The sequence below is a fragment of the Stegostoma tigrinum genome, chromosome 5 (assembly GCF_030684315.1).
Source record: "Stegostoma tigrinum isolate sSteTig4 chromosome 5, sSteTig4.hap1, whole genome shotgun sequence".
Taxonomy (NCBI): domain Eukaryota; kingdom Metazoa; phylum Chordata; class Chondrichthyes; order Orectolobiformes; family Stegostomatidae; genus Stegostoma; species Stegostoma tigrinum.
This window is the reverse complement of record NC_081358.1, coordinates 473,847-762,204: the sequence shown is the minus strand read 5'-3', so window position 1 is coordinate 762,204 and position 288,358 is coordinate 473,847. Positions and strand designations below refer to the sequence as shown.

General features: G+C 44.0%; 1 protein-coding gene across 2 annotated transcripts; it reads right to left on the bottom strand.

The window, feature by feature from the left end:
• Positions 1–117,891: 117,891 nt before the first annotated feature.
• Positions 117,892–276,796, bottom strand: rspo2 (R-spondin 2). 2 transcript variants are annotated; one of them, XM_059646313.1, is made up of 6 exons: positions 276,417–276,796; positions 275,731–276,164; positions 204,611–204,799; positions 191,266–191,409; positions 189,709–189,897; positions 117,892–118,663 (listed from the first exon to the last, which is right to left on the bottom strand). In XM_059646313.1, the coding sequence occupies exons 2-6, from the start codon at positions 275,822–275,824 to the stop codon at positions 118,545–118,547; spliced, it is 735 nt and encodes a 244-aa protein (XP_059502296.1). In that variant the 5' UTR covers positions 275,825–276,164; positions 276,417–276,796; the 3' UTR covers positions 117,892–118,544. The 2 variants fall into 2 exon arrangements, with proteins under 2 accessions (XP_059502296.1, XP_059502297.1); XM_059646314.1 differs by having other exon boundaries at positions 276,613–276,796.
• Positions 276,797–288,358: the final 11,562 nt, after the last annotated feature.

The window sequence follows — 288,358 nt, the reverse complement described above, 5'->3', positions numbered from 1 at the left end:
CCTTGCCCCCTGGTGGGATCACGGCATGAGGCGTGATTCACAATCTTGGATGGACTGCGGTAGAGGTGGAAGAAGAGAAGTGTTCTCCCCTGTCATTTATTGCAGTTGCCAAGCTATCTAGATATCCTGCATCATCCCCACCTCTGGGATCATAGGCAGAAAATTCATTGTGTCCCTTAAATTTGGCACCAGCTGCAAGGAACTCATTCCGCAGAAATGCAGAAGTAAAGTACTGTGCATTCTGGAAACCTGAAACAAAAACAATCCTGGAAATACTCCGTGGTCAGGGCTGTGGAGGAAGACTTAAATTCTGTTTGAATCTCTTCTGATGCTTCTAGGTAAGTCAAATATTTCCAGAACTTAGATAATAAAATGGGAGGCTGGATGAACACAGCAGGCCCAGCAGCATCTCAGGAGCACAAAAGCTGATGTTTAGAGCCTAGACCCTTCATCAGAGAGGGGGATGGGGTGAGGATTCTGGAATAAATAGGGAGAGAGGGGGAGGCGGACCGAAGATGGAGAGAAAAGAAGATAGGTGGAGAGGAGAGTATAGGTGGGGAGGTAGGGAGGGGATAGGTCAGTCCAGGGAAGACGGACAGGTCAAGGAGGTGGGATGCGGTTAGTCGGTAGGAGATGGAGGTGCGGCTTGGGGTTGGAGGAATGGATGGGTGAGAGGAAGAACAGGTTAGGGAGGCAGAGACAGGTTGGACTGGTTTTGGGATGCAGTGGATGGAGGGAAAGAGCTGGGCTGGTTGTGTGGTGCAGTGGGGGGAGCGGACGAACTGGGCTGGTTTTGGGATGCGGTGGGGGAAGGGGAGATTTTGAAGCTGGTGAAGTCCACATTGATACCATTGGGCTGCAGGGTTCCCAAGCAGAATATGAGTTGCTGTTCCTGCAACCTTCGGATGGCATCATTGTGGCACTGCAGGAGGCCCATGATGGACATGTCATCTAAAGAATGGGAGGGGGAGTGGAAATGGTTTGCGACTGGGAGGTGTAGTTGTTTATTGCGAACTGAGCGGAGGTGTTCTGCAAAGCGGTCCCCAAGCCTCCGCTTGGTTTCCCCAATGTAGAGGAAGCCACACCGGGTACAATGGATACAGTATACCACATTGGCAGATGTGCAGGTGAACCTCTGCTTAATATGCAAAGTCATCTGGGGGCCTGGGATAGGGGTGAGGGAGGAGGTGTGGGGGCAAGTGTAGCATTTCCTGCGGTTGCAGGGGAAGGTGCCGGGTGTGGTGGGGTTGGAGGGCAGTGTGGAGCGAACAAGGGAGTCACAGAGAGAGTGGTCTCTCCGGAAAGCAGACATGGGTGGGGATGGAAAAATGTCTTGGGTGGTGGAGTCGGGTTGTAGATGATGGAAGTGTCGGAGGATGATGCGTTGTATCCAGTGATTGGTAGGGTGGTGTGTGAGAACGAGGGGGATCCTCTTAGGGCGGTAGTGGCGGGGGCGAGGTGTGAGGGATGTGTTGTGGGAAATGCGGGAGACGTGGTCAAGGGCGTTCTCGACCACTGTGGGGGGGAAAGTTGCGGTCTTTGAAGTACTTGGACATCTGGGATGTGCGGGAGTGGAATGCCTCATCATGGGAGCAGATGCGGCGGAGGCAGAGGAATTGGGAATAGGGGATGGAATTTTTGCAGGAGGGTGGGTGGGAGGAGTTGTATTCTAGGTAGCTGTGGGAGTCGGTGGGCTTGAAATGGACATCAGTTACAAGCTGGTTGCCTGAGATGGAGACTGAGAGGTCCAGGAAGGTGAGGGATGTGCTGGAGATGGCCCAGGTGAACTTGAGGTTGGGGTGGAAGGTGTTGGTGAAGTGGATGAACTGTTCGAGCTCCTCTGGGGAGCAAGAGGCGGCGCCGATACAGTCATCATTGTAACGGAGGAAGAGGTGGGGTTTGGGGCCTGTGTAGGTGCAGAAGAGGGGCTGTTCCACGTAACCTACAAAGAGGCTGGCATAGCTGGGGCCCAAGCGGGTACCCATGGCCACCCCCTTTGTCCCCACTATTTCCAGAACTTAATTTGTTTTCTTTATTTTCCGTTCAACACAAAACTGCTTCTTCCACTCCTTGCCCATTAATATAGAGGTCAATGAGACAACAGAGGGAGATGAGTTGAACATATTCCTCCTTTCCGTTCCTCTGACGGTGTCTAAAGCTGTGTTTTCCCTCATAAACAACTAGTCTCAAATTGCATCAGAGATAATGGGAACTGCAGATGCTGGAGATTCCAAGATAATAAAATGTGAGGCTGGATGAACACAGCAGGCCAAGCAGCATCTCAGGAGCACAAAAGCTATTTGTGCTCCTGAGATGCTGCTTGGCCTGCTGTGTTCATCCAGCCTCACATTTTATAGTCTCAAATTGCATTCACTCATGACCTTCCCAAGGCAGTTGAGAGAACAAAAGATGCAGAGGGTAATCAGCAGGTCTGTGCTGGCCTGCTTGAAATGGCACATCACATACACTGAAGTCTGCTCCTTTCATTTCTGATAGGCACTCTATTTCTCTTTCTCGCTCTGAAGAAATACAAGTCTGTACACGTTTGCTATCGAGTGCCTTGGAGCCCTGGGAACTCCTGCATTGTGAAAGCAGTGCACTTATTGTATTTGCTTCTCACTTGTACAGAAACAGATGTGTCTTCTTATTGTCGTCAATCTGCAGCAGATAGATTTCCAGCCAATGAATGAACCATTAACAGGAACTTCAAATACACTATCAAATAAGAATCAAACTGCACATGGAAGAATTGAAAATTAAGTGCAATCTTCTAATTAAAGATTTTTAAAGTTTAATGTGTGATGTAATTAAACGTTATTTTGTAGTTAACATCCTTAATGTTAGACTTCCATTTTAATTTCAATGCCCAGATCTAAAATGAAGACTTCAAAATAGCACAGTATAATCATGTTCTCCTGTCCATGACCTCCCAGAAATAATATAGTGCTCTGATAACCCTCTTACCCTACAAACATGAACACCTCCACACCCAGTCCCACTACCGTGTGCCAAAATGTGGGTGTGTAAATCAACATCTATCTCTAGTGAAGTGGGTGGCTGCACTTTGTCCTTATTTTGTTTTGAGATTATTAATGGAAAAATTATTATTCTATATCTCTCTCTACTTAGATTGAATGACATAGAATTTGCTCCACATGAACAGGTCATTCAGCCGAACTGACCCATGCTGTTATTTATTCTCCACATGAGAATCCGACAATTACCTCTTCATCTCTTACTATCAATATATGCATTGCTTGTTCTCCACCATGTGTTTATCCAGCATCCTCTCAAATCTATCTATCCCATTCCACTCAAGCACTCCCTTGTGTATTAGCTTCTATACTCTCCCCACACTCTGGGTAAAGACATGTGATTGATTCATTGATTTATTGTCACGTGAACTGAAATATAATGAAAAGCTTTGTTTACGAGCAGGGCAGGCAGATCACAGCAAGCAAAAGATGTACAGATCAAAAACACATAGAGGCATACAGGTTACATTGCAGTTACATTATTTGAGGCTACAATCCATTCAACAGCCTGATAACAACCAGAAAGAAGCTGTTCCTGAAACTGCTTGTGCATGTGTGCTCCTGAGATGCTGCTTGGCCTGCTGTGTTCATCCAGCTTCACACTTTGTATTCTTGTGCATGTGTTCATGTCTTTCTGCTGCAGTGAGCTGTGAAAATGGAGCCCATGGATGGGAGGTTGGCTCCTGTGATGGTCTGGGCTGTGCACACCACCTTCTGTAGTTTCTTACGGTCCTGGGCAGAGCAGTTGTTGTACCAGGCTGTTTTGTACCGGATAGAATGTTTTCAATGGTGCATCTGTAGAAGTTGGTGAGGGACCTTATGGACGTGGCAAATTTCCTGAGTTTCGTGGGGAAGAAGAGGCGTTGCTGTGCCTTCTTGACTGTTGTATCTATGTGGGAGATCCAGGAAAGGTTGTTGGTTATTGTCTCTCCGAGGGATTTAATGTTTTCCACCCTCTAAGCCTCAGTTCCATTTGATGTAGATGTTTGATGTATCCTCCTCCTTTCTTTCTGAAGTCAATGATCACTTCTTTAGTTTTGATGATATTGAGAGAGAGGTTGTTTTCATTGCACCATGTCATCAAGCCCTCTATCTCCCTTCTGTATTTGGACTCATCGTTATTAGGTATCCGGCCCATTATGGTGGTGTCATCAGCGAGCTTGTAAATGGCATTCATTTGGAATTTGGCAACACAGTTGTAGGTATAAAGGGAGTACAGTAGGGGGCTGGGACACACCCGTGGGGGGATCCAATGTTGAGTGTTATTGTGGAGGAGGTGCAGTTCCTATTCTCACTGATTGCAGCCTGTGGGTCAGAAAGCTGAGGATCCAGTTGCAGAGGGCAGAACTGAGACCAAGGTCACGCAGTTTTGAGGTCAGTCTGTCTCTTGATTTATCTGATTTGGCTGGAATATTCAGAATAGAAATGTGCAGAACCTAGCGGTTCCTTTAGATGTCGCACAATGAAAACAAGGTGAGCTTTTTCAAAGGGCTGAAAAAATCTTCCTGTGATCACAGGCTTACTAACTGCCAGAAGTGATCGGCAGTGTTACTACTGAGGCTAGAAGACTATATTGTCACTGTAGTCCCACTACTTGCCAGGTAACGTCATAAATACAACATCAGGCTAGAATTAAAAAGATCTAAATAACAGGTTTCTCAATAACCGTATTTATAGTTTTAGTATCCAAAGGACCTCATTTAATGAAGATGTAATAATTGTTTAACTGCACAGTTGGTATTATAGAGGTATAAATATCACACATACAGACACACACAGAGACACACACACATACTCACATACTCATGCACTCTTTCACTCACACACACATACACACACTCACACACACACACAGACACATGCACAGTCAAACACGTACACACACAGACACACACACCCGTACACACACACGCTCACACTCAGACACACACACGCGCGCACACACACACACACACACACACACACACACACCCACACCCACACACAGACACACGTACACACACATGCACTCACACACACGCACTTCAGGAAAAGAAAGGACTTCTCTGTAATGATTGGCTTTCTGAGGCTTCGCTGGCTGGCCAGCATTTCCTGCCCATCCCTAGTTGCCCTTGAGAAGGTTGTGGTGAGCTGCCTTCTTAAGCCGCTGCAGTCCTCCTGCTGTGGGTTGGCCCATAATGCCCTTAGGGAGGGAATTCCAGGATTTTGACCCAGTGACAGTGAAAGAACGGCAATATGTTTCCAAATCAGGATGTCAGTGACTTGGAGGGGAACTTTGAGCGGGTGGTGTTCTGCTGCCCTTGTCCTTCTAGATGGAAATAGTTGTGGGTTTGGAAGGTGCTGTCTGAGGACCTTTGGTGAATTTCTGCAGTGCATCTTGTAGATAGTACACACTGCTGCTACTGAGCGTCAGTGGTGGAGGGAGTGGATGCTTGTAGATGTGGTGCCAATCAATGGGCTGCTTTGTCCTGGATGGTGTCAAACTTCTAGAGCGTTGTTGGGGCTGCACTCATCCAGGCAAGTGGGGAGTATTCCATCACACTCCTGACTTGTGCCTTGTAGCTGGTGGACAGGCTTTGGGAGTCAGGAAGTGAGTTACTCGCTACAGAATTCCCATCTTCGGGCCTGCTCTTGTAATCACTCTGTTAGTGTGGTGAGTCCAGTTGAGTTTCTGGTCCATGGTAACCCCCAGGGTTGAATGCCAAAGTGCAGTATGTTCAAAAATCTGTCACTGTGAAGTCCTTGTGCATGATCAAGTCACTGATCATGACTAATAATATGAGCTTTCACCAACACTGCTTACTCATGAAATACAATGTTGAGAGTTACTCCATTTGCTCTTTCTGAAGACCACTTTTTAGAAATGGGAGAGATTAGCTGATTTCCTGATTCACAGCATCCACAGTTCTTTGTGATTTTAGTTATCACGAGCCATCTGATTTCTAGGAAGCCTTGTTTAACAAAATGTCCAATTTGCTTTCGATAACTTCTTTTAAAGAAACCAGTCTAGGAATCCCTACAAAACTTGAAATAAATCTCTTTTACCAAATCCTTCAAAAATGTCAGTCTTCCAAGAAATGTGAAATGTCTTCTTAACAGAATGATCAGAATAACTTTTTGAACAAGCTTGCCCCACACAGTTTATGATGGTTGGAACATTAGAACAGATCATTTCTACCTCATAACCACCATCCTCCGACCCCTATCCCATGGCCATGGAATTTCTAGCGTCAAAAAAATGCCTTTCAAAGAAAGAAAGGTCCAGAATATTCTCCCACAATCTCTTCAAGTGGTTGAGATCCAGCAAACGGATTATCATTAATCCACTCACCTTCAAATAGTACAATGTCTGCCCCCTACAGTCAGGAATTGGTCCAGCTCCCTCTCAAAAGGACACAAAGAGTCAGCAGCCAGTGCACCATTTAGCAACATATTCCAAAACTCTCTGGGGAAAGAAGGACTGCCCAACATCCTGTCAATTCCTGCTTCTAAACAATTCAAACTCCTAGACACTGCTTTTCTACAGTCAAACTGGAATAGCCTCTAATAGACACGGGCCTTTCATTAATTCATAATGGATTCAGCAAATGCCCAGTGGTACCCATCAGAGAGGCAGCTCAACTGAAAGATCTGAGTGAGACAGGAGGGAATCATCAAAGGGGTTTGAAGCTGGAACTGCTAGATGACCAATTTAGAAGTTGCAGAGTAGGCATTAAATGAATTTTGATTTTAGAATTTATCAAGATCACCTGATCTTGTATTACTCATAAATATAGTATTATCAACCATGAACATTGGATTAAAGATCAAATATTCTGCACCCAAAGAAAATTAGATCATAATTAATTACAGAGGGGCATTTCAAAATGAATAGCGGATAGACATGATCGCTGTTTTGAGTCAATAAAACACATCAAATAACATAATATAGCTTAACAGATAGTCACTTCATCTTCATTTGTAATAAAACTCCAACTAAAAGGCAGTGATGATTATGACTAAATTAGGTGTGATAGCCAGATCATGAGATAATTACAGTGCACCATTTTTAATATGTACAAATAGCATATGGTATCTCTCCAAAGGAATGACAAGATTATATTGGTTTTAATTTGCTTTTCACATTGAAATCTCACACAGTTGTCATGTCAAGACTGTGCTCAGCCTCAATTCATCTGTTATTAATTTGTTTGCAATTTTTTTAGTGTGGAAGGACCACTGGAGTTGATGAGGAGATCACAGGGGAATGTTCATGCAAGCCTGCGGTAGTTTGTGTGTTTCTTTGCCCCTTTCCAACTTTCGCCCCTTCAGAAAGCACTCACTTATATCATTCTGTCAGGGCCAGCCTTCCTGGAGAGATTGCTCCTCCAGTCATGACCAGGCAATTAAAATAATTACATCTAATATTTCTAATCAACCTGTTCCTTGTCACAGAATCCCAACAGTGTGGAAAGAGGCCAATTTAACTCATTGACTCTGCATCAGCCCTCAGAAGATCCCATCCAGCCTCAGCCCAACCCAGCACACACCCTATCACTGTAATCCCACATATTACCATGTCCAATCCATCTAATCTGCACATCTTTAGCCTGTGGGACTAAACCAGAGAACCCGGAGGAAACCCACAGAGACACAGGGAGAACGTACAAACTGCTGACAGACAGTTGCCTAAGGTTGGAATTTTACCCTGTCCCTGATGCCTTAAAACAGCACTGCTAACAACTGATCCGCTGTGCACCCCCAACATTCAAAGATGTTATCATGCACTTCTGGAGCAGGTGAAACTTGAACATAGGCTTCACTTTCCAGAGGTAGGGACACTACAACTATGCCGCAAGAGCTGTGGAACCTGTAGTGGCAGCACTGCTGAACTCATCTGTCAGATGAAATGTTAAAACCAAGATTCCATCCACTCTGATGAAGGGTCTAGGCCCGAAACGTCAGCTTTTGTGCTCCTGAGATGCTGCTTGTCCTGCTGTATTCATCCAGCCTCACATTTTATTATCTTCCATCCACTCTGTCAGTTAAAAAAATCCCATAGAACTATTCAAAAAGGGGAGCAGGAGAGTTATCCCTGATGTCCAAGACAATATTTGTCCCTCAACAATCGTAACACTGATTATCGCATTGTTGTTTGTAGGACCTTGCTATGTGCACATTGGGCTGCAGCGTTTTCTACATTACAGTAGTGCAGGGGGCCTGTTAAGTAAGAGCTCAGTGCAAGATTTTAATTCAATCCCTGTTCTGACTACCAGAGGCAGCTCTTGGAGCCCACCTTCTCACCTTGCCCCCTGGTGGGATCACGGCATGAGGCGTGATTCACAATCTTGGATGGACTGCGGTAGAGGTGGAAGAAGAGAAGTGTTCTCCCCTGTCATTTATTGCAGTTGCCAAGCTATCTAGATATCCTGCATCATCCCCACCTCTGGGATCATGGCAAAGCAGCTGAGAGATTGAGGGCAGTTTAGGAGAGTGGTCCCGGAAATGGCTGATGAAATTCAATGTGAGGAAATGTGAGGTTTTGCACTTTGGAAAAAAGAATACAGGCATGGACTATTTTCTAAATGGTGAGAAAATTCGTAAAGCAGAAGTACAAAGGGATCTGAGAGTGTTGGTCCAGGATTCTCTAAAGGTTAACTTGCAGATAGAGCCCGTGATTAAGAAAGCGAATGTAATGCTGTCGTTTATCTCAAGAGGATTGGAATATAAAAGCAGCAATGTGCTTCTGAGGCTTTATAAAACTCTAGTTAGGCCCCATTTAGAATACTGTGTCCAATTTTGGGCCCCACACCTCAGGAAGGACATACTAGCCCTGGAGCATGTCCAGCGGAGATTCACACGGATGATCCCTGGAATGGTAGGTTTAACGTATGATGAACAGCTAAGGATCCTGGGATTGTACTCATTAGAGTTTAGAAGGTTGAGGGGAGATCTAATAGAAACTTACAAGATAATGTATGGCTTAGAAGGGGTGGATGCTGGGAAGTTGTTTCCGTTAGGCAGGGAGACTAGAACCCATGGGCACAACCTTAAAATTAGAGAGGGTAAATTTAAAACGGAAATGAGATGACATTTCTTCAGCCAGAGAGTGGTGGGCTTGTGGAATTCATTGCCACGGAGTGCAGTGGAGGCCGAGACGTTGGATGCCTTCAAGGCAGAGATCGATAAATTCTTGATCTTAAAAGGAATCAAGGGCTATGGGGAGAGTGCAGGGAAGTGGAGTTGAAATGCCCATCAGCCATGATTTAAATGGCGGAATGGACTTCATGGGCTGAATGGCCTTACTTCCACTCCTATGTCTTATGGTCTTATGGACAGCCAGCACATACTCTTACTCCACGAGACTCAACTCCTTCTGTATGGGGTTAGCTGACAAAGTGTGATCTTTGAAATCTTTTATAGCATGGATTTATTCAAATGTCCAGGGGTCTACCACTGCAACAATAGTGTACCGAGTAATTACATTGGCTGTCAAATGCTTTGGGGGATCCTGAGGTCCTAAAATGTGCTAAAGAAATGAAAAGTCTCTTTTTTTAGGGTTAGGGTTTGAGTCGAGCAAAATTGCTTCTCATCGCCTCACTAGCGAACCTGAACTGTTGGCATTGGTCACACCTCCACAGATAGTTCACTGCCATGCAGAGATCAATTTCCTACTGGCTGCCTCTTGTGGGGCATTACCCCCAGGTATGTCTGAGGAAAGGGGACTGGAGAGGGCTATGGAGCAGGATGGGGGATGGTGAATTCTGACCACAACTTCTGTGGAATGGGACCGAAACATTTAGAATCATAGAGCCACATTGCACAGAAGCAGGCCCTCTGCCCCATTGTGTCCATTCTGACAGGTTTCCCAAACTACTCTTCCCATATTTCTGTGTTTGGCCTGTCTACCCTGTCCATGTACTGCCCTTTTTTTTAAAATGTTGTAATTGCACCTGCCTCCACCACTTCCTCTGGCAGCTCGTTCCATACCACCCTCTGGATGAAAAATGTTGGGTCCCTTATAAATCTTCCCCCTCTCACCTTAAAACTATATCCTCTAGTTTTGGACTCCCCTACCCTGGAAACACGTAATAAGTGTCTGGCCTCTTCTGCAGATGGTAGGTTATTTTCAGCATGGTCTTCTACCCTTCTTTGAGGGGGTTAGCTGCCTATTAAAAGAGCCAAGGATTCCGCAGTCAAACTAAAGCCTTCTGCAGATCAATACAGAGATAACGGGAACTGCAGATGCTGGTGAATCCGAGATAACAAAGTGTGGAGCTGGATGAACACAGCAGGCCAAGCAGCATCGTAAGAGCACAGAAAGGGTCTAGGCCCGAAACGTCAGCTTTTGTGCTCCTAAGATGCTGCTTGGCCTGCTGTATTCATCCAGCTCTACGCTTTGTTATTGCTGATCAATTAACTCTGTTTTGGATCTTTACACCTGTCTTATACAAGACATTTATAATAGTGCAATTTTAATCTCAGTAAATCTCACCATTACCTGGCAATAATAAGTGTTAAGCTTGCATCGTTTATTAAAAAAACATGAAGCATGAGAGAAAATTGGTAATTCAAATGGCATCTGTAGAGAGAAGGATACTAGCCTATCCACAGCTGGAATACTGTGAAGAATTTTGGGCCCTTTATCCAGGGAATGATGAAACTGGAATTGAAAGCTGACTCGACAAGATTCATGAAGCTGGTATGAGGCATAGTGGGCCTGCCTTATGGAGGAGAAGTTGGGTAGATTGGGACTGTACTCATTGGATTATTAGAGAATGAAAGGTGACATTATCGAAACATATAAAGTACTTAGTGTACTAGACAGGATCAATGCAGGAAGGTTGTTTCCCCTTGAGGGACGCTCTCAGGCCGGAGGGCATAACTCCAGAATAAGGGGTCACCATTTAAAATGGGGGTGGGGTGGAATTTTGTCTCTCAGAATCTTTGGAATTCTTTACTGCAGAGAGCTGTTGTGGTTAGGTCATTGAGTATATTCAAGACAGATTTTTAATCAGTAAGGGAATCGAGCGCTGTGGGGAAAAGGAACAAAGTTGGGGTTTTTCATTGGGGTAAACTCAATGGACAGAATGATCTATTTCTGCTCCAAAATCTAATGGGTTTTATGGTCTAAGAAGCAGAGTTAATGCTTCAGGTTGATGATGATCTAAAGGTCAGCTTGCATTGATAGGACCTACAGGTCAGGAAGCAGGATTTGCCTTCTGGATCACCTAGTCTGGCACTTCTCTGCAGTGCTGAGGGAATGCTGCACTAAAAGACAGATAGGCTCCAGAGTGGGGAATTCCTGTTGGTGTCCTGGGGCCAATCTCTCACTCCATGACCACCACAGGAGACTGACTCACTTGCCACTTCACTGAATTTCTAGCAAATGGTTCCCCCGTCCCCCCGTGGAGTCCTGCTGTGTGATCCCTTGCAACGTTCTTCATTTATCATGACGTAAGTGAGGTAGATAGCCAACAGTCCTTGTCCATGAAATGAGAGTCTAAATCTAGAGGGCACAGGTTAAATGTGAGAGGGGCGGAATACATAAGGGTCCAGAGGGGCATTTTTTCCACACCGAAGGTGGTGAGTGTATGAAACGGGCTGCCAGAGGAAGTGATAGCAGCGAGTACAATTTCAGCACTTATGGGACATTCAGACAGGTACATGGATGGGATGGGTATGGAGCAACATGGACCAAACGAAGGCAAATGGGACTAGATTAATTGCGAAAACTGGTCGGCAAAGACATGTCGGGGTGAAGGGCCTCCTCTATGGCCCTATCATTATTTATCGTGTTTAGATTTGAACTGCAATTTGTTTTTTTTGTAATCAAGTAATAGGCACTCTATAGCAAGCATGTTTCAGGAGGATGTGATCTAACAGCTTCCCATTAGTGGAAATGTTCAGTAATGCAGATCATAAAAGGCAGCATATCACTGTAGCTAGGGGGCACACAATGTCTAGAGTTAATCTTTCTTCCCCCAGTTACACATTTACAGATAACTCACCAATCTCCATTTATTGCATTTTTTAAAAATGACATGGCTATTGATAAAATACTAAAAGGTAAACCCTTGTCACCTTAAGAGACCAAAACTAATGTCCTTTCCTGACAGGATGCGAGGGATTAAAGATGACATGCCAACCTCGGATATCAAGGGAGCCCTGAGCCAATCAGGACTCAGCTGCTGAAAATGAAGGCTTCTTACAGTCCGACACTCTGCCTGACAGATGGCCAGATTTCATCTTAAAGCGTTCCCATCGGCTAATATATTCCGAGAAAGGTCAAAGCATGCAGCACATTGCAATGCTATCACCAGGGAACGATAATGGATCATTGCTGAACGCCAAAGGGGGAAAGAAAACATGCCTTACAATCGTTGTTCAATCTGCTGGCTGCCTCATTCCTTGGAATAAGTTGGATCATGCTCTGGAATTGGTTTCTGATATCCTTTTGGAGATGCTGAAGGAGGGAGAACTTCCTCTGCAAATTAGAGCTTTGGGATAATAGTGAAAACAAGGAACTCTTATAGAATGCAAGGCTCCTCACATTGGTCTGAGATCCAAGCCTATTAGGAGACCACCCAGAACCCCCTGGCTTTGTCCTGTGCCATCAGCCCGCATGCTGAGGCATTTTGCAAGTGTATGATCGCTCGGAGGGGGTGCCCTAATTTTAACTTCATCCATCCATGAGGAAATGAGTTGAATTTTATCCTCTTCTACACTTCATTAAAGTTAAGTCTGATGTAAAACAGATTTATGTGCCAAAACCGGCTAAAACTGGGTCTTGCATCTGTTCCCAGGGTTAGAAAGCGGCAGAGGTGTCCCAGATATTAAACAAAATGACAAATATTCAGTTGTGCCATGCTTGGTCATGCTAAATAACGTAGAAGCAGGCCATTCAGCCCCTGGAACTGCTCTGCCACTCAACATGGTCACGGCTAATCATCTATGTCTATACCCTGTACCTGCCCTTTCTCTCTGATCCCTTTCGCCCTAATCTGGTCAGAACAGTAAAACAAAAGATAACTGATGCAAGAATGATCACACAAAATAACAGTATCTTTCATTTACACAACATCATCAATGTAACAAAACACTCCGCATTACCCCAGAGGATCCTACAGTCATAGAGTCATGGAGTCATACAGTACTTCAACAATAAAAGTTGGCATAAGAAGATGTTTGGCCTTATGACCAGCAACTTTGGTCAAAGGGTTAGATGTTAGGGAGAGACTGAGAGGAGGATGGAGAGTCAAGAGGTTTAGAGAAGAAATTCTGAAGCTTTGGACCCGGGCGGCTGAAGGTACGGACGTCAATGGTAGAGGAACAAACCATGAAGATTCAGGAGAATCTAGAATTAGAAAAATATAGATATTACGGAGAGTTGTGGGTCTGAAGGAGGTTACAGAGATAAGGACAGATCAAAGGCCACGAGGAATTTAAAAACAGAGATGATGATTTCAAATCAAGGCATTACCAGGTCAGAATACAGTGGAATCCAATTAAAGTAAGGGAAAATGAGTGAACTGAATGAATCTGAATTAGGAAATAATGCTTTGGATAACCTGAAGTTTATAGAGGGTGTAATAGGAGTGGTGGTCAGGTGAGCGATGAAATAGCTGATACAAAAGGTAACAAAAGCAACAGATGGACTGACAACTGTATAGAGAGGGGAACTGACATATGGTTGTCATGATATTCCCAAAAGTAAATAGGAAGTCATAATAAGCAGAGATACCCGAGATTTAGGCATGTGTGCAGTTAATTAGCTTGTAGGAGTAAGGGTGTTGCAAATTATTACACATACATCAATTAGGTAACAATATCTTAAGTGACAGCCAGTTGAAAATTAAATATGAAGACTGAGCTTTCTTGAGTCAGGTCTATTCCAATGCACATGAGAAGGCTACAGATTTCTTAAAAATTGTAATTTTTGACAGGATTCAGAGTTTCACTTTTTGCACGAGAAAATATGACTATGTTTATGATTGATCTTTGAGATAAAGGTCCATTTGACCCATCAGCTGATGACTCGCTAGAAGTGTTTAAGTTGAATCCCATTTTCATCTTCTTTCCCCATGTGTTCGTACATTCCTTCATTTAAATGTTCCTCTGCTTATCCCTGGACAGATGGAATGGGCGCTGCCTCAGTTATTCCTGTATCCAGTCATTCTCCAATGTTCCTTGTATGATGAGGTTAACCTCTTTTCATGGTACCCATTAGTCACAGACTCCCCAGTCAAACATTCCTATTGTGCCAAACTCTTTGTACTTTTAAAAAGATCCGTTGTCTATCTTTTTACTCTTACGTAAATTAGTGCTCAGAAGTAGTGCCAGCATCTCAACTTACTCTACATAACTATGTTTTCCTATCCTTGGTACCTTGACGGTGTACCAACAGTTTGCTATGGGAATTTTTATGCACTTTTGATGACAGTGTGGCCAGGCTGCACACAGCTTCCATGCTTTTATTCTAGATACTGATATACTATACTATCATCAAATGGCAGAATGGGTTTCAGGGGCCAAATGTCCTACTCCTACGCTCCAAGCCTTTGTCCATCCAATGTCTTATCCTCTTCCACAATGAGGTATTCAGAAACTTATTGGTGCTCGTCCAGCCAAGGTCATTGGCTCGACCACATATGTCTGGAGTGGGAAGATTCTGCCTCTAGTAACTTGTTCCTAACTCTGTCCCATCTGTGAACTGGGCTGACGGCCCAATTAATAAATAGAACTCCTGCCTGCTGGTGCACAGTTACTAAACCTGCTACACAAATTAGCATGGATCTCTATTTACCTGAGAGAACCTCATTCCCCTGCTCTTTCTCCATGAATTCCATAATTCTCTTCTCCTTCTAATATTTATCCAATTCTCTTTTGAAGTTTATCATTGAATCTGCATTCGCCATTCTATCAGGCAGTGCAATCTAAATCCTAACTGTCATTGATCCAAAGATTCATCCTCATATCATTCCTTTTTGCCAATTACTTTAAAATCGGTGTCCCTGGTTATTGACCCTCTTGCTTGTGGAAACAATTTCACTTTATTTGTTCCACCAAAATCGTTCATAATCTTGAACACGTCAATCAGAGCTCTTCTTAACCTTCAATATTCAAACAAGAACAATTGCAACCACTCCCGTTGTTCCCATGTAATTGTAATCCCTCATCCTTGTCACCATCCTCATTCAATTTAACATTTGCTGAGATTCTTGAATACACAATGCAGAGCCTGAAAATCGTCTATGTAAAGGTGAGGAATAATATTCACCATAAGTATTTTAATGTAAAGCAATACTCTTCGTAATTAAGTTTCACAGACTATCACTGCATTGTGAAGTTGTCACTTGTACAAAAGGAAAGGCTGCCTGCATTTTATACAGCGCACCATAAATATAACACCAGTGGCGGAGAGAGCTTGACTACATCTATCCTACACTTGCAGCTCTGCAAGGGGAGTTATTTGATCATAAATTTTGAACATCAGGCCATTGTTTTGCCATGTGGCATAAAGACAAACTGCTGCTGAGAAAAAAGTCAAACGTTAAGTATTAACTCAACCCATTATTGGAAAGATAGAATGTTTTGAAAAGTTCAGTCACAGTACAGTGATCAGAACTCTAAAAGGCAGACTTAATTTCTGTCGCACCTTTCATGACCTTATGTCATTCCAGTGAATGAACAACTTTTGTAGTGTTAGAGACATGAAATGTGGCAAGCTGCAATAACAGCAGTATGTTTATAATCAGATAATTTGCTTTTTAGTAATGTTGGCTGAACAATAAATAATGGCCCAGTACACTAGGGATATTACCCCGGCTTTTCTTCAAAATTGAGAGTACTATCCATGGAGCCACTGTTAAAAACAGTCCTGGCCAAGATTATACACATTTATTTTAAGAAGACCTGCCCAAGCACAATACCTCAGGGTGCACAGATTTGTAATCAACAATTCTACACTGTCTCTGACTCTCCCACCATTTGTCCATAATTTCAAATCAGCACAACTGTTCATAAATCTTAACTTACTGTGGTGTATGGGATTATGTGGGAACAACACAAAAGAGAATGGAATGAGAAAAAGGCTGTTCATTTTTCTGGCTGGTTTTGGCCACAGATGCAATAATTCTCTCAGGGCATTGACACCGCGGGCCTGATCTTTCAGAAGGCAATTAATAATGACCAAATTGTTTTGAATCCATTGGGACAAATAGGCCAGAATGACTAAGGATGATAGATTACCCTCTCCAAAGCACAATAGTGAACGAGATGGGGTTTACTGCAACTCAATAGACCCCTTGACTCCGAAGTCTATTCCTCCATCGCCGCTAACACTCTTTCACACCACCCCCATGAAATTACAGAAGGTTTAACACTTGCCCTGTTACCTCAGCCAACATGATTGTTAAGGCCCTAAACACACTTTCCATGTGATACAACAGGTTGCTTGTACTCCTTTCAGTATCCTCTAAAACATGTGCTGCTCACAATGCTTTCTGCTTTACATCAGTGAGGCTAAATTCAGACTGGAAGAACATCGCCACCCTGTTCGTAACAATGATCCTGAATTTCCAGTTACTTATCATTCAATAAACTATTTGCTCTCAGACTATCATTTCCATGCTAGGCCAATGCAGTGCTTCAGCGCTGGAGAAAACCTACAGAAATCTGCAACACAAAGAGAGTTGGGAGTAATTTTGCATGAAACACAGCACACAGGTGCAGCCATTAATCAGGAAGGCTAATGAAATGTTAGCCCTTATTTCAAGGAGTTAGAGTGTAAGGGTAGGGAAGTCTTAATGCTGCTGTACAAGGTGCTGCTGAGACCACGTTTGGATTACTGTGAGCAGGTTTAGATGACTTTTTTAAGGAAAGATGCCATTCCTTTCAAGGTAGTTCAGAAAAGACTCATGAGGATGATCCCTGGGATGGAGGGATTGTCTTGTGAGCAAAGAGTCAACAGGTCAGGTCTGTACTCACTGGAGTTTAGGAGAATGAGAGGTGACCCCATTGATTTGTGTACGATTTTTAAGGGTCTTGACAGAGTAAATATTGAGAGGGTATTGAACTTCATGGCAGAGTCGAGGACCAGAGGGCATCATCTTAGAGCAAAGGGGCATCAATTTAAGGTTGAAATGAGGAGAATTTCTTCGCTTAGAGGGTTGAGTGTCTTTGAAACTCCTTGCTGCAGGGTTATATTAAAAGTGGAGAGAGATAGATTTTTGATTACTGGAATCAAGGTTACAAGTAAAATGCAGGAAAGTGACTGTGAGGAGCATCTGTGATCAGTTTTTAGCACTCAACTTTGAGTTTGACAATTTCAGAACATGAACATTATCTTCCATTTTGATTCCTCACCCAACCACATTTTTTTTTCTGTGTTACTTGCTTTACTCTCAGACAAAAGGACTCATTTTCTTCTTTTCAAACTGCCCATGCACACATTTGTCTTACATCTCAGTTTCTCCCTTACCATCATCAGTGCTGTCTGCCACAGTTTCTCTGGACACCCACACCATTTGTTTCAGTTACTCCTCCTCCCCCTTTGTCCACAGCATAACGCATTTTTCAGCCATCTTCAGTTCCAAAGAGGAGTATTTACATTTAAAGCTTTAACTCTGTTTCCATCTCCACAGATGCTGCCCCACTTAGTGAGCTTCTCCCACACATTCCGTTTTTATTTGAGTAATTTGATGTACATTCATGGTCACCATGAGTGATGCAAGCTTTTTATTTGCAAATATTTAAGCCTGTCATAACAGAATACAAGTTTAGGTTCCTGCAAGGAAAGAGAGGGTTGCTGTCTTTCTAACACCAGGAGGGTTTTCTCTCACTGTATCGCTCACTCACAGATTGTCCACCTGCTCAGGAACCAGCTCAAAAGTAAATGTCATGCTGAAACCTCCTGATTTGCACAACCGCCTTCATGGAAAATCCAGTTAACAGCCTAGGAAAATTGTTTGAACAAGACAACTGGGTCAATACAACTCACAATGAGTTCCAGTAACTTATTTTTAAAACTACAACAGCTTCTTCCATGGTTTAAAACAGCATCCTTCTCCCATTTGGTCCACAAGCCAAAATAAGGAAAAATAGAATGAGCTGGTGTAGAAGGCAGGGCTTCAGATTTAGAACATAGAACATAGAAAAGTACAGCACAGTACAGTCCCTTCGGCCCACGGGTTTGTGCCGTGGAATAATCCTAATCCAAAAATAAAATAACCTAACCTACATTCCCCTCAATTCACTGCTGTCTGTGTGCATGTCCAGCAGTCGCTTAAATGTCACTAATGACTCCACTTCCACGACTACCACTGGCAAACTATTCCATGCGCTGATAATAAAATGTGAGGCTGGATGAACACAGCAGGCCAAGCAGCATCTCAGGAGCACAAAAGCTGACGTTTCGGGCCTGGACCCTTCATCAGAGAGGGAGATGAGGAGAGGGAACTGGAATAAATAGGGAGAGAGGGGGAGGCGGACCGAAGATGGAGAGTAAAGAAGATAGGTGGAGAGAGTATAGGTGGGGAGGTAGGGAGGGCATAGGTCAGTCCAGGGAAGACGGACAGGTCAAGGAGGTGGGATGAGGTTAGTAGGTAGATGGGGGTGCGGCTTGGGGTGGGAGGAAGGGATGGGTGAGAGGAAGAACCGGTTAGGGAGGCAGAGGCAGGTTGGACTGGTTTTGGGATGCAGTGGGTGGGGGGGAAGAGCTGGGCTGGTTGTGTGGTGCAGTGGGGGGAGGGGACGAACTGGGCTGGTTTAGGGATGCAGTAGGGGAAGGGGAGATTTTGAAACTGGTGAAGCCCACATTGATACCATTAGGCTGCAGGGTTCCCAGGCGGAATATGAGTTGCTGTTCCTGCAACCTTCGGGTGGCATCATTGTGGCAGTGCAGGAGGCCCATGATGGACATGTCATCTAGAGAATGGGAGGGGGAGTGGAAATGGTTTGCGACTGGGAGGTGTAGTTGTTTGTTGCGAACTGAGCGGAGTGGTTCTGCAAAGCCGTCTCCAAGACTCCGCTTGGTTTCCCCAATGTAGAGGAAGCCGCACTGGGTACAGTGGATGCAGTATACCACATTGGCAGATGTGCAGGTGAACCTCTGCTTAATGTGGAATGTCATCTTGGGGCCTGGGATAGGGGTGAGGGAGGAGGTGTGGGGGCAAGTGTAGCATTTCCTGAGGTTGCAGGGGAAGGTGCCGGGTGTGGTGGGGTTGGAGGGCAGTGTGGAGTGAACAAGGGAGTCACGGAGAGAGTGGTCTCTCCGGAAAGCAGACAGGGGTGGGGATGGAAAAATGTCTTGGGTGGTGGGGTCGGATTGTAAATGGCGGAAGTGTCGGAGGATGATGCGTTGTATCCGGAGGTTGGTAGGGTGGTGTGTGAGAATGAGGGGGATCCTCTTAGGGCGGTTGTGGCGGGGGCGAGGTGTGAGGGATGTGTTGCGGGAAATACGGGAGACGCGGTCAAGGGCGTTCTCGATCACTGTGGGGGGAAAGTTGCGGTCCTTAAAGAACTTGGACATCTGGGATGTGCGGGAGTGGAATGTCTTATCGTGGGAGCAGATGCGGCGGAGGCCGAGGAATTGGGAATAGGGGATGGAATTTTGGCAGGAGGGTGGGTGGGAGGAGGTGTATTCTAGGTAGCTGTGGGAGTCGGTGGGCTTGAAATGGACATCAGTTACAAGCTGGTTGCCTGAGATGGAGACTGAGAGGTCCAGGAACGTGAGGGATGTGCTGGAGATGGCCCAGGTGAACTGAAGGTTGGGGTGGAAGGTGTTGGTGAAGTGGATGAACTGTTCGAGCTCCTCTGGGGAGCAAGAGGCGGCGCCGATACAGTCATCATTGTACCGGAGGAAGAGGTGGTGTTTGGGGCCTGTGTAGGTGCGGAAGAGTGACTGTTCCACGTAACCTAAAAAGAGGCAGGCATAGCTGGGGCCCATGCGGGTGATGTCCATTTCAAGCCCACCGACTCCCACAGCTACCTAGAATACACCTCCTCCCACCCACCCTCCTGCAAAAATTCCATCCCCTATTCCCAATTCCTCCGCCTCCGCCGCATCTGCTCCCACGATAAGACATTCCACTCCCGCACATCCCAGATGTCCAAGTTCTTTAAGGACCGCAACTGTCCCCCCACAGTGATCGAGAACGCCCTTGACCGCGTCTCCCGTATTTCCCGCAACACATCCCTCACACCCCGCCCCCGCCACAACCGCCCTAAGAGGATCCCCCTCATTCTCACACACCACCCTACCAACCTCCGGATACAACGCATCATCCTCCGACACTTACGCCATTTACAATCCAACCCCACCACCCAAAACATTTTTCCATCCCCAGCCCTGTCTGCTTTCCGGAGAGACCACTCTCTCCGTGACTCCCTTGTTCGCTCCACACTGCCCTCAACCCCACCACACCCGGCGCCTTCCCCTGCAACCGCAGGAAATGCTACATTTGCCCCCACACCTCCTCCCTCACCCCTATCGCAGGCCCCAAGATGACATTCCACATTAAGCAGAGGTTCACCTGCACATCTGCCAATGTGGTATACTGCATCCACTGTACCCGGTGCGGCTTCCTCTACATTGGGGAAACCAAGCGGAGGCTTGGAGACGGCTTTGCAGAACACCTCCGCTCAGTTCGCAACAAACAACTGCACCTCCCTGTCGCAAACCATTTCCACTCCCCCTCCCATTCTCTAGATGACATGTCCATCATGGGCCTCCTGCACTGCCACAATGATGCCACCCGAAGGTTGCAGGAACAGCAACTCATATTCCGCCTGGGAACCCTGCAGCCTAATGGTATCAATGTGGACTTCACCAGTTTCAAAATCTCCCCTTCCCCTACTGCATCCCTCAACCAGCCCAGTTCGTCCCCTCCCCCCACTGCACCACACAACCAGCCCAACTCTTCCCCCCCACCCACTGCATCCCAAAACCAGTCCAACCTGTCTCTGCCTTCCTAACCGGTTCTTCCTCTCACCCATCCCTTCCTCCCACCCCAAGCCGCACCCCCATCTACCTACTAACCTCATCCCACCTCCTTGATCTGTCCATCTTCCCTGGACTGACCTATGCCCTCCCTACCTCCCCACCTATACTCTCTCCACCTAGCTTCTTTACTCTCCATCTTCGGTCCGCCTCCCCCTCTCTCCCTATTTATTCCAGTTCCCTCTCCCCATCTCCCTCTCTGATGAAGGGTCCAGGCCCGAAACGTCAGCCTTTGTGCTCCTGAGATCCTGCTTGGCCTGCTGTGTTCATCCAGCCTCACATTTTATTATCTTGGAATTCTCCAGCATCTGCAGTTTGCATTATCTCTATTCCATGCACTCACAACTCTCTGGGTGAAGAACCTCCCTCTGACGTCTCCTCTATACCTTCCTCCTAACACCTTAAAACTATGACCCCTCGTGGCAGCCAATCCTGCCCTGGGGAAAAGCCTCTGGCTATCAACTCTATCCATGCCTCTCATTACCTTGTACACCTCGATCAGGTCACCTCTCTTCCTCCTTCTCTCCAGACAGAAAAGTCCAGGCTCAATCAACCTCTCCTCGTAAGACAAGCCCTCCAGTCCAGGCAGCATCCTGGTAAACATCCTTTGCACCCTTTCCAAAGCCTCCACATCTTTCCTATAATAGGGCGACCAGAACTGGACAAAATATTGCAAGTGCGGTCTCACCAGGGTTTTGTAGAGCTGCAGCGTAACCTCGCGGCTCTTAAACTCGACCCCCTGTTAATGAAAGCCAAAACACCATATGCTTTCTTAACAACCTTATCCACCTGGGTGGCAACTTTGAGGGAGCTATGCACTTGAACACCAAGATCCCGCTGTTCCCCCACACTGTTGAGAATCCTGCCTTTAATCCTATATTCAGCATTTAAGTTCAACCTTCCAAAATGCATCACTTTGCATTTATCCAGGTTGAATTCCATCAGCCATTTCTCAGCCCAGCTCTGCATACTGTCAATGTCACACTGAAGCCTGCAATAGCCCTCGATACTATCAACGGCACCTCCAACCTTTGTGTCATCAGCAAACATACTAACCCACTCCTCAACCTCCTCATCCAAGTCATTTATAAAAACTACAAAGAGCAGAAGCCCAAGAACAGAGCTCTGCAGGACACCACTCAGCACTGACCTCCAGGCAGAATACTTACCATCTACAACCACTCTCTGCCTCCTGTCAGCCAACCAATTCTGAATCCAGACAGCCAAATCACCCTGTATCCCATATCTCCTGACTTTATGAATGAGCCTGCCATGGGGAACCTTATCAAATGCCTTGCTGAAGTCCATGTACACCACATCCACTGCTCGACCCTCGTCAACCTGTCTTGTGACTTCCTCAGAGAACTCAATAAGATTTGTAAGGCATGACCTGCCCCTCAAAAAGCCATGCTAACTCCCTTAAATACGTGATGCTTTTCCAAATAGTCATAAATCCTATCCCTCAGAATTCTTTCCAAAACCTTGCTGACCACAGACGTAAGACTGACTGGTCTGTAATTTCCAGGGATTTCCCTATTCCCTTTCTTGAAAAGAGGAACAACATTTGCCTCCCTCCAATCTTCCAGTACGACTCCCGTGGAGAGTGAGGAAGCAAAGATCTTCGCCAGCGGCTTAGCAACCTCCTTTATCGCTTCCTGGAGCAACCTAGGATAAATCTGGTCTGGTCCTGGGGACTTATCAATCTTAATGTTTGCTAAAATTTCAAGCACATCAACTTCCTCAATCTTGATCTGTTCAAGCCTGTTTCCCTGCTCCTCAATGTTCTCATTCACAACAAGGTCCCTTTCCTTAGTGAAAACAGAAGCAAAAAACTCATTTAGGGCTTCCCCTATGTGCTCACCTTGGTAAGGTTGATGTAGTTAGGGAAAGGGTTAAAGTTTTGCAGAGTGGATGTGAGAGAGTAGCTAGAAGTTTAAAAAACAGAACACCAGTGCCAAGTTTTAATGAGGGAAGGAATAAAAGGATATAGGAGATAAATCAATGGCTGAAGAAATGGTGCAATGTGCAGGGAGTCAGTTTCTTGGGCTGTTGGAAAAGACCTGCTCATTAATTTTGGGTTTCACCTGAACTTGAAAGGTTCCAATATCCTGACGGAGAAATTTTCAAGTTCTATTTCAGAAGCCTGTAAACTTTTAGAGAACGGGCATGGGGACTGCCCAGGTAACTAATGTGCTCCTCAACATGGACAAACCCCTTCCTGCATTATCTCGTTCCCTTCCATGTTTTCCTATTATCTCACCCTTAAAAATGCACTTGTCCTCCTTCACAGTTGTCATCGCCACTCCTTCCAACAATAAATAAGCTTCCTCAACTTATTCCTAGAACATCAGCTCCCTTAACCCCTCTATCCCACTTCTCAGTATTCCATTGTCTTTTTCTTTTGGCTTTGTCTGCTTCCTACCTACTAACCTCATCCCGCCCCCTTGACCTGTCCATCCTCCCTTGACCTATCACCTCCCTACCTCCCCACCTACACTCACGTTTACTGGCTCCATCCCTGCCTCTTTGACCTGTCTGTCTCCTTTCCACCTACCTTTTCCTCTATCCATCTTCTATCCTCCACCCCCTCTCTCCCTGTTTATTTCAGAACCCCTCGTCCCCTTCCCCATTTCTGAGGAAGGGTAGAGACCTGAAATGTCAGCCTTCCTGCTCCCATGATGCTGCTTGGCCTGCTGTGTTCATCCAGCTCCACACCTTGTTGTCTCTCTTCTGTGGGATGCTGCCTGTTGCAGATTATAGAGCGGTTTGATAGTTTTGCAGCAATAGAAGTAAATATGGACAAAAGGCAATAGAACATCATGAGGACAATAAGTTTGTGAACAAAAAGTTCTTGCCCTAAGCAAGACCTGATTCAATAGACAAAAACCTGCCCTAACCCTCCTAAATGATGTTCAACTTGGTAATTAATCACACTCTTGCAGCAATGTTTTGTAATTTGGTTAACAATTGAATGGCAATTTATCTTTTTCTTCTTTCACATTAACAAGGCACCATTCATTGTGAAATGGTTCAGTGTGAAACGTGCAATGTGAGATAGGGAAAAATACTAAATTGGATGAGCAAAAGTGATACTTTTGTAAAGGTTTAATGAGAACGGTGTCCATAGCTGCAAGAAGTCTTGGCTGTTGAATTGTCTATTATGACTGTGAAATTAGAAATCTGAAAGAGCCCTCAGGTCCCTTCAGCTCAGTGCCCACTGACACTTGCTCAGGCTAATTACCATGAGGATCTCTAATGCAGCCCCCCTCCAGAACCATGAAACAGTAACTGACTGTCTATTCCAAGAGTTCCCTGACCTTTAGTGACTCCATGCTCTCCACCAATCTCTCCTTCTTAACACTGTTTGTGAGCCTACAATGTATTAAATTACTTGGAGGATCTCTGGCTCTATGATTACCCTGACAGTTAATTATCTTGCAGTATTTTCTTTCATTCGGAACTCCATTTCTTCCTGGGCTTTTCTATCTCCATCCTTGGCAGTGGGCTTTCCAAACACCATTTCAAGCTCACTGACTCTCGGGAGCACTACAACAATAATTTGCATTTATATTACTTATTTTAGCTTTAACATACTAAAATGTTCCAAGGTGTTTCACAGCAGTGTTAGCAAATCAAATTTGACATTGAGTCACATGGTGAGCAATTAAGACAAAAGACCAAAAGCTTGTTCACAGAAGTAGGATATGAGGAACATCCTAAAGAACGAGAGAGTGGTAGAGGTGCAGAGGGGCTTAAGAAGTGAATGTCAGAACATTAGACAGAGGGTACAATCATCAATGGAGGAGATTAAAATGAGGAATTGTAACTAAGCTCCTGTCTGCCTAGTCTGCTGTAAAGATCTCTTTTCTTTCCTCACAGTTTCATGATTCCTGCTCATTTGCACTGACTATTCTAATTTTAACACCAGATCTTCTGAAATATTCTCCTTTGCCTCAGCTCGGATTTCCCATCAGAAATAGTCAACAGAAGCCCCGAACATATGTGACATCCTTACTGGGGATTACAGTAGTAATAATGGGCTCTTGGTCCTCTCCTTCCAGTCTACCTCTTTCCATATTCATCAAATCATCATCCTCTTTGTATATGCATTGTGAGCCACAGACATGGCTGTCCAATCTCACCGCATCAGAATCATGTAGCAACACTGCACTTCATCGCTACACTCCACCTCAACTCCACACTCCAGCTCACATGTACACTGTACCTCACCTGTATGCTTCTCATCCACATACCTTCGATCACCTGCACACACCAGCTTGCCTAAACACATCTCTGTACAGTCAATCTCACCCATACACTCTAGGTCATATGTACACATCTTACCTGCACAACCCACACTCACCTTACCCATGCAGACTTCACCTGAATATTTCTGAAGAAGGGTCCCGACCCAAAATGTCAGCTTTCCTCCTCCTCTGATGCTGCTTGGCCCGCTGTGTTCATCCAGCTTCACACCGTGTTATCTCAGGTTCTCCAGCATCTGCAGTTCTTACTATCTCATTAACAGTAGACAATGGAATTTGATTTCAATATGTATCTGGAATTAAGCGTCTAATGATGACTGTGAATTTATTGTCAATTGTCGGAGAAACCCATTTGGTTCACTAAAGTCCTTTAGGGAAGGAAACTGCCATCCTTACCTGGTCTGGCCTGCATGTGACTCCAGGCCCACAGCAACGTGGTTGGCTCTTACCTGCCCTCTGGGCAATTAGGGATGGGCAATAAATGCTGCCTGGCCAGAAACATCCTCATCCCAATAATGAATAAAGAAAAAAGAACTCCTCACCTGTATAGCCCATCATACTTGGTACACCCCAACATGCCTCACTGTACATCCCACCTCACCTCTACACTCCACCTCACTTTACAATACCACCTAAAGCCCTGCTAGCTAGGGAAAGCAGAATCCCAGAATGGCTATTTTAAAAAGCAGTAATTTTACTTCTGCAGCTTAAAAGCCTTAAATCTCACTTGTTTTGAGCTGGGCACATACAATGCACTAAAAAGTGAATGTAGCTGATCTGATATTTCAGATGCTCAGAAGGAAAGTGTGTGACTGTGCAGCTGGTCCCACTGGAGCTGTGGGCTGGATTAGCGTAACTTGACAATGCTGGTAGTATGAACATAAAACATAGAACAGTACAGCACAGTACAGGCCATTTGGCCCACGATGTTTTGCTGACCTTTTATCCCACTAAGATCAAACTACCCTGCACACCCTACATTTTACCGTCTTCTATGTGCCTATCCAAGAGTCGTCTTAATGTCCCTCATGTATCTGACCCCACTACCACTGCCAGCAGTGCATTCCACACGCTCACCACTCTCTGTGTGAAGAACCTACCTCTGACATCTCCCCTATACCTTTCTCCAATCACCTTAAAATTATGCCCCCTCGTCATAGCCATTTCCACCCTGAGAAAAAGTCTCTGACTATCCACTCTATCTGTGCCTCTTATCATCTTGTAAACTTCTATCAAGTCACCTCTCATTCTTCTTTGCTCCAATGAGAAAAGCCCCAACTCCCTCAACCTTTCCTCGTAAGACCTGCCCTCCAGTCCAGGCAGCATCCTGGTAAATCTCCTCTGCACCCTCTCCAAAGCTTCCGCATCCTTCCTATAATGAGGTGACCAGAACTGAACACAATATTCCAAGTGTGGTCTAACCAGAGCTTTATAGAGTTGCAGCATAACCCCATGGGTCTTAACTCAATTGCCTTGCCAATGAAAACCAATACACCATATGCCTTCTTTACAATGAGGTCAGGAGCTGAGTGGCGTTGGCGGAACCCAAACTGGGCGTCACTGAGCAGGTTATTGCTGAGCAGGTGCTGCTTGATAGCACTGTTACTGACACCTCCCATCACTTTACTGATGATCGCAAGTAGACTGAGGGGGCCATAATTGGGCGGGTTGGATTTGTCCTTTTTTTTGTGTACAGGGCATACATGGGCAATTTTCCACATTGTCGGGTAGATACCAGTATTGTAACTAGACTGGAACAGCTTGGCTCGGGGAGCGGCAAGCTCTGGAGCACAAGTCTTCAGTACTATTGCCAGAATATTGTCAGGCCCCACAGTCTTTGCAGTATCCAGTGTCTCCATTTCTTGGTATCACCAGGGTTTTAAAGAGCTGCAGCATAACCTCGTGGCTCTTAAACTTGGGCAGCAACTTTGAGGAATCTATGGACATGGACCCCCAAGATCCCTCTGTTCCTCCAGACTCCCAAGAATTCTGCCATTAACCCTGTATTCAGCACTCAAATTAGACTTTCCAAAATGAATCACTTCACACTTTTCTGGGTGTTGCATTTATCCCTGAACTGTTGAGAAATATATTGTCTGACTGCCATCCATCCACTCTTGCAGAATGAGGCTGAAGGACATGACCTTGTCCCTGTGCATGTCCCCCCTGCATTCCAGCATGGACAAACGGCACCTGTGAACCTGGACACAGCAAAGTGCCAACTTAATGGAGAAAAAGACATTCAGGAAACTGAGTATGTATCAGGAATACAAGCAGGCGAAAGCTTTTCAGCTCCATGAGGCTGCTTGCTAACTAAATTAGATCTGTGTTGCTCTGCATGCCACCCCAACTGACCAACCTTTGCTGTGTAACTCTGAGTGCCATTTATCCAACAGAAACTAGTGATTGCAGTCTTAAAATGTTTGGGAGTGAGTTTCACATGGCACTTCAGTTAAAAAGCACTTCCTTGATCTGAATTATTGAAGAATGTAATCAGCCCTGTTCGAATGTAAATTCAAGTTGCGAGTTATTGCTTTCCTTAAATTAGGAGCTGAATAGGTGCTTCAATATTCTGCAAGATTCATTGGAATAGAACCTATTGAGCTGGTTTTTAAATTGTTCCCTAAATATATTTTGTTATCATTTGTTCCTTTTGCCACTGAGTTAGTCTCTTGATTGATTTAACGATTCCTCCTCAATCTTCTGAGTCATCCCAGAGTTACTTTTAACAACTTACTTTGTGCACAGTTCAGGCCAGGCTGAAGAATCCTGAATCTGCTGCTCCCTTGTGTTTGTTAACTGAAAGTGCAGGTTGGCCAGACCTCTGTGTGAGAATTACAGTGAGCAGCTTGGACAGAACACGTACAGGAGACTTGATTTGATTAATTGATTGTCACGTGTACATAAGTACAGTGAAAAGCTTTGTTTGTGAGCGGTACAGGCAGATTATACTAAGCAAAGACATGCAGATGATAGGGTGAGAAAAGAAACTTGGACAGAGGAAGGCATACAGACTACATAGAACATAGAACATTACAGCACGGTACAGGCCCTTTGGCCCTCGATGTTGTGCCGACCTGTCATACCGATCTGAAGCCCATCTAACCTACGCTATTCCATGTACGTCCATATGCTTGTCCATACGCCAAGCACTAGGCAAGATCAACATCAACAAGATCAGCATTATTTGAGGCTAGAGAATCCATTCATCAATCTAATAATGGCCAGGAAGAAGCTGTTCCTGAACCTGCTGTCATGTGCATTCAGGCTTCTGTATCTTCTGCCTGACAGAAGAGGTTGAAGGAGATCATTACCAGGGTGAGATGGGTTTTTAGTGATGTTGGCTGCCTTTCTGTGGCAGTGAGCATGTAAATAGAGCCCATGGATGCTAAACCAGCCCAGTTCGTCCCCTCCCCCCACTGCACCACACAACCAGCCCAGCTCTTCCCCCCCACCCACTGCATCCCAAAACCAATCCAACCTGTCTCTGCCTCCCTAACCTGTTCTTCCTCTCACCCATCCCTTCCTCCCACCCCAAGCCACACCCCCAGCTACCTACTAACCTCATCCCACCTCCTTGACCTGTCCGTCTTCCCTGGACTGACCTATCTCCTCCCTACCTCCCCACCTATACTCTCCTCTCCACCTATCTTCTTTACTCTCCATCTTCGGTCCGCCTCCCCCTCTCTCCCTATTTATTCCAGAACCCTCACCCCATCCCCCTCTCTGATGAAGGGTCTAGGCCCGAAACGGCAGCTTTTGTGCTCCTGAGATGCCGCTGGGCCTGCTGTGTTCCTCCAGCCTCACACTTTGTTGCCCCGGATGGGAGGTTGGCTCCTGTGATGGTCTGGGCTGTGCTCACCCCTTTTTGTAGTTTCTTGTGGCCCCGGGCAGAGCGGTTGCTGTATCAGGCCGTTATGCACCCCGACAGTCTGCTTTCAATGGTGCATCTGTAGAAGTTGGTGAGGGTCTTTATGGACATGGCAAATTTCCTGAGCTGCCTGAGGAAGAAGAGGCGTTGTTGTACCTTCTAGACCATCTCATCTACGTGGGAGGCCCAGGACAGATTCTCCTAGGAGCATGACACTCTAACTCTCTCAACCGCTGCTCCATTGAACTAGATGTGGGGATCTTCCTCTCCTTTCTGTTTGAAGTCAATGATTAGCTCTTTAGTTCTGCTGACATTGAGAGGAAATTTTTATTATTGCGCCACATCACCAAGCCCTCTAACTCCTTTCTGTATTTTGACTCGTCATTATTAGGCATCTGGCCCACTGCGGTGGTGTCATCAGCAAACTCATAGATGGTGCTCATTTGGAATTTGGCAACACAGCTGTAGCTATACAGGGTGTACAGTAGGGGGCTGATGAAACATCCTTGGGGGGGTGGCTCCAGTGTTGAGTGTTATCGTGGAGGAGGACCAGTTACTGATCTTGACTGATTGCAGGTTTTGGCTCAGAAAGCTGAGGATCCAGTTGCAGATGGAGGAGCCAAGACCAAGGTCAGGCAGTTTTAAGGTCAGTCTGTCTCTTGATTTATCTGATTTGGGTAGAATACTCAGAATAGAAATGTGCAGAACATAGCAGTTTCTTTAGATGTCGCATGAAGAAAATGAGGTGAGCTTTTTCAAAGGGATGCCGATTCCTATGTCCTGGAGATTTCAGGTCAGTCTGGAGGGGATAATGGTGTTGAAGGCAGGGCTACAGTTGATGAGTTGGACAAAATACAAAGAACAAAGAAACCTACAACACAGGAACAGGCCCTTCAGCCCTCCAAGCCTGCACCGATCAAGATCCTCTGCCTAACCTGTCATCTATTTTCTAACAGTCTGTGTCCATTTGCTTCCTGCCCATCCATGTACCTGTCCAAATATATCTTAAAAGACGCTAACGTGTCTGCGTCTACCACCTCCGCTGGCAACTCGTTCCAGGCACCCACCACCCTCTGTGTAAAGAACTTTCCACGCATATCTCCCTTAAACTTTCCTCCTCTCACTTTGAACTCATGACCCCTAGTAATTGAGTCCCCCACTCTGGGAAAAAGCTTTTTGCTATCCACCCTGTCTATAACCCTCATGATTTTGTAGACCTCAATCAGGTCCCCCCTCAATCTCTGTCTTTCTAATGAAAATAATCCTAATCTACTCAACCTCTCTTCATAGCTGGCACCCTCCATACCAGGCAACATCCTGGTGAACCACCTCTGCACCCTCTCCAAAGCATCCACATCTTTTTGGTAATGTTGTAACCAGAACTGTACACAGTACTCCAAATGTGGCTGAACCAAAGTCCTATACAACTGCAGCATAACCTGCCAACTCTTGTACGCAATACCCCGTCCAATGAAGGAAAGCATGCCATATGCCTTTTTGACCACCCTATTGACCTGCGTTGTCACCTTCAGGGAACATTGGATCTGAACACCTAGATCTCTCTGTTCATCAATTTTCCCTAGGACTTTTCCATTTACTGTATAGTTCGCCCTTGAATTTGTTCTTCCAAAATGCATCACCTCGCATTTGCCCGGATTGAACTCCATCGCCATTTATCTGCCCAACTCTCCAGTCTATCTATATTCTGCTGTAATTTCTGACAGTCCCCTTCACTATCAGCTAGTCCACCAATCCTAGTGTCATCAGCAAACTTGCTGATCAGACCACCTACACCTTCCTCCAAATCATTTACACATATCACAAACAACAGTGGTCCCAGCACAGATCCCTGTGGAACACCACAGGTCAAGGGCTCCAATTTGAGAAACTTGGAGTCTGACATTGTTCAGATATTCCAGGATGAGTGCAGGTCCACAGAAAAGGCATCCGCTGTGGACCAGTTATGTCAGTCAGCAAACTGTAAGGGATCAAGCGTAATCCGGTTGATGTGGTGTACATGGATTTTAGCAAGGCGTTCGATAGGGTTCCCCACAATAAGCTATTGTACAAAATGCGGAGGAATGGAATTGTGGGAGATATAGCAGTTTGGATCAGAAATTGGCTTGCTGAAAGAAGACGGAGGGTGGTAGTTGATGGGAAATGTTCATCCTGGAGACCAGTTACTAGTGGTGTACCGCAAGAGTCGGTGTTGGGTCCACTGCTGTTTGTCATTTTTATAAATGACCTGGATAAGGGCGTAGAAGGATGGGTTAGTAAATTTGCAGACAACACTAAGGTTGGTGGAGTAGTGGATAGTGATGAAGGATGCTGTAGGTTGCAGAGAGACATAGATAAGCTGCAGAGCTGGGCTGAGAGGTGGCAAATGGAGTTTAATGCAGACAAATGTGAGGTGATGCACTTTGGTAGGAGTAACCGGAAGGCAAAGTACTGGGCTAATAGTAAGATTCTTGGCAGTGTAGATGTGCAGAGAGATCTCGGTGTCCATGTACACAGGTCCTTGAAAGTTGCCACCCAGGTTGACAGGACTGTTAAGAAAGCATACTGTGTTTTAGCTTTTATTAATAGAGGGATCGAGTTCTGGAACCAAGAACTTATGGTGAAGCTGTACAAAACTCTGGTGCGGCCGCACTTGGAGTATTGTGTACAGTTCTGGTCACCGCATTATAAGAAGGATGTGGAAGCTTTGGAATGGGTGCAGAGGAGATTTACTAGGATGTTGCCTGGTATGGAGGGAAGGTCTTAGGAGGAAAGGCTGAGGGACTTGAAGCTGTTTTCATTAGAGAGAAGAAGGTTGAGAGGTGACTTAATTGAAACATATAAAATAATCAGAGGGTTAGATAGGGTGGAAAGGGAGAGCTTTTTTCCTAGGATGGTGACGGCAAGCACAAGGGGCATAGCTTTAAATTGAGGGGTGAAAGATATAGGACAGATGTCAGAGGTAGTTTCTTTACTCAGAGAGTAGTAAGGGAATGGAACGCTTTGCCTGCAATGGTAGTAGATTCGCCAACTTTAGGTACATTTAAGTCGTCATTGGATAAGCATATGGACGTACATGGAATAGTGTAGGTTAGATGGGCTTGAGATTGGTATGACAGGTCGGCACAACATCGAGGGCCGAAGGGCCTGTACTGTGCTGTAATGTTCTATGTTCTATAAGGCAGGCTGGGAGACTAGAGTTGATGTGGGCCATGACCAGTTTCTCGAAGCACTTCATGATGATGGAAGTCACAGTCACTGGACGGTAGACATTAAGGCACATTGCAAGTGCTTTCTTAGGTACATAACAATGCTGCCACATTTGTCTGCCCCGCATTGAAATGCCCAGCAAGTCACCCCATCAAATCTGAACAGTGTGGAGCAATAGTGTCCAAGAAGATCCACACCAATCAAGGATGATGCAGGGTATTTGATTGACAGTTCTGTCATCCCTTTTAAATATTCATTCCCTCCACAACTAGCCCACAGCGGCTGCTCCTTCTGCTATCCCATAACTTCACAAAAGGAGTCCATTCAACTCATCGCACTAGTGCTGGCCCTGTGAAAAAGCTATCCCGTTAATGTCTGCTCATTACCCAAAGCCTTCCAAACTCCTTCCCCTTTAAGCATTGTGATAGAATCTGTTTCCATCGCCATCTCCTTGGGCAGTACAATCCTGATCAAAACCATGGGTCTAAAGATCATAGCTCATGTGCTGCAAATGTTTGTCCTCCAGCTAAGAGGCTACAGGTGAAAGTGCACGAACACTCACTGATTCCTAACTCTCCACATCCATTGAAGGCGGATTGCAACATCATGGGGATTTGTTGACTGTTCCTCTGTAAGATGGCTCACAGACACCAGGATTTTATTTCTCAATGCAATGACATTTATCTCAAATCCCAGGAGGTCACAGCTTGCTGTGTCACATTGTGAGGTGTTGTGAAAGTAGGCAAATACCTTCTTTCCAGTCTTTGTCCTCTTTCTGATCTTCTCTTACCCAAGGATGAAGAAAGTGTTAATCAGTGCTGTAGCCCTGTCTCTGCCAGCAAGCTGATGAAGGACTGAATATAAGGGAGGAGCTTTTATAATGGAATTGCCAAATGCTAATCATCTTCTTGTCAGAAAAAAAAGCAATGATTTCTCACTGGAATGTCTCATCAGTGCATCCTGTTTATGGAACTTTGCAGTATAACCCAGAAAGGATGTGTGTCATCCTAGTAGCATGCTGTGCCCTTCACAATTGGGCATTGACAAAGGTATTTATTGCAAAAGAAGTAGGACATCAAGAGAAATCCTCTGAGGATGATGGTGAGGATCAAAACATTGAAAAGGAAGAATGTCCAAGAGAACATGGCAGGAGAGGTCAGAGAGAACTCATTAACACCTGCTTCCAGATGAATGAGCTGGGCTTGAACTTCCTTTCATTGTGTAATCATCTATTAGTATGTGGCAAGCAGCCCTGGTCAGTCAAATGGACATGTGAGCCTGTTTATTACTGCACTACTTGAAATTGTCTGCTGATTACATTTTTTTGATCCATATTCATGTATACTTGGTATTTTTAGGCAATCCCACTTTCACATGTCAACACTTTACAATGCCTGTTCAACCTTCATGAGAAAGAAGCAGTCACTGACACTGAGCAGAGACCTGCCATGGCATTGAGGTTAGGTTTCAATCAGCTTGTAATATCCAAATGTTGTGCAAAATAGTCTCTCATGCAGGCAACAGGTTAAGAGTAACCCTAAAGCACCTCCTTTTCACTTTTCCAGCATCAGTTAGCCCTCACCATTGCAGAGCTCATGTAGATTGCTTTGTTACTCTGAAATGCTGGAGTATCCTGCCAAACATAGCATAATGTGGCAGAGTCAGTACTTTGTGTAGACTCTCTTGGTAAGCCACAAAACGATGACGGTGGCTGGAGGTGTGAACTCCCTATAGTAGACCATCCAGCCTACAAAGACATTACACTCCCTTGAAATCTCATAGAAAGAATGAAACTTTGCCTCCAGAGATGTGGAAACGTCACTGATTCTATACCATCACTCATAAGGTGGGTATATATGTAGATGACGTTTGCAGGACATATCCCACTACAATTGTTTGTAGTCTCGGCGATGCCCACATCAATATGCTATGTCTTGGCTATTGACCTCAATGTCATGGTTCAAAGATCTCCAACAGCTAAGGCTATCTGCTCTCAAGGATTTCGTTGTTTGTGAGAAATACAAGATGATCAGAGGATTAGATAGTGTGGACAGTGAGAGTCTTTTTCCGAGGCTGATGACTTCGGCTTGTACAAGGGGGCATAGCTACAAATTGAGGGGTGATAGATTTAAGACAGATGTCAGAGGCAGGTTCTTTACTCAGAGAGTGGTAAGGGCGTGGAATGCCCTGCCTGCCAATGTAGTTAACTGAGCCACATTAGGGGCATTTAAACAGTCCTTGGATAAGCATATGGATAATGATGGGATAGTGTAGGGGGAGGGGCTTAGATTAGTTCACAGGTCGGCGCAACATCCAGGGCCAAAGGTCCTGTTCTGCGCTGTATTGTTCTATGTTCTATGTTCTGTGTTCTGTGTTCTAGATGAGCAATGCTTGGCAATTGCAATTTCTTCCAACCTCAGGATTTCTGAAGAGGCTTCTCTTTTTCAAATGGTTACCATTTCACCAGGTCCAAAAATGATAAGGCCACTACAGCAGGCAGTTTAAGAGTGAAAGTGAATTAATATTTGCAGAAAGATTACAATAATGTGTCACCCATGTCACCTACGTGTTCTCAATCAGGTTTTTTCTTCTCTCTCCCCCACTCTGTCTTGTGTAGGCCTGATTTCTGCATTTGGGGTGAAGGGAGGCTGCTCTGTATTTGGCTCTGTTGGCCTTGAACAGTTATTCCCAGGTACATTTGAGCCTTTAGGACCCAGGCCTGCTGAGGATGTCCTACCCAGGGGAGGGTCACCCTCATTTTCTTTTACTGTGCGGCGTTGGTATCACAGGCAGCGGGAGAGGTGCAGGGACTGAGCTTCTCTGGAGTATTTTGCAAGAACATTTCTTGGGGCCCTGCATGTGCCTCCTCCCCCCTCAAGCGTCCCTGCTGGAATTACCCTATTTCCATGAGTGGTGGCCCTGTGAGTGTGAGGTAGCAGGGAGTGGGGATGGTGGTACCTGACTTTATGAAGTTCAGGTGATCACAGTGTGAGGGGCAGTTCCTAGCTTGCAGCATCTGATGTACTGTGGAACTGGGCTTTACATACTCTGCCTGGGACATCAACGTCACAGAGTCTCAGCAGTGTGGGGCACAACAAGAATCATTCCACAAGATAGCTATCAAACTGACTAAATTGAGAGGTTAACAGTGGAAGGTTATGTGAGGAAAGTCAACACAGGCCACGGTGAACCAGTATCATAAGTGTCACTGAAAGAAAAACTTTGCTAAATGAGGAGAGAGCTCAGGCCTAAAAAGCCCAACACAAACAACAGATCCTGGCTCACACACACCAACACATTGAGTGAAAACATACACTAACGCTTGTGCATGGAGTAGCTTGAGTAAATGCCAAGCAAGTTTGCCCGAGTTGTAAATGTGGCATGTTGAAATCTTTATGGCTGCATAATTGCCTCGTCTGTGCAGCATGAAACTTGGTTCAGTCAGGTGATGTAAGTTCCACCAGGAGGGCAGAAGAAGCCTCACTAGAATGCCTTATTTCCAAGGAGTTCGAGAATGGACGATTTCTGTGAGAATCATCACATGCCTTTCCCTCTCTAGGGAAAGCAGGCTGTTGGGGTGTGAAGCGATAGAAGAATGGAAGACATGGGAGGATGCCAAATCCCCAGGCTCCCAGGGGCAACTACTGCGCTGTGCCAAGGATTTGTGCACACAACCACTTTCAGAGAATTGAAATTGACTTAAGAGACTCACATAAAGTGAGTGGCATTTACAGGAGGAGTGGGGCAGATGCTTAAAAGACCTCACAATACTATTCGAAGAAGAGGCAGGTCACCTCCCCAATGCCTTAGGGCCAATAATCATCCCCTGGCCAAAGTCACAAAAATGCACCATCCAGTCACTTATCATATCAATGTCCATTAAATCCTACCACAATCCAAAGTACAAGATGCATTACAGCATCTTACTCAGGTTCCTTCAGCACCACATTTCAACCCTAAATCAATCACCCACCTGGAGAATAAATGCAAGGGAACACCACCACCAGCAAGTTCCTTGCTGAGATGCACACCATGTTGATTTGGATCCATATCATCATTCCATTATTGCTGCTGGGTCAAAATCCTGGAATTCCTGAGCAAACAGCACTGTAGATGCACCTACATCCCAAGGACCATAGCAGTTCAAGAAGACACAGCTCACCTCCACCTTCTAGATGACAATTAGGGATTGGCAATAAATTAAAGTGTACACACACTTTCAACACAGCTCCAACTTTGCTTGAATCTTTAAATATAACTCAATTTACACACAACATTATCTTGAAACTGACTGTCCACTGAAAGTAGGCACTTGTTTTTATTGACTGCTGTCACTTTGCAATATCAAATATAACTGATCTCAGCTTGCAAAGGCTCAAGTTCTTCGAATTACTTGAAAGTAACAGCAATTGCATGCTTGATTTGTGTTCACAACTCTATTGAAAACACTAGGAAATGTGATAAATCACCACCAAGTCTAGCATCTCAACTACCTTACAATAACTGATCGGCACTGGAACATAACACCATTTCTATTTAAAACATCAGAAGGTGTGTAAATTTCTTTACAAGTTGCACTGGCAGCTGACTACTATCAGGCATAACTATTAAAACATAGCACGAACATTCGCACAAAGTATTAAAACTTGACACAGAACATCTCCACAAACTGTTAAAGTATAGAACAGAATATTCACACAAACTATTAAAGTATGGCAGAGAACAGTCACACAAACTGTTAAAAATAGAACACAATATATGCACAAACTGTTCAAACATAACAGAATATCCACATAATTTGTTCAATCAAATTGGTCAACAACTTCACAAACTGTTAAAATATTTGCACAAATGAGCGTCGTCTATTTTTTTGAAGAGAAGAGTTAGTGTTGGACCACTGCTGTGGCCACTTGTCAAAAGTTCAATAGCTTCAATAGATCAACGTTTACCTCAAGAAGGGAATGGACTTTTTGCAGGAGACCTGATGATGTTGGTCACCTGTAATGATCAGTTTTTACCAGCAAGAGGCAGCAGCATCTCACCAATGGAACCTTGCAAATAATGTATATCCTATTCAAGACTTTTTCTCCAAATATTTTAATAAATTTTAATAAATTGGGGCAGCACGGTGGCTCAGTGGTTAGCACTGCAGCCTCACAGCGCCAGGGACCCGGGTTCGATTCCAGCCTCGGGCGACTGTCTGCGTGGGTTTGCTCCGGGTGCTGTGGTTTCCTCCCACAGTCCAAAGACGTGGAGGCTAGGTGGATGGGCCATGCTAAATTGTCCATAGTGTTCAGGGGTGTGTGGGTTATAGGGGGATGGTCTGGGTGGGATGCTTCACGGGGCGGTGTGGACTTGTTGGGCCAAGGGGCCTGTTTCCACACTGTAGGGAATCTAATCTAAATTGAACCATGACAAAGATAATCTGGAGGAAATGTTCCCCTTTATTTTGCTTACTGGATCATAAGATAGGAACGACCTAAATTGATTCTTTTACAGAAGTCTTCAACATCTTTGAGTATGACATCTATGGGTAGCACTGCTGTCTCACAGTACCAGGGATCCAGGTTCCATTCCAGCCTCAGGTGATTGTCTGTGTGGGTTTCATTTGGGTACTCCAGTTTCCTCCCACTGCCCAAAGATGTGCACATTAGGTAGATTGGCCATGCAAAATTGCCCATAGTGTCTAGGGATGTGCAGGTTAGGTGGATTAGCCATGGTTAAATGTGGGGCTTTGAGGTTAGGGTGGGATGCTCTTTGGAGGTTGAGCGCAGACCTAATGGACTGAAGGGCCTCTACCTGCACAATTAGGATACTATGCTCTGTCTTGGTAGGATAATTCAAGTAACTGTGAATGAGAGAAAATGAGGTCTAGGCCATTGATTCTCAAATATTTTCATTTGTGAATCCACTATACAAGGCAATAGACACCCCTGGTGATCCTACCCGACAAATATTGCTTGCAAAAATTCTCATCAAAATTAATATTTACACAATATATGCATTAACACTTTATAAGAACATCCATTTTAAACATTTTAATGTGTTATAAAATCATCTCTTTATCAGAAACAAATATCTACATCTATATTAATGAGACAATGCTAACATACATTTTACTCACAGAGTTACATGTTGTTCTGCAGTGTTTATAATGACTCATGATGCATATGGAGCCCCAATATTGTTGCATGACGTCTCAAGAGTGATTAGGTTGATGGTTCTGATCTGTTCCCTCAGCCGTGGTAATGTATATCAGTGACTTCTGTTTTGGACCAGCCCATGAACCACTGGGAGGACTTTCATGGACGAGATGAAAGCCACGGGCCAAGCATAAAGGGGTATGCCTCTATAAATATTCATCTATTTGGGTAACAATGGGAAAGCAGCACAAACCTGAACTTTGAGCCTGGTTATTCTCAGTTGGTGTCAGGAAGCACTTCTTCACAAAAAGGGCAATTGAATTTTGGAACTCTCCCTTAGACAGCTGCTGAGGTTAAAGATCAATTAAAATGAGCCCATGACAGACATGTATGTAACCAGTAAGTGTGTAACAGGTGGGTGTGTGATAGCAGGGATATACTAGAAAGTGTGCAACAGGTCGGAGTGTAATTGCAAGGTGTGTAATTGGCTAGCGTATTACAAAGTGGTTTGTCCTACTTGGGTGTATAAGATGTGAGTGTGTAATTGATGGGTGATTTAAAGGTGGGTGGGTTACAGGTGGGTGTGAATTAGCAGGCGCACAATAACAGGGGTGTAATCGACCAATGTATTACAAGGTGCTTTGTAATAGTTAGGTGTGTAAGATGGGAGTGTGTTACACGTGAGTGTGTTACATGTAGGTGTGTAACAGGTGGGTGAGTTACAGCTGGGTATTACAGATGAATATTACAGATGAGTATGCAGCAGGTGGATGAGCTATAGGTGGGTGAGATACAGGTGGGTACTACAGGTGGATGAGTCACAGGTGGGTGCGGGTCAGGTGGGTGTGTTACAGGTGGGCATATTACGGGTGGGTGTGTTACAGGTGGGCAAGTTACAAGTGGGTGCATTACAAGTGGGTGTGTTACAGCTGGGTATGTTACAGATGGGTTTGCTACAGGTGGGTATTACAGCGTGGTAGTACCACCTGTGTAACAGGCCTCTGGGGCATCCCTACAGTGACATTTCTCAATGTAATGCCCAAAGAACAAACAGCTTCAGCAGCTTCTTCAATGTGTTCCCTCTATGATACAGTCAGAATTAGGGATACTTGCTGATGATTGCACAATGTTCAGTACCAACGTCCCCTGTAATTTCTTTGTGCTGCTTTGTGCTCGCACTGAAGCACTTGTGAGTTAGGTCCAGAAACCATTTGTTGACATTCCAATCAACTGCACAGAGCTTCCCATCACCCACACAGCTTAGAAGGAATGTTTCCTCATCACTATTCATTACCCACCTCTACTATCATCTGAAAAGACAAGGAACTCCACTTCCTGCAATTCCCCTCCAAAGCACTCACCATCCGGCCTTGAAACTATACCAATGTTCCTTTAGAGTCATTAGGTCAAAATCCTGGAATTCCTTCCCATTGGCATCAAGGGTGCCACCAGTTTGAGAAGGTTGCTCGCCACCACCAACTCAACTAGGGATTGGTAACAAATGTCTGCATCCCATGAATGAGTTAAAGAAAAGCAGTCGTGTAATAAATATGGGTGCTTAACAGGCAGGTGTTTAACAGCAGGGCTATTTCGAATGGATGTGTGATAAGTGCATCTATAAAAGGCTAGTGTGCACTCAGCAGGCTTTTTAACGGGAAGAGATAATGGGAACTGCAGATGCTGGAGAATTCCAAGATAATAAAATGTGAGGCTGGATGAACACAGCAGGCCAAGCAGCATCTCAGGAGCACAAAAGCTGACGTTTCGGGCCTAGACCCTTCATCAGAGAGGGGGATGGGGAGAGGGAACTGGAATAAATAGGGAGAGAGGGGGAGGCAGACCGAAGATGGAGAGTAAAGAAGATAGGTGGAGAGAGTATAGGTGGGGAGGTAGGGAGGGGATAGGTCAGTCCAGGGAAGATGGACAGGTCAAGGAGGTGGGATGAGGGTAGTAGGTAGATGGGGGTGCGGCTTGGGGTGGGAGGAAGGGATGGGTGAGAGGAAGAACCGGTTAGGGAGGCAGAGACAGGTTGGGCTGGTTTTGAGATTTTGAAACTGGTGAAGTCCACATTGATAACATATGGCTGCAGGGTTCCCAGGCGGAATATGAATTGCTGATCCTGCAACCTTCGGGTGGCATCATTGTGGCACTGCAGGAGGCCCATGATGGACATGTCATCTAGAGAATGGGAGGGGGAGTGGAAATGGTTTGCGACTGGGAGGTGCAGTTGTTTGTTGCGAACTGAGCGGAGGTGTTCTGCAAAGCGGTCCCCAAGCCTCCGCTTGGTTTCCCCAATGTAGAGGAAGCCGCACCGGGTACAGTGGATGCAGTATACCACATTGGCAGATGTGCAGGTGAACCTCTGCTTAATGTGGAATGTCATCTTGGGGCCTGCGATAGGGGTGAGGGAGGAGGTGTGGGGGCAAGTGTAGCATTTCCTGCGGTTGCATGGGAAGGTGCTGGGTGTGGTGGGGTTGGAGGGCAGTGTGGAGCGAACAAGGGAGTCACGGAGAGAGTGGTCTCTCCGGAAAGCAGACAGGGGTGGGGATGGAAAAATGTCTTGGGTGGTGGGGTCGGATTGTAAATGGCGGAAGTGTCGGAGGATGATGCGTTGTATCCGGAGGTTGGTAGGGTGGTGTGTGAGAACGAGGGGGATCCTCTTAGGGCGGTTGTGGCGGGGGCGGGGTGTGTGGGATGTGTTGTGGGAAATACGGGAGACGCGGTCAAGGGCGTTCTCGATCACTGTGGGGGGAAAGTTGCGGTCCTTAAAGAACTTGGACATCTGGGATGTGCGGGAGTGGAATGTCTTATCGTGGGAGCAGATGCGGCGGAGGCCGAGGAATTGGGAATAGGGGATGGAATTTTTGCAGGAGGGTGGGTGGGAGGAGGTGTATTCTAGGTAGCTGTGTGAGTCGGTGGGCTTGAAATGGACATCAGTTACAAGCTGGTTGCCTGAGATGGAGACTGAGAGGTCCAGGAAGGTGAGGGATGTGCTGGAGATGGCCCAGGTGAACTGAAGGTTGGGGTGGAAGGTGTTGGTGAAGTGGATGAACTGTTCGAGCTCCTCTGGGGAGCAAGAGACGGCGCCAATACAGTCATCAATGTACCGGAGGAAGAGGTGGTGTTTGGGGCCTGTGTAGGTGCGGAAGAGGGACTGTTGCATGTAACCTACAAAGAGGCAGGCATAGCTGAGGCCCATGCGGGTACCCATGGCCACCCCCTTAGTCTGTAGGAAGTGGGAGGAGTGAAAAGAGAAGTTGTTGAGTGTGAGTACGAGTTCAGCTAGGCGGATGAGAGTGTCGGTGGAGGGGGACTGGTCGGGCCTGCGGGACAGGAAGAAGCGGAGGGCCTTGAGGCCATCTCCATGCGGAATGCAGGTGTACAGAGACTGGGCGTCCATGGTGAATATGAGGTGTTGGGGGCCAGGGAATTGGAAGTCCTGGAGGAGGTGGAGTTTTGTATTGGGTGAGCGTATAACAGATTTGTGTGTAATGGGCATATGTATAATTGGTGGATGTGTATCGATTGGGTATATAACAGACAGCATGAAACAGACAGGTATTTAATAATAATGACAATGAGAAATCTTATCTTGAATGAATCAACTTTGAGTAAGGGAAAAAGCAGCAAGGATGAATTCCTCTTTGACAACATTGTAAACATTATTTCTCCAAGAGAGAACTTTGTAATTTTCAGATAAAATAAAGTCTTAATTAAAACTAACTCCACAAAAACGTTAACAACTTTACAGATTTAACTATTCAGTAACCTAAGACAGGAGTCCTCAGACAGAAGTGGAGAATATAACAGGAAGGGCTGTGTAAACAAATTTGATGGAACATCAAATTGATATGGAAAGGTGTGATTAAACAGTGCTAATAATAGCCTATGTAAATGCTGCAGTATTATAGGATCACACACCACAAGAAGACGCCATTTCTGCCATCGTGCCTGTACTAGTTCTTTAAAAGATCTTGTCAATTAGTTACAATCCCCTTGGCCTTTCTCCGTAGCCCAGAAAATGTTTTCCCCCCCTTATATTTATTCAAATCTCTTTTGAAAATTAGTGTAAAATCTGCTTCAATTGTATTTTCAGGCAGTGCATTCCTGATCACAACAACTCACTGTACAAAAATACCCTCAACACCCCCTCTTTTTTTTAATAACTGATCATCTTGGATCTGTCTCTTCTCATTACCAACTGTCCTGCCAGTGAAAACAACTTCTACTGCTTTGTCTAGAAAAACTGTACCTGATTCTGAACTCTACTATTTGATCTCTCTTTAACTTGCTCTGCTCTAAGAAGAGTAATGCCATTTCCCCAGTCTCTCCTTTTAACTGAAGTCCCTCAGCCCTGGTCCTATTCTGATAAATTTTCTCTGCACTCTCTCCAAGGTCTTGACATTCTTTCTAAAATCTGATTGCCAGAATTAAACGAAATACCCAGGCTGAGGCCTAATCAGTGAGTTACAAATATTTACTATAACTTCCAAACTTCTGTATTTTAGAATTAATAAAGTTGTGGGTACTGCATGCTGTTTTTAAAACCCTAACCCTAATCCTATCATACCTTTATCAACTAATCCTGCCATTTTCAACATCCAAAGCACCCATCCCTAAACTTTGTATTACAGTCCCTGCAATTGCTTAGACCAAAATCAAATTTGCAACATGACAGTAGCGCTCTGCTAGTTCAGCTGATGTATTTTATATATGTTAGAATTGCAGAGCATAATCTCGCAAATATGTTTATTTTTCCAGTTACAACAATGACTAAGTTAAGATAATTAGGGACAAATATTCCGACCATTAAACAGAAAAAACCTCACTTTCTGTTTGTTTACGAGGTATTACTATCGCTGGCTAGGCTAGTGTTTGTTGCCCGTCTCTAAGAAGAGGTGTTAGTGAACTACCTTCTTGACCACTGTGGTCCCTGGTGGATTGGGGCACCCACAATACTGCTACCGATGGAATTCCAGGATTTTAGCTCAGCAACACGAAGGAACGATGATATACTTCCAGGTAAGGTTAGTGTGTGGTTTGGAGGGGAACTTGCTAGAGGCAGAGTTCGCATGAATTTGGTGCTGGTGTTTTTCAAGGTGGTCAAGATTGTGTGTTTGAAAAGTGCTGTTGAAGAAATCTTAAATTTACCTGTATACATTCCAAGAATCACAGATCAATACAGCATTGAAGGAAGACACATGGCCCATTGATTCCATGCCTTACCTTTAGGTACTAAATATGCTGACATAATGACATAGAATTTACCATTGCCAGGAAGTCAGGCCAACAAGTTCAGATTTCCAAATTTACTGCTCTGTGAAATTTGAATGGTTAATAAAAATAAGAAAGATTTATAGAGGAAGAAGCAGCAAATAAAAGAAAAAAATACAGGAAACTGCCTCAGTGAGACTGAATTAACTGGTTTATTGAAACAATGCATCAAAGACATTGATCTCAGAAGCATAACAGAATTACCTTCAGAAGACAATCGTTGAAAGCTCTTGGCTATCACAGCTGAAAGAATTAATCTGGACAGTAATGGGCACTGACATGTCTGTGATCATTAGTGCCACTAGATAAATATTATCCCATTTCCCTTACACTATATATTCAGAAACAACAGTAATGGCAGTCTCCAAATACACCATAATACAGGTATTAGCTCTGTCTCAGTTGGCAGCCCTTTCACATCTGAGAACAAAAGTTGTGCATTCAAATCCCATTTCACAGTTTTCAGTATGGGATTCATTACCACAGAGATCCAGCACTGTCAAAGATGCTGCCAATTGGATGATGTTAAACGAGCACTCCATCTGTTTGTTCAAATGGATGCAAAAGGGTGTTCTTCCCAGTGTCCTGACCAATACATAGCTCCCAACAAACACACAAAATCAGATTATCTCATCATTATTGCATTGTTTCTTATGGAAGCTTGCTGTGCACAAATTGTCAACAGCAATTCCTAAAATATAACCATGACTGCACTTCAAAAATTGTTCAATGAACATAAAGAACTTTGAGATGCACTTATGAAAAATAGTATTTTGTTTGTTGATTGAGGAATAAATTTTGTTCAGAACACCTTAACCTTCTTTGCATAGTGCCCCAGGATCTTTTATGCTTGTCTAAGGAGGCTTATCCAAAAGGCAGCATCTGCAACAACAGTGCCTCACTATTCTGCCAGAACTGGCAGCCTTACACATATCCTTACATTTCTAGGCTAGGTCTTGAACTTCTGATCTTCTAACTCAAAGACAGCAGTATAACATGGCTGTGATTCATGTTCATTCTGCTGCAAAAAAATTATTCATTTAAAAAGCCTCAACCAGATTTTGCAAATAATAGATATTTTATATCCTGGGTATTTAGAGATGGGAGCATTTTTTTCCGGTTGCTTCGTTAAACAATTTCTTTCTCACATTTCAGCATCCAGAGCTGACATTTTACCTATCCCAGGATCATCTTTCCAAGTGGGCGGCACAGTGGCTCAGTGGTTAGCACTGCAGCCTCACAGCACCAGGGACCCAGGTTCAATTCCACCCTCGGGCGACTGTCTGTGTGGAGTTTACACATTCTCCCTGTGTCTGCATGGGTTTCCTCTGGGTGCTCCGGTTTCCTCCCACAGTCCAAAGATGTGCAGGCTAGGTGGATCGGCCATGCTAAATTGTCCATAGTGTTCAAGGGTCTGTGGGTTATAGGGGGATGGGTCTGGTGGGATGCTCCAAAAGGCAGTGTGGACTTGTTGGGCCGAAGGGCCTGTTTCCACACTGTAGGGAATCTAATCTAAAAAAACCTACAATGAATTACCTTGTGTACATCAGAAGAAATGCTTCCCACAGTTAGTGGAACAATCTAGTGCACGTGGTGGCATCTCTGAAGAAAAATATCAGAGTTAACATTTTGAGGAAGCGTCACCGGACCCAAAACATTACCTCTGATTTTTTCACAAATGCTGCCAGACCTGCTGAGCTTTTCCAGCAATTTCTGTTTTTGTTCATGATTTACAGCATCTGCAGTTCTTTTGGTTTTTATTTGTTGCCTACGGTAGTTATATATTCTCTGGATGTCTCTATCAAAAATATGTTCATGTAACAGACAACCTGACTGTTGGGAGAATTACATTTTCTGTGAAAATGCTGTTCATTCATCCTGAAATTTTAGATTTTGTGATCCACAATGTGCTGCCTGAAAGGGCAGTAGAAAAAGTAACTTGCAAAGCAATTGCATAACTACTTGAAGATAACTGGTTCAAAAGGCTATTAGGAAACAGGACAATAACGGAACTAATCTGATGGCTCTTTGAAAAGAGCAGGGTCGTCTTGATGGGCCAAATGGCCTTGATCTGAGCTATGGGGTACAATGGCTCTAAGTAACACAGATTGAAAAGAGTGCATAGCATTAAAATGAACCCAAGGAGATTTTTTTTTAATTGATGCCAAGTCATAATACTTCAGTATAATTTGAATCCTTGATTCTTCTATAAATTCAGGGGAAAATTAATATTAAACATATTACTCCAAGTCTGTTAGCTCTATATCAGACTTTGATTCAGCCATGATTTAGACTGGTTGTGGTCAAAGGATTTCCAATATTGAAATATGAAGGATTTAATTAAAATTAATGACTCCTTGACCTTATAATTACCTCATCAGGTGTCCTTAGTTAATTTACTGCATTGTCAAAGTCACGGTGATTTATGTGCCATGATATTAGCAATGTTGAACATAGTGTTGAGTTTCTGCTTTGCAATTTCCTGGTCTTCTTACAGAGCTGGATAATAAAATAATGCTCTGTACAATTACTTACCTCGGTGTTCTTCACTGGCATAAATATGAGGAGCAGTGAATTTAAGTGTGTCACCACAAAAGGCAAAGCCGTAGACTATTAATGCAGATTCAATACATGGAGAATGTCACTGTATACTAAGGACTCCATGGTTCAGGTCACGTGTTAAATTGAAAGAAAATTAAACATTTTGTTGTGAAATGAAATGCAGCATTATTACAGTAGGATCACAATTTAGTGGGATTGGCTTATTAGCTCAGTTGGTTAGACTGTGACGATAACAACACACAATCATTGATTCAATCTTCCTTTGGAATGATTCAGTTTCTCTCAGTCTGCCATGGTTTGGTGGGCAGCTCTCTCACCCTTGATTCAGAAAGTTATCAGTTCAAGCTCCAATCCACAGCCTAAAAACCCCCTTATTCAGGCCGGTAATTCCTGTACAATCCTAAGGGAGCTCTCTATTATTGGAGGCTCTTTCATATCAGACAACAACACTTCTCCCATCTGCCAACTCAGGTGGACCTCACATACCTCCATCCAGCTATTTTGGTGATAAGGATTTCTTGTCAGTGCCCAGGAGTCAAGATTTAACCCCTGACTAATGCTATTAAATACAGCAGAGTTTTTCCGTTGTCATTATATTTCTGGTTGTATGAACTTGCTGTATGTAGTTAGTTGCTGTGACTCCTATATTACAAGGGTGCTCTAAGGAAGGGTCACCGGACCCAAAACACACCAATCTTTTCTTCACAGATGCTGAGCATTCCCAGCAACTTTGTTTTTATTACAAGAGCAACTCCATTTCAAAAATACTTAATTGGATGTAAAGTGCTTTGGGGAATTCTGTGATAAAAATAGAACATACTGGAAATACTCAACAGCATCTGTGAGGAAAGAAATGGACTCAATGGGTGGAATCTTTCTGGCCTACCCTTGTGTAATGAACTTTTGGAAAAGGGCAGGTGGAAGAACTAAGTTGGGTCAGAGGCAAACACTTGATTTCCCAACAGCAGATTTGAGTCTTTTCCTTTCAGATGGAGTGGTTTTATGGTTCAGAATTGTCTTTTTTATTCATTAAAATTCCATAGATATTCATTAATATCCAGTCTTGTATTCGTGGAAGTATTCTTGTTTGAGAATGAGAGAAAATGTGAATATTCACAAACTTCACAAATACAATGTATGTGTGTGTGAGGTATGTACCCAAAGAAGTAGGCTTTGTTCTCCAAACTCTGTTGAACATTGACTTCTTCAAGGACTTGTCTCCTTCACAAACAAACCACTGCTTTCAACAAATGCTTACGGTATAAGGAGTGAAGCCTCTCCAGGCCAACCAGCCTGTTGTTGCATGAAAAGCAGTGCCAGTGGTATCTTTGTGTGCTTGTGGGCACTGTCGCCTACAGCTGCCATCTCCTGCTGGCAAATCTGCAACTGCATGGCTGGTAAGGCAGTGCTGAGTCTGTGGGTAACAAAGTGTGGAGCTGGATGAACACAGCAGGCCAAGCAGCATCTCAGGAGCACAAAAGCTGATGTTTTAGGCCTAGACCCTTCATCTGAGGGGGAAATGGGGAGAGGGAGCTGGAATAAATAGGGAGAGAGGGGGAGGCAGACCGAAGATGGAGAGAAAAGAAGATAGGTGGAGAGGAGAGTATAGGTGGGGAGGTAGGGAGGGGATAGGTCAGTCCAGGGAAGATGGACAGGTCAAGGAGGCGGGATGAGGTGGTAGGTTGGAGATGGAGGTGCGGCTTGAGGTGGGAGGAAGGGATGGGTGAGAGGAAGAACAGGTTAGGGAAGCAGAGGCAGGCTGGGCTGGTTTTGTGATGCAGTGGGAGGAGGGGAAGAACTGGGCTGGTTTTGGGATGCAGTGGGGGAAGGGGAGATTTTGAAGCTTGTGAAGTCCACATTGATACCATTGGGCTGCAGTGTTCCCAAGCGGAATATGAGTTGCTGTTCCTGCAATCTTCGGGTGGCATCATTGTGGCACTGCAGGAGGCCCACGATTGACATGTTGTCTGTGGAACTGTGTTCGCAGCAGGATTAAAAGTCTTTACCAGCAGCTCCCTTCAAAACTCAGCGTGAGAACTTCAGCCTGATGCTACAGTTCTGCCCAAGCATTCACTACAGTCATTAATGACCAGACAGTGGGCCTTCTGAAAATGAGCTACTATTTTCTGGGCAGCTCATGGGGAGCACTCCAGTACTCACTGGATGGGGTCCCTGGAATAGTGATTGGTACAGCACACTTCACAACTGAACAGCACATCAGGGTGGCAACTTTGAAGAGAGAGAGCAAGAATAATTGCCTGCCTCTCAGAAAACAAAACTAATACTAATAATGAAGGTGAACAGGCAATCCTGGAAAGGGCACTGTGAAATGAGAAAGGAATAATTAGCAATCTAGTTGTACATGGCCCTTGGGATGAGTGCTCACAAAATGATGGAGTTCGTCAATAAGATGGAGGGTGATGCTGTTGATTCTGAGACTAGAGTTTGAATGTAAATAGACAAAACTACAATGGTATGCGGTGCAATTTGGCTACGATAGATTAGAAGGTGGTACGTACAGTGACAATGATTTAAAGGCAATGGCAAATATTCAAAGAGCACTGTTCGCTCCTGTCTGACACAAAAATAAAATGGGAAAGGTGACCAAATTTTGGGAACCAAAGTTGTAGTTCGAGTATAGAAAAGGTTGAGAGGAGGGAGGTCCGAAATAAAGTTTCAGGGACGCAAGATGGCACTGGCAAGCAAGAAGTTGGTTTCAAGTGTGTCTACTTCAATGCCAGGAGCGTCCGGAATAAGGTGGGTGAAGTTGCAGCATGGGTTGGTACCTGGGACTTCGATGTTGTGGCCATTTTGGAGACATGGAGAGAGCAGGGACAGGAATGGTTGTTGCAGGTTCCGGGATTTAGATGTTTCAGTAAGAACAGAGAAGATGGTAAAAGGGGAGGAGGTGTGGTATTGTTGGTCAAGGACAGTATTACAGTTGCAGAAAGGATGTTTGGGGACTCGTCAACTGAGGTAGTATGGGCTGAGGTTAGAAACAGGAAAGGAGAGGTCACCCTGTTGGGAGTTTTCTTTAGGCCTCCGAATATGTAGAGGAAAGGATAGCAAAGGTGATTCTTGATAGGAGTGAGAGAGACAGGGTAGTTGTCATGGGGAACTTCAACTTTCCAAATATTGACTCGGAACACTATAGTTCGAGTACTACAGATGGGTCAGTTTTTGTCCAGTGTGTGCAGGAGGGCTTCCTGACACAGTACGCAGACAGGCCAACAAGGGGGCGAAGCCACATTAGATTTGGTGTTGGGTAATGAGCCTGACCAGGTGTTAGCTTTGGAATTAGGTGAGCACTTTGGTGATAGCGATCACAATTCTGTTATGTTTACTTTAGTGATGAAAACGGATAGGTGTATACCACTGGGCAAGAGTTATAGCTTGGGGCAAGGCAATTACGATGAGATTAGGAAAGATTTAGGGAGCATAGGATGGGGAAGGAAACTGCAGGGGATGGGCACATTAGAAATGTGGAGCTTATTCAAGGAAAAGCTCCTGTGTGTCCTCGATAAGTATGTACCTGTCAGGCAGGGAGGAAGCTGTAGAGCGCGGGAGCCATGGCTACGAAGGAGGTGGAATCTCTCTTCAAGAGGAAGAAGGCGGCTTATGTTCGGATGAGATGTGAAGGCTCAGTTAGGGTGCTTGAGGGCTACAAGGTAGCCAGGAAAGACCTAAAGAGAGAGCTCAGAAGACCCAGGAGGAGACATGAGAACTTGTTGGCAGATAGGATCAGAGTAAACCCTAAGGATTTCTATCGGTATTTAAGGAATAAAAGAATGACGAAAGTAAGATTAGGCCCGATCAAGGATAGTAGTGGTAAGTTGTGTGTGGACTCTGATGAGATAGGGGAAGCGCTATATGAATATTTTTTGACAGTATTCACTCTAGAAAACGACAATGTTGTCGAGGAGAATACTGAGATACAGGCTACTAGACTAGGTGGGATTGAGGTTCACAAGGAAGAGGTATTAGAAATCCTACAGAGGGTGAAGATAGATAAGTCCCCTGGGCTGGATGGGATTTACCCTAGGATCCTCTGGGAAGCCAGGGAGGAGATTGCCGAGCCTTTGGCATTGATCTTTAACTCGTCATTGTCTACAGGAATAGTGCCAGACGACTGGGGGATAGCAAATGTGGTTCCCCTGTTCAAGAAGGGGAGTAGAGACAACCCTGGTAATTATAGACCAGTGAGCCTTACCTCAGTTGTTGGTAAAGTGTTGGAAAAGGTTATAAGGGATAGGATTTATAATCATCTGGAAAAGAATAAATTGATTAGGAATATTCAGCACGGTTTTGCGAAGGGAAAGTCGTGCCTCACAAACCTTATTGAGTTCTTTGAGAAGGTGACCAAACAGGTAGATGAGAGTAAGTCGGCTGATGTGGTGTATATGGATTTCAGCAAGGCGTTCGATAAGGTTGCCCACAGTAGGCTATTGTACAGAATGGGGATGAATGGGATTGTGGGAGATATAGCAGTTTGGATCAGAAATTGGCTTGCTGAAAGAAGACGGAGGGTGGTAGTTGATGGGAAATGTTCATCCTGGAGACCAGTTACGAGTGGTGTACCACAAGGGTCGGTGTTGGGTCCACTGCTGTTTGACATTTTTATAAATGACCTGGAAGAGGGCGTAGAAGGATGGGTTAGTAAATTTGCAGACGACACCAAGGTCAGTGGAGTTGTGGATAGTGATGAAGGATGCTGTAGGTTGCAGAGAGACATAGATAAGCTGCAGAGCTGGGCTGAGAGGTGGCAAATGGAGTTTAATGCAGACAAGTGTGAGGTGATGCACTTTGGTAAGAGTAACCGGAAGGCAAAGTACACGGCTAATGGTAAGATTCTTAGTAGTGTAGATGAGCAGAGAGATCTCGGTGTCCATGTACACAGATCCTTGAAAGTTGCCACACAGGTTGACAGGGCTGTTAAGAAGGCTTACAGTGTTTTAGCTTTTATTAATAGAGGGATCGAGTTCCGGAACCAAGAGGTTATGGTGAAGCTGTACAAAACTCTGGTGCGGCCGCACTTGGAGTATTGTGTACAGTTCTGGTCACCGCATTATAAGAAGGATGTGGAAGCTTTGGAAAGGGTGCAGAGGAGATTTACTAGGATGTTGTCTGGTCTGGAGGGAAGGTCTTACGAGGAAAGGCTGAGGGACTTGAGGCTGTTTTTGTTAGAGAGAAGAAGGTTGAGAGGTGACTTAATTGAGACATATAAAATAATCAGAGGGTTAGATAGCGTGGATAGGGAGAGTCTTTTTCCTAGGATGGTGACGGCGAGTATGGGGGGGCATAGCTTTAAATTGAGGGGTGAAAGATATAGGACAGATGTCAGAGGTAGTTTCTTTACTCAGAGAGTAATAAGGGAGTGGAACGCTTTGCCTGCAATGGTAGTAGATTCGCCAATTTTAGGTACATTTAAATCGTCATTGGATATGCATATGGACGTACATGGAATAGTGTAGGTTAGATGGGCTTGAGATCGGTATGACAGGTCGGCACAACATCGAAGGCTGAAGAGCCTATACTGCGCTGTAATGTTCTATGTTCTAAATGTAGGCTTAGAAGGAAAAAGCATACAGAATGGCCAGAAAAAAAACAACTAACCTGAGGAATGGGAGAAGTGTAGAATTCAGCAAACGATTAATTAAGAAAGGGGTAAATAGAGTATGGGAGTATGCTTGCAGGATACAGAAAAGCTGACTGTAAAACTTTCTGTAGGTATATGAAGAGAAGATTGGAGAAGAAAAATGTAGAGCCCTACCAGTTTCAACAGGGGAATTTATAATGGAGAATATAGAAATGGCAGACCAAGTGAATAAATAAAAACTGAAAGAACTGCGGATGCTGCAAATCAGCAACAAAAACAAAGTTGCTGGAAAATCTCAGCAGTTCTGGCAGCTTCTGTGAAGGAATAATCAGAGTTAATGTTTTGAGTCGGGTGACCCTTCCTCAGAACTGAATAAATACTTTGGTTCTGCTTTTACAGAGGAGACACAAATAATTTACCAGAAATATTAGCATACACAGCATTTGGTGAGAGGGAGGAACTGAAGGGAATCAAGTTATTAATATTAGTAGGGAAATGGTGTTGGTGAAATTGACGAGATCGAAGGCCCTTAAATCCCCAAGGCCTGATAACCTATGTTCTAGACCACCTGAAGAAATGACCCTAGAAATAGTGGATACATTAGCAGTCACCTTCCAAAATTCTAAAGACTTTGGAACAGTTCCTACAGGTTGGAAGATAGCTAATGTAACTCCTCTGTGTAAAAAGGGAGGCAGAGAAAATACTGGGAATTTTAGACCAGTCAGCCTGACATTGATAGCAGGGAAAATGCTTGAGTCTGTTAAAAAAAATTTAATAGCTGACCACTTGGAAAATATTGGCAGGATCAGATAGAGTCAGCATGGATTTACAAAAGGAACATTGTGCTTGACAAAGCTATTGGAATTCTTCAAGGACGTAACTTGTAGAGTTCATGAGGAAGATACAATGGATGTGTTTTATTTGGACTTTCAGACGGGTTTCAACAAAGTCTCACACAAAAGATTAGCATGTAAAAGTATGACATATGGGATTAGAGATAGTGCATTGAAATGGATAGAGAACCAATTGGCAGACCGGAAACAAAGTAGGAATAACTCTATCTTTTTTTGAATGGCAGGCAAATGGCTGGTGAGTTACTGCAGAGATCAGCACTGGGACCTCCAGCTATTCACTATTTATATTAATGATTTGGACAGGGGAAATAAATGTGATAAGCCAAAACATTACCAGCTGTCTGTCTCTCCCTCTCTGTCTAATGAGAGAATAGCCCTGTAATCTGATGGGATTATAACAACTTTACCTTTAAATAGAATATCTCCAAGTTTGCAGATGGCACAAAGCTGAGTGGGAGGGTAAGCAGTAAGGAGGATGCAGAGATGCTTCACTGTGATTTGAACAAGCTGAGTGAGTAGGAAATGCTTGGCAGATACAGTATAATATGGATATATATGAGGGTTTCCACTTTGGGAATAAAAAAGGGAGGCAGGTTATTATCCAAATGGTTACAAATGAAAGGAGGGAATTGCATAATGAGACTTGGGTATTCTCACACACCAGTCACTGAAGATGAGAATTCAGGTGAAGTCGGTGGTACAGAAGGTAAATGCTATGCTGGCTTTCATAGTGAGATGATTTGAGTACAGGAGTAAGGATGTCTTGTGACAATTACATTTGAGTCCAATATTGCAGCAAGTTTTTGTCTCTTTATCTGCGGAAACAAGTGCTTCCTATAGAGGGAATACAGTAAATTTTTACCACATTGATTTCTGGGATGGCAGAACTGACATATGAAGAGGGGTTGAATTTGGGACAGAAAATAAAGAGCAGGACCTCAAGAGCAATAATCTCAGGATTACTCCCACTTGCACAACCAATGCACATGGGGTTGGGAGGATTGATCAATTGAAAACATGGCTGGAAAACAAGTGAGGGGGGAGGAAATGAGACTTCTGAGGCATTAGGAGTGATTCAAGAGCAGAGGAAATCAGTATAAAATGGAGGGGTTACATTTGAATAGGACAGGGATTAATGTTCTTACAGGGAGATTTACTAGTACATTTAGGGTGAGTTCAGTACATTAGTAAGGGAAGATCTCAGATCGAGGGAACAATGAGTAGTTATGTTTGGGTAGAGCTGAGAAAACAGTTAAGAGCAGGAGACATTGGTTTGAGTTATTCACAGGCCAGCAAATAGTAATGGTAGAATGGACCCTGGCATTAATCAGAAGTTGAAAGAAGCATCTAACATGGGTAACACAGTTGTTGCAGGCAACTTCAATCTACATATAGACTGTGTAAACCAATTGCACACTAAAGCAGTGGAGGGCATGGTTTAAGAGAGTGTTTGAGTTTTCTCGGGCAGAGTGTTCAGGAGCCACTAGAGACCGTAGTATTTTAGATCTCGTATTATGTAATGAAAAAGGGATAATCTTGTTGTAAAAGAGCCTTTATAGGGTTGGGTGACCACAATATGATAGAATATAACAGCATACTTGAAAGTGTGGCCATTCAATCTGAAGAAATCAACCTGAAGGGGGGGTACGGTGACTCAGTGGTTAGCACTGCAGCCTCACAGCACCAGGGACCTGGGTTCGATGCCAGCCTCGGGTAACTGTGTGGAGTTTGCACATTCTCCCCGTGTCTGCGTGCGTTTCCTCCGGGTGCTCCAGGTTCCTCCCACAGCCCAAAGATGTGCAGGCTAGGTGGATCGGCCATACTAAATTGCCTGTAGTGTTTAGGGGTGTGTGGGTTATAGGGGATGGGTCTGGGTGGGATGCTCCAAGGGGCAGTGTGGACTTGTGGGGCTGAAGGGCCTGTTTCCACACTGTAGGGAATCTAATCTAATCTAAAAGACATTAATTTTGAATATGGAAAAATATGAAGACATGAGGCACAAATTGGCTAAGTGGATTGGCAAAATATATTAAAGAACATGACTGTACTTAGGCAATAGGTAACATTGTTAGAAAAACTATCAGTTACAGCAACTATCCATGTTCAAGGTGCAAAAACACAAAAGGGGTCAGTCAATTGTAGCTGACAAAAAAATTTCGGAATTATATAAGATCAAAGAAAAGACCTGTAAAGTTGTCAGAAATAACAGTGTGTCTGAGGCCTGGGAGGTTTTAAAATGCAACAATGGAGGACCAAGAAACTAATGAGGAAAGGAAGAATTGAATATGAACATAATCTAGAAAAACAACATAAAAATGGACTGTGAAAACTCAAACTAAAACAGAAATTTCTGGAAAACTCAGCAGGTCTGGCAGCATCTGTGGAGTGAAAGCAGAGTAAACAATTTCAGGTCCAGTGACCCTTCCTCAGAATACTCCAGCATCTGCAGTTCTTTGGCTTTTTTTTTTGCTTACTAGGAATGCTGCTATGGATATGTGAAAGGAAAACACTGGGCTAAAATGAAGGTGGTTCCACTGCAGGCAGAGTCAGGGGCATTTATAAAGGGGAATAGAGAAAATGACAGACAAGCAAAATGATTATTTTTTGTCTGTTTTCACTGAGAAAGATACAAGAAATCTCCGAGAACTTGAGACCCAAGTGGCTGGGGAAAAGTTCCATAGATTCTGATATAATTCCTGTGGATCAGAAAGTAGAAAATGTCGCCCCATTAGTTAAGAAGACAGCAAGAGAGAAAATGGGGAAATACAGATATTTTAGTTTTACATAAAATGTAGAGAAATTGCTGGAATCTTTTATAAATGTATAGATACTTAGATGGGAATGATTTGATTGGCCAGAGTCAGCACAGATTTGCGAATGGGAAATCAAGTTTGATGAACTTGTTGGAGATTTTTTTGAAGATATTACAAGTAAAAGAGAGTTGATGAATGTAGAATTCCTAGTTTTTCGGGATGCTTTTGACAAATGCCAGGTTAGAAAAATTAAAAAAAGAAAAATTAAAGCTGATGGAATGGAGGTAATGTACTGGCACAGATTATTGATCACCTAATGGACAGAAAACAGAGAGTAGGAATAAATGAATCATTCTCGTGCTGGCAAACTGTGACTTGTGGAGTACCACAAGGATCAGTAGTTGGGCTCCATGATAGCCAAATGTAATATTTCCAACTTTTCAGATGATTAAAAAGCTAAGTGGGATAATGCATCACGAGGAAAATGGTAAAAAGGCCTTAGGAGAATCTGGACAAGGTTAGTGAATGGGCTAGGACACAATACATGGAATATAATGTGGAAATAAATGTGGTTATCCACTTTGGTCAAACAAAAAATTATCCTGAGTATATCTTAAATGACAGGAAGCTGGAAAGTGTAAAAGTACAAAGGAACCAATGTGTCCTCATCAATAAATCATTGAAGGTGAACATACAGATCTAGCAAGTTACTAAGAAGGCCAATGGAATGTTAGCCTTCATTACAAAAGGATTTGAGTACAAAGAATCAAAGAAACAAAGAAACCTACAGCACAGGAACAGGCCCTTCGGCCCTCCAAGCCTGCGCCGATCAAGATCCTCTGTCTAACCTGTCATCTATTTTCTAACGGTCTGTGTCCATTTGCTTCCTGCCCATCCATGTACCTGTCCAAATATATCTTAAAAGACACTAATGTGTCTGCGTCTACCACCTCCACTGGCAACGCGTTCCAGGCACCCACCACCCTCTGTGTAAAGAACTTTCCACGCATATCTCCCTTAAACTTTCCTCCTCTCACTTTGAACTCATGACCCCTAGTAATTGAGTCCCCCACTCTGGGAAAAAGCTTTTTGCTATCCACCTCGTCTATAACTCTCATGATTTTGTAGACCTCAATCAGGTCCCCCCTCAATCTCCGTCTTTCTAATGAAAATAATCCTAATCTACTCAACCTCTCTTCATAGCTGGCACCCTCCATACCATGCAACATCCTGGTGAACCTCCTCTGCACCCTCTCCAAAACATCCACATCCTTTTGGTAATGTGGCGACCAGAACTGTACACAGTACTCCAAATGTGGCCGAACCAAAGTCCTATACAATTGCAACATGACCTGCCAACTCTTGTACTCAATACCCCGCCCAATGAAGGAAATCATGCCATATGCCTTTTTGACCGCCCTATTGACCTGCGTTGTCACCTTCAGGGAACAGTGGACCTGAACACCCAGATCTCTCTGTTCATCAATTCTCCCCAGGACTTTTCCATTTACTGTATAGTTTGCCCTTTAATTTGATCTTCCAAAATGCATCACCTCGTATTTGCCCGGATTGAATTCCATCTGCCATTTATCTGCCCAACTCTCCAGTCTATCTATATTCTGCTGTAATTTCTGACAGTCCCCTTCACTATCAGCTACTCCACCAATCTTAGTGTCATCAGCAAACTTGCTGATCAGACCACCGACACCTTCCTCCAGATCATTTACACATATCACAAACAGCAGTGGTCCCAGCACAGATCGCTGTGGAACACCACTGGTTACAGGTCTCCAATTTGAGAAACTCCCTTCTACTACTACCCTCTGTCTCCTGTTGCCCAGCCAGTTTTTTATCCAGTGATAATGGGAACTGCAGATGCTGGAGAATCCAAGATAGTATGAAGGGTCTAGGCCTGAAACGTCAGCTTTTGTGCTCCTGGGATGCTGCTGGGCCTGCTGTGTTCATCCAGCCTCACATTTTATTATCTCAGTTTTTTATCCATCTAGCTAGCACACCCTGGACCCCATGTGACTTCACTTTCTCCATCAGCCTGCCATGGGGAACCTTATCAAACGCCTTACTGAAGTCCATGTGTATGACATCTACAGCCTTTCCCTCATCAATCAACTTTGTCACGTCCTCAAAGAATTCTATTAAGTTGATAAGACATGACCTTCCCTGTACAAAACCATGTTGACTATCGCTGAGAAGCCCATTTTCTTCCAAATGGGAATAGATCCTATCTCTCTGTATCTTCTCTATTAGCTTCCCTACCACTGACGTCAGGCTCACCGGTCAATAATTGCCTGGATTATCCTTGCTGCCCTTTTTAAACAAGGTGTCAACATTAGCAAGTCTCCAGTCCTCTGGGACCTCACCCATGTCTAAGGACACTGCAAAGATATCTGTTAGGGCCCCGGCTATTTCCTCTCTCGATCCCTCATTAACCTGGGATAAATCCCATCCGAACCTGGGGACTTGTCCACCTTAATGTCTTTTAGGATACCTAACACTTCCTCCTTCCTTATGTCAACTTGACCTAGACTAAGCAAACATCTATCCCTAACCTCAACATCCGTCATGTCCCTCTCCTTGGTGAATACCGATGCAAAGTACTCGTTAAGAATGTCACCCATTTTCTCTGACTCAGCGCATAACTTTCCTTCTTTGTCCTTAAGTGGGCCAATCCTTTCTCTAGTTACCCTCTTGCTCTTTATATATGAATAAAAGGCTTTGGGATTTTCCTTAACCATGTTTGCCAGCAATATCTCATGTCCTGTCTTAGCCCTCTTAATCCCTTTTTTCAGATTCGCTCTACATTCCAGATATTCTTGCAAAGCTTCATCTGTTTTCAGTCGCCTAGGCCTCATGTATGCTTCCTTTTTCCTCTTGGCTAGCCTCACAATTTCACCTGTCATCCATGGTTCCTTAATCTTGCCATTTCTATTCCTCATTTTCACAGGAACATGTCTCTCCTGCACGCTAATCAACCTCTCTTTAAAAGCCACCCACATATCAAATGTGGATTTACCTTCAAACAGTTTCTCCCAATCTACATTCCTCAGATCCTGCCGAATATTGGTATAGTCGACCTTCCCCCAGTTTAGTACTCTTCCTTTAGGACCACTCCTATCCTTGTCCATGAGTATTGTAAAACTTACGGAATTGTGGTCGCTATTTCCAAAGTAGTCCCCTACTGTAATATCAACCACCTGGCCGGGTTCATTCCCCAACACCAGGTCCAGTATGGCCCCTTCCCGAGTTGGACTACATACAATACTGCTCTAGAAAACCCTCCTGGACACACCTTACAAATTCTGCTCTGTCTTGACCCCTAACACTAAGTGAATCCCAGTCAATGTTGGGAAAATTAAAATCTCCCATCATCACCACCCTGTTTCTCCTACACCTTTCCATTATCTGTTTACATATTTGTACCTCTATCTCACGCTCGCTGTTGGGAGGCCTGTAGTACAGTCCCAACATTGTTACTGCATCCTTCCTATTTCTGAGTTCTACCCATATTGCCTCACTGCTTGAGTCCTCCATGGGGCCCTCCTTCAGTGCAGCTGTGATATCATCTTTAACCATTACTGCAACTCCTCCACCCCTTTTACCTCCCTCTCTATCCCGCCTGAAGCATCGATATCCTGGGACAACCATTTGCCAGTCATGCCCTTCCCTCAACCAAGTCTCAGTAATAGCAATAACATCATACCTCCAGGTACCAATCCAAGCCCTAAGCTCATCTGCCTTATCTACTACACTTCTCGCATTAAAACAAATGCACCTCAGACCACCTGTCCCTTTGTGTTCATCATCTGCTCCCCGACTACTATTCCCTTTAGTCACACCGACTCCATTATCTAGTTCTCTACAGGCTTTCGTTACTCCCTCTTTTCTGTCCAATATTTGGTTCCCATCCCCCTGCCACATTAGTTTAAACCTTCCCCCACAGCATTTAGCAAAAGCACCCCCAAGGACATTGGTTCCAGCCCGGCTCGGGTGTAAACCGTCCAATTTGTAATAGTCCCACATTCCCCAGCACCGGTTCCAATGTCCCAAAAATCTGAACCCCTCCCTCCTGCACCATCTCTCAAGCCATGCTTCAAAACAAAAGTAATAATGTCTTGCTTCAACAGCACAGGAGCTTGATTAGATTGAATCTGGAGAATTAAGTGTAGTTTGGTCTCATTTTTTCAAGAAAACCATTATTACCAAAGATGAAGTGTTACAAAGGTTAATAAAATGTGAGGCTGGATGAACACAGCAGGCCAAGCAGCATCTCAGGAGCACAAAAGCTGACGTTTCGGGCCTAGACCCTTCATCAGAGAGGGGGATGGGGGGAGGGAACTGGAATAAATAGGGAGAGAGGGGGAGGCGGACCGAAGATGGAGAGTAAAGAAGATAGGTGGAGAGGGTGTAGGTGGGGAGGTAGGGAGGGGATAGGTCAGTCCAGGGAAGACGGACAGGTCAAGGAGGTGGGATGAGGTTAGTAGGTAGCTGGGGGTGCGGCTTGGGGTGGGAGGAAGGGATGGGTGAGAGGAAGAACCGGTTAGGGAGGCAGAGACAGGTTGGACTGGTTTTGGGATGCAGTGGGTGGGGGGGAAGAGCTGGGCTGGTTGTGTGGTGCAGTGGGGGGAGGGGATGAACTGAGCTGGTTTAGGGATGCAGTAGGGGAAGGGGAGATTTTGAAACTGGTGAAGTCCACATTGATACCATATGGCTGCAGGGTTCCCAGGCGGAATATGAGTTGCTGTTCCTGCAACCTTCGGGTGGCATCATTGTGGCAGTGCAGGAGGCCCATGATGGACATGTCATCAAGAGAATGGGAGGGGGAGTGGAAATGGTTTGCGACTGGGAGGTGCAGTTGTTTGTTGCGAACTGAGCGGAGGTGTTCTGCAAAGCGGTCCCCAAGCCTCCGCTTGGTTTCCCCAATGTAGAGGAAGCCGCACCGGGTACAGTGGATGCAGTATACCACATTGGCAGATGTGCAGGTGAACCTCTGCTTAATGTGGAATGTCATCTTGGGGCCTGGGATGGGGGTGAGGGAGGAGGTGTGGGGACAAGTGTAGCATTTCCTGCGGTTGCAGGGGAAGGTGCCGGGTGTGGTGGGGTTGGAGGGCAGTGTGGAGCGAACAAGGGAGTCACGGAGAGAGTGGTCTCTCCGGAAAGCAGACAGGGGAGGGGATGGAAAAATGTCTTGGGTGGTGGGGTCGGATTGTAAATGGCGGAAGTGTCGGAGGATAATGCGTTGTATCCGGAGGTTGGTAGGATGGTGTGTGAGAACGAGGGGGATCCTCTTGGGGCGGTTGTGGCGGGGGCGGGGTGTGAGGGATGTGTCGCGGGAAATGCGGGAGACGCGGTCAAGCAACTCATTATCTCTGTGTTACAAAGGTTCACCAGATTTGTTCCCAGGATGGCAGAACTGTTCTATGAAGAGAGATTGTGCAAACTGGGCCTGTATTCTCTAGAATTTGAAAGATTTAGAGGGAGTCACTTTGAAAATTACGAACTATTTAAAGAGATACGCAGAGGAGATACAATTAAAATGGTTTTTTTCTGTTCACAGAATTGAGAACCAGGCAGCACAAATTAAAAATAAGTGAGATGCCTTTTAGATCTGGGGTGATGAGGATAATTTTCACTTAGAAGTTATGAAAGTTCAGAATTTTCTACCACAGCGGGTTGCAGTAGCTCAGCCTTTGAGTATGTTTAAGCTAGAGATTGATAGCTTTCTGGTTATCAAACACATACAGAGTTATGGAGATGGTGTGAATAAAAGGTATTTAAGTGTTTGATTAGCCATGATTGTATTGAATGGTGGGATAGTCTTGATATGCTGTATGGCCAAATCCTATATTCCTATCATCATCCGTTCTGTTTATTCTTTAGTGAAGAATTTTGACGAGGGGTGTTGTTAGACTTAGAAGAGTCAATTTGCATGATCAACTCTTGAAAATAATTAACATAATTATTCAGGCAGGGCCTCCCCCACCTCAGTAGCCCCTTTACATAATCACAGTTGTATTGTCTGTTAATGGATGCCATTATTCTAACCTTCACTGATGCAGGACTAATGGGCCTCTAATTGCGCAGAGCAGATTTATCACTCTTTCTCTAAATGTTAGCTGACTTTTAGAACATAAGAACAATGAGCAGGAGTAGAAAATTAAGCCCCTTAAGTCTGCTCCACCATTTAATACAGTCACGGCAGATCTCACCTTAGCTCCAACTCCACTCTCCTGCTCACTGTCCATAATACTTCAACCCATTACTAATTAAAATATCCTCCTTAAATTTACTCAATGTCCTGGCATCCACCACACTCTGGGGTAATGTATTCCAAATTTTCATGACCCTTTGTGTGAAGTAATTTCTCCTCATCCCCGATTTAAATCTACAGTCCCAAATCCTAAAACTATGGCCTCTCATTCTAGATGTTTTCACGTGAGGAAACATCCTTTCTGCATTACTTTGTCAATCCCCTTTGGCATCTCATATACCTCAATTAGATCTCTTCTCATTCTTCTAAACTACAAAGAGTATAACCTTAAACAGCTCAATCTTACAAAATTTCTGAAGAAAAGTCTAGGCATGAAGCGTCAGCCTTCCTACTCCTCTGATGCTGCCTGGCCTGCTGTGTTCATCCAGCTCCACACCTTGTTATATCAGGCTTAGAGGCGTACAGGTTATACTGCAGGTCAGTTCATTTGAGGATAGAGTCCATTCAACAGGCTGCTAACAGCCAGAAAGAAGCTGTTGCTGAACCTGTGTGTACAGGTGTTCCAGCTTTAGTATCATCTGCCTGACAGAAGAGGCTGTTGGAGATCATTACCGGGGTGATGATGTTGGCAGCCTTTCTGCAGCAGTGAGCCGTGTAAATGGAGCCCATGGATGGCAGGTTGGCTTCTGTGATGGTCTAGGCTGTGCACACCACCTTCTGTAGTTTCTTATGGTCCTGGGCAGAGTAGCTGCTGTTCCAGGCTATTATGCACCCAGATAGAATGTTTTCAATGGTGTATCTGTAGAAGTTGGTGAGGGACCTGATGAAAATGCCAAATTTCAAAGAAACAAAGAAACCTACAGCACGGGAACAGGCCCTTCGGCCCTCCAAGCCTGAACCGATCAAGATCCTCTGTCTAACCTGTCATCTATTTTCTAATGGTCTGTGTCCATTTGCTTCCTGCCCATCCATGTACCTGTCCAAATATATCTTAAAAGACGCTAACGTGTCTGCGTCTACCACCTCTGCTGACAACGCGTTCCAGGCACCCACCACCCTCTGTGTAAAGAACTTTCCACGCATATCTCCCTTAAACTTTCCTCCTCTCACTTTGAACTCATGACCCCTAGTAATTGAGTCCCCCACTCTGGGAAAAAGCTTTTTGCTATCCACCTTGTCTGTACCCCTCATGATTTTGTAGACCTCAATCAGGTCCCCCCTCAATCTCCATCTTTCTAATGAAAATAATCCTAATCTACTCAACCTTTCTTCATAGCTAGCACCCTCCATACCATGCAACATCCTGGTGAACCTCCTCTGCACCCTCTCCAAAGCATCCACATCCTTTTGGTAATGTGGCGACCAGAACTGTACACAGTACTCCAAATGTGGCCGAACCAAAGTTCCATACAACTGCAACATGACCTGCCAACTCTTGTACTCAATATCCCGCCCACTGAAGGAGACCATGCCATATGCCTTCTTGACCACCCTATTGACCTGCGTTGTCACCTTCAGGGAACAATGGACCTGAACACTCACTCTCTGTTCATCAATTTTCCCGAGGGCTTTTCCATTTACTGTATAGTTTGCCCTTGAATTTGATCTTCCAAAATGCATTTCCTGAGCCTCCCGAGGAAGAAGAGGTGTTGTTGTACCTTGTTGACCGTCGCATCTCCTTGGGAGATCCCGGACAGGTCATTAGTTATCGCCACTCGAAGGAAGTTGATGGTGTTCACTCTCTCAGCCTCAGTTCTGTTTGATGTAGATGGGGGCGTATCCTCCTCCTTTCTTTCTGAAGTCAATGATCAATGAACATGTTTAATGCCTTTATACATAAAACCATTTTTAGTTTTGATGATGTTGAGGGACAGATTGTTTTCATTGCACCATATCATCAACCCCTCTATCTCCCTTCTGTATTTGGACTCATCGTTGTTAGATATCTGGCTCACCTCAGTGGTGTTGTTGGTGAACTTGTAGATGATATTTGTTCATAATTTGGCAACACGTTGTACATGTACAGAAGGGGCTGAGGATGCATCCTTGGTGGGGAGGGGAGAGGGGCTCCAGGGTTGAGTGTTATTGTCGATGAAGTGTCGTTACCTATCCTCACAGATTGCAGCCTGTGGGTCAGAAAGATGAGGATGTAGACGTAATGGGCAGAGCTGAGACCAAGGTCATGGAGTTTGGAGATCAGTCTAGAGGGGATCAGTCTAATAGTGTTGAAAGCAGAGCTGCAGTCAATGAGCAGGAGCCTGACATGGGTGTCTTTATTGTCCAGATGTTCCAGGGATGAGCGCAGGGCTAGGGCTACAGCATCCTCTGTGGATCTGTTATGTCGGTAGGCAAACTGTAGGGGCTCGAGGTATGGTGTGGGTCATGCTCAGCCTCTCAAAGCACTTCATAATTATGAAGTCAGAATTGTTTTCCTCAAATCTCTGAAATTAAATCAGAGGTTTAAAATTGAATTGACTTAAAGTTGAGCCAAGCTGGTGTTGGACTCATTCATGTTCATTGGCGAACTGCCTGGCAATCTTTCTAATAACCCAAACATTTCAGAGTGCATGTCCGTCAACCTTCTTCTGTAAGCTGCCCCATAAAAGTCTTCATCTGAGTCCTCTGAAACAGAACCAGTGTGCAACATTCCCCTCTGGTGAACTGGGACTTATGCTATCCTTGATTGCCCGTCCCAGCTGAGGGGCCCTCATACCCAATGCCTCACCACATGCAGATTCCATCTCTATACTATCTTCCATGTTATGCAGAGTGTCAGAGTGGGAGCTGGTGGCTACTGCAACTTTAAGTGAGAGACAATGTTTCTTCATCTCCATGTAGTTCTACTTTCTCACCACTGCCTGTCCAGTTGACAGTTCTTCTGACTCTGAAAGGTGAAATGATAGGATCATGGTTAGGGGTGCAGGCTTGCTTTAAATACTGTGGGATAGAGCATTAACTGGTGATGGCCTCTCTTAGTTTCTGGCCCATTGCTGAGATGCTCAGCCATTCACCAAAACTTTGTAAACATGCTCATTAGCAGGCAGCTTGAGGCTATTTCTACAACATTATCTCCAAGTCCAATTTTAGGAGCTTGTGGTCTTATTTGTTTCCAGTATCAATGTTACTGTTGTGCTTTAAATGCAGCCTTTAATTCAACATAAACTGTGCTAGTTAAAACATTAAAATGAACAAACACTGGAGTTTGAATTGGAGATAATGGGAACTGCAGACGCTGGAGAATCCAAGATAATAAAGTGTGAAGCTGGATGAACACAGCAGGCCAAGCAGCATCTCAGGAGCACAAAAGCTGACGTTTCGGGCCTAGACCCTTCTTCAGAGAGGGGGATGGGGTGAGGGTTCTGGAATAAATAGGGAGACAGGGCCGAAGATGGAGAGAAAAGAAGATCAGTGGAGAGGAGAGTATAGGTGGGGAGGTAGGGAGGGGATAGGTCAGTCCAGGGAAGACGGACAGGTCAAGGAGGTGGGATGAGGTTAGTAGGTAGGAAATGGAGGTGTGGCTTGAGGTGGGAGGAAGGGGTGGAACCCCACCCACTTCCGACGCGACGGAACCCTGCCCACGGCTGACGCCGACGGAACACCGCCCACAGCTGACAACCTCATCACTCCGCCCACAACCTCCACTGCCAGCAACCCCAGACGAGACAGCCACACTGAGCCCTGCCGAATCTTCACCATCCCCCCAGACCTCCCACTGACTGAGGATGAACGGTCAGTCCTAAGCAAGGGGCTCACCTTTGTCCCCCTACAACCACACATCAACCAATACCAGCCACGTTTGGACATAGAGCAGTTTTTCCGCCGCCTTCGCCTCCACGCTTGCTTCTTCAACCGGGAGCCTAACCCTTCCTCCACAGACCCCTTCACCCGCTTCCAACACAAGTCCTCCTCCTGGATACCACCCCCAGGCCTCCTACCCTCCCTCAGCCTCTTCATCTCCAACTGCCGTCGAGATATTAACCACCTCAACCTCTCCACCCCTTTCACCCACTCCAACCTCTCCACCTCAGAACAGGCAGACCTCCGCTCCCTCCGCTCCAACCCCAACCTCACCATCAAACCTGCAGACAAGGGTGGTGCAGTGGTCGTATGGCGACCACTGCAGACGCTGGAGAATCCAAGATAATAAAGTGTGAAGCTGGATGAACACAGCAGGCCAAGCAGCATCTCAGGAGCACAAAAGCTGACGTTTCGGGCCTCTACATCGCTGAGGCCAGATGCCAACTCTCCAACACCACCTCCTACCACCCCCTCGATCATAACCCCACCTCCAAGCACCAAACCATCATCTCCAACATCATTCATGACCTCATCACCTCAGGGGACCTCCCACCCACAGCCTCCAACCTCATTGTTCCCCAACCCCGCACGGCCCGTTTCTATCTCCTTCCCAAAATCCACAAACCTGCCTGGCCCTGGTCGACCCATTGTCTCAGCCTGTTCCTGGCCCACCGAACTCATCTCCACCTATCTGGACTCCATTTTCTCCCCTTTGGTCCAGGAACCCCCTACCTACATCCGTGACACAACCCATGCCCTCCACTACCTCCAGGACTTCTAATTCCCCTGGCCCCCAACACCTCATTTTCACCATGGACGTCCAGTCCTTTACACTTGTATTCCGCAGGCAGATGGCCTCAACGCCCTCCGATTCTTCCTGTCCCGCAGGCCCAACCAGCCCCCCTCCACCGACACCCTCATCTGCCTAGCTGAACTCGTCCTCACCCTCAACAACTTCTCTTTCGATTCCTCCCACTTCCTACAGACCAAGGGTGTGGCCATGGGCACCCGCATGGGCCCCAGCTATGCCTGCCTCTTTGTAGGTTACGTGGAACAGTCCCTCTTCTGCACCCACACAGGCCCCAAACCCCACCTCTTCCTCCGTTACATTGATGACTGTATCGGTGCCGCTTCTTGCTCCCCAGAGGAGCTCGAACAGTTCATCCACTTCACCAACACCTTCCACCCCAGCCTCAAGTTCACCTGGGCCATCTCCAACACATCCCTCACCTTCCTGGACCTCTCAGTCTCCATCTCAGGCAACCAGCTTGTAGCTGATGTCCATTTCAAGCCCACCGACTCCCACAGCTACCTAGAATACACTTCCTCCCACCCACCCTCCTGCAAAAACTCCATCCCCTATTCCCAATTCCTCCGCCTCCGCCGCATCTGCTCCCACGATGAGGCATTCCACTCCCGCACATCCCAGATGTCCACGTTCTTCAAGGACCGCAACTTTCCCCCCACAGTGGTCGAGACCGCCCTTGACCGCATCTCCCGCATTTCCCGCAACACATCCTTCACACCCCACCCCCGCCACAACCGCCCAAAGAGGATCCCCCTCGTTCTCAGACACCACCCCACCAACCTCCAGATACAACGCACCATCCTCCGACACTTCCGCCATCTACAATCCGACCCCACCACCCAACACATTTTTCCATCCCCACCCTTGTCTGCTTTCTGGAGAGATGACTCTCTCCGTGACTCCCTTGTGCGCTCCACACTGCCCACCAACCTTACCACAGCCGGCACCTTCCCCTGCAACTGCAGGAAATGCTACACTTGCCCCCACACCTCCTCCCTCATCCCCATCCCAGGCCCCAAGATGACTTTCCATATTACGCAGAGATTCACCTGCACATCTGCCAATGTGGTATACTAGAACATAGAACAGTACAGCACAGTACAGGCCCTTCGGCCCTCGATGTTGTGCCGACCTGTCATACAGATTTCAAGCCCATCTAACCAACACTATTCCATGTACGTCCATATGCTTGTCCAATGACGACTTAAATGTACCTAAACTTGGCGAATCTTCTACCGTTGCAGGCAAAGCGTTCCATGCCCTCACTACTCTCTGAGTAAAGAAACTACCTCTGACATCTGTCCTATATCTTTCACCCCTCAATTTAAAGCTGTGCCCCCTCGTGCTCGCCGTCACCATCCTAGGAAAAAGGCTCTCCCTATCCACCCTATCTAACCCTCTCATTATTTTATATGTTTCAATTAAGTCACCTCTCAACCTTCTTCTCTCTAATGAAAACAGCCTCAAGTCCCTCAGCCTTTCCTCCTAAGACCTTCCCTCCATACCAGGCAACATCCTAGTGAATCTCCTCTGCACCCTTTCCAAAGCTTCCACATCCTTCTTATAATGCGGTGACCAGAACTGTACACAATACTCCAAGTGCGGCCGCACCAGAGTTTTGTACAGCTTCACCATAACCTCTTGGTTCCGGAACTCGATCCCTCTATTAATAAAAGCTAAAACACTGTATGCTTTCTTAACAGCCCTGTCAACCTGTGTGGCAACTTTCAAGGATCTGTGTACATGGACACCGAGATCTCTCTGCTCATCTACACTGCTAAGAATCTTACCATTAGCCCTGTACTTTGCCTTCTGGTTACTCCTACCAAAGTACATCACCTCACACTTGTCTGCATTAACCTCCATTTGCCACCTCTCAGCCCAGCTCTGCAGCTTATCTATGTCTCTCTGCAACCTACAGCATCCTTCGTCACTATCCACAACTCCCCCGACCTTAGTGTCGTCTGCAAATTTACTAACCCATCCTTCTAAGCCCTCATCCAGGTCATTTATGAAAATGACAAACAGCAGTGGACCCAACACCGACCCTTGCGGTACACCACTAGTAACTGGTCTCCAGGATGAACATTTCCCATCAACTACCACCCTCTGTCTTCTTTCAGCACGCCAATTTCCGATCCAAACTGCTATATCTCCCACAATTCCATTCCTCCGCATTTTGTACAATAGCCTATTGTGGGGAACCTTATCGAATGCCTTGCTGAAATCCATATACACCACATCAACCGGTTTACTCTCATCTACCTGTTTGGTCAACTTCTCAAAGAACTCAATCAGGTTTGTGAGGCATGACCTTCCCTTCCCAAAACCGTGCTGACTATCCCTATTCAATTTATTCTTTTCTAGATGATTATAAATCCTATCCCTTATAACCTTTTCCAACACTATACCAACAACTGAGGTAAGGCTCACTGGTGTGGCTTCCTCTACATTGGGGAAACTAAGCGGAGGCTTGGGGACCGCTTTGCAGAACACCTCCGCTCGGTTCGCAACTAACAACTGCACCTCCCAGTCGCGAACCATTTCAACTCCCCCTCCCATTCTTTAGATGACATGTCCATCATGGGCCTCCTGCAGTGCCACAATGATGCCACCCGAAGGTTGCAGGAACAGCAACTCATATTCTGCTTGGGAACCCTGCAGCCCAATGGTATCAATGTGGACTTCACCAGCTTCAAAATCTCCCCTTCCCCCACTGCATCCCAAAATCAGCCAAGCGCATCCCCTCCCCCACTGCATCCCAAAACCAGCCCAGTCTGTCTCTGCCTCCCTAACCTGTTCTTCCTCTCACCTATCCCTTCCTCCCACCCCAAGCCGCACCTCCATTTCCTATCTACCACCGCACCCCACCTCCTTGACTTGTCCATCTTCCCTGGACTGACCTATCCCCTCCCTGCCTCCCAACCTTTACTCTCCTCTCCACCTATCTTCTTTTCTCTCCATCTTCGGTCCGCCTCCCCCTCTCTCCCTATTTATTCCAGAACCCTCACCCCATCCCCCTCTCTGATGAAGGGTCTAGACCCGAAACGTCAGCTTTTGTGCTCCTGAGATGCTGCTTGGCCTGCTGTGTTTGCCCAGCTTCACACTTTGTTATCTAGAGTTTGAAGTGTTAGGAGTAGAAAGAAAGCATAAGTGCTGTCTTAATAACAAAGTCACTTCAGTGCACCGAGAAAGGAGCATCAAGTAACAATAATCAGACATCACGTGATGATTGCAGACATATTCCAAGCAATCCACAGTCTGTCTGACAGTCACATTTCACTGATACAAATGGACATTGATTTTTCAATAAAGCAAAAGCCTTAAACCAGTGTCTCTGCAGTGATACCTTTCCTCAAGAGATCTCATTTCTCGCTCGTACTTGGCACTCGATCCATCTCCTGCATTACAGACACCACAGCCCAACATGAACAAAACACATGCTGGAAAGCCGATGTCATACTCTGGTCAGGTAAATGATTCACAAGCATCATCCTCATGCTCTGGAAACACTAAAATAAACTGGCTCTTTTCGAGTGTTTTTCTTTGCTGTGATTACCCATCTACAATTGTGGCTGATCTTTGCGGGGGAATAGAGTTTGCTTGCTTATCAGCTAATCAACAGACTCTTGAACTAGATAACTCTTAAAAATAAGCTTCAACATACAGTCCATGTTGGCATTACACATCAGAACTGAGAAACTAGGGTCAGCATTGAAGGAGTGCTGCACTGTCAGAGGGTCAGCTCCAAGGGAATACTGCACTGTCACAGGATCGGTACTGAGTGAGCACTGCACTGTCACAGGGTCAGTACTGAGTGAGACTGCACTGTTGGAGGGCCAGTACTGAGGGAATGGGCATTGTTGGAGGGTCAGTACTGAGGGAGTCCCGCACTGTCAGAGGGCCAGTACTGAGGGAGTGCCGCACTGTCAGAGGGCCACTACTGAGGGAGTGCCGCACTGTCGGAGGGTCAGTACTGAGGGAGTGCCGCACTACCGGAGGGTCAGTACTGAGGGAGTGTCGCACTGTCAGAGGGCCAGTACTGAGGGATTGCCGCACTGTCGGAGTGTCAGTACTGAGGGAGTTCTGCACTGTCAGATGGTCAGCACTGAGGGAGAGCCGCACTGTCGGAGGGTCACCACCGAGGGAGTGCCGCACTGTCGGAGTGCCAGCACCGAGGGTATGCGGCACTGTCAGAAGGTCAGCACTGTCGGAGGGTCAGTACTGAGGGAGTTCTGCACTGTTGGAGAGTCAGTATTGAGGGAGTGCCGCACTGTCAGAAGGTGAGCACTGACAGAGTGCTACACTGTCAGAGAGTTAGTACTAAGTGAGCGCTGCACTGTAAGAGGGTTAGTACTGAAACAGAGCTGAATTATGGGAGGGACAGTCCTGAGGGAGCGTTGCATGATTAAAGGGCCAATACTATGGGAATGCTGTCCTTACAGAGGGCCTAAACCATGGGAGGACTATACTACTGTGGGGAGGTACCAAGGCAGTGTTGCCTTATGATAGCATCAGCACGGAAATAGTGTTGCAGTACCAGAGGAGCCCTGGCTATACCTGTATTTTTGTGGACTTCATGGATTATTCCTTGTTTCAGTCCTGTTTGTGCACCCTCCCATAATGCTTTCTCCTGCACATAATGATTGTTGTGATTTTTCATCCTGTTCTCATTCAGGACTAGGAAAGAATAATCAATTTTGTTTCCAAATTCCATCCCTCCCTCACCATCTTCTGATCCATCTCTGACTTTTCACTTTCTTAAATTCAAATATTCATCGCAGGCCCATCAACTCCCAGAGCAACAACAACTGCCCTTCCTCACACCCTGCATCCTGTAAGATCTCTATTCCATTGTCTCAGTTTCTCCATCTCCACCTCTACTGTTCTGATGATAATACCATCTACCACATCCTTTAAACATGTCTTCCTTTCTCCTTAATTGAGGACTTTCTGCCTACTATGGTGGTCAGAATCTTTAAAAGCATCCAACCCATCTCTTCTACTTTTTCCCTCACTCTTCCCCTTTCTCCCAGAATCACCATATGGTCCTCCTTGTCCTCTCATTCCATTCCACCAGCCTCCATAATCAAAGATCATCTTCCATCATTTCTGCCACCTACAGCATGATGCCAATAATGTCTTTCCCTCCCCTTCCCAGTCAGCATTCTGAAGGGGCAGTTCCCTCCGTGATTTACTGCTTCATTCCTCTATCACCCGAGCACCTCGTCCTGCTCCTGTGACACCTGCTCTTGCAATTGCAGCATGTGTCCTTTCACTTTTTCCCTTCTCACTGTCCAAGGTCCTAAACATAATTTCCAAGTGAAACGGCACAACTAATCCTTCTTTCACTCACATCTATTGTACTTATTGGTCACAAAGTGGTCTCCTCTGGGAGGACTAAATACAGACTGGGTACCTACTTTCTTAATATTTTTCATTCAGTCCATTAGCATGACCCTGACCTTCTGATTGTTTGCTATTTAATTACATTTTATTCTCATGCTCACATTACTGTCTTGGGTGTGCTATAATGCTCCAGTAAACCCTTATGCAAGCTAGAAGAATAGAACCTCATTTTTCACTCAGGAACCTAAAAGCCTTCTGAACTCAATTTTCAGACCATAAACACTGTCCATTCTGTTTCTCCTGCACACACGTGCACAAACATGTACTCTTTTCGGTCAGGTTTTCTTGTTTGTGCCTTCAGCAGAGTTGACCTAAATTATGCCACTAACATCTATTATTAACACCCGCAACAGGCAATCATTCTTGACAATTGTTAACAACTCCCTTTGCCATCTGGTCTGTCACACGAGTGATATTTAATCTCCCACACCCTCTAACCTACCCCTGACCTCCTCTTGTGTTCCACTTGATCTCCCACCCCCTCTTCCATAGAATGAAACTCTTCATTGCAGAAATAAAAGCTCACAGTTGGGAGATAGCATCTGGACATTAACAGGAGATTGATGGCTAACAGGAAACACAGAGTAGGCATAAATGACTCCTTTTCAGGTTGTCAATTTGTAATGGTTGGTGTGCCATAGGGATTGGTATTTGGACATTAACTGTTTACAATTTTTACACACAATTTAGATGAAGGATGGAAGATATGATTGCTGAACCTGCTGATGACTCAAAGATGGGTTGGAAAGTGAGTTATGAAGAGGCCATGGGGAGGTTACAAACGTTTGAGTGGGTGACCAATGATGTGGCAAATGAAGTACAATGCAGGAAAGTGTGAAGTTGTTCATTTTAGCAGGAACGGTAAAAAAGAATCATATTATCTTTATCTAAGTGGTTGAAATTGCAAAGCTCTTAGGTGCAGGGAGATCTGGGTGTCCCAGTAACTGAATCACCATAGACTTGTATACAGGTACAGTAAGTAATCAGGAAAGCTAATCAAATATTATCATTCATTGTAAGGAGAATGAAATACACAAGTAAGAAAGAATGCTTCAGTTAACAGGGTACCAGTGAGACTGTATCTAGGTTGGACAGCCTGCACTTCTATGTATGGGAATTTAGAAGAGTAAGGCATAACTTGATTGGAATATATAAGATTCTGAGGAGACTTGACAGGTTGGATGGGCTATGGATGCTTTCTCTTATGGGGGAATTTAGAACGAGAGGCCAATGTTTAAAAATCAGGGGCTACTCATTTAAAACTATAGTGAGTTGACTTTTCTCTCTCTGAGGGCCATGAGTCTTTGAAAATTTCTTAGATCATCATAGAATCCCTACAGTGTGGAAACAGGCCCTATGGTCCAACAAATCCACACTGACCCTTGGAGCATTTCCCCACTTGCCCCAGACTAACCACCTATAACCCATCTAATCTACATATCTCTGAACACTACGGGCAATTTAGCATGGCCAATCCACCTAGCCTGCACATCTTTGGACTGTGGGAGGAAACCGGAGCACCCGGAAGAAACCCACGCAGATATGGGGAGAATGTGCAAACTCCACACAGACAGTCGCCCGAGGCTGGAATCAAACCCGGGTCCCTGGCGCTGTGAAGCAGCAGTGCTAACCACTGAGCCACCGTGCCGCCCTTTCTTCTAGAAAAAGATGTGGAAGAAGACTCATTGAATATTTCTAAGGTAGAAGTGGATTCTTTCTTGCAAAAGTTAACAATGGTAGGTGGTAATTTGGATTTGAGACTACAACAGATCAGCCATGATCATAATTATTGTCGAGTAGGCTCAATGGGTAGAGTGGCCTACTACAGCTCCATTTTTTTATGTTCTATCACTTTACCATCTCCCTTCAGTACTGAAGAAGAATAATATTAGATTCAAAACATTAGCTTTGTTTCTTTTGCTCCCCAGATGCTGCCAGACCTGGTGAGTTTCTCCAGCATTTTTCATGTGTTTGTTTCAGATTTCCAACATTTACAAAAAAATGATTTATCCCAACCATGTCTTCACAAATATTTATCCCTCAACCAAGTGTCACTGTATCAGACATTCTGGACGTTTATTTAATTGTTCTTTTGGGATCTTGCTGTAAGAAATTGGATTTTCTTGCATAGCAACAGTAATGATTCATCATTGGTTGTGTGGTGCTTTGGAACATCTTCAGTTTGCGAAAGAGACTATATAAAAACAAGTCTTTTTTGGATATAAATAGCATGATAAGCTTTAATTCATAATTGATCCCACGTGCAAAAATATTTTTCTGTCCATTAAGTTTCACTACTGAGTGATAATCATTTTCAATTCACTTTCACACGCAAATTGTGTTACAAGAAGTGTGATATATGGATGATGATGGGATGGGATAGTGTAGGGGGAGGGGCTTAAATTAGTTCACAGGTCGGCGCCACATCGAGGGCCAAAGGGCCTGTTCTGCGCTGTATTGTTCTGTGTTCTATGTTGTATGTTTTATATCAAAGCTGCTGACTCAGCATCAATAACAACCTGCATTCCGTAGCATCTTTGGTGCCTCTCAGAAACATAATGCAAAAGGATTAGTCATCAAGCCAAATAAGGCGACTGTCAGGAAGGTTGCCTAGCATCAAACAATCCTGAGACCCGAAAGCCACCTCTGCTCCACTGCACCCGGTGTGGCTTCCTCTACATTGGGGAAACCAAGTGGAGGCTTGGGGACCGCTTTGCAGAACACCTCCGCTAGGTTCGCAACAAATAACTGCACCTCCCAGTCGCGAACCATTTCAACTCCCACTCCCATTCCTCAGACGACATGTCCATCATGGGCCTCCTGCAGTGCCACAATGATGCCACCCGAAGGTTGCAGGAACAGCAACTCATATTCCACTTGGGAACCCTGCAGCCCAATGGTATCAATGTGGACTTCACCAGCTTCAAAATCTCCCCTTCCCCCACTGCATCCCAAAATCAGCCCAGTTCATCCCCTCCCCCCACTGCATCACAAAACCAGCCCAGCTCGTCCCCTCCCCCCACTGCTTCCCAAAACCAGCCCAGCCTGTCTCTGCTTCCCTAACCTGTTCTTCCTCTCACCCATCCCTTCTTCCCACCTCAAGCTGCACCACCATTTCCTACCTACTAAACTCATCCCGCCTCCTTGACCTGTCCGTCTTCCCTGGACTGACCTATCCCCTCCCTACCTCCCCACCTATACTCTCCTCCGCACCTATCTTCTTTTCTCTCCATCTTTGGTCTGCCTCCCCCTCTCTCCCTATTTATTCCAGAACCCTCACCCCATCCCCTTTCTGATGAAGGGTCTAGGCCCGAAACGTCAGCTGTTGTGCTCCTGAGATGCTGCTTGGCCTGCTGTGTTCATCCAGCTTCACACTTTGTTGTCTTGGATTCTCCAGCATCTGCAGTTCCCATTATCTCTGCTTACCCACTGTTGAGCTACCTTTAGGTAGTTAGGCTTCTTTATTGTTATGTAACCATTTCATTGGTTACATTGGTTGATGCATTCATCCTCTGCATTTCTTTGGGCACAAGGTGTTTGCATTCTTGCTCCAGAATTCCATTACAATGTTTCCTTTGTTTTCAGAGGGAAACAGAATTAACTTTTCTGAAGAAGAGTCACGCTGGAACCAAGATATTAATTAGTTTCTCTCTCCACAGATACAAGTGACCTGACCTATTGAGATTCTCCACCACTTTCTGGTTTACTTTAGATTTCCAGCACCCATAGAATGTTGATTTTCCCAATAACTACACAGTTCTTTGCATAAACTTTGGTCATGGAGTTAGCTTCAATGATGACTGGGAATTGGAGGCTGGCTGGCACAGGATCAGTCACCTATTACCCTGACACTGAGCAAGCTACCTGACCTAGAGTGATTGCCACAGTGCAAGATACGTGCTTCCATCAAAACAACAGAAAGAGAAAGTATCAGCCGAATCCCTCTGAGTAGCCATTATTTCGACAAGATTTGAAGCAGAATTTTCCCAGGACAGAGGAGACAGGTATGTGAGCAGTGGGAAGAAAATTGCAGAAAAGGGGCTTTGTGCAGGAATCCCAGTGTGATCCCATCCCTGCCTGGTTTTCCTGGAACAAGTTGGGAAGGCAGCAGACAACCTTTTGGAGAGTGGAAGCACTTAAGGAGACAATTAGGAGTGAATGTATGATGGAGTGCCTTTGCCATGCCTATAACTTGGCAGCTTGGAGGAGGAGAAGGTGAGTGCACTGTGAGAAGAATATTCTCAGTGAAACTGACAGGCTGGGAAGGCTTTGATCAATTACATTAAAGAGTTCCAGCTATATAATCACTGAGAAACTCCTGTTCAAAATGTTCCTTCCATCAGACAATGCAGTCACTGCGAACTTCTGAGGAGGCATTTCATCTGTCTAGTATTTATCTTCAAGTGCATTTCCCTGCTAACAGCCTGCAGAGTGGCATGTGAACAGTTTATGCAGATCTATTATTGAGGTCTGCAAACAGCCAAAAGGCAGAAGAATGACCACAGCCAACACTCCTGCAGCAGCACTCTGCCTTCTCCTCAGCCACACAGCCTTCTGCTTGCTGGAAGGGATGGACATTGACACCCAGCTGGAAAGAAATGAAAACCCCAACATAAAGTGTACAGGCAGAGAGATAACTCTCTCACCAGTATTTCAGTCTCCTAAGGCTGTTCATTATTGACATCTGCGTTGATGAAGCTGTTGTGCATGCATTGCTACTGGCTAGCAGAATTCCAATCACTGGAGGCAGGCAACTGCCCAGAATGCAGCCCCTCTCCCCAGGTTTCTGCCAATCACCCTTTTCCTAGAAGTAGAGAAAGCAGACTGCTCGTAACAGTTTGACCTCAGGAGGGTGGGAAAAGGTATTAAGCCCACATCCTGCATCCTCCTACGTTCCTCAGAATAACATGTCTGATTGCTCTACTCATTCTTCTCACTGCAAACATTTTATATCAGCCATCCAGCCAGATCACATACTCACTCACTCTGATCCCTAACAAATGGGCCTCTCCCCTCTTCTCCACATAAACCATGTAAAAGAGGAATACAATTAACTACCTGAGCTGCCCCGGCCTCTGTTCCTTCCCCTGCTGGGTTTGCCTTGACAGAAACCTCACAGTCACTTTCCACACAGGACTCATGCTGGAACTTGCAGTCAGGTTAGCATTTTCCAAATGTGAACATTATCCATTTTCCAGTAGCATTATCTAGATGTGAACAAGATGGATAGATTTATTTTCTGCTTGTGAGAACCAGGGATAGGTGGGCCACTGGCTTTGTCAGAGTGGCTACATATTGAGTGGTCGATTTTAACTGCCCACCAGCCAGTTTCGGGGTTGCTACTTCAACAAATACTCAGGCGTTTGTAAAATCACTTACACAGCTCCGGATGGTGAACCTGTAATTGCAGTAAACTCACTACATCATAAATAAAAACCGAGAGAACTGCGGATGCTGTATATCAGGAAAAAAAAACAGAAGTTGCTGGAAAAGCTCAGTAGGTCTGGCAGCATCAGTGAAGAGTGAACGTTTCAGGTCCGGTGATCCAATCACCATTGGAATATGCTCTCAGCCCTTTATCAGATTCTCAGAGTAAGGTGTCACATGTAAATGATTCCCACTTTATTACTACAAGTCAACTTCAAACAGGATTCAGGATGTGAAACAATAAAAGAAGTGAGTTCTGAGCTTACTGACACTGTAGGCTCCTACTCATTGACCTTCAGCACAATGTTAGAGTTATGGAGGAATCTGAAATGGTTTCAAGGGTTTTTTTTCTAATATATGCAGTGAAATGGATTAGGATATGGAACTCAGAACTCATGATGGGTGTGGAGAATATTATTATTAACAAAGGCAGCTGTGGGTCCTCCTACACTGTTTAGAACAAATGGAAACACATGTCATTCGAAAACATGTTCAAAAAATTAAACTGATGGGTCCATTCTAGAGGGGAATAGAGAAATGACAAGAAAAGGTGCAAGAAATAATCACTTGTCAGCTGGCACACATAATCCTTCTGTCAAATTTAACCTCTTGGCGCTGATCTTAAAATGGAAACTGACTGAGTCTGACCGCTTAAAGCTTCTGAGAAATTTTCTGCAAGCTCTCTCCTGTTTTTGAAGAATTGTTTTGGAAACATTTTGCTGTAGAATTAATGTGATATGTTTCAGCAACCCTTTGTGTAATGTTGAATGTGTTACAGTTTCATATCATATCAAAGATTCTCAAGAGAGTGACAGCAAGTCCAATGCATTATCTCTGATGCCATATTGAACTCAAAACATTAATTCTCTTCTCTCTACTGATGCTGCCAGACTTCCTGCATTCCTCCAGTACTTAATTTTTTTCCTGGAAGTTTGACTCCTTGTTTACTAGAAGGGCTCCAAGCCACTCTGGTGCCTGCAACTTATTTCCTGCTAGAAAAGGCCCCAAAGCCCTGGAACATTGAAGGTTGATCAAGTAAATCTGTATGGCTCATGCCTTTACCAAAGCTTCTCCTTGCTCGGCAGCACTGAGGCTTTGAGCTCCTCATCACCAGGGCTGCCAGTAATCAGGGTGTGATGGGAAAATCAGCATCACTACTTTCAGAGTCAGTGATAATTGGCTCCAACACATGTTGATGCATGTTACATAACTAGATTTGATTAGATTAGATTAGATTCCCTACAGTGTGGAAACAGGCCCTTCGGCCCAACAAGCCCACACCACCCCTTGGAGCATCCCATCCAGACCCATCCCCCTATAACCCACACACCCCTGAACACTACGGGGCAATTTAGCATGGCCAATCCACCCAGCCTGCACATCTTTGGACTGTGAGAGGAAATCGGAGCACCCAGAGGAAATCCTTGCAGGCACGGGGAGAATGTGCAAACATCGCACAGACAAGCACCTGAAGCTGGAATCGAACCTGGGTCCCTGGCGCTGTGAGGCTGCAGTGCTAACCACTGAGCCACCTAACCGACAGGTTAACCCGTTACAGTTTGCATTGTGGAAATGTGTCACTGTGTGACTGTTACACAGTCTGAGGTGCCAACCATTAAACCAAGATAATAAAATGAAAAGCAACAGATGGTGGAGATCCAAAACAGAAACTGAAATTTCTGGTGAAACTCAGCAAGTTTGACAGCGCCAGCAGAGAGGAAGCAAAGCCATTGTTTTAAATCCTGGGTCACTGGGCTCAAAATGTTAACTTTGCTTTCTCTCCACAGATGCTGCCAGGGCTGCCAAGTTTCTCCAGCAGTTTCTGTTTTTGTATTAAATCAAGATGCAATATTATCAGATGCGAAAGTACCCATGTCTTTTTGCAGCAAGAGCAAAGGAGCTCCCAGTTTCCTGGGCCAGTATGTATCTCTCAATCAACATCACAGAAAAAATACTGGTGCATTATCATGTTACAGCTTGCAGGAGCTTGCTGTGCTTAAGCAGGCCACTATGCTTCCTAAATCACAACAATGGCTAAAATTCAGAATGTGCTTCATTGCTGGTTAAGTGCATTGGGAAATACTGAAGCAAAGTGTCACTCTGGATTTTGTGCTCAAGTTCACTGGAAAATCATTTTAAAACGTGTGCTAAATGGAAAACGTCCCATATCATGTCATGCCCCGCTATCCATGCTCACTGTCCTTCAAAATATCTAGCAGACATTATTAAACAAGCGAGTGGTAAAAGTCAAGAGACAAGCAACATTGGAAAAGAGATTACCAATCTAGTGTCACTGATGTTCAGAATTGCGAACAACATTACCCACCAGCAGTTGTTTCACCATTCCAAGACACTAGACATTCTTATTCAGAGACTGAGAGGGTCGAGAGAGATAGAAATAGACAAAATAGGCAGAAAACTACCAAAACTGTGCAATGGGGACAGATGCAAGTTTGAAATCCAAACACAACAACACTAAGTATCCAACACAGATCATATGAAGTCATCGTTGTTAATTATGCTACATTGTGAATAAACAGGCCAGCTCAGACCAATGAATTTCACAACATCATGCACAAACCAAGTGAGGAAGTACACTTCATTGATTATGATTGTGGTGATGTTGAGTGACAGCAACAAGAGAATTAAGTTGTCAAATGTATGAAACAAACAACAACCAGGGTACCTCTCCAGAGGTAGTAAGAACTGCCGATGCTGGAGTAGAGATAACACAGCATGGAGTAGGAGGCACACAGCAGGCCAGGCAGCATCAGAGGAGCAGGAAAGTTAACGTTTGAGTGGACAGTCACCAGATCAGGATGAGTCATCAAATATAAAGCATTATCTTCAAGTTGGAATATGAGTATTGTACATTTTATGCCTGTTTGTATAATTATCAAACTGACAAGACGTGCCTATGTACAAACATGTGAATCTGCTTGGTATGACTTTTCATCTAGAAGAAGGAAATGTGCTATTTCCCACAGTCAGTATACCAGCATACATTAAGATTTTGAGAAGATTTGAAGCTCAGGTTGAGGTTCTGGATGTGAGTTTGCTCGCTGAGCTGGAAGGTTAGTTTTCAGACGTTTCGTCACCATTCTAGGTAACATCATCAGTGAGCCTCCGATGAAGTACTGGTGTTATGTCCCGCTTTCTATTTATCTGGTTAGGTTTCCTTGGGTTGGTGATGTCATTTCCTGTTCTTTTTCTCAGGGGATGGTAGATTGGCTCCAAATCAATGTGTTTGTTGATGGAGTTCCGGTTGGAATGCCATGCTTCTAGGAATTCTCGTGCATGTCTCTGTTTGGCTTGTCCTAGGATGGATGTGTTGTCCCAATCAAAGTGGTGTCCTTCCTTATCTGTATGTAAGGATATGAGTGATAGTGGGTCATGTCGTTTTGTGGCTCGTTGAAGTTCATGTATCCTGGTGGTTAGCTTCCTGCCAGTTTGTCCAATGTAGTGTTTGTCACAGTTCTTGCAAGGTATTTTGTAGATGACGTTCGTTTTATTTGTTGTCTGTATAGGGTCTTTTAAGTTCATTAGCTGCTGTTTTAGTGTGTTGGTGGGTTTGTGGGCTACCCTGATGCCAAGGGATCCGAGTAGTCTGGCAGTCATTTCCGAAATGTCTTTGATGTCGGGGAGAGTGGTTATGGTTTCTGGGCCCGTTTTGTCTGTTTGTTTGGGTTTGTTGCTGAGAAATCGGCAGACTGTGTTCATAGGGTACCCATTCTTTTTGAATACGCTGTATAGGTGATTTTCCTCTGCTCTGCGTAGTTCAAAGCAGTACAACGGAACTACGCAGAGCAGAGGAAAATCACCTATACAGCGTATTCAAAAAGAATGGGTACCCTATGAACACAGTCTGCCGATTTCTCAGCAACAAACACAAACAAACAGACAAAATGGGCTCAGAAACCATAACCACTCTCCCCTACATCAAAGACATTTCCGAAATGACTGCCAGACTACTCGGACCTCTTGGCATCAGGGTAGCCCACAAACCCACCAACACACTAAAACAGCAGCTAATGAACTTAAAAGACCCTATACAGACAACAAATAAAACGAACGTCATCTACAAAATACCTTGCAAGAACTGTGACAAACACTACATTGGACAAACTGGCAGAAAGCTAACCACCAGGATACATGAACATCAACTAGCCACAAAACAACATGACCCACTATCACTCGTATCCTTACATACAGATAAGGAAGGACACCACTTTGATTGGGACAACACATCCATCCTAGGACAAGCCAAACAGAGACATGCACGAGAATTCCTAGAAGCATGGCATTCCAGCCGGAACTCCATCAACAAACACATTGACTTGAAGCCAATCTACCATCCCCTGAGAAAAAGAACAGGAAATGACATCACCAACCCAAGGAAACCTAACCAGATAAATAGAAAGCGGGACATAACACCAGCGCTTCACCGGAGGTTCACTGATGATGTTACCTAGAATGGTGACGAAACGTCTGAAAACTAACCTTCCAGCTCAGCGAGCAAACTCACATCCAGATACTTTAAGATACTTGTTCATGATATCTTCACGTTACTATAGCATTTGATATAAAGAACTCATCTTTCAAATTACTGTGGATCATTTGAAGAATGATACTCCACTGGATATGTGTTCCTCTGTTGTAAACTAATAGTTTAAAACTAACCCAGACACTTGGATGGCTGAGGAATGTAATGTTTGTTCACAGGAGTGAGGTGTTATAAATGTCTGTTGTATTCTTCAATACCGCAATATCAATGACAAGTTTCTTGTACGACAGGAGATAACACATACCTCCGCCTGTTTTTCTTTTCACACTATCAGCATATCTTTCCATTCCTTTTTCTATTACACATTGATCCAGCTTCCCCTGTGAGTGAAAGTCATAAAGGCAAAGGCTGAGTAATGATGGAGAGGTAGAACCAGTTGTAACTAACAAATCAAATATTTGCTCTCTCTGTCTATTTCTCTTGCATAAGTTAATATGTATTACTATATCACTACTGACAATCTTATCGAATGTGATTTGAAGGTCAAAGTTTTGCGATTTGGGGAAGAGAAGACCCAGTTTCAAAGATTTTTTTGCCATGCAAGACTTCACCCAGTTTCCAATCTGACTTTCAAGTTTCTCAAGTAGCAGTGCATTTGTGAATTTCTCAGAATGTTCAGGTATGACTGTCTGAAAATTGAAACAACAAACAGGTCAATTCATTTCTGCCCTTCAGCTGTTTCTTGATTTGAATGTCACTTGGAATGATGGATCTCATGAGGTTTTGGTCTATGCAGTGAGAACAATTAAGTAAACTTACTGATTCTTGAGGTGGTCTTAAATCACATTACCCCCAAGGTAAAGTGTGTTAAATATGGCTGTCAAAGTGGAGGAAACTCCAGCCAAGTAATATTATGTCTCAGCTCAGAATATTCTGAGTTTGTTTTCCTTCTCGCAGCCTCAGGGTCTAAATTGCACATACAGCTTGTGTTTCCTTCTCAAAATGAAAACACCGAGGGAGGCAAGTTACTTCCCAGTTAAACAGACCGCATCATCAATGCAATCATACTCAATGTTCACCAAAACAGGATCATAAGACCGTAAGACATAGGAGCAGAATTCAGCTATTCGGTCCATCAAGTTTGTTCCACCATACAATCTGACTGATGATTCTCAACCCATTTTCCTGCCTTCTCCCTGTAAACTTTGATCTCCTTACTATTCAAGAGCCTATCTATTTCAGTTCTAAATACACTCAATGACCTGGCTTTCACAGCTGTCTGCTGTAATGAGTTTCACAGATTAACCTCCCTCTGGCTGAATAAATTCCTCGTTTCAGTTCTAAAGGGTCATTGAGGCTGTGAGGAATATAGACCCAGTGTCCCAGACTGCTCCTCATATGACAAGCCCTTCATCCCTGGTATCACTCTTGGAAACATCCTTCGGAGCCCCTCCAATGCCAGTACATCCATTCTTACTTAAGAGACCCAGAAACTGATCACAATATTCCAAATGCAGACTGACCAGAGCCTTATACAGCTTCAACAATGCATCTCTGCTCTTGGGTTCTTGAAATGAATCATTGCGTATGCCTTCGCAACCGCCAACTGAATCTCCATGTTAACTTTAAGAGAATCCTGAGCTAGGACTCCTAAGTCCCTTCCCGCTTCAAATTTACGAAGCCTTTCTCCATTTACAAAGTAGTCTACATCTCTATTCTCCCTACCAAAGTGCGTAACCTCACACTTCCATCTGCCACTTTTTTGCTCACTCTCTTAAACTTCCCAAATCCTTCTGTAGCCTCCCCACTTTTTCAACACTACCTGCCTTCCCCATTCATCTTTGTGTCATCTGCAAATTTAGTAACTATGCCCTCAGTTCCCTTGTTCCTTTGAATTTGTGTAAAACAGTTGTTTTCAGCCACAAAGCTGTAGCCTGATATAGCGCTTGCCCCCATGAGTTACAGGTCCTGCTAAACTATCAGTTTTGGTGAAACCATTGGAAAAGTAAACACATAACCAGGATTTCTGGCCTCTCAAGGTATCAGTGATGGTGGTCATGCCATCAGCTGCCTGGACCCTACGTTCTGGAATTTCCTCCTGAAATTTCTTGGCCTCTTTCCTCCAGGTGCTCCGGTTTCCTGCCACAGTCCAAAGATGTGCAGGCTAGGTGGATCGGCCATGTTAAATTGCCTGTGGTGTTCAGGGCTGCATGCGTTATAGGGGGATGGGTCTGGGTGGGAAGCTTCAAGGGGCGTGTGGACTTGCTGGGCCAATAGGCCTGTTTCCACACTGTAGGGAAGCTAACCTAATCTAATCTATTCTTTAACTGCCTCCTTCCTTGTGATATTCCTTAAAATTTACCACTTTGACCAAACATTGCACTATTATTCTAATACATTGATCAAACTTTAATAACACTTTAGTGACATGCCTTGCAATACTTTCTCCTCTTGAATGAGTTCATTTAGGTGGAAATTACTGTTGTTTTGCAAATAAATATGCAGTTTTAAAATTCCATACTAACAGATGACTGACAGACAAGAAACTCAGTCATGTTAACATGTGCAATCACTCATGGAGATGGCCATTTCTAATTTGAAACCTGTGGAATGAGTTTCTGCCAAATAATCTTTCAAGCGCAGAAGCTCGATAGTTGTTGTAGTAACAAGGTGTAGAGCTGGATGAACACAGCAGGCCAAGTAACATCAGAGGAGCAGGAAAGCTGACATTTCGGGTCTGGACCCTTCTTCAGAAATGGGGGAGGGGAAGGGGATTCTGAAATAAATAGACAGCAGGGTCGGGGGGAGTGGTGGGAACCGATAGAAGATGGATAAAGGAGCAGGTAAGTGGAGAGGAGACAGTCAGGTCAAGGAGGTGGGGATGGAGCCAGTAAAGGTGAGTGTAGGTGGAGTTAGGGTGGGGATAGGTCAGTCCAGGGAAGACAGACAGGTCAAGGAGGCGGCAATGAAGCTAGTAGGTAGGAGTCGGGGGTGAAGAGAACCCTGCACCCAGCCACATCCCAAACCCATCCCAGCTCATTCCCCACCTCCCTAACCTGTCCTTTGTCCCACCTAACCACTCCTCCCACCTCAATCCGCACCTCCACCTCCTACCTACCAGCCTCATCCCCACCTCCTTGACCTGTCCGTCTTCCCTTGGATGTCCAACCCCCATCTTAACTACCCCTCTACACTCACCTTTACTGGCTCCATGCCCGCCTCTTTGACTTGTCTGTCTCCTCTCCACCTATCTGCTCCTCTATGCAACTTCTTTCCGCCTCCCCCTCTCTCCCTATTTATTTCAGAACCCTCTTCCCCTCCTCCATTTCTGAAGAAGGGTCTAGGCCTGAAACGTCAGCTTTCATAGAACATAGAACATAGAACATTACAGCACAGTACAGGCCCTTCGGCCCTCGATGTTGTGCCGACCTGTCATACCGATCTCAAGACCAACTAACCTACACTGTTCCATGTACGTCCATATGCTTCTCCAATGACGACTTAAATGTACCTAAAGTTGGCAAATCTACTACCATTGCAGGCAAAGCGTTCCATTCCCTTACTACTCTCTGAGTAAAGAAACTACCTCTGACATCTGTCCTATATCTTTCACCCCTCAATTTAAAGCTATGCCCCCTCATACTCGCCATCGCCATCCTAGGAAAAAGGCTCTCCCTATCCACCCTATCTAACCCTCTGATTATTTTATATGTTTCAATTAAGTCACCTCTCAACCTTCTTCTCTCTAATGAAAACAGCCTCAAGTCCCTCAGCCTTTCCTCCTAAGACCTTCCATCCATACCAGGCAACATCCTAGCAAGTCTCCTCTGCACCCTTTCCAAAGCTTCCACATCCTTCTTATAATGCGGTGACCAGAACTGTACACAATACTCCAAGTGTGGCCACACCAGAGTTTTGTACAGCTTCACCATAGGCTCTTGGTTCCGGAACTCAATCCCTCTATTAATAAAAGCTAAAACACTGTATGCCTTCTTAACAGCCCTGTCAACGTGGGTGGCAACTTTCAAGGATCTGTGTACATGGACACTGAGATCTCTCTGCTCATCTACACTGCTAAGAATCTTACCATTAGCCCTGTACTTTGCCTTCTGGTTACTCCTACCAAAGTGCATCACCTCACATTTGTCTGCATTAAACTCCATTTGCCACCTCTCAGCCCGGCTCTGCAGTTTATCTATGTCTGTCTGCAACCTACAGCATCCTTCGTCACTATCCACAACTCCACCGACCTTAGTGTCGTCTGCAAATTTACTAACCCATCCTTCTAAGCCCTCATCCAGGTCATTTATAAAAATGACAAACAGCAGTGGACCCAACACCGATACTTGCGGTACACCACTAGTAACTGGTCTCCAGAATGAACATTTCCCATCAACTACCACCCTCTGTCTTCTTTCAGCAAGCCAATTTCCGATCCAAACTGCTATATCTCCCACAATTCCATTCCTCTGCATTTTGTGCAATAGCCTACTGTGGGGAACCTTATCGAACGCCTTGCTGAAATCCATATACGCCACATCAACCTGTTTACTCTCATCTACCTGATCTCATCTACCTTCTCCTCTGATGCTGCTTGGCCTGCTGTGTTCATCCAGCTCTACACCTTGTTATCTCAGACTCTCCAGCATCGGCAGTTCCGACTATCTCTGTAACGATAGATATTGTTGTATTGACGTGTAATAGCAGGCTGTGTACACTGGATGTCACCTTGGAGCTGTCTCTTGCCCAAGGCTGCAAATAGTTACAGCCACAACTGACAAAGAGGATGAGGCCATGTACAACTTCCCTGTTACAGCTCAATCCGTCCCAGGTCCTTGGGACAACTTTGGTCGAAGTGCACAGGGCCTATGTGTAGAATGATCCCTTAAAGCAAAATAGGGGCTGTCCTACCTCCACATTGGGAATGACGCAGTGCATAATGCAGAAAGAAAATCTTGCCTTTTTAAAGTGCTTTCCATGACTATTAATCTCAGTGCATTTTAAAGCCAATTAAATACTTATTGAAATATCATCACTGTTGTGACATAGGACATATGTCACCAAAAACGTAGCTCTCACAAAAGACAATGTGACAATTAATGACCAGATAATGAGCTTTGCTGGTAGTGGTTGAGTACAAATATTGGGAGAAAACTCGTCCAAATCTCTTGGAAACAAGGATATAGGATCTTTTACATCCACTTGAATATTGGGGTAGGGCCTCAGTTTCACTTCTCACCCAGAAGCCTGCACTTCCAACAGCGCTGCCCTCCATCAGTGCTGCACTGAAGTGTCAGCCTTGATTTCAAAACTCCGGATGGGAATCGAGCAGAGAACTTTCTGACTCAGAGGCAGGGGTGCCCTCGCTGATATATATCCAATCATACTAAGGCCTCATTTTATCACCAAACTGGATTTGGAAAAGGATATAAAGCTCCTTCTTTCGCTCTTTGCCTGGAGGCTGGTCTAATCCATTGTGCCATAGGCAGGGAAAAGAGACAGATCCCAAATCCTGCCCTGCATAACAGGGCTGAATCCTGTGCTAAAAGCATTCATCTGATTCACAACAGCAATCCAGTCAACTGAGTCAACTGGTACCCCAAGGTGTAGGAGTTGTTGTGGAAACATATCCCTCAGCATGTAAATTGTAACCTGGGCAGTGATGGCCTGGATTTAATTTTCTTTATGATCAGGAATCTTCTGCACCCTGATGGCCTGCCATTATGGTATATTTGTAAACCATTAACAAGTTGATACTCAAATCCCTTTGGTCACATATGAGCACACCTTTCTGAACAATCCAATCCTAGAGTTGGGCATGAACCTGGAGATCTGATACAAAGGCAGAGATATTACCCACTATGCCACAAGACCTTTGTGATATAACATGGAGGGATTCACTCCATGCCCCCGTCAGCAGTAAAAGAGAGGCTCTAACAATCTTGTCACCATTCAGTGACCTGGGCTCTGAACTAATGACTTGGAAACTTTAACTTTTAAAGATTATGCAATAACCTTATAAACCTGAAGCAATTTATTTTTTATTTATGACCATAGCCAACAAAAGATAAACTTTCCTAAATATTAACAATTAACCTCACAGACCTGTCCCTCATACTATACACAGTTCAGTTACAGTCCAAGACATCATCTTAAGACACACCTTGAAAGTGTTCACCCCCAGACCACTACAGCACTTCTCCTGCAAACATTTTTTTTGCAGTTCATTTGTGGCTAATTATTTCCTTTGTAGCATGCTTGACATCAGAGGGAGAACTGTAATTTGAAATGTCAGGTAAAAGTAGGAATACTGAAACTGTAGCTGGTGTAATTAGAGAGGAGGATTCTGTTCCAACATTCAGCTGGACTTCAATAAAATACCTAGAGGCTGCTTTCACAAGCATCAATTCTGACACAAATTAAAAAGCACTGAGCAATTAACATAAATCACTGCTAACTGTTCACATGTGGCAACATTCTTTTGAATGGGGTAAAAAAAATGCCTTAGCAAACAAAATTGCCTTAGTGTTGTTTATTTCATGGTTGATTTAGGGTCAAAGTAACAATATATTTCATGAAGACATAACTTAAAATTTATCTTGTATTTTTACTGTTAATCTTTAAGTTCAACCTCCCATATGCTACTTAGTCTGAGAGCAGAGAAACAGAGATGCATTCAATTGTAACTTTGAAAAGGGAATTAGATAAGTACTTGCAAAGGAAAAGCTTACATAGTGATGGAGAAAGAGTAGGGAGAGTGGGACTAATTGGCCTTCAGAGAAATGACATTCATAAGAATGGTATCCTTCCATATTCTACAATGTAACTCCTCAGAAGCATTTGGACTACAGGCTTTAAAAGTATTTCACTTTGCTCAAGTTGCAAGGATTACAATTCACAAATCCAAAAGGCCGTCATTTAGCTGCCTTTTCAAACTGACAACATCCTGTTCATCAATGTCAACACCAACCAAAGACTGTCTCCCCCTCCCAAATCTGCCATAGAATTCCCAGCTGAGTAAGCCAGGGCTGACCATATAAAGCCAAGTAAATCCAGCGGTTACACATAATGGTACCATTCCACTGAGTTTCCCCCTACAGGACATCCGCTACCAATGGGTCAGAGAAAATTGGCCCTCTAGATTCAAGGTGCATGATTGGGATCTATCTCACCCTTTCAGCATTTTATTTTACTTTGAATATTTTGGTAAAGGTTAGGTGCAACAGCAGTGTCTTCTTAAGTTTATTTTAGGGTCAGAAACTCAATGATTCAGGGTCTTGCACTATTTGTTTGATGGGTTCCTCCAAAAACCAGATGCTGCAAAGAAGGAAAATAGAGAAGACTACAAGACTGCAAAACATCATACATCTAATAATAAAACCAAGGGCATCATGAGAAACCCCAAATGAGGCAGCCAACTATCATTTGAAAATCCTGCAATAATAATTATGACTGTGGTACTGTTTGGGGACAGTTAGCAAGTTTGCGTGAGGTAAATTTATTGCCAAATGTATTCAAAGGAAGGCAGCTTACTCTTTTATTATTTCTTTTCTGCAAAGACTGTGATGTTTTGCGAAACTTCAGTACAGGCTCTTCAACCCATTGATAGTGCCAGATGTTTTAAGAGCTAGGAGCTTGCTGTATTTACAAGGAGTAGTATTGACAGTGTGGTTGTTTTGATGAAGGTTTAGCCTCAGTCCACCAAGAGTGTATGATTATGGCTTGCCTAATTACAGATTGCTGATGACCAACAATACAGTGAAAATTGAGATTGAGGGGGTCCCAAACTGATACCATAGCTTTGAAAATAGCTGACATCAGAGGAACAACAAAAGACAAAAGGTCAGGTTTTCCAGTGACTTGCCTGTTAAAAATAAAAGGGGATAAAAGGACTGGCAGAAAAATCTTTGTTGGAAAGTTACATAATTATAGCAGAGATGACAGTCATTGGGAATGTACTCTTTATGTTAAGGGAGATTTATTAGAGACGTTCAAAGCCATTTGATGTTTTTGCTATACCAAATAGGGGGTAAATTTTCCTACTGGTGGGAAGTTTTTATAACCAAAGGATACAGATGATGGGCAATTAGTAAAAGAACCAGAGGGCTCATTTTGTTAAATGATACATTTTGAAATCAAACATGCTGCCTGAAAGAGCTGTAGAAAGAAATTCAGTAGTTACTTTCCAAAAGGGAATTGAACATACACTTGAAGAAGAGGAATCTGCAGTGATAGTGCTACAGGTGTAAAAAAGCAACGTGGGCCGCTTGGGGGAGGTAGATGTGATGCAACTAATTATCTCATGAAAAAGGTCTTGGAGATGGGTGGCCATGGATATTTTGAACACTGTTCTGTAGCTAAGTTCCCTGGCCAGGAGATCTTACTAAAGGCAGGCATTCAGCTTCTAACCAAGAAAAAGAAATAAGCCCCTAATCTTGCAGCAGAAACCAACATGGGAGAGGAGGTGAGCGCTCAGAGCCTTATCACTGCTGAGCTGATGAGTAGTGAATGGCACCAAAGTTGCTCTCTGTCCCTGTTGCAGCTTTGTTATTGAGTGAAGAATCATGGAGATGAGTCGGTAAAAAGGACAGGCTAGACGGGGCTGCCCTGACAGTGTTAGCTGCTGCCCTGCAGTGGCCTGTGATTCCAACGGGAGTATAAAACATAAAACAGTAAAATTGGTACCAATCGTGTAACAGCAGTGTGTATGTGATTTCAAGAAACTTAACTCTCGCAGTCCGAATACATCCTCCAATCCATGACCCCTAGTAACAATTCAAATTCATAGTTTCATCCATCCAATGAAAGCATGGATCAAAAGGAATGCTCTCTGTTTATCTACTACCAGTGATTTAAATGGCTTGAGGAGATTCTTGGCAGATTTTGTTTGACTAATGATATTATCACAGAGGCTTCTGATTGCTTTCTGGCCTACATTATGACACTCTCAACAAGTGCATTGAGATAAGAATTAATTGTGTTGCCAAGATTTCCCAGGATTATTCATAATTTCAGAACCCCACATCTGATGTGACTGCTGGGAAGGTATAATATTCAGGGTGTACAAGGTAGCAGGACAGAGTGATACTGTTATTACATTGTTCACTCTTTGAGGAAGGAGAACATGCCTCCACATTTACATTAAGATCTACTCAGTCTTATCTGAATGTCAATGATATTAAAACAAATTTAAAAAATACTCATTGGAACGGTTCAATATCTGTTAAATTCCTTATGCAATTTTTCTTCATCACACCTCACACATCAGTCCACTTTGGCACCAGCAGCTTTACTTTCCCCCAAATTACATTATGCAACTGAAAACTCTAAACCAACTCTGAGCAGAGAAAAAGAACCAGGGTAGACCATTCAGGCCCTTGAGCTTATTCTAGCATCTGATATGACCACGGCTGAGCTGTAACTTCACCTCAACCACAAACATCCCTTCCGTATTGTTTGATATCCTAATAATGTAAATTGTTCATCCACCTCAGTCTTAATGGCTCTAATTTACCCTTAACATTCACAATTCTTTAGATGAAGAGCTTTCCAGATTTCTATTTCTCCCTGCATGAAGAAGTGCTTCCTGCCACAAACTCTGAATGGTCTGTCTCAAATTTTAAGATTCTGCTTCAGTATCCCTTATTGTGAACTCTTCCCTTACCAGTAAAAATAATTTTTCTCTATCTATGCTCATATCGTCCTTCAATCGTCTTAAATACCTTGATTAGACCACCCCGTAACCATCTAATTCCTAATGGAATACAAGTTTAGTAGATGTAATCCAAGACATAATTTAGACCTTTATGTCCTGTCATCACAGGGGGAATGTATAATAAGTTTGCAGGTGACACTATGGTGTAGCGGGCACTGAAGAAGTTTATCTCATGGTTCGATAGGATTTTGATCAGATCGGCTGATTGGTCGAGGAGTGGCAGAGAGAGTTTAATTTAGTTAAATGTGAGGTGTTGCAATTTTGGTAAGACAAACCAGCACATGACTTATACACTTAATGGTAAGCTCCTGGGGAGTGTCGCCAAACAAGGTAATCTTAGGGTGCAGGTTCATTGTTCCTTGATGGTGGAACTGCAGGTAGACAGGGTGGTGAAAGGAGATAGAAGGAACTGCAGATGCTGGAGAATCTGAGAAAACAAGGTGTCGAGCTGGATGAACACAACAGGCGAAGCAGCTTCAGAGAAGCAGAAAAGCTGGCGTTTTGGGCCTAGAACTTTCTTCAGAAATGGGGGAGGGGAAGGGGGTTCTGAAATAAATAGGGAGAGATGGAGAAGCAGATAGAAGATGGAGAGAGGAAAAGATAGGTGGAGAGGAGACAGACAGGTCAAAGAGGCAGGGATGGATCCAGTAAAGGTGAGTGTAGGTGGGGAGGTAGGGATGGGATAGGTCAGTCCAGGGAGGATGGACAGGTCAAGGGGGTGGGATGAGGTTAGTGGGTAGGAAATGGGGGTGTGGCTTGAAGTAGGAGGAGGGGATAGGTGAGAGGAAGAACAGGTTAGGGAGGCGGGGACGAGCTGGGCTAGGTTTAGGATGCAGTAGAGGGAGGGGAGATTTTGAAGCTGGTGAAATCCACATTGATACCATTAGGCTGCAGGATTCCCAGGCGGAATATGAGTTGCTGTTCCTGCAACCTTCGAGTGGCATCGTTGTGGCACTGCAGGAGGCCCAGGATGGACATGTCATCTAAAGAATGGGAGGGGGAGTGGAAATGGTTTGCGACTGGGAGGTGCAGTTGTTTATTGCGAACTGAGCGGAGGTGTTCTGCAAAGCGGCCCCCAAGCCTCCGCTTGGTTTCCCCAATGGAGACGAGGCCACAACGGGTGCAGTGGATGCAGTATACCACATTGGCAGATGTGCAGGTGAACATCTACTTGATGTGGAAAGTCTTCTTGGGGCCTGGGATAGGGGTGAGGGAGGAGGTGTGGAGGCAGATGTAGCATTTCCTGCGGTTGCAGGGGAAAGTGCCAGGTGTGTTGGGGTTGGAGGGGAGTGTGGGGCTGACAAGGGAGTCACTGAGAGAGTGGTCTCTCTGGAAAGCAAATAAGTGGAGGGAGGGAAATTTGTCTTTGGTGGTGGAGTCGGATTGTAGATGGCGGAAGTGTCGGAGGATGATGCGTGGTATCCGGAAGTTGGTGGGGTGGTACGTGAGGATGAGGGGTATTCTGTTTTGGCGGTTATTGCAGGGGTGGGGATGTGAGGGATGAGTTGTGGGAAATGCGGGAGACACGGTCGAGGGCATTTTTGACCACTAAGGGAAAGAAGTTGCAGTCCTTGAAAAACGAAGACATCTGAGATGTTTGGGAGTGGATTCCCTCATCCTGGGAGCAGATGCAACTGAGGTGAAATAATTGGGAATAGGGGATGGCATTTTTGCAGGAAGATGGGTAGGAGGAGGTGTTATCTTGGTAGCTGTGGGAGTTGGCGGGCTTGAAATGGATATCAGTTTCCAGGTGGTTGCCTGAGATGGAAACAGAGAGGTCCAGAAAGGAGACAGAGGCGTTACAGATTGTCCAGGTGAACTTAAGGTTGGGGTGGAAGGTGTTGGTGAAGTGGATGAACTGTTTGAGCTCTTCATGAGAGCATGATACGGCGCTGATACAGTCATCATTGTAGCGGAGGAAGAGGTGGGGTTTGGGGCCAGCGTAGATTTGGAAGAGGGATTGTTCCACGTAACCTACAAAGAGGGAGGCATAGCTTGGGCCCATGCAGGTACCCATGGCCATCCCCTTTGTCTGTAGGAAGCGGGAGGAATTGAAAGAGAAACTGTTCAAAGTGAAGACGAGTTCAGCTAGGCGGATGAGGGTGTCAGTGGAGGGGTCTGGTCAGGCCTGCAGGAGAAGAAGAAGCAGAAGACCTTTAGGCCATCTGCATGGGCAATGCAAGAATATAGGGACTGGACATCCAAAGTAAAGGTGAGCTGTTGGGGACCGGGGAATTGGATGTTTTGGAGGAGATGGAGGGCGTGGGCGGTGTCACGGACGTAGGTAAGGAGTTTCTGGACCAAGGGGGAGAAAATGGAGTCCAGATAGGTGGAGATGAGTTCGGTGGGGCAGGAGTAGGCGGAGACAATGAATCGACCAGGACAGGCGGGTTTGTGGATTTTGGGAAGGAGATAGAAACGGGCGGTGTGGGGTTGGGGAATGATGGGGTTGGAGGCTGTGGATGGGAGGTCACCTGAGATAATGAGGTTGTGGATGGTTTGGGAGATGATGGTTAGGTGTTTGGGGGTGGGGTCATTATCAAGGGGGTGATAGGAGGAGGTGTCAGACAGCTGGCGTATGGCCTCGGCGATGTAGAGGTCAGTGCACCATACTACAACTGCGCCTCCCTTGTCCGCAGGTTTTATGGTGAGGTTGGGATTGGAGTGGAGGGAGCGGAGGCCTGCACATTCCGCGCTGCACATTCTGCAGGGGAGAGGTTGGAGTGGGTGAGAGGGATGGAGAGTTTGAAGCAATTGATGCCTCAACAGCAGTTGGAGATGAAGAAGTTGAGGGAGGGTAGGAGGCCTTGGGGTGGTGTCCTGGAGGAGGCGGTGTGTTGGAGGCGGGAGAAGGGGTCAGTAGAAGGAGGGTTAGGCTCATGATTGAAGAAATAAACGCGGAAGCAGAGGTGGTGGAAAAACTGTTCAACGTCCCAGCGTGAGCGGTATTCATTTGATGTTTTGGGTATGCTGATCTTTATTGGTCAGCACATTCAGTATAGGAGTTGTGAGGTCATGTTGTGGCTGTACAGGACATTGGCTAGGCCACTTTTAGAATACTGCATTCAATTTTGGTCTCCTTGATATACAAATGAAATTATTAAACATGAAAGGGCACAGAAAATATTTACAGGATTGTTGCTGGAGTGGGAGGGTTTGAGCTAAATTAAGAAGCTGAATAGGCTGGGGTTATTTTAAACTGAGAGATGACCTTTTAGAGATTTATAAAATCATGAAGTGCATGGATAGGGAGAATAGCCAGGGGCAGGGGAGTCGAAAACTAGAGGGCATAGATTTAAGGTGAGAGGGACAAAATTGAAAAGGGACCAAGGAGTGTCTCAGATCACAGAGTGTGCCCAAGCAGTTCCTTTCACATTTGGTAAAATGTAGTTAAGAGAAGACTTGACCACAGCAATTTCCTCAAATATGAACATTTATTGAGTAATAATAAAAGATGAGAGAAGAAAGGAACATTTATGAAGCAAATAAAAAGAATGGAAAAAGAAGAGGAAAGAAACAATAAGCATCACACCCTTCTGGCCACTGGGGACCCCTTGATCGAACCCTGGACTGGTGGCTCAGCTTGTTCCTGGCACCAGTCACCATTCTGCTCCGAGGCGAAGCCATGCGCTTTGGTATGAAATTCTCTCTCTTATAGAGTGTGACAAGCAGCCAGCATAAAGAAAGCAGATGCAGAAAACAACACAGCTACAAAAAAACAAATTGCAAGTGCCGTCTTCAGCCTGTAAAGTAATGTTAACAGAACTCAAAGAACAAAGAACAAAGAAAATTACTGCACAGAAACAGGCCCTTCGGCCCTCCAAGCCTGCGCCAATCAAGATCCTCTATCTAACCCTGTCACCTATTTTCCAAGGATCTGTATCCCTCTGCTCCCTGCCCATTCATGTATCTGTCTAGATACATCTTAAAAGACACTATCGTGCCTGCCTCTACCACCTCCACTAGCAACACATTCCAGGCACCCAGCACCCTCTGTGTAAAGAACTTTCCACACATCTCTCCCTTAAACTTTCCTCCTCTCACTTTGAACTCATGACCCCTAGTAATTGAGGTAATAAATGTGAGGCTGGATGAACACAGCAGGCCCAGCAGCATCTCAGGAGCACAAAAGCTGATGTTTCAGGCTTAGACCCTTCATCAGAGAGGGGGATGGGGTGAGGGCTCTGGAATAAATAGGGAGAGAGGGGGAGGCGGACCGGAGATGGAGAGAATAGAAGATAGGTGGAGAGGAGAGTATAGGTGGGGAGGTAGGGAGGGGATAGGTCAGTCCAGGGAAGACGGACAGGTCAAGGAGGTGGGATGAGGTTAGTAGGTAGGAGATGGAAGTGTGACTTAAGATGGGAGGAAGGGATGGGTGAGGGGAAGAACAGGTTAGGGAGGCAGAGACAGGTTGGACTGGTTTTGGGATGCAGTGGGTGGGGGGGAAGAGCTGGGCTGGTTGTGTGGTGCAGTGGGGGGAGGGGACGAACTGGGCTGGTTTTGGGAAGCGGTGGGGGAAGGGGAGATTTTGAAGCTGGTGAAGTCCACATTGATACCATTGGGCTGCAGGGTTCCCAAGCAGAATATGAGTTGCTGTTCCTGCAACCTTTGGGTGGCTTCATTGTGGCACTGCAGGAGGCCCATGATGGACATATCATCTAAAGAATGGGAGGGGGAGTGGAAATGGTTTGCGACTGGGAGGTGCAGTTGTTTATTGCGAAGCGAGCGGAGGTGTTCTGCAAAGCGGTCCCCAAGCCTCCGCTTGGTTTTCCCAATGTAGAGGAAGCCACACCGGGTACAATGGATGCAGTGTACCAAATTGGCAGATGTGCAGGTGAACCTCAGGAAATGTTACACTTGCCCCCACACCTCCTCCCTCACCCCTATCCCAGGCCCCAAGATGACATTCCATATTAAGCAGAGGTTCACCTGCACATCTGCCAATGTGGTATACTGCATCCATTGTACCCGGTGTGGCTTCCTCTACATTGGGGAAACCAAGCGGAGGCTTGGGGACCGCTTTGCAGAACACCTCCGCTCGGTTCGCAATAAACAACTGCAACTCCCAGTCGCAAACCATTTCCACTCCCCCTCCCATTCTTTAGATGATATGTCCATCATGGGCCTCCTGCAGTGCCACAATGATGCCACCCGAAGGTTGCAGGAACAGCAACTCATATTCCGCCTGGGAACCCGGCAGCCCAATGGTATCAATGTGGACTTCACCAGTTTCAAAATCTCCCCTTCCCCCACTGCATCCCAAAACCAGCCCAGTTCGTCCCCTCCCCCCACTGCACCACACAACCAGCCCAGCTCTTCCCCTCCACCTACTGCATCCTAAAACCAGTCCAACCTGTCTCTGCTTTCTAACCTGTTCTTCCTCGCACCCATCCTTTCCTCCCACCCTAAGCCGGACCTCCATCTCCTACCTACTAACCTCATCCCACCTCCTTGACCTGTCCATCTTCCCTGGGCTGACCTATCCCCTCCCTACCTCCCCACTTATACTCTCCTCTCCACCTATCTTCTATTCTCTCCATCTTCGGTCCACCTCCCCCTCTCTCCCTATTTATTCCAGAACCCTCTCCCCATCCCCCTCTCTGATGAAGGGTCTAAGCCCGAAACATCAGCTTTTGTGCTCCTGAGATGCTGCTGGGCCTGCTGTGTTCATCCAGCCTCACATTTTATTATCTTGGCTTCTCCAGCATCTGCAGTTCCCATTATCACCCCTAGTAATTGAGTACCCCACTCTGGGAAAAAGCTTTTTGCTATCCAACCTGTCTATACCCCTCATGATTTTGTCGACCTCAATCAGGTCCCCCCGTCAATCTCCGTCTTTCTAATGAAAATAACCCCAATCTACTTAACCTTTCTTCGTAGCTAGCACCCTCCATACCAAGCAACATCCTGGTGAACCTCCTCTGCACCCTGTCCAGTGTCCACATCCTTTTGGCAATGTGGTGACCAGAACTGTACACAGTACTCCAAATGTGTCGAAGCAAAGTCCTGTACAACTGTAACATGGCCTGCCAACTCTTGTACTCAATACCCTGTCCGATGAAGGAAAGCATGCCATTTGCCTTTTTGACTACTCTATCGACCTGTGTTACCATCTTCAAGGCACAATGGACCTGAACACCCAGATCTATCTGTGCAAAAATTTTCCCCAGGAGTTTTCCATTTACTGCATAGTTCACTCTTGAATTGGATCTTCCAAAATGCATCATCTCGCATTTGCCTGGATTGAACTCCATCTGCCATTTCTCCGCCCAACTCTCCAGTCTATCTATATGCTGCTGCATTCTCCGACAGTCCCCTCCACTATCTACTACTCCACTAATCTTAGTGTCATCTGAAAACTTGCTAATCAGACCACCTATACCTTCCTCCAGATCATTTATGTATGTCAGAAACAACAGTGGTCCCAACACGGATCCCTGTGGAACACCACTGGTCACAGGTCTCCAATTTTGAGAAACTTCCTTCCACTACAACTCTCTGTCTCCTGTTGCCCAGCCAGTTTTTTTTATCCAAGTAGCTAGTACACCCTGGACCCTATGGGACTTCACTTTCTCCATCAGCCTGCCATGGGGAACCTTATCAAACACCTTACTGAAGCCCATGTATATGACATCAACAGCACTTCCCTCATCAATCAACTTTGTCACTTCCTCAAATAATTCTTACAAATTGATAAGTCATGACCTTCCCTGCACAAAACTATGCTGCCTATCACTAATATGCTCATTTTCTTCCAAACGTAAATAGATCCTATCCCTCAATATCTTCTCCAGCTGCTTCCCTACCACTGACGTCAGGCTCACCAGTCTATAATTACAAGGATTATCCCTGCTACCCTTCTTAAACAAAGGGACAACATTAGAAATTCTCCAGTCTTCCGGAACCTCACCCATGCTCAAGAATGCTTCAAAGATATCTTTTAAGGCCCCAGCTATTTCCTCTCTCGCTTCCCTCAGTAACCTGGGATGGATCCCATCCAGACCTGGGGACTTGTCCACCCAAATGCCTTTTAGAATACCCCACACTTCCCCTCTCTTTTGGCGACTTGACCCAGAGTAATCAAACGTCTATCCCTAACCTCAACATCCATCATGTCCCTCTCCTCAGTGAATACCAGTGCAAAGTATTCATTAAGAATCTCAGAGATACTATGAACTGCAGATTCTGGAGAATTGGAGTGAACAAGGTGCAGAGCTGGATGAACACAGCAGGTCAAGCGGCATCAGAGGAGAAGGAAAGCTGATGTTTCGGGCCTCGTCCCTTCTTCAGAAATCTCAGTCCTGACTCCTTGCATACCTTCCCTCCTTTGTCCATGAGTGTTCTAAAACTAATGGAATTGTGATCACTATTCCCAAAGTAATCCCCTACTGAAACTTTAACCACCTGGCCAGGCTCATTCCCCAACACCAGGTCCAGTATGGCCCCTTCCCGAGTTGGACTATTTACATACTGCTCTAGAAATCCTTCCTGATGATCCTTCCAAATTTTGCTCTATCTAAACCCCTAACACTAAGTGAATCCCCGTCAATGTTGGGAAAATTAAAATCTCCCATCACCACCATCCTGTTGCCCCTACACCTTTCCATTATCTGTCTGCCTCTCTGTCTCATGCTCGCTGTTGGGAGTCCTGTAGTGCAGCCCCAACATTGTTATCGCACCCTTCCTATTTCTGAGTTCTATCCATATTGCCTCACTGCTCAAGTCCTCCATAGTGTCCTCCTTCAGTACAGCTGTGATATCCTCATTGACCAGTAATGCAACTCCTCCACCCCTTTTACCTCCCTCTCTATCCCGCCTGAGGCGTCTATATCCTGGGTTATTTAGTCACCAATCTTGCCCTTACCTTAACCAAGTCTCAGTAATAGCAATGACATCATACTCCCAGGAACTAATCCAAGCCCTAAGTTTATCTGCCTTACCTACTACACTTCTCGCATTAAAACAAATGCACCTCAGACCACCTGTCCCTTTGCATTCATCATCTGCTCTCTGCCAACTCTTCCCCTTAGTCACAGAGACTTCATTATCTAGTTCCTTACAGGCTTTAGTTACTACCTCCTTACTGTCCACTAACCTCCTCATTTAGTTCCCATCCCCTTGCCACATTAGTTTAAACCCTCCCCAACAGCATTAGAAAAAGCACCCCCAAGGACATTGATTCCAGTCCTGTCCAGGTGTAGACTGTCCGATTTGTAATAGTCCCACCTCCCCCAGAACCGGTCCCAATGTCCCAAAAATCTAAACCCCTCCCTCCTGCAGCATCTCTCAAGCCACTCATTTATCCTGGCTATTCTTTCAATTCTGCTCTGACTAGCCACTGTCCAAATATATCAGTTTACTCACGTTCCGAGAGCGCAATTCGACTGCTTTCACTCTGCTCTGCTGCCGAAATGAAGAACTTTCCCCCCCTTAGCCCCCCGGCCCTCGCTCTCCCCGCTCCCACTGCTGCTGCTAAAATGGAGGCCACTGATTCCATGAGCTAAGCTTATAATTGGGAAACATTCCTCCCGTTAGCCCCCGGCCCTCACTCTCCCTGCTCCCGCTGCTGCTGATTGTCCAAGGTCATGCAGTTTGTTGAGTATCATCAACAATTTTAACCATTTAGCCCATTCTACACAATCTGTCTGCTCATGCAGCTGTCGAATATCATCACAATATACAACAGAACTTGTCCAAAAATGCTTGTTCACAAGTAGGATTAGCCCAGACAACGATATAAAACGAGATCATGAACCTGCTCATGCCTGCACATTACTAAGGTCACATTTACACTCAAGTGAATGAACATTAACAGATTTATTGAACATAGCACTTCACAAGGAATTATAAGTGAGAGCTTGTCTGAGATGTTGCATACTCAGGTCCCGATTCTATCTTGTTCTCATAGCACAAAGACACAATTCCTTTCGCATAAGCTGTGTAGCTATTCTTAGTGTAAAGATATGGTTAGCCTATTATTCCAAATCTCTCTTCTCCCTCAAGCGTTTTCACTAAACAATTATTAACCATTAACATTAAATTCTTTATTCCAACACTCCGACCCCAAATATATTCAGTCTCAGAGATTGACAAGGAACTTTCTCACAGAAATCAAATGCTATAGAAATTATTTGAGAAGGGCACAAAACAACAATCCAAAACTAACGATGATCATATAGCAGAAGTTCAGATGAACAGTAAAAATACAAATGTGAAAGGCCTCGATCAGTTCAAAAACATGAAAAGTTGTTGTCCACAGGAAAGGGATCAGAGGACAAAAAGGAGCTCACAGCTGAAAATGGAAAGCTCACAGAAAGGTATGACATGCTCTGTGCAGAGACAGCCAGGACTCTGAAGAAATTGACCAAAAAAAAATGCCCAGAAAGTTTTAAAATCTTCTATTTTACTGATGTATTCTAAGTTCAAAATTCATAGTGAATTATCAGCTGAGGTAAACATTGCGCTACATCAGTAGGTGATGACATTACATCTGAAAAATATCTGTTTTAGGAAAGAGAGAAAACTGGGATCTTAATTTATGTTTGTTGAAGACTGTCATGGAAAACAAGCCCACATGAATAGGCACGATTTTAAATTCAGAATAAATTTATTCTTCAAAAGATCACAATTAAACAAATATGAAGGGAAATGCAGAATTTAACATCTCAACACCTTTTCACTTCAAACTCTTGGATTAGATTATGGCCAGAAGTAGGAGGGACGGTGATAAACTCTGCATGACCTGTTATGCTCAATCTTCTGTCAAGCCTGCAGGTCAGAGTTTTGCAGAAGCTCTTCCTAGGAACCCACACTCCTGACAAAGGAATCTCAGAGGATCCACCTTCAAAGTCGTCTTTTGTCCATGATGGTGAGATACCACTTTTTCCAGGCATCCCGGGAATACCTCTCCATAAAGGAAAGGTTTCAAGCTCATGTGAGCATCAAAGGCATGGTAGTACCTGCTTGTATATTTGGTTTATTATCAGAGGCTGGAACCCCGATCTGCTGAAGCTTTGCCTTTCCAAGTACATCTATGCTATCAATCCTCAAACATAGCAAGATTATCATTGGAGATTGATGCCTTGGTTAGAAGACACTGTATTTGGGATTGGAATAAAAGAGTTTAATGTTATTGTATAATGTTAATTGCTTGATGAAAATTCTTGAGGGGTGGGGAGGGATGTGAAATAATAGGTTAACTATACCTTTACACTATGAATAGCTACACAGCTTATGCAAAAGGAATTGCATCTTTGTGCTATGAGAACAAGATGGAGCTGGGACCTGAGTATGCAACATCTCAGGCAAGCTCTTGCTTATAACTACCTGGGTAATGTTATGTTTAACAAAACCTGTTAGTGTTCATTCACTTGAGTGTAAATGTGACCATACCACAGGTCAAATATCTATGACTAAACCAAAAAAAAGTAAGCAAATCAAATTTTTAAAAAATAAGTTTGAAGATATTGAATTAAATTTGCACTAACCATTTTAAATATGACTTTTATTTCCATTGAACAGTATAACGTAATAAATATTGGAATCAAATACACCCATCTGTGAAGACAATGCAATTAAATGATGAAAGATATAAAGAGATGGGCCTTTTTTCATGAGAACAATGCCAATTTCAGGGTGATATCATTGAAGTGTTTCTTTGTATCCGTTAATGGGCTTAGACTTGGCCAGCATTTACTGGTCAACACCTAATTGATACTTTTCAAATATTGTACGTAATTAAATCAGATTTTGAGAACCTGACAAATCAGTAATTAGACTCTCAGCTTTCCCTCCAACGACAACAATGATTCATTGTTCTTTGGGAACTGGTTTTACTGTCAACCTCATCTCTGGGATCTTGCCAACTCCACCATCAAAAGACAATCAACTTCAACTGACAGTCAATCTGATATGAATTGAGATAATAAAATGTGAGGCTGGATGAACACAGCAGGCCAAGCAGCATCTCAGGAGCACAAAAGCTGACGTTTCGGGCCTAGACCCTTCATCAGAGAGGGGGATGGGGGGAGGGAACTGGAATAAATAGGGAGAGAGGGGGAGGCGGACCGAAGATGGAGAGTAAAGAAGATAGGTGGAGAGGGTGTAGGTGGGGAGGTAGGGAGGGGATAGGTCAGTCCAGGGAAGACGGACAGGTCAAGGAGGTGGGATGAGGTTAGTAGGTAGCTGGGGGTGCGGCTTGGGGTGGGAGGAAGGGATGGGTGAGAGGAAGAACCGGTTAGGGAGGCAGAGACAGGTTGGACTGGTTTTGGGATGCAGTGGGTGGGGGGGAAGAGCTGGGCTGGTTGTGTGGTGCAGTGGGGGGAGGGGATGAACTGAGCTGGTTTAGGGATGCAGTAGGGGAAGGGGAGATTTTGAAACTGGTGAAGTCCACATTGATACCATATGGCTGCAGGGTTCCCAGGCGGAATATGAGTTGCTGTTCCTGCAACCTTCGGGTGGCATCATTGTGGCAGTGCAGGAGGCCCATGATGGACATGTCATCAAGAGAATGGGAGGGGGAGTGGAAATGGTTTGCGACTGGGAGGTGCAGTTGTTTGTTGCGAACTGAGCGGAGGTGTTCTGCAGAGCGGTCCCCAAGCCTCCGCTTGGTTTCCCCAATGTAGAGAAAGCCGCACTGGGTACAGTGGATGCAGTATACCACATTGGCAGATGTGCAGGTGAACCTCTGCTTAATGTGGAATGTCATCTTGGGGCCTGGGATGGGGGTGAGGGAGGAGGTGTGGGGACAAGTGTAGCATTTCCTGCGGTTGCAGGGGAAGGTGCCGGGTGTGGTGGGGTTGGAGGGCAGTGTGGAGCGAACAAGGGAGTCACGGAGAGAGTGGTCTCTCCGGAAAGCAGACAGGGGTGGGGATGGAAAAATGTCTTGGGTGGTGGGGTCGGATTGTAAATGGCGGAAGTGTCGGAGGATAATGCGTTGTATCCGGAGGTTGGTAGGGTGGTGTGTGAGAATGAGGGGGATCCTCTTGGGGCGGTTGTGGCGGGGGCGGGGTGTGAGGGATGTGTCGCGGGAAATGCGGGAGACGCGGTCAAGGGCGTTCTCAATCACCGTGGGGGGGAAGTTGCGGTCCTTAAAGAACTTGGACATCTGGGATGTCCTCACACTCAACAACTTCTCTTTTGACTCCTCCCACTTCCTACAGACTAAGGGGGTGGCCATGGGCACCCGCATGGGCCCCAGCTATGCCTGCCTCTTTGTAGGTTACGTGGAACAGTCCATCTTCCGCACCTACACAGGTCCCAAACCCCACCTCTTCCTCCGGTACATTGATGACTGTATCGGCGCCGCCTCTTGCTCCCCAGAGGAGCTCGAACAGTTCATCCACTTCACCAACACCTTCCACCCCAACCTTCAGTTCACCTGGGCCATCTCCAGCACATCCCTCACCTTCCTGGACCTCTCAGTCTCCATCTCAGGCAATCAGCTTGTAACTGATGTCCATTACAAGCCCACCGACTCCCACAGCTACCTAGAATACACCTCCTCCCACCCACCCTCCTGCAAAAATTCCATCCCCTATTCCCAATTCCTCCGCCTCCGCCGCATCTGCTCCCACGATAAGACATTCCACTCCCGCACATCCCAGATGTCCAAGTTCTTTAAGGACCGCAACTTCCCCCCCACGGTGATTGAGAACGCCCTTGACCGCGTCTCCCGCATTTCCCGCGACACATCCCTCACACCCCGCCCCCGCCACAACCGCCCCAAGAGGATCCCCCTCGTTCTCACACACCACCCTACCAACCTCCGGATACAACGCATTATCCTCCGACACTTCCGCCATTTACAATCCGACCCCACCACCCAAGACATTTTTCCATCCCCACCCCTGTCTGCTTTCCGGAGAGACCACTCTCTCCGTGACTCCCTTGTTCGCTCCACACTGCCCTCCAACCCCACCACACCCGGCACCTTCCCCTGCAACCGCAGGAAATGCTACACTTGTCCCCACACCTCCTCCCTCACCCCCATCCCAGGCCCCAAGATGACATTCCACATTAAGCAGAGGTTCACCTGCACATCTGCCAATGTGGTATACTGCATCCACTGTACCCGGTACGGCTTTCTCTACATTGGGGAAACCAAGCGGAGGCGTGGGGACCGCTCTGCAGAACACCTCCGCTCAGTTCGCAACAAACAACTGCACCTCCCAGTCGCAAACCATTTCCACTCCCCCTCCCATTCTCTTGATGACATGTCCATCATGGGCCTCCTGCACTGCCACAATGATGCCACCCGAAGGTTGCAGGAACAGCAACTCATATTCCGCCTGGGAACCCTGCAGCCATTTGGTATCAATGTGGACTTCACCAGTTTCAAAATCTCCCCTTCCCCCACTGCATCCCTCAACCAGCCCAGTTCATCCCCTCCCCCCACTGCACCACACAACCAGCCCAGCTCTTCCCCCCCACCCACTGCATCCCAAAACCAGTCCAACCTGTCTCTGCCTCCCTAACCGGTTCTTCCTCTCACCCATCCCTTCCTCCCACCCCAAGCCGCACCCCCAGCTACCTACTAACCTCATCCCACCTCCTTGACCTGTCCGTCTTCCCTGGACTGACCTATCCCCTCCCTACCTCCCCACCTACACCCTCTCCACCTATCTTCTTTACTCTCCATCTTCGGTCCGCCTCCCCCTCTCTCCCTATTTATTCCAGTTCCCTCCCCCCATCCCCCTCTCTGATGAAGGGTCTAGGCCTGAAACGTCAGCTTTTGTGCTCCTGAGATGCTGCTTGGCCTGCTGTGTTCATCCAGCCTCACATTTTATTATCTTGGAATCTCCAGCATCTGCAGTTCCCATTATCTCTGATATGAATTGATTTGGTTTATTTCTGATAATAGACCAACAAAGTCTGTATTACGCTGACCAGCAAGGTTGCCTTGGGTTGACTTGAATTCCGCTTGTTGTTATTGTGTTTCAAGCATCAGAGATATGCAAAGATGACACACCAGCTTCCATGTGGGCAGGGGCTTTGTTGATAATGCTTTAAAATGCCTACAGCAGTTCACCTTTGTTCAATATCTCCATCTCTAAGAATCTGTCTCCAGGTTTAACTAATAATACCTAGTGAGAAGTTATCAGATACGCGTAACCAAACAAATATATTTTTAAACAACCTGTTCAGAGATGTTGTGACATACTTCTGGACTTGATCTAATCTGCAATACAGTGTCCAATGAATAATCTTTAGATTATTTAATTCTTTCAGCTAAACCCTGACAAAAGAATAATCTGTGTTAATTTAGTTTGCATGACCAGAGATCTGCTCAGTTTTGTCAAATAATAGAACATAGAACATAGAACATAGAACAGTACAGCACAGAACAGGCCCTTCAGCCCACAATGTTGTGCCGACCATTGATCCTCATGTATGCACCCTCAAATTTCTGTGACCATATGCATGTCCAGCAGTCTCTTAAATGACCCCAATGACCTTGCTTCCACAACTGCTGCTGGCAACGCATTCCATGCTCTCACAACTCTCTGTGTAAAGAACCCGCCTCTGACATCCCCTCTATACTTTCCACCAACCAGCTTAAAACTATGACCCCTCGTGCTAGCCATTTCTGCCCTGGGAAATAGTCTCTGGCTATCAACTCTATCTATGCCTCTCATTATCTTGTATACCTCAATTAGGTCCCCTCTCCTCCTCCTTTTCTCCAATGAAAAGAGACCAAGCTCAGTCAACCTCTCTTCATAAGTTAAGCCCTCCAGTCCAGGCAGCATCCTGGTAAACCTCCTCTGAACCCTCTCCAAAGCATCCACATCTTTCCTATAATACGGCGACCAGAACTGGACGCAGTATTCCAAGTGCGGTCTAACCAAAGCTTTATAGAGCTGCAACAAGATCTCTCGACTCTTAAACTCAATCCTCCTGTTAATGAAAGCCAAAACACCATATGATTTCTTAACAACCCTGTCCACTTGGGTGGCCATTTTAAGGGATCTATGTATCTGCACACCAAGATCCCTCTGTTCCTCCACACTGCCAAGAATCCTATCCTTAATCCTGTACTCAGCTTTCAAATTCGACCTTCCAAAATGCATCACCTCGCATTTATCCAGGTTGAACTCCATCTGCCACCTCTCAGCCCATCTCTGCATCCTGTCAATGTCCCGCTGCAGCCTACAACAGCCCTCTATACTGTCAACGACACCTCCGACCTTTGTGTCGTCTGCAAACTTGCTGACCCATCCTTCAATCCCCTCATCCAAGTCATTAATAAAAATTATAAACAGTAGAGGCCCAAGGACAGAGCCCTGTGGAACCCCACTCACCACTGACTTCCAGGCAGAATATTTTCCTTCTACTACCACTCGCTGTCTTCTGTTGGCCAGCCAATTCTGTATCCAAGCAGCTAAGTTCCCCTGTATCCCATTCCTCCTGACCTTCTGAATGAGCCTACCATGGGGAACCTTATCAAATGCCTTACTGAAGTCCATAATGTTGTTTCTTTTTAGACAGAGCAAGAGGGAGAGAGGTGAGACTTGGAAGCGAAGTCAAGGGGAGATGGGAAGTGAAGTAAGAAAAATGAAACCAATGGAAGTGAGAGAACGGGAATGAAGGAAGTTGTGTGGAGTTTCAAGGGTAAAGAGTGAAAGAGAGGAAGAGTGAAAATTTAGGAGAAACAGAGAGTGAGAGAGAGAAAAAAGAAGAAAAGGGAAAATAAATCAGAGGAAAGGAGGATTTCCTCGCTAGGCCAGAATTTATCACCCATTTTGCTTCCTTTAATGTGGTAGTGGTGAGCTACTTGTTGAACCACTTCACTCTATTTGCCGTAGGTAGACCCATTAGCCTGTTAGGGAGGAAGTTCCAAAATTTAGACCCAGTGATAGTGAAGAAAAGGTGGTATGTATATTGCTAAATGGCTTGGAAGGGAGCTTGCAGGTTATGGTGTTTCCATGCATATTTTGTCCTTCCACTTCTCAATAGCTGCTTTCTAAGGAGCCTTGGTCAATATCCACAGTGCATCATGTAGACAGTACACATAGCTACTACTGTGGTATCAGGGAACGAATGCACGTGGATGTAGTACCAATCAAATGGGCTTCTTTGTCCTGCATAATGTCCAGTGTTGTTGGAGCTGTACTTGCAGGTGATTGGGAAGTATTTTATCACATTCCTGACTTGAATGTTGAAGATGGTGAATAGGCTTTGGGGAAGTCAGGAGACAAGTTACTCATTGCAGAATTCTGAGCCTCTGCCCTAGTTTTGTAGCCATAGTATTTTTATGTGCCTAGTCACTTTCTGGTCAATGCCAGCCCCTAGGACATTGCTTCTGGGTGATTCAGTGATGACAATGCCAAGGGGTAATGGTTAGATTGTCTCTGGTTGGAGATGGTTATTGTTTGGCAAATATGTGGTGTGAATGGTACTTATTGGCTGTCAGTCCATACCTGCATGTTGTCTAGGTCTTAGTAGAGTTGGGCATATATTGCTTCAGTATTTCGGTTGTCATGAATAATGCTGAATATTGCGTAATCATTTGTAAATATCCTCACTCCTGACCTTACAATAAAGGTAAAGTCATTGATGAAGTAGTTGAGGATAGTTGGCCCGAGGACACTACCCTGATGAAATCCTGAAGTGATATCATGAAGCGGAGATGGTTGACCCTCAGCAACTAAATCTATCTTCTTACGTAGTAACAGAGTGTGAAGCTGGATGAACACAGCGGGCCAAAACGTCAAGCTTTCTTGCTCCTCTGATGCTGCTTGGCCCACTGTGTTCATCCAGCTTCACACCGTGTTATCTCAAATTCTCCAGCATTGGCAGTTCCTACTATCTCTATCTTCTTACGTGTTAGGTATGACTCTAACCAGAGCACAATATTGCCCCACTGATTGCAGTTTTGCTAAAGCTCCTCGATGCCACCCTGCATCGAATGCAGCCTTGCAGTCAAGGTCTATCACTCTCATCACATCTCTGGAATTCAGCTCTCCTGTCCACGCTTGAACCAAGGCTATAACCCAAATTGGGTGTCACTGAGCAGGGGCTGCTTAATAGCACTGTTGATGACACCTTCCATCACTTTACTGCTGTTGAGAGTAAACCAATTGGACGGTAATTGAACAACTTGGATTTGTACTTTTTTTATGTATAGGAAATATCACTAGGTCAAAATTTTTCCACATTGTTGGTTAGATGTCTGTATTTTTATTGGACCAACTTGGTTAAGAATGGGATTGGTTCTTTTACTGTCACTGAAGAAACCTGGTGTGTAATGGGAAAAACCTGAATTAAGAAATAAAAGTAGAATTGCAAATTTGGTGATTTAATCACATTTTCATATCAGTGTTGACTCTGGGAAGAGATGAGTTTGTTTTCTAAGACTCAATCCCAGTGAGTGGTGACGCTGCAGAGAGAGAAATAGAATTAAGGATACAAGTTGATAGTCTTTCATTGCTGGAAAAGTAGTCCTGCTCTTCTTCAAATAGATCTACGACATGTTTTTATGTCCACTTGAGATAGAAGATGGGGCTTTGCTTTAATATCTCATCTGAGAGGTGGCATCTCTGACAGTGCAGCATTCTCTCAGAACTGCATTATAGTGGCAGGCTACACCAAGCTCTGAAACTTGAAACTACAGCCCTCTAATTCAGGGATGAAAGTGCAAATTGAGTGTTAGAAAGAGGTGAAAGTCAAAAAGATAGAGGCAGATAAAGAAAAAAAGAGAAAGAGACAGCAGGAATGAGAAGTGGTGGTTTAAGGGGGGAGGTCAAAGCCAGGGAAGGGTCACAGCTGTGATTGTGGTATCAACTGCAGTTACTTTTCTGAATTGACCTGTGGTTATAGACTTTCAATGGATTGGTGTGGGGATGGAGGTGGAACTTGGATAAGTGTTGAAAAACATTGCTGGAGACCTCCAACAAACATTAAACAACAGAGAGCAGCCAGTCCATAGCTTGAAACATTCCCAGAGCAAACTTACCTGATCAGTTGTCAATCATACCCTGATGTTATAACCTCTCCTCATAATAGAAAACACAAAGCAAGGCATCTGTAACATATCACTGTGACAAACTAGAAAATGTATTAAACAAAGTCATTCTGAATCATGGATGAATGAAAAGTTATTAAAACAACATACACACCAATTGCAATCATATGAAATTAAATACTCGGGTTTCTAAACTTTCTGATTAATATATTAGCAAGATGGATATTCATTCAAAACAAATCTTTCTGAATACAAGTTTTCTTTTGTTAAAGTTCAATAACTTGAAATGGTTTTGTTTTTCAAAAACAAAAGGCAGGTTTTTGATCTTTTAACTCTCTGGACATTCATCACAACAGTCAGCTCCAGCCACCTATAGTTTCAGTCAGTGCAGCCACACCACACCTGGAGTAACACTGATTCCACCAGGAAAACTGAAAATAAAAAGAACATTTGCAAATATTAAGAACTAAAATGCAACCAAGGAGGCATAAGCAAACTCAATCAAATTCCAGGTGATATTAAAACATCACTCCTAATTTGATCTCACTGTATTCAAAGTCTAATGGAGTTTAGGTGCTACCAGAACTGAAAGGGTTAATTTGTGTAAAGAAGTTGGTGAAAATTTCCTTGCATGTTTTTCAGGCTGAGTGGCTGATGGTGATCTAATCAAACTGTTTAAATTGGGAAAGGGGGTAACAAAGTGTAGAGCTGGATGAATGCAGCAGGCCAAGCAGCACCTTAGGAGCACAAAAGCTGCTGTTTTGGGCCTAGTCTGCAGAGAGAAATTATTTTCTTAATTAGAAAATCCACTATAATTCCAAGCCATCAAGGGGCGACAGCAGGCAGCACTTATTCACACAAAGGATGGTGAAAACTTTAATCACTTGTCCTCAGCCCAAAGAGCTCTAGATGTTGGGGTCAATTCAAGAATGAGGATTTTTTTTGTTGAATTGGAGAATCAAGGGGAGATTGTGTGGCACAGTGGAGAACCATCCTATCTCTGGCTAAGCTAGAGGCTCTATGTTCAATTCAAACTCCAGGACCTGATGCCTAATATTCATAACACAGCCAAATAGGTTGAGTATGAACCTGTAAATTCTTTCAGCACACACCAATAGCAGCAGTAAGAGTGAGAGAGACCCCTGGTCTAACATGTTGGCAAGAAATTGGTGTCTCTATCATTATTCACAGCTACAAACGTGCATGTCAACAAAGTGCCTGTTGCTTTAGAAACTGTGATTCCTTGAAGTGAGTTGGCTGGATACCTTGTGAGGATCAGGTTAGTGCCAACAACATAGGGTTTAATACCTGGTCTGGCTAAGGTGGATACTTCCAATTTCAGTGTCATCCTGCTAATGTTGAAATTGTGCCTCATGCACTTAAGTCTAAGCTAATGAGAGAGTATGAGGAGAGAGCAAGAGTAAGAAGCAAATTGAGCATTATCGAACAAGAGAGAAATTATAATTTCAGGAGAATATCAGCACAAATACATTCTTAGATGAGTTTAGAACATAGAACGTAGAAAAATACAACACAGCACAGGCCCTTTGGCCCACGATGTTGTGCCGTGGAATAATCCTAATCCAAAAATAAAATAACCTAACCTACATTCCCCTCAATTCACTGCTGTCCATGTGCATGTCCAGCAGTCGCTTACATGAAGCAAAGCCCAATGGCTGACCAATGAGATGTCCACAGATTGTTCATCGGTTAAGGAAATTCACCATTTGTGTCAGTTTTTTAAACTACATACAGACAGACCTCTACAAAGTAATTTATTTAATTCGTTTAAGAGCCCTGAGGTTTTCATTATTATCCTAACTTCAGTGGACAAGCATAATCACATTACCACAGCTGAATGTTGAAAGTTGTTCATCTTAGTAATTGGTGTGTAACAAAATGAGTTTAGATACTTGTTAACTGTCTTTGTTTGCAGAACCAGAAGCATAACTAGTTCTGATGAAGTGTCAAAGACCTAAAATATTAATTCTATTTTTCGCTCCACACCAGATGAGCACTTCCAGCTTTTATTTCAAAGGGCCAATGTTGGATGCCCTCTCCAAGAGTTCTCACATTCCATCTCGGCTGTTGTCATTCAGTAAGAACATGACTGATTTATTTCAATGTCATGTTCCTATCCCATTCCTATATCCTTTAAAAACCTTACTGCACAAAAATCTGTCAATGTCAACCTTGGATAAACTCAACAACTAAGAACCCAAAGCTCCCTGATGCAGGAGCATTCCAACGACTCAATCCCATGTAAAGAAATTTCTCTTCATTGCAATACTAAATCATGAACTTGTTCATGTCTAATGTTCCACTGACTCATTGTTCATGGCTCCTATTACCTCCCTGAGTTCTATGACTGTTATCTGCATTTTAAAAAATCAATTGTCATCTAATTGTTGAACTCAATTTAATAATATTGAACTTTACTCAAAGATGGATGTGTCCTGTAATTTGACAGTTGGGGCTCTGCGCCTCAGTTTATTTCAACAAGAGTAAGTCTGCCACAATGTTTCCTCCAAGTGGCAGTCACTCCCTCATCATAACTTCACCAGAAAATTTGAGGAATGAGAGAGTGATCACTATTTCCGCTAGCATGCCTGTGGGTCAGGAACATTGCTGAGGAAACTCCTGCAGCCATTATACCACAAATTATACTTTAAAAACTGCACAAAACCGCAAAAGGTTTTGTTTCAAGTTTCTCACTGCCCAGAATTTGAGTATTTCCTGCTGTCACATCTTATTTTGAACATGCTATTGAAAAATGTTAACAAATAAAATTCAAATTCAATTATTCATTAGATTCAGACTCCATGTAGAAGGGCAGAGCCAATGCACATCTGGCATAATTGAACACAATTAAAACAATGATTATATTACATGAACAGGAAATAGTGGTGATTAAAGGATTTATGTATTAACCAAAATTACCAATGTCACTTTCCATTTAGATTTCCTCATAAATTGATCTTAAATTTTTCCTCTTTTAGTGTAAGATCTGTAAATGACAACATCTCTAGCAATGTCGTATTCCCTCAAAGTAGCATTGGAAGGTCAGCCTGGAGGTTGGACTCCAGCCTGCGGAGTGGGATCTACAATCCTCTGGCTGAGGGGTGAGAGCTCTATCCACTGAATCACAGCTCAACCTGAGGTGATGCCCGAGGTCCATCTTTTCGAAGCACTGACAGCAGGTTTGATAATAATTGAGTACCTTGTTAAGCCATTGGAGTAGGCAGTCAAGAATTAACCACTCTGTTTTGGGAGGGTAGTCACACGTAGGCCCCAACCAGACAAGGGCAGCAGGCTTTGTTACCTAAAAGGACCTCTAAACCAGTCCGGTGGTTTCATAGCCTCTTGAACTGATAGTAGGTCTTTACTAACTTCACACTCTCAAACTGACAGAATCTGAATTGAGGCCATAATCTCTGCAATGTTAGTCCAGACCATTGCAGCTCGAGGCACCACTGTGCTTCAATCTGGATCTTATTGTTAAGCTGTACTGTCCCATCCGACTGAAAGTCCTGGTCATCTATCAACATCATTATTAAACCATTGCATCCTCAGCTGATCAGGTCGTTTGCCTCAAAATAAGTTTAAATTGAAAAGAGGGACGGAAGAACAATAAATGTGGATTTTTTTGAAAATGACTCAAACTATCTTTTTTGGAATGGAATAAAACAAAAGATCGATGGTATGGGGTTTTTATGCAATTGTAGAGCTTCTGGTATATTCATGGAATAGTACAACATAGGAGGTGGCCATTTGACCCACTAAATTAGTGCTGGCCCTTTCAAAGACCAATAAAATGAAAACTATCCATATCCATCATTATCCATAACCACTCCCCCCTCCCCACCACACACACACACACACACACACACACACACGCACACACGCACGCACGCACACACGCACGCACGCACGCACGCACGCACACACACACACACACACACGCACGCACGCACACACCACCCAACATCACTGTATTTTTGGCTCCATCAAATTCGTAACACTGAAGCATAACTCAGGATCTGGGTCAAAACTGATTTCACTAGCTCATCCTCTACAGGGCCATTTTAATAACTTTGTTCTTTGCTTGCTGGATGTCACTCACTGAAAAGCTAATAACTAGCATCAGGAATGCCTCAAGTCAGAATCCAGAAGAATCCAGATAATTGTCAAAAGGGCCAAATTTGAACTCCCCGACTGAGTCAAACATTTAGGACAAGTCTTGTGCATGCATTAACACTAAGATGGACCTTAATAGAAAGGGCTGCTATCATAGCAACAAATTGGCATGAGATTAAAACCCAAAATGAGCCACTGATTCTGTCTCAAAGAACAAAAAAAATTACAGCAAAGGAACAGGCCCTTCGGCCCTCTAAGCCCACGCCTATTGAGATCCTCTGTCTAAATCAGTCATCCATTTTCTAACGGTCTGTGTCCATTTGCTTCCTGCCCATCCATGTACCTGTCCAAATACATCTTAAAAGACACTTTCATGTCTGCGTCTACCACCTCCGCTGACAACACGTTCCAGGTGCCCACCACCCTCTGTGTAAAGAACTTTCTACGCACATCTCCCTTAAACTTTCCTCCTCTCACTTTGAACTCATGACCCCTAGTAATTGAGTCCCATCTGAAGAACAAAGCCAATAATTTAATTTTTCTGTTGTACTTTGGGAATTAAGATCGTGAATATAAATTACTTGCATAAAATGAGACTTAAATTTACCCTTAGGATCAGAAATGGCTTAACCAAGAAAGTGTCAATAATTTGAACATACATGTAGAAAACAACAAACTCAATTTGCAAAAATCTTCAACAAAAGGTTTGTGCAGAATGTCATTGTATAAAGATAAATGGTTTAATGATATCGACAGACAGGTTCGCAGATGCAGTAAATGGAAGGGAATTCATTTTAGGTCGAAGGGAACTGGCAACTAAGGAAAGAGATTTTGAATGTATGGATGAAGAGAGATCTAGGGGATAAGGTGCCTGAATGTTGAAATTAATTGTATTTTTGGTTTTTATAAAGAATACAATAGGTAAAATTTAAATATTTAATCTGGACACAAGTGGAGGTCTTTGTGCTGTCTTAAGAGCCTTATCTTAATAAAAGGACATTAAAGTCATAGACAATGCAGAGTGTAGATTCATCAGGAAGATGTCAAAGAGGGAAATAATAGTAATGAAGAGTGACTCGAGATTGTTTCCAATGCAGTAAATAATGTGAAGATGAGGATTAACTTTTTTTGTTTATCATGAAGGATTTTGACAGAGCAAATAAGGAGGGAGAGTGTTTCCTCTTCTGGGCAGTCTCAATTTAATGTCATCTGAGAAAAACGCTCTTGCCGTCACACAGGTTTGCTGCAGCATGAGATGCAAGCAGTGAGAGAGAGAGATAGAGACAAGGAAAGAGCAAAGGAAAGTTCAGGGTGTTGGAGAGAGCAAGGCAATAGTTTTAGATTGGAATGGATTCAGGGTTTTGGGGAGAAATTGAAACTGTAGGATTAATACAATTACAATGAGAACCATGCAGTGAGATTAGTATGGGATCAATACAAGCATATGGAAAAAAGAGAAAGGGAATGATATTAGTTTGGGATTGATACATGGTTTACAGGGGAGTAAGACAGTGGGAATAACACAAGGTTGTAGACAGAAAGGAACAGTGAAGTTAGATGCAAGTGATACACTTCTGGGGATTAGTTTTGATAGAGTATAGCAAAAAGTAGTCAAACAAATATTTTTTCAGAGATAATAGGAACTGCAGATGCTGGAGAATCCAAGATAACAAAGTGTGGAGCTGGATGAACACAGTAGGCCAAGCAGCATCTCAGGAGCACAAAAGCTGATGTTTCGGGCCTAGGCCCTTCATCAGAGAGGGGGATAGGGAGAGGGAATAAATAGGGGGTGAGGGGGAGGCAGACCGAAGATGGAGAGAAAAAAAGATAGGTGGAGAGGAGAGTATAGGTGGGGAGGTAGGAAGGGGATAGGTCAGTCCAGGGAAGACGGACAGGTCAAGGAGGTGGGATGAGGTTAGTAGGTAGGAGATGGAGGTGCAGCTTGGGGTGGGAGGAAGGGATGGGTGAGAGGAAGAACAGGTTAGGGAGGCAGAGACAGGCTGGACTGGTTTTGGGATGCAGTGGGGGGAGGGGACGAGCTGGGCTGGTTGTGTGGTGCAGTGGGGGGAGGGGATGAACTGGGCTGGTTTTGGGATGCGGTGGAGGACGGGGAGATTTTGAAGCTGGTGAAGTCCACATTGATACCATTGGGCTGCAGGGTTCCCAAGCGGAATATGAGTTGCTGTTCCTGCAACCTTCGGGTGGCATCATTGTGGCACTGCAGGAGGCCCATGATAGACATGTCATCTAAAGAATGGGAGGGGGAGTGGAAATGGTTTGCGACTGGGAGGTGCAGTTGTTTATTGCGAACCGAGTGGAGGTGTTCTGCAAAGCAGTCCCCAAGCCTCCGCTTGGTTTCCCCAATGTAGAGGAAGCCACACTCCTTAGGACTACAATTTATGATCAGAGTAATAATAGATACCTGATTATGATGCAAAATGACACCAATATATTCCAACTTCTTTTAAAGCAAACAATTGAGATCCTACTTTCTTTATCAATGCAAAGGCTAGTTAAAAAAACATACTTTGGAACAATCCTCATTCTAAGAGATAACTATGTACACATAGCTGTAGTTACATATTAACAGTGAATTGGAATACAATTTATTCTTTGAGAAATGGTTCAAACAATTCATTCAGGACTTTTTCACTCAGTTGTGTAGAATGTTGTAACTAAGTTTGCTAATGATGGTGTTAGATTACCTTTCAACTGGGATCAACACAGCATAACCTAGGACCAGCAATCCAGAGTTATACTACTAGTTCCACATTCAATTTAAACTTGCCAAAATTGATGTCAAAGAGACAACTGGTAAGTCGGTCAGTTTGTGGTTCACTGGGGATAAAGTTCTCTTCATGTCAGTTGTGCCTAATTTGGAAGCAGTGCAATAGGTAAAAGAAGTGCAGAATTACTACTATCATTGTAGAACAAATCTCTACCATTGAATGTCAATGTCAAAGAACAAGCAAAAAAGAAACCACAAAATGATATTGTATAACAAAAACAAAGTTTGACGAGTGAACATGCCCTAGAGGACCACAATTTGAAATTGAGGATTAGGCTTGCATTAACTGGTTATATCATAACCACGGTCTTACATCATCTCTATTGGGACCAAAGCAAATCAAATGGTACATGAGGCACTTGTTAGTGAATAGAACCAAACATTTCAAGGACAGCAATTTTGTGGTTACATTTCCTTTACCTGAGTGACTGTGAAGCTGGTCATCGGCTTCATAGAACTGGCTGCAGAAGCACAATGTCATATTCATAGATTTTAGAGTCAGCACTAGACACTTTCATATCTCAAAGATTATAGTTGGAGAAAACAGACAAGCTGAACTCGATGTATGTTTACTGTTTAGAATGATGTGATTTAAAACAAAAAAAAGGTTTTAATATTTCAAGGGAGACAAGATACAGTGTTCACTAGACTCATTCCTATGACAAAGTGCTTAAGGTTGAAGAGTTGGGTCTTTACCCATTGAAACTTAAAGGATTAAGAGGTAATTTCATTGAAATGTAAGAGATCCTGAATGAAGGTGAGATAATAAGGTGTTGAGCTGGATGAACACAGCAGGCCAAGCAGCATTAGAGGAGCAGGAAAGCTGACGTTTCGGGTCTGGATCCTTCTTCAGAAATTTGATGCTGCTTGGCCTGCTGTGTTCATCCAGCTCTATGCCTTGTTATCTCAGATTCTCCAGCATCAGCAGTTCCCACTATCTCTGAATGAAGGTGACAGTGGATATTTCTCTTGTGGGGACAATTTTAAGATGGAGATGATGGGAACATTTTTCTTTGAGGATCATTCGTCTTTGCAATAATATCCTGTAGAAGATAATGGAGGCTGGCTCATTGAATTTACTCAAGACGGAGATTGAAAGATTTTTGTTGAAGAAGAGTTAAGGGTGATGGTGGGCAGAGAGGAAGGTGGAAACAAGACCGAAGCCAGATCAACCATGATTGACTGAACATTTGATACAGCTCCAAGGGTATGATGGCCAACTCTGTTTCAATACTCAACCATGTCAGAATGTTTACTATTGATCCTCATGTGCTTGCATGTCGAGCTTTGATCTGAACATAAAGGTGAAGCTGAAGCATGGTGTAGAAATTTTAGACCATTATAAATAAAATCTATTAGAACACGCATTGAAACTATGCAGCGATGATATTAGTTCAGAGTTACAAAATATGTAACAGGTTTGGTTATTAAAGATTCATTAGGGTTTAAGATCAGATTCAAACTATATTTTTGATATGTGCCTCTATAATTATTCAAAATACAAATTTACAGAGGATAAGAGATTGAAGGAGTCAACTAGCATCAACCATAGTGAAGCAAATTGTCGACACATTAAATTCTTACATGTTCAGTAAATAAGTTTATTATTGGTAGACTCAGCACTGTGTACATGTCAGTCAAACAATGATATATTCATTGCTTGCAGTTATACAGATATAGCCTTTGAAGCATTTTATTTCAGCAACTGTCAATAGAGCCTGTGCTGAGGATTATATACATTGTAGCTCTGCATGTAATCACACATCATAGGGTTGGTCTTTTTGGAATGTACAATAAAAGAAAACAAAAAATGCATTAAATGAACAGTCCTCTTCCTGTATTACAAAGTCTTCTTTCATATAAATAGTCGGAACAAGTCCCATTCTCCACATGTTTCTGCAGCTATACAAGCAGGGATTGGTGGGGTTTTTCTGCCTTTTCTGCATGTTGTTGTTGTTGTTGTTGTTTTTATCTACGTAATCATTTTAACGGCAGATGGCTGGGCCAACCTATACCCAATGGCCTTTGTAAAAGTCATTGACACACCAAGCTCATTCCATTCAGGCCAAAAGGAGGCAATAACAAAAAAATAAAAATAGGACAAAGCTTGTGGACACTTTCTCTCATTACTCGCCACTGATATTGTCAGAAGCAGCAGAACTGTCAAGTATGGTGTGTAGGAGGGTGGAGGGGCTTGATGCACTGTGTGTAAATAACTGAGTTTGATCTTTTACTGGTCAGTTTTCTCTGTAGCTTGTAGGACAATGTACTGTTTGCGATCCTTATGCCTGATCCTCTTGCTCTTCCTCTTGTTGGCACCCTTTCCTTTTTGTTTCTTTTGCTTTCGCTCTGTAAAGCAAAGACAAGAGTTCAAAATGATTAGCATTACTCTTTCGTGCAGGCCTCCAAACAAATCAAGTCGATTAAAGCAAAGTAGAATGCAGATGAAATTTGAGCATCCTAATCTCTTTACTCCAAAGGTATAAAGTCATGCACCATCTAACCAAGATAATAAAATGTGAGGCTGGATGAACACAGCAGGCCCAGCAGCATCTCAGGAGCACAAAAGTTGACGTTTCGGGCCTAGACCCTTCATCAGAGAGGGGGATGGGGAGATGGAACTGGAATAAATAGGGAGAGAGGGGGAGGCGGACCGAAGATGGAGAGAAAAGAAGATAGGTGGGGAGGAGAGTATAGGTGGGGAGGTAGGGAGGGGATAGGTCAGTCCAGGGAGGATGGACAGGTCAAGGAGGTGGGATGAGGTTAGTAGGTAGGAGATGGAGGTGCGGCTTGGGGTGGGAGGAAGGGATGGGTGAGCGGAAGAACATGTTAGGGAGGCAGAGACAAGTTGGACTGGTTTTGCGATGCAGTGGGTGGAGGGGAAGAGCTGGGCTGGTTGTGTGGTGCAGTGGGGGGAGGGGGCGAACTGGGCTGGTTTTGGGATGCAGTGGGGGAAGGGGAGATTTTGAAGCTGGTGAAGTCCACATTAATACCATTGGGCTGCAGGGTTCCCAAGCGGAATATGAGTTGCTGTTCCTGCAACCTTTGGGTGGCATCATTGTGGCACTGCAGGTGGCCCATGATGGACATGTCATCTAAAGAATGGGAGGGGGAGTGGAAATGGTTTGCGACTGGGAGGTGCAGTTGTTTATTGCGAACCGAGCGGAGGTGTTCTGCAAAACGGTCCCCAAGCCTCTGCTATCTGCTGTGTTCATCCAGCCTCACATTTTATTATCTTGGATTCTCCAGCATCTGCAGTTCTCATTATCACCATCTAACCAAGATGTTCCTTCAACAGCACCCACCACTGAGCTTTACCATTTAGAAAGACAAAGGCGGCAGATACATGACAACATCAGGGCCTGCAAGTTTCCGTCCAAGTTTCAGACAATGCTGACTTGAAACAATCGTTTCTTCACTGTTGCTGGGTCAAACCTCTGGATTGCTCTCCTTAAACAGCGCTGCAGTGCACTTACACTACATGGACTGAAGTGATTCAAGACAGCAGCTCACTCCCACCAACTAGGGATTGCAAACAAATGCTGACCTTGTCTGTATCCCGAGACGGAATTAGAAAGGGAATCAGTCTTAGCCAAGATACATTCAGAAAGGTTTTCTGCTCCCAGGCGAAGACTATAGATGTCATGACAAGAATCATTTACAGACATACTGAGCTTTTAATTTCAACATTTGCTTGTTAAAGAGGAGATTATACAGTCAAAGGATAACTGCACATATACATTTACTGACTGTCCGGTCAAGCTCTGAAGATACTATGGAATCTTACACTGGAAAAACGTGCCAAGTAAACCTCACACAGCAACCCTGCAAAAACAAGAAATGAAATTCAAAGCATGCTAGACTGTAAACTCCTGTAGGTACAGAGGTAATGAGGGGGTGACTACCCATCTCGCCGAAAAGCCATCTCCTATGGATCACATCACTAAAACTGCAGAATTGTTTGTAAATTACCCTTCCAAAAATATACAGAAAATCAGCTGCAACTTTGGTCTGCACATTACTGGGCTAGTGTTCTGTGAAGGTCACAGCTTGAGGAGAGCCATTAGATACCCCTGTTTTGCATGCAGATGAAGACTCTGTCTTTCTCTCTCAGTCACTGCAGGAAGCACTGCTAATAGGTAAACAGGACAAAAGCCTGTCAGCGAAATTACACTGCCATCATTCACAAAATCAACTGCTTTGTTACCTACATCAGCGTTTTTGGCATCATCCAACGTAATAGCAGCAATGTTTCACCATCTATTCTTCACAGAGCCCAGAGGCTGAGTGGTGTATCTTTTCAACTGCTTTTTACTCAGCTCACATTTCTAGTATGTGCATGTGTGTCATGTTTAGTTATCTGGGGGTGTTCATGTGTTTAGAAACTGAAACTCTCTGCCATGTCCACCCCCACCCACTTCTCCAAGAAAGCTTGTTTGAAGGAAGTCATTTCAAAATACTTGGATTAGTCAGAGTCTGGAAACCAGTTTTTTTGGTTCAACTCATCCACACTGACCAGGCATTTTGCTCTGACCTAGTCCCATTTGCCATCGTTTCTCCCATATCCCTCGAAACCCTTCCTATTTATGTACCTATCCAGGCGCATTTTAAAGGTCTTTTGTCTACCACCCCCATCACTTCCTCTGGCAACTCATTTCAAACACACGCAACATTCTGCACGAAAAGTTACCCCACGGGTCCTTCTTAAATCTTTCCCCTCTGACCTTAAGCCTATCCTCCACCCCCACCAACACAACCCAAAGAAAAAAGAGAATTTTTTAAAACTATTTTAGCTGTGACTGAGAGGGGCATTCAAGGAAGGGAAGACCATTCACCGACCTTACCTAGAAGCATTACTATTGGGGCATCTTCTCCAGAATTCTAATGAATTGGGTATCAATCATAGGATGCAGTGGATGCTGTAGCTTAATAACCAAAGCCAGTTTCCTGCCTTCCTGCACCCATAACTCCATTATTGTGCTTACAGATGTTAACTCATTTCACAAGAGTCAACCTGCAGTCCTCTACTTCAGCTAGTTTGGAGATACACATGTTTTTCAGAGATGTTCAAACCAGTTGGCATCACCTTACAATGAATGGGCCATACCTGATTAACATGAATGTTTACACATTATATCTATAGTCTACCTACACACGATGCCCTCTGACTGCCTCTTTATACATTTGTTTCCACATTTCTATTCCTACAGCTAACACCAAGCCACTCCAGCTGTGGGCATCTAATACCCAAAAGTGCAGGGAGGGCTTTTGTTCAATGCATCAGTGTTTAGACACATTAGACTGACCAGCAGCTCCCAGTTCCATCGTGTTGGATGTGTGTCTGTTGAAAAACATTTGCCAGAAGAGAGTTTCTTTTCCACAAAAGAGAGGAATTCAAAATCCATCGGCTTAATTAATGACCTCTGAAATTATCACCCTATACATACAAACTGGAATCCATTAGCCATGAAGCTTTTTAAAAATTAGAGTGAACACAATCCCAGGAATGCAACAAAGCATCTAGATGACATAATCACAGTGAGCTATTGATGTTACATTTAATATCTAAAAACTATTACAAGCCAAAACAGTACATTAAAAATTACCTTTAAAATAGACATCAGACAGACAAATAGCTTAAGATCCCGCTATACAATTCTAACAAGTGGGCTGTCTCAATGCCACTGTCACAAACACTGTTATGAAGCCCCATTTTTAAAAGACTTGAGGTATGCACTTCAATGCTGGTGCCTCAGAATGACAGCACATTCTTGAACACATTCCTGTGCTACCGTTCATCAAGGTCAGAATATCCCGAACCCGGGGATGCATCCATTGAGACTGAAAGGAGGAGGAATTTCTTCACTAAGAGGATGGTGAATTTTTGGAATTCTTTAGCCCACAAGGCTGTGCAGACTCAGTCACTGGAGTATATTCAAAACAGATATCAGTAGATTTATAAACTTAGAAGTGTATCAAAGGGATAGAATGGGAAAATGGTGTCGAGGTGGGAGATCAGTCATGATCTATTCGAATAGGGCAGGCCTGAGCCTAAATCATTAACTTCAGCTCCTATTTCCTACGTTCCAGGATAAATTGAGCAATGCATGGTTTGATGGTAGGTCATTGGTTTTAAACATTTTTCTCCATTCCTCTCCATAGATGCTGCCAGACCTGCTGAATATTTCTGGTTCTAATTTATTTCAGATTCGCAACATCTGCAATATTTTTTGTGTTACCAATCAAAGAATTTGATTACAGATTAAAACGGTAATTGCTTCAATTACTTTGTAATACTGATTTGTCAAACATGTCAAACTTAAAAAAAAGGATAAGGTAAACTGGAATGATTCTATCCAAACAATGATTTAGTACATTAAGGATCACCTCATCCTCAAAATGATCCCAACATTACTCAATTGTTCAACATTTGATTGAATGTTGATTGTTGATGTTAGCAAAGCCTTGTGTGGTTACAGCGAAACAAACTGAAGATGGAAACATGAAAGCACATATTTTAGGAGTACTATAAATAAAACTATACATTAACTAGCATATCATCTCTGCATCAAATACAATTAACATTCATCATACATTTGTCTATTAAATTGTCTGAAACTACTTCCAGGGCTTAGTGCAACAATACTCCTCTCCCAAAAGGACTTTATAAATTCAACACTATTGACAGTTCCACAGTCAGTATCAAATACATCTAGGCTTCAGCTGATTAGTAGGCAGCAACATTCAGGCCAGCCAAGTGCCAGACAATGGCCACTTCCAACAAGAGAGAATCTAAACATTGTTTTTTGATATTCAATGTCATGCCCACTGTAAACCCATCCTCACCACCATCAACATCCTGAGGCTTAACAGAAGCCAGAAATTGAGCTGCATCAGCCACATACACACAGGGCAAGTCAGAGACCTGACATTTTGCAGTGAGTGACACATCTACCCAAAGCCTGTGCACTGTGTACAAATGCACAAGTCAGGAGCATGATGGAATACTCCCAACCTGCCTGGATGGGTGCAGCTCCAACAACAGAGTCTGACACCATCCAGGACAAGGCAGCCTGCTTGATTGGCATACATGCAGTGCTCATGTGCCACTGTTCAATAATAGTAAGTAACCATATAACTTGACTGTACATCCTGAGAAATTCAGATGGTCAAAGCATCAAGCTGTTATTTATGCAGCTGCTCCACATCCTCAAATGCCCAAAACACGTGAAATGTAGATGAGAGCTTGTCCACATGAAAACTAATTTGAAGTGAACGGCTTATTGCCATTTAGAATTATGCCAAAGTTATTTCAGAGAGAGAATTCAGATTTGCCACCTTGCCTGAAGGCCTGATGGATCCTTTGACACAAAAAAGCCTACACTCATATCACCAAGCACTATGGCTAATCTTCATCAGATATATCAAAAGGAATCGATACCACAAGACAACCCATGTTGACACAGATGACTGCATTGTGCAAAATTCCTAGATCTGAGCATGCTCAGAGATATAATTACTAAGCTTCAATTCACAGAAATAGACCACTCAGTCTAACCATTAAGCTCCATATTAGCTTCTGCTTATCCTGCCCCTGTATTCCCAACTACATGGTGTTTGCATCAAGCTTCCTTCAACCATATTAACGTTCTGTTTTAACCATTCAATGTAGCAGAGTGTTCCACATCTTCATCACATTCTGGGTAAAGGGGTCCTCACCAAAATTTCTTTGCTGCAGTGAAAATGTCTCACCTAAGTGCAAGCTATTTCAATCTGGAAACAAACAACCCAAATTACAGCTTTTAAACATTTTCTTCACAACATTAAAAAATTAAAAAAGAAAATACTCAAAACATGGAAACTTAGAAAACAAAATTACATATATTGGGGAAATGTAGACAGGATTTATGTATGTTGCATTTCAATCCAGATGAAACAAACAAAACCCTCCCTTAAGGTGCTGTGGACCATCAACAGCAGCAGAATTGTACTCCACCACAATCTGTATCCCCCACTCAACCATTACCATCAAGCCAGGGATTAATCCTCGTTCAACGGAGAGTGCAGGAGGGCATACCAGGAATAGCACCAGGCAGACCTGAAGGTGAGGTATCAACCTGGTGAAGCCACCAAACAGGGAATCTTGTGCCAAACAGCAAAAGCAGCAAGTGATAGGCAGAGCTAAGTGATCCCACAACCAACAGATCAGATCAAAGCTCTACTCTCCTGTCATATCCAGTCATGAATGGTGGTGGACAATTAAACAACTCACTGGAGGAGGAGGCTGCACAAATATTCCCATCCTCAATGATGGAAGAGCCCAGCACATCAGTGCAAAAGATAAGGCTGAAGCATTCACAGCAATCTTCAGCCAGAAGTGCCAAGTGGATGATCCATCTTGGCCTCCTCCAGTGGTCCCCAGCATCACAGATACCAACCTTCAGCCAATTCCATTCACTCCACGTGATATCCAGAAACAGCGGGGGACACTGGATACTGCAAAGGCTACGGGCCCTGACAGCATTCTGGCAATAGTACTGAAGTCTGGGCTCCAGAACTTGCCGCTCCCCTAGCCAAGCTGTTCCAGTCCAGTTACAACACTGGCATCTACCTGGTAATGTGGAAAATTGCCTAAATGTGTCCTGCACACAAAAAGCAGGACAAATCCAACCTGTCCAGTACTGCCCCATCAATCTCCTCTCAATCATCAGTAAAGTGATGGAAGGCGTCAGTAACAGCACTATCAAGCAGCACCTGCTCATCAATAACCTGCTCAGTGACGCCCATTTTAGGTTCTGCCAGGGCCAATCAGCTCCTGACCTCATTACAGCCTTGGTTCAAGCATGGACAAAAGAGCTGAATTCCAGAGGGTGAGGTGAGGGTGACAGCCCTTGATGTCAAGGCTGCATTCAGCTGAGTGTGGCATCAAGGAGCCCTAACAAAACTGGAATCAATGGGTGTCAGGGGGCAAATGCTCCAGTGGTTGGAGTCATACCTGACAGATAGGAAGATGGTTGTGGTTGTGGGAGGTCAATCATCTCAGGTCCAGGATATCTCTGCAGGAATTCCTCAGGGTAGTGTCTTAGGCCCAACCATCTTCAGCTGCTTCATCAATGACCTTCCCTCCATCATAAGGTCATATTGGGGATGTTCACCGATGTTTACACAATGTTCAGCACGATTTGTGACTCCTCAGATACTGAAGCAGTCCATGTTCACATGCAACAAGATCTGGACAATACCCAGGCTTGGGCTCACAAGTGGCAAGTGACATTCGCACCACACAAATGCCAGGCTATGACCATCATCAATATGTGACAATCTAACCACTGTCCCTTGACATTCAATGGTGTTACCATCACTGAATCCCCTACTATCAACATCCTGGGGGTTACCATTGACCAGAAACTCAACTGGACTCACCACACTAACAAGAACAGGGCAGAAGCTAGGAACACTGCGAAGAGTAATTCACCTCCTGACTCCTCAAAGCCTGTCCACCATCTACAAGGCACAAGTCAGGAGTGTGATGACATGCTCCCCTCTTGCCTGGATGAGTGCAGCCCCAACAACACTCAAGAAGCTTGACACCATCCAGGACAAAGCAGCCTGTTTGGCACTACATCTACAAGCATTCACTCCTCCACCACCGACACTCAGTAGCAGCAGTGTGTACTACCTACAAGATGCTCGGCAGAAATCCACCAAAGATCCTCAGACAGCACCTTCCAAACCCACAACCACTTCCATCTTGAAGGTCAAGGGCAGCAGATATATGGGAACACCATCACCTCCCAAAGTTCCTCTCCATGGGACTCGCCATCCTGATTTGGAAACATATTGCCGTTCCTTCACTGTCGCTGGGTCAAAATCCTGGAATTCCCTCCCTAATAGCATTGTGGGTCAACCCACAGCAGGAGGACTATAGTGGTTTAAGAAGGCAGCTCACCACAACCTTCTCAAGGGCAACTAGGGATGGGCAGGAAATGCTAGCCCAGCCAGCGAACCCCACATCCCACAAATGAATATAGAAATAAAAACTATAAAAGGAGGGCAAAACTGGGCACAATGTTACACAGAGATAGCAAGGTGTGGAACTGGATGAACGCAGCAGGCCAAGCAGCATCAGAGGTGCAGGAAGGCTGACATTTCGGGCCTAGACCCTTCTTCAGAAAACAATGTTACACATGTAGTTTCACCAAACCACTGTACAATTGCAGTAAGACATCCCTGTTCCTGTATTCAAACCCACTCACTATGCAGGCCAACACACCATTTGCCTTCTTGACTGCCTACTACTCCAGCACATACCCCTTTAGTGACTGGTACATGAGGACATAGAGATCATGATTCAAAACTGCTCAATTTATAGCCAAATAATAATCTGCCTTCCTGTTTTTGCTACCAGTGGCTAACCCCATTTTCCACATTTCACTACATCTGTCATTTATTTGCCCAGTTTCTCCAAATCACACTGAAACATCTCTGCATTCTCAGCACAACTCACTCTCTCACCGTGCTTTGTCATCTGTAAAAAGAGATATTACGTTTAGTTCAATCTATAAAATGGAAAAAAAACCTCAGTGTAGTAAAGTATTCAGATCCTCTCCACTCCACAAGGCAAGTATGACATTGTCAGAAACCAATCAAGGCTGTGCCTTGAAGTGAAATCAAAGGTTTCAATTATTCAGCAGGATCTTCGAGGTGAGCTCAGACACAGAAGGCTGGTATGACATTAAGTGCAGAATTTACCACCGAATAAAATCTTAAAGTTAACTAAATTTTAAAACTTACAATTTTAAAGAAACTAAGGTGCCAAGAACAGGAGGACATCCAATTCCTTAAACCTATTCCACCATTCGATCTAAACCTTCACTCATCAGTAACTTCAGTCTGTGGCCTAACTTTGGACCATGTCTCAACACTGGACCAAAAACAACTCTTGAAAATTCTTTAGCTCCTTTATGGACTTGGGCTGATGTGTGAAATGTACGTTTGTTTCCACAAGTGCTGACACAGTGGCCATCTCTGAAAAGGGAAAATCTAAAATTGCCAGATATCAGGCATTGACATGGCCATTGTTATGTCTGAATCTTACACTGAGAGCTTCCCAGGTCATAGTACCAGCCAGAAATGAACTCGACCTGCCATAAAAATATAAAAGAGCAGGTCAGAGGCTAGGGATTCTGCAGTGAATAACTCACCTCCTGACTGGTGTCTTGCAGATTGTAGACAGGCTCAAGGGAGAGAGATACATCATAAATACTCTTCACTTGTTGAGGCAAATGCAGCTCCAACAATATCAAGCAGCTCAACATCATTCACAACAAAGCAGGTGCACTTGACGGGCATCCTACCTGCTACCTTCACCATACACTCCTTTCACCAAAAATACACAATGGCAGCAGAATGCATGCCTAGGAGATGCCTTTCAGTATCTCACCAAGCATCCTTCAATATCACTTTCTACCCACCATCTAGAAGAACAAGGGCAGCAGAACCATAGGAACCCACCATCTGCAAATCATACACATCTCTGACTGGTCACAGGGTCAAGTACTAGAACTCCTTTCCCGAGCAGCACGGAATAAGATGGCAACATTTTGAAACGTGCCTCACCATCATTTCATGAAAAGTTAGGATAGGCTTTAAAATGCTGGCCTAATTGGCAAGGCCCTTATCTTGTGCATTAACACAATAAAAAAAGAAAATAGTCAGAGGGTAATAAGTCAGTGAAAAAAAGTCCCTGAAAGGGATGTCGCTGGGGGTGCCCTCAGCTGATGGAATGTGAAAGAAAATTTAGGGGCTGAATATTAAAATGGATTTTAGTGTTTGACCCAGTTTTAATGTTTAACAAGCCTTTGAGAATAGGATGTCAAATAATTCTTGCTTGACGCTACAGTAGCCATTAAAATTTCTGAATCATAAGTTGAGGGTAAAAATAGTGTATCGTTCATTTGAAGGATTGTCCAGATCAGTCATTATGACAACTTTCAGGCATGTGAGGAGTACTGTCTCACTATTAACTCTGAAGACAAGGACTATGATAGACTGCAGTGACACTGAATCAAAGATCAGCAGGAGAGACCCAGGGTTTTGGGTTCCTTCAGTGCAAAGCACAATTTGACTTCTCCAAGTATCATTAGAGATAAGAAAAACCAAAATGTAAAATTTTACAACTTCATATTTTAAAATTCAGGACCGTTTTAACAGGGTACAACTTTATTAAGAAGGGCAAGCCAAGGCAATTAATTCAGAGTCACTTTTGTTGAACAAAAGTTTCAACTTTGACATGTTATTTATTTCTCTTAACTCAAACTACTGAATAATTTAGTGTTTCTTCACACAAAAAATTTTTAAGTATCAACAGCGGAAAGAGTTCAAAGTCGTCATAGTTTGGAATGCAGTTCTTAAATATAACCATCAACTTGCTGCTGTGACGTGTAAACTGGCAAAGGGTAAAGGCTAGCGCTTGAAGGGTTAATTATACAGCAGCAAGGACACATAATGTGAAAACTGAAAACTAAAAAGGATGAACTCCGCAGTCGAGGAGACAGACGTGGGCAAGAGTAAAGAAACAGAAAGTGCCTGCTCCTCCTCAATTGGAAATGAACATCAATCAAAAGAAAATCTAGGAGAAACCATGGCCTTATAAAGGAATAGAATAAATGATTCCAGCAACCCCTCCCCTTCCCTCCTCCTGGATGCTCTTCTTGTAGCATGCACTACGAGGATGATGCGTGCCAAATGGATGTTTTTAAGGGTAACACTATCCCTGGTTTTAGATTTGAATTATAGTGCAAGGTCCAATAAGAAAAGGAAAAAGAGTTTCATCTTTTTGTGTGTTAACAGACCCCTACCGCTGTAGAAATGTCTCACTTTCTACAGTTACGAAACCGACATGTCAATATGCTTTGTGGAATATTTAATGGTTGTTTGGCATGGAGCTATTAATACTTTCAGCAAGCTTGGTTGGCCATGTCACGCAATTTTCTCTTTTGCAAATCAGACCCACATTCAGCAGCGTACTTTTTTTTTGAAGAGCGAATATTACAGAGAGATAGACAGTCGATGTTAATGCTATGGGTCAGAAGTCGATATCACAGTGGGATTCACGAAATAAAAGCCGTGTAGGGATCTGCTGAGAGGAAATGTTGTCAGAAAAGAAGAACTGAGAAATGGATGAAGTGGTTCAATATTAGGGGTTTGAGGCACTTGGGAACGAGAGGGAATAAAAAAAATATAGCACGCATAATATTGAGTGGAAAGCAAGCAAGCAGACAACAACAACAAAGCAGGGGACAAGACAGGGAAATGTAATGCACACGGAAACATTTGGTGAGGGGGAAGAAAAGCAATTGAAGCAATAACACATGCACAATCCATAACTACAAGACATTGTAATCAAATAGAACTGGCTTAGTTACATTGAAGACCCCTGCTCCTTTGCTATCAGTTCACAGGCATCAGGACAAAAGAAAAATCAAAAACTTAAGACCTCTTCAGGTTGCTGATAGCAGGCATGGAAACAGTGCAGCTGCATACATAGGAAATACAGAAGGCCATTCATCCCCTCAGTCCTGCTCAGCCATTCAATTTGATCATGGTTGATCCTTACTACATTTTCATTCACCTACCTTTACACCTGAAGTTCAAACACTAAGCCATTCGACTGTATGCCTGCAACAAATCAAGTTGAACACTCTACACAATCTTTTAGCATGGCTAAGTGGATTGTCTCATTCCTAAGTTAGAAGGTGATGGCTTAAAGTCCCACTCCAGAGTTTTGAGTACAGATGAGTATGCTGGCACTTCCAATACAGAATTGCAGAAGGTGACATTTTTCAGCCAGGAATGTCAGAACAAGGTCCCATCTACACAATTGAATATTTCTTTTTAAAAACAATCAACTTGTGACAATAATGAAGGAGCATCAGTGTTCTTCCCAAAGCCCTAGCCAATATTTATCACCAAACCAATAATTCAGACCATCTGCTCATTATCACATTGCTGTTTGTGTCTGATGTACACAAACTGGGTACCAGTCATCTTTCTCAGAGAACACAAATGGTAGCACACCTAAAAGCACATGTAGATTAGGTTTCTTGCACAGTTATGTTCCTCACAGCTCATTCCTGGTGAATGGATAGGAAAAAGTGCCAAATATTATGGTCAGGCAGTTCTAGACCTACCGGGAAGATTTGGCTGCAAACATCATATTTAAAAGGCATATATTCCGCAGCCACACCAGAGATGTGGTGATCCTTAGGCAGAGCTCACCATGTTATCCATCTCTCTCTCTCTCTCGTGGACCTCCAGAACTGTATTGACATTCACTGTTTCATAATGTGTAGTGGTGGTGCACTGTGTTAAATAAACCAATCCACAGATTATTTGTTCAATCTCTGACAAGCATTTGATTAATGGATCATTGTTGTAAATCACTCACAACCCTGACTGAAGGAGGAAGCCTGGTGGCTGGAAGTCAGTGTTCATGGGCACCTCAAGAGAACTTGGCTCCAGTGCTAGGAGAGGATGAATGATAGGGCATGTACTCATGTCAATTCCACACATCATGATAGATAGTCGTGAGAATTGTCATTGTAAGATTGCCATTGCAAAGCACTGTCCCCTAGGAGGCTGGATGCCAGGCATCTCCAGATAACTCATGGACATGTCACATCATTGTAGTTACCAAAGTAGCATTACTGGCACCATGGTGGCACTGCCTCTCACACCATGCCAAGGCAAAAGAACATTAGAGGAGCTATAATACTCAGCAGCTCATACACCATCAGTTCACTGACATTGCATCACATCTAGGAGAGTCATGAGCTTTGCACCAAAGGTTTGCATGGGACAAGGATGACTTCACCCTGATGTTATTTACCAGGATAAGGTTAGTTGGTGTTAGCCAGTTTAGCTGCCTTATTTGGCAGATTTGTTGGCCTGGTCTGGCTTCACCATAAACACCAAGCATCTTATAACAAGCCAGATCTCTCATGAGCTAATTGACATGGAAAAGCTTCACCCCATTGCAAACACAAAGCATTTGTACAATTAAACAGCTTGGTAATATAGGATCAAACTGGCTGAAGAAGTTTGTATTCTGGACTTGGAGGAATAATTCTTCCCCACCAGAATTGGGCTTTTGAACACATTTGCTTCCCATTTCTGCCCAAAATGATTGCAGCATGACGATAATTTCAACGTGCTGGCACGTTAATAAGAATTTGTGATGTGCTAATGAGTGCAAAACAGGCCCCTGACCACAAAAGGTCAGGAAAGACACACCTGAAAGCTTCATAATAAGCTTTTAGAGACAGCAAGAGCTGCAGATGCTGGAGTCAGAGACACAGCAGGACAGGCAGCATCAAAGGTGCAAGAAAATTCTGAAGAAAGGTCCTGACCAAAATGTCAACTTTCCTGCCCCTCAGATGCTACCTGGCTGAATAAGCATTTAACATGTTGGCTCTCCCAATTACATCCTCCGTCCATCCTTCTGAAAGCCCTGGATGGGCTCAGATAATTCCAGCACATGTTTCCATTTAACCATGGAGATTACACTTCAAACATAACTCCATCCCCTCCTGATCTCAGGATGTTTCAACTAGCGAAGTGAACTCTATCACCAAGAGAATGAGGCTAGTAGACACATGGAAAAATCACAAACTCACCTCCACATCATTGTTCTTTTAATTGTCACTGGGTCAAATTTATGGAAGTCCGTCCCTAACAGAACTGTGGGTGTACCCATACCACATGGACAGGAACAGTAGTTCAAGGCAGTGGCAGTCAAAAATGATCATCTCCAATCTCATCTCAGCAATACATCTTACAGGATCATACCCAATTTATTTCCTCAAAATCAAAGCCACATGACTTCTCAGTGCTGCAATAAATTACCCACAATAGTGGCATTTGATTTGAAATCCTTGCTCCTAAAATTGTTTCACTGAAAGAAAACGAAGTCCCTTAGACCTTTGGGGCAGTGGAAAGGGACGAGGGTAAGGATTCTTGCAGGGCTTCTCCTTTTGTACTACAACCGTGGACAAGGGTGACCACACTCATTGAAGAGCCAGCCTGAAACCCAGAGACTATTGGAGTCAAGGTATACCTCCATCGGCTGAAAACACAGTTGGAGAATTTAATACCAGCACGGTGGTTCAGTGGTTAGCACTGCTGCCTCACAGCACGAGGGACCCGGGTCCAATTCCAGCCTCAGGTGAATGCCTATGTGGAATTTTCACAATTCTCTCCGCATTGTCATGGGTTTCCTCCCACGTCCAAAGTTGTGCAGATTAGGTGGATTGGCCAAGCTAAATTGCCCATTCTGTCCAGGGATGCGTAGGCTAGGTGGATTAGCCATGGGAAATACAGGGTTACAGGGCAAGAGGGAGTGGGGGAGGCACCAGGTGGAATACTCTTTGGAGAATTGATGTAAACTTGATGGGCTGAATGACCTGCTTCCGTACTGAAGGACATTGAATTCCCACAAAACAACACGCCCAAGTATCATCAGAGGAGCAGGAAAGTTTGACGTTTCGGGTCGGGATCCTTCTTCAGACCCTTTTGCTGAAGAAGGGTCCTGACCTGAAACGTCAAACTTTCCTGCTCGTCAGATGCTGCTTGGCCTGCCATGTTCATCTAGATTCACACCGTGATATCTCTCAGCTGTTCCTACCATCTCTGCCCAAGCATCATGCAGCTCACAGATTTGTGAACCTGAGGCATTGATTGATTATCTACAACTTGAACAGTTTCTCAATAACTCAAGCCAAGCATCTGGCAGTTGTAATGCTCTTATCTTGGAATCAGAAAGGTGTTGGTTCAAGTCTTACGACAGATAGATACTTTGAAGCAAAATTCAGACCAAGTCTCCCAGCGCAGGACTGAGGGAGGGCCACACTGGCAGAGATGCCAATCCAAAACATTGACCACCATCTCAGGTGGTCACAAACAAGCTCGCTGTGAAAAAGAGCAGAAAAGTTTTCTTGGCTCTGAGTAGCATGTTGAGCTAGAGTACGTTTGCATCAAATTATATTAAAACATTATGGCCAGTATACATGCGCAGATGCACCCCACAGTTTCCAATTCTTCAAACTCAGAGGCACCTAGGAGGGGAAAGGGATTTTTTAATGCATTAAAATCGGTTACAGCTTGTATTTATAAAAAAAACTCTAATGTAATAACATATTTCCCAGGAGTGTCATCAAGCAAAATTGACACTAAGTCATAAGTCATATTAGGAGGTAGGTCGTCAAATATCAGAAGCTTGGTCAAAGCGGTAGGTTGTAAAGAGCATCTTAAATAAGAGACAGAAGAAGAGGTTTAAAAAGTGAGAGTTCCAGACCCTTTTCATTGCCATTAGTGGTGGAACAATTATGGAAAAAGATGAATGATGTTTAAGAGGCCAGAAGTGGAGGAGTGCAGAGATTAGAGAGGGTTATAGGGAGGGGCAAGACCACAGGAGGATTTGAATACAAAGCCTACAATGGCTCAAATGAGGACTAGCCAATAAATAAAATATTTAAAAATTGCAGGTAGTTTTATTCGAACTTATGTTTGATGAACATCAGAAATTTTAAACTTCATAGCTGAAGGGTAGGTAGATCAGCTAAATAAATACTCAGTAGGAAGAAAACCCAATGGAAAGTAATAATTGAATGCCTTTCATCCAATATAAAAAGGAGCCATGCTGGAGATGGCGAGACAAACTTTATGTGACATTCAGGAGTTATGTACTGCCCAAGTTCAGCTTGTTGCATTTTGGTTTTCTATATTTATTGACAGGAAATTTACTGCAGCTGGTACCAAACTAAATCACATCCATCAGGAGCTACACATTTCATCCCTTCCTTTTGAAAGCACCTAAAACAGTCAGCACTTTTTCTGCAGGATTGATTTAGTCCAAAAGGGTAGAGGTTAGGTGTGCTAAACAATTAAATGCAACATGCACCTCTAGCACAAACAGGTCAAAGTTCGATAAATAAATGAATCAACTTGACAAGACTATGTTCCCTCTTGCTTTGAAAATATTAGACTTTGAAACTGTTTTGGATAAAATTTTCAGAAATTCCACAGTTGTTGGGCTGGTTGGTCAACGTTTTCCCAAATCTTCACTATTTCAACCATTTGACCAATTTATTGGTGAACGTCTCAATCCCCTCTTCACACACTATCAAGACAGACTATAGGATATCTCCTTCATTGATGCTACCTGCCTGTGTCATCTCCACTTGCCTCCTGATGTCTCTCTCCTCTCAAATCATTGCAGGTAAATAGCATTTACTATTTCATGCAGGGCAGTAATACCCAACAAGATGTCAAACAAACACCATGTACATTCTCTGGTGATCACTAAAGATTCCACAGTATAATTGGAAGAACAGAATAGAAGTTTGCCTTTACTTAATATTTGTATTTTAAGCAACACCAATAAAGTCCCATGATCATTATCAGAACCTTCACCGAGCCCTTCACATTATAGTAAGAGGGTGGTAGGGAGGAAGAGATGGAGTCTGCACAGGTGACAGACTTATTTTCAACTTGTCAGGAAAAGATTATTCAGCTACCAGGGAGTCAGGAGAAAATGACATTGCTCAAGGTAACAAATTCGTGCTAATGAATGCGGATTCTCTAACTTTAAGGTTGCATAAGGTCCAGAAGCTACTGCATAGGCATAAAATGTACAGATGCAGTGTGTCAATTATTAAATTTAAATTGGAGATTGGAGATGCCTTAAAGGGATATTCCTTGGTTGGAGTAAAATGCTCCAGAATGTGTGTACATATGATGGAGATGCATTAATTGTGATGTCATTAGTTTGCAGATGTGTTTGGGGGCAATGGCTGTATGAAGTTAGTTATATTATTTAGAAAAAAAGTGCTTAGAATAACTCGTTGCTGTGGTCAAATGCCAAGTTAAATACTGTGGTGCCTATAAAATTAATGCTTGTGCCGTCTGGCTGTACGTTGAATGGGGTGTTGATGTTTGACAATATTGATGATTTTTTTCTCTCTAACACTGCTTCTAAAAGAGTCCAATTACCGCATATGACAATATAAATACAGGAGACACTATTACTACAAAGACTGCAAACACTTACCAAACAAGTTAGTGAGAATGAAAAAATAATCTTTGATAAAAAAAATTTCAGGAACTATTAGAAATAAACTAGGTCCCTTGTGGTGTGTGGTATAGCAGCCACTAGCCCCAGTAACCTGCACTGTACAATTTAGTATCTTATGGACTCCCTCATCTCAAATTGCATGCACCCACCCACAGCAAATGTCATACAATATGTATATTCAGGGAATGGAACCTGATTTGGTCCTGATTTGACCCAAAGTTTTTATTGCTCATTAACATTGCGTTGCCAATCAATGTTTGTGAAGACGCAGAAACAGGGCTAAGGTTGGTGGCTTATAGAAGATTGGCCAGTTAACAGGAAGCACATAGGTATAAATGAGTCTCTCTCAGACTGGCAGGATGTCACTTGCAGTGTTCCACAGGGGTCAGTGAATGTAGAGTGGAGGTTAAAAAGAAAAGTAAGATCAGCCATGATCTTATTGAATGGCAGAGAAAGCTCAAAAGAGCCAAGTGACTCGCTTGTTTTTTGTTTGTACTAGACAGTACTCAACATTGGGAATAGCCTGGTATGGAGGGTGCTAGCTATGAAGAGAGGTTGAATAGATTAGGATTATTTTCATTAGAAAGATGGAGATTGAGAGGGGACCTGATTGAGGTCTACAAAATCATGAGGGCTATAGACAGGGTGGATAGCAAAAAGCTTTTTCCCAGAGTGGGGGACTCAATTACTAGGGGTCATGAGTTCAAAGTGAGAGGAGGAAAGTTCAAGGGAGATATGTGTGGAAAGTTCTTTACACAGAGGGTGGTGGGCACCTGGAACGCGTTGCCAGCGGAGGTGGTAGACGCAGACACATTAGCGTCTTTTAAGATATATTTGGACAGGTACATGGATGGGCAGGGAGCAAATGGACACAGATCGTTAGAAAATAGATGACAGGTTAGACAGAGGATCTTGATCGGTGCAGGCTTGGAGGGCCGAAGGGCCTGTTCCTGTGCTGTAGGTTTCTTTGTTTCTTTGTTTAGAAGCAATTGGTCATATTGTAGCTCTGACATGAGAATAACTCATGCGGATTACTCAGTAAGAAGTTATGTAGATTCTTGATTGAATTCATCAGAAAAGTTTGCACTGCATTTGCTTGGCAGGACATTATTTGGATGCCCAGCATCAATGTGTTTCCATTCTTAATTATCGAATGCAGATTCTTTGCACCCCTCTGCTGCCTGGGATAGCAGTGACCTTCAGTCAGGGAGGAATAAGACTATTCTTCGTACTTTGAGTTACACTTGAAATAAAGCTAAACAGATGTTGCTCTTTGGTGCATTTTACATAGTTTTCATACAGTTCTTAAAAAAATTCTTTAAAAATCCTAATGAGGTGACTCTGCAGCCATGAGCATAGTATTTACCCCAAACACTACTCTCTATTTCAAACCCCCCACCATCATTAATGTTTGGGCTGAGCATTTCAGCTTTCTACAGAAACTGATCATTCAGCCCGTCCTCACCCTCAAGAACATCTCTTTCGCTCGTCCTCACCCTCAACAATTTTTCTTTCAATTCCCCCCACTTCCTACAGACTAAGGGGGTGGCCATGGGCACCCGCATGGGTCCCAGGTATGCCTGCCTCTTTGTAGCTTACGTGGAACAGTCCCTCTTCCGCACCTACACAGGCCCCAAACCCCACCTCTTCCTCCGGTACATTGATAACCGCCTCTTGCTCCCCAGAGGAGCTCGAACAGTTCATCCACTTCACCAACACCTTCCACCCCAACCTTCAGTTCACCTCGGCCATCTCCAGCACATCCCTCACCTTCCTGGACCTCTCAGTCTCCATCTCAGGCAACCAGCTTGTAACTGATGTCCATTTCAAGCCCACCGACTCCCACAGCTACCTAGAATACACCTCCTCCCATCCACCCTCCTGCAAAAATTCCATCCCCTATTCCCAATTCCTCCGCCTCCGCTGCATCTGGTCCCAGGATGAGGCATTCCACTCCCGTACATTTCAAGTGTCCTCGTTTTTCAAGGACCGCAACTTTCCCCCAACAGTGGTCGAGAACACCCTTGACCGCGTCTCCAGCATTTCCCGCAACACATCCCTCACACCCCGCCCCCGCCACAACCGCCCAAAGAAGATCCCCCTCGTTCTCACACACCACGCCACCAACCTCCGGATACAACACATCATCCTCCGACACTTCCGCCATCTACAATCCGACCCCACCACCCAAGAAATTTTTACGTCCCCACCCTTGTCTGCCTTCCGGAGAGAACACTCTCTCCGTGACTCCCTTGTTCGCTCCACACTGCCCTCCAAACCCACCACACCCGGCACCTTCACTGCAACCACAGGAAATGCTACACTTGCCCCCGCACCTCCTCCCTCACCCCTACACCAGGCCCCAAGATGACTTTCCATATTAAGCAGAGGTTCACCTGCACATCTGCCAATGTGGTATACTGCATCCATTGTACCCAGTGTGGCTTCCTCTACATTGGGGAAACCAAGCGGAGGCTTGGGGACTGCTTCGCAGAACACCTCCGCTCGGTTCGCAATAAACAACTGCACCTCCCAGTCACAAACCATTTCCACTCCCCCTCCCATTCTTTAGATGACATGTCCATCATGGGCCTCCTGCAGTGCCACAATGATGCCACCCGAAGGTTGCAGGAACAGCAACTCATATTCCGCTTGGGAACCCTGCAGCCCAATGGTATCAATGTGGACTTCACCAGCTTCAAAATCTCCCCTTCCCCCACTGCATCCCAAAACCAGCCCAGTTTGTCCCCTCCCCCCACTGCACCACACAACCAGCCTAGCTCTTCCCCTCCACTCACTGCATCCCAAAACCAGTCCAACCTGTCTCTGCCTCCCTAACCTGTTCTTCCTCTCAGCCATCCCTTCCTCCCACCCCAAGCCGCACCTCCATCTCCTACCTACTAACCTCATCCCACCTCCTTGACCTGTCCATCTTCCCTGGACTGACCTATCCCCTCCCTACCTCCCCACCTATACTCTCCTCTCCACCTATCTTCTTTTCTCTCCACCTTCGGTCCGCCTCCCCCCCTCCCTATTTATTCCAGAACCCTCACCCCATCCCCCTCTCTGATGAAGGGTCCAGGCCCGAAACGTCAGCTTTTGTGCTCCTGAGATGCTGCTTGGCCTGCTGTGTTCATCCAGCCTCACATTTTATTATCTTGGATTCTCCAGCATCTGCAGTTCCCATTATCACTCATTCAGCCCAACAGTTTCATTGTGTGGCCAAAGAATCATACAGTTACAGAAGACGCCTTCAGCCCATTGAGACTGCACGAACCAAAAACAAACTAAAAAGACTTCATTAGCCCTGATACTTCTCGCCTTCCCACTGTGCTGCGTCTGACCAAAATATTCTTCATTCCCTTCTCCCAACTGTACTTATCCAACCTCCCTTTAAATGCATCTGCCAAGTTATTCACCTCAACCACTCCACTTAGTAGCAAGAATTCTCGCCACATTAATTTGAGTGATTCATAGTAGAATTGAGAGACAAATAACTTTGAATGTACTGGAATTAAATGTAGATAAGAATCCCAGGAATGTATAATTCAGTTAGTTGTAGAATTCTGTAACTTCGGGAAAAGTCCAATTTGATAATGTCAAGAACCTACGACTTCAAATAAAGAAGTATTTTATCTGTCAACTACACTCATTTACAAAGTTTCTATTTTCTCTCCAAACCTTGGTCTCTATCTCATTCTCAAATTTGGATACTTAGCTGTCCATACAGTTAGAGTTCTCTAAAAAAAAGTTCCATTTTATGCCAATTTCCAATTTGAAGTTCTCAAAGAAAGCCTGAATCCAGAATTCATTCTTCAGAGCAAATCATTAAACACAAAGACAAAGAAAATAAAAAGTTGATTTGCTTTACTCTCCACTGACAGGCTTTCTTTTAAAAATTGATCAGGTGCAATGATCTCTCATTATACCAAAGTCAGTTCACCCAAATGCTATATTGAAAAGTTAACCTTATTCCCAGGCTTCAATGTTTGACACAGTAGACTGAAAATTGCAGTATGTTATCATACATTTAAGAACGTTCCACTTTTCATATTCTCTTGCTTAATTCTTACTCCAACATTAGTTGGCCTCCAAACGCACAGCATCATGGGTTCAGGACTCTAAACTTGTGACAGAATTTAATGGCTGCTCATCCAGATTTGTTAAATTTATGTAGAATTCTGAATTGCTCAGCAAATCCTCATAGTTTGCTTTTCTGTATTGGGCATACCTGAATCGAAAAACCATAACTCCAAACACAGCTTAAACATTTTACACTCTGTTAGAGGGTCTGCTGTGTCCCAATTTAACCTCAGGAGCTTGCTGGCTGACTTTCACAGCACTAGTTCATGCTTTAAGATAGTTTAATGATCAAACTCTCATCAGGTATTGATTAACTCCATGTGTTAGTTTATTCATAATTTACAGTTTTAAAGCAAACATGACAGCAAGCCATGTTAGTGAATGTGTGTGCACAGACTAAAAACCTAAAGGCAGACCCATACCATTGAACACACACAGCACCTATGTTTGGAAAGCTGTAATATGCCAGATGAAAGTTGAAGTGCTGCTCCTCAAGCTTCTTGTAAAATGAAGACTATAAGAGACAGAAAAGACAGAGAAGGTGGAGACAGAGATGGGAGCAGTTCAGAGACCTAAAGAAGTACACAGCAGTAACAGTGTCAGTATCCAGTATCAGTATCCCACACAGAAACACATGACTGCCCGATGCAGGAAGTCTCTGTTTTACAGAGAGCAGAGTACTGGTAGGTTTTAGATTGGCATCAACTTGAACTATGCATGGAATGACATTTACTGACCAATTTCTGTTATCTATCCAGAAGGTTGATGCATTGGAGTCAGATTTTGGCAGAACCGCAGGCTGAGACTTACTTAACACCATAAATAAGACTCAAAGCTCAAGACCACCAACGATGAATAAATAGAGCTTTAAGTAACAGAGCAATCATTTTCCTTATCTGTGTCTGGGTATTTTTCTTCAATCGATAATTTAGCGCTGTAAGTGAAGGTGAAAGCATGGTGAGACACAGGCAGTAAATTGGAATAAACTGTATAAAGATCAAGTACAGAGCCTTGGATGACTGATAGGGGAATGGTGAGGAAAGGGTATTGAGATGTATTGGGGGTTGGGGGGGCAATGTTTGCATTTTAATGTTTATTTTTAAATTTTGACTGCACTCTCAGAGACCTCCCATCTTGGTTATACCGTCTTCCATCAGGCAGAAAGTACAAAAGTTTGAAAACATGTACCAACAGATTGGAGAACAGCTTCTTCCCTGTTATCCTCTCCTAAGAGAGTTGATCTTTCTCCGCACCTCTGTGCCTACAACAATATCTTGTATTCTAAGATAATAAAATGTGAGGCTGGATGAACACAGCAGGCCAAGCAGCATCTCAGGAGCACAAAAGCTGACGTTTCGGGCCTAGACCCTTCATCAGAGAGGGGGATGGGGAGAGGGAGCTGGAATAAATAGGGAGAGAGGGGGAGGTGGACCGAAGATGGAGAGTAAAGAAGATAGGTGGAGAGAGTATAGGTGGGGAGGTAGGGAGGGGATAGGTCAGTCCAGGGAAGACGGACAGGTCAAGGAGGTGGGATGAGGTTAGTAGGTAGATGGGGGTGCGGCTTGGTGTGGGAGGAAGGGATGGGTGAGAGGAAGAACCGGTTAGGGAGGCAGAGACAGGTTGGACTGGTTTTGGGATGCAGTGGGTGGGGGAGAAGATCTGGGCTGGTTGTGTGGTGCAGTGGGGGGAGGGGACGAACTAGGCTGGTTTAGGGATGCAGTAGGGGAAGGGGAGATTTTGAAACTGGTGAAGTCCACATTGATACCATATGGCAGCAGGGTTCCCAGGCGGAATATGAGTTGCTGTTCCTGCAACCTTCGGGTGACATCATTGTGGCAGTGCAGGAGGCCCATGATGGACATGTCATCTAGAGAATGGGAGGGGGAGTGGAAATGGTTTGCGACTGGGAGGTGCAGTTGTTTGTTGCGAACTGAGCGGAGGTGTTCTGCAAAGCGGTCTCCAAGCCTCCGCTTGGTTTCCCCAATGTAGAGGAAGCCGCACCGGGTACATTTCCTCTACATTGGGGAAAAAAAAATCAAAAGTTAGTCCCAAATTTGAGACTAATATCTGGAGGTTGAGTACAAGCTTCAGTGTAAAAGAATTATAAAAGGGGTCAGGGTAGACACACACTTGGCAGCCATTACAGATACATGGAAGAGAGGACACGTCAGGAACAGATTGGGCATGGCCAACACCATGTTTCAGTTCGGACTCTAGTAACACAATGTAATAAGCTGGAAGAGATAACTAGGATTTTGAAATTATGCTCAACACAGCAGGTTCAAGAAGTGAAGAGAGGGACAGCAATCAGACAGAAGGAAACATACTTCAAAGAAAAAGAAAAATCACAGGATAAGGTTTCTCTAGCTGGGCTACAATTTATTGCACTACATGCCTAGTACAAAGTGGTGGTGGGAATCTTCTTGAATGGTTGCATTCCATTTGATGTTGGCACACACTCAATGCCAATAGGGAATTTCCAGATTTAAGGATGCTGAAGGAATGGTGATATAATTCTAAGTCAGGATGGTGAGTGGCTCAGACAATAATCTGTAGGGTGGTAACATTCCCATGTATCTGTTTGCTCTTTTCCTTTTAAATGGCAGAGTTCAAGTGCTTGGAACTTTCAAAGGACTCTTGATGAATTTCTGCAGTATATCTTGTAGATGGTGTCCTCTACTGCTCCTGACCGTTGGTGGTGGAGGACATATTCGTTTTTAGGTATGAGCACCAATCAAGTGGGCGACTGCGTCCTAGACATCGAATACAGTCCTGTTCACCCTGCAAAGTTTTCCTTCCTGGTGGCCTCTTAGCTGGTTATGTTCATACCTTACAGACAATGTCAGATAACAGATAATTTTGGGAAGATTACAGATGATATAGATATCACTATCATCTCCGCTGAAGTGACAGCAGTAATATTAAGGCAACGAGTGGTGGTTGATGGAAAATATTCAGCCTGGAGTCCGGTTACTAGTGGTGTGCCTCAATGATCTGTTTTGGGACCACTGCTGTTTGTCATTTTTATAAATGACTTGGACGCAGGCATAGGTGAATGGGTTAGTAAGTTTGCAGATGACAGTAAAGTCGGTGGAGTGGTGGACAGTGTGGAAGAATGTTGCAGGTTGCAGGGAGACTTCGATAAGCTGCAGAATTGGGCTGAAAGGTGGCAAATGGAGTTTAATACGGATAAATGTGAGGTGATTCACTTTGGGAAGAATAATAGGAAGGCAGAATACTGGGTCAATGGAAAGATTCTTGGTCGTGTGGGTGTCCAGCATGATCTTGGTGTCCATGTACATAGATCCCTGAAAGTTGCCACCCAGGTTGATAGTGCTGTTAAGAAGGCTTAGAATGTGTTAGGTTTTATTGGTAGAGGGATTGAGTTCCAGAGCCGTGATGTCATGCTGCAACTGTACAAAACGTTAGTGCGGCCTCATTTGGAATATTGCGTACAGTTCTGGTCACCCCGTTATAGGAAGGATGTGGAAGCATTGGAAAAGGTGCAGAGGAGATTTACCAGGATGTTGCCTGGTCTGGAGCACAGGCCCTATGAAGAAAGGCTGAGGGACTTGGGTCTGTTCTTTTTGGAGAGAAGGAGGCTAAGAGGGGATTTAATAGAGACATACAAGATGATCAGAGGATTAGATAGGGTGGGCAGTGAGAGTCTTTTTCCGAGGATGATGACTTCAGCTTGTATGAGGGGGCGTAGCTACAAATTGAGGGGTGATAGATTTAAGACAGATATCAGAGGCAGGTTCTTTACTCAGAGAGTGGTATGGGCATGGAATGCCCTACCTGCCAATGTAGTTAACTCAGCCACATTAGGGGCATTTAAACAGTCCTTGGATAAGCATATGGATAATGATGGGATAGTGTAGGGGGAGGGGCTTAGATTAGTTCAGAGGTCGGCGTAACATCGAGAGCCAAAGGGCCTGTTCTACACTGTATTGTTCTATGTTCTATGTTCTATGTAATACACAGCCAGGAAGGAGCTGCCCTGTGAGTTATCCACACTGACTCCAGACCCTATGATGTCTCCAGTCCAACATAGACAAGACAGCTTCCTGCTCGTTACCAAGTTAGCAATGGACCTGAAGATATGAGATAGGGAAATGTTTTGTCTTATACTTTGTAGATCTAAACAAAAACAGATTCAGCTGGTCTTCACTTAAATAAAAATAAGAAAGAGAGCGTGTTCATAGACAATAATGGAGAAATAGATAAGGGATACCAGCTAAATTCCTCAATGAAAATTGTTCAGGCCAGGAGGCAGAGTTTGCCAATAGTGATTTTAAAGACGTGCCAAAATAAACTGTGATAAATACAGCAGGAGAATGTCTCTTTAGTAATTGAGATAATGAAAGAAATTATATAATAATAGATTACATGACTACCAATTTTAAACTCCTTTTTTCTTTCAGAAAATCTTAGTGGACCAAGCAATTCATAAACTAACGTATACTCTGGCATGGCCTCTCCAAGCAAATGTTTAGGTCTATTGTCCATTTCTACTGTAATCCCAGTCATGGGAAGGGACTACTGTTAGCTCCACCTTTTGACATTTGAATGTCCTGCATGCAGGAACTAGGCCATTCAGCAGGGTAGAGGCCTCAGTGCATGTTTGCTGAGCCTTACAGTATTGCACCAGGCCATTAGATAAAATTTAATTCAAGGAACATGGTATATAACAAAAAGCAAAAAGAATGCATAGGTCCAGGTAAAGTTATTGGCACTGATGATATATTTACAGAATTGGAACAGCTAATAGAAATTGATGAGGCACTATGTATCTCACATGCACATGTTGGACAATCACAAACAGGTTATGGCAGATGAAGGGCTGACTGAATATGGATATATTGATACTGACACTTGGGATAGGACTATTTCTCTCATGGAAGTTTGCTGCAGGTTGGCACTAAAATTACATTTAGGTCAGAAGGTGCCAATAAACTGGGGTTCCATCATTATTAGGAGAGCAGAGAAAGACACTGGAAAAGACTAATATTAGTTAAATATACAAGACCAGGGTCAGAAAGCAAAATCCATAAAGGAAGCCAAGATGTGGAAGGCCAGAAAACACAACAATGGTTCGTTGTAGTGAACATGTTTATTCAACACATGGTTTTGCAGAGAAAAGATGAGGAATCGACCTAGTTAGTGTGAAATAAAGTTGTAAAGAAAGATTTCAAAAATGAAATGGGTTGACACAAGTTACATTTATCAGATTGTTTTACAAAGTAAAACATCTACTGAGAAATTATTGGATGTCCAAAAAGAGATGTCTTGTGCATGCTTGCCTTCATTGCCCAGTCCTTGAGCATAGGAGTTGGGAAGTCATTTTGAGATTGTACAGGATATTGGTGAAGCCTCTTCTGGAATTCTGTGTCCAGTTCTGGTCGCCCAGTTTATAGGAAGGATATTAAGGTGGAGAGGATTCAGGAGAAATTTACTAGAATGTTGGCGAGTGTGGAAGGTTTGAGTTATAAAGAAAGGCTGGGACTTCTAACACTGGAGCATAAAAGGTTAAGAGGCGATCTTACACAAGTTTATAAAATAATGAGAGGTATAGGCAGAGTCAATGGGAGTTGTATTTTCCCCAGGTTGGAGATTTTCAAGACTAGGGACACATTTTTAGGGTGAGGGAAGAAAGATTTAAAAGACATGAGGGGAAAATTTTCTTTCTAACAAAAGAGAAGATGATTTGTGCATCAAATGAACTTCCTGAGGAAGTGGTGGATGCAGGTACAAATATAATATTTAAATGACATTCGGAAACATACATGGATATGGGCCAGGAGCAGGCAAGTGAGACTAGTTTAGTGTAGGATCATGATCAGCATGGACTGGTCGGACCAAAGCATCTGTTTCTGTGCTGTATGACTATAACATGGAAAATGTTTTGTTTGGATCACTCCCCAAACCGAAACATCAGCTTTCCTATTCCTCTGATGTTGCCTGGCCTGCTGTGTTCCCCCAGCTCCACACTTAGCTCTGACTCCAGCATCGGTAGGTCTTACTACCTCAAGAACATGGAAGTTTTTCTTTTCTTCATTAGCTAAGAATGGTTATATACTATACGTAAAAAAAACTTTGAACCGGTTAATTAGAAAAATAGGTTCAATACAAGAATGTATAATATTAGAATAAGGGCCCTCTTGCAGTACAGTGGGGATATCCCTACCCCTAAGCCAAGGGGCTCAAGGGCCACCTGCTCCAGAGATGAGTAATAAGGGTGGCACGGTGGCTCAGTGGTTAGCACTGCAGCCTTATGGCACCAGGGACCCAGATTCAATTCCAACCTCGGGTGACTGTCTGTGTGGAGTTTGCACATTCTCCCTGTGTCTGTGTGGGTTTCCTCTGGGTGCTCCGGTTTCCTCCCACAGCCCAAAGATGTGCAGGTTAGGTGGATTGGCCATGCTAAATTTCCAGTAGTGTTCAGGGGTGTGTGGGTTTTGGGGAATGGATCTGGGTGGGATGCTCCAAGAGGCAGTGTGGGCTTGTTGGGCCAAAGGGCCTGTTTCCACACTGTAGGGAATCTAATCTAATAATATCTCTGAACAGGTAATTAGAAAAATAAGTTCAATTTTTAAGAAAAGAAGAATAAGCTTTGGAGAGGGTGCATGCAGTGTCCATCAGTGCTTTCAATTCCTTTAGAGAGGTGGGCACCTTGGGGAATACAATGCTTTATTTCTCCCTCCAAATCCATTTTGATCCTATCCCCTCACATTTAATGGTTTGTATTACCCCTAAGAGGTTTTGTCTTCGATTAACTACACACTTTTTTTTTAACTGGTGGTGATTATTAGTTTATATAAAAGCAAAAATAAAAGAAAAATCATGGCGATTTTGGTGGTGGGAAGGTTGCTCAGTTGAGCAGAAGAGTGCTTCAGAATTAAAAGTAAGGGAGAATAGCTAGGACTGGGAGAGAGAACTGCTGCGGTGGGATAATCGTTTTGCAGAGGGTTTATTGACAATCTCCTAGTTCCTGTTTGATCAGCCTGGTTAGTATCTATTAAATATAGCGTGGATCTGTCCCCATGCCCACAGCAACGCAGTCAACTTAACTGCTGTCTGAAATGGATTAACGGGCCATTCAGCTCAAGGAGATTGAACTCGAAACAGCACTGAATGCTAGCCTTGCCACCATAGCTCACATCCCATGCATGAGCCTAAGAAAATCCGTCAAACTGTTCATTTATTTTAAAGGAGAAAGGGAGAGAATATAGTTCAGCCCTGAGTTTGAAGCACCTGATCATACATCTTTATAAAAGTACTTTGCAGGAGTTGAGTTAAGCAGATAGCAGCAGAGAATGTTCATAAATAATGCCTTCCATTTCACTAGGTTGGAAAAGTAATTATATGGTTAGATATTGCTTTCTTAGACAAAATGTCTAGAGATAGAGCCAAAATTCATCAATATCATGCCCAATTTTGCTGGTATGAAGTTACACAAGAGTACCAACTAAGCCATTGGACTATGATCAGACTTGAAACAAATGTTTAAACAATTAAGACTCCAATGAAAGTGAAAATACATGGGCTAACTCTCAAACACTATTTATCTGTATCAGTTGAAACATGTTCAAGAACCTAGAGTCAGGAAGAAGGCCCAGGTTCAAGTCCCATCTGCTCCGGAGACATATAATATAATCCCTGAAGAGGTGGATTAGAAATTATCTCAACTTTTAAATGATTTGTGTTTTGCCAGAAAAATTAATTCCAAGAACAGGAACTACACAGCAGGCCTAGGATACGTTACACCAGTCAATATGTTGGGGTTAAACAGAATTACGGTTTTTCGGCACCGAAAGGTTTGGTTGCAATAGTGAATAATTCAGCACAGGAGGAGGCCATTCAAGAAATTGAGCTGGTGCCAGTTTTTTGCTACAGATCTCCAGTTGATCACACTCAACAACCGTGTGTTATTTCCCTTTTCAAGTATTTACAAAAGTGAATTTGATAAGGTGCTACTGAATCTCTTTCCAGTTGTCATCAAGCAGTGTATTCCAGATCAGGCACCTGTTGGCTCTGGTACCCATTTTCTTACATCCTCTGGTTACTGTCCCTCCTGCCAATTGTTTGGTTAATCGACACTATTAAAACACTACACACATTTTATAAGAGATAGTAGGAACTGCTGATGCTGGAGAATTTGACATAACAAGGTGTAGAGCTGGATGAACACAGCAGGCCAAGCAGCATCAGAGGAGCAGGAAAGTTAATATTTTGGGTAAAGACCCTTCTCCTTCTGAACCTTCTTCTCTAACCACTCTCCTCTCTCTTTGGGTTCTATTCCAACCTACCATTTGTTCCTCAGTCCCTAATCCCACACTATCTGCATATAGAAATAACATTTTCCTAACTACCTACAATTCTGAGGAAGGGTCATCAGACCCGAAACCTTAACTGATGTTTTCTTCAAAGATGCTGCCAGACCTGCTGAGCTTTTCCAGCAACTTTGTTTTTGTTCCTGATTTACAGCATCCGCAGTTCTTTTGGGTTTTGTTTTGGTTTTCAATATAAAAGTAAGTGACTGGATTTGTTAAGGGCTAAACATTTTTAATAAAAGCAATGTTTTAAACAGCACCTTTGGGATGTTACTGCCCTAAGTATGGGACTGGATTTGCACTTATGCTGGACTGGGGAAAGGAATGAGGGTTTCACTCCCTAAAGGATATTTTAATGAAACAGAGTTGGTAGAAACTGCAGATGCTGGAGAATCAGAGATAACAAGGTGTAGAGCTGGATGAACATAGCAGGCCAAGCAGATTCAGAGGAGCAGAAAAGCTGACATTTCGGGTCTAGACCCTTCTTCAGAAATGAAATAGTTTTAATGAAGCAGTTTGTTAAAAAAGAAAAACTGGCAGGTTAATGGTCAGAGATGGTAGAACAAGGGTCTAGGCCCAAAATGTCAGATTTCCCGCTCCTCTGATGCAGCTTGGCCTGTTGTATTCATCCAGCTCCACACCTTGTAATCTCACATTTTATAACACCACTATTAAACCCCTCCCCTTATCCATTTCGTTTACATGGAGTGTCAGCTTCCCTAGACTTTTAAATAAGTTCCTAGTATCAGTCTGGTAAATCTCTTTTGCACCACAATAAAAGTTTCAATATCCTTCTGAAAGTGGGATTCTCAGATTGGGCTTCAAATTTCTGGCTGAGACCTAAGCAAATTACAAAAGAATTTGCAATGCTGAAACATCCAGCAATCACACCATTCCCCGTATCTCCCAGCCTTTGATGGATACATATAATTGGGAAAAGCTTTGTTTCAACAATTGGGATATAGTCTGTTTTCAGACAATGGAAACATGGCCAAAAAACATTTTAAAAAGTGAAAAGTCTCTGGGGGAATGCAGTTAGCCCCTGAACCTCACTTAAACAAGCAAAAATGTGTCTCTCTTTGGAACTGCTCTTTGGCTGAAAACCCCACATGAAATGAATTTATGTCATCTCATCCTCATGGGGGAAGCAGCAGTACCTTACTCACATCTCCCCTTCCCCCAAATAACTCACCCCATAGCCCTCCCAAACCCCAAATCAACCTTGCTCCAAAACACCACAGCAAGTACAATGGGTGCAGATATAAGCTCACAACGTATAAATTTACTTGAGATAATGGGAACTGCAGATGCTGGAGAATTCCAAGATAATAAAATGTGAGGCTGGATGAACACAGCAGGCCAAGCAGCATCTCAGGAGCACAAAAGCTGACGTTTCAGGCCTGGACCCTTCATCAGAGAGGGGGATGGGGAGAGGGAACTGGAATAAATAGGGAGAGAGGGGGAGGCGGACTGAAGATGGAGAGTAAAGAAGGTAGGTGGAGAGAGTATAGGTGGGGAGGTAGGGAGGGGATAGGTCAGTCCAGGGAAGACGGACAGGCCAAGGAGGTGGGATGAGGTTAGTAGGTAGATGGGGGTGCGGCTTGAGGTGGGAGGAAGGGATGGGTGAGAGGAAGAACCGGTTAGGGAGGCAGAGACAGGTTGGACTGGTTTTGGGATGCAGTGGGTGGGGGGGAAGAGCTGGGCTGGTTGTGTGGTGCAGTGGGGGGAGGGGACGAACTGGGCTGGTTTAGGGATGCAGTTGGGGAAGGGGACATTTTGTCCCAAACCCCAAATCAACCTTGCTCCAAAACACCACAGCAAGTACAATGGGTGCAGATATAAGCACCGTGACACCACCCACGCCCTCCACCTCCTCCAGGACTTCCAATTCCCTGCCCCCAACACCTCATCTTCACCATGGACGTCCAGTCCCTATACACCTGCATTCCGCATGCAGATGGCCTCAAGGCCCTCCGCTTCTTCCTGTCCCGTAGGCCCGACCACTACCCCTCCACCGACACCCTCATCCGCCTAGCTGAACTCGTCCTCACCCTCAACAACTTCTCTTTTGATTCCTCCCACTTCCTACAGACTAAGGGGGTGGCCATGGGCACCCGCATGGGTCCCAGCTATGCCTGCCTCTTTGTAGATTACGTGGAACAGTCCCTCTTCTGCACTTACACAGGCCCCAAACCCCACCTCTTCCTCCGGTACATCGATGACTGCATCAGCGCCGCCTCTCGCTCCCCAGAGGAGCTCGAACAGTTCATCCACTTCACCAACACCTTCCACCCCAACCTTCAGTTCACCTGGGCCATCTCCAGCACATCCCTCACCTTCCTGGACCTCTCAGTCTCCATCTCAGGCAACCAGCTTGTAACTGATGTCCATTTCAAGCCCACCGACTCCCACAGCTACCTAGAATACACCTCCTCCCACCCACCCTCCTGCAAAAATTCCATCCCCTATTCCCAATTCCTCCGCCTCCGCCGCATCTGCTCCCACGATAAGACATTCCACTCCCGCACATCCCAGATGTCCAAGTTCTTCAAGGACCGCAACTTTCCCCCAACAGTGATCGAGAACGCCCTTGACCGCGTCTCCGTATTTCCCGCAACACATCCCTCACATCCCGCCCCCGCCACAACCACCCAAAGAGAATCCCCCTCATTCTCACACACCACCCCACCAACCTCCGGATACAACGCATCATCCTCCGACACTTCCGCCATTTACAATCCGACCCCACCACCCAAGACATTTTTCCATCCCCACCCCTGTCTGCTTTCCGGAGAGACCACTCTCTCCGTGACTCCCTTGTTCGCTCCACACTGCCCTCCAACCCCACCACACCCGGCACCTTCCCCTGCAACCGCAGGAAATGCTACACTTGCCCCCACACCTCCTCCCTCACCCCTATCCCAGGCTCCAAGATGACATTCCACATTAAGCAGAGGTTCACCTGCACATCTGCCAATGTGGTATACTGCATCCACTGTACCCGGTGTGGCTTCCTCTACATTGGGGAAACCAAGCGGAGGCTTGGAGACCGCTTCGCAGAACACCTCCGCTCAGTTCGCAACAAACAACTGCACCTCCCAGTCGCAAACCATTTCCACTCCCCCTCCCATTCTTTAGATGACATGTCCATCATGGGCCTCCTGCACTGCCACAATGATGCCACCCGAAGGTTGCAGGAACAGCAACTCATATTCCGCCTGGGAACCCTGCAGCCTAATGGTATCAATGTGGACTTCACCAGTTTCAAAATCTCCCCTTCCCCAACTGCATCCCCAAACCAGCCCAGTTCGTCCCCTCCCCCCACTGCACCACACAACCAGCCCAGCTCTTCCCCCCCACCCACTGCATCCCAAAACCAGTCCAACCTGTCTCTGCCTCCCTAACCGGTTCTTCCTCTCACCCATCCCTTCCTCCCACACCAAGCCGCACCCCCATCTACCTACTAACCTCATCCCACCTCCTTGACCTGTCCGTCTTCCCTGGACTGACCTATCCCCTCCCTACCTCCCCACCTATACTCTCTCCACCTATCTTCTTTACTCTCCATCTTCGGTCCGCCTCCCCCTCTCTCCCTATTTATTCCAGTTCCCTCTCCCCATCCCCCTCTCTGATGAAGGGTCTAGGCCCGAAACGTCAGCTTTTGTGCTCCTGAGATGCTGCTTGGCCTGCTGTGTTCATCCAGCCTCACATTTCATTATATAAATTTACTTACTCTCCAGCCAAATTGAAATGCCCAAAGTGAACACACGTAGCTAAAATATGGTGATGCGTTACCACAATCTGTGCAGTACTCAGATCTGACAATTTTCCAAATGAGCCACCGTTTCTAGTTTTACAGTTTCTTGAAATGGTAGCTGCCTTAATTTTACCCAAACAGTATGCCAAGTTCTCAGTTCTATGGTAGTTCAATTTATATTTATAGCTCTTTTAACTAATAAAAAAATTTTTGCTCTCGCATTTAGAATCTCTCATTTTCATCAACAAGGCTAGAATATAGTCAAAACAGTTTGCCAAGAAGGTCTCAAGTCAGAAGTCTTCATCCAGTCGTACGTGGATTAAAAAACTTCAAACTGCACGACACAAAACAGTTTGCAAAGTCGATTAAAACATCAAAGAATCATTAAGGATGAGAAATTTGTGCTTTAAAGCAAATGTTAATTAATAGACACATAATTAGAAATGGGAGGGTGACTAATTATCAGTGCATTAACCACGTCAAACTCAACATTGATCTGGCTTAGCTATTATTAGCATAGAGGCTTTGGTTTTATATTCACAGAGTCTGAAGAAATCGGTACAAAAATCAGTCTGCGACATCTGGGTTCAGAATTTGTATTAATGTCTGAAAACATACCATCAAGCAGCTCTTCCATTACACTCATTGTAACAAAACACGCAATTGCTTACACACCCCAAGTCAAGAATTCACAAAAATCAGTCACTTTGGCTTGTCGCAGACCTTCGAGTAGATGGTGCTCACTGCTGCCACCATCATCCATGGTGAATGGAGTAATTGTCAAAGCTGGTGAATTGGATGCTTATTCAGTGGCTTGCTTTGTTCTGTATGGGAAGGAGCTTGAGTGGTGGTGGAGTTGCACTCATCCAGGCAAAAGGAATATTCCATCATTCTCTGGGCTTCTGACTTATAAATGGCAGACACACTTTGGAGAGGATGCTCTCCAGCCTCTGACCTGCCCTCAAGCTCACATGGATGATCAAGTTCAATATTTCTGGTCAATACTCAAAATGATGATTCAGTGATAGCAATACCATTGAATGTCAAGGGGAGAGGGCTGGATCCTCTTATTTGAGATATTCCTTACATCGCATTTGCATGGCAAGAATGTGGGCAACATAAGGGAAGGTGATGAGTGGGACTGATTTAGAATGAAGTGAAAGATCTGGAAAGGGAGAGAGAGGTGAAAAATGAAGAAACAAACTGCAAAATCAGCAAGTTGATTTCACTAGTGAAGGTGTTAATTGTAACTACAAGCCCTAATCCTGGTTAGGGAAGTGTATTTGGAGAGATGGCAGTATAACGGTAATATCACTTGATTTGTAATCCAGAGACTAACCTTCTAGGGGAACAAAGTGTGGAGCTGGATGAACACAGCAGGCCAAGCCGCATCAGAGGAACAGGAAATCTGACATTTTGGGCTTAGACCGTTCTTCTACCATCTCTAACCATTAATCTTGCCAGTTTTTCTTTTTTAACAAACTGTTTCATTAAAACTATTGCATTTCTGAAGAAGGGTCCAGAACTGAAACATCAGCTTTCTTGCTCCTCTGATGCTGCTTGGCCTGTTGTGTTCATCCAGCTCTACACCTTGTTATCTCAGATTCTCCAGCATCAGCAGATCCTACCAACTCTGTTTCATTAAAATGTCCTTTCGGGAGTGAAACCCGCATTCCATTCCCCAGTCCAGCATAAGTGCAAATCCAGTCCCATACTTATGGGAGTAACATAACTTCCCAAAGTGACCAGCAAGATGACCATTCAGTTGCATTAAATCACTACAGTCGTTGTTCAAGGCAGTGCATCACCTTCTCTGGGCAATTGGGCTTGTTAATAAGTGCCAACAGAAATACACTTATTAAATACGAAAGGGAAAAGAACAGTGGGAAGTTAAATGTAAATGAATCAAAATTGAAACCTTTGACTAAGACCATAAGACATAGGAGTGGAAGTAAGGCCATTCGGCCCATCGAGTCCACTCTGCCATTTAATCATGACTGATGGGCATTTCAACTCCACTTACCCACACTCTCCCCATAGCCCTTAATTCCTTGCAAATCACCCACCAGAACTGGCCACATCTGACATTGCTCAATGTCATTATAAGAGACTTCATGGGATTTGTACATTATAGCTACCCATCCTGAGCATGAGTGAGCTCGGCTGGAGTGATGTGGGATCAGATGGTGAACAACAGCAGCAGATTGTAGGGCCACAGAGTTTCACCATTGCAGTCTGAAATGGGGAAAAAACTGTGAAGTTATTTGGTAAAGGAGAATCCCATGTTAAATTGGGGTTTGCTAATGGAGGACTAGGGAAACCTGTGATGAAGATTCATAGTAATATTAAGAACCAGAGTTCTAAATTAGAAGAAAATGAGTTTTCTTTTGGTTTTCAACCCTGACGTCTTGTTATGAATAGATAAGAAAGTGTTGAGCTGGAGGAACACAACTGGCCAGGCAGCATCAGAGGAGTGGGAAATTTAAAGTTTCGAGTCAGGACCCAACGTCCTGATAAAGAGTCGTGCTGTTGTAGTCTGGCGTACTGACATATATATTGCAGAGGCTGAGCCCCAGGTCCCAGATACCTTGTCCTACCTTTCCCTGGACCATGAACCCACCATGACACATTAGGCCATTGAATCAACTACAGTGACTGGCCTCATTTCATTTGGTGACCTCCCTGCCACTGCTTCCAAGCTAATAGTTCCCCAGCCCCACACAGCTCACTTCCACCTTTTTCTAAAAATCCACAAACTGGGCGGTCTGGGCAGACCCAATGTTTCAACCTGCTTGTGTCCCACAAAACTTATCTCTTCCTACCTTGACTCAGTCTTTTCTTCTCTGGTGTCATCCCTGCCCGCATACGTCTGTGATTCCTCTCACACTTTACACCAATTTCAGTATTTCCAGGTTGTGGTCTCCAGCCACCTTCTCTTTACCATTGACATGCAATCCCATTACACATCCATCCACCAAGTCTCAGGAATCTCCACTTCTTCTTGGAGCAAAGACCTGAACCATCCCCACCCACCACTACCATCCTCCGTTTGGCCGAGCTCATCCTCACCCTCAACAACTTCTCTTTCAACTCTTCTCATAATCTTCAGGAAAGAAGGATGACCATGAAGACCTGCATGGGGCCTGTCTCTTCCTGGGGTACGTGGAATATTCCTTGTTCCAGTCCTATTCCTGACCCATCCACAACTCTTTCTCTGATATATCAAAGATATCATTGGGGTTACTTCTCTCTCTAGTCTGGAATTGGAAAAATTCATCGACTTTTCTTAAAATTCCACACTGTCCTCCCTATATGCTGATCTCTTTTCTGGCTCATCCCTTCCTTGACATCTGTTTCCGTTTCTGGGGATAGACTGGCCACTAATATTCATAATAGACACACCAATTCCTACAGCTACCTGGATTGCACAGGAATCTGAGTGTGGGGATGTAAAGACTCCATCCCATTCTCTTAGTTCCTCCGTCTCCATGCATATGTTCCCATGAGGCTAACTTTGACAAGGGAGCCTCTGAAACATCCACACTCTCCCTCAACTGAGGATTCCCCAACGTAATTGTCGACAGGGCACTCAATCAGGTCCGACCCATATCCCGCACTTCCGCCCTCAGCCCTTCTCTTCCCTCCCACAATAGCGATAGGGTTCCCCTTGTCCTTACCTACCATCCCACCAACCACTATTTCTGCCATGTCCAACAAGATGTTACCTGATACATATTCACCTCCCTGCCCTTGTACACCTTCCACACAGACAGTTCTCTTTGGGGCACCTTCGTCCAATTTGCATTTCCACACTCCCAACACCATTACCACTACCACCACACCCTCAACAGCTCTATGACCCCTGCAATCACAGAAGGTGCAACACTTACCCATTTAGCTCCTCCCTCCTCAATATCCAAAGGTCCAAACACACCTTCCAGGTGAAGCAGCACTAGATCTATGCTTCCCACAATCTAGTCTACTGCATTCGCTGCTCTCCTCTACATTGGCAAAGCAAAGTGTAGATTGGGTGTCTACTTTGCAGAACATCTACGTTCTGCTGGCAAAACAGACCCTGAACTACCTGTTGCCTGCCACATTAATGCACTACCCTGCTCCCAGGCCAACATTTCTGTCTCTGGCTTGCTGCAGTGTTCCAGCGAAGCTCAACGCAAGCTGGAAGAACAACACAGTGTAGAGCTGGATGAACACAGCAGGCCAAGTCGCATCATAGGAGCAGGAAAGGTGACGTTTTGGCCTAGACCCTTCTTCAGAAAGGGTCTAGGCCCGAAACACCAGCTTCCCTGCTCCTATGATGCGGCGTGCCCTGCTGTGTTCATCCAGCTCTAAACCTTGCTATCTCAGATTCTCCAGCATCTGTAGTTCCTACTATCTCTGAAAGAACACCTCAGTTTCCGCTTGGGGACCCTGCAGCTGTCTGAACGCAATATCGAGTTCAATAATTTTAGGACCTAAACTCTCCCATGTCCCAACCCCCTCCCCCACACACCAGGCCTGGTTACCACATCAATAGAAACCAAAAGAATTGTGGATGCTGTAAATTAGGCACAAAAAAAAGTTGCTGGAAAAGCTCAGCAGGTCTGGCAGCATCTGTGGAGGAGAAAACAGAGTTAATGTTTTGGGTCCAGCTCTGAGGAAGGGTCACCGGACCCAAAATGTTAACTCTGTTTTTCTCCCCCACAGATGCTGCCAGAACTACTGAGGTTTTCCAGCAACTTTGCTTTTGTTCCTTGTTACTGCTTAGCCTGCCATTATACATCACCTATTGTTAGCCACTAGCAGGCTCCATTAACAATTATTCACCCTCCCAACCTGATTGCTATCTACTCCATTGTCTGTCCAACCATTCTCCTCTCTCTTTGGGCTCTATTCCAAACTACCATTTGTTCCTTACTCCCTAATCCCACCCTATCTGCATATAAAAATAACATTTTCCTAACTACCTACAATTCTGAGGAAGGGCCACCAGACCCAAAACCTTAACTGATGTTTTCCTCACAGATGCTGGTAGACCTGCTGAGATCTTCCAGCAACTTTGTTTTTGTTCCTGATTTACAGCATCCACAGTTCTTTTGGGTTTTGTTTTGGTTTTCAATATAAAAGTAAATGACTGGATTTGTTAAGGGCTAAACATTTTTAATAAAAGCAATGTTTTAAAACAGCACCTTGAAGAGCCATGTAAGTTATAGATAAACTAACTGATTAAATAGTTGTTGAAATATTTACGAGTTTAAGGTTTACAATCCAGAGAGACACAAATGAAGAGAGGCCACACATAGATCCAATTAGAGACAAAATGCTCGTAACTGAAGGGCAGCTTAGTTTTGGCAGGCTCCAGGCTAGAACTAGAAAGAAGCCTTATGCCATTTTAGTGGCCCAAATATAAAAGACTGGGAATATCTTAAGATTCTTTTTGATAAAAAGAGCTCAGTGAATTAGTCAGAGATAATGGGAACTGCAGATGCTGGAGAATTCAAGATAACAAAGTGTGAAGCTGGATGAACACAGCAGGCCAAGCAGCATCTCAGGAGCACAAAAGCTGACTCAGAGATAATGGGAATTTTGTGCTCCTAAGATGCTGCTTGGCCTGCTGTGTTCATCCAGCTTCACACTTTGTTATCAGTGAATTAGTCATTATCTGTGCCTCAGGGAGAGGCAGAAATGGAAAGAAGCGCATCATAATTGTGTAAAAATTTCCCAAAGGAAATGTTTTTAACTTCCTCATTGAGAAATAAATTAAAAGAATAAAGATACGAATGAACCTTCACTCATGGAGAGTCTGTAGCAAATATTGCTGGGAAAACAAAACAAAGTTAAAGTTTTGTTTTGCTGTTGAAATAAGATCTTTCCAACTGGTCACGTATTAAACAGACACACATCCATAGCTCTTGATGCTCTCTTCTGTGCTATAACCTTGTTCTTTCTTTAAAAGTACATTGGCAGCCTCTTATAACTGTAATGTGGGAACAAATTTGCAAAAGCAAGCCGTCTGGTCTTCATAGCCAGGTGTGATGCAGATCTGGTTTGTACAATATTATAAATCAGCAGTGAGCACAGCCACTCAGAGACAGACAGACAGACAGACGTCGAAAGATAGCACTGCAAGACTCTGGATCAACAGCTGGAAACAGAGGCTAAACTGGATGACTACTTACGTCTGAAGGCTCCAACTCCATTAAAAAGGAAATGGTTGGATAAAGAAATAAAGTTACATTTTCCACAGATGATGTTTGGAATGTGGGATTGCTGTCACAAGCCCCTTTAAGCAGAGCATATAAATTCAGTCTTGTAAACATGCCAGAAAGACAATGGTTTCGATGGCCTGTTTTGGTTCCACAGCAATCTACTATTTTGTAAATTAATGACAGCTTAAGGTCAAATAAATAGTAAGGTTTCAGTGTTAAATGTTTTGTATTGAGTAAAACAGAGAAGTCACAAGTTTGAGCTAACAAGGTGTAGAGCTGGATGAACACAGCAGGCCAAGCACAAGTTTGAGTGTGACAGTCAATATGCACAGTGCTTTAAAAGGTTTACACCATGCTTTAAGCTCTGGATTCTCATTATTTAGCAGCTTTTTAAAAAAAATTCTCTGAATCCACACCTTAATGTAAGCAATGAACATAAATCAGTTACCAGATTTTTAATTACAGGTGGAACCATCATAGGCTATAGTCAGTACCTACCGTCTTATAATGGCCAATAAAACCTTCACCAACACTTCCAGAAAGCTGGGCTCCAGAAGGGATGAAGTAATAGAGTTTACAATCATCATGCAAGTTCCTCCTTAATAATATAACAAAGTGTGAAGCTGGATGAACACAGCTGGCCAAGCAGCATCTCAGGAGCACAAAAGCTGACGTTTCGGGCCTAGACCCTTCATCAGGGATTATCTCTGATGCAAGTTCCTCCTTTTGGGTTAGAGTGAAACTAACAAGGACCATTATATCTCTAAAGATCTTAGGAGTCTGTGTGCAATTTGAAGACTTTTTACTTATTTTAATACAGCATTTTTGAGAATTTATTTTCCATGAGCTTCCTGCAGATGTGGGTTCCATATTTTCACCACCTCTCTCTAGTTCTATACCAAGGCCATGTTTACAGCATTTAAATGCAAACACATAACACACAGAGAAAGCTCTAATGAGCCTTAAGTCAAATCTTAATCAGAAGAAACACCTACAATTTTCACCTCATCACTAGGAACAAGTTGCAGGCAACAAGTGGAAAGATTTGTGGTCATGGAACATGATACCTTGTTGGTTATACATGAAATAGATTTCCTTGAAAGTCAAGAAAAAAAACAGTTCTGGAAAGAAGATCATGATGTCTTTGAAATATCACAGCAGTAACTTAGCAGAAATTAATCATGAACAAGGAAAGTGATTTTGCTGTTGAAAAAGGATGGCCCATCACAACCGAGTTATGTGTCTTGCCATCCGAAACTGAGGCAGAGTAAGATTCTTGGTAATAAAATGTGAGGCTGGATGAACACAGCAGGCCCAGCAGCATCTGAGGAGCACAAAAGCTGATGTTTCGGGCCTAGACCCTTCATCAGAGAGGGGGATGGGGTGAGGGCTCTGGAATAAATAGGGAGAGAGGGGGAGGTGGACCGAAGATGGAGAGAAAAGAAGATAGGTGGAGAGGAGAGTATAGGTGGGGAGGTAGGAAGGGGATAGGTCAGTCCAGGGAAGACGGACAGGTCAAGGAGGTGGAATGAGGTTAGTAGGTAGGAGATGGAGGTGCGGCTTAGGGTGGGAGGAAGGGATGGGTGAGAGGAAGAACAGGTTGGGAAGCAGAGACAAGTTGGACTGGTTGTGTGGTGCAGTTGGGGGAGGGGATGAACTGGGCTGGTTTTGGGATGCGGTGGGGGAAGGGGAGATTTTGAAGCTGGTGAAGTCCACATTGATACCATTGGGCTGCAGGGTTCCCAAGCGGAATATGAGTTGCTGTTCCTGCAACCTTTGGGTGGCATCATTGTGGCACTGCAGGAGGCCCATGATGGGCATGTCATCTAAAGAATGGGAGAGGGAGTGGAAATGGTTTGTGACTGGGAGGTGCAGTTGTTTATTGTGAACCGAGCGGAGGTGTTCTGCAAAGCAGTCCCCAAGCCTCCGCTTGGTTTCCCCAATGTAGAGGAAGCCACACCGGGTACAATGGATGCAGTATACCACATTGGCAGATGAGCAGGTGAACCTCTGCTTAATCTGAAAAGTCATCTTGGGGCCTGGGATAGGGGTGAGGGAGGAGGTGTGGGGGCAAGTGTAGCATTTCCTGCGATTGCAGGGGAAGGTGCCGGGTGTGGTGGGGTTGGAGGGCAGTGTGGAGCGAACAAGGGAGTCACGGAGAGAGTGGTCTCTCCAGAAAGCAGACAGGGGTAGGGATGGAAAAATGCCTTGGGTGGTGGGGTCAGATTGTAGATGACAGAAGTGTCGGAGGATGATGCGTTGTATCCGGAGGTTGGTAGGGTGGTGTGTGAGAATGAGGGGGATCCTCTTAGGGCGGTTGTGGCGGGGGCGGGGTGTGAGGGATGTGTTGTGGGAAATGCGGGAGACGCGGTCAAGGGCTTTCTCGGCCACTGTGGGAGGAAAGTTGTGGTCCTTGAAGAACTTGGACATCTGGGATGTGCGGGAGTGGAATGCCTCATCGTGGGAGCAGATGCGGTGGAGGCGGAGGAATTGGGAATAGGGGATGGAATTTTTGCAGGAGGGTGGGTGGGAGGAGGTGTATTCTAGGTAGCTGTGGGAGTCGGTGGGCTTGAAATGGACATCAGTTACAAGCTGGTTGCCTAAGATGGAGACTGAGAGGTCCAGGAAGGTGAGGGATGTGCTGGAGATGGCCCAGGTGAACTGAAGGTTGGGGTGGAAGGTGTTGGTGAAGTGGATGAACTGTTCGAGCTCCTCTGGGGAGCAAGAGGTGGTTATCAATGTAACGGAGGAAGAGGTGGGGTTTGGGGCCTGCGTAGGTGCTGAAGAGGGACTGTTCCACGTAACCCACAAAGAGGCAGGCATAGCTGGGACCCATGCGGGTGCCCATGGCCACCCCCTTAGTCTGTAGGAAGTGGGAGGAATCGAAAGAGAAGTTGTTGAGGGTGAGGACGAGTTCGGCTAGGCGGATGAGGGTGTCGGTGGAGGGGGAGTGGTCGGGCCTAGTCGGAGTAGGATTCTTGCTGGGTCTTTAGTGAGCAGGCGATACCCCTGCTTCTGCCAAATATCATTCTTGCAGAGTGAACATTCTTTCTGCTTATAATCTCAATACCTGGTGTGAGAAAGAGATATTAAACCCATAAAAAGCTATGCCTTCCAGCTGCAGTTCAATAATTATGCATTTAGAACATAGAACATAGAACATAGAACAGTACAGCACAGAACAGGCCCTTCAGCCCACAATGTTGTGCCGACCATTGATCCTCATGGATGCACCCTCAAATTTCTGTGACCATATGCATGTCCAGCAGTCTCTTAAATGACCCCAATGACCTTGCTTCCACAACTGCTGCTGGCAACGCATTCCATGCTCTCACAACTCTCTGCGTAAAGAACCTGCCTCTGACATCCCCTCTATACTTTCCACCAACCAGCTTAAAACTATGACCCCTCGTGCTAGCCATTTCTGCCCTGGGAAATAGTCTCTGGCTATCGACTCTATCTATGCCTCTCATTATCTTGTATACCTCAATTAGGTCCCCTCTCCTCCTCCTTTTCTCCAATGAAAAGAGACCGAGCTCAGTCAACCTCTCTTCATAAGATAAGCCCTCCAGTCCAGGCAGCATCCTGGTAAACCTCCTCTGAACCCTCTCCAAAGCATCCACATCTTTCCTATAATAGGGCGCCCAGAACTGGACGCAGTATTCCAAGTGCGGTCTAACCAAAGTTTTATAGAGCTGCAACAAGATCTCACGACTCTTAAACTCAATCCCCCTGTTAATGAAAGCCAAAACACCATATGCTTTCTTAACAACCCTGTCCACTTGGGTGGCCATTTTAAGGGATCTATGTATCTGCACACCAAGATCCCTCTGTTCCTCCACGCTGCCAAGAATCCTATCCTTTAGATTTATTAATTTGAGGAGAAAGGAGAATTAACCAGCCCAGTGTTCCAAACTATCACAGATAACTCACAAGAGCCATGATCTCCATTATCTTACATTTGTCTACCCTCATGTATGACACTGTCATAATATCATGAGTCAAGGTCTATAGCCCAAATAAATTGATCACCAATAACAGAAGGAATGTACAAAAATAAAATTTATCTGTGAACAATGCCCAACACTATTTTGAGGTGGACTCCAGTTATAAAAAGAATTGAGAGCTGCTGGGAATTGAATGTATTGAAAGGTTTGAACAAACAAACCGCACTGAAGGACTTTAGCCACAGCCAACTGCGTGAACACAACAGGTCTGTACCAAGCAGCTCTCCCTATATTCCGACAGTATTAATTACTGTTACTGCCTGTGGTGAGACCACAGACGTGTGGGCTAACCTTGAGCAATGGAACTTCTGAGAAGTGTAGCCTAAATTACACGGATACGCAAATAAAATACATGGTAAGTCTCCTGCTTAAAAGGCATGTTGAAGTACTGAAGTAATTGAGGAAAAAAGGATTTAACTGCATGTTAGAAATGCAAATGGCTAGAGCTTAACCTCAGTTAGGCTTTCATTATGTTATCTCTCTCCTTGATCTGTTCACTTCTGCAGTTAACATGTGGAGGATTCAGTCAAGGCTTTGTAAAGTTAAAACATATGGGCCATGATTATCAAAACATTTGAGAGAACCCCTCTTCTCATTTGTCTTAACATATTTCCAAACTTTTCATCTCTTTCATTTTCAGGCTTAATGTGTATAACAGAAAGATGCAGGAGAGATATTACAAAAAATCTATTACTTCATTCTAGGGTTAAAAAATGAAAGCTTTAAACTCATAAATATATCAATTTGAAAGACCTATTAAATTTGAGGTAGAATCATTGAATCCCTACAGTGTGGAAGCAGGCCACTCAGCCCATCAAGTCCACACTAACCCTCCTAAAAAGCATCCCACCTAGATCCACTCCTGTACTCTATCCCTGTAACCCTGCATTTCCCACGGCCAATCCACCTAACCTGCACATCCTTGCACTGTGGGAGGAAACCGAAGTACCCAGATACAGGGAGAATATGCCAACTCTACATAGTCACTTAAGGGTGGAATTGAATGCTGTTTGAAATATTATATCATTTTTTTAAAAAATGCAGGAAGAAAGGTAACAAATTTGGCTTCAGTACACATTCAGATTTTCAGAGGATGAGGATAGAATGATGTCACATTACAGCTGTTGCAAACTGCATTCAAGAAAATCCTGCGACACGGAAGACTCAAACTGTGCAAAATACAGAAGCAAAGAATTGTTGTGTTTCCTTTAACTTGTGGGAAGGAAGAGAAAAACCAACATAAATCAAAAGATTTGCAAAAAATGGTGTAATAAAGGATTTGGAATAATCTCTAGCAATTGTCGGTATGTTAGCATCTCTGATTTTGGTTAGAAAGGTATTTTCTTTGGAAAAAGACTGAACTTGCTGAAGGACATACAGGCAGGGTGGGGTCTGCTCAAGTAAGTTTTCATTCTACCATTGCAATTGCCGTGCAAGTTACTTTAGATACAAAAATAGTAGGAACTGCAGATGCTGGAGAATCTGAGACAACAAGGTGTAGAGCTGGATGAACACAGCAGGCTAAGCAGCGTCAGAGGAGCAGAAAAGCTGATGTTTTGGGCCTAGACCCTTCTTCAGAAACGGCGGAGGGGAAGGGGATTCTGAAATAAATAGGGAGAGGGGGGAGGTAGAGAGAAGATGGATAAAGGAGAAGATAGGTGGAGAGGAGACAGACAGATCAGAGAGGCAGGGGTGGAGCCAGTAAAGGTGAGTTGTAGGTGGAGAGGTAGGGAGGGGATAGGTCAGTTCCGGGAGGACGGTCAGGTCAATGGTCAGGATGAGGCTAGTAGGTAGGGGATGGGGGTGGGGCTTGAGGTGGGAGGAGGGGATAGATGGGAAGAAGGACAGGTTAGGGACAAGCTGGGCTAATTTTGGGATAAGGTTGGGGGAGGGGAGATTTTGAAGCTTGTGAAGTTCACATTGATACCATTGGGCTGTAGGGTTCCCAAGCGGAATATGAGTAGCTGTTCCTGCAACCTTCGGGTGGCATCATTGTGGCACTGCAGGAGGCCCAGGATGGACATGTCATCTAAAGAATGGGAGAGGGATTCCATAGCATCTTTCACTACCTCTGGTTGTCTCAAAATATTTTACAGACAATGAAGAGTTTCTAAAGTACAGCATCCATTGTAACAGAGAATGCAGTTGCCAATTTGTGCACAGCATGATCTCATTGCAGAGTCTAATAATGATCAGATAACCAGCTTATAGGTGTCATTTTCAGAGATAAAATATCGCCTAGGATTCTGGGTTGAGCTCCTTATTCAGCGCTAAAATCTTTTACATCCACTAGAGGAGAGAGACAGGGCAAGATGTTTGCTGCTTTCAAAAATCAGTACTCCCTCAGTATAGGGAGCCCTCACTTAAAGTTGTGTGTCACAACTAAAAGTCACAACTTTAAATGAAACATCCGTTCCCAAGGAACCAAATGTTAAAACTTGAGTTAGGTTGCATACGACAATCTTTATCATATCAAGACAAATACTGAAATGTTATCTCCTCTAGACGGAAAAATCTCAAGCTAAATTCTTACAATCATAAATGAAATTACTTGGAAGACGTTCAAAGACAAAATATGTATAACTTGCTACTTACAGGATCTTTATCTTGCCAACAATCTGGTTCACTGAGGCTCCTAGTCACTGCAGACCCTCCCCACTGGAGTGACACTTTCTTCCCATTCCCCAACCTGCCCCCATGTGATTCCTTCTCCCGGACTTGTGTCCCTGTTCAAGATTCAGATTCAATCTGAAGCTGTAATTCCAATTGTTGTATTGTTGCTAGATCCCAGAAAAGGTGCTATAACTTTATGACGCCTAGATAAAAATCATGATTTGCGAAATATTATTAAGTCTCCACCTTGGTAATACTGAGATACAGGCTACTAGACTAGGTGGGATTGAGGTTCACAAGGAAGAGGTATTAGAAATCCTACAGAGGTTGAAGATAGATAAGTCCCCTGGGCCGGATGGGCTTTATCCTAGGATACTCTGGGGAGCCAGGGAGGAGATTGCCCAGCCTTTGGCATTGATCTTTAACTCGTCATTGTCTACAGGAATAGTGCCAGAAGACTGGGGGATAGCAAATGTGGTTCCCCTCTTCAAGAAGGGGAGTAGAGATAACCCTGGTAATTATAGACCAGTGAGCCTTACTTCAGTTGTTGGTAAAGTGCTGGAAAAGGTTATAAGATATAGGATCTATAATCATCTAGAAAAGAATAATTTGATTAGGGATAGTCAGCACGGTTTTGTGAAGGGTAGGTCGTGCCTCACAAACCTTATTGAGTTCTTTGAGAAGGTGACCAAACAGATAGATGAGAGTAAACCGGTTGATGTGGTGTATATGGATTTCAGCAAGGCATTTGATAAGGTTCCCCACAGTAGGCTATAGTACAAAATGTGGAGAAATGGGATTGTGGGAGATATAGCAGTTTGGGTCAGAAATTGGCTTGCTGAAAGAAGACAGAGGGTGGTAGTTGATGGGAAATGTTCATCCTGGACACCAGTTACTAGTGGTGTACCGCAAGGGTCGGTGTTGGGTCCACTGCTGTTTGTCATTTTTATAAATGACTTGGATGAGGGCGTAGAAGGACGGGTTAGTAAATTTGCAGACGACACTAAGGTCGGTGGAGTTGTGGATAGTGATGAAGGATGCTGTAGGTTGCAGAGAGACATAGATAAGCTGCAGAGCTGGGCTGAGAGGTGGCAAATGGAGTTTAATGCAGACAAGTGTGAGGTGATGCACTTTGGTAGGAGTAACTGGAATGCAAAGTACTGGGCTAATGGTAAGATTCTTGGTAGTGTAGATGAGCAGAGAGATCTCGGTGTCCATGTACACAGATCCTTGAAAGTTGCCACCCACGTTGACAGGGCTGTTAAGAAGGCATACTGTGTTTTAGCTTTTATTAATAGAGGGATCGAGTTCCGGATCCAAGAGGTTATGATGAAACTGTACAAAACTCTGGTGCGGCCGCACACGGAGTATTCCGTACAGTTCTGGTCACCGCATTATAAGAAGGATGTGGAAGCTTTGGAAAGGGTGCAGAGGAGATTTACTAGGATGTTGCCTGGTATGGAGGGAAGGTCTTACGAGGAAAGGCTGAGGGACTTGAGGCTGTTTTCATTAGAGAGAAGAAGGTTGAGAGGTGACTTAAATGAGACATATAAGATAATCAGAGGGTTAGATAGGGTGGATAGGGAGAGCCTTTTTCCTAGGATGGTGACGGCGAGCACGAGAGGGCATAGCTTTAAATTGAGGGGTGAAAGATATTAGACAGAATTCAGAGGTAGTTTCTTTACTCAGAGAGTAGTAAGGGAATGGAACGCTTTGCCTGCAACGGCAGTAGGTTCGCCAACTTTAGGTACATTTAAGTCGTGATTGGACAAGCATATGGACGTACATGGAATAGTGTAGGTTAGATGGGCTTCAGATGGGTAGGGCAGGTCGGCAGAACATCGAGGGCCGAAGGGCCTGTACTGTGCTGTAATGTTCTATGTTCTATGTTATTGCCCATATAGTCTGTTAAGTAGCCAGTCAACTATGTACCTAATATAACATAAGTAGGCATACAGCCCAGCCAATGTGCAACTCTGAGATAGCCTATTAGAGTGTAGAGTTAGTTGTTAATAAACTTCCAGATATCAGTTTCAATAAGGATCAGATAGATATAACGTTACACAGGCTAATATTAGAAAACCACATCTGATCAGGATAGCGGCAAATGAGCACTAGAAGCTGGTAACAGCTAGTGGATGCAAAAACCTAGTCATAGCTAGTTGGTATCAAACACAGAGAAGGCGATAGCAATATTAGCTGTTCTGAAAAGTCCTTTACTTGATTTGAGAAATCAGGTTCACATCAAATAATCAAGACTGAAGGTTGCAACTTGAAGCACAGTAACAACAGAAAAGCAGTTGTTAGTGCATCTTCAAGAAAAAAAAGGATAATTTAAAAATGATAGTTGATAAGAGGCTGAGTACAGTCTTCCTAAAATGAAGAAAGGCTCAAAATGCAAGAAAAATAAACAAACGTTCATTTAATGTTTACCCCCTACCTATTGATCGTCGGTTCTGCCATTTTTACTCCTTTGGAAACTGGGCAAAAGGGGAAAAAGGGGCAAGTATGATATCACTCCAAGATAATAAAATGTGAGGCTGGATGAACACAGCAAGCTAAGCAGCATCTCAGGAGCACAAAAGCTGACTTTTCGGGCCTAGACCCTTCATCAGAGAGCTCTCTGATGAAGGGTCTAGGCCCGAAACGTCAGCTTTTGTGCTCCTGAGATGCTGCTGGGCCTGCTGTGTTCATCCAGCCTCACATTTTATTATCTTGGAATTCTCCAGCATCTGCAGTTCCCATTATCTCTGATATCACTCCAATACATTTTTGGTATGAACGTCACATACAGACACTGGTCAGTCATTCCTTTTAAAAGCAAAATTAAAACAAAGCAGCAACCTCTGAAACAGCAACACAAAAAGCCAAAAAACTGAGAAGCCACCAAAATAAGAAAAGTATTATGCACAAAAACAAAGTTGCTGGAAAATCTCAGCAGGTTTGGCAGCATCTATGAAGGAAAAAACAGAGTTAAAATTAAGGGTCCAGTGGCCCTTCCTCAGAAAGCATTATGCAGATTCTTTTTACTGGCAATACTTAAACAGCACAAAAACAAACAGTGAGGATGGAAATCAATAATGTGAACATGGATTATCACTATGGTATTACTTGGCCTGAAGTTTAAAGAATAACTTACTCTTCACTTTCAAGATCGACAGCTGGATAATACAGAAATACACAAAGTCAAAATTCTTAATGCTTTGGGAAACTAAAAATTGGGAAGAATCAAATTCTCAGATATTTCTAGTGACAGCAGAGACCCGGACAAAAATTTTTCAATTTAGAGAAGAGTAGCTTTAAATTCAAGTTAACTTCAGGATACAGACACTAGAGTTCATGTCCTATCATCAACAGCCAACGGAAAATATTAACCAACTCAAAACAACAGATGTCTGCTCAGAAAGGTTTGAATGTTATTTCACCAACATCACTTTAGCTAAAGATTTCTGGAACTCTTCTTTGCCTCTGTATTCATCAACTCTTTACAAAGGGCACTTCTAGACAAACTTAAGGAGCATGTAATTGATAATTGATGCGAGGTGAAGGGCATTGGTTTGAGGTGACAGTAGCAGGGTAGCAGCATCTACAGGAGTTTGAATCAGCAGCAGCCATAGCAACTGTCAACAGGGACAGTAAAACATTCAACTCTAGTACAAAATGTGGATTGTGTCATCTGCTCAATCAATGTGCAGCATTTTGTGAAAAGTAAGCTATAGGCTGTAGAGGACATTGAGCTAAGATACACAAGATGTCCAAGCTGTCGTAGAAACCCAAGGGACTATCACAATGCTCCACAACTGCACGTGAAGGAAAGAACCAGGAAGAATGCCAAAGACATTTCCAAACTTCCAGCCCCAGCATACAAGCATGTCTACAAAGTCCGAAAGGTAACTTCAGTATCACAGCTTCCAGAGCCCAATCAGACAGCACATACGTCAAGTTGACAGACCACATGGATATTATTAAAAACAAATATGAAACCTCTATCTCCATCCAAGTGGTAATCTCTTTTGGAGCATAACATGCACCAAATTCTCAGACTGACACTCATTAAAGTATAAATTTCATCATAATTTGCATCTTACAAAAATGTCACAATGTAGTGCCATCTACACAATGTCGGCCAATGGCCTACAAAGATATTTCATGCTCTGGCACTTTCCATCTTAATTGTCAATATAGCTCCCTCAGGATAGACATGTGAAACACTGTACAAAGTTGATACAACAGGATCTTGCATCATTTGCTTACCAATATGCACAGATTTATAAATAATACAATGCAAAAGAACTGCAGATGTTGGATTTATGAAACAAACAGAAGTAGTTGGAGAAACCAGAAGAGTCAATGGGCTTGAAATGTTTACACTATTTCCTCTTGTGAATCCACACAATCTGATTTAAAGTGAAAGCACTGACAAGTGAGTCACAGCTGGCATTATATCCCTCACTCTTCACTATATGTTTAAACGTTTATAGCATTTACTTATGATTAAATTGAGCCAGATGTATTTTTGTTCTAGAAACATGCATATTGTGATACTCTACCACAGGAACACAAAGAAATTTTCCATTATAAGGCCCTACTCACTCTAGTCAGGTGGTATCAGAGTGAAGCCTGTGCATTCTCAGTGAAAGTTCCTAGGCTGATCCCTACAATATATATCATTCACATTCCCCTTCCATGGCTACACAGAAAGATATGCTTCTGTAACACAAGTTTACCCACCAATTACTCTCAAACACTGCATTATACAGTTCTAAAATGGTTTGATAAACACATCTGTCATAACAGTAAAGATAAACAGCTGTCTAAGTTTTCACTTACATAGTTACCCAAACCACTCCGTCAAACTAATGACATATTTAATTCAAGGATAGTAGGAACTGCAGATGCTGGAGAATCTGAGATAACAGGGTGTAGAGCTGGATGAGCACAGCAGGCCAAGCAGCATCAGAGGAGCAGGGAGGCTTTTTTTCTGAAGAAGGGTCTAGGCCCGAAATGTCAGCCTCCCTGCTCCTCTGATGCTGTTTGGCCTGCTGTGTTCATACAGCTCTACATCTTCTTATCACACATTTAATTCAATATGGCTTCACTTCACTTCCATTCAGTTGCATTGTGGCATTGTCTTGGCCACAGGTCATCATTCCTAGGGAGAATAATAAAATTAAATTTGTTTATTAGATTACAGGAATACTGCAGCAGAATTGTTCACTGAGCATTTAAATTTCATTTCTAGTGTCATTGATCAGATAAAATTCTGAAGAGAAAGATTGAAAAAACTGGTCTGCTAACTGCATCAGAATCAGTCAATTCTCCTCTTCCAGGATGCAAACAACTAATAAACACTGGAGATTATCAATCTATAGCAATGAAACTGCGACACTCAAACATTTTCAAGACAGAAAGAGCGAGTGATTATCTATTGCGCACCAAGCATTGGAAAACACGAGAGAATGCTTCCTTCTGAGACAGCACGTCTTCCAGAGGGGCCAGCAAGGGATGCAATTCAAAACGCACACAGATGTATTTATCTAACATGTGTTCATGATATTGTACTATTATACAGATGTTGTACATTTAATGTACGTCATGCAATTTGATGGCATTTATGATTAAAATTATGCGTCTATTTGGGCTGTATTTGTGAAGAGGTGGCATCTATGAAAGCCATTTTTATCCATAGACTAGTGCCAGCTGCTGTAAGTGCCCCTACTAATGGACAATTATCTTATTAAAAATTCATCCATGGGAAAGTGGGCAGCACTTGTTGGGCCTGCATTTACCACCCAGCCCTTCACTGCCCCTGAAAGTACTGAGGAACTGCCTTCTTGAAACACCACAGTTCATTAGTGTAGGTAGACCCACAGTATTGTGAGGGAGGGAGTTCCAGCATTTTGACTCAGTGACACTGAAGTAATGGTGATATATTCCCACATCAGGATGGTGAATTGCTTGGAGGGGATCTTGTATCTATCTATTGCAATTGCCCTTCTACATGGTAGTGGTCACAGGTTTGGAAGTTGCTGCTTCAGGGGCCTTGGTGAATTTCTGCTGTGCACCTTGTAAATGGTTCACATTGCTCCTGCTACTGAGCAGTGCTGGTTAAATAATGACTGATACTTAGCTACCAAACATTATAAATTTTAAACAAGAGACATGTTGACTCATATCTCAGGAAATGTCTTGATTAATGAACCAGAAAATGAGGGTCACCTATTATGTTGCATTGAAAGAGGCACAGTGTGTAGACATTGGTATTAATACAGCTTTTAAATTACAAGCCCAGACGGATCAAGCTTTCCTCTTAAGAGAACCCACCGACCCACTAAACTGCTTCCAATGCATTTATATTCTTCCTTGAACATGGAAACCAAAACTATAGGCAGCAGATGAGATGTGGTCTCACCAACATCCTGTACAACTTGGACATAATTTCTGTCTTTACTTTCAATTCCACTTGTAAGGATAACAATGCATTAGCTACCTTAACTATTTGCTGCACTTATGTACTGAATTTGCGACTCATGCACTAGAACAACTTCATCATACTGCATCTCCAAATTCAGCAGTTGTTCGCCCTGTGGGAAGCAATACTGCATTTTTAATCTTCCTTCCAAAATGATCAACTTTATTTTCCCTGACATCATACTCCAGTTGCTAGACATTTGCTCACTCAAGCCATCAATACCAATCTGTGTCTTTCAGACGTTTTCTTCGTGGTATACTTTCCAACTTGACATCATCTGCCAAATTAGCGATCAGCCTTCACTCTCCTCATACATTTCATTTCGGCGAAGGGTGATGAATTAGAAGCTACTCATCATGTGGGAAAGAATACTCTAGAATGAAGATAGGCTTGGTTTTGATTGAGCCTTGATTAAACAGGATGTATTCATTAATATTACTAAGTAATGAGTTAGATTACCTTAGAGATCCTGAACAGACGGACATCGGGCTCAATTTAAGAATAAGTTCACATTCTCATGCAGCCTTAGTAATACGCACAGGACTAATAAAAGACTGGAAACTTTGAAACTATTAGAAACTTTGGCTTAGCACCTCCCAGAAACAGGCCTTTATATCCTGATGAACAGTGCTTACTCATATCAGTTAACACTCGCCACTACTAACTGTTTTATACAACGGCCACCAGCTCTCAGAAATACACAATGCTGACATTGAAAGGAACACTAAGTTAAAGCTGGATTCACAAAGCACGTCTGACTCAGAGTATACCAACCTCTACTCAGATCAGACACTCAAATAACGACTGGAATTAATTGATTGTCTCTCTTTTTTCTTATCCCCGCGCCGCCGCCCCCCCCCCCCACCCCAACAACACCTCACGCCCATGGATCACTTTCCCGTACCTCCTACAGGTCACCTTCAGATCAGCTGGAACTGCAAATATTTCAGTTCTTATCCAGTAACTGTGGTTCCACCCCAGGTACTTGACCATAAAATTGAGTCAGGCACTCCCTGTATAGGAACAAGGTACGACAAGCAAGTATGAAGCAAATACTTGGATAAACTGCGGAATTGGGCCGAAAGGTGGCAAATGGAGTTCAATGCAGATAAATGTGAGCTGATTCACTTTGGGAAGAATAATAGGAAGGCAGAATACTGGTCAATGGAAAGATTCTTGGTCGTGTGGATGTGCAGCATGATCTTGGTGTCCATGTACATAGATCCCTGAAAGTTGCCACCCAGGTTGATAGTGCTGTTAAGAAGGCTTATGGTGTGTTAGGTTTTATTGGTAGAGGCATTGAGTTCCGGAGCCATCATGTCATAAGGTGTTAGGAGGAAGGTATAGAGGAGACGTCAGAGGGAGGTTCTTCACCCAGAGAGTTGTAGCGCATGGAATAGTTTGCCAGGGGTAGTCGTGGAAGCGGAGTCATTAGTGACATTTAAGCAACTGCTGGACATGCGCATGGACAGCAGTAAATTGAGGGGAATGTAAATTAGGTTATTTTATTTTTGGATTAGGATTATTCCACGGCACAACATCGTGGGCTGAAGGGCCTGTACTGTGCTGTACTTTTCTATGTTCTAACTGTACAAAATGCTTTGCGGCCTCATTTGGAATATTGCATGCAGTTCTGGTTGCCCCATTACAGGAAGGATGTGGAAGCATTGGAAAAGGTGCAGAGAAGATTTACCAGGGTGTTAGATAATGAAATGTGAGGCTGGATGAACACAGCAGGCCAAGCAGCATCTCAGGAGCACAAAAGCTGACGTTTCGGGCCTAGACCCTTCATCAGAGAAGGGTCTAGGACCGAAGCGTCAGCTTTTGTGCTCCTGAGATGCTGCTGGGCCTGCTGTGTTCATCCAGCCTCACATTTCATTATCTTGGATTCTCCAGCATCTGCAGTTCCCATTATCACCTTTACCAGGGTGTTGCCTGGTCTGGAGCACAGGCCCTATGAAGAAAGGCTGAGGGACTTGGGTCTGTTCTCATCGAAGAGAAGGAGGCTAAGAGGGGATTTAATAGAGACATACAAGATGATCAGAGGGTTAAATAGAGTGGACAGTGAGAGTCTTTTTCTGAGGATGATGACTTCAGCTTGTACAAGGGGGCATAGCTACAATGGAGCGGTGATAGATTTAAGACAGATGTCAGAGGCAGGTTCTTTAATCAGAGAGTGGTGAGGGCGTGGAACGCCCTACCTGCCAATGTAGTTAACTCGGCCACATTAGGGGCATTTAAACAGTCCTTGGATAAGCATATGGATGATGATGGGATAGTGTAGGGGGAGGGGCTTAGATTAGTTCACAGGTCAGCGCAACATCGAGGGCCGAAGGGCCTGTTCTGCGCTGTATTGTTCTGTAAATGATCCTTTACCAAAGATTTCCAGGAATGCTGCCTTAATTTGTTCAATTCACCAGAATTTAGTTCAAAGACCAAATAGTATTCTCGTAAGGCATAACCCTCATTGCTCTTGTATTATGCCTATATTAATTAAACCCAGGATAACATATGTTTTAGTAATTGCTCTCTCCATCAGTCCTGTCATCTTCAATGATATAGGCACATATGCACCAGATCCCAATGCTCCTGTACCCCCTTTCGAATTGTATCCTCTATTTTATATTGTCTAGCAACATTACATGAGAATGTATAACCTCGCAGATTGAACTCCATGTGCAACCTACCTATACACATCACCAATTTGTAACTGTCCTTTTGGAGTGCTTCCCCTGCCAGTCTAGCTAGATAAGTTAGTATTCCAGGCTTGTTGACTATTTTCTGTACCTGATTGTTGTATTATAATGATCCATGTACCTGGGCCACCTTTATTTTTTGTGTTGTGAGTTTGCTGCTTGCAAGGCAAGCATTTGTGGCCTATCACTAATTGATGTTGAACTGAGTAACTTGTTAGGGCCAATTCAGAGGCTAGTTAAGAATCATTCACGTTGTTGAGGGTTTGGAGTCACATGTAGATGAGGCATGCCCAAGTGGTAAAAAGTGAGGAATAGTGGGGAGGACATTGCAGGGTGGTAAAGGACACAGTGCAATTCTTTAGTGTCCAAAAGTTAATCATGTCACGTTTATCTATGTTGAAATTGATTTATTACGGTTGCCTATTCATTTAATCTATGACATCCACAGCCAGATTAAAATATCACAAACACCTGATTCCTCTTTTAAATGAAAACCCCCAGTGTCAATGGTCTGCAAAACAAGCACTTGTTTTAACTGCACAAAGATGATGACAAATGATTTCAAATTATTTCCAAATGGTGTAATGTATGATGTGATCATGAGGAGAGATGCCACATATTCCCCACTGGACATACCATATATACTACAGTAAAAGTCAAAGTCAATGTGAAAATCAACTCCCTATTTTTGGCCAAAAACCTGAAATTTTCCATATATATTGTGTAAAAGTCGACCCCAGTTCTTTACAGATAACAGATCAACATTTGTTTACAGCCTCCAGTCCACTGGCCGTCCCAGAATTATCATAATGTGTTTTCTTCTTTATTCATATTCAGATCAATGGGGCTTCTGCTAATGATACAGTATGAATTTTGACAGGCATGAATTTCAGCCCCTCAAAAGTGGTATTCATGCAATGGTCAATCCCATAAAATTAGCCTTGACTATTAGTCTAAAAATTCAGCTTTTACACAAGTATATATGGTATTAGACTGTGGGAGGAAGAGAAGGAATGGAAAAGGATCCATGCGAAGAGAGAGAGCAAAAGTGTTACCCATATGAATACAGAGACACGAATAATAGAAGAGGAAAATGCAAGAGGTTACTGACAGAATGTTCCCAAAATGCATGTGGCACCGAGGTAATTGGGGTAGGTATTATTAAATCACTCAGGAGGGGGTGTTGGGTGTAAAGTGATGCTGGGGACTGTAAAGATAACAAAGTGTGAAGCTGGATGAACACAGCAGGCCAAGCAGCATCTCAGAAGCACAAAAGCTGACGTTTCGGGCCTGGACCCTTCGTCAGAGAGGAGGATGGGGAGATGGTTCTGGAATAAATAGGGAGAGAGGGGGAGCCGGACCGAAGATGGAGAGAAAAGAGGATAGGTGGAAAGGAGAGTATAGGTGGGGAGGTAGGGAGGGGATAGGTCGGTCCAGGGAAGACAGACAAGGTCAAGGAGGTGGGATGAGGTTAATAGGTAGGAAATGGAGGTGCAGCTTGAGGTGGGAGGAAGGGATAGATGAGAGGAAGAACAGGTTAGGGAGGCAGAGACAGGTTGGACTGGTTTTGGGATGCAGTAGCGGTAGGGGAAGAGCTGGGCTGGTTGTGTGGTGCAGTGGGGGGAGGGGACGAACTGGGCTGGTTTTGGGATGCGGTGGGGGAAGGGGAGATTTTGAAGCTGGTGAAGTCCACATTGATACCATTGGGCAGCAGGGTTCCCAAGCGGAATACGAGTTGCTGTTCCTGCAACCTTCGGGTGGCATCCTTGTGGCACTGCAGGAGGCCCATGATGGACATGTTGTCTGAAGAATGGGAGGGGGAGTGGAAATGGTTCGTGACTGGGAGGTGCAGTTGTTTGTTGCGAACCGAGCAGAGGTGTTCTGCAAACCGGTCCCCAAGCCTCCACTTGGTTTCCCCAATGTAGAGGAAGCCACACCGGGTACAATGGATAGAGTATACCACATTGGCAGATGTGCAGGTGAACATCTGCTTAATATGGAAAGTCATCTTGGGGCCTGGGATAGGGGTGAGGGACGAGGTGTTGGGGCAAGTGTAGCGCTTCCTGCGGTTGCAGGGGAAGGTGCCGGGTGTGGTGGGGTTGGAGGGGAGTGTGGAGTGAACAAGGGAGTCACGGAGAGAGTGTTCTCTCCGGAAAGCAGACAGGGGTGGGGATGGAAAAGTGTCTTGGGTGGTGGGGTCGGATTGTAGATGGTGGAGGTGTCGGAGGATGATGCGCTGTATCCGCAGAGTCTCTGACAGTGTGTTGGATTGCAGGTGCTGAAAGCTAGAGTCAATAAATGTGGAGCTGGAAAAGCACATCTGGTCAGACAACATCTGAGGAGCAGGAAAGTCAACATATCGGGTTGAAATCCTTCATTAAAGGTTGGGAGGGGAATGGGAGAGCAGAAGTAAATTGGGAGGGGTGTTTGCTGGCATGGAGATTGTGGATGCAGGTAGGGGGCTTTTGCAGCCGGTCAGTGGAAAGGGTGGAGATGATAGGTGAGTTGGAAGACGAACAGGTTGGGAGGTAGAGAGATTTTGAAGTGGTGAAGTCAATATTCAGCCATCGTGTTGCAAGCTCCCAAGGGAAAATATCCAGTTTGTTTACATTTGGTCTCACTGATAGTAGAGGTGGCCTAGGATAGATATGTCACCAGGGGAGTGGCCTAGGATAGATATGTCACCAGGGGAGTGGCTCCTACTTTAGGGACCGTCATTTCCCCGCCTGTTATTAAAGATGCCCTCAACTACATGTCCCCCCATTTCCCGTACTTGTGTCCTCAAATCCTCTCCCCCAACAAGGATAGAGTCGCCTTAGTCCTCACATTCCACCTCACTAATCTCAATACAACACATCATCCTCCAGCATTTCCACCACCCACAATCAAACCCCACAAAAGATATTTCTCTCACTGTCCTGTCTGCTTTCTGCAGGAACTGTTCACTCCGCATCTCTCTTGTCAGCTCCACGCTCCCCATCAACCCCTCCACCACACCAGGCACTTCTCCCTTCAACCACAGGAGGTACAATACCTGCCCGTAAACCTCTCCGCCCACCTCCATCCGAGGCCCCCTCATATGCTTAAGATGAAAAAAGTTGCAGGCACCATCACTTCCATTGTGTAACCCAAGTTATCAAATATACACACACAATTACTCACTCAGTTTGTTACTACAACATTCTTCATATATGCATTGTAACAGTCCTCAAATTGTTTTGGTCTTGTAATGGTATGCATGTTGTCATTGGCTGTTCATCTGTTCAACACTGGCACTACAGTAAGTAGTTGCTTGATTGTGGTAAATGCTGCTTCTTGTTCTCTGCCCCAAACCTTGCACATTCTCAGCCATGATTTGGAGTAGGGTTTCATGCTACCTTCACAAATTGGACACGAATTATGTCAAATAGTTGATGAATCTGATCGATTGTTATGCTGCTTTAACATCCGTTGGTCATTGTATTGCTGCTATAGCTGTCACCTTCTCAAATCTAAGTGCAGACTTATTGTCAGTACATGGTTTATGTATCGAAGTGTGAGCATATCTAATTTTTTGAGCTTCAGGCTCACCTAGGGCACTTTGTCAAGCAGTGACACTGGATTTGATTGAAGGAAGCCACTGCTGACAACATCGCGTCCCTAAATCCACAAACCAGCAGATTTGCCACTTTAGCTTCCACTCCACAAAGAGCACCATCTCATATTGTCTACATTAATATTTTTTTAGAGTAGCGGTAATGCCAAATCATGTGCAACCATTTGCATCTTCTGAAAGGTATGCTGAATGTGGTTGGAAAGCTGCTATTTATCATTTGAGTCCACTTGTCAAGAGCTATCCTTTACATCTAGGATGGGGAAGAATTTTGAATTTGCAAATTGTAGCAAATGCTTGTCTACAGTTTTTATGGGAGTTGAGAGATGTCTCAAGGGCTTTATTTAGATTCTTGAAGTCAATGGATACTTCAACCTTTCCAAGTTGCTTCACTGCTACCATGATGTTAATCCATTCTGTAGGAGATCTCACTTCTGTTTACAGGGTTCTGTTCCTGAGTGAGCTTACAAGTTGATTTGTGCTCAAGAACACAATACAATACATAATTGTTCATAAGTACAAGAAATGCATTCATAAGTATTAACATTTGTAAGTCTGGCATTTGTAAATCAAGGCCCCCCTCCTGTAACCTGTAAAGGCTCAATCAAAAACCGAGTAAAACAAAAGGATGGACTGCTTTAAGACTTAACACTATGGAAAAGTTTGCTACACCTTTTAACAGCAACTCATTGCGACTCATTGTAAGTGATGCTTAACCTGCTGCTTTGCTAACAGGGAGAGTGGAGAAGATGCATAAGGGGAGACGTAGACAGAAACAAACAGCAGGTCAGATCGTGGATTTGTGACCAGCTATAACGAAAAAGTCATCTGCTTACCAACAATTGTAGTTGGTTCCTGAGGAGTTAAAGGATGTGAACAATATGGCCAGAAGCTTTTAGATCTCTGGAAGGGGAGGTGATAAGTCCCTTAACAGTAAAAATAGCTGAGAAAATCTCCTCATCCATTGTTGTAACCTGTTGTTTTTACCTAATAAGGCAGACACTTCATAATTTGTAAGCCAGTCACTCAGTGCCTCCTGCAACAAAGTAAAAAATAACTGGTGAAGAGAAATTAAAGAACAGCAAGTCCTTGCAAGCAAAAGGCTCATCTTCATGAATGCTGAAGACAGGACTGGATTGTTTTCCCTAGTTTGTTCCTGCACTCAAACACTTTTTTTGATCTATAGGAAGGTTTTAAAAAGGTAGATTAGATTTTTGACGACAATTTATAGTTGCTTACCTGTGGCGAGAATCTATTCACTTGTAATATATAATATTTCTTGTTAAATGCAGAAAGCTAGTCAACGTTTTCTAATAACCCAGGTCTACAAACATAAATAAAACAAGGAACTTGGAAGGAACTTGAAAATTAGGAAGGTCAGTGGGAAACCAGAGAACTGGGAAGCTTACAAAGACTAACAGAGGGCAGCAAGAAAAGAAATAAGGAGGGAGAAGATTAAATAAGAGGATAAGTTAGCCAGTAATATAAATGAAGACTGTAAGAGTTTCTTTAGGTATATAGAGGGCAAAAGAGAGGCAAAAGTGGACATTGGGGCACTGGAAAATGACGGTGGAGAGATAGTAGTGGGGAACAAGGAAATGGCTGAGGAACTGAATAATTACTTCGTGTCAGTCTTCACGGTGGAAGACACAAGTAATCTCCCAAAAATTCAAGAGAGTCAGGGGGCAGAGCTGAGTACGATGGCCATCACCAAAGAAAAGGTGTTAGTAAAACTGATTGGCCTGAAGGTGGACAAATCACCTGGACCAGTGGACTGCATCCCGGCGTTCTAAAGGAGATAGCTGAAGAGATAGTGCAAGCATTAGCAGTGATCTTTCAGGAATCGCTTGAGTCAGTGTGGGTCCCAGAGGCCTGGAAAATTGCTAACATGACACCCCTGTTTAAAAAGGGAGTATGGCAAAAGATGGAAAATTACAGGCCAATTAGCCTAACCTCATTCATGGATAAGATTTTGGAGCCCATTGTAAAGGATGAGATTTCTGAATATTTGGAAGTGTAGAGTAAAATAGGGCAAAGTCAGCATGGTTTCATCAAGGGGAGGTCATGCCTGACAAATCTGCTAGAATTCTCTGAGGAAGTAATGAGCAGGGTAGACCAAGGAGAGCCAATAGATGTTATCTACCTAGACTTCAAGAAGGCCTTTGATAAGGTGTCACACAGGAGGCTGCTGAGTAAGATAAGGGCCCATGGTGTTAGAGGCAAGGTGCTAGCATGGACAGAAGATTGGCCGTCTGGCAGAAAGCAGAGAGTAGGGGATAAAGGGGTCTTTCTCAGGATGGCAGCCAGTGATGAGTAACGTTCTGCAAGGATCAGTGCTGGGACTAAAACTTTTTACTTTGTACATTAATAATCTAGATGAAGGAACTGTGGACATTCTGGCTCAGTTTGAAGATGATACAAAGATAGGTGAAGGGGCAGGTAGTATTGAGGAGGTGGCAAGGCTGCAGAAGGATTTGGACAGGCTCGCAGAGTGGGCAAAGAAGTGGCAGATGGAGTACAGCATGGGAAAGTGTGAGGCCATGCACTTTGGTAAGAAGAATAAAAGCATGGACTATTTTCCAAATGAGGAAAAAAATTCCAAAGTCTGAAGTGCAAAGGGACGTGGGAGTTCTAGTCCAGGATTCTCTCAAGGTAAACTTGCAGGTTGGACTCTCTGGAGGCAGGAAGCATGTTTCCGCTGATGGGGGAGTCCAGGACCAGAGGACACAGTCTAAAAATAAGGGGTAGGCCATTTAGAACAGAGTTGAGTTAAAACTTCTTCACCCAGAGAGTGGTGGACATATGGAATGCTCTGCAGAAGGCAGTGGAGGCCAACTTTCTGGATACTTTCAAGAAAGAGATAGATAGAGCTCTTAAAGATAGTGGAATCAAGGGTTATGGGGATAAGGCAGGAACAGAATACTGATTGTGGATGATAGTCATGATCATAATGAATGGTGGTGCTGGCTCGAAGGGCCGAATGGCCTACTCCAGTACCTATTGTATATTGTCTATTGCAGGTTGAGTCAGTAGTCAGGAGAGCAAAGGCAATGTTGACATTTATTTTGAGAGGGCTTGAATATAAAAGCAGGGATGTACTACTGAGGTTCTATAAGGCCCTGGTCAGGCCACATTTGGAGTACTGAGTGCAGTTTTGGGCCCCATATCTCAGGAAGGATGTACTGGCCGTGGAGCAGGTTCATGACAATGGTCCCAGGAATGGAAAGCTTAACATATGAGGAATGTTTGAGGACCCTGGGGCTATACTCTTTGGAGTTTAGATGGATGAGGGGGGAATCTAACTGAAACATTCAGAATACTGAATGGCCTGGACAGAGTGGATGTTGGGAAGATGCTTCCATTGGTAGGAGAGTCTCGGACCCGAGGGCACAGCCTTAGAGTAAAGGGAAGACCTTTTAGAACGGAGATAAGGAAAAAATTCTCCAGCCAGAGAGTGGTGAATCTATGGAATTCACTCCCACAGGAGGCTGTGGAGGCCAGGTCAATGAGGACATTTAATACTGAGATAAATAGGTTATTGATTGTCAAGAGAATCAAGTGTTATGGGGAGAAAGCAGGAACATGGGCTTGAGGAACTTATCAGCTATGTTTGACTGGCAGAACAGACTCGATGGGCTGAATGGCCTAATTTCTGCTCCTATGTCTTATGATCTTATGGTCTAACTCTGGAAAGAGCGGGGCTTGATTTCCTGTGCATTATTCCAGAGAGACAGGACAACTGCCTTCTCTTCCCACACTTCTGCTGTCTTTCTGGCTGACCTGGTGACCCTGGAACTTGCCTCAACAGATACTAAAATTCATCTACTTTGATGTGATCTTCTCCTGGAAGTCATCTGAACCTACTTAGCACAGTGCTTACTCCTTTAGAATGGTCACGGTCAGTGACATGTTGCAAAACATCTTTGCTGCATTGAGGGTTAACAGTCCAATCTTTAGACTTGCTCCTGTTGACAGGAGTGATATTGCTTACCATCTAGGATCTGGAACTCCAGATCCACATTCACATTGTTGCACTGGGCTTGCAAAGAATACTATCATCTCAGCAGGAGTATGGTAACATTATATATAGCCTCAAAAACAAAGTCCTCGAGTAAAGTTCAGATGAACACGCGTCACTTCATTCAGGTTTGTGACATTTGAAATATTGTATGATGTACTAGTGTACATCAAATACCTTACATTGTCATGATGTTCTTCTTCCACATTTCTCATTCCCACAGTCACCAGCCACGTCTCTGCTTCCTATAATTGTACAAATCTGTTGTATGATGTATCGTGATTCATCAGAAACCCCGCCAATTTCTCTCCAGTGTACCTGCTTGTTGTGGTTTCTTTTAGTCAATATGCATCTCCACAATAATTCACTTTCTTGCAGTATGAACATCATATTCAGTGCGGGGAAAGTACTTTCTTCTCTATTCCATGATGTTCCCCAAAGTATTTGCACTTCCCCATTGTCTGCCATTGAGTTATTTTTGTGCCTAGAGGATCTCTCAGCATAACGCAAGACTTGGTCTGTTCTGCCATGAGTACGTTTTAGCTACGGCTTTACAAACTTAGCATTTCTACACATGTCAAATGCTGTCCTGAACACAAACTTCTCCCCTTTCAGTCGGCATATTCTTGCTGCTAGATCCCTTATGCATAGCACATTCCTGGCTTTGACTAGATCACGCTTTAATTATGCAAATTCACAGGCATTTTGAGCTGAGTTAATGACATTGTGTATTGATCAACAGACTCCTTCACTTTGATCCCTAATATTCAAAACACAACATTCACTTGGGGCCTCAAAGCATATTTCAAAAGATTGGAAAATACCTTTTTTTTGCTGTCCAAAGGGATTTACAGTTATATGTTTAGAAAAGTCACGTCCCAGTGATAAAAGTGTAACAGCTTTTTAACTGTTCTGGCTTGCTGGGGAGGCAGTGGCATAGAGGTCATGTCACAAAAACAGCAATCCTGAGTTAGAACATAGAACAGTACAGCACAATACAGGACCTTCAACCCACAATGTTGTGCTGACCTTTTACCCTAATCCTAAGGTCTGTCTAACCTCCACCCCTACCTTATACTATCATCCACATGCCTAACTAATAGCCATTTAGATGCCCCTAATGAGGCTGACTCCACTACCCTCTCTGGCAATGCATTCCACGCCTCTACCATTCTCTGAGTAAAGAACCTACCTCTGAAGTCTCCCTGATATCTACCTCCACTCACTTTAAAATTATGCCCCCTCATAATAGCTACCTCCAACCCAGGAAAAATTCTCTGGCTGTCCACTCTATCTATACCTCTGATCATTTTGTACACCTCTATCAAGTCACCTCTCATCCTTCGTCGCTCTAAAGAGAAAACCCCTAGCTCTCTCAACCTTTCCTTGTAAGACCTTCCTTCCATTCCAGGCAACATCCTGGTAAATCTCCTCTGCTCCTTTTCCAACACTTCTACATCTTTCCTGTAATGAAGCAACCAGAACTGGACACAATACTCCAGGTGTGGCCAAACCAGGGTTTCTTTATAGCTGGAGCATAACTTCACGACTCTTGAACTCAATCCCTCTATTAATGAAAGCTAACACACCATACACCCTCTTAACAAATCTATCCACCTGGGTGGCAGCTTTCAGGGAGTTGTGAACATGAACCCCAAGACCCCTCTGCTCCTCCACACTGCCAAGAATTTTTCCGTTAACCTTGTATTCTGCTTTCAAGTTTATCCTTCCAAAATGAATCACCTCACACGTTTCAGGGTTAAACTCCATCTACCACTTCTCAGCCCATCTCTGCATCCTATCAACGTCCCTTTGTAACCTAGAACAGCCCTCCGCACTATCCACAATGCAAACCACCTTCGTACTGTCCGCGAACTTGCTAATCCACCCTTCCACTCCTTCATCCAAATCATTTACAAAAATCGCAAATAGAAGAGGACCCAAACAGATCCTTGTGGTACACCAGTCGTAACTGAGCACCATGCTGAATATTTTCTGTATACTACCACTCTTTGTCTTCTAAGTGTCAGCCAATTCTGCCACATTTCCCCCTATCCCATGCCTCCTTACTTTCTGCATGAGCCTACCATGGGGAGCCTGATCAAACGCCTTACTTAAATCCATGTAAGCCACATCCACTGCTCTACTTTCATCCATGTGTTTGGTCACCTCTTCAAAACATTTAATAAGGTTTGTGAGGCATGATACACCCTTCACAAATCTATGCTGACTGTTACAAATCAAACTGTGTCTTTCCAAGTGGCCTGTAATTTCCAGGGTTATCCCTATTCCCTTTTTTGAACTAAGGAATGACGTTTGCCCCTCTCCAATCTTCTGGCACTACACCCGTGGACAGTGAGGATGAAAAGATCATCGCCAAAGCCCCTGTGATCTCCTCCCTCACTTGCCATGAGAGTTCCAGTCTCATATTTGAGAAAAAAATTGTTGAAGACAATGGTCAGACCCTTGCAGTCAGAAACAGGTATTTATAATGGGAAGCAATGAAATGGCTGACCAACAAAATGCATACTTTCGTCCTGTGTTCATTGAGGAGGACAAATAACACATAAATGTTGGAGAACATAGGAAATCAGAATTGGTAGATAAATGGCATTGGAAAAATTGATGGAATTAAAGGCCCATAAATCCACAGGATCTGATAATCCTGCACGAATTGGTAACCAGTTCCCAATGGAGTGTAGCTCCCTGTTCAAAAAGAAGGCAAAGAGGGAAAAAATGAGAATTACAGACCAGTCAGCAGTAAGGAAAGTGCTGGAATCCATTGTACAAAATTTAATAGCAGTACACCTGCAAAAAGTGGTCAAATCAGACCGTTATCAGGGATTCATAAAAAAAACCACGCTTGACAAATCTGCTGGAATTCTTCAAGGATGTAACTCAGTTGAAAAGGCAAAGCCAGTAGATATGGTTTTCTCGGCAGTGGAGCAGAGTGGGAGCGGTCGAATTGTGCTTTTCGAAGGTGAGTGAACTGATATATTTGGGCAGTGGCTAAACCCGAGATGCTAGACATGTCGTGTCTCCCACCCACGACCCACCTCTAACCAAGAAAAAGAACGACTCTGTGGTATGTTGATAAGGTAAGGATTTTCTGTTTTTTTAAATCATCTGCTGGTAAGTAGAGCGATTGGTAATTTTTTTTCATTTCATTTATCCAATATTTGATATTATAGTAGGACTAAGCAAAGCTGAAGAGTAAAAATGGCAGGAGATCCCAGACCCGTATTATGCTCCTCTTCCTCAATGTGGGAACTCAGGGATGTGGCTGATGTCCCTGACTTTTTCACGTGCAGAAAGTGTGCCCAGCTGCAGCTCTTGTTAGACCACATGATGGCTCTGGAGCTGCAGGTGGACTCACTTTAGAGCATACGCAATGCTGAGGAAGTCATGGATAGCGCGTTCAGCAAATTGGTCACACCTCAGATTAGGATTGCTTAGGCATAAACGTAATGGGTGACCAAAAGGCAGAAAATAAAGCAGGAAGGCAGTGCAGGTGTCCCCTGCAGTCATCTCTCTCCAAAAAAGGTATACCTTCCTGTAAAAAGGTCATCCCCTATTCCTAAATCCTTCGTCTCCACCATATCTGCTCCCGAGATGAGGCATTCCACTCCCGAACTTCCCAGATGTCCTCTTTTTTCAAGAACCGCAACTTCCCGTCCACAGTGATCGAAAATGCTCTCGACCGTGTCTCCCGCATTTATCACAACTCATCCCTCACACCCTCTATCCGCAATAATAACCAAAACAGAATCCCCCTCATCCTCATATACCACGCCACCAACCTCCAAATCCAACGCATCATCCTCCCACATTTCCGCCACCTGCAATCTGACCCCACTACCAAAGGCATTTTTCCCTCCCCAACCTTATCTGCTTTCTGGAGAGACCACTCTCTCCGTGACTCCCTTGTCCGCTCCACACTCCCCTCCAGCTCCACATCCCCCGGCACTTTTCCCTTCAACCGCAGAAAGCGCTACACTTGTCCCTACATCTCCTCCCTCACCCCCAACCCAGGGTCTAAGAAGACTTTTCACATCAAACAGATGTTCACCTGCACATTTACCAATGTGGTATACTGCATCCACTGTTCCCGTTGTGGCCTCCTCTACATTGGCGAAACCAAGAGGAGTCTTGGGGACTACTTTGTGGAACACCTCCACTCGGTTCGCAACAGACAACTACATCTCCCAGTCGCAAACCATTTCAATTCCACCAGCCCCCACCGACTCCTCGGGCAACATGTCCATCCTGGGTGTCCTGCATTCCAAGATGACATCACCTGAAGGTTGCAGGAACAGCAACTCATATTTTGCTTGGGAACCCTGCAGCCCAAGGGCATCAATGTGGACTTCACAAGCTTCAAAATCTCCCCTGCCCCGACCACATCCCAAAACCAGCCCAGCTAGTCCCCGCCTCCCTAACCATTCCTCCCACCTCAAGCCACACCCCCATTTCCGACTTATTAACCTCATCCCGCCTCTTTGACCTGTCCGTCCTCCCCGGACTGACCTATCTCCTACCTACCTCCTCACGTACAATCATCTTTACTGGCTCTATCCCTGCCTCTTTGATCTGTCTGTCTCCTTTCACCTTGTCTTCTCCTATGCATCTTCTATCTGCCTCCCCCGTCTCCATCTTTCTTTCAGAATCCACGATCCCCCCCCTCATTTCTGAAGAAGGGTCTCGAACCGAAACATCAAACTTTCCTGCTCTTCCGATGCTGCTTGGCCTGCTGTGTTCATTCAGCTTTACACCTTGTTATCTTAGATTCTCCAGCATCATCAGTTCCTACTATCTCTGTACCATTTTGAGAAGGTGACCAAGAATGTGGATGAGAGAAGGGCAGTTAACGTGGAGTACATGGACTTCAGTAAAGCCCTTGATAAAGTTCCACATGGTAGTCTATTGGAGAAAATACAGAGACATGGGATTGAGGGAGATTTAGCAGTTTGGATTAGAAACTGGCTTTCTGTAAGAAGGCAATGAGTGGTGGTTGATGGAAAATATTCAGCCTGGAGTCAGGTCACTAGTGGTGTGCCTCAAGGATCTGTTTTGGGCCCACTGCTGTTTGTCATTTTTATAAATACTTGGACGCAGGCATAGGTGGATGGGTTAGTAAGTTTCCAGCTGACACTCAAGTCAGTGGAGTGGTGGACGTGTGGAAGAATGTTGCAGGTTGCAGGGAGACTTCGATAAACTGCAGATTTGGGCTGAAAGGTGGCAAGTAGAGTTCAATGCAGATAAATGTGAGGCGATTCACGTTGGGAAGAATAATAGGAAGGCAGAATACTGGGTCAATGGAAAGATTCTTGGTAGTGTGGATGTGCAGAGGGATCTTGGAGTCCATGTACACAGATCCCTGAAAGTTGCCACCCAGGTTGATAGTGCTGTTAAGAAGGCTTATGGTGTGTTAGGTTTTATTGGTAGAGGCATTGAGCTCCGGAGCCGTCATGTCATAAGGTGTTAGGAGGACTGTATAGAGGAGACGTCAGAAAGAGGTTCTTCACCCAGAGAGTTGTGAGCGCATGGAATACTTTGCCAGTGGTAGTCGTGGAAGCGGAGTCATTAGTGACATTTAAGCGACTGCTGGACATGCACATGGACAGCAGTGAATTGAGGGGAATGTAGGTTAGGTTATTTTATTTTTGGATTAGGATTATTCCACGGCACAGCATCGTCGGCCAAAGAGCCTGTGCTGTGCTGTACTTTTCTATGTTCTAACTGTACAAAATGCTTTGCGGCCTCATTTGGAATATTGCATGCAGTTCTGGTTGCCCCATTACAGGAAGGATGTGGAAGCTTTGGAAAAGGTGCAGAGAAGATTTACCAGGGTGTTGCCTGGTCTGGAGCGCAGGCCCTATGAAGAAAGGCTGAGGGACTTGGGTCTGTTCTCATTGGAGAGAAGGAGGCTAAGAGGGGATTTAATAGAGACATACAAGATGATCAGAGGATTAGATAGAGTGGACAGTGAGAGTCTTTTTCGGAGGATGATGACTTCATCTTGTACAAGGGGTCTTAGCTACAAATTGAGGGGACTTCACAAGCTTCAAAATCTCCCTTCCCCCACTGCATCCCAAAACCAGGCTAGTTCTTCCACTCCCCCAACTGCATCACAAAACCAGCCCAGCCTGTCTCTGCCTCCCTAACCTGTTCTTCCTCTCACCCATCCCATCCTGTCACCCCAAGCCGCACCTCCATCTCCTACCTACTAAACTTATCCCACCTCCTTGACCTGTCCGTCTTCCCTGGACTGACCTATCCCCTTCCTACCTCCCCACCTATACTCTCCTCTCCACCTATCTTCTTTTCTCTCCATCTTCGGTCCGCCTCCCCCTCTCTCCCTATTTATTCCAGAACCCTCTCCCCATCCCCCTCTCTGATGAAGGGGCTAGGCCCGAAACGTCAGCTTTTGTGCTCCTGAGATGCTGCTGGGCCTGCTGTGTTCATCCAGCCTCACATTTCATTATCTCCTCTCTACCTGTCTTCTTTCCTCTCCATCTTCGGCCCGCCTCCCCCGTCTCCCTATTTATTCCAGTTCCCTCTCCCCATCCCCGTCTCTGATGAAGGGTCTAGGCCTGAAACGTCAGCTTTTGTGCTCCTGAGATGCTGCTTGGCCTGCTGTGTTCATCCAGCTTCACACTTTGTTATCTTGGATTCTCCACCATCTGCAGTTCCCATTATCATTTAGAAAATAGGTGACAGGTTTAGACAGAGGATCTGGAGGGCAAAGGGCCTGTTCCTGTGCTGTAATCTTCTTTGCTCTTGTTCTTTTTCAATCATGTACCCAATGAGAGATTAGCATATTAAATTGAAATGGATATGATTAGGAGTAGTGTGTTGAGATTAATGGAAAATGGATTAGCATATTGGAAACAATAGGAATAAATGGATCTTTTCCAAATGGCAGGCAGTGACAAATGGGCACCACAGGAGTCAGTGCTAAGACCACAGCTTTCACAATAAATGCTCCTGATTTAGGTAAATAATTTAAAATGCATGAAATCTCTCAACTTGCAGGTTACAAAGCTGAGTGGGGAGGTGAGCAGTGAGGGTGCAGAGATGATTCAGTGTGATTACACTGGCCGATGAGTGAGCAAATGAATGGCAGATGCAGTATTTTTAAATTTTTAAAACAGAACTAGATAGGATAGTTAGATATTCCCAAGAGTGAGGAGCCCAGAATCAGCACTAAGGGATCACTAGTTTAGGAATATGAAACAAATTATTTAGGACTTAGATGAGGAGAAATTTCTTCACCCAGACTGTGATGACATTGTGGAGTTACTACATGATAGACCGTAGCTGAGGCCAAAATGTTTTACGATTTCAAGGATGATTTGAATCTAGCACTGGGGGCAAAAGGGATCAAAAAGGGTATGGGGGAGAAGGCTGTGAGTTTCGTGATCAGCCATGATCATAACTAATAGCAGAGCTTGAAAGGCCAAATGGCCTACTCCTGCTCTTATTTTCTACCTTTGTATGTTTGAACAATTTGTTGCTATTTAATTATTCAGCCATTGGACATGGAATAAATTCCTATTTTGCTCCTTATTCACTGCCATTCGAATAGGATTTGGTAAGGGCAAAAGTTGCAGTCATTTTCTCAATGAATGATTTAACTATGGCTTGCTTTGTTTTCACTCTCACCCCACAATAAAATAGCAGAAGCTCTGCACATACCTGTCTATAGCTAATCTCTCTTAGGCTCAGCAACTTCACTTTAGTATAATTTCTGACACCATGTTCCATGTGTTGAACCCTACATTGTACGCAAAGGCTTTATCGTTGAAGTGAGCTTATGGTGTCTCCCCACCCAGTGAGCACACCTCAATAGAAGACATGTGATTACAGCTTTCTAGCAACAGTATTTTGCACAATTGGATTTCAGTGCAAACAGCTTGTATCAAATCATTTCCAATAAACTAAGTCCGGATTAGAGCTGATGACGAGAACAAGAGCAAAATTGATTGTGGGCAGCTTTCAGCTGGAACGTTAATTAAAAGAAAAGGCACCAGCTAGCTACTATCCATGAGTTCACCAAGCTCGCAATCTCCATACTCTAAATCTACAAAAGGAAAATACGTGAGAGAAACCACAAGAAAGATAAAAGAAGTAAAATCACCGTAGCATTGCTGTCTCATTAGGGAGAGTTTTTACTCATCTGAGGGTCACCATGCCTCAGGGATGGAGAATCCCTCATGGTCACCTCACCAGGTGCAGGAATTGAACCCATGCCATTAGCATCACTGCATTGCAAACCAGTCATCGAAGCAACTGAGTTAACTGACTGCCATACAAAAGGAAGGTCACTCAGATTGCAAAATATTATGTAATAAAATAAATTCCATCTCTCAAAATCACTTTGTAAATGTGAACCACCTCTTACCAATTGTTTAGTGCCAGACTTTCAAAGGCTGTAACGCAAAGATAATTAGTGCATTTTCTAGATTTTCAGGGAATACCTTACCTCCTGGACAATGCCTTTTTGACATTTTACATCTCCTAGATTCTGCAATAGTTGGACAAGGTATAGTGTCTTTTGCTGGCTTCTTCACAATTTGACGTGTCCTGGTTTCAAGCCCCCATTTGTAGCCACATGTTTTGTTGTTTTTTATACATGTTCCCCAGTTGCTCCATGGTCCTACGTCACAACCATCTGAACATATAACACAAACAAGATGTGATTGATGCAGTCAAAGAAAATACAACAGTGCACAAAAAAAATCCGTTGAACAACAACATTCTCCAAGGGGTAAACTTGACAAAGGGACTTTCTGTACTGCTTGACTGGCACACAGTGAAGTAAGTTATTCTTCTCAGTTTTAGCACTGAAGGATTACAAAAAGTTTGAAATTTTAATAGGAGCTTTATAATGAGCTTCAGAGATGGTACACGGGCAGCACGGTGGCTATGGTTAGCACTGCAGCCTCACAGCGCCAGGGACCCAGGTTCGATTCCCGCCTCGGGCGACTGTCTGTGTGGAGTTTGCACATTCTCCCCGTGTCTGCGAGGGTTTCCTCCGGGTGCTCTGGTTTCCTCCCACAGTCCAAAGATGTGCAGGCTAGGTGGATTGGCCATGCTAAATTGTCCATAGTGTTCAGGGGTCTGTGGGTTATAGGGCGATGGGTCTGGGTGGGATGCTCCAAGAGGCGGTGTGGACTTGTCGGGCCAAAGGGCCTATTTCCACACTGTGGGGAATCTAATCTGAAATCTAAAAATTTGCAGCAAGTTCAAAGACATGTTTTTTCCCCTTATATAATGGGATTCAAAGAGTGCAGAAGGGATAATTCAGTTGCAGAGCATGCAGAATTCAGGCCTCCCACATTATAAAGTTATAGTGATACATTAGCCTTGGGGAATGCACAATACAGATTCACCAGAACATTGCTGTCACATAAATATTGTTTTCATTAACTTGGCTAGCATTCAATCAAGTTTAGAACATCAATATTTGATCTGATTGAGGTGTCTGAAGTGACTAAAGGATCTGTGAAGGTACTAGTAAGTTATTTCTTCAAAAAAGGGATTATAAACAAGGAACATAATTTAAACAAACCATTTTGGGAGTGAAATCAGAAAGGACTTCAGACAATGGGCTGAGAAACTCTGGAATTCTCTTCTCTAAGAAATTGTCAATGTTTGGAGTCAATTGGTGCTGTCAGAACAGAGAACTACATATTTGTTTCTCTTTAGCAGCTCTACACATTTGCAAAGTGTATTTGTTCAAATGCCCTTTCTGCCTGTGGAAAAATTTTACAACAAATTTTTGTGTACAAATTTGTCACTGCTGGCAGCTTCAGTTAAAAAACCCCACATATGTCATGGCTACTGTACACACTAATTTTCTGATATAGAGGAGCCAGCGACACACATAGCCACTCGCTCTCTAACAGTCACAAATTGCAAGAAAACACAACTCAAATTTATTAGACTGGGCACGAGGCATTAATAAGTCTTAAACAGAACCAACTGCTCAAAACATTCACCACCCCCTCTGTAAGGGGTGTTATATGAAATCACTTACCCACACATTCCATGTGATCTTGTAATAGTACAAACCCTTCAGGGCATTCTTCAAAACAGCGGCCTTTGTGCAAGTAAAAACCCGCTTTGCACTTTGTACAAAAGTCTTTGCTGAAACACGTATCACAGTTATCTATTTTACATCCTGTAAATCAAAAATGAGAGGAAAAAGCTTCTTTAGAAGCGGGCTAGTATAGAAGTGAACATTTCAGAGGAGGGGAGCATTGTTAGTTTTCCTAGTTATGTTGGTTTCTTTGCCAAAAACACCTCCAGGAGAAGCCTCACCAGGTACCAGAATGGGAAGCAGCCGCAGTTAGCTGTCATCCCCTACAGGTTGTGAATCAAAAATGATTCATTCTGCAAAGGAGTTGAGAGTTTGTTGCTACATCATATTAAAGATACTCAAGGGAAGATTGGAATTTTTATTACCATGACCAAAACAGAGGAAGCTGGGTATTACAGTTTTTGAGAGGCAATTTGCCTACCATATTTGCTTTTAAAAAGCCTCTTAAATGTGGTAAATAATCCCAAACTGCATCATGGGAGCATTGTCAATTAACACAAGGAGATAATAGGACAGGTATGTGAATAAAAATTTGGCCATTAGGATGAGATGTTTCTTTCTAAAAGATAAAGACGTTGTCAGGCTGGGAGCCAAATCAGGATAACAATCAAACAGAGACAGACAGCAGAATGAGACATGGTGAACCTCCTTAAACAATAGGTCCAAGATCAACTTGGACACAATGAATCCTCCTTTGGCAGACAGTGATTTACTGTGGAAAGCTTCCTGTCTGGCTGGAGCTGACCATTTTAGCTTGTTCTCGTCTGCAGCTAATTTCAACAGTGCCACCTTCAACCCCATTGCTTCCCAGCTTTTCATTTTTCACCTACTTCCAGCCCAAGGTACCATGTAGGTCAGTCCCCAACCTGGTCGCTCATAACCTGCTCCTGCCCATTTAAACAGCATATCCTCAAAGGCCAATCACTAATCAATATATCCATGACCCCTCTAACATTTTCAGAAGCCCTTGTTCTAACTTACTCAGCACATGCTAGTCTTAGCACAACTTCTCAAGCCATTCCCCAAACATTCAAATGACCCAGTCTCTTCCCTCCACCTGGCTGTGTTAGCCATCAAAAAAAACTCACCATTCTATTAAAATGCTCCAAATTGAAACAAATCACCATGGGAACTTGCATGAGTCCCAACACAAACTTGTCTTTTTGTAATCTGGTATGATAACTTTTGTGCTCAAGTTTTACTCAAGTTATCTCCATGAGCTTGTCTACTGCTTCTTCCTGTCATGCAGAAAAGGACCCATGCTTCTGATTTACACTCATCCCACATCTCCAGTTCTGTCCTTCTTGGTAACTGGATTTCCACAAACATGCAGTAAAGATCCACTGGTTTCGAAGCACCTAGTTTCTTCCCCTCCATTGCTGGAACTCAATTGCCTTTGTGTCTCCCCAGCTATGATTCCACTCCCCACATCGCCAATCCCCTATGTGCCAGTATGACCCTTAACTATATCTATCCATTTCCTAAGTCTTTGCTTGCACGTTTCCCCAACAAATCACATTATAATTCTGGCTTCAGCCTTCAGTGTTCAAGGGTTCACACTGCCTGAACTCCAAGGATTACAGTTCATCTGAACGTTTTTCTCTGACAATATTTTTTAAACCAAGCATTGTTTAGTCATCTGCCCAGGCATCTCTTTCCTGGATTCTACATCAATTCCTCAATTTACTAAGCCTCTTAAATGTCCTGAAACATCAGGAGTTTTATAGGGCACATTTTAAATCTTTGTAGATGTCGCTGATAGACAGAGTGTGAAATTTAGAAATTACAGAGACCAAGGAATCTGTGAAAAGAAATGAGTGTGCTTGGAAAGGAAATGGTGCAAGTAATCCAGAGGGGTAAACATTATTTGCAAATCATGACAGCACCTGAAGAAAGTCAATGAAAATGAGCAAAAAGGACCACAAAACTCAGAAGTGTGCTGACTTGATTTTAGGCTGAATTTTGCCTGGAGAAGTCATGTTGCAACTGTAGCAGGACATAGGTGAGGCCACTTCTGAAATAATGAAAACAACTCTGATCACTCTTCTATAAGGAGGATGTTGTTAAACTTGAGGGCACAGAAAATATTTACAAGGATGTTGCCAGGACTGAAGGTTTGAGCTGTAGTAAGAGGTTGAATAGGCTGGAATTTTTACCCTGGAGCATCGGAGTAAAGGGGTGACTTTATTGAAGTTTATAAAATTGTGAGGGGCATGAATAGGGTGAATAGCCAAGTCTTTTTCCTGGAGTAGGTGGGTGGGTCCAAAACTTGGGGACACAGGTTTAAGGAGAGGAGGAAAGATTTAAACCAAAGGACCTAAGGGGGTTACATATTCAATGCAGAGGATAGTGCATGTATGGAATGGTCTCCCAGAGGAATTGGTGGAGGCTGGTACAATTGCAACATTTTAAAAGGCATCTGGATAGGTCTATGAATAGGAAGGGTTTAAGAAGAATATGGGCCAAATGCTGGCAAATGGGGCTAGATCAGATTGGGATGTGTGGTCAGCATGGACAAGTTGAAATGAAGGGTCTGTTTCCTTGCTGTATGACGCAGACTCTAAGCAAACCATTTTTATTTAGCAAATAAGCTAAGTTCTGGAGAAACTCAACAAATCCAACAGCATTTGTGGAGAGAGAAACAAAGTTAAAATATTCCTGATGTGAACATAGAACAGAGAACATTACAGCACAGTACAGGCCCTTCGGCCCTCAATGTTGTGCCAACCTGTCATACCGATCTCAAGCCCATCTAACCTACACTATTCCATGTACGTCCATATGATTATCCATCAGACTCAAAACACAAACTTTGTTCCTCTCACCCAAATGCTGTCAGTCAGTCCTGAATTTCTCTACAACTCCATTTTTATTTAAGATCATCAGCATCCAGGCTTTTATTTTAAAGCCTGTTTGTTAAATCAGATCACATCCAGGGTTGCTGTACTGAATTCAATGAACTGAGAGCCACCAGAAAAATCACTGTTGAACAAGTGATATGGTCAAAAAGTCTTCTATGGGACTGTAAAAATTAAGATTTGAGAAGGGGCAGGGAAAGTTCTGAGGTATTGCTGGCATGATTGACATTCATTATCCATTCAATATTTGGCAATAACGTGCCTCATCTTTAAGCAGCTGCAGTCCTTGTGCTGACATACGCGTTACTTTTTCTACAGTTTGCTCAGCCTTGAGACAGAGTCACACATCGGGCAAGTACAGTAGGTTTCTTTCCCTTAAAAAATGCCATCACAAACCAGATGGGTTGTTACAAGAACCTGAATGTTTTCTTTCCAGCATGTTTCAAAACAAGTTCTGAATTCTCAAAACTCTGAAATTTGAACTTCTATGTCATGGCTGATTAATCCAGGCCATGTGGAAGTTTAGAGAACCAGATGTCATTATAGTTTCAAGGTTAGAAGTTAAGTCTTCAATATGGAAGTAAGAGCGAGGGAGACGCTCTTAATTATTTCTTCAAGCTATGTGTTTTCTGCAACAGGTTTATGATCATAGGCTTTTGGTAATAGTGCCCATTTGGTCATGTCCCATTTCTTTATGGCATTAAGAAATCTAGAACAGACATCCAAGTTGGTAACATGACACTCCCTCCAGGTTCCCGTATCTTGGTAACTTGCCTGCCAATACTTCTACTAACTTCCAGTTCCAGCCAATGGTTGATCCCCAATTTCCTTCAGTCCACCATTCCCACAACGATCTGCTTCCAAGACTTGGAATTCCCTCTCTAAACCCCTTTACCCCTCTCATCATTTCAGATGCTCCAGGAAGAAAAATGATTATTAATAGGAAAGAACAATGACAAATATAACAAAGTGTGGAGCTGGAGGAACACAACAGGTCAGGCAAGAAAGGAGGAGGAAAGTTGATGTTTCGAGTTGGGACCCTTCTGTAGAAATGGTGGAGGGGGTAGGAAGATCTGAAGTAAACAGAGAGAGGAAGGGTAGGGCTGGGGAATGTAGGTGGGATAGTGATAGGTGAGTGCAGGTAGGCAGTGGTGGGGATTGGTCAGTGAGGTGGGAGGGGCAGATAGGTGGAAGAGAAGATGGACAGATTGTGTCAGGTCAAGGAGAGGGAGGGTTGGTCATGGGATGAGGCTGGGTCTGGGGAGATTTTGAAACTGGTAAAACCCACATTTAGGCCATTGGACTGTCGGCTCCAAAGGCAGAATATGAGGTGCTGCTCCTCCAGCTTCTGGGTGGCATCATTGTGACACTGGAGGAGGCCCAGGGTGGACATGCTCCCCAGGGAGTGGGAGGGGGAGTTGAAATGGCTGGTGACCAGAAGTTGTTGTTTATTGCGAGTAGAGTGCAGGTGATCTACAAACTGGTTGCTGAGCTTCCACTCGGTCTCCCCGATGTAGAGGAGGCCACATCGGGAACAGTGGATGCATTGACAGATGTGCAGGGAAACCTCAGTCTGATGTGAAAGGTTTGCTTGGTGCTTGGGGCGGAGGTGAGGGCGGAGGTGTAGGGGCAGGTGTAGCACTTCCTGTGGTTGCAGGAAAAGGTGTCATGGATGATGGGACAAGTGGGGAGTAGGGAGCAGATGAGGGAGATGCAGAGAGCGCAGTCCCTATGAAAGGCAGATAGGGGTGGGGAGGGAAATATATCTTTGGTTGTGGGTTCGGATTGTAGGTGGTGGAAGTAGTGGAGAATGATGTGTTAAATACGGAGTTTAGTGGGTGATATTGTGAGGACAAGGGGGATTCTGTCCTTGTTTTTGTCTTTGTTGGGTGGAGGGGATGTGAGGGCAGAGGTGTAGGAGACGCAAGAGATCTGTTTGAGGGTATTTTCATTTTCTATTAATGGGGGAGGGGAACAGGGGAATATGTTATGGTCCTTGAAATAGAAGTAGCTGTTTGCATTTTATCTGGGAGGTGGCTCCTACACAGATGTAATAAATTGTGTAGTTGGCACCACAATTAATGCTAAAGGCTGGCTTTAAAATTCACATCAATAATTTTTAAAAATTATTAAAACGTGTGGCCAGGTTTCTCAAATTATCTATAAGAATTTTGTCATATATGTCCAAAGCTCTGGGTAGATAAAGGGACAGGTTAGAGAGAGCACTCAAAGCTCCACATTAGATAAAAAGTCATTTTAATAAGTGCCTTAACTGTAGGACATGATGAAAATTCATATCTGAACACAAACTTACATACAATGGAATAGAAAAAAATCTTCCCCTGGCTTATTATCCTGCTCATAATGAAAGAAATTGTTGGAACATATTTAATTTCCTACTCCCTCAATTTATTGATCAATTCATTTCCTACATTAAGCAACTTAAGGGAGAATTAAATACACCATGCCATGGCAAGTGAAGAGTTAAATCTCATCGTCTCCAAGATTGCTCCCAGATTTTCCATGAAAATGTTTCTCACCTCACGTCCTCTTCAATACTTTGTCCATTCAATCACTGCCAGAAACCTCCCTGCATTTTCAATGGTTTATGTTACATGGCAAGGCTCAATGGTAGAGGAGCAAGAAGAGGTAACTCTCCTACAACTTAAACACTGATGCATTGTCTGACCACTAAGTCCTCCACAGTGCATTCAATCTAGTTTTAAAATCAAGTCTCAAATTAAAGCCTCTACTTCTCCCAGAGTTTATTTTTAAAAACTAGTGAAATCTGTGAAATTACCCACTGGGGAAATAAAATGTTTATTTTGAATATTGTTGAAAATCAAACCAAGTCAATACTTCTTTACAAAGTTCCCAACAGCTGTCCAACATGATCTACGTAAGAATATTTTTTAAAAATTAAATGTTCACAGCATTTCAAGGTTGTTGGCAGGTTAGCGTTTAATGCTCATCCTTTATTGTGGTTCTCACTACCACCTTGGATTACTGCAGGGCATGGGCAGAGGGCTTTGCCTGCCCACAGTGCCATTAACAAGGTACAGTGCTGGACTGTGCACAGCTGGGAGGGGAACAGGAGGGTGGTATGACTTGCTTATGTCTGCTGTCGTCCTACTTCAAGGTGGTAGAAATTTCTGGGTTAGTGAGCCTGGCCATGTGGTTGAAATTACAGTAGGGGTCTACTTTGGAAATAGTGATCACAATTCCGTAAGTTTTACAATACTCATGGACAAAGATGAGAGTGGTCCCAAAGGAAGAGTTCTAAACTGGGGGAAGGCCAACCACACTAAAATTCGGCAGGATCTGGGGAATGTAGATTGGGAGAAACTGTTTGAAGGTAAATCCACATTTGATATGTGGGTGGCTTTCAAAGAGAGGTTGATTAGTGTTCAGGAGAGACATATGAAAATGAGGGATAGAAATGGCTAGATTAGGGAACCATGGATGACAGGAGAAATTGTGAGACTAGCAAAGAGGAAAAAGGAAGCATACATAAGGTCTAGGCGACTGAAGACACAAAGCTTTGGAAGAATATCGGGAATGTAGGACAAATCTGAAATGAGGAATTAAGAGGGCTAAAAGGGGACATGAAATATCTTTAGCAAACAAGGTTAAGGAAAATCCCAAAGCCTTTTATTCATATATAAAGAGCAAGAAGATAACTAGAGAAAGGATTGGCCCACTTAAGGACAAAGAAGGAAAGTTATGCGCTGAGTCAGAGAAAATGGGTGACATTATTAACGAGTACTTTGCATCGGTATTCACCAAGGAGAGGGACATGACAGATGTTGAGGTTAAGGATAGATGTTTGATTACTCTAGTTCAAGTCGGCACAAGTAAGGAGGAAGTGTTGGGTATTCTAAAAGGCATTAGGGAGGACAGGTCCCCAGGTCCGGATGGGATCGATCCCAGGTTGCTGAGGGAAGCGAGAGAGGAAATAGCTGGGGTCTTTACAGACATCTTTGCAGCATCCTTAAACACGGGTGAGGTCCCAGAGGACTGGAGACTTGCTAATGTTGTCCCATTGTCTAAGAAGGGTAGCAAGGACAATCCAAGTAATTGTAGACCAGTGAGCCTGATATCAGTGGTAGGGAAGCTACTGGAGAAGATACTGAGGGATAGGATCTAGTTACATTTGGAAGAAAATAGACTTATCATTGATAGACAACATGGTTTTGTGCAGGGAAGATCATGTCTTACCAACTTAATAGAATTCTTTGAGGACATGACAAAGTTGATTGATGAGGGAAGTGCTGTCAATGTCATATACATGGACTTCAACAAGGTGTTTGATAAGGCTCCCCATGGTAGGCTGATGGAGAAAGTGAAGTCTCATGGGGTCCAGGGTGTATTAGCTAGATGGATAGAGAACTGGCAGGGCAACAGGAGACAGAGAGTTGTAGTGGAAAGGGGTTTCTCAAATTGGAGACCTGTAACCAGTAGTGTTCCACAGGGATCTGTGCTGGGACCACTGTTGTTTGTGATATGTGTAAATGATCTGGAGGAAGGTATAGGTGGTCTGATTAGAGATACTGGGAACTGCAGATGCTGGAGAGTCCGAGACAACATCGTGTGAAGCTGGATGAACACAGCAGGCCATGCAGCATCCTAGGAGCACAAAAGCTGACGTTTTGGGCCTAGACCCTTCATCAGAAAGCTCTCTCATGAAGGGTCTAGGCCCGAAACATCAGCTTTTGTGCTCCTAAGATGCTGCCTGGCCTGCTGTGTTCATCCAGCTTCACACTTTGTTGTCATAGGTGGTCTGATTAGCAAGTTTGCAGATGACACAAAGGTTGGTGGAGTAGCAGGTAGTGAAGGGGGCTGTCAGAGATTACAGCAGAATATAGTTAGACTGGAGAGTTGGGCAGGTAAATGGCAGATGGAGTTCAATCCGGGCAAATGCTAGGTGATGTATTTTGGAAGATCTAATTCAAGAGCAAACTATACAGTAAATGGAAAAGCCCTGGAGAAAATTGATGTACAGAGAGATCTGGGTGTTCAGCTTCATTGTACCCTGAAGATGGCAACGCTGATCAATAGAGTGGTCAAGAAGGCATATGGCATGCTTTCCTTCATCGGACGGGGTATTGAGTACAAGAGTTAGCAGGCCATGTTACAGTTGTATAAGACTTTGGTTCTGCTACATTTGGCGTACTGTGTGCAGTTCTGGTTGCCACATTACCAAAAGGATGTGGATGCTTTGGAGAGAGTGCAGAGGAGGTTGACCAGGATGTTGCCTGGAATGGAGGGTGCTAGCTATGAAGAAAGATTAAGTAGATTAGGATTATTTTCATTAGAAAGACGGAGATTGAGGGAGTACCTGATTGAGATCTACAAAATCATGAGGGGTATAGACAAGGTGGATAGCAAGAAGCTGTTTCCCAGAGTGGGGGACTCAATTACTAGGGGTCATGAGTTCAAAGTGAGAGGAGGAAAGTTTAAGGGAGATATGCGTGGAAAGTTCTTCACGCAGAGGGTGGCGGGTGCCTGGAATGCGTTGCCAGCGGAGGTGGTAGATGCAGATTCGATAGTGTCTTTTAAGATGTATCTGGACAGGTACGTGGATGGGCAGGGAGCAAAGGGAGACAGACCCTTAGAAAATAGATGACAGGTTTAGACAGAGGATCTCGACCGGTGCAGGCTTGGAGGGCCAAATGGCCGGTTCCTGTGCTGTAATTTTCTTTGTTTTTTTTGTTCTTTGTAGTGGATGGTGGTGATAAAGCCTTGGTAAGTTACTGCAGTGCATGTTGTAGATGGTTCACTGTGTAATGCTTGTAGAAAGAACAAATGTTGGAGGTGATGGGTTAAGAAAGTTGTTTTGCCCTGAGTGGCATTGGGCTTAGAGAGCATTGTTGGACCTCATCCAGGTAAGTCGAAGTATTTCATCATACTCTATAACTTGCAGACAGACTTTGGGGAGTCAGGAGGGAAGTCACTCACTCCAGCCTCTGGCCTGCTCTTACAATCAGTTTTTACATTTCTAGTCCAGCTCAATTTCTGACCAATGGTAATCTGCAGAATGTTGACATTGGGGAATTCAATGACAATCGAATGATAGTTGAGGGGCAATGTTTGGATTCTCTTGTTGGAAATGATCGTTGTCTGACACTTTTGCTGCATGACAGTTACTTGCCACCCATGGACCCAAGACTGGATGTTGTACAAATCTTGTCGTGTGAAGGTATGATTACTTCAGTATACCTGAGGAGTAATAAATGGTACTGAATATTGTGTACATTATAGAATCCCTACAGTTTGAAACAGGCCTTTCGGCCCAACAAGTCCACACCGAACCTCAGAGCATGCCACCCAAATCCATTCCCCTGTAACTATATTCTGCTGTAATTTCTAACATTCCCCTTCACTATCTGCTACTCCACCAACCTTTGTGTCATCTGCAAACTTGCTAATCAGACCATCTATGACAACAAAGTGTAAAGCTGGATGAACACAACAGGCCAGGCAGCATCTTAGGAGCACAAAAGCTGTAATCTACACATCCTGGAATACTATGGATAATTTAGCATGGCCAATTTACCTAACCTGCACATCTTTGGACTGCAGGAGGAAACTGGAGGACCCAAAGGAAACCCATGCAGACACGGGGAGAACGTGCAAACTCCACACAGACAGTCGCCTGAGCGTGGAATCGAACCTGGGTCTCTGGTGCTGTGAGGCTGCAGTGCTAACCACTGAGCCACCAAACATTATTCCACTGGACCTTATGATGGAGGGGAGGTCATTGGTGAATCAACTGAAGATGATTGAGCCTTGGCTGCTACCTAGAGGAGCTCCTGCAGAGATAACCTAGGGCTGAAATGACTGACTAACAAACACAAACATTTTCCTTTGTGTTCAGTAGGACTCCGACAAGTAGAGAGCTTCCTCGAACTTTACAAAGGCTCATCCATACCATATTCTGTCAAAAGCTGCCTTCCTGTAAAAAGACTCTTCTAACCTCTGGAAGTCAGCATTTTGCCATGTTTGAACCAAGATTGTAATGAGGTCAGGAGTTGCATAGCCCTGGAGGAACCCAGTGTCAGTGACAGGTTACTCGTGAGCAATTGTTGCTTGATGGCACTATTGATAATCCCATCTGATATTTTACTGATGATTAACAGTTGACTGCAAGGACTGTAATTGGACAGGTGTGTCCTGCTCTTTGCTATACAGGACATAACTGGACAATTTCCACATGGTCAGGTAGATGATGTCAATATTGAAGCTGTAATGATACATCCTAGCTAGGGGTGCAACCGGTTCTGGAGCACAAGTCTTCGGGACTTGTACCGGAATGCTGCCAGGGCCACAGCTTTTGCAGTAACCAGTGCCATCAAGTTTAACAGCATGGAGTGAATCAAATTGCCTGAAAACAGCTGTAATATAGACCATGTGTCATCCAGTCAGCTCTTCTGAGGATTGGCACAAACGTTTGGCTCCCCGTTGTTAATGATGGGGATTTGTGGAGATTTCTCCTCTAGTTAATTATTTAACTGTACACCAGTATTCACCACAGGGATAGAGAGCTTTGATCTGATCTGTTGGTTGTGGTATTGCTTAACCTTGTCTATTACAAAACAGCAGCAATATGCAAGTAGTCTTGCGTTACAGCTTCACCAGGTTGACAACCTCATATTTAAGCTTTTTCTGGTGTTGCTCCTAGCATGCCCTCCTGCACTCTTTATTTAAAGAGAATTGATTTTAAAATGGTAGAGTGGAGGATATACTGGACTCTGGCATTGCAGAAGGTGTTGGAGTACAATTCTGCTGCTGTTAAATGGCCCACTGCACCTCATGGAAAACCAATCCGGGGTTGCTGCATCAATTGTAAATCTCTCTTATTTAGCATGTTGATGGTGACACTGCCACACACCACAATAGCAATTTTTAATGTGAAGATGGAACTCCATCTTCACAAGGCCTATGCAGCAGTCACTTCTACCAATACTGCCATGAACGGATCCCTTTGCAGCAGACAGATTTGTGATGATGAGGTCAATTATGTTTTTCCCTCCACTTTATTTCTTCGCCACCTGCCACGGATCCAGTTTAGTGATATTATTTAGAACCTGCCCAGCTCAGGCTAGTAGCAGTGTTGTTGAATCACTCTTCATAATGGACAATGAAGTCCCCGAGCCATTCCCTTGTGTATTTGTTCTCTTGCAATTGTCAGTGCTTCATTCAAGCAGCATTCAACATAGAGAAGTACAATGCAGATCTATCAACTGAGGGTACCAGGTTTGGTGGGAAATCAGCAACTTTCTTTGCCCAGATTTGATCTGATACAATGAGACTTGATGACATCCAGTTCACTGTCAATGTTGAAAACTCCAAGAGCAACTCTCTCCTGATTGTATACCTCTATGTCACCACTACCACTGCTGGAATTGCCCTGCCAGTGGGACAAGACATACCCAGAGGGATGGTGATGGTACTGATTGGCTGTTTTTTGCCGGGCATGTTCCCACGAGCATGATTGTGCCATTGTTTGACAAGTCCATGGGACAACTCTCTCAATTTCAGCAAAATCACCAGATGTTATAAAAGAGGACCTTGCAGTGTCTAGCCATGATGCAGCCATTTTCAATGCCTAGGCGAAAGCTGATTCCATTCCTTCTAGGTGTCGTAGCGTTTTGATAGAACTGAATGGCTTGACACGAAGCAATTAAGAGTCAAACACATTGCTGTGTGTCTGGAGTTACAGTTTCCAGAGCAAGCAAAGAGAGATTTCCTTCCTCAAAACAAAAGGACATAATAAAAACCCATCTCCTTGGCCAATTCACAATGATTCATGGTTACCATTGAGATGAGCTTAATGAGAATCTAAACTCAACAGGTTGCCATGGTGGGATAGGCAGTAAACTACACATTACTAAACAAGAGACATTGCCCTCAATATTGTTGGAGCCATTAGGATGGTAAGATGATCAAAGGGCAAGAAGGATATGCCATGGCTTGATAAACACCACTTTCACTAGAATCAGGTCACTGTTGATCGTGTTCTGTTCCAGAAACTTCAGGGTAAAATTCTAGGCCGGCACTTTGTGCAGTACTGAGAGAGCGAGCTGTACTGTCAGAGGTGCTCATTTTTCAGACATTGAACCAAGGCCCCGCTTGTCCTTTCAGGCCACATAAAAGATCCCTTTTTTTGGCACTATTATGAAGGAGGACCAAGAATTTCCCTTTAAATAAATGAAAGTGTGCCACCATAAATTAATTCTACTAAATTTGGAAAAAGGAATATATTTTAAAACGTAAGTTCAAATCAAGCATTTCTTAGTAAGGTGCATAGCTTGCCGTGTAACTGACAGCCAAATTGAATGATTGAAGCAGAAACAACTAACGTGTTTGAGGAGCATGTGAGAGAGAGCACAATAGTGCACAGAGCCTGCAAAAGGAGCAGAATATGAAGAGGGCAAAAAAAAACTGGTAAGAAAGAAAAAAAAGGAGAAAAAACTGCAAAAGACGCAACTGAGGCAAAGGCAGGACTTGATAAATCCTTTCTATTGCTCAGCAAATGTAAACCAGTCCAAGGGAATCACAATAACAGCGAAAGAACTAAATTCTATGGTAGTGAATTTGTAAGAGCTGTAGTATTTATAAAACAGCAGGTGAAGAAAATTTCAAAACATTACACAGTAATATCAATTAGTTTGAAAAAGACAGCTAACTGAAAAATATCACATTTCTTAATTATTCAAGAGAAAATATGAGCCAATAATGTTTTATATTCTATGTATAACTTTACAAAATGTCAGTGCTCCTTCAAATGGCCAACTCATCTAATAAAGACTCCCAAAGTATTTCAGATCAAAAATTGTTACAGCAGTTCAAGGAAGAAAATAAATCTGAAATTCCAAACTTTTAAAGCTTTTTCAAAAAGTGTTTTGTGAAAAGTTTCCAAAAGGAGTAAAAAGGAATTCCAATGAAAGCACTTTGACCTTTAATATTTGCTATTTTTATTCTTTATTAATTCTGCCTGAACTGCTGAGTATATCACTTAATTCAGACTTCAAGCATTGTCAGCATTGAATAAAAATATAGGGTTTTGTAACAGAGATAGTAGGAACTGCGGATGCTGGAGAATCTAGGATAAAAAGGTGTAGACTGGATGAACACAGCAGGCCAAGCAGCTTCAGAGAGGAGCAGGAGGAAGACAAGTTGAGAACATAGAACAGTACAGCGCAGAACAGGCCCTTCGGCCCTCGATGTTGTGCCAACCTGTGAACTAATTTAAGCCCCTCCCCCTACACTATCCCATCATTATCCATATGCTTATCCAAGGTTTAAATGCAAGAAAAATATACAGGCAGATTTGAAATTAGAGTCTGACTAATGGTTGGGGTAAACGTGAAGAAAAAAAGCTCCCGTTCACCCAATGTCAAATATAGTAAAATAGAACTTACTTGCACATCTGTTCATCTCAGGTGCACGCATGCCATAATATCCTGATGGGCAAGAATGTAAGCACTCTCCATACTGCCTCATGCCTTGGCGTCGAAGGAAGAAGAATAATTTCTGCTGACAACTAAGACATCCATTATCCTTGGAACAAAGCAGGCAGCCCTTACAGATTGGGTATGGTCCAGTATTTGCTGTAGAAAACAAATGAACGGAATCACAGAAAAGCTACGGCACAAAAGAAGTCTCCAGCTATCACAAGCTATTCTTTGCAAGAGCATCTCTCCCAGAACTAATCCTCTGCTTTTCCCCAGAACCCCACAAATTTTCCTCAATTATCCAATTCCCTATTGAAAGCCATGATCCAATCTGCCTGCACAACACAAACTGTGCATTCCAGATCCTAACCACTCACTCTGTAAGAGGTTAATAGTAGAGAAAGGTATCTGAATGCAAGCTCAACCAAACATCGGCCAAAAACTTAATGTTGAAGAGAAAATAGTTTTTGCGTCACTATAGTAACTTCTTCTATTTCTGTGATTCACAGGGTCAAATCCAGCAGAACTAAAAGAAATTGAACAGAATAAATTGCTGTTTCAACACCACAATCATCAAAATGAATTTAGTATTGAGCATGAGGCAACGTGTTACCAATTGGCAGTAGTTGAGGCAAATTGCACATTTTAAGGAAAAGCTGGATAAACATCCAATACAGAATGGAATCAGGCTGAGATGGAATAGAGTGGGAGGAGGCTAAGATCATTGGCATTGAAATGTGTTGGATTGAATGACCCATTTTGAGCCCAGGAACTCTTACACAACATCACACGACATAATGCCTTGAAAATTTACCAAGTGCAAATACTCTTCAACAAGAACTGCCAGACAGGGATTGGTCAATAGACTAGGCTGTGGAAGACAAAATGATGTGAACATAAACCAAAAGTGAAGGCGCAAGAGGGGATGATCAACAGTAATGGCTTAAATGATTGAAGTGATAATATAGATTCAAAAGCATTTCAACAGGGGATCACTAAATCTCCCATCGGCACAAGCCACCTTTCACAACTGATGATTGTCCATGAGCATGGTAACCCGCATACAAGCACACTGGGCTCAATAGCACTTGTCTGGTCTGGCTGCTTGTTACAAAGGCTCAAATACAATAGCTGGGATGTTGTCAATAATGTTACAAAACAACTGCAGGATATTCCTCTGGGGAAGGGTTGTAGTCCATGACAGTAACAATGATGTTGACAGGAAGGGGCAAGAGACGCTGAAATCAGATTTCAGAGAATTAGAAAGAATATTGAAAAAACTGAGTAATCATAAGAGTCTTTGGAGGTCAGAATCCCACATACCAGTAAACATAGGAACAGGAGAATGGAATGGTTAGATGCATAGCTGTGAAACTAGCACAGAATGGAAGGCATCTAATTTGAGGCATTAGGATCATTTATGGTATAGGGTGTAGAGCTGGATGAACACAGCAGGCCAAGTAGCTTCAGAGGAGCAGGAAAGCTTTCCTGCTCCTAAGATGCTGCTTGACCTGCTGTGTTCATCCAGCTCTACAATGTGTTATCTCAGATTCTCCAGCGTCAGCAGTTCCTGCTATCTCAGGATCATTTATGGGGCACATTAGACCCGAAATTGGTGGACGTGACAGACACCGTGAGACTGTAAAAAATTTTTATTGATAGGTGAAAGGAAAATAATTAGCAAGAGAAAACGTAGACACACTACAGATGGGACAGAAGAACTAAGTGAAGTACAGAAAAGTGGAAGAGAAGCTAAACCAAGACTCTACATCTCAGAAATGACAGTGCTAAGGAGAGTAAGCAAGAGGGAGCAAGGCAGCTGTAAGAGGGCATGGATAGACAAAGTAGACAAGGTAGATGAAATGTAATATGATTAAGTGTGACGTCATTCATGGTTGTATAAAGAAGAAAAAAATATTTTGAATGGTGAGGGGTTGAGAAGTGCATGTCCAGAAGGGATTTAAAAGTGTCCTTAGCCAGGAGTCAGTAAAAATTAGCTTGTGGGTGCAGCAAGCAAGTAGAAAGGCAAATTGCATTTTGGTATTTTCAAAGGGGGTACGGTAGAGAAGTACAAAATACCTTGCTGCAATTGTATGGAACTTTGGGGACACCTCACCTGAAATACTACATATATAGTTTCATCTCCTTTCCAAAGGAAGGAATGGAACAAAGAACAAAGGACAAAGATAATTACTGCACAGGAACAGGCCCTTTGGCCCTCCAAGCCTGCGCCAATCCAGATCCTCAATCTATACCGGTCACATATTTTCCAAGGATCTGTATCCCTCTGCTCCCTGCCCGTTCACGTATCTGTCTAGATACATCTTAAATGATGCTATCATGCCAATCTCTACCACCTCCGCAGGCAACGTGTTCCAAGCACCCACCACCCTCTGCGTAAAAAACTTTCCACGCATATCTTCCTTAAATTTTTCCCCTCTCACCTTGAAATCATGACCCCTAGTAAATGAGTCCCTCACTCTGGGAAAAGGCTTCTTGCTACCCACCCTCTCTATACCTCTCCTGACTTTGTAGACTTCAATTGGGTTCCCCATCAACTTCCATCTTTATAATGTAAAATAATCCTAATCTACTCAACCTTTCTTCATAGCCAGCACCCTCCATAGCAGGCAACATCCTGGTGAACCTCCTCTGCACCCTCTCCAAAGTGTCCACATCCTTTTGTTAATGTGACAACCAGAACTGTATGCAGTACGCCAAATGTGGCCGAACCAAAGTCCTATACAACTGCAACATGACCCACTAGCTCTTGTAGTCAATAGCCCATGCGCAGAAAGAAAGCATGCTGTATGCCTTCTTGGCCACTCTATCGACCTGCATTACCACCTTCAGGGTATAATGGACCTGAATACCCAGATGTCTCTGTGCATCAACTTTCCCCAGGGCTTTTCCATTTACCGTATAGTTCATTCTTAAATTGGAACTTCCAAAATGCATCACCTCGCATTTACCCAGATTGAACTCCATCTGCCATTTATCTGCCCAACTCGCCAATCTGTCTATATTCTGCTGCATTCTCCAACAGTCCCCTTCACTATCTGCTACTCCACCAATGTTAGTGTCATCTGCAAACTTGCTGATCTGGCCATCTATACCTTCCTCCAGATTATTTATGTACGTCACAAATGACAGATGTCCCAACACGGATCCCTGTGGAACACCACTGGTCACAGGTCTCCATTTTGAGAAACTTCCTTCCACTACAATTCTGTCTCCTGTTGCCCAGCCAGTTCTCTATCCATCTAGTTTAGTACACCCTGGACCCCATGCGACTTCACTTTCTCCATCAGCCTACCAAGGGGAACCTTATCAAACACCTTACTGAATACTTGCTTTAGAGGGAGTGCAATGGAGATTCACCAGGTAAATCCATAAATTCGTGGGATTTTTTGAGAGACTGAAGACATTGAGACAATATTCTCCAGGGATTTTAAAAGAATGAATGAGAGACGACCTCATTGAAATGTGGAGAATATTTACAGAAATGTGACAGGGTTGATACATACAAGATGCTCCCAATAGTAGCTGACTCCAGAATCAGGAGACATTCGTAATCTCGGGATAAAGGGGCAGGCCGTTAAAGATAGACGATGAGGAATTTCTTCAGGAGTGTGATGAATTTTTGGAATGCTTTGCTCCAGGGAACTCTGACAGCTCAATAATTGAGCAGATTCATGACAGAAATTTGTATACTTCTAATTATTGATGACAATAAAAAGGAGATAAAAATAATACCAAAAAATTACATGATCTAGAATGCAGGCAAACTCAAATGGGATGAATGGCCTATTCCTTCTCCTGTGCTTCATTCATATTAGAGACTTGCCATTTGGATTCCCTACTAGTTTCTATTTCTAATTAATCATGTCCAATTCCACCCTTGATATACCCCTGCCTATCCATTCATTGTCAAGTACTTGGTCAAATCAGTTGCTCCATTTTCCCACTAGTCCAGAACAATTTTTATGTCCTCAAATAGTTTCAGTTTTACTGAAATCTGTAACCATGGCACCAATTCCTGCTCAATAAAAGAACAGGGATTTTCATTCCGTATAGAGCTCTATCACCATTCCTGTATATCTTGGTTTACAGCCACTATTGTGATGTAGAAAACGTTCATTTGCATAGTGCAAATTCCTAAACATGATAACATCCAGTTAATCTGTTGGTAATGCTGGTTGAGTGATAAATATTGGCCTCGGGACCACATACCTATTCTTCAACTATTGCCATGGGATCTTCTATATTTACTTGTACAGATTTACCGTCACACAGAGGTGGCACCTCTGACAATGATGCACTCCTTCACTTCTGCACTGGATTATGCATTTAATCCATCTAAAAGATGGTTTAATTCCCAGTTTTGGACCTTCCACCAAAATCTTTGCCTTACACTTTCCAACATTTTCTTCCTCTAAAACCACCCAACAATAATGATCACAGAGGGAACCATTCTCAAATACCCTTCCGAGAGAAAGTGTGCAATGTTGCACAAGGGTCTGAAAAAGTTAATACTGAGGAATGCCATAGGTACCGCTCTCACCGATGTCATGTGGAATTGTTGATAGGTCTAAGGAGGAGGCCTAACATCTGGTCATCCTTAAAATTTCTGTAACAGTAACGATCATATCCATGTAATCTGTAAATACTTGCTAACAGGCAATCCATTATATCTTGATAACTAAAAAGGAGACTTGCGTAAAAGGTTTTCTTGTGACCACATGAGACCAAGTAGACCCTGTAGTTTCCTACATTTAAAAATTATAGTGGCAATGACCTTCAACATGCACAGCAATTCCCCAGCGTAGTTGCTAGCATGTCCATATGGCATTCCCATCAGGAACTGAACAGAGTTACTCCAATACTAGTGGGATGCTTTAGCTGGCCGTAGTAGTCAATCATCACAGCTACTGGCAAGAGTGCTGCATGAGCCATCAATCGCCTGGTAATGTTGAATAGCCTTACAGCACTGTTATTAGCTATGATTCCCATAGTTATGTTGAAGAGGCTAACTGGATTTAGTTTTACTATGGCTATTATTTGCACCAAATCAGCCCATCTTGGAATTTCATAAATCCGTATTAGTCTTCAGGATTAACAGCAAAATAAATACTTTCTGTAGACTCATTATGTAAAGAATATGTATACAAAAGATAATCCTCTGATCCAGCCTGCCAAGCAAGACTATGATATCTGAAATATCACAACATCTCTCCTTTCCACCCCAGCTGAAATCAGACTATTACTTTCCATCTCTCAAAGACTATTTTGGAACGGGAAAAATAAGCTGGCAAGTTCATCCTATTTTCCAAATGGTTGAAGCTGATCCAAAAGTTAAACATTACGTCTGAATGCTAACAAAAGTCAAGGTTTTTGTTACGCTGCTTAAATCTTCTGCCTTACAGCACCAAGCTGTGGGCTTACCAAGCTTACATCACTAGCCTCCTTATTTATAGTGGAGTCATCTAGCTAACATTTGCTAGGCAGGAGAACAAGTCAAACAACTTTGACCTTCATTGTCTCAGCTGCATCTTTAGTATCTTCTGGAAGTGAATTCCATGACATCTAAATCTCTGACAATCTTGCCGTTGTGCTTGACTTTTACAAAGAAGTCCATGTTCCACCAGGGACTGAATGCCTCTATCTATCCCATCCCTTTTAGGATTTTAAGGGCTATATTGCCATAAAATATTCTGGGAGAAGAAATAAGCCCCAATAGTTCAAGACATTGTGTTTCTATTTCCTCAGAGCAGGCACCATCCTAGTAAACCTAGGGTCTCAGTGGCCTTCCCGCAGTATGGAGCTCAACACTCCACATAGCGCAGAGGTCAAATGTTTTAAACCAAATAAAAACCCTGCTTGTTCAATTCTCAGGAGCCATCAAATGCATCTTCATCCCAGAGACCCATTCTAAATGGCTTGAGGGGAAGAAAAAAACAATAACTTTTGTAAAAAAACTACAGCCCATGAAAAAAGGAACAACAAAAACAAAGCTGCTGGAAGAGCTCAGCAGGTCTGGCAGCATCTGTGAAGGTGAAAACTGAGTTAATGTTTTGGGTCCAATGGCCCTTCCTCAGAACTGATGGTAGCTGGGAAACACCAGTTCATGTGCAGAAGAAAGTGGAGGGGGAATGTGGTAGGGAGTAAATGACAGAATAGAACCTAAAGAGAGAGAAGAGCAGATGGACAGACAAAGAGTTGATAACAATCAGGCTGGGAGGGTGAGTAGTTGTAAATGGGCACTATTAGTGACTAACAGCTGGGGGTGGGTAATGGCAGGCTATGTGATAGCCAGGTCTGATGTGTGGGATTCCAAGAGCAGGTTAGCGTTAGAGTACAAAAGTGTAGAGCTGGAGGAACACATTTCAGGCCAGCACCCTTCTTCAGTATTTCCTTTCTGAAGAAGAGTCCCAACCCAAAACATCAGCTATCCTATTCCTCTGATGCTGCTTGGCCTGCTGTGTTCATCCATCTCCACACTGTTATCTCCGACTCCAGCATCTACATTTCTTGCTATCTTAGAGTTTGGGTTACAGAGTACCTCTGTATTTCAGGGATCTGATTTTAATTCTAGCCTTGGACAAAGACTGAAAAATGTTCCTGAACTAGGAATTGAGGCAGTTTCAGTACAATTCCCAGCAGTCTAAGATTAAGCTACCAATCTCACTTGACTCCTGTATTAAAATTGAAAAACAAAGTTCATATTCATGGATATTCATGTTCTGCGGAAGGGTCACTGGACCCAAAATGTTAACTGTTTCTCCCTTCACAGATGCTGCCAGACCTGCTGGGCTTTTCCAGCAACTTTGTTTTTGTTCATATTCATGGAGGTGCAAGCGTTAGTCAAGAATTGGAATATGGGCATTTTATTTTGGAGGACAGACATGTTGTCATCAATTGGGAAGCACAAAAAGGTCTCCCAAAAGGCATTTGTCACAGATAATGCAATTGTGATTAGACTTATCAATAGTGTTTCTCCTTCAGACTTGATACTAGCAGTTTGATAGAACTATGCAATGCTCATACATTTGGCTGGTTTGCATTAGACCAAAATTTGCTCTTCCACAATTAACTAAAGAACATGTGGCACTTACAAAAATCAACAACTCCATAGCTTTTGCTTGGATCAGAAAATAACCAACATTCCTTTCAAGCTGTTCAAACATATCGTCATTGCAAGCTGCTGCTCACGTCAATTAGTGCCAAAGCATTGACTTCTGCGTCTAAAATACTGCCATCGCACATTCACCTCAAAGGTCTATACAGCAGAAAACAAGAATGGAAGGAATGCAGGAAATAACTATTTTTTCTCTAATGTAAAGCAAAATGTAAGGGCACAGAGAGCTGGAGGATCATGAAGCATGGATTCTTTATTTGATTGGCATCAGTTCTTTAATCATAATTTCCCATCTTGCATGTAAACTAAGAAAGCAGAGTATTTATATTAAATCTGTAGTTCACATATGTTTGATTAAATCCTTGAGAAAGTGGCACTGAGCTGCCTTCTTGAAATGCTGCACAGTCATGTGCTATAGTTAGGCCCACGATACCCTGGGAGGGATTCCATAATTTTAAGCCAGCAACAATGAAAGAATGGTTATACATTTCCAATTTGGGATGGTGAGTAGCTTGGAGGGGAATTTGCAGGTGGTGGTGCCCCCACATATTTACTACCTTTGAACTTCTAGAAGGAAGTGATTGTGAGCTTGGGTGGCGCTATCTAAAGGATTCTGGGTGAATTTCTCCAGTACAATCATACTGCTGCTGCCTGAGCATGGGTGATAGAGGAAGTAGACATTTGTGGATGTAGCGCCAATCAAACAGGCTGCTTTGTCCTGTACAGTGTCAAGCATATTGTGTGCTATTGAAGCTGTATCCATCCAGGCAAGTGAAAGTATTCTATCACAGTTCTTACTGGTCTTGTAGATGGCACGCTCTGGGGAGTCAGGAAGTGAATTACTCACTGCAGTATTCCCAGCCTCTGGCATCTTACTATAGCCAGTATGTTTGCGTGGCAAGTCCTGTTGAGTTCCTGGCCCGTGGTAAACCCCAGGATATTGATAATTGTGGATTCAGTGATGGTAACACCATTGAATGTCAGTGTTTAGATGTTCTCTTATCAGTGATGGTCTGGCATTTGTGTGACATGAATATCACTTGCCACGTATCAGCCCAAGTCTGGATATTGTCCAGACCTCGCTGCATTTGAATATAGACTGCTTCAGTATGTGAGTAGGTATGAACAGTGCTGAATATTGTTCTATGATAACTGCACATCCCCACTTCTGATCTCATGATGAGAGATGGTCATTGATGAAACGGCTGAAGTTAGTTGGGCCTAGGGTCCTACCCTGAGGAACTCCTGCACAGATGGCCTGAGGTGAGATGACTAACCTCCAAACAACCATGACCACTTTCCTATGTGCCAGGTATGACTGAGCAGCAAAGAGTTTACCCCCTGATTCCCATTGATTCCAGTTTTATTAGAGTTACTTGTTGCCATATTCTGTCATCCACTCAGCACTTCTGGCTGAAGATTGCTGCAAATGTTTCGCTCTGATCTTACATACTGATGTGTTGGGCTCTTCCATCATTGATGGGGATATTTGTGGAGGCATGAGTTTGCAGATGGTGTTGGAGTATGATTCTGCTGCTGTTGATGGCCCAAAGCGCCTCAAGGATATCTCAGTCTTCCGTTGCTAGACTTGAGATTATCATGGTGAGAATGTGCCACACACCACAGTTGATTGTCTTCGCCATGTGAAGGCAGGATTTCATCTCCACAAGGACTCTTATCAGTACGGTCATGGGCATATTATTCTGCAGCTGGCAGATTGGTCAGGATGAGGTTAAGTATGTTTTTATCTCGAAAGTTTCCTCACCACCTGCGGGAGGCCTAGTCAAGCAGCTTTGTCCCATAGGACTTGGCCAGCTTGATAAGTAGTGCTGCTGCCAAGACGCTCTTGGTGGGTGCCAGTGAAAATCAGCCACCCAGAGTATATTCTGTGCCCTTACTGTCCTCGGCATTTCCTCAAAATGTTCTTCAACATGCAGGAATACTGACTCAGCAGCTGAGGGAAGACAGATGGACAGTTGGTGGTCATAAGCAGGTTTCCTTACCAATGTTTAACTTGAAGCCATGAAACTTCATGAGGTCCAGACTCAATGTGGAGGTCTCCCAGGGCAACCATCCCCTGACTGTATACCACTGTGCCATCACCTCTGCTGGATCTGCCCTGTCAGTGGAACAGGACAGATCTAGGCAGAGTGATAATGGTGTCTTTAGACAGAGTCGTATTCACGGATTCCTACTTTACAGACTATGTCAGACTCTTGCTTAACTAGTCTGTGAGACAGCTCTCCCAATTTTAACACAAGCTCCCAGATGTTAGTAAGGATAGCTTTTCAGAGTCAGATAGGGCTGTTTCTGCCATTGACATTTCTGGCACCTATGTCAACGCCAGGTGGTCCATCCAGTTTCATTTCTTTGTTGAGTCTTCACAGAGATTGACACAACTGATTGGCTTATTAGGCCATTCCAGAGGGCAGTTGAAAGTCAGCTTTCAGTTTGTAGGTCAAACCAGGTGAGGATGACAAATCCCCTTCCCTAAACCAGGTGGATTTTTCCCAACAGTTGACAATGGTTTCATGGCAGGATCCTGACTCAGATTCCCCAGAACATTAGATCTTTCTGGATCAATAGCCATTGCCTGCCCCATAAAGGAACCATTATTATAATTATGGTATCACCAGCTCAGACCTTTCTATTGAAACAGCAGGCTTGCAGCTCAGGTCAACTTCTCAATTTTACATCCAATTTGCAGCCAATCCCACACTTTGCTGGATCTGAAGAAAGAGGTTGTTTGAACAAAACGTAACTATTTCTTTCAGCCCCCAAACATAACAAAGAAATCTTGTTTCAACAAAGTGACAATAATATAGGCATCAAATTAATCAGGGCCAATTTAATTCCAGAGATAATGGGAACTGCAGATGCTGGAGATTCCAAGATAATAAAATGTGAGGCTGGATGAACACAGCAGGCCAAGCAGCATCTCAGGAGCACAAAAGCTGACGTTTCGGGCCTAGACCCTTCCTCAGGAGCACAAAAGCTGACGTTTCAGGCCTAGACCCTTCCTCAGGAGCACAAAAGCTGACGTTTCGGGCCTAGACCCTTCTCAGGAGCACAAAAGCTGACGTTTCGGGCCTAGACCCTTTAATTCCAGTCAGTTTTTGAAATCTGGTCCATTTCCACTCAAAACACAAAGTTGGTGGTTGAACATCTACAAATTTGTAAAATTAAAAAGCAGAATTGTACTTTCCTGAACACAAACAATATGATTAAGAAAAAACAAAGTCCACTGTCAAATTTGGACTGACCAATGTAAGGAAATTTTTGGACAGGTGACCACAAGCTTGGTCAGAAGGGTGGGTTTTAAAGGAGCATCTTAAACCCGGGGAGAGAGGTGTTGCAGCGAGAAGGGGCCAGCCAGCTGAATGCACGGTCACCAGTGATACAGTATGGGAGTAGGATGTTCACAAAACTACTCTAGTACAAAAACTAAAAATTCCAAAAATGGCAAAATTCCAGTTAAGAATACCCAGCTTCGTAAAATGTTTGTCCCAGGATGTTATAGATCATCTTCCTTAATGGAAGAATTGCAGAGAAATCAGAAAAGTTTCGTGAAATATAGTCTACATTTTAAATATAATCACTTGTAATCAATGTATTTGAAAATTAAACTGGGATAAACCCTCAATTATTCCAGAGATTTTCTTTATAAAATTAAAGAAAAGCTTTACTTGTTCTACACGTCATCAGCAGGAATCTCATTTTCAAACTTTCACTGTTCAGAGTTCACTGTTGTCAAAATTTCCACATTATATTTGGAACTGTAAATTCCAAAATATCCCCACTTTTATAAAAAGACTTTGCAAAATTTCTTGCATAGTTTTTTAAAGAAAGTTGACAGTAACTTGGCTAAATGGTGAACAAATTTGATATTTTAAAAAAGAAATCTGTTAGGGTAATATTTTAAAAATTTTAAAGGATCAAATTCTTGGTAAATAAAATACCTAGGAGCAATTCAAATTCAGGAATAGCACAAATCAGTATTGACAAGCTCCAGGATTGGACCTCCTAGGCAAAACAGCTTTTAACACTGAAATGCACAGACTCGAGTTTCCAATTCCAAGTAGCATATTAAACACTTCTAGCTCAAAAACTAAGATGCTTGCATGGTGTTTCATCAAGTCTGAAGTAGCCACGTATGGTTTAAGATATGGGCCATGCTGGTCTAACTTGATGAGTCTTGAGTAACTTTTATGAATTTTGTTACATTGCTGCAGCTATTTCCAAGTTGCATGAATATTACATTACACAGAACATGAGAAATATACTGTCCCCAGCTCTGACACTTAATTCCTTCCTGCCTGTAGGTCAAGTTCCCATGACAACTGGAAAGTCAATGATGCTTATGGCATTCACGCTGTTAGACCCACATACCTGAGTTTAGAACGATGTAAGAGGAATATTTGGGTGGGGGTGGGGTTTCACCTGTAACACTCAGCTCACCTACTCATTATCATGTCACTGAGTTGTTTGTTGCACAAATAGGTTGTCACTGGGTGGTAGAAAACATGGCAGCACTTCAAAGTCGTATTGCATTGGCTACAAACTGGCTGCACAGAAGTTGTGAAAAGATGACATTCAGGTGCAAGCTGCTTCTTTAAGTGTCTCATGTTCTGTTCCTGGAACTCATCTCGGGTGGCTTTTTGTTTTAAAATATGGCCTAAAGTTGAAAATGAGCTCATTGAGTTTAGTTACTAGAGGTACAGCAAGGACAAGCTGTGAAATAATTGATCACAAAAATTTTTTGTGGATCCTAGCATTTGCCTGGAGCAATGAAAAGTTCAAATAGATAAAATTAGGCTAATTTATGTTTTGACTCATTCTGGTCACCAAACCAAGCAAAATTCTCCATCTCATCCACCTCCTCGAACCAAGAGAACAGGGCATGCAGTGATTACTACTAGTCTGGAAATCCACAAGATAAGAACTCAAACTCCACGACACACTTAGCAGCTATGGACTTAAAATTCAATGGACTGATTAATCAATCCAGAATACCTGGCATCAGCAGCTGTGACAGTGAACTAATTGCACTTGTCATATTAAAAAGTTTACGGGTAAACACTAAGGAGTGCCTTAAGCACTACCAGCGTGATAATGTGATAGGCACTTGTGGGCACAACAGGTTAAGGATCTTAAGCGTGATACTTAATGCCTGGTCCTCTTCAGCCCCTGAAACAAATGTCGAGTATATCCACATAACCTGCAACTACTTACTTACATGCAGTTAACTACTGCTTGCTCAAAAGCAAGATCCTTTTCTAGTTAGACCAGTGAGTGATTTTCCTCCACCATATTGAGGTGGTGCTCAGCTACCGACACTCATATAGGACAGAAGAAGCAAACGCAAAGTGACAAGGTGCAGGCATTAACTATACATACAATATGATGAGCAGCAGTGCGGATTCCCTTTAGCAGCCTCAGACAATGGCTGTCAGTAAAAAGGTTGTCCAACTATGTTGGTTAGAAAATAAAGACATGTGGCATCAGTTCTTTAAGGACCGCAACTTTCCCCCCACGGTGATCGAGAACGCCCTTGACCGCGTCTCCCGCATTTCCCGCGACACATCCCTCACACCCCGCCCCCGCCACAACCGCCCCAAGAGGATCCCCCTCGTTCTCACACACCACCCTACCAACCTCCGGATACAACGCATTATCCTCCGACACTTCCGCCATTTACAATCCGACCCCACCACCCAAGACATTTTCCATCCCCTCCCCTGTCTGCTTTCCGGAGAGACCACTCTCTCCGTGACTCCCTTGTTCGCTCCACACTGCCCTCCAACCCCACCACACCCAGCACCTTCCCCTGCAACCGCAGGAAATGCTACACTTGTCCCCACACCTCCTCCCTCACCCCCATCCCAGGCCCCAAGATGACATTCCACATCAAGCAGAGGTTCACCTGCACATCTGCCAATGTGGTATACTGCATCCACTGTACCCGGTGCGGCTTCCTCTACATTGGGGAAACCAAGCGGAGGCTTGGGGACCGCTTTGCAGAACACCTCCGCTCAGTTCGCAAAAAACAACTGCACCTCCCAGTCGCAAACCATTTCCACTCCCCCTCCCATTCTCTTGATGACATGTCCATCATGGGCCTCCTGCACTGCCACAATGATGCCACCCGAAGGTTGCAGGAACAGCAACTCATATTTCGCCTGGGAACCCTGCAGCCATATAGTATCAATGTGGACTTCACCAGTTTCAAAATCTCCCCTTCCCCTACTGCATCCCTCAACCAGCCCAGTTCGTCCCCTCCCCCCACTGCACCACACAACCAGCCCAGCTCTTCCCCCCCACCCACTGCATCCCAAAACCAGTCCAACCTGTCTCTGCCTCCCTAACCGGTTCTTCCTCTCACCCATCCCTTCCTCCCACCCCAAGCCGCACCCCCCGCTACCTACTAACCTCATCCCACCTCCTTGACCTGTCCGTCTTCCCTGGACTGGCCTATCCCCTCCCTACCTCCCCACCTACACTCTCTCCACCTATCTTCTTTACTCTCCATCTTCGGTCCGCCTCCCCCTCTCTCCCTATTTATTCCAGTTCCCTCCCCCCATCCCCCTCTCTGATGAAGGGTCTAGGCCCGAAACGTCAGCTTTTGTGCTCCTAAGATGCTGCTTGGCCTGCTGTGTTCGTCCAGCCTCACATTTTATTATCTTGGCATCCTTACCCACTCTGGTCAGTGGATATGGGGTCAGACCCACATTAATGTAATCAATTTTTAACTGCTCTCTGCGATGACTGAGAAAAAGTCAAATCTGTTGCATCAAAATCACTACAGACTGTCACAATTTGAAAAGGAAAATCCAAAACAAAACCACCTGACATTGACAACAAATGTGGGCCATTTTCCAAACAAAAATATTGAAAACTATAACAGAAAGGCATGAAATGTACGTTTGTGGAATTTGCTTGCAATGAATAAGCTGAGGGGCAGAGAGTCTGAAAAGCAGAATTACATCTCTAGGATTTCTTTTGAAATCCAAATTTCATGAATAGCTTTCAGAAGGTAAACATCAAATAAAATTTGAACTCACTATAAATGAAGCAGAGGAACGAATGTCAAAACAGTTTATTAAAAAATTGCAAAAACACATTATTTCTCAAATGTAAATTTACCTTGTAAATACACAGAACAAGTTAGACTGGACTTAATGGATTCACAAGATCATTATTATTTTCATTATATCTTCAGGAGATGTTAAAAAAAACTCAGTTTCAAGTGTTTCTTTGAGAATAAGCAGGACCCTATGAAGTCACACGATTAACTGGCAGGTAAACAGAGATTCACGTGCCACTCTGCAATGGGAGAAATCAAACCTTTGCTTCAGTAGAAATACAACTTAGACAACAGGCTCAGGGCTAAACCACGTCTCTCTCAAAGAGGGCATGCAGATGCATAGAGCCAATTAGAAGCCAACATATCATTTGCTTTCCTATTACAAAGAGATTTGAGTAGAAGTGCAAAGAAGTATTATAACAATTATTTGGAGCATTGATCAGGCTACACCTGGAGTAGTGTGCTGTTTTGGTGATCTTATCTCCAAGGGCAAGCCTGTTTTCTATATACCTGGGATAATGATGGGAGAGTGTAGGGGGAGGGGCTTAGATTAGTTCACAGGTCGGCACAACATCGAGGGCCGAAGGGCCTGTTCTGCACTGTATTGGTCTATGTTCTATGTTCTATGTACCTACAAAGTCAGGAAGCACCATGCACTCTGACATTGTCGTGAGGACTTGGCTGGAGGAAAGGTGGTTGTAGGTAACAGACCTGAGGCTAGTTTACCCTAATAAATGTGTTGCAGTATCGGTCATATACATGTAATCTACAAAATAGTTGCAATAATTTTATTAAAATCATTCATGGGCACAGAAGGCACCAGTTTGGTGAGCAGTTCTTGCCTATCTTTAGTTGCACATGAGAAGGTGGAAGTGAGCTGTCTTCTTGAACTGCTGCCATTTACGTGCTGTGGGTTGGCCCACAGTGCTATTAAGGAAAGAATTCCAGGATTTTAGAACAATACAGCGCAGAACAAGCCCTTCGGCCCTCGATTTTGATCCAGTGACACTGAAAGGAATGGCAATATATTTCAAAGTCAGGATGATGAATGGGTTGGAAGGGTATATGCAGGTGAGGGTACTCTTATGTATCTGCTGCCCTTATCCATCTCGACAGAAATGGTTGTGGGCTTGGAAGGTATTTTCTAAGAAAAGGTGTACACTGCTGCTAGTGAACTCAGTAAAGTGGCAAGGTTTGTTGATGTGGTGCCAATCAAGCAGACTGCTTTAAGAATATTGAGCATGTGTTGTTGGAGCTGCACCCATACGGATGAGTGGAGAGTATTCCATCACACTCCTAGCTTGTGCCTTGTGGAAGGTGGACAGGCTTTCAGGAGTCAGGAGGCAAGTTACTGACTGCAGAATTCTTAGCCTCTGACCTCTGACCTGTTTTTGTTGTTGCAGCAAGTCCAGTAGAGTTTGCTTGATGGTAACCCCAGAACATTGATAGCAGGGGTATTCATCGATGATATTACCATCAGATAGGACATAGAACATAGAACATAGAAAAGTACAGCACAGTACAGGCCCTTCGGCCCACCATGCTGTGCTGTGGAATAATCCTAATCCAAAAATAAAACAACCTAACCTACATTCCCCTCAATTCACTGCTGTCCATGTGCATGCCCAGCAGTCGCTTAAATGTCACTAATGACTCCGCTTCCATGACTACCACTGGCAAAGTATTCCATGCGCTCACCACTCTCTGGGTGAAAAACCTTCCTCTGACGTCTCCTCTATACCTTCCTCCTAAGACCTTAAAACTAAGACCCCTCATGGCAGTCAATCCTGCCCTGGGGAAAAGTCTCTGGCTATCGACTCTATCCATGCCTCTCATTACCTTGTACACCTCGATCAGGTCACCTTTCTTCCTCCTTCTCTCCAGAGAGAAAAGTTCGAGCTTAGTCAAACTCTCCATGAAAGACAAGCCCTCCGGTCCAGGCAGCACCCTGGTAAACCTCCTTTGCACCCTTTCCAAAGCCTCCACATCTTTCCTATAATAGGGTGACCAGAACTGGACACAATATTCCAAGTGTGGTCTCACCAGGGTTTTGTAGAGCTGCAGCATAACCTCGCGGCTCTTAAAATTGATTCCCCTGTTAATGAAAGCCAAAACACCATATGCTTTCTTAACAACCTTCTCCATTTGGGTGGCAACTTTGAGGGAGCTATGCACTTGAACACCAAGCTCCTGCTGTTCCTCCACACTGCCGAGAATCCTGCCTTTAATCCTATATTCTGCACTTAAGTTCGTCCTTCCAAAATACAACACCTCGCATTTACCCAGGTTGAACTCCATCTGCCATTTCTCAGCCCAGCTCTGCATACCGTCAGTGTCTCGCTGAAGCCTGCAATAGCCCTCGATACTATCAATGGCACCTCCAACCTTTGTGTCATCAGCAAACATACTAACCCACCTCTCAACCTCCTCATCCAAGTCATTTATAAAAACTACAAAGAGCAGAGGCCCAAGAACAGAGCCCCGTGGGACACCACTCAGCACTGACCTCCAGGCAGAATACTTACCATCTACAACCACTCTCTGCCTCCTGTCAGCCAACCAATTCTGAATCCAGATAGCCAAATCACCCTGTATCCCATACCTCCTGACTTTATGAATGAGCCTGCCATGGGGAACCTTATCAAATGCCTTGCTGAAGTCCATGTACACCACATCCACTGCTCGATTCTCGTCAACCTGTCTCGTGACGTCCTCAAAGAACTCAATAAGATTTGTAAGGCATGACCTGCCCCTCTCAAAGCCATGCTAACTCTCGTTAATCACGCTATGCTTTTCCAAATAGTCATACATCCTATCCCTCAGAATTCTTTCCAAAACCTTGCTGACCACAGACGTAAGACTGACTGGTCTGTAATTTCCAGGGATTTCCCTATTCCCTTTCTTGAAAAGAGGAACAACATTTGCCTCTCTCCAATCTTCCAGTACGACTCTCGTGGAGAGTGAGGAAGCAAAGATCTTCGCCAGCAGCTTAGCAACCTCCTTTCTTGCTTCCCGGAGCAACCTAGGATAAATCTGGTCTGGCCCTGGGGACTTATCAATCTTCATGTTCGCTAAAATTTCCAGCACATCAACTTCCTCAATCTTGATCTGTTCAAGCCTGTTTTCCTGCTCCTCAAAGTTCTCATTCACAACAAGGTCCCTTTCCTTCTTCTCTCCAATGAGAACAGACCCAAGTCTCTCAGCCTTTCTTCATAGGGCCTGCGCTCCAGACCAGACAACATCCTGGTAAATCTCCTCTGCACCTTTTCCAATACTTCCACATCCTTCCTGTAATGGAGTGACCAGAACTGCACGCAATATTCCAAGTGAGGCCGCGCTAGCGTTTTGTACAGTTGCAGCATGACATCACGGCTCCAGAACTCAATCCATCTACCAATAAAACCTAACACACTCCAAGCCTTCTTAACAGCACTATCAACCTGGGTGGCAACTTTCAGGGATCTATGTACATGGACACCAAGATCCCTCTGCACATCCACACTACCAAGAATCTTTCCATTGACCCAGTATTCTGCTTTCCTATTATTCTTCCCAAAGTGAATCACCTCACATTTATCTGCATTGAACTCCATTTTCCACCTTTCAGCCCAATTCTGCAGTTTATCGAAGTCTCCCTGCAACCTGCAACATTCTTCCACACTGTCCACCACTCCACCGACTTTAGGGTCATCTGCAAACTTACTAACCCATCCACCTATGCCTGCGTCTAAGTCATTTATAAAAAGTGGTCCCAAAAATTATTATTGAACATCCCCACTTCTGACCTTATGGTGGAGGGAAGATCATTGATAAAACAGCTAAAGGTGGTTGGACCTAAGACACCACCCCAAGCAACACTTGCAGAGGTGCCCCGGAGCTGAGATGGCTGATCAACAATGATTTGGATCAAACAAACATTGGTTTTAAAAAATATATACGTGCACATCTTTCAAAACATAAGTTACTTTAAATGCTGCTTGTGTGCAAGGAAATAAAACCCTATTTGATAGAGAATTAATATATTAAACAATATTCAAAGTACAGCAATACATTCCACACCCCACCCCAAGCCCCTTCACCTGGAAGGTTCAAAGAGATTGCCTCTCCCTCTTAACCTCAGGAAACACAAGCCTAGTCTACTCAATTCATCTTTGTAGGATATCCTCTTTATTGGAGTCAGCTGTAGTTGCACTCCTTCCTGAGGAAAGGAGAGCAAAACTGTACACATTCTTCCAGGCATAGGCGCATCAATATTAGCTCTTCCCAAAGGCAGGTTGTTTGCTGTTTTCTCCACACCTCTCTATTGCACATTGCTCTGGAAATGTTAATACAAAACAATGCCATAAAGCACCACCTCATCATGATGTTACATAGATTTGGCAGCAAAAATGAGACCAAAAAAACTGAGCAAAGTTCCTGCAATAAAGTCCATCAATTTCAATAAATCTGTAATTTGCTGCTAATATGCAAAAGCATCTTCCAGGTTCTGCTAGTGAGACCAGGAAGTGGTTTTCTTCTAGAATACTAGACCAAGCAGATCCTACAGTTGAAAGGGTGGTGGCAGCAACCCTTACCCCTGAACAACAGGTTTTTTGTTTTATTTCAAAACTATATATTTTTATGAATAAAACATTCTCCCCTTTGGTCCAGGAACTCCCTACCTACGTCCGTGACACCACCCATGCCTTCCACCTCCTCCAGAACTTCCAATTCCCTGGCTCCCAACACCTCATTTTCACCATGGACGTCCAGTCCCTACACACCTGTATTCCTCATGCAGATGGCCTCAAGGCCCTTTGCTTCTTCCTGTCCCGCAGGCCCGATCAGTCCCCCTCCACTGGCACCCTCATCTGCCTAGCCGAACTTGTCTTCACCCTCAACAACTTCTCTTTCGATTCCTCCCACTTCCTACAGACCAAGGGGGTGGCCATGGGCACCCGCATGGGCCACAGTTATGCCTGCCTCTTTGTAGGTTATGTGGGACAGTCCCTCTTCCACACCTACACAGGCCCCAAACCCCACCTCTTCCCCCATTACATTGATGACTGTATCGGCGCCACCTCTTGCTCCCCAGAGGAACTCAAACAGTTCATCCACTTCACAAACACCTTCCATCCCAACCTTCAGTTCATCTGGGCCATCTCCAGCACATCCCTCACCTTCCTGGACCTCTCAGTCTCCATCTCAGGCAACCAGCTTGTAACTGATGTCCATTTCAAGCCCACCGACTCCCACAGCTACCTAGAAAACACCTCCTCCCACCCACCCTCCTGCAAAAATTCCATCTCCTATTCCCAATTCCTCCGCCACCGCTGCATCTGCTCCCACGATGAGGCATTCCACTCTTGCACATCCCAGATGTCCAAGTTCTTCAAGGACCGTAACTTTCTCCCCGCAATGGTCAAGAACGCCCTTGACCGTGTCTCCCGCATTTCCCACAACACATCCCTCACACCCCGCCCCCGCCACAACTGCCCTAAGAGGATTCCCCTCGCTCTCACACACCACCCCACCAAGCTCCGGATACAACACATCACCCTCCGACACTTCCACATCCACAATCTGACCCCACCACCCAAGACATTTTTCCATCCCCACCCTGGTCTACCTTCTGGAGAGACCACTCTCTCCCTGACTCCCTTCTTCGCTCCACACTGCCCTCCAACCCCACCACACCCGGCACCTTCCCCTGCAACCTCAGGAAGTGCTACACTTGCCCCCACACCTCCTCCCTCACCCCCATCCCAGGCCCCAAGATGACTTTCCACATTAAGCAGAGGTTCACATGCACATCTGCCAATGTGGTATACTGCATCCATTGTACCCGGTGTGGCTTCCTCTACATTGGGGAAACCAAGCAGAGGCTTGGGGACCGCTTTGCAGAACACCTCCGCTCGGTTCACAATAAACAACTGCACCTGCCAGTCGCACACCATTTCCACTCCCCCTCCCATTCTTCAGACAACATGTCCATCATGGGCCTCCTGCAGTGCCACAATGATACCACCCGAAGGTTGCAGGAACAGCAACTCATATTCCACTTGGGAACCCTGCAGCCCAATGGTATCAATGTGGACTTCCCCAGCTTCAAAATCTCCCTTTCCCCCACCGTATCCCAAAACCAGCCCAGCTCATCCCCTCCCCCCACTGCATCCCAAAACCAGCCCAGCCTGTCTCTGCCTCCCTAACCTGTTCTTCCTCTCACCCATCCCTTCCTCCCACCTCAAGCCGCACCTCCATTTCCTACCTACTAAACTCATCCCACCTCCTTGACCTGTCCGTCTTCCCTGGACTGACCTATCCCCACCAATACTCTCCTCTCCACCTATCTTCTTTTCTCTCCATCTTCGGTCCGCCTCCCCCTCTCTCCCTATTTATTCCAGAACCTTCTCCCCATCCCCCTCTCTGATGAAGGGTCTAGGCCCGAAACATCAGCTTTTGTGCTCCTGAGATGCTGCTTGGCCTGCTGTGTTCATCCAGCTTCACATTTTATTATCTTGCACACATACACAGTTGGGTGAGCTGGCAGGCGCACACAACATTCCGAGTTGAGATTTCCTCTTCAGTTGCATGTAGGTACTTTCATTTTAAGCTCAGATTTTCAAACTTCATTGCCTAGCAGTCAATTTGATTGTAACAGAATAGAGGGGCCTCGATAAGGTAACAGTCAAATGATTTTTCTCCATGTGGAAATATAGAATGAGGAGTCACTACTTAAAAATAAAGAGAGTCCAATGTAGGGCAGAGACAAGGAGAAATTCTTTTCTCAGAGGGTTGTAACTGCTCTTTGAGAAGAAAATTGGAGGTTTCTCCATTGAATATTTTGAAGACAGAGCTAGATTGAGTCTTTTCTGAAAGAGGAGTCAGGGGTCAAGGTAGGAAGATAAAAACAAGAATTGAGGGCACACAATCTGATCAGACATTATCTTATTGAAAAGAAGAGGCTCCCAAGACAGGGCTAATGGCCTGCTCCTGCTCTGGACTCAAATTTGTAGGTAAGCCTTTATGAACATTTGGATCTCACTTGCACTGCCTTTGGCATTGAGGCGAGTTTCCCCAAAATTCTTCAACTCCTAGAAAAGGTGACAGGAGAGACAGGGGAGTGTATGCCAATAGCAGTGGTAGTAGTAGTCGTCATACATATATAAGCTAATCTTCCTGAAATAATCTCCTCCTTGTTTTAAAAGGAGCTTTCATGGGATATAACAAACATTGGCAGGGCCAGCATTTGTCGCTTGTTTGAATTGTCTTCAAGATGATCAACCACCTTCCTGAACCACTGTACCTGGACCAGAGAAACTGGAATCAAATTGCTGTCAGTTTGGCAAAGTTGGTTATCTCTCCAGGCCATTTCAGAGGGCAGATAAAGAATCAATCATATTGATGAGAATCTGGAGTCCCACATAGGCCAGAAGAGGTAACAATGGCAAATTTCCTTACCTTACAGGTTGTAAGCAGTGAACCAGATGGAGATCAACAACAATTGATTTAAAAAAAAGATAAACAAAAAAACATTCAATTCCAGTGTTTTGAATTAAACAAATTAAATTCTACATGTTGCTGCAGTGGGATTTGAACTCGGTATTCCAGGACAATAGTTTGGTCAATCAAATATAGCTGGTTAATAAATTCATGCTTTAAAAAAAATCCTACTTAGAATCAGAAAGGCTATCATGAGACTGCAGTTTCTATTAATTCGCTGCAGAGCCTCATTTGGTTTGTTTTAAGTGTAGAAAACAATGAATGTTTGCAATTTTCCCAAGTGTGGAGAAGTGGACATCTGAAATTATTCAAATAAATGTTCAGGTAAATTGAAGACAATACACAGTTTTAAATACAATAGAAAGCCGCTAAACTCAAGCAAATCAGGAGTCAATCAAAGTTCACTTTTTGCTCAAGTAACCTTTGTGGGTACATGAGGGCACACCAATCACCATGTTCAATGTAAACACCAGGTTTTATCAAACTGACTATTTGAAATATAATCCCCTTGTGGAGGTGACCCATCATCCAGCTTTAATGTCATTATCGTTCACTAAAAACAAGTGAGCACACAACACACAGTGCTCCAAGCTGGAACTCAGCATCTCACTGCCATATGTAAGCTTAGATTGATTTAAAGTTTATATCAACAGTGTAAAAATCAAGCTATCTTCCAGCTGTACTCCAACTATTCTTGGAACAAGCTGAAATAGATCTTCATTCCAGCTACCTTCTTCCAAACTTTTCTCGAAACTAAAGCTTTGATTGCATACTGGATTTTTGGGAAGTTAAAGAAAAGACAGTTAAACCAAAAAAAATTCCAAGAATATTTTTGTCATATATACCTCAAGCATGAAATTCTTATCTCTGCACTAATTCCCATTCATTAGGCAAAATGCTCTTAATACTACTTTAAAAGACCAAGTACTCATAACATTAATCAATCTTTAGAATTTTATATTCATGGCTCAAAAGGAATGTGTTAACAATATACATTTTTAACTGAACAAACTAAAGTACTTCATGAGGAATATTAAACATTCACACAACAAAACAAAATTGATGCCAGCTGTGAAACAAAAACAGTGACTGCTGGAGAAGCTCAGCAGTTTGTTTTATTTTATGTCAGCCCTGGTTCGAAGGGTGTATTCACTGGAGTCAGGAGATTGTGGTTTAAATTTCCTCTCCAGAGTTTGCAACACAGAAATCTGGGTGAACACTATTGCATTTACGGAGGGGAGTGTTGCTATATTTCAGATTAAATGTTAAATTGAAGCCTCAACTGATGTCTGTGGTATAGTGAAAAAATCCCAAGGCACAACTTCATAGTCGTCCAGAGACAGTAAGAACTGCTGATGCTGGAGTTGGGATACCACAGTGTGGAGCTGGAGGAGCACAGCAGGCCAGGCAGCGTCAGAGGATCAGGAAAGTTGAGGTTTTGGGTCAGGAACTTTCCTGCCCCTTCAAAATCATCCAGAGGTTTTCTCTCTGGGGTCCTGACCAATATTTATCCCTCCGCCTACAAATATCATCAACAGGTTACTGATATTATTGCATTGCAGAGCACAGCGCTTGTTATTCATAAATTGGCTACTACATTTCTCGCATTATGTAATCATCTCAGAAAGCAGTTGTTATAAAGCAGCTTGGAGCATCTTGAGGTGGTACAGTGTTTTCTGTAGACAAATCTTTTTCAGCAACATCTGGAGAGATGTGGAAAGCTCCAATTACCTTGTGTAAACACAGACATTCCAATATCTAGAGATAGTAGGAATTGCAGATGCTGGAGTATCCGAGATAACAAGGTGAGGAGCTGGATGAACACAGCAGGCCAAGCAGCATCAGAGGAGCAGAAAAGCTGATATTTCGGGTCCAGAGAAGAAGGGTCTAGGCCTGATATGACAGCCTTCCTCCTCCTCTGATGCTGCTTGGTCTGCTGTGTTCATCCAGCTCTTCACCGCGTTGTCTCACCTTAAATCTTCCTGTCTTTATTCCATATTAAAATGTTGATGAGGTTGACTTCAGCCTTTGAAATTTTTACCTGTTCCCTCTTTTCGGAGCAGAGAGGCAGTTGGGAAAGTAAGTGATTGTTATTTAAGCACTTACCTCAAAGCCCCAGGTCCTACACAGTAGGGCCTCCCTCCCTCCCTCCTCCTCTAACCTAATTAAAAGTCCACAGACTCGCAGCAGGAAGAGCGGAAGCAGCGATCAGAGGCCTACAGGTGGGTGAGTCTCTGCTTTAAAGATTAGCAAATACCTACCTTGACCGTCGGAGCCCTCTATTCCTGTTCCAGCAGCAGAAAGAGCGGGAGCTCTGACCGAGAAGGACTCTCGTGTTGTTAAGGTCAGGCTTTTCAATTTATATCCTTGTGTATTGTGTAACTGATTAAAAATTTAATTGCTTAATTGAAAAAGAGTGTAGCAGGGAAGTACTAGAAAGCATTTAATACATAAATTGGAAAAGTTAACTAAATAAGTAGTAATGTCTGGACAGGTGATGTGCTGTAGCTGTATGATGTGGGAGCTGACTGATCCCATTGTGAACTGCAGCCACCACATCTGCAACAAGTGTTAGTTGCTGGAAGAACTCCGGATCAGAGTAAATGATCTGGAATCCGAGCTTCAAACTCTGCGGCACATCCGGGAGGGGGAGAGTTACCTGGACACTTTGTTTCAGGAGGCAGTCACACCCGGTAGACTAAATAACTCAAATTCAGAAAGTGTTCAGGGACAAGGTGTGACTGTAAGTGAGGCAGGTAGGGGGATTCGGAGTTCAGGAGTGCAGGAGGCTCAGCCCTTGACCTTGACCAACAGGCATGAGATTCTTGCTCCCTGTACAGATGAGGAAAAGGACTGTGGACAGGATGAGCCAGCTGACCATGGCACCGTGGTGCAGAAGGCCATTCAAGAGGGGGGAGCAAAAAGACAGGTAGTTGTTAAAAGGGATTCTATAATAAGGGGGACAGATAGTATCCTATGCAAGCTGGATTGGGAGTCCCGCATGGTCTGTTGCCTGCCCGGTGCCAGGGTGCGGGACATCTCCGACCGGGTTGAAAGGATATTAGAGCGGGCGGGGGAGGATCCAGTTGTTGTGGTCCACGTTGGGACTAACGACATGGGCAAAGCTAGGGTAGAGGACCTGTTCATGGATTATGAAGCACTCGGAAAGAAATTGAAGGACAGGTCCTCAAGGGTCATAATCTCCGGATTATTGCCTGAGCCACATGCTAATTGGCATAGCGAAAAGAAAGTTAGGGAAGTAAACACGTGGCTAAGGGATTGGTGTGGGAAAGAGGGATTCCATTTCATGGGGCATTGGCATCAGTTTTGGAACTGAGGGGATCTGTACTGTTGGGACGGTCTCCACCTGAACCGATCTGAAACCAGTGTTCTAGCAAAAAGGATAAATAGGGTAGTCAGTAGGACTTTAAACTTCTGAGCTGGGGGTAAGGGAAAGTAAAAGAGACAGGGAGTGTGGAGTTAAATGGAAAGATAAGCAACAGGATAGTATGTGTACAGGTGGGTTTAAGCTCAGGGCAGACTAGGAATACAACAAAATGGAAGGATAGCCTTAGACATCTTAGGATTTCCAATCTCTCTAATAATGATAAGAATGTTAGCGTGAAGGCGCTTTATCTAAATGCTCGTAGTATTCGCAACAAAGGAGATGAATTAACAGCACAAATCCTCTTGAATGATTATGATGTGGTCGGCATCACAGAGACATGGTTGCAGGGAGTTCAGGACTGACAGTTAAACATCCAAGGATTCACAACATATAAAAAAGACAGGGAGGTGGGCAGACGGGGTGCAGTTGCCTTGTTAGTTAAGAATGAAACTAAATCTACGGCACTGAATGACATAGGGTCAAGGATGTGGAGTCTGTGTGGGTGGAGTTGAGGAACCACAAAGGCAAAAAAACTATAATGGTAAAAAAACTATAAACTATAAAACTATAAAATATAACTATAAAAACTATAACTGTACAGACCTCCTAACAATGATCAGGACCAGGGGCGCAAGATGCACCGAGAAATAGACTGGACATGTCAGAAAGGCAAGGTCACAGTGATCATGGGGGACTTCAATATGCAGGTGGACTGGGTGAATAATGTTGCCGATAGATCCAAAGAAACAGAATTCATGGAATGTTTACAGGATGGCTTTTTGGAACAGCTTGTGATGGAGCCCACAAGGAAGCAGGCTATTCTGGACTTAGTGCTATATAATGAGCCAGACTTTATAAGAGACCTTAAAGTAAGGGAACACTTCGGAGGCGGCGATCATAATATGGTAGAGTTCAGTCTGCAGTTTGAAAGAGAGAAGGCAAAATCGGATGTAATGCTGTTACAATGAAATAAAGGTAATTACAGGGGCATGAGAGAGGAATTGGCAAAAATCGACTGGAAGCAGAGCCTAGCGGGGAAGACAGTAGAGCAACAACGGCAGGAATTTCTGGGTGTAATTGAGTACACAGAGAAATCATCCCAAAGAAAAGAAAGATTATCCGGGGTGGGATTAGACAGCCATGGCTGACAGAGGAAGCCAGGAAATGTATCAAAGAAAAAGAGACAGCCTATAGAGTGGCCAAGAGCACTGGGAAATCAGAAGATTAGGAAGGCTACAAAAACAAACAGTGGATAGCAAAGAGAGCAATAAGGAAGGAGAGGATCAAATATGAAGGTAGGCTAGCCAGTAATATTAGAAACGATAGTAAAAGCTTCTTTCAATACATAAGAAACAAATGAGGGACAAAAGTAGATATTGGGCCGCTCCAAATTGATATTGGAAGGCTAGTGATGGGAGATAAGGAAATAGCTGAAAACTTAAGTACTTTGCGTCAGTCTTCACAGTGGAAGACATGAGTAGTATGCCAACAATTAGGGAGAGTCGGGGGCAGAGTTGAGTATGGTAGGCATTACAAAAGAGAAAGTGCTAGAAAAGCTAAAAGGTCTAAAAATTGATAAATCTCCTGGCCCCGATGGGCTACATCCTGGAGTTCTGAGGGAGGTGGCTAAGGAAATAGCAGAGGCTTTGGCTGTGATCTTTCAAAAGTCACTGGAGTCAGGGAAAGTCCCAGGTGATTGGAAAATTGCTGTTGTAACCCCCTTGTTAAAGAAAGGATCAAGGCAAAAGATGGAAAATTAGAGGCCGATTAGCCTAACTTCGGTAGTTGGTAAAATTCTTGAATCCATTGTCAAGGATGAGATTTTGAAATTCCTGGAAATGCAGGGTCAGATTAGAACAAGTCAGCATGGATTTAGTAAGGGGAGGCCGTGCCTGACAAACCTGTTAGAATTCTTTGAAGAGGTAACATGTATGTTAGACCAGGGAAATCCAGTAGATGTTATCTATCTAGACTTTCAAAAGGCCTTTGATACGGTGCCTCACGGGAGGCAGCTGAGCAAAGTGAGGGCCATGGTGTTCGAGGCGAGCTACTGGCTTGGATTGAGGATTGGCTGTCTGACAGAAGGCAGAGAGTTGGGATAAAAGGCTCTTTCTCGGAATGGCAACAGGTGATGAGTGGTGTCCGGCAGGGGTCAGTGTTGGGGCCGCAGCTGTTCACCTTATATATTAATGAGCTGGATGAAGGGACTGGGGGCATTCTGGTGAAGTTTGCCAATGATACGAAGATAGGTGGACAGGCAGGTAGTGCTGAGGAGATGGGGAAGCTGCAGAAAGATTTAGACAGTTTAGGAGAGTGGTCCAGGAAATGGCTGATGAAATTCAATGTGAGTAAATGCGAGGTTTTGCACTTTGGAAAAAAGAATACAGGCATGGACTATTTTCTAAATGGTGAGAAAATTTGTAAACAGAAGTACAAAGGGATCTGGGAGTGTTGGTCCAGGATTCTCCAAAGGTTAACTTGCAGGTAGAGTCCGTGATTAAGAAAGCAAATGTAATGTTGTCATTTATCTCAAGAGGGTTGGAATATAAAAGCTTCTGAGCAGATGTGATTCTGAGGCTTTATAAAGCTCTTGTTAGGCCCCATTTAGAATACTGTGTCCAATTTTGGGCCCCACACCTCAGGAAGGACATACTGGTGCTGGAGCGTGTCCAGCGGAGATTCACACGGATGATCCCTGGAATGGTAGGTTTAACGTATGATGAACAGCTAAGGATCCTGGGATTGTGCTCATTAGAGTTTAGAAGGTTGAGGGGAGATCTAATAGAAACTTACAAGATAATGTATGGCTTAGAAGGGGTGGACGCTGGGAAGTTGTTTCCGTTAGGCAGGGAGATTAGGACCCATGGGTACAGCCTTAAAATTAGAGGGGATAAATTTAAAATGGAAATGAGATGACATTTCTTCAGCCAGAGAGTGGTGGGCCGGTGGAATTCATTGCCACGGAGTGCAGTGGAGGCCGGGACGTTGGATGCCTTCAAGGCAGAGATCGATAAATTCTTGATCTCAGAAGGAATCAAGGGCTGCGGGGAGAGTGCAGGGAAGTGGAATTGAAATGCCCATCAGCCATAATTTAAATGGCAGAGTGGGCTTGATGGGCTGAATGGCCTTACTTCCACTATTATGTATTACGGTCTTATGGTCTTAGGAGGGAGAATTCTCTATTTCCATTACCATTTATGAAGAAATGCTCCAGGCTGCAGACCATATTTACCCAACTGGTATTAAGTTTATGCCCTTTCATTTCGGAAATAACCCCAAAAGTTTCTGTTGCTACAAATCACAAATCCCGCTGACATTTTTCAATACTTGCTCAGATTACCGCTTAACCTTCTAAACTTAGAGTACAGCCAATTATCTCATACAAAAGTAGAGCCAATTTAAAATAAAGTTAACCAAATGTCATTTTGATGACTGGTGCGGCAACAAGGTAATATTTGCCAAAACTGACAAACAGACATTTCAGGTCAGCCTCAATTGGCATGTATATTTAATCGTTCAAGCAAGACCCATGTAATTGTAAACAGCATATCAATTGCAAGGTACTTCATTCACTAGTCTCTAAATTTACAACATCAGGAAAAAATGTCAATTATGACTCACTGAGTAGTACACATTGGGGTCCAAAGATACAAATTCAAATTCTACTTCACAATCTGCTTTGACCAGCCAGAACAAAAAGCCAAGGTAATTACAGCACAGGAACAGGTCCTTTGGCCCTCCAAGCCTGCGTCCATCCAGATGCTCTATCTAAACCTGTTGCACGTTTTCCAAGGATCTGTATCCCTCTGCTCCCTGCCCATTCATGTTTCTGTCTAGATACATCTTAAATGATGCTGTCATGCCCGCCTCTAGTGATAGCTCTTAGGACTAAACTATTGAAGGATACAGCAAGAAACCAGGGACAGGGTACAGAATTGGATGATGAGCCATGATCATACCTCTTACTCTAAGCCCACGTGTGCCAATCATTGTGCACGGTGATATGTATTATTGTGGGCAGCTTACAGCTTTAGAGAAGATCTTTGTAAGAACTGTCTATGTAATATTTGTTTATTTAAAAAACAATAAGAGGCCTGCAACTTTTAAAAAAATGATTTTTCATGCATAATTTCAGTGAGGAATATGAAACATTGTGAACTTGTTTTGTAGCTTTGTGTTCCTACTGTATACAGGTGATCAGCAAGAGAAGAATTGTTTACTAAATAAGCTCATTGGTTCTCAGCAAAGTAGCAAGTTGGAACTGGGAAAGAAGTTGCCGACACACACACACAAAAAAAAACACAGTAGTGTGTGCTGTTGTTCTCCCCAGCAAAAGCTGCCTGTTCTATGCAGTAAAAATAAACTCAGGTTTTAATTTGAATAAAACCAGTGTTTTTTTTTTCCTGGAAGGGTTCCTGTGACATTTTTTGGGTGAGTCACTCTGTACTACTAACAAACCCAGTGGAAGCTTCCAGAGAAGGACAATTGAACACAAATGGTTTGGCAAGGCTAAAGTGAAGCAATTGCCTTAATATGTTATCAGTAAATAAAGATGACTCAACTGACCTGGTAAAAATTTAATATTCCCCAAGTAGAGGATTTTGAAAAAGATGAGAGCTTTGTTTGTAGCATTATTAATCAAAAGTTTATATTAGTTCACTTGTAGTAATAGTCTAGTGTACTTATCATAAAAAGTAAATCTTGCTTTGTTCAGAAATCTAGTCTGTGCTTTCAACAACCTTCGTCTCAAAAATCAAGTAAGTGAAATAGTATGTGTTACTTAACAATTTTAACATTTGGTACAACTTGGAATAACGTGGCTCAAATTACAGTGTACACTACCAAGACTCATACACCATTCTGTCCCATGGATGTAACTGTGAGTACCTTGTGAATTTGTTACACGTTCAAATTCTGAATATGTCACAGTTGACCGCAAAGCTGGAATGGACGAGTCTTTCATAAAAACAAAATGCTGCCAATGTTAGAAGTCTAAAAGAAAGTGTTGGAAATACTCAGGTTTGGCAGCACAAGTGGAGAGATCTTTTATAGTTTATTGTTCCTTTATTGAACATTCACCCTCCAGCCTGATCGTCAGCAACTCCTTTGTCTGTCCAACTGTCTTTCTCTCTCTTTGGGCTCTATCCTATTGGTTACTCCCCAACCCACCCACTTCCCTATTTTCTGCAGATAAACTGACGTTTTCCCAGCCACCATCAGCTCTGAGGAAGGGTCACCGGACCCAGAATTTTAACTCTTTTTTTTCCTTCAGAGATGCTGCCAGACCTGCTGAGCTTTTCCAGCAGCTTTGTTTTTGTTCCTGATTCACAGCATCCGCAGTTCTTTTGGTTCTGCTTAGTTATGACCAGTTTTTCACTACAATTTTGAAGTGTTAACCAAAGCTTAAATTAATGCCTTTTTGGACAGTTTACTTAGCTTTGTCAAAGCATGGCCAGACCAAGAATCAGCAACAATCTTTTTCCTTTCTATAGTGAATTTGAGCAAGCTTTTTTGGGTTGCGGTCGCTGAATCACTGTGATCCAAGTATATGACTCAATTTCAAACAAGATAGAAGACAATTTAGAAAAGGCATTGATGATGACTCAGAGCACATCCACTATTTGTTGTAACTTCCCCAGCACACACCTCATCTCAAACTTCAATTCTTTCCCATCTATTAGGGAAAACAGCTGTTTATGGTCTATTTCTAAGGAGCAGCAAGCACTATGGATATTGTTTGAAAACCTCTTGCAAACTTGTGACTAAACAGCCCTCATCTCTCTCACTACATAGCCATTGTCAGATCTGGAATTTTGCTTTGAAGGATAATACACCAATTTCTGACACCCAACTGGTTTGCCCTGAATGAGCATTGCTCCTGTGCATGTAGCCAAAGAGACCAAAAACTATAAAACATTTGGAAAGGATAGATTTCACTGGCTAAAACAGCCATTGAAAGGTTAATTTCTTGAAGTGCATTCAGAGTTTTTAGAAATAGTTAATTTGCACTCAAGTCTCAAACAGCAATTCTATAAACAACTAGATAAAGGGTTTTTAGTGATAATGATCACAAGATAAAATGACACTCCTTCCATTCTTTGAAATAGTGTAATGGGATCTTAACGTCACTCATCAGCAGCCAGAGGGAGGAGCAGTTTTAGGTCTCATCTGAAAGACAGCACCTCTGGCAGTGCAGCACACCCCCAGTACAGCGCTGGAGTGACAGGCTGGATTTTTGTGCTCAACTTTGGTCACAGGGACTTGGAACAAACTCGTAACGGTGTCACAAAGCATTAATGGCAGCAAGATGGAGTTAAGTAATGTGCCAGGAAGAATGCACAAGAGGAAATGAACACACCAAGTAGATAGATTAGTCCTCATCTAATGTTGTTATAAAAGTCAGAACTTGGTATCTCTAGGATAACTATGTAGAGCAGCAGTTAGGATAGAAGCACAATAAAATATTACTTTGAAGTCTAAGCCTAAAGACAAACAGTTCTTAACTTTGGAGGAGAAGGTAATCGATTTTCAACCCAAACTCTGACATTGAGTCACACAAAAAAAATTAAGCCCTGAAGTAGAGCTGGAATCCAGTAGTGTGATTCAGAGACAAATAAGTTACCACTACAGCCATGGCAGAAATAGTGAAAGGAAACATTTTTTCAAGCCACAAGTGTTGTGACTTTCAGCGGCAATGGATCCAATCAATCACTTTTCACCTGTCATCACCCACAAAACTGGTCACCTTGCATTGATGCCATAACCATCAGCAATAGGATAACAAAGTGTGAGGCTGGATGAACACAGCAGGCCAAGGAGCATCTTAGGGGCAGAATAGCTGACGTTTCGGGCCTAGACACTTCATCTGATTTGGGGGATGGGGAGAGGATTCTAAAGTAAATAGGGACAGAGGAGGAGGCGGATCGAATATGGATAGAGGAGAAGATAGGTGGAGAGGAGACAGACAAGTTAAAGGGGCGGGGATGGAGCCTGTAGAGGTGAGTATAGGTGGGGAGGTAGGGAAGGGATGGGTCAGTCTGCAGAGGACGGACAGGTCAAGGGAGCGGGATGAGGTTAGCAGGTAGGAAATGGATGTACGGCTTGAGGTGGGAGGAGGGGATAGGTGAGAGGAAGAACAGGTTAGGGAGGCGGGGATGAGCTGAGCTGGTTTTGGGATGCAGTGGGGGGAGGGGACGAACTGGGCTGGTTTGGGGATGCGGTGGGGGAAGGGGAGATTTTGAAGCTTGTGAAGTCCACATTGATACCATTGGGCTGTAGGGTTCCCAAGTGGAATATGAGTTGCTGTTCCTGCAACCTTCGGGTGGCATCATTGTGGCACTGCAGGAGGCCCAGGATGGACATGTCATCTAAGGAATGCGAGGGGGAGTTGAAATGGTTCGCGACTGGGAGGTGCAGTTGTTTATTGCAAACTGAGCGTAGGTGTTCCGCAAAGCGGTCCCCAAGCCTCGGCTTGGTTTTCCTGATGTAGAGGAAGCCACAAAGGGTACAGTGGATACAGTATACCACATTGACAGATGAGCATCTCAAGCAACCACTGAGAAACCAATATCCATTTCAAGCTCACTGACTCCCACAGCTACCTACAATACACCTCTTCCCACCCACCCCCCTGCAAAAATTCCATCCCCTATTCCCAATTCCTTCGCCTCCGCTGCATCTGCTCATAGGATGAGGCATTCCACTCCCGTACATCCCAGATGTCCGCGTTCTTCAAGGACTGCAACAGCCCGCCACGCAGTGTTCAAGAACGCCCTAGACCATGTCTCCCGCATTTCCCGCAACTCATCCCTCACACTCCACCCCTGCAATAACCGCCCTAAGAGAATGCCCCTCATCCTCACATACCACCCCACCAATCTCCGGATACAACGCATCATCCTCCAACACTTCCGCCATCTACAATCTGACCCCACCACCCAAGACACTTTTCCATCCCCACCCTTGTCTGCTTTCTGGAGAGACCAATCTCTCCATGACTCTCTTATCCCCTCCCTACCTCCCCACCCTCTCCTCTCCACCTATCTTCTCCTCTATCCATCTTCTATCTGCCTCCGCCTCTCGCCCTATTTATTTCAGAATCCTCTCCCCACCCCCCTTTCCTGATGAAGGGTCTAGGCCCAAAACATCAGTTTTTGTGCTCCTAAGATGCTGCTTGGCCTGCTGTGTTCATCCAGCTCCACACTATGTTATCACAATATTTCATACGCTTGTATTTGTTTAATGATATCAGATATTTTAATTCCCTCTTAAGGCTTCTGCTTTCTTCCAGTCCTAGAACATAGAACAGTGCAGCACCATACAGGCCCTTTGGCCCACGATGTTGTGCTGACCTATTATCCTCCTAAGATCAATCTACCCTGCATTTTACAATCTTCCATGTGCCTATTCAAGATTCGCTTAAAAGTCTCTAAAGTATTGACTAACTTCTGAGTTCTCAGGAGTTAGTTATTATGCATAAAGTCATGGGTACATTTATGTTAGTGTGCAAAAATCTTTAAAAAACAAATAGGATTAAAGATGGAAAAACAACAAAATTAATTGCTCCTTACTTAAATGTGCATTTGCAAAATGAATGAATTCCAGGCACAAATACTGGTGAATGGATATAATTTTGTAGCCAACAGGGAGACTTGGTTAAGAGGAGATCAAAGCTGGGAACTAAATTTTCACAATGTGTGACTTTTCAAAAAAGCAGCCAGGGAGAAGAAGGGGGTGGGTGTACTTCATTCGTATTGATTGAAATAAGTACTTTTTTGGATCGGAAGATGTAGAATCCATATGGGTGCAGGTTTATAACTAACAAGGGGAAGTAGAGACCTGTAACAGTAGCCATACTCTTGGACAGAAAGAATCAACAGATACTGAGGGCATGCAAAAAGGATAGTACGTGAATCATGGGTGATTCCAATCTTCATGTGGGTTGGAAAAATTAAATTGGCAGTAGTAGCCCCTTGGCAGAAACTAGAATGTGCATTTGGCACAGTTTCTGAGACCGTCTTGTGGATCCAACCAAGAGTCAAGCAAGCTATTTTGGACCTGGTAATGTATAATGACGCAGGTTAAATAAATTAGCTTAAGAGTAGGAGATCTGCAAGGGATCATTGATCAAATCGTGGCAGAATTTAGCATTCATTTTGAGAATTAGATACGTTAGAGGGCAATATCAGTGCTAAACTTAAATAAAGGTAATCACATAGGGATGAGCGTGCTGTAGTGTATGAACAGAAAGGACAAGTTGATGAACAATGGCAGACACAAGACTCAACAAAAATATCTCCTATTGAGGAAAATGTATTCTTAGAAGGGGTTAACCATGAAAGTTAGTGTAGTATCAAATTGAAACGTTTGCTGGATTATTCCTGGGCATGGATGAATTTTCTTATGAGGAGCATTTGAGTAGGTTGGGCTTGTACTTGAAGTTTAGAAATATGTGAGGTTACTTTATTGGAATGTTTAAGATCATTAGGCATGACAGGGTAGATGCACAGAGTTTGTTTCACCGGTGGGAGTTCTCGTTACATAATCATGCTGATGGTGTAGTGAGGTATTGCCAGCCAACCTTGATTATTGCCGAGTAAGAAGGCATCAGTAGCAGATATGAATATATGATAATGTCATTATCACATGCATATTAACATCATTGATGATGATGACAACATGTTACTACTGCCTCATTACTCTGCAATGATCCAGGTTAACCGGTGAATAGCTCACGCAGAAGATGGCCTGAAGTATTAAGATACATGAACACCCTCCCAAAATGCAAGACCTAGAGACATGTTTGAATCAAAAATGTAATATTCTATCCCAACAGGGGACAGATAATCTTTCAAAATCATTTGCTGAATCAAACAAGTGGTGTTAGAGAACAGTTACAATGGGACAAATCTTAGGCAGATTCCATATAAAAATCATAAGCAATGGAATTAAACACAAACTGAATTATGTAGAAACAGCCATTCAGCTCCACACATCTATGCTTCAAATGAGGATCTTCCTATACTGTTGTATCCTTCTTTCACTTCAGGCATATTTAGGATGAAGAGAAAATCTCAAAAACTATTCTCCCACTTGCACCAAGGCAATAAATACAATGAAGAGGGGAAAACAGAACTTTTAGCTAAATTGGCAAACTATAAGCTTTAAATAAAACCAAGATGGATTTGCCTCTTGGATTGTTTACTGTGTCTGAAATCCATTCAAATAGATCATTATTCTATCTGTACACCGTCCCCAGTTATCATACCATTGTCTCAAGCTCAATCCAAAAAGGAGAGTTGGATCCAAACACTTCAAATATTAAAAACCTACATTTTTGCTTATGTTTCATTTCTCACCCAAAATAAAAAAAATTTAGAAGAGATGGATATATGAAAGAGCAGCAATGTACAGCCCTATCTCAGGATATTTGCATATTATCCTGGAGCTTCACGTTATATGTTCGTTGTATGACCCTGTTAACAAACATGAATATCAAAACCAAAGGGTTATAGATTCAATTCGTAAAACTATTGAGAACGGTGCTCTATTTCCTTTTTTTTGATTTGAAAGAGGTTGGTTTGGGTGACTGTCAAAACTTCAGAAACGTCTGGGATGGATAACACTACAGTCAGAGGCTACATTGATACTGTACAGTATGAACCTCCAGCCCATGTTAGCACCTTCTCAGCTGTTATCTGTAGCACTTAGTATCTGTGAAGGCCAAGAACGTTGATAAATACCAAAGGTGGCAAACTCATTTGCTACACAAAAATAAGAATCCCATAAGAAAATTGAATTCCTTGCTCACTTCTCATTCTCATGGCCAAAAATACTGCATTATACCAATGTCTGGGTGAATTATTGACTGATGTCTTGGAGGTTTGGCTTGAACCTAGTACTCTCTGGCTAGGAGGGGGAGTGTGTGCCACACAGTGACATCTGATAGATACTTGAAGATTCATTAAATGTCATATCAGCATGGAAATGAGCCCAATAAACTATAGTTGATACAGTTTTAGTTCACCAATATGGAGTTCCATGCAGATTTTCACACTTAAATACGGAGTACTGGAAACAGTTTCAGCAATGGGCATCCATGGCCTGCTTCCTTGCAGTAATGGTCTATACTCACACATAATCAATCCAAGCACTAAATGATGACAGAATAGATACTACTTAATGTCTGAGGAAGGGGTGGTCCAGTGACTTATAATCACTGATCAATAACCCTTATTGGAAAGCTAGGCATAAATACACTGGTTCAGTTAATGTCAGAGAGGAGTTGCAGTATTTGCATCCAAGCACGTTACACATTCAGGAATGAAAAGGGGTCAGAAAATCCAGCGGTGCAATATACAAAGTTATGGCTTAAAGCGAAAATAATTCTAAAATCAAAGACAAAATCTTGTACCTCAGAAGCAAACGAGGCATACTGGGAAGGAGAGGTGAAGTCCAGTAATGTATTAAAGAGCAGACTCCATTACCTTCAGAACTGCATCGAGAAAAAAGGACAGGACTATTGGTAGATGATTGAAAAAGGAACATATTGCAAGTATAGACTCTGGCTTAGGTCAGCCATCAACAAGCACTCATCCTGCTCAGGTAACATTGCTTATATTCAAACACATTCAGTTGATCTCCATAAATATTTTCCTTATTTGTCCTTAAGCCCCAGTGTTTAAGTAGCACAGACCAATATAATTTCACCAAATAAAACTCAGATTAAACCAGGCAGAATTCTACGGCATTGTGACCACCTTGGAGAAAAGCCATTTGTTACACAGTATTAGAATGGATCAACTGAACCAACTTATATGAGCATTCAAACCGAGTCTGCTTGAAGCACAAATGGAATCTTAACTTGTCAGCTGAGTGCACATGAGAACTGAGATTCACATGCACAGTTTTTGGAGAAATAATCCGTGCACAGATATTAAACCATCATACCTGTATACTCAGGAGATAGTTGGAACTGCCGATGCTGGAGAATCTGAGATAACAAGGTGTAGAGCTGGATGAATACAGCAGGCCAAGCAGCATCAGAAGAGCGGGAAAGCTGACATTTCGGGCCTAGACCCTTCTTCAGAAATGAAGGGTCTAGGCCTGAAACGTCAGCTTTCCTGCTCCTCTGATGCTGCTTGGTCTGCTGTGTTCATCCAGCTCTACACCTTGTTATACCTGTATACGCCACCAGTTCCAATCCAAGTAATGGAGTAAATTCCATGGATCAATTTCAGCCCTACTAAGGTGATTGACCAAATTTTGACCAGCCTGTTGCGGTGTCAGACTAGACGTGGCAGAGACCATCTCTGAATAAGACATTCCTGCTCTCTGATCAAGTGGCAAGGCCTGAAGAGTTAACAGATTTGCATTTCTCTTTTTTGCAGCAGCAGCAGCGGGAGCGGGGAGAGCGAGGACCAGGGGGCTGCCAAGAAGGTAAGTTCTTCATTTCAGTAGCGGAGCTGAGTGGGAGCAGTCGAATTTCACTCTGAGAAGTGAGTGAACTGATATATTTGGGCAGTGGCTAAACCCGAGACACGATACGTGTAGTGTCTCCCACCCGCCCTCTTCCTCTGACCAAAAAATCTCCAGTGTGATGATAAGGTAAGTTCTTGTCTTTTCTTTTATTGTGTGCTGGTAAGTAGAGTGATTTGGTACTTTTTGTTCGTTTCATTTATCCAATATTGGATATTATAGTAGGACTAAGTTAAGCTTAAGAGTAAAAATGGCAGGAGATCCCAGACCTGTGTTATGCTCCTCTTCCTCAATGTGGGAGCTCAGGGACATGGCTGATGTCCCTGACTCCCTGACTCCTTCACTTGGAGGAAGTGTGTCCAGCTGCGGCTCATGATGGCTCTGGAGGTGCGGATGGACTCACTTTGGAGCATACGCGATGCTGAGGAAGTTGTAGATAGCACATTCAGCAAATTGGTCACACCACAGATTAGGATTGCTGAGGGAGAAAGGGAATGGGTGACCAAAAGGCAGAGAAAAAACAGGAAAGCAGATGTCTCCTGCGGTCATATCCCTCCAAAACAGGTATATCATGTCAGGGGAAATGGCTCACCAGGGGAAGGCAGCAGTAGCCAGGCCTATGGCACCGTGGCTGGCTCTGCTGTACAGAAGGGCAGGAAAAAGAGTGGAAGGGCGACAGTCATTGGGGATTTGATAGTACGGGGAGTAGATAGGAAGTTGTGTGGTCAAAAACGAGACTCCCAAATGGTACAAACGCCAACTCTCCGACACCACCTCCTACCGCCTCCTCGATCATGACCCCACACCCGAGCACCAAACCATCATCTCCAACACCATTCATGACCTCATCACCTCAGGGGACCTCCCACCCACAGCCTCCAACCTCATTGTTCCCCAACCCCGCACAGCCCGTTTCTATCTCCTTCCCAAAATCCACAAACCTGCCTGCCCTGGTCGACCCATCGTCTCAGCCTGCTCCTGCCCCACCGAACTCATCTCCACCTATCTGGACTCCATTTTCTCCCCTTTGGTCCAGGAACTCCCCACCTATGTCCGTGACACCACCCACGCCCTCCACCTCCTCCAGGACTTCCAATTCCCTGGCCCCCAACACCTCATATTCACCATGGACGTCCAGTCCCTGTACACCTGCATTCCGCATGGAGATGGCCTCAAGGCCCTCCGCTTCTTCCTGTCCCGCAGGCCCGACCAGGCCCCCTCCACCGACACTCTCATCCGCCTAGCGGAACTCGTCCTCACACTCAACAACTTCTCTTTTGACTCCTCCCACTTCCTACAGACTAAGGGGGTGGCCATGGGCACCCGCATGGGCCCCAGCTATGCCTGCCTCTTTGTAGGTTACGTGGAACAGTCCATCTTCCGCACCTACACAGGCCCCAAACCCCACCTCTTCCTCCGGTACATTGATGACTGTATCGGCGCCGCCTCTTGCTCCCCAGAGGAGCTCGAACAGTTCATCCACTTCACCAACACCTTCCACCCCAACCTTCAGTTCACCTGGGCCATCTCCAGCACATCCCTCACCTTCCTGGACCTCTCAGTCTCCATCTCAGGCAACCAGCTTGTAACTGATGTCCATTTCAAGCCCACCGACTCCCACAGCTACCTAGAATACACCTCCTCCCACCCACCCTCCTGCAAAAACTCCATCCCCTATTCCCAATTCCTCCGCCTCCGCCGCATCTGCTCCCACGATAAGACATTCCACTCCCGCACATCCCAGATGTCCAAGTTCTTTAAGGACCGCAACTTCCCCCCCACGGTGATTGAGAACGCCCTTGACCGCGTCTCCCGCATTTCCCGCGACACATCCCTCACACCCCGCCCCCGCCACAACCGCCCCAAGAGGATCCCCCTCGTTCTCACACACCACCCTACCAACCTCCGGATACAACGCATTATCCTCCGACACTTCCGCCATTTACAATCCGACCCCACCACCCAAGACATTTTTCCATCCCCACCCCTGTCTGCTTTCCGGAGAGACCACTCTCTCCGTGACTCCCTTGTTCGCTCCACACTGCCCTCCAACCCCACCACACCCGGCACCTTCCCCTGCAACCGCAGGAAATGCTACACTTGTCCCCACACCTCCTCCCTCACCCCCATCCCAGGCCCCAAGATGACATTCCACATTAAGCAGAGGTTCACCTGCACATCTGCCAATGTGGTATACTGCATCCACTGTACCCGGTGCGGCTTTCTCTACATTGGGGAAACCAAGCGGAGGCTTGGGGACCGCTTTGCAGAACACCTCCGCTCAGTTCGCAACAAACAACTGCACCTCCCAGTCGCAAACCATTTCCACTCCCCCTCCCATTCTCTTGATGACATGTCCATCATGGGCCTCCTGCACTGCCACAATGATGCCACCCGAAGGTTGCAGGAACAGCAACTCATATTCCGCCTGGGAACCCTGCAGCCATATGGTATCAATGTGGACTTCACCAGTTTCAAAATCTCCCCTTCCCCCACTGCATCCCTAAACCAGCCCAGTTCATCCCCTCCCCCCACTGCACCACACAACCAGCCCAGCTCTTCCCCCCCACCCACTGCATCCCAAAACCAGTCCAACCTGTCTCTGCCTCCCTAACCGGTTCTTCCTCTCACCCATCCCTTCCTCCCACCCCCAGCCGCACCCCCAGCTACCTACTAACCTCATCCCACCTCCTTGACCTGTCCGTCTTCCCTGGACTGACCTATCCCCTCCCTACCTCCCCACCTACACCCTCTCCACCTATCTTCTTTGCTCTCCATCTTCGGTCCGCCTCCCCCTCTCTCCCTATTTATTCCAGTTCCCTCCCCCCATCCCCCTCTCTGATGAAGGGTCTAGGCCCGAAACGTCAGCTTTTGTGCTCCTGAGATGCTGCTTGGCCTGCTGTGTTCATCCAGCCTCACATTTTATTATCTTGGAATCTCCAGCATCTGCAGTTCCCATTATCTCTCCCAAATGGTATGTTGCCTCCCAGGCACGGGTCAGGGGTGTCTCAGATCGACTGCAGGACATTCTGAAGGGGGGGTGCGTGGTGAACAGCTAGCTGTCTTGGTACAGAAAGGCACCAACGATATAAGTAGAAAATGGAATGAGGTCCTACAAGCAGAATTTCGGGAGTTAGGAGCCAAGTTAAAAAGTAGGACTTCGGAGGTAATAATCTCAAGATTGCTACCAGATCCAGGTGCCAGTCAGAGAAAAAATGAAAGAATAGCTAGGATGAATACGTGGCTTCAGAGATGGTGCAGGAGGGAGGGGTTCAGATTTTTGGGACATTGGGAGCAGTTGTGGGGGAGGTGGGACTATTTCAAATCCGACGGTCTACACCTGGGCAGGACTGGAACCAATGTCCTTGGGGGTGTTTTTGCTAATGCTGTTGGGGATGGGAGACAAATGAGGTTGCTAGTGGACAGTAAGGAGGTAGTAACTAAAGCCTGTAAGGAACTAGATAATGAAATCTCTGTGACTAAGGGGAAGAGTTGGCAGAGAGCAGATGATGAATGCAAAGGGACAGGTGGTCTGAGGTGCATTTGTTTTAATGCGAGAAGTGTAGTAGATAAGGCAGATAAACTTAGGGCTTGGATTAGCTCCTGGGAGTATGATGTCATTGCTATTACTGAGACTTGGTTAAGGTAAGGGCAAGATTGGTGACTAAATAACCCAGGATATAGATGCCTCAGAAGGGATAGAGAGGGAGGTAAAAGGGGTGGAGGAGTTGCATTACTGGTCAATGAGGATATCACGGCTGTGCTGAAGGAGGGCACTATGGAGGACTCGAGCAGTGAGGTAATATGGGCAGAACTCAGAAATAGGAAGGGTGCAGTAACAATGTTGGGGCTGTACTACAGGCCTCCCAACAGCGAATGTCACATAGAGAGACAGACAGATTATTGAAAGGTGTAGGGGCAACAGGGTGGTGGTGTTGGGAGATTTTAATTTTCCCAACATTGATGGGGATTCACTTAGTTTTAGGGGCTTAGATGGAGCAGAATTTGTAAGGACCGTCCAGGGGAGTTTTCTAGAGCACTATGTAAATAGTCCAACTCGGGAAGGGGCCATACTGGACCCGATGTTGGGGAGCGAGCCTGGCCAGGTGGTTGAAGTTTCAATCAGGGATTACTTTGGGAATAGTGATCACAATTCCATACGTTTTACAGTACTCATGGACGAGAGTGGTCCTAAAGGGAGAGTGCTGAATTGGGGGAAGGCCAACTATAGAAAAATTCAACAGGAGCTTGGGAATGTGGATTAGGAGCAACTGTTTGAGGGTAAATCCACATTTGATATGTGGGAGGCTTTTAAAGAGAGGTTGATTAGAGTGCACGACAGACATGTCCCTGTGAAAATGAGGGATAGAAAGGGCAAGATTAGGGAACCATGGATGACCGGTGAAATTGTGAGACAAGCAAAGAGGAAAAAGGAAGCATACAAAAGGTGTAGGTGACTGAAAATACACAAAGCTTTGGAAGGATATCGGGAAAGTAGGACCAATCTGAAATGAGGAATTAAGAGGGCTAAAAGGGGTCATGAAATATCTTTAGCAAACAGAGTTAAGGAAAATCCCAAAGCCTTTTATTCGTATATAAGGAGCAAGAGAAAGGGTTGGCCTACTGAAGGACAAAGGACAGAAGTTAAGTGAGGAGGTAGAGAAAATGAGTGAGAATCTTAATGTGTAGTTTGTATCAGTATTCATTGCGGAGAGGGACATGACGGATGTTGAGGTTAGGTATGAGTGTTTGATTACTCCTGGTCATGTCGGAAAGAGGAGGTGGGAAGTATTAGGTTTTCTAAAAAGCATTAAGGTAGACAAGTTCACGGGTCCGGATGGGATCTATCCCAGGTTTTTGAGGGAAGTGAGAGAGGAAATAGCTGGGGCCTTAACAGATATCTTTGCAGCATCCTTAGACACGGGTGAGGTCCCAGAGAATGGAGAATTGTCAATGTTGTCCCCTTGTTTAAGAAGGGTAGCAGGGATACTCCAGGTAATTATCGACGAGTGAGCCTGATATCAGTGGTGGGGAACCTGCTGGAAAAGATACTGAGGGATAGGATCGAGTTGCATTTGGAAGAAAATAGGCTCATTAATGATAAGCAGCATGGTTTTGTGCAGGGAAGGTCATGTCTTACCAACTAAATAGAATTCTTTGCGGAAGTGACAAAGTTAATAGATGAGAGAAGGACTGTAGATGTCATAAATATGGACTTCAGTCAGGTGTTTGATAAGGTTCCCCATGGCAGGCTGATGGAGAAAGTGAGATCGCATAGGGTCCAGGGTGAACTAGCCAGATGGATAGAGAACTGGCTGGGCAACAGGAGACAGAGAGTTGTAGTGGAAGGGAGTTTATCAAAATGTAGAACAGTGACCAGTGGTGTTAGACTGGGATCCGTGTTGGGACGACTGTTGTTTGTGATATACATAAATGATCTGGACGAAGGTCTCGATGGTCTGATTAGCAAGTTGGCAGATGACACTAAGATTGGAGAAGTAGCAGATAGTGAAGGGGACTGTTGGAGAATGCAGCAGAATACAGATAGAACACATAAAACATTACAGCACAGTACAGGCCCTTCGGCCCTCAATGTTGTGCCGACCTGTCATACCGATCTCAAGCCTATCTAACCCACACTATTCCATGTACGTCCATAGTTTGTCCAATGATGACTTAAATGTACCTAAAGTTGGAGAATCTACTACCGTTGCAGGCAAAGCATTCCATTCCCTTACTACTCTCTGAGTAAAGAAACTACCTCTGACATCTGTCCTATATCTTTCACCCCTCAATTTAAAGCTATGCCCCCTCGTGCTCCCCGTCACCATCCTAGGAAAAAGGCTCTCCCTATCCACCCTATCTAACCTTCTGATTATTTTATATGTTTCAATTAAGACACCTCTCAACCTTCTTCTCTCGAACAAAAACAGCCTCAAGTCCCTCAGCCTTTCCTCATAAGACCTTCCCTCCATACCAGGCAACATCCTAGTAAATCTCCTCTACACCCTTTCCAAAGCTTCCACATCCTTCTTATAATGCGGTGACCAGAACTGTATGCAATACTCCAAGTGCGGCCGCACCAGAGCTTTGTACAGCTGCAGCATAACCTCTTGGTTCCAGAACTCGATCCCTCTGTTAATAAAGGCTGAAACACAGGATACCTTCTTAACAGCCCTGTCAACCTGGGTGGCAACTTTCAAGGATCTATGTACATGGACACCGAGATCTCTCTGCTCATCTACACTACTAAGAATCTTACCATTAGCCCAGTGCTTTGCCTTCTAGTTACTCCTACCAAAGTGTATCACCTCACACTTGTCTGCATTAAACTCCATTTGCCACCTCTCAGCCCAGCTCTGCAGCTTATCTGTGTCTCTCTGCAACCTACATCCTTCATCACTATCCACAACTCCACCGACCTTAGTGTCGTCTGCAAATTTACTAACCCATCCTTCTACGCCCTCATCCAGGTCATTTATGAAAATGACAAACAGCAGTGGATCCAACATCGACCCTTGCAGTACACCACTCGTAACTGGTCTCCAGGATGAACATTTCCCGTCATCTATCACCCTCTGTCTTCTTTCAGCAAGCCAATTTCCGATCCAAACTGCTATATCTCCCACAATCCCATTCCTCCGCATTTTGTACAATAGCCTATTGTGGGGAACCTTATCGAACGCCTTGCTGAAATCCATTTACACCACATCAACCGGTTTACTCTCATCTACCTGTTTGGTCATCTTCTCAAAGAACTCAATAAGGTTTGTGAGGCATGACCTACCCTTCACAAAACTGTGCTGACTATCCCCAATCAAATTATTCATTTCCAGATGATTATAGATCCTATCTCTTATAACCTTTTCCAACACTTTACCAACAACTGAGGTAAGGCTCACTGGTCTATAATTACCAGAGTTGTCTCTACTGCCCTTCTTGAACAGGGGAACCACATTTGCTATCCTCCAGTCATCTGGCACTATTCCTGTAGACAATGACGAGTTAAAGGTCAATGCCAAAGGCTCGGCAATCTCCTCCCTGGTTTCCCAGAGGATCCAAGGATAAATACCATCCGGCCCAGGGGACTTATCTATCTTCACACTCTGCAGGATTTCTATTACCTCTTCCTTGTGAACCTCAATCCCACCTAGTCTAGTAGCCTATACCTCAGTATTCTCCTCGACAACATTGTCATTTTCTAGAGTGAATACTGTCAAAAGATATTCATTTAGTGCTTCCCCTATCTCCTCTGACTCCACATACAACTTACCACTCCTATCCTTGATTGGCACTAATCTTACTTTCGTCATTCTTTTATTCCTTAAATACCTATAGAAAGCCTTAGGGTTTACCCTGATCCTATCCGCCAACAACTTCTCATGTCTCCTCCTGGCTCTTCTAAGCTGTCTCTTTAGGTATTTCCTGGCTACCTGGTAGCCCTCAAGAGCCCTAACTGAGACTTCACATCTCATCCTAACATAAGCCGCCTTCTTCCTCTTGACCAGAGATTCCACTTCCTTCGTAAACCACGGCTCCCGCACTCTACAGCTTCCTCCCTGCCTGACAGGTACATACTTATCCAGGACACACAGGAGCTTTTCCTTGAATAAGCTCCACATTTCTAATGTGCCCATCCCCTGCAGTTTCCTTCCCCATCCTATGCTCCCTAAATCTTGCCTAATCTCATTGTAATTGCCTTTCCCCCAGCTATAACTCTTGCCCAGTGGTATACACCTATCCCTTTCCATCACTAAAGTAAACATAACAGAATTGTGATCGCTATCACCAAAGTGCTCACCTACTTCCAAATCTAACACCTGGCCAGGCTCATTACCCAACACCAAATCTAATGTGGCTTCGCCCCTTGTTGGCCTGTCTACATACTGTGTCAGGAAGCCTTCCTGCACACTCTGGACAAAAACTGACCCATCTATAGTACTTGAACTATAGTGTTCCCAGTCAATATTTGGAAAGTTGAAGTCCCCCATGACAACTACCCTGTCTCTCTCGCTCCTATTGAGAATCATCTTTGCTATCCTTTCCTCAACATATCTGGAACTATTCGGAGGCCTATAGAAAACCCCCGACAGGTTGACCTCTCCTTTCCTGTTTCTAACCTCAGCCCATACTACCTTAGTTGACGAGACCCCAAACATCCTTTCTGCAACTGTAATACCGTCCTTGACCAACAATACCACACCTCCGCCCCTTTTACCATCTTCTCTGTTCTTACTGAAACATCTAAATCCCGGAACCAGCAACAACTATTCCTGCCCCCTGCTCTATCCATGTCTCCGAAATGGCCACAACATCGAAGTCCCAGGTACTAACCCATGCTGCAAGTTCACCCACCTTATTCCGGATGCTCCTGCCATCGAAGTAGACACACTTGAAACCAACTTCTTGTTTGCCGGTGCCATCTTGCGTCCCTGAAACTTTATTTCGGACCTCCCTCCTCTCAACCTCTTCTATACTCGAACTACAATTTTGGTTCGCGTCCCCCTGCTGAATTAGTTTAAACCCACCCGAATAGCCTTAGCGAATTTCGCCCCCTTCCCCCCCCCCCCCCCCGAGGAAATCGGTACCCCTCTGGTTCAGGTGAAGACCATTTTGATTGTAGAGGTCCCACCTACCCCAGAAAGACCCCCAATTATCCAAGAATTCAAAACCCTCCCTCCTGCACCATCCCTGTAGGCAAGTGTACAACTCCTCTCTCTCCCTATTCCTCCCCTCACTAGCATGTGGCACGGGCAACAAACCAGAGACAACAACTCTGTTCGTCCTAGCTCTCAGCTTCCATCCTAGCTCCCTGAATTTCTGCCTTAAATCCCCATCTCTCTTCCTACCTATGTCGTTGGTGCCTATGTGGACCATGACTTGAGGCTGCTCCCCTCCCCCTTAAGGATCCCAAAAACACGATTAGAGACATCACGCCCCTGGCACCTGGGAGGCAACACACCAACTGTGAGTCTCTCTCGTCCCCAAAGAGCCTCCTATCTGTCTCCCTAACTATGGAGTCCCCAGTGACTAATGCTCTGCTCCTCTTCCCCCTTCCCTTCTGAGCAGCAGGGACAGACTCTGTGCCAGAGACCTGTGCCCCACTGCTTTCCCCTGGTAAGTCGTCCCCCCCAACAGTATCCAAAACGGTATACTTATTGTTGAGCAGAATGACCACAGCGGATCCCTGCACTGCCTGCCCGTTCCCCTTCCGTCCCCTGACTGTAACCCATCTGCCTTTTTCTTGTACCTAAGGAGTGACTACCTCCCTGTGACTCCTCTCAATAACCCCCTCTGCCTCCTGAATGATCCGAAGTTCATTCAGCTCCAACTCCAGTTCTCTAACACGGTTTTCAAGGAGCTGGAGTTGGGTGCACTTTCCGCAGATGTAGTCAGCAGGGACACTAGTGCTGACCTTTACCTCCCACATTCTGCAGGAGGAACATTCAACTGCCCTGACTGCGCTCCCATTATTCTAAATTTCCAAAGAGACTGTTAAAAAATAAAGAATGCAAAATAAACTTGTTACCTTCCCAATCAGGCACACAGAACCATTTTTTTTTGGTTGGGGAGGAGGATGGGTGGGAGACACTATCCAGATAGTGTTTCAGGTAACGCAACCACACAAATATATTACCTCACTTACTCACCAGTCCCGTGTCCGCTCCTGCTCAGCGTACCTCCGCCTATTCACGAGGTAAGCTTTTTATAAATTCAAAAACAGTGACTCACCGGCTTCCCGACAGGTCCCTGGTCCAAGCTCCCACTCGTGCTGCTGCTCAACAAGAAATGGAAGGCACTGACACTCGAGGTAAGATTTTTATAGATTCAAAAACAGTGACTCACCAGCTTCCCGACACGCCCCTGGTCCAAGCTCCCAAGATAGATTGGAGTGTTGAGTGGAGAAATGGCAGATGAAGTTCAGTCCGGGCAAATGCAAGGTGGTGCATTTTGGAAGATCCAATTCAAGAGTGAACTATATGGTAAATGGAAAAGGCCTGGGGAAAGTTGATGCACAGAAGGATGGATAGAGTTGTCAAGAAGGCGTATGGTATGCTTTCGTTCACCGGATGGGGTATTGAGTACAAGAGTTAGCAGGTCATGTTGCAGTTGTATGGGACTTTGGTTCGGGCACATTTGGAATACTGCGTACAGTTCTGGTCGCCACATTACCAAAAGGATGTGGATGCTTTGGAGAGGGTGCAGAGGAGGTTCACCAGGATGTTGCCTGGTATGGAGGGCACTAGCTATGAAGAAAGGTTGAGCAGATTGGGATTATTTTCATTAGAAAGATGGAGATTGAGGGGGGACCTGCTTGAGGTCTACAAAATCATGAGGGTTGTATTCAAGGTGGATAGCAAGAAGCTTTTTTCCAGAGTGGGAGACTCAATTACTAGGGGTCACGATTTCAAGGTGAGAGGGGAAAAGTTTCAGGGAGATGTACGTGGAAAGTTCTTTACACAGAGGGTGGTGGGTGCCTGGAACCCATTGCCAATGGAGGTGGTAGAGGCGGGCACGATAGCGTCTTTTAAGATGCACCTGGACAGATACCAGAATGGCCAGGGAGCAGGATGATACAGATCCTTCGAAAATAGGCAACAGGTTTAGATAGTAGATCTCGAACGGCACAGGCTTGGAGAGCCGAAGGGCCTGCTCCTTTGCTGTAATTTTCTTTGTTCTTTGTTCTTTGTTCTGTCAACTTTCATATCTCAAAACATGCCAAAGCATTTTACAACTAATTTGAACTGTTTGATCATTGTTATGATGTAAGAAATGCATCTTTAAATTTACTAGCAGCAATCTCCTACAAAAAGTCAAGTGATAGCGAACAGATTATCTGTTTTAGTTTATGGCTAGATAACTATTTAACCAGGGCACCAATCAAGGACTGTGTGCTGTAATGGTTGTGACTCTAGTCGGTCTACGTTCAAGTCCCACTTGTCTTAGAGGTGCATCACACCATGTTTGAACAGGTTGATTAAAAAGAAAACAAACCATCTGAAGAGAACTAGAACTCCCTCATTCTTCAAATAGCTGTCTCGGGATCCATTACATGCAGGAGCTGACAGTCAAGACCACAATTTGATGTCTCTTCCAAAAGAACGCACTCCCAGCAATGCAACAGTCCACTACAGTGTCAGTGTAGTTATTGCAATGCAAGAAATAAAACTGCACTCAAACTGACAACCTGGATTCCAAGGATTTGAATTCCTCTCTTAACACATGCACCCTAGATAAATTGGAGTGCTTGTTTTCATTTGTTTTTAAAAAGGACCTTGGTGAACATAAACCACCTGTGTGGAAGTTCAGATACTGCCCCAGCCTCATTCAGGGGAGTTATGGCCTAACAAATCTCATTGGATAAGAGATGACAAACATCCCAGAGTGATACAATGGTTTCATATCTGGATTCTGCATCTCCAATACCTATAGATTGACGTATTTGACCCACCAAAATTTCAACTCTTCAAATATGCAATATTACTCAAGTGAGGAGAACTGTAGCAAATTAAAAGCACAAACACATTAAGGGAAAGACACAAGCAAAACAGTTTGGTCTTAAACTTTGTATGCTTGGTTAATTCACAAAGCAAACACAAAATGTACAAGTTGAAACTTTGTTTCCCCTTAGTTGCTTATGACTCAGCAAATCCTGCCATATTCTGGAAAAGTTTTAGCACCTATTTAATTGGCAACATTAACCAGGATAAGGATTTTATGATGCAGGAATTGGATTGTCAATTTGGATCTTGGAGCAGGGTTCTCAGATTAGAGACAAATACACCATTGTAATGAGACTGAAATTCTTACATTTTATCTGTAACTACTTTTTGCAGTGCCAATAGTTAGTTTTAATAATCCCAGCCAATGTTTCTATGAAACAAGTCAGATTCCAGAATAAAGTCTAGTTTGATATATCATTGCTTTTCTTTTCTCCCTTTTTTAGTTTCGTGTGGCAGCCTTTCACTGAAACAAAACCAAATCTGTTGTTCTTAACAATAAAGATATAAGTTTATTATGCAAAATAAAAACAAGTTAAAAAACCCACAATCTGAAAGATTTCAAATACATGACAAAACAAAATTCCATCTACACCACAACATTGATTTTTGAGCAACTGTAAAGTAACTGTAACTGTAAAGTGACAGGAGAAAAACTTATTCCCCTGTCCAACTGTTGGTGTAACTGCTCCGTCTCAGTTCCTCTACTGTGAGCCATGAGATGTTTCCTGGAATACTCACGCATGACCTTAGACTTTCTCACCTTTGAACAATCTGAAGAGTTCTGCAAAAACACTCCTGATCTGGAGCGTTTTATACAGTCCAACCCTGTCACTGGAGGTAGCCTATTCCCTTAGCTGCTCTGAAGAGTCTCCTATTGTAGGAGAGATTAGGCTGCTGGTTGGTTAGTTCAGATAGCATGTGGTACTGATAACACTATAGTTATGGGTTGAATCCCTTACTGACCCAATTTGCTGTCTTGCAGCCATGACTTAAATTGTTTTGTGGTGCTCCTGCATTATCTAGGCAAGGCATGCCATTTTCCTTTGCTGATAGAAGTGAACAGAGTTCATTATTTAGGGCCCTCTGTCTTATTGTGATTTGTAACCCCAGCTATCACACAGGAGAATTGAACCATGGTCTCTCACTGAAGAGGGTTCAACATTCTCCAGGGATCCAGTGGCACAGTGGTACTGTCACTACCTCCTAAACCCAAAGAGACCAGGATTCAAGTCCCACCTGCTCCAGAGCTGTGCAATAACATTGCTCTAAACAAGTTTTGATTACATAGAACATAGAACATTACAGCACAGTACAGGTCCTTCGGCCCTCGATGTTGTGCCGACCTGTCATACCGATCTCAAGCCCATCTAACCTACACTGTTCCATGTACGTCCATATGCTTGTCCAATGACAACTTAAATGTACCTAAAGTTGGTGAATCTACTACCGTTGCAGGAAAAGCGTTCCATTCCCTTACTACTCTCTGAGTAAAGAAACTACCTCTGACATCTGTCCTATATCTTTCACCCCTCAATTTAAAGCTATGCCCCCTCATGCTCGCCGTCACCATCCTAGGAAAAAGGCTCTCCCTATCCACCCTATCTAACCCTCTGATTATTTTATATGTTTCAATTAAGTCACCTCTCAACCTTCTTCTCTCTGATGAAAACAGCCTCAAGTCCCTCAGCCTTTCCTCGTAAAGATTATAAAGTATACAAAATAAATTTTAAAAACTCTCAAGAAGAGATTATATGGTTTTAATCCCAGTCAAGCCTCCTTCAAACTGCACCTAAAAATACAGGTAACAAAACTTGATCTTCCTAGATTCTGCCACAGCCAATGGCTTAAATGCTCTTATACCATAAGATGTAGGCCATTCAGCAAGATCACTGACTGATCTGATCATCCCCAACATCCATGTTCCTACACCCTCTCTTACCACCTTCCCACTTCCACCTCATAACCCTCGATTCCCTTGATGATTATTTTCTCTCTTTCCTCTCATAAATCACAATACAAAAAGTAATGCTGGAGTTCCTTAAAATCATACTTTTGAAAGGACTGATCTAAATTAATATTTTAAATCCTTTGCAAAAATAAGCCAATACCCACAGGCTACTAGTTTGAAATATAGACTCAAAACAAAGATACAACTGCACACTTTTCACCACAGTTAGAAAGGTAGATGTTCAAATTTGGGATTAGAATCTTCCTTATCAAGGAAGAGGCTACAGCATTATAATGTGCTCAATAACATTTGAGTTTGACATTTAGATTAGACAGCTCCATGTAACCGCCCCAAAATTGCAGAACAGCAGAATATGGTGATTGTACCAGCCTGAATGCAACTGGACTAAATGTTCCATAGAACATCGAACTGTACAGCATGGAACAGGCCCTTCAGCCCATGATGTTGTGCTGACCTATTATCCTACTAAGATCAATCATCCCTGCATACCCTACATTTTATTATTCTCCACGTGCTTATCAAAGAGTTGTTTAAAAGTCCCTAAAGTATCTGACTCCACTACCACTTCTGGCAGCACATTCCACACATCCACCACTCTCTGTGTAAAGAACTTACCTCTGACATCTCCCCTATTCCTTCCTCCAGTCACCTTAAAATCATGTGCCCTCATCATTGTTGTTTCCACCCTGGGAAAAAGTCTCTAACCATCCACTCTATCTGTGCCTCCAGCGACAAGCTCAAGTCCCATCACAGCTGCAGATGGAGCTTAAATTCAATCAATGAATCTGAAATTAAATGCTTATCTTGGTAAATGGTACAAATGGTCATAAAGCCTTATCTGGTTACCAAATGTCCTTTAGCAAAGAAAATGTGTGCCCTTACTCGGCATCACCTACACATAACTCCAGACACACCGTAATGTAACTGATTCTCAAGTGCTCTCTGAATTGGCTGTAATAAAATTGCATTGCTGCAGAGAGTTAGTACAGTGGATGTACCTGCCCCAGATAGACTGCACAGTCACAAAAGATGACTCACTCTCGCTATCATCTTCAACAGCAGCAATATTAGCCTAGACAATGGCATTCACAATCAAAAAGTGAGAATAATGAGAAGAATCCTCCCAGATCTTGAAAAATAGAGTCAGAAAATATTGGGAAAAATCATGAGTTCAGCAGTGAAGAACTTCTCTATTTTGAGAACAAAATGTTCAATTTTACAACAAAATGACTGACAGCAAGCCAAGGGTCTCCCCAGTGAACAGTGAGTGGTCTATTTGAATGCCTTAGCATGTATTAACATCCTCACCATTAATTAATCTCACCATCTTGATATGCAGTTTGTTATTCTCCCACCACCAGATAGAAACTAGACAGCAACAATTCCCAACAAGAAAGTCAGCACAGCTACACGGCAAGACCAGCTCATCATTTATTCCTCCAGTTCTCCATCTTGGAGGCAGTCACCAACATCTATGTTCTATGTTCTATCTCATGACAGCAACGAACTACACCCAATGTGGATGGATGTTGATGACAGACATGTGCCGTGAAGGTGTAGTGAAGCTGGTAGATCGGAGCAACCCACGGGAATAGGGACCAAACCCATTCTCTCCATGTCACTGAGTTCAATTAATAGAACACAGAAAATAGAACATTACAGCACAGTACTGACCCTTCAGCCCTCGATGTTGAGCCGAACTGTGAAACCAATCTGAAACCCATCTAACCAACACTATTCCATTATCATCCATATATTTATCGAATGACTATTTAAATGCCCTTAAACTTGGCAAGTCTACTACTGTTGCAGGCAGGGCATTCCACGCCCTTACTACTTTCTGAGTAAAGAACCTACCTCTGACTTCTGTCCTATATCTATCACTCCTCAATTTAAAGCTATGTCTCCTCCTTTTAGCCATCACCATCCGAGGAAAATGCTGCAGCTGTACAAAACTCCGGTGCAGCCACACTTGGAATATTGTGTCCAGTTCTGGTCACCGCATTATAAGAAGGATGTGGAAGCTTTGGAAAGGGTGCAGAGGAGATTTACTAGGATGTTACCTGGTATGGAGGGAAGGTCTTACGAGGAAAGGCTGAGGGACTTGAGGCTGTTTTCATTAGAGAGAAGAAGGTTGAGAGGTGACTTAATTGAAACATATAAAATAATCAGAGGGTTAGATAGGGTGGATAGGGAGAGCCTTTTTCCTAGGATGGTGACGGCGAGCACGAGGGGGCATAGCTTTAAATTGAGGGGTGAAAGATATAGGACAGATGCCAGAGGTGGTTTCTTTACTCAGAGAGTAGAAAGGGAATGGAACGCTTTGCCTGCAACGGTAGTAGATTCGCCAACTTTAGGTACATTTAAGTCGTCATTGGATAAGCATATGGACATACATGGAATAGTGTAGGTTAGATGGGCTTCAGATCGGTATGACAGGCCGGCACAACATTGAGGGCCGAAGGGCCTGTACTGTGCTGTAATGTTCTATGTTCTATGTTTATGAAAAAGGCTCTCGCTATCCACCCTATCTAATGCTCTGATCATCTTGTATATCTCTATTAAGTCACCTCTTAACCTTCTTCTCTCCAATGAAAACAGCCTCCATTCCCTCAGCCTTCCTTCATAAGAATTCCTGGAACATAATTCCCTGACAGCTGAGTGGATCTATAGTACACTTCACTGAAGCTCTTCAAGCAAGCTGCTTGCCACCATTGACTCCAGGAAAGGCAACACACATGGAAAATAAAACCAAAAGAACTGTGGATGCTGTAAATCAGGAACAAAAACCATGTTGCTGGTAAAGCTTGGCAGGTCTGGCAGCATCTGTGAAGGCAAAAACAGAGTTAATGTTTCGGGTCCAGTGACCCTTCGTCAGAACTGATGGTGGTTGAGAAAACGTCAGTTTATATACAGAAAATAGGGAGGTGGGTGGGGTAGGGAGTAACCGATAGGATAGAACCCAAAGAGAGAGAAAGACAGTTGGACAGACAAAGGAGTTGCTGACGGTCAGGCTGGGAGGGTGAGTAGTTGTTAATGGGGGCTGTTAGTGACTAACAACAGGGGGTGTGTAGTGGTAGGCTGTGTGGTTACAAGGCCTGGTGTGTGGGGTGGGGGGCTGGGACATCGGAGAGTTTAGGGCCTAAAATTATTGAACTCAATATTGAGTCCGGAGGCCTGTAGGGTCCCCAAGCGGAAAATGAGGTGTTGTTCCTCCAGCTTGCGCTGGGTTTCAATGGAACACTGTAGCAATCCGGAGACAGAGATGTTGGCCAGGGAGCAGGGTGGTGCATTGAAGTGGCAGACAACAGGTAGTTCAGGGTCTTTTTTTACGAGCAGAATGTAGATGTTCTGCAAAATGGTCACCAAGTTTGTGCTTCGTTTCCCCAATGTAGAGGGGACCACATTGTGAGCAGCGAATGCAGTAGACTAGATTCTTGGAAGTGCAGGTGAAGTGATATGGGGGAGGGAAGAGGTAAATAGGCAGGTGTTGCACCTTTGCCTGTTACAGGGGAAGGTGCTGTAGGGCTGTGGGGAGATGTTGGGGTGAAGGAAGACACTGTTTACATTCTGCTGCAGTCTCCAACAGTCCCCTTCACTATCAGCTACTTCGCCAATTCATTCCATTCATTTTCATGGAATATTGGTATCACAGACTATGCCATCATTTCTTGCCCATCCCTAGTTGCCCTTGAGAAGGTGGTGGTGAGCTGCATTCTTGAACCACTGCAGTTCTCCTGCTGTGGTTTGACCCACAATGCCATTGTGGGGGGATCTCCAGGACATTGACCCAGTGGCAGTGAAGGAAGAGTGATATATTTCCAATTTAGGACGGCGAGTGGCTTGGAGAGGAACTTGAAGCTGGTGGTGTTCCCATATATCTGCCACCCTTGTCCTAGATGGAAGTGGTCGCAGGTTTGGAAGATGCAGTCTGAGGATCTTTGGCAAATTTCTGCAGTGCATCATGCAGATAGAAGCCGCGGTGTGTATTGAGTGTCGGTGGTGGAAAGAGTGGAGGTTTGTGGATGTAGTGTCAATCAAGCAGGCTGCTTTGTCCTGGATGGTGTTAAGCTGCTTGTGTTATTGAGGCTGCTCCCATCCACACAAGTAGAGGCCATGCATAGCCAGTAACCAAACAGCTAACACTATGGCCTATCCCATTAAAAACACAATAGACAGTAGTGGGCTATAATCTGCCCCACGAGCATGGTTTCTTCCTGTTTTCCCCTCAACCCAACTCTTAACTTTTTAATTAATCTGCTCATATTTATCATTGAATACCTCTTGGAGCAGATAGGACTTGAATCATGTCCTTTATCATCTTAACTTTAAAAACCCTTAACACCAGTGGAGTGGATTTCAAAGGCCTATCAAAAATACAGGTGTGTTTAAAGCTAGCAAACAAACAAGGTTTGTCACTAGGTCAAAAAGCAATATTAGGACTGATGATGCCCAAAAGTTGTCATATACATACAATGCCTGTACCTCATCAGTGGACTACATCAGTCTTCAAGTTGAGGAATCTATATGGCTAGTTACTTCGGAAAACACTTTCTGGTCAAGTAGAAGTAGGTCTTGTACTGAACAAGATGTAGTTTATTCCACATTAACAAATATTTACAAAATTATGTGGATATCATGGTCACGGTGAGATATTTGAGGAGGATCATATGATATTTGGTCTTACTTTTCCAAAATCCTTTGGTGACATTATTGTGGGTGGTCCTCAGGGTACTCCTCCACATTGACCCTTTCACACTCACACACATTAACAAAAGGCGGCTTGTTTTAAAAGGAATATCTTCAGGAAGGAGAGTGGTCCATGAGACAAATCCATAGAATCCCAACAGAATGGAAACAGGCCCTTTAGCCCAACAAGTCTACACCAACCCTCAGAGCATCGCGCCAAGACCCATCCCCCTATAATCCGTCTAATCCACACATCCCTGAATAGTACGGGCAATTTAACATGACCAATCCACCTAACCTGCACACCTTTGGACTGTGGGAGAAAACCTACACAGGCAGTTGCCCGAGGGTGGGTTGATCCTGGGTCTTTGGCACTGTAAGGCAGCAGTACTAACCACTGAGCCTCTCCAGTTCCAACATGTTAGCAAATTGTTGAGCATTGGCACAGAGGTAAAGTCGGGTGCTCAATGGATTAGTCTGAATGCGTCAAAAAGGAGAAGGAGGTAGGTTTCATGGACAATGGACAAATGCTGGAGTCGAATCAGGGAGATGTGAGAGAAAGATGAAAATTCAGGGTTAGGAAAAGAAGGAAGCGGAAAGGGATTACTAAACAACTTGAAACATTCAAAAATCTTACCAGAACTCGGCTTGCAGTGTTTATTTTTAATGAAGCCCCACACATTGTGTAATATAAAGTTTAATTTTAATAAAACCTCACAGGATGACAGTAGTGCTGGCTAAGCTAACATTTATTGCCCATCCCTAATTGCCCAGAGGGCAGTTAAGAGTCAACCACATTGCTGTGGGTCTGGAGTCACATGTAGGCCAGACCAGGTAAGGATGGCAGTTTCCTTCCCTAAAGGACATTAGTGAACCAGATGGGTTTTTCCTGACAATCAACAGTGGATTCATACTCATTACTGGGCTGTAAATCCAGATTTTTATTGAATTCAAATTCCACCATCTGAGACGGTAGGATTTGAACCCAGGTCCTCAGTTTAACAGTCCACTGCTAAAGCCAACAGGATTTTGTCTCTGCAATTACTCTGTAATCACCCTGTAATAAGTAAAGTAGGAACCGATGCCCCAAGGTAGGAACATCTTTCTACCAACACTAAATTTAAACAGGAAAAATACATTTCACAGAAATCAAGTTTAAAAGGATAACTGTCAATTGACTGTGTGCTCCCACTGTTAAATGTTAAATGGGCAATTCCTGTACAATGGAAAAGACTATGGCAAGCTGTGCATCACAGTGAAATGGAACACACTCTATCACATTGTTTTTGTCATGCCAACAAAACCAAAGTTATTTTCCAAGCTTCTCAACTTCTGCCAAGAGATTTCTCCAAAACATAATACCATAGTGTCTGGAAAAAAAGGGGAAAAGTATGACAACCAAACAGAATAGCAGAACCATGGTCACAGCAGGTGTCCTGCTGTGTTGCTTCAATTCATAGCAGATGTAAACTGGAAAATGATGCAATTATGCAGTCTCCGCATTGGGCTGGGAGGGTCCCTGAAGGGTTAGAGAAAAGCAGATAGATTCAGTACTGCATTGGGTTGAGTCTCATACATGGGAAGTATTTGATTTTTTTTAATGAAACTGGATTAATCTAGTTTTATTTCCTTCCTACAATCGAAGGCCAAATAGCCCTCACCCCACAAACACAGAGGCAAAAAGGTCAGTGAAAACTTGGGCTTTTTCTAGAAAAATCATCGTAAGTTCTTTATTAGTTCATGCTTCAAGTTCATCACAATTAGCAAGGAATACAATCAAGTTATTGTTATTTGACAGGAATATCTTATGAACAAAAATAATTACTGTGGCTGCTGGAGATCTCAAAGCAGAGAGGAAATGTTAGAAAAACTGATGAGGTCTTGTCAGTATCTGTGGAGAGAACAAGTTACAATGAAGTCTAATGTGACTTTTCTATCAAGCTAATCTGACAGAGGAGTGAGATTAGATTCAACATCAGAGTTCCTTGTACTACAGATGCTGCCAAACCTACTGAGAATTTTTCCAGCACTTTCTGCTTTTGTTTTATAAATAATCCTCCTCTAAATGAAGGAAGACTGTCAAACAATGGGAAGATTGAACAGCCTCACATGCTAGTGAGGTGAGGAACAGGGAGAGAGAGGAGTTGAACACGTGGCTACAGGGATGGTGCAGGAGGGAGAGTTTTGGAATCTTGGATAATTGGGGGTCTTTCTGGGGTAGGTGGGACCTCTACCAGCAGGATGGTCTTCACCTGAACCAGAGGGGTACCGATATCCAGGGGGCAGGGGGGGGGGGGGGGCGAAATTCGCTAAGGCTATTCGGGTGGGTTTAAACTAATTCAGCAGGGGACGGGAACCAAAATTGTAGTTCGAGTATAGAAAAGGTTGAGAGGAGGGAGGTCCGAAATAAAGTTTCAGGGACGCAAGATGGCACTGGCAAACAAGAAGTTGGTTTCAAGTGTGTCTACTTCAACAGCAGGAGCATCCAGAATAAGGTGGGTGAACTTGCAGCATGGGTTAGTACCTGGGACTTCGATGTTGTGGCCATTTCGGAGACATGGATAGAGCAGGGGGCAGGAATAGTTGTTGCAGGTTCCGGGATTTAGATGTTTCAGTAAGAACAGAGAAGATGGTAAAAGGGGCGGAGGTGTGGTATTGTTGGTTAAGGACAGTATTACATTTGCAGAAAGGATGTTTGGGGACTCGTCAACTGAGGTAGTTGACGTCAACCTCCCAGGTGCCAGGGTGCATGATGTCTCTGATCATGTTTTTGGGATCCTTAAGGGGGAGGGGAGCAGCCTCAAGTCATGGTCCACATAGGCACCAACGACATAGGTAGGAAGAGAGATGGGGATTTAAGGCAGAAATTCAGGGAGCTAAGATGGAAGCTTAGAAAGAAGAAGATATTGTTACCAAGGATGAAGAGCTAAACTGTGGCACTCAAAATAGCTGCTGCATTTATTCAGTTCAAATGAGTCAAGAAAGGTGACTCCCAGGAAGGTCAGTCAATGAATACTTGCAACCAAAAAAATGGCTGCAACAGACCAACTAACCAAAACTGGGCTCTAACAACGTTATTTAAAATATTGACGATAACTTCAAAATGACTTACCAGATTGGTAAGGTACCTAGTTTACTTTTTATTCTTTATTTTTCAACAGTCTCTTTGGGAATTTAGAATAATGGGAATGCTGTCAGGGCAGTTGAATGTTCCTCCTGCAGAATGTGGGAGTTAAGGGTCAGCACTAGTGTCCCCGCTGACTACATCTGCGGGAAGTGCACCCAACTCCAGCTCCTTGAAAACCGCGTTAGGGAACTAGAGCTGGAGCTGGATGAACTTCGGATCATTCGGGAGGCAGAGGGTGTTATTGAGAGGAGTTACAGGGAGGTAGTCACTCCTCAGGTACAATAAAAAGGCAGATGGGTTACGGTCAGGGGACGGAAAGGGAACTGGCAGGCAGTGCAGGGGTCCCCTGTGGACATTCCCCTCAACAATAAGTATACCGTTTTGGATACTGTTGGGGGGGACGACTTACCAGGGGAAAGCAGTGGGGCACAGGTCTCTGGCACAGAGTCTGTCCCTGCTGCTCAGAAGGGAAGGGGGAAGAGGAGCAGAGCAGTAGTCATTGGGGACTCCATAGTTAGGGGGACAGATTGGAGGTTCTGTAGGGACGAGAGAGACTCATGGTTGGTGTGTTGCCTCCCAGGTGCCAGGGTGCATGATGTCTCTGATCATGTTTTTGGGATCCTTAAGGGGGAGGGGAGCAGCCTCAAGTCATGGTCCACATAGGCACCAACGACATAGGTAGGAAGAGAGATGGGGATTTAAGGCAGAAATTCAGGGAGCTAAGATGGAAGCTTAGAGCTAGGACAAACAGAGTTGTTGTCTCTGGTTTGTTGCCCGTGCCACATGCTAGTGAGGTGAGGAACAGGGAGAGAGAGGAGTTGAACACGTGGCTACAGGGATGGTGCAGGAGGGAGAGTTTTGGAATCTTGGATAATTGGGGGTCTTTCTGGGGTAGGTGGGACCTCTACCAGCAGGATGGTCTTCACCTGAACCAGAGGGGTACCGATATCCAGGGGGCAGGGGCGGGGGGGGGCGAAATTCGCTAAGGCTATTCGGGTGGGTTTAAACTAATTCAGCAGGGGACGGGAACCAAAATTGTAGTTCGAGTATAGAAAAGGTTGAGAGGAGGGAGGTCCGAAATAAAGTTTCAGGGACGCAAGATGGCACTGGCAAACAAGAAGTTGGTTTCAAGTGTGTCTACTTCAACAGCAGGAGCATCCAGAATAAGGTGGGTGAACTTGCAGCATGGGTTAGTACCTGGGACTTCGATGTTGTGGCCATTTCGGAGACATGGATAGAGCAGGGGGCAGGAATAGTTGTTGCAGGTTCCGGGATTTAGATGTTTCAGTAAGAACAGAGAAGATGGTAAAAGGGGCGGAGGTGTGGTATTGTTGGTTAAGGACAGTATTACATTTGCAGAAAGGATGTTTGGGGACTCGTCAACTGAGGTAGTATGGGCTGAGGTTAGAAACAGGAAAGGAGAGGTCACCCTGTTGGGAGTTTTCTATAGGCCTCCGAATAGTTCCAGATATGTTGAGGAAAGGATAGCAAAGATGATTCTCAATAGGAGCGAGAGAGACAGGGTAGTTGTCATGGGGGACTTCAACTTTCCAAATATTGACTGGGAACACTATAGTTCAAGTACTATAGATGGGTCAGTTTTTGTCCAGAGTGTGCAGGAGGGCTTCCTGACACAGTATGTAGACAGGCCAACAAGGGGCGAAGCCACATTAGATTTGGTACTGGGTAATGAGCCCGGCCAGGTGTTAGATTTGGAAGTAGGTGAGCACTTTGGTGATAGCGATCACAATTCTGTTATGTTTACTTTAGTGATGGAAAGGGATAGGTGTATACCACTGGGCAAGAGTTATAGCTGGGGGAAAGGCAATTACAATGAGATTAGGCAAGATTTAGGGAGCATAGGATGGGGAAGGAAACTGCAGGGGATGGGCACATTAGAAATGTGGAGCTTATTCAAGGAAAAGCTCCTGTGTGTCCTGGATAAGTATGTACCTGTCAGGCAGGGAGGAAGCTGTAGAGTGCGGGAGCCGTGGTTTACGAAGGAAGTGGAATCTCTGGTCAAGAGGAAGAAGGCGGCTTATGTTAGGATGAGATGTGAAGTCTCAGTTAGGGCGCTTGAGGGCTACAAGGTAGCCAGGAAAGACCTAAAGAGAGAGCTCAGAAGAGCTAGGAGGAGACATGAGAAGTTGTTGGCGGATAGGATCAGGGTAAACCCTAAGGCTTTCTATAGGTATTTAAGGAATAAAAGAATGACGAAAGTAAGATTAGTGCCAATCAAGGATAGGAGTGGTAAGTTATGTGTGGAGTCAGAGGAGATAGGGGAAGCACTAAATGAATATTTTTCAACAGTATTCACTCTAGAAAACGATAATTTTGTTGAGGAGAATGCTGAGATGCAGGCTACTAGACTAGGTGGGATTGAGGTTCACAAGGAAGACGTATTAGAAATCCTACAGAGGGTGAAGATAGATAAGACCCCTGGGCCGGATGGCATTTATCCTAGGATCTTCTGGGAAGCCAGGGAGGAGATTGCCGAGCCTTTGGCATTGATCTTTAACTCGTCATTGTCTACAGGAATAGTGCCAGATGACTGGAGGATAGCAAATGTGGTTCCCCTGTTCAAGAAGAGGAGTAGAGACAACCCTGGTAATTATAGACCAGTGAGCCTTACCTCAGTTGTTGGTAAAGTGTTGGAAAAGGTTATAAGAGACAGGATTTATAATCATCTGGAAAGGAATAATTTGATTGGGGATAGTCAGCACGGTTTTGTGAGGGGGAGGTCGTACCTCACAAACCTTATTGAGTTATTGAGAAGGTGACCAAACAGGTAGATGAGAGTAAACCGGTTGATGTGGTGTATATGGATTTCAGCAAGGCGTTCAATAAGGTTCCCCACAGTAGGCTATCGTACAAAATTGCAACAGAATGGGATTGTGGGAGATATAGCAGTTTGGATTAGAAATTGGCTTGCTGAAAGAAGACAAAGGGTGGTAGTAGATGGGAAATGCTCATCCTGGAGACCAGTTACTAGTGGTGTACTGCAAGGGTCGGTGTTGGGTCCACTGCTGTTTGTCATTTTTATAAATGACCTGGATGAGGGCTTAGAAGGATGGGTTAGTAAATTTGCAGACGACACCAAGGTTGTTGGAGTTGTGGATAGTGACGGACGATGTTGTAGGTTGCAGAGAGACATAGATAAGCTGCAGAGCTGGGCTGAGAGGTGGCAAATGGAGTTTAAAGCTGGCAAGTGTGAGGTGATGCACTTTGGTAGGAGTAACCAGAAGGCAAAGTACAGGGCTAATGGTAAGATTCTTGGCAGTGCAGATGAGCAGAGAGATCTCGGTGTCCATGTACACAGATCCTTAAAAGTTGCCACCCAGGTTGACAGGGCTGTTAAGAAGGCATACAGTGTTTTAGCTTTTATTAATAGAGGGATTGAGTTCTGGAACCAAGAGGTTATGGTGAAGCTGTACAAAACTCTGGTGTGGCCGCACTTGGAGTATTGTTTACAGTTCTGGTCACCGCATTATAAGAAGGATGTGGAAGTTTTGGAAAGGGTGCAGAGGAGATTTACTAGGATGTTGCCTGGTATGGAGGGAAGGTCTTATGAGGAAAGGTTGAGGGACTTTAGGCTGTTTTCGTTCGAGAGAAGAAGGTTGAGAGGTGATTTAATTGAGGCCTATAAGACAATCAGAGGGTTAAATAGGGTGGATAGGGAGAGCCTTTTTCCTCGGATGGTGACGGCGAGCACGAGGGAGCATAGCTTTAAATTGAGGGGTGAAAGATATAGGACAGATGTCAGAGGTAGTTTCTTTACTCAGTAGCAAGGGAATGGAATGCTTTGCCTGCAACGGTAGTAGATTCGCCAACTTTATGTACATTTAAGTCATCATTGGATAAGCATATGGACGTACATGGAATAGTGTAGGTTAGATGGGCTTCAGATTGGTATGCCAGGTCGGCACAACATCGAGGGCCAAAGGGCCTGTACTGTGCTGTAATGTTCTATGTTCTATGACAGAGCATGGAGATGTGTCATGATCTACCAGGCATCTCCAAACCTCTCTCAGGCCCTCACAAGACAAATTAAAAAGTATTCATTCTTGGGTTCAATTTTCCCCACGTTCTCATCCCCGACCACCATTTTCAACTTTGCACATTTCACCCTCTACATCCATTATCCCACCATGGGCAGCTCCTACAACATCTAGATTCAGATTTCCCTTTGTAAGCCTGCGTGCCTCTTACTTGCTTTCCCCTCCATTAAAAGCCATGCCCATATAACCTGGCTCCAAACAAGTTTCTCCTGACTTGCCCCTGTCTTTCATTATGGGGCCTACTGCCAATTTATATCTGACAGCAAACAACCCGAAGCTGTGTCACAGAGCACGTCATTAAAAAAAGTGGCAGGAGGGCAAGGCTTACTGCAAAGTCAAAAGGCAACACCTGTGGCTGGGTTTGAAAGTCATTTTGCAAAGGCTTCCTAAACCAGGAAATATTTCCCCCAGAGGTTCCTATAAACTACAATCTCCTTAAAAATCGGACGGACAGAGTTCCACAGGCCTCCATTGTTGTCACAACCTGACGACTCAGTTCTGGTGTGGCTGAATATTGAAGATTCTTCAGTATTGATACTATCTGTGGATTAGTGCAGAGCATTCTTGCCTTAGAATTAGGTGATTGTGGATTCAAGTCCTACTTCATACATTGAATACAAGGTTGACAAATCTAGTCACTGCTACATTGAGGGAGTGGGCATTCAGGGGTCTGATCTATTAAAAGATGTTAAAGAGACACAAATGGTCACAAAATGACCCCATGGCCAAGGAGCAGGTGTCTTCTCCACTTGATCTTTTTATCTTTATTTGGGAAGTGGGCAATCCTGCCTGGCTCAGCATTCAATGCCTTCGAAGGTGTTGGTAGGTCACTCTCTTGAACTGTTGCATTCCGCGGATTGTGAGTTGACCCACAATGCTGTTAGGGATGGTGCTCCAGGGTTTTGACTCAGCAGCAGGGAAGGAATGATGATATTTCAAAAGCCAGGATGGTGAGTGGCTTGAAGGAAAACTTGCAAGTGGTGATTCTCCCATGTATCTGCTCCCCTTGACTTTCTAAATGGACGCAATGATGTGTTTGGAAGGTGCTGTCTAAACAGCAAATTCCTGTAATGAATCTTGTAAATGATACATACAGCTGCTGTGTATCAGTGGTAGAGAGAGTGAGTGTTTATGGATGGGGCACCAATCAAGCAGGCTGCTTTGTCCTGGATGATGTGAGGCTTCTTGAGTGTTGTTAGGGCTTCACTCATTCAGGAAAGTGGGGAGTGAGAATTCCACCATGCTCCTGACTTGTGCCTTGTAGATGGTGGGCAGGTTTTGTAAAGTCAGGATGTCAGCTACTTGGTTGCTCACTCATGCCCGCTTTTGTAACCTTCCCGCACTGATTCCATTTGACTCCAGCTTTCCTCCATGATGTCACCCTCACTCAAATGTTGTCTTGCTGTTGGCAGCAGTCACTGAGCAACCCTCTGGAATTGAGCTCTTTTGTTGATGCTTGTAACAAAGCTGTAAAGGGGTCACGAGTTGATTGGCTTTGGCAGGGTAGGTCATGACTAAACAAGTGCAACACAATAGGACACATGATGACACCATCACATTACTGATGAGGCAGAAATTGCCCAAACTGGATTCAACAGATATGTAACACTTACTCAACATCAAAAACTGATCATCACTTGGTTGTTCTTAGGAACTTGCTTTGCACAAATTGACTTCTGCATTTCAATATTGACCACATTCTGAAAAATATTGCTATGGAACTCCTAAGTTGTGAAAGAAATGGAAGCCTTTCTTTATCAAGTTTGTGAACTACAACTTGAAGGGCACTGAGGCAACAAGATTCCATTCAACAAAGATAACACAGTGTGGAGCTGGAGGAGCACAGCAGACCCCAATACACTTCAACAGCCTGACTTCATGGATCACTGCACAGCAACAGTAACCATTTAAAAGTCAAGTTTCACTTGAAAGTACTTCACTTTGCTAATACCTTAACAGAGTAAAAGAAAAAGTCTTGCAATTATAAAGCATTTGTGACAATCTGAGGACATGCCAAAGCACTTGAGCCACTGAAGTAGATTTGAAATATAGTCATTGTGGTAATGCAGGAAATGCAGCAGTTGATTTGCACAAAGCAAGTGCCCACGGGCACCAAAGGAGTACTGACCAGATAGTGACATTTTAGGGGTGTTGGTGAAAGACAAATATTCACCAGGATACCAAGGAGAACTTCACTGCTGTTTTTCAAAGCAGTGCTCAAGTCAGCCATTCCCTTATGCAAAGGGGACAAACGTGCCCAAGATGAGGATCTTATCTGAAATTTGTCACCCGAGTGAAACACCACTTAGTACAACAAAGGGTGGGGCAGCCTGGATTCTGTGCTCAAGTCTGAGGTGGGTCTTGAATACATGGTCTTCTGGCTCAGGAGAAAGTGCTACCAACTGGATCATGACGAAATTAGCAAAGGGAAAAAATACATTATTCAAAATAGTTTGCTCCTATTGTTAAATATGCATTGGGATCAGACCAGTACAGTCTCAACCACAAAATAATTTGTTCAAATCTGAAACTTTTTTTAATCAAACGCAGTCAAAAGAGAGTTTGTATTTTACATTTCAACATTGTGCAATTAAGGTAAACAGTACCTTCAAATATGGATGTTTCGCTATTGCTTAAATCTGTTTTTAATATAATTTGGCCATGGAGTTGCATTTAATTGCATTGAGCTTTCAGTTTAACATTGGCATAGTCATGAAGACACTTTACAAGAAATGCTGCCTCCTAAAGGCAGCCACCTGAAATACTGCTTATACAATTTCTGGAATCCTTGGATTGAGATTAGAATTTTCCAGAAGATAGTATTTGGCAAAGGAAAAACAAACAACTGGGAAGTTTAATATTGCACAAATCAAGTAGAAACTAAACTGTGATGTTAATGTTTGGAGCACGAAGATAGAATTGTGCTATATAATCTCAGTATGTTACATACTAAAATGACAGATGAAGTCACTGATACATTTACAGCTAAAATACAAAAGCAAAAATGTCATCCTTTTTCAAATCCAACAGTGGAGAGATTATAACCTAACAGAACCAAATCCTCAATAAACTACTTCATTTAATTCATCCCAACACAATTGGGGTTTTCATCCTCGAACACCAGATGCACATCTTCATTGAGATGATTTTAAAATTGTTGAAATCAGTTAGGAGTTGCACCCCACCAACCCCCCCACCCCCGGAATCAAACTGTAATTGCCTCAAATAAAATTCTTGCGCAAATCTTCTAACTCCTTGCATTAACAATAGCTCTAGCAATGGAGACTCAACATTTCTCAAATTATTGCACTTTCCCCCATAAACATGAAAGTAGCATCATAGCAAAACACTGAGCTAATTCTGGTGCAACTGCCTAGTGTAACCACCTGAATAATATAATTATAGTCATGCTGTCCAAATGTATCAGTCAGTTTGAGAAAAGGGAACAACGTTAATGTTTTTAATAAGCAACTCATAAGAATAAATCATTTTGCACAACTAGTTTTGAAGCACATGTGGCTAGTTTATATTAAAAGCAGTCATACATTATGAAGCAGTGTCTGTACACAACTGGGTAAGGGCAGAATTTGGCTACTTGATAGTCGAGCAGAACCTCAGCTCACATACAGACTAAATTGGCATAACCAAATGGTTAAAAGAATTAGGCACAAACTGGCTTCAGGACATTAGACCTTTCTAACTTGTATGGTCTACACATTGTCTGTGGGAGATGCTTTTAATACCATCAACATCACGTTGGCAGCTCTAACAATAACATGATGCTCAGGATAAATTTCTGTAGGTATGTGCATAAGGCTGTATAGGCAACTGCATTGTGTTTGTTGGCCAGAATATTTGAGACCAATTTGAGATAATGTAAGGGGTTTAGAGATTATGTGAACGGAAATCTTACAGTTTCATGACAGTACCCAGTTTAAGGTGTACTGTTTGACCTCCTTGCCCAAGGAAGAACATTCTTGCCTGCTAACAGAAGCCACAAGTGTTCACAAGAAAATTCTAGATTGATGGGCTGTTCTTATGAGGATTAGTTGAGCAGAATGAGCTGGTTTAGTCCAGGGTTTGGAAGAATTCAAAGTGATCTTAATGTTTAAGGTTAGAGAGGTTGTTTTATCATCCTGACTACATGCCATTAGTTTTATTTTGGTCACATACGCAGAGCACTGAATTATCAGCTACATTCCTGATGGATACAGCATCCATTTCTCCTTCCCACTTGTAATGCTTTATACTAGTCGTTGCTATTTGACCCCCTTGGAGTTTCAGAAATAGGTGATGGCAGTTCCAATCTGAAAAAATGTCCTTCTCAACTCCACATTCCTTCACTTCCGTTCCCAAAGAACTAGAGGAGATTCCAACTTTGCCTATGTCAAATGTATCCACTGCTCAGAGTTAGAGAATTCCAAACATGCAACCACAAAGTAAGAAATCTCTCCTCATTTCAGTCCAAAAGGGTGATGCTTATTTAAAACCTATTACCTCTAGTCTCTCAGTCCATGGGAAAAACAACATCTCAGCACTCTTAAGTTTTTAGCTTTTCTGTAAAGTTACCTTTCATTCCTTTTCAGCTCTAACGCAAGCCTGAATACTTTGCTCAACTGATCCTCATTGAACAGCTCATCAATCCGAACTGCATTCTCACAGGCACTTGTTGCATTCTCCCTCAGGCAAGGAGGCCAAAACTGTATGCTAAAGTAGGCATGGTCTCAAATTTACACAGTTACAGCAAACCTTCCACTCTCATATACTTGAACCCTCTTGCGTTCTTTCAGATTGGACTCTGATACCTGCTGAGCAAATACACTAAAATACAAATATACAGCTGGTCATTCAACTTAATGCACACCTCTACTGACAATATTGTACACAGCTCCTGACAACATTAAATGTATCTTACATTGACATCAATCACACACTAGTCTTGTAGAATCTCATTCCCACTTAGCAACAAGTATCACCACCCAGGTTTCACACATAACAAAGCACAAATGCCATGCAAAGATTGGTGGAGTCATGTTTAACTGGATGAGAAGTTGAGGCAGTTGCATACTCTTAAATCTTTTGCAGATAGGTTTTCAGCTGTTTGACCAAATACTTGGGCATCTAACTGGGTTTCCTCTCTGATGAAGGGTCTAGGCCCGAAACGTCAGCTTTTGTGCTCCTGAGATGCTGCTTGGCCTGCTGTGTTCATCCAGCCTCACATTTTGTTGTCTTGGGTTCTCCAGCATCTGCAGTTCCCATTATCTCTTAACAAATTACTGAATGCATTTGGCAGAAATTAAGAATATACAAGCCTACTAACAAAGGTGACCATAAGAGCATAGCTGCAACTGCGTCTCTGGCTCGTGCCTTTGTGATTCTATTGGATAGTTCAGTGCAAACTTGGTCAAGCTTCCACCATAACCTTAAGATCAACCAAACCTCCACTATCGATTTGCTAACTCTTGGCATGTCCCATTCACCCTTCGCCTGTGCAGGCTGGTCAACACATGAGCAATGCATTAATTTAAAAAGACTTTTAACCTAATTTCAAATAATTTCCATGATTTACCCCTCAGCATCTTCAGTTTCCTCTAACCCTGGGTTTGGAATTAATTCCCTACACAATTTAGTGCTTATAACTTGCCTTTTTGACTAATCTTTCAGTTGTCTGTTGCAATCTCCTTATGTGGGTCAGTACCAAACATTTCTTTGAACATTGTTGTAAAATGCACTTGGATATTTTTATTGAAGAAAACGTTATCACAGCAATAGGTTATCATTGTAACTGTCGGGTTAAAGAGCCACCTCTACACACGAAGCCACATCAAGTCAGTTTGAGTTTTCAAATTTAAGGTATTTTCCCCCCAAAATAGTTATTGCTCAACTCGCACTGTTAAAACGTTGCGGTGATAAAGTGCCTTCTTAAACAACTTGGTAGTATTATTCTACCAAGTAGCGTAACGACATTGAGGATAGTTAAGAGTCAAATCACACCTGAATTCTAAACTGGAGCAAGAAGGACAGTAGATTTCCTAAGGATTGGATTTTGTACCAATATGAAAAATGATCATCCCACTTTCAGAAGCACTTTATAATAAGAAATTTAAAGAACGAATAGGCATTTTTCAAACTGCCCACACTTAGTGTATTAGTCCAATAATAACTGGCATCCAAAAATGTTTAAAGTGAGGAGAAAGTTAGATTCCTCCCCTCCTACAAATTTTAGTTGAGAATTCAGGATTTTCTAGTATGTTACATGCTGAATGAGCTAGCTTTAAATCAAGTTTTGTGAGGTTTGATCATCTCATATCTGGATGAAATGAACATAAATTTGGAGGAGAAATAGGCCACTCGGTCCCTCAACACTGCACTTCCATTCAATGAAATCAAAGCTTTGTGTTTCAGATTTGCCAATTCCATCGATCCCTGATAACCTTTGATTCCCCTGCCTAAGAGGAATCTATCTACCTATGCCTTCCAAATGATGCTACCTCGACTTCCTGAGGTAGGGGGTTTCAAAGTTGCCCTGGGTGGGGTGGGGGCCGGGTAGAAATCATTCGGCCTTAATTAAACTTTTGGGCAACGGCCCCTAGTCCTGGAGCCACCCACAGGAGTAAACACTTTCCACATCGACTTTGTCAAGACAATCGGGATTTTGTATTTTTCAACCACATTATCCCTTGTTCTTTGAAATTCTTGTGCAAAATGGCCCAGCTCGTTCAATCCTTGCTCACACATCAACGGCTCAGCGCAGATGTCTATCTTGGAAGCCTCGTCTGAAGCACTTCCAACAGTTACATCCGTCCTTAAAATAGGAGACCAAGATGCGATGAAGAACTACAGTGTCACACCCTTCCCTTTACGTTCGCCAGAAAGGCTGGGATCGCATTAACTCCCCAGATCCCCGCTCCACTGGAACCTGAAGCATCAGCTTGAGAGCCAGCAATGCGGATGGAAACCCGCACCCACAAAACTTATTCCACTTCTTTTGTTTGAGAAAACGCAGCACCATGGTGGGTAATTCAGTCCTTGCTCATTCTCACCCTTTTTGAATCGAATATAAATGATAATGCTTAGGTGGAGGACACTCTCCGAGGAGAATGGCAGCACTCGCAGACCCAAAGAAATGATATGACTGGACCGAACTCAGGAATTGGAGGCTAAGTTCATGTGTCCTAGCCTTTTCCGTGCACTCCTCACTCCACACTCTCCCTACCCCAACCCACTGCAATGAACTGACACCTTTGCAAACGCCCCCCCCCAAAAAACACCAAGAACACCCTCCTCCCCAGAGAGAAATCTTCTTCCAATATTGAAACTCCTTACTCTGTGCCCAATTATATAATCTTCGACTTTCTAATTGTTGACTGTATTCCAAAGGCTTAATCTTGATTGCTTTCCTGTCACTAAATGTTCATGTTATTAACTGACACAGAAGGCTTGCGTTTTAATTGAAAACACTGCTGTCGGACAAAGCTGTGCTGTCGTGTGAGACCTACATCACCTGTTACCGCCAGGACAGCCGCTGCTCACCAACAGCTCAGAGCTCGGCTTCTCTACCTTTCTCCTGGCATTTGGGAGAATAGTTCTCCCCAGCCCCCGGCACCTTTAAGCCGAGCCCACACGGCAGCCTGGAGACTGGGGCCCTACAGAGCACGGCTGTTGGAGATGTGACATCCCCAGCCCAGCTTTCCGATTTACACAGAACACAGGGAGGGTGGCTGCCATGCGTCGGGGGTGGAGAATGAGAATTGGCTCCAACATCTGAGCGGCAGGCGGTAGATTTAAACAGAATAACCTTTAAAAAAAAGGTGTGTGTGTGAGAGAGAGAGAAAGAGAGAGCGAGAGAAAGGGGAACCACACACAGGCGCGCACGGACACAGGCACAGGCACAGAGTCCGAGTCGATGAAGTGGAGGATCCCACATACTTTCGTTTAATTCGGGGCTCGGTCGTGAACGGTGCCTGAATCTGCTTCATCCCTGATCCGGGAGCACTCCCCCAGGATTGGAAGTAGTTAGAGATCAGGTTCTTCTCAAAACACAAGAAAACCTACTTATTAAGAATAGGCTTACGTTAAATGTAAATTCCCTCTTAAATAAATGTTTATTAAAGTAACCCGGGGTGAGAATCGCTAAAGCTGTATTCTTTAAACCTATCGCCATCACTGACCTCTCCTGGTCCGTTTCCCTCGGTTATTCAGGCTGTGCCCATAATCCACACAGTTTAGAAGAACGAGCGCAAGTGAAACGAGTCGAAAATGCATCTGTGCTTCTGGGATGTGGGGAGGAAGCAGGCTGCACGCTCGGGGATGTCTCTGGGTCTCTCACTCTGCCTGTGCGGCTTGGCTTGGAATGGGAGGTCGGACAGCTCCAACTAACAACACAGATGATGATGATGATGATGATGATGATGATGATGATGAAAAAGAAGAAACAGCAGCACCTATTCTAGCTGCCAGCCAGATCTGAGCTTCAGAGAGAGAGAGAGAGAAGGGGCAGAATCTGCTTGCCCTGCTCTCACACCGGGGACCAGAAAGTCGGCAATCTGACAATTTGCAGTCTCCACATCTTCAGAGCAGCAAGGCGGAACTCAATCCCAAAGCTCTAGAGAAGGAGACACAAGTCATAAGGTAACGAGCTATCAATAATCGCATTAAACTCTCATTTACATCATCGATGAACAAATTAAATTCTAATGAGGAACAGCCACCCCTAAAAAATGTCCCTGAATTTCTACAAAAAAGGAGACCCGAGATTAATGCCCCGATGCAGGATTGTTTTAAAACAAAGAGAAACTCAGGAGCAAAGAGAAAATCTATTGCAATTGAGTCAAGAACTCAGCTTCAACTTAATTACCTCAAGAAGTGATCAGAGCAACACTTTGTTCTGTCACCTTCTCAAATCAACCAGTACATGAAGTGTGTGTGACACATACTGCAGGACATGATCCCATGGAAACTAAAGTTGCTTCTGTCTACTAAAGCGAAGTCCGGAGGTTTTGCCCTGTCTCCAGTTAGTGCTCAGTGAGATCGGACTGCACTCAGTCAGCTACCTTCTCTCCCCAGACGATGCTTCAGTCCCCTCCTCTTGTAACGGTTACACGGATGACGCTCCGATCTGTGGTACAAGGAATTCAGGGAGGAGGGCAGAGACAGAGACAAACGCTCCTATTTTTTCTTGCAAGGTGCAAATTGGATTGAGAGCTAACAGGGGGTGCTGTACTCACACCACACCAAGCTGGCAGCACATCTGCCTGCTTCCTTCCCTTCCGCGGGTCCCACCGCCGGCAATGGTCAAGTGATCACACAGACAATAAAAACCCTTCCATTTCTCTCAATCCCCCCGCCCCAAACCTGCGCTTCCGCAGGCATGGAATCGGCACGTTATTTCCAGAAAGAAGGGTCACCGGACCCGAAACATTAACTCTGTATTTTTTACATCAAAGATGCTGCCAGACCTGCTGAGCTTTTCCAGCAACTTTGTTTTTGTTCCTCATTTACAGATCTGCAGTTCTTTTGGTTTTTATTACGTTACTCCATTTATTCATCTTTAACCAAATGTGACAGTCAAAAAGTGATATCGTCCCAAGAGCCATTAAAATAGGCATTCTAAAGAAAGATTAAAAGTGAATTTTAAATTTAATTTCTATTTAATAGCGAGCAGCTGATTAATGAATAAATCTGGAACTGTATACAGATTTGAAATATCTGGAACTGTGAGCATGGATCAGCATTTGAACTATCTGGAACTCCTTGTACATGGAATTGAATTGAATAAGAATCAAGAATTGAATAATCTAATGCACATGCAGGTCAGAATTTGAAAAAGCTGGAACTGTGTGTACAGATCACAGTTTGAATAACCTGCAACTCTACATACAAAGATCAAAGATTTGATCAGCCTGGGACTGTGTGTACATAATTCTCGACATGAAACTGATACAGAACTGAGTAGATACAGACCAGAATCAGAAATACCTGGATCTGTGTGTGCAGATCAGGATTTGAATAACCTGTAACTATGGGCATGTGAGAGAATAAAATGTGAGGCTGGATGAACACAGCAGGCCAAGCAGCATCTCAGGAGCACAAAAGCTGACATTTTGGGCCTAGACCCTTCAGCAGAGAGGGGGATGGGGTGAGGGTTCTGGAATAAATAGGGAGAGAGGGGGAGGCGGACCGAAGATGGAGAGAAAAGAAGATAGGTGGAGAGGAGAGTATAGGTGGGGAGGTAGGGAGGGGATAGGTCAGTCCAGGGAAGACGGACAGGTCAAGGAGGTGGGATGAGGTTAGTAGGTAGATGGGGGTGCGGCTTGGGGTGGGAGGAAGGGATGGGTGAGAGGAAGAACAGGTTAGGGAGGCAGAGACAGGTTGGACTGGTTTTGGGATGCAGTGGGTGGAGGGGAAGAGCAGGGCTGGTTGTGTGGTGCAGTGGAGGGAGGGGACGAACTGGGCTGGTTTGAGGATGCGGTTGGGGCAGGGGAGACTTTGAAACTGGTGAAGTCCACATTGATACCATTAGGCTGCAGGGTTCCCAGGCGGAATATGAGTTGCTGTACCTGCAACCTTCAGGTGGCATCATTGTGGCACTGCAGGAGGCCCATGATGGACATGTCATCTAAAGAATGGGAGAGGGAGTGGAAATGGTTTGCGACTGGGAGGTGCAGTTGTTTATTGCGAACCGAGCGGAGTTGTTCTGCAAAGCGGTCCCCAAGCCTCCGCTTGGTTTCCCCAATGTAGAGGAAGCCACACCGGGTACGGTGGATACAGTATACCACATTGGCAGATGTGCAGGTAAACCTCTGCTTAATGTGGAATGTCATCTTGGGGCCTGGGATAGGGGTGAGGGAGGAGGTGTGGGGGCAAGTGTAGCATTTCCTGTGGTTGCAGGGGAAGGTGTCAGGTGTGGTGGGGTTAGAGGGCAGTGTGGAGCGAACAAGGGAGTCACGGAGAACACTGCAGCCTAATGGTATCAATGTGGACTTCACCAGTTTCAAGATCTCCCCTTCCCCAACCGCATCCCTAAACCAGCCCAGTTCGTCCCCTCCCCCCACTGCACCACACAACCAGCCCAGCTCCTCCACTCCACCCACTGCATCCCAAAACCAGTCCAACCTGTCTCTGCCTCCCTAACCTGTTCTTCCTCTCACCCATCCCTTCCTCCCACCCCAAGCCGCACCCCCATCGACCTACTAACCTCGTCCCACCTCCTTGACCTGTCCGTCCTCCCTGGACTGATCTATCCCCTCCCTACCTCTCTCCACTTATCTTCTTTTCTCTCCATCTTCGGTCCGCCTCTCCCTCTCTCCCTATTTATTCCAGGACCCTCACCCCATCCCCCTCTCTGATGAAGGGTCTAGGCCCGAAACGTCAGCTTTTGTGCTCCTGAGATGCTGCTTGGCCTGCTGTGTTCATCCAGCCTCACATTTTATTATCTTGGATTCTCCAGCATCTGCAGTTCCTATTATCTCTGATACTATGGGCATGTGAATTGGGATTTGAATAATCTGGAACTGTTACTACTTTTTCGATTCAACCTGTTTTTTTCTCAGATTCACACCTCTGGAGCAGGTGGAACTTGAACCCATCCTCCTGGTCCAGAGGCAGAGAGTCTACATAAGAGGGCCCTTTGGAACTGTTATAAAGCAAGCCATTAAAGAAGTTATTATGTTAATTGATTAATTAATTGACTGGGTAGATATAAAGGGGAACAGCTGTGCCAAAGGTACCATCAGACTGAATAGTTAATAAACTCTATCCAGAAAAAAATGCTTTTGTTTCACCACCACCTTGGATCCCAATGTTAGTTGTGGCAGACTTTGGTTGTGGAATGATGAAAATTGGAAACCAGAAGTTCAGCTCTGCAGGAGGGGGAAGGACATTTATTTAGTCTGAGATTTCAGAGAAAATTTGATGAATCTCTTGGCATTCTATCAGGCCATCAGAAATAAATTTCAATTTGGGGTCATGACAGATTACAAATGGGCAGAATACTTTTGGTAAGTTTATAGATAGTGATGGAATGGCTTTGCAATTAAACTGTTACGATGCATTCCTTATATACTTACAGAAGCTGAACACATCATAGAAAGTGGTGAGACAGCAAACACTTCCCACACACATACAGAGTCAGAGAGTAATATGGCATGGAAACAGATCCTTTAGTCCAACTCATCTGCGCATACCAGCCATCCCAATTTGACCTAGTCCCACTTGCCAGCATTTGTCCATATCATTATAAACACGTCCTATTCATATACCCAGCCAGATGCCTTTTAAATGTTGTAATTGTACCTCCTCCACCTGAGTTCTGGCAACTATTTCCATATACACACCACACATTGCATGAAAATGTTAGTCTTCAAGTCTTTTCCAAATCTTTCCCCTCTATTAAACCTATGTCCTCTCATTTTGGACTCCCCTACACTGGGAAAAAGATCTTGGCTATTTACCTTATTCATGGCCCTTATGATTTATTCAATCTCTACAAGGTCATCTACAGGGCGATTCATTTTGGAAGGTCAAATTTGAATGCAGAATACTGGGTTAATGGTGGGATTCTTGGCAGTATGGAGGAACAGAGGGATCTTGGAGTCCACATCCATAGATCTCTCAAAGCCGCTAGCCAATTTGATAGAGTTGTTAAGAAGGCAAATGGTGTGTTGGCTTTCGTTGGCAGGGGAATTGAATTCAAGGGCTGTGAGGTTATGCTGCAGCTCTACAAAACCCTGGTTAGACCACACTTGGAATATTGTGTTCAGTTCTGGTCACCTCATTATGGGAAAGATGTGGAAACTTTAGAGAGGGTGCAGAGGAGATTTACCAGGATGCTGCCTGTACTGGGGGCCTGGTGTTATGAGGAAAGGTTGAGGGGGCTAGGGCTTTTCTCATTGGAGTGAAGAAGAATGAGAGGTGACTTGATAGATGTGTACAAGATGATGAGAGGCACAGGTAGAGTGGCTAGTCAGAGACTTTTTCTCAGGGCGGAAATGACTATTACAAGGAGACATAATTTTAAGGCGATTGGAGGAAGGTATAGTCGGGATGTCAAAGGTAGGTTCTTCATACAGAGAGTGGTGGGTGTGTGGAGCGTGCTGCCGGCAGCGGTGGTGGAGTCAGATACTTTAGAAACTTTTAAGCGAGTCTTGGATAGGCACATGGAGGTTTGTAAAATGTAGGGTGTGCAGGGTCGATTGATCATAGTAGGATAATAGGTGAGCACAACATTATGGGCTGAAGGGCCTGTACTGTGCTGTACTGTTCTATGTTATGTTCTATGTTCTAGAACATAGAACAGTACAACATAGTACAGACCATTCAGCCCACAATGTTGTGCCGAACCTTTACCCTAAACCTAAGGTCTGTCTCACATCCACGCCTACCTTATACTATCATCCATGTGCCTATCTAATAGCTGCTTAAATGCCCCTAATGAGGCCGACTCCACTACCCTCTCTGGCAATGCATTCTGCGCCACGACTACTCTCTGAGTAAGGAACCTACCTCTCATGTCTACCTGATATCTACCTCCACTCATTATAAAGCTATGACCCCTCAAAATAGCTACCTCTACCCTAAGAAAAAGACTCTGGCTGTCCACTTTCTATATACCTCTGATCATTTGTTCTACATTATGTTCTATGTTAACCCTCAGTGTCTGAGATTCCAGGGAGAAAAAGCCCCAGCCTATTCAACCTCTTCCAATAACTCAAACCCTCCAGTCCTGGCAGCATCTTTGTAAATCTTTTCTGCACTGTCTCAAGTTTAACAACATCCTCCCTAAAGAAGGGAGACCAGAATTGTTCACAATATCCCAAAAGTGGCCTCACCAATGTCCTGTACAACCATGACATGACATCCCAACTCCTATGTTCAATGTTCTGACCAATGAAGGCAAGCATGTTGCACAATTTTGACGAGCATATCATGGAATCCCTACAGCTTGCTAAGATCAAGAATGATGTAACACACTGGGTCTATCACAAGAAGTAGAAGCCATTATGATTGAAACGTTTCCTGGTTACTAACAAATTAGAAGCTATGTTGATAAAGAGTGCCAAACAAAAAGCGTTGGCCAGCTAGAAAGAATTTGGCATATAAAGCGAAGTACCAGATTGGGGACAGCCAACATTATCATAATATATGGATAACCATTCTCTTTGGGATTACGTACATTCAACAAAGGGCATCACTGAGAAAGGTTTGGAGGATGACCTTGCCGGAATAAAGGAAATGTTGGCAAAATTTCCAAACTGACGTGGGCTGAAACAAGTCACAAGTTCTCAGACTCTCACAAAAATTGCACTTGCCCCAACATATTTTGGCAATGCACAAAGAGGGGCACCTGGTGGTATAATGAGTTACAAGAACATGGTAGAAAAGGTCAATTTATGTTTGGGAGAGATAGTAGGAACCGCCGATGCTGGAGAATGTGAGATAACATAGTGTGAAGCTGAATGAACACAGCAGGCCAAGCAGCATCAGAGGAGCACAAAAGCTGACGTTTGGGTCGAGAGAAGGGTCTGGACCCAAAACTTCAACTTTCCTGCTCCTCTGATGCTGCTTGGCCTGCTGTGTTCATTCAGCTTCACACCGTGTTATCTCAATTTATGTTGGGTTGATTTTTAATTAAACTTTCCTTTTGTTTGAAGAAGTGAGAATACAGAAAGTTGACTATTATATGGATCATTGTGAAAACATTTAATACTGGTCATTGCATTATAAAGAAAGATATAAAATATTAAAAATCATTTTGTTTAGTCTTTACCTTTTGTTCAAGGTTTGTATGTCTCCAAGGCTTTATGTAAGGAGAATAATGGAGGCTGTTAATAGGACAGGTTGTTAAGCATGTGTTTATGTTAATTGACAAATTAATTGCAGGGGCAGATATAAGGAGGGAACAATCAGGACTGGGTGTGCAGAAAGAGCTAGAAGAATGAATAGTTAATAAACTCTATCTACAAACGGAAGTACTTTAGTTTATAAAAACCAAAAGAACAGGTGGCACGGTGGCTCAGTGGTTAGCACTGCAGCCTCACAGCACCAGGGACCCAGGTTCAATTCTAGCCTCGGGCAACTGTCTGTGTGGAGTTCGCACATTCTCCCCGTGTCTGCATGGGTTTCCTCCGGTTTCCTCCCACAGCCCAAAGATGTGCAGGCTAGGTGGATCAGCCATGCTGAATTGCCTGTAGTGTTCAGGGGTGTGTGGGTTATAGGGGATGGGTCTGGGTGGGATGCTCCAAGGGGCAGTGTGGACTTGTTGGGCCGAAGGGCCTGTTTCCACACTGTAGGGAATCTTAAAAAAAGCTGTGGATGCTGTAAATCAGGAACAAAAACAAAGGTGCTGGAAAAGGTCAGCAGGTCTGTCAGCATCAGAAGGAGAAAACAGAGTTGACATTTTGGGGTCGGTGACTCAACTGACCCACTTCACTCAATGGCTTGGATCTGAAATGGCAGTGTGTGCATTGGGAGCAGGATTTGAACAATTTGGGAATACAAGTACATGGTTCAGATTTAGAATAAAGCCTTATGTTCCAAAACAAGTCATACGCTTAACTGTAGTACACCTACAGCACTGGCATCTAACCATCAATACGGAATATTGCCCACGTATGCCTTGTTCATAATCAGCAGGACTAATCCAATCACTATTGATCATCAGCAAAATGATGGGAGTGATCATTGACTGTGTAACCAAGCAGTCTTTACATGCTACTAACCTAATCACTGACGCTCAGTTTGTTTTCCAGCACAGCTATTTAATTCCTGACGTTATTGATGCCTTGGTCCAAACATGGACAAAAGATCCTAATTCCAGAATTGAGTTGAGAGGGATGGTCACATCAAGGCATCCATAACTTCAGTAAAGCCTTTGATAAGGTTCCACATGGTAGTCTATTGGAGAAAATACAGAGGCATGGGATTGAGGGAGATTTAGCAGCTTGGATTAGAAACTGGCTTTCTGTAAGAAGGCAACAAGTGGTGGTTGATGGAAAATATTCAGCCTGGAGTCAGGTCACTAGTGGTGTGCCTCAAGGATCTGTTTTGGGACCACTGTTGTTTGTCATTTTTATAAATGACTTGGACGCAGGCATAGGTGGATGGGTTAGTAAATTTGCAGATGACACTAAAGTCGGTGGAGTGGTGGACAGTGTGGAAGAATGTTGCAGTTTGCAGGGAGACTTGGATAAACTGCAGAATAAGGCTGAAGGTGGCAAATAGAGTTCAATGCAGATAAATGTGAGGTGATTCACGTTGGGAAGAATAATAGGAAGGCAGAATACTGGGTCAATGGAAATATTCTTGGTAGTGTGGGTGTGCAGAGGGATCTTGGTGTCCATGTACATAGATTCCTGAAAGTTGCCACCCAGGTTGACAGTGCTGTTAAGAAGACTTACAATGTGTTAGGTTTTATTGGTAGAGGGATTGCGTTCCGGAGCCATGATGTCATGCTGCAACTGTACAAAACGCTAGTGCAGCCTCATTTGGAATATTGCGTGTAGTTCTGGTCACCCTATTACAGGAAGGATGTGGAAGCATTGGAAAAGGTGCAGAGGAGATTTACCAGGATGTTGCCTGGTCTGGAGCGCAGGCCTTATGAAGAAAGGCTGAGGTACTTGGGTCTGCTCTCATTGGAGAGAAGGAGGCTAAGAGAGGATTTAATAGAGACATACAAGATGATCAGAGGATTAGATAGGGTAGACAGTGAGAGTCTTTTTCTGAGGATGATGACATCAGCTTGTACAAGGGGGCATAGCTACAAATTGAGGGGTGATAGATTTAAGACAGATGTCAGAGGCAGGTTCTTTACTCAGAGAGTGTTAAGGGCGTGGAACGCCCTGCCTGCCAATGTAGTTAACTCAGCCACATTAGGGGCATTTAAACAGTCCTTGGATAAGCATACGGATGATGATGGGATAATGTAGGGGGATGGGCTTAGATTAGTTCACAGGTTGGCGCAACATCGAGGGCCGAAGGGCCTGTTCTGTGCTGTATTGTTCTATGTTCTATGTTCTGTAGCAAAACTGATCAATGGAAATTAGGGAGTAAACTACCCATTAGCTTGATTTACATCAAGAGCAAAGGAAGACAATTGTTGTTTTTGGAGGCCAATCACCTCATCATTGCAAGGTCGGATTAATATTCTAGGCCTAAGTGTGGATAGCAAGAAGCTTTTTCCCAGAGTGGGGGACTCAATTACTCGGGGGCACAATTTCAAGGTGAGACGGGAAAAGTTTAAGGGAGATATGAATAGAAAGTTCTTTACGCAGAGGGCGGTGGGCGCCTGGAACACGTTGCCAGCGGACGTGGTAGAGGCGGGCACGATAGCATCACTTAAGATGTATCTAGACAGATACATTAATGGGCAGAGAGTAGAGGGATACAGATCCTTGGAAAATAGGCGGCAGGTTTAGATAGAGGATCTTGATCGGTGCAGGCTTGGAGGGCCGAAGGGCCTGTTCCTGTGCTGTAATTTTCTTTGTTCTTTGTTCTAAGCATCTTCAGCTGCTTTATCAATGACCTTCTTTCATCATATATCTATAGTTTCTACTAACATTAATCTCTCAACAGAACAGACACTTTTAAGAACCCTTCCTATTTGCTTGGTTTCTGAGCCTAATGGACAAAGTTTACTTTTCTTTCCCACTAAGAATATGATAAACCCTTTTGTATTAAAATAGCCATCTGAAAGAGCAACATGTTGCCCAAATGGATTAGCTTTGCATCTTCTGGGTTGCCCAAAGCTGGAAACTTGAGTTTCAATTTTCCTGAATTAAATTTCTTTAATTTTTTATTCATTCTTAGTACTTTCTCAGTAGGAATTTGTTAAAGGTTTACTTTCACTGGATTACAATAATGTTCAGTACCATTTCCAATTCCTCAGATACTAAAACAGCCTGCGTCCAAATGCAACAAGCTATGGATAATGCTTGAGTTTGGATTGGCAGGTAGTATGCAATTTGCATACTGTACAAGTGTCAGCAATGACATTATCAAAGAAAGAGAGAATCTGACCATTGCTCTTGATATTCAATGGCATTATCATCACTGAAAAGCCCACTATTAACATTCTCAGAATTACCACCCACCATAAATTGAGCTAGTTCAACCATATAAATTGGACAGGTCAGAGGTTGGGAATTCAGCAGTGAATAACTCCCTTCCTGACTCAGCTGGAGTCATTAACAAAGCAACTCAATTTGTAAAATCACAAAATACGCCAACTCCAACATGCTTTGGATTCTAAAATGAACAATGGTATCGACGACATCTCTCCCATTCTCCTCAGATTATGTGCTTTCCAACTTTTTCGAGTTCTGTACTGTCTCTTTGATCTTTCCAATGAACATTTGTTTTACCCTTGAAAGCATGGACATGTTTATCTTAGCCTTCAATCTGTGCCTTTCCCCTAAGCTTTTTGTGTTGAATATAAAAATGTTAAACCTAACCAGTGGCTTGAAAAATCTAACTTAATCCATGGTCGCAAAGTTTTCTACATGACTGTAACACAGGTGGGCCACTTTGCCCGTATAAATCCTAGCCGAAAAGTCCTAGTGAACCATGAGTGACTGTCTCAGCCAGCTCCAAGGTGTCTGATGGAATTCAATGCCATGCATTTTGGAACAAGATCACATTTCTCTAGTTGTAAAAAATGAGGAATTATGAAGGAAGGAAAGGATTTGAGTCTTTTCAGGTACACAGACCATTTAAAAAAAAACGAGTTCAAGGGTGCGAAGATAAGCCAATAATGTTAATGGAACATTGGTCTTTATCCCAAATTGCCAGGAATCAAACAGAAGATAGTTATGCATTAGTTGTATTTAATCTTAATTAAACCCCATATAGAGTAACTACATTCAATTTTGGGCACTGTTCCTCTGGAAATATAGGCTTGGAGGGAATGCCACTGGACAGTAACCAGTATGATTCTGGTACTAGGATGTTAATTTGTGAGGCCTAATTGTACAAACTGGGCATATATTTCCTTTAGATTATACAGATGGGTGTTTATTTCATTCAGAGATAAAATACAGTAGAGACAAAGATACAATTTCCTCTGTGGGAAAAATTGAGAACAACCGTAATAATAGAGACATATAAGGAAGTGCTTCTTTACACATCAGACCGTGGAAATTTGAAATTCTCTCCCATGAAAGAATATGGACACTGGAGATCAGCTGGAGCTTTCAAGTGAGAAATAATTGTTGGGTAAAGGTACTGAGGAAAATGTAGGAAATACAATTAACAAATGGAGTTAAAATACACTACAGCTTTAGTCTAACTAAATGGAAGAAGGTCAGAACTCACTCAACACCAGGTTATAGTTCAACATGTTTACTTGAAAATACAGGCTTTCATAGCTTCGCGCCTTCTTCAGGTGTTAGTGAGAGAGGTACAGGTTTGAATAACCTTATCCTTATCTAATATTCCTAGAAATCAAAGCCAAATTATTCAGCGCCATTACTTTTCTATCTCAGTTTTGTGCATCTGTATTCTATCAGCATCTCAGACCTTTTTGTGCTGGCTTCTCCTCCACTGATCATGATTTACCTTCTTAATTCAGCAAAAGATAAGGTATGAATGTCGTTATGTTAAATTATAAAGTTCCAGGTCTAAATCTACAAAAATTGAGCATTGGCATTTATAATGAATGAAATAATTTATAACTTGTCTTTGTATATGCACCTACTAGCTGACAACACTGCTGTAAGAGCACAGCTATGCAGAGAATGTTGGATAGCTACTTTTGAACAAATGAAGCTGACTAGGTGGTCTATTAAACACAGATACCATTTTTATACTAAAATGCCAACACATTATATAGAACGGTCAACTGATGTTTCAAGAAAAAGCTATTCCTTATCAGTTCAAAATGCTCTGCCAAATACAGAGCTGAAGAACTCAGTCTTGTTCGGTTTCTTTCTGACAGTCACATTGCCTGTATCCTGTTCTTTATGTCTGAATATTTGAAACCAGTTTTATCCACATCTTGCAGAAACTTGTCCATTCATTATACTATGGAATATCTATGGTTACCCACACACTATATCACCAGTCCACTTTCAGGACTAGACGCCACCATTCAAAGAGATTGTGGTTTATCATCTATTTAACACCATTCCCACATTTCCCTTCATGTTTTTAAGATGTAGAAATTTATCAATCTCAGTCTTGAACATATTCAGCACCTGAGCTTCCGCAGCCTTCTCTCGCAGAAAATTTCAAGGATTCATTACCCTCCGAGTGAAGAAAGTCCCCCTAATTTCAGGCCTAAATGGTCTGCCCTTATCTTGGGACGATGTTTCCCAGCTCGAGAGCCCACAGCTAAGGGAAACATCTTCCCTGAAACTAACCTGTTGATCCCTGTGAGAATTTCGTATGTTTGAATTAGAATACCCCTCATTCTTCTAAACTCCAATAAATAAAGGCCCAGTTATTTAATATTACTTTATAAGACAATCACTCCATTCCAGGAATTAGTCTGTTCATTTTCATTATACTCCATCAATGGCAAGAAAATCTTCCCTTGGTTAAGGAGGTCGAAGTTACAGGTATGGCCTCACTAAGGTTCTATGTAATTGCAATTAGTCATCTTTACCATTGTACTCAAACACTGTTAGAATAAAAGCCAACAATATCATTTGCCTCCTGAATTGCTTGCTCTGCCTGCATGTTAACTTCAAGTAACTCATGAGCAAGGACATCCAAGTCTCTTTGAAATGTAACAGTTCCCAGCTTCTCATCATTTAAGAAATACATCATATTTCTGCTTTTTCTACCAAAATAGAATTGAGTTTC

Bases quoted from the DNA above. Each gene is read 5' to 3' on its own strand.
- rspo2 (XM_059646313.1), bottom strand. From the start codon at position 275,824: ATGCATTTTCGACTCGTTTCACTTGCGCTCGTTCTTCTAAACTGTGTG. The intron at 204,800-275,730 runs GTCAGTGATGGC...TGTTTTCTACAG, and splicing joins AGGGAAACGGACCAGGAGAG to CAAATACTGGACCATACCCA. The intron at 191,410-204,610 runs GTAAGTTCTATT...TTTGATTTACAG, and splicing joins TGAGATGAACAGATGTGCAA to GATGTAAAATAGATAACTGT.